General features: G+C 34.4%; 19 protein-coding genes, 2 long non-coding RNA genes and 8 pseudogenes across 26 annotated transcripts in view; 12 read left to right on the top strand and 17 right to left on the bottom strand.

Moving 5' to 3' along the window:
• LOC128173453 (uncharacterized) overlaps positions 1–1215 on the bottom strand; it is a 1542-nt pseudogene extending 327 nt beyond the window's left edge.
• A 2281-nt stretch (positions 1216–3496) lies between these two features.
• LOC128173229 (uncharacterized) lies at positions 3497–9066 on the bottom strand. The gene is made up of 4 exons (XM_052838948.1): positions 8843–9066; positions 7973–8002; positions 7669–7728; positions 3497–5225 (listed from the first exon to the last, which is right to left on the bottom strand). The coding sequence occupies exons 3-4, from the start codon at positions 7718–7720 to the stop codon at positions 4324–4326; spliced, it is 954 nt and encodes a 317-aa protein (XP_052694908.1). The 5' UTR covers positions 7721–7728; positions 7973–8002; positions 8843–9066; the 3' UTR covers positions 3497–4323.
• A 4523-nt stretch (positions 9067–13589) lies between these two features.
• On the bottom strand, positions 13590–52430 carry LOC128173124 (uncharacterized). The gene is made up of 4 exons (XM_052838845.1): positions 52384–52430; positions 46421–46517; positions 44655–44714; positions 13590–15545 (listed from the first exon to the last, which is right to left on the bottom strand). Exons 3-4 carry the CDS (start codon positions 44704–44706, stop codon positions 14602–14604), a joined length of 996 nt encoding a protein of 331 aa, XP_052694805.1. The 5' UTR covers positions 44707–44714; positions 46421–46517; positions 52384–52430; the 3' UTR covers positions 13590–14601.
• LOC128173125 (myomesin-3-like) lies at positions 21251–28549 on the top strand. The gene is given in 8 exon segments (XM_052838846.1): positions 21251–21945; positions 22155–22318; positions 22956–23099; positions 24465–24581; positions 25200–25266; positions 27338–27633; positions 27719–28021; positions 28261–28549. Coding segments are annotated over 3 exon segments (636 nt in total). The 5' UTR covers positions 21251–21945; positions 22155–22318; positions 22956–23099; positions 24465–24581; positions 25200–25266; positions 27338–27500; the 3' UTR covers positions 28461–28549.
• Positions 52431–59861: 7431 nt separating the features above from the next.
• Positions 59862–63986, bottom strand: LOC128173063 (uncharacterized). Of its 3 annotated transcripts, XR_008242424.1 has the most exons (4): positions 63144–63986; positions 61771–61856; positions 61523–61602; positions 61256–61336 (listed from the first exon to the last, which is right to left on the bottom strand). XR_008242424.1 is itself a non-coding variant. In XM_052838793.1 (3 exons), exons 2-3 carry the CDS (start codon positions 61841–61843, stop codon positions 60522–60524), a joined length of 888 nt encoding a protein of 295 aa, XP_052694753.1. In that variant the 5' UTR covers positions 61844–61856; positions 63144–63986; the 3' UTR covers positions 59862–60521. The 3 variants fall into 3 exon arrangements, 2 of the variants coding, with proteins under 2 accessions (XP_052694753.1, XP_052694754.1); XM_052838793.1 differs by lacking the exon at positions 61523–61602 and having other exon boundaries at positions 59862–61336; XM_052838794.1 differs by lacking the exons at positions 61523–61602; positions 63144–63986 and having other exon boundaries at positions 59862–61336; positions 61771–61953.
• Positions 63987–63995: 9 nt separating this feature from the next.
• LOC128173062 (uncharacterized) lies at positions 63996–69322 on the bottom strand. The gene is made up of 4 exons (XM_052838792.1): positions 69089–69322; positions 68219–68250; positions 67943–68002; positions 63996–65863 (listed from the first exon to the last, which is right to left on the bottom strand). Exons 3-4 carry the CDS (start codon positions 67992–67994, stop codon positions 64962–64964), a joined length of 954 nt encoding a protein of 317 aa, XP_052694752.1. The 5' UTR covers positions 67995–68002; positions 68219–68250; positions 69089–69322; the 3' UTR covers positions 63996–64961.
• Positions 69323–71192: 1870 nt separating this feature from the next.
• On the top strand, positions 71193–73764 carry LOC128170890 (uncharacterized). Its single transcript, XM_052836647.1, has 4 exons — positions 71193–71528; positions 72020–72084; positions 72742–72897; positions 73099–73764. Exons 1-4 carry the CDS (start codon positions 71314–71316, stop codon positions 73470–73472), a joined length of 810 nt encoding a protein of 269 aa, XP_052692607.1. The 5' UTR covers positions 71193–71313; the 3' UTR covers positions 73473–73764.
• A 181-nt stretch (positions 73765–73945) lies between these two features.
• On the bottom strand, positions 73946–80416 carry LOC128174196 (putative nuclease HARBI1; annotated as a pseudogene).
• Positions 80417–83825: 3409 nt separating this feature from the next.
• Positions 83826–86779, bottom strand: LOC128170479 (uncharacterized). 3 transcript variants are annotated; one of them, XM_052836246.1, is made up of 3 exons: positions 86283–86779; positions 85704–85789; positions 83826–85326 (listed from the first exon to the last, which is right to left on the bottom strand). In XM_052836246.1, the coding sequence occupies exons 2-3, from the start codon at positions 85759–85761 to the stop codon at positions 84158–84160; spliced, it is 1227 nt and encodes a 408-aa protein (XP_052692206.1). In that variant the 5' UTR covers positions 85762–85789; positions 86283–86779; the 3' UTR covers positions 83826–84157. The 3 variants fall into 3 exon arrangements, with proteins under 3 accessions (XP_052692206.1, XP_052692209.1, XP_052692208.1); XM_052836249.1 differs by having other exon boundaries at positions 85704–85784; XM_052836248.1 differs by having other exon boundaries at positions 85704–86779.
• Positions 86780–91065: 4286 nt separating this feature from the next.
• On the top strand, positions 91066–91934 carry LOC128170426 (uncharacterized). The gene has a single exon (XM_052836195.1). It carries the CDS (start codon positions 91251–91253, stop codon positions 91932–91934), a length of 684 nt encoding a protein of 227 aa, XP_052692155.1. The 5' UTR covers positions 91066–91250.
• Positions 91852–94404, top strand: LOC128170425 (uncharacterized). Its single transcript, XM_052836194.1, has 3 exons — positions 91852–92150; positions 92377–92595; positions 92784–94404. Exons 1-3 carry the CDS (start codon positions 91998–92000, stop codon positions 93312–93314), a joined length of 903 nt encoding a protein of 300 aa, XP_052692154.1. The 5' UTR covers positions 91852–91997; the 3' UTR covers positions 93315–94404.
• Positions 94405–101378: 6974 nt separating this feature from the next.
• On the top strand, positions 101379–103187 carry LOC128174195 (uncharacterized; annotated as a pseudogene).
• Positions 103188–106266: 3079 nt separating this feature from the next.
• LOC128170441 (uncharacterized) lies at positions 106267–109283 on the bottom strand. Its single transcript, XM_052836208.1, has 3 exons — positions 108899–109283; positions 107518–107691; positions 106267–106635 (listed from the first exon to the last, which is right to left on the bottom strand). Exons 1-3 carry the CDS (start codon positions 109179–109181, stop codon positions 106394–106396), a joined length of 699 nt encoding a protein of 232 aa, XP_052692168.1. The 5' UTR covers positions 109182–109283; the 3' UTR covers positions 106267–106393.
• A 14660-nt stretch (positions 109284–123943) lies between these two features.
• Positions 123944–125718, top strand: LOC128174194 (uncharacterized; annotated as a pseudogene).
• Positions 125719–126894: 1176 nt separating this feature from the next.
• LOC128173407 (uncharacterized) lies at positions 126895–131722 on the bottom strand (annotated as a pseudogene).
• A 613-nt stretch (positions 131723–132335) lies between these two features.
• LOC128173372 (uncharacterized) lies at positions 132336–136654 on the bottom strand. The gene is made up of 3 exons (XM_052839053.1): positions 136190–136654; positions 135264–135437; positions 132336–133577 (listed from the first exon to the last, which is right to left on the bottom strand). Exons 1-3 carry the CDS (start codon positions 136473–136475, stop codon positions 133342–133344), a joined length of 696 nt encoding a protein of 231 aa, XP_052695013.1. The 5' UTR covers positions 136476–136654; the 3' UTR covers positions 132336–133341.
• Positions 136655–141034: 4380 nt separating this feature from the next.
• On the bottom strand, positions 141035–144360 carry LOC128173070 (uncharacterized). The gene is made up of 3 exons (XM_052838799.1): positions 143511–144360; positions 143090–143263; positions 141035–141466 (listed from the first exon to the last, which is right to left on the bottom strand). Exons 1-3 carry the CDS (start codon positions 143791–143793, stop codon positions 141225–141227), a joined length of 699 nt encoding a protein of 232 aa, XP_052694759.1. The 5' UTR covers positions 143794–144360; the 3' UTR covers positions 141035–141224.
• A 3669-nt stretch (positions 144361–148029) lies between these two features.
• LOC128173010 (uncharacterized) lies at positions 148030–152800 on the bottom strand. Its single transcript, XR_008242396.1, has 6 exons — positions 151418–152800; positions 151212–151298; positions 150852–150998; positions 150548–150751; positions 149155–149569; positions 148030–149047 (listed from the first exon to the last, which is right to left on the bottom strand). It is a non-coding gene; the product is annotated as an uncharacterized LOC128173010 (long non-coding RNA).
• An 807-nt stretch (positions 152801–153607) lies between these two features.
• Positions 153608–157837, bottom strand: LOC128174930 (serine/threonine-protein kinase PRP4 homolog). Its single transcript, XM_052840353.1, has 9 exons — positions 157620–157837; positions 157168–157363; positions 156893–157009; positions 156741–156794; positions 155786–156628; positions 155495–155664; positions 154557–154621; positions 154334–154428; positions 153608–153834 (listed from the first exon to the last, which is right to left on the bottom strand). The coding sequence occupies exons 2-9, from the start codon at positions 157361–157363 to the stop codon at positions 153716–153718; spliced, it is 1659 nt and encodes a 552-aa protein (XP_052696313.1). The 5' UTR covers positions 157620–157837; the 3' UTR covers positions 153608–153715.
• An 8530-nt stretch (positions 157838–166367) lies between these two features.
• On the bottom strand, positions 166368–171004 carry LOC128173770 (uncharacterized). Its single transcript, XM_052839437.1, has 4 exons — positions 170756–171004; positions 168082–168275; positions 167864–167971; positions 166368–167632 (listed from the first exon to the last, which is right to left on the bottom strand). The coding sequence occupies exons 1-4, from the start codon at positions 171002–171004 to the stop codon at positions 167551–167553; spliced, it is 633 nt and encodes a 210-aa protein (XP_052695397.1). The 3' UTR covers positions 166368–167550.
• Positions 170909–175812, top strand: LOC128173769 (uncharacterized). The gene is made up of 5 exons (XM_052839436.1): positions 170909–171042; positions 171975–173671; positions 174073–174270; positions 174651–174812; positions 174952–175812. Exons 2-5 carry the CDS (start codon positions 172214–172216, stop codon positions 175534–175536), a joined length of 2403 nt encoding a protein of 800 aa, XP_052695396.1. The 5' UTR covers positions 170909–171042; positions 171975–172213; the 3' UTR covers positions 175537–175812.
• Positions 175813–208661: 32849 nt separating this feature from the next.
• Positions 208662–221555, bottom strand: LOC128173080 (uncharacterized; annotated as a pseudogene).
• Positions 221556–229793: 8238 nt separating this feature from the next.
• On the top strand, positions 229794–233245 carry LOC128174193 (uncharacterized; annotated as a pseudogene).
• Positions 233246–251810: 18565 nt separating this feature from the next.
• On the top strand, positions 251811–252665 carry LOC128170909 (uncharacterized). Of its 2 annotated transcripts, none has more exons than XR_008241938.1 (3): positions 251811–251867; positions 252266–252399; positions 252593–252665. It is a non-coding gene; the product is annotated as an uncharacterized LOC128170909 (long non-coding RNA). The 2 variants fall into 2 exon arrangements; XR_008241937.1 differs by lacking the exon at positions 251811–251867 and adding an exon at positions 251948–251975.
• A 2259-nt stretch (positions 252666–254924) lies between these two features.
• Positions 254925–256482, bottom strand: LOC128173256 (putative nuclease HARBI1; annotated as a pseudogene).
• Positions 256483–271737: 15255 nt separating this feature from the next.
• The window catches only part of LOC128171734 (putative nuclease HARBI1), a 225458-nt gene continuing 208837 nt past the window's right edge, over positions 271738–288358 (top strand). The window contains exons 1-4 of the mRNA XM_052837498.1: positions 271738–271869; positions 272024–272135; positions 272262–272385; positions 272658–272922. Coding sequence (XP_052693458.1) covers positions 271792–271869; positions 272024–272135; positions 272262–272385; positions 272658–272922 — 579 coding nt within the window. The 5' untranslated portion in view covers positions 271738–271791. The remainder of the gene's footprint in view (positions 271870–272023; positions 272136–272261; positions 272386–272657; positions 272923–288358) is intronic.
• Positions 274976–288358, bottom strand: part of LOC128171732 (uncharacterized) — a 17535-nt gene continuing 4152 nt past the window's right edge. The window contains exon 5 of the mRNA XM_052837495.1: positions 274976–275491. Within this exon, the coding sequence (XP_052693455.1) occupies positions 275277–275491 (215 nt within the window). The 3' untranslated portion in view covers positions 274976–275276. The remainder of the gene's footprint in view (positions 275492–288358) is intronic.
• LOC128171722 (uncharacterized) lies at positions 276167–283521 on the top strand. The gene is made up of 2 exons (XM_052837484.1): positions 276167–276297; positions 276651–283521. The coding sequence occupies exon 2, from the start codon at positions 276755–276757 to the stop codon at positions 282908–282910; it is 6156 nt and encodes a 2051-aa protein (XP_052693444.1). The 5' UTR covers positions 276167–276297; positions 276651–276754; the 3' UTR covers positions 282911–283521.
• Positions 283557–288358, top strand: part of LOC128171724 (uncharacterized) — a 6812-nt gene continuing 2010 nt past the window's right edge. The window contains exon 1 of the mRNA XM_052837485.1: positions 283557–288358. This exon is cut by the window's right edge and continues 1565 nt beyond it. Within this exon, the coding sequence (XP_052693445.1) occupies positions 283568–288358 (4791 nt within the window). The 5' untranslated portion in view covers positions 283557–283567.

The raw sequence follows: 288358 nt of genomic DNA, 5'->3' as shown, positions 1-288358 counted from the left end.
TTCCTCGAAGTTATGGGCGTACCCCCATGCCTTAGAGTGACGGTCAATGTGTTCTTCTCTTACGTCTTTGTCATTCAAGTTGATAATTGTGACGTCTTTAAAATCTTTCAATTTCGTCAAATTAATGCTAGTAATTGTTTGTGAGACGAATTAATCGATGCAAACCATCCATGGTTTTACTGCAGGAAATGAACCGAGAACGGTTTCCCTTGCTACCGTTTTCAACGTGTTCTTCTAGAGTTATTTTGGAAGAAATGTGCTTGGGACGAAGACCTTGATTGTAAGATTCGGTAGCTCGTAGTAGCCTATACACGTATTCATCCTTTTTACTTTCACAATTTTTGAAACTTTTTTTCGGGTCTGATTCTGTGGTTTCAAAATTCTGATCAATGGATCTATCATCTAATACAATTTGTTCTCTCTCTGAATCGTAGGGTATGTCAAGGTCTTTTTTGTAAACAGAAAGAGACTGGTGTTCATATTCAGGAGATTTAGAAAATTTTTTACATGTAATGTTTTGAATAGATTTACCAACTTTAATGCTTTCTTCTGTAAAAGAGCCTGCTTTTGTATTTTCAGAAACTGTCTCTATTTTATTTGTTTCTGTTTCGTTTTGTTTTCCACTGTCATGTACATTTGGAGAACTTGTCCGTAGCTTTTTGTACGGTATGTTAGGTGCATCAGCTTTGTCACCTGATACTGAAAAAGACATATTTAAACTCCTTACTTCCAAAAACAAATAATCAACAATAACACCATACAATGACGGAACGTGTTAAACATGCGACCTGTAAACATAAATTTATATTATGAATTAAGATTTGTTTCTGTATTACTGCTCTGATAGGTTTGTGATAAGCAACATGTTTTAAGCTAAAGACTCACAATTTCTTTATTCATTATTAGCTGCATTGAGAATTCAAAGAACTATTATTACGCCACCTTTCAGTTTCCAAATAAAGGTTCTGCAAAATAATTTATAAAGTGAAATAAGTTATAATTGATCCTAAAAGCCCTCTTTCTGTTAGAAATAGACTTGACCGTTTCGTTAATATATTTCGTTTTATATACATAAAATGCTGTTAAATGTACAGTGTATAGTATGTAGTACAAAACATAATTTCTTAACCTACCATTTCGCTTTTTGGCTAATTTTCTCTTATGATTTCCTGCTTTTACTTCTCTTTTCTGCTCCATCGTTTTCATAAAAGCTGAAAACCTGTATTATTATATGAATGGCATGCAATATATATGCATTAAAAACCAAAATTTCTCTATTTTTCCCGTTTAAGTCGAATGATATAACAGGATTTTTGTCATGAGCTTTGGAGCAAAATATAAGATTTGGCATATTTTGATTCCAAAGTAAATAACAAAATAACCTATTATTACAAAAAAGTTTCAAAATGAAAAAAAAATCCAATGACAAATATTAAAAAAGTAATAAAATAAACCAATATGAATATTTGTTGATAGGTTGAACTTTATCGAAATACATGAATTAATAGTTCTTTATATACAGTCAATTAAGAGTCACGTGTCCGAAAAAAATACCCATCAGGAAGTTATGAAAACCAAGTTACTGATAGAATCGGTTAAGTAAATATAAGGTAATACTTTTAATCGAATCAAAGAACAGAGTGATGCCGTAACGCCTTTTAAAAATTAAATCGTCAATATAATCTAAATGCATTTCCAATTTTGTGTCTTATCTTAAAAACGTTATGCCAAACCAACATTAATAATCTTCAGTAAAAAAGAATGAAACGTTGTTTGTTATAATTTTGATTTTTCTTAATTGTTTTATTAAAAAAGGAAAAATTTGCAAATCATTTTTTTCTGTTTAAAGCTTAAGAAATATTTTTTACTTTTTTTCTGTAATTTATTGATATTTTTAAAGTCATTTACATGTCAGAGATTTAACTACGTTTACAACTGAAAACGATGTATACTTAACTCACATCTTTTGTTATATAAAATGGCTTTCTTTAAAAAATCATCAAAATTGTATTGCTTTTTACATGTTTTTTGGAGTAAATGCTAATGGAGAACAAGTTTTATACGTTTATATAAATAAAAATGAACTAAATTTTTAGAAGAGTTTATTTTAGAATTCAAATTCTTATATTATAAATTATGTGGAATACGTTGGTAGATTTGACTTAAGCATAGCATCAACAAGTGATAAACAACAAGTAGATTCTTTATGTGAACTTGTAAATCTAGAAAATGACATACCAAAGAATCTTTAAAACGATAAAAAGTATATCAAAATAAGCGCCCATTGGTTTATATTTACACAATATACCAAATAAAAGGTAATTTAACAGTCCATGAAAACAACACAAACAATGACGAATACGTGGGTCCATACCTGTGACAACCTAAACCGTTCAATAATTGAATGTTTTACGGCATTTCATCAATTTAACACACTTTATATATCTTAAACTAACATTAAAAAATAAAAAATGAAAATATTAAATCAAATGATTCATTAACATACCTTTTTGATGTAATTGAAATAGATGGACGGACTATATGCTATTTGTTATCACTGTTATCACTAGAATAGAAAACAAAGCGAAAGTAAACTTTAATTCGATAAAAGCAGTATTAAATATTGCTTTATCTAATATTGGTGATTAGATGTTAACACAAGGAGAACAGAATCAGTGTCAATTTGATATAGGAAAGCCGTTTTTTAAATTCGTCGTATATTAAAACTTCCGTTATTAAAATCAAATTATTATGACTTAATCAACTATGATGAGTAAGTCATTCCCTTAACTATATGATTAAGAATGGGACATCGTTTACTATTATTCTCTCCATGGATAATTTTTCATACCTTTTTTTTTTTGGTTTGTTACCAAGAGAATTTATTTGCGTAAGTAGAAAATGAAATCTGATCAGATGGTTGCTTATTCGACAGCTGTTTTGAAGTTATATACAAGCAGTGCCCATTGTTTTTTTATACTTAACAGCAATAACCTTTCGTAGAGTCATTATCCTTTAATGCCCACTCTTTAAGCTTTTGTTTTGATCATACGACATACTACGGTCACGTGTATTAGAACTTTTTATCCGGCGCTGAAGGAGTTGTAAACATAGTTTGCATTGCAAGACCTATGCTGACAGAATTGACGAACTATGCGGATATCAATATAATATAAAGCAATTTCACTGAAACTTAAGTGAAAGTAAGATTCATTTCAACTAAGAGCAATGTTTATTTTGCCTGTTTATCTAATCTCAGGTGATTAGATATGTACGTATTGGTAACAGCATCAATACAGTTTGTTCTATATTCCGACAGTTCTACTTAACTTGATATTATGTAAGCCTTTTTGTGCTTTTTGTATGAAAACATACTTTTAAAATCAAATTACCATACATGCCAATAATATGTTTGTCACCTATTAAATTGGCAACAAAGGAATGTCTTTTCTACTAAGACATTCCTATTTTGTCACGTCATTTAGTGTATGCCAAAAATACTATTGACGCTCATTAATATATATTTATCAGCAATAATTAGCAGAGTTTGAAAAAGAATATACAACAAATTTGATGAATGTAAGGAGAAAATGTTTGCCATGTATTCAATTAAATGTTTACTGAAAGATCTGGAAAGGTTATTAAATGGCAAAACTATGCTATTCAGTCAGCCTCCAGTTATCTTTCAATCAGCTTTTATTTGACTAAATCACAGAGCGTCATCCTGTATAACAATTCAAGTAAACATATACTTAAATACGTCGATGTGACCTTTCCATGATAGCCAAAACTCATTATTTGAAATCTTATATTTCAAACAAATGTTTAGATATCACTGACCTATATTTTGGCACATTGTTGTTATTATTTCAATGCTTTTATTTAATGTATGGTACTATAAGGTCTAGAAACATGACATTCATTCAGCTTAGAGCCTCCATTTTATTTTTTTACATGAAATGTGACCACTAAGTAATACTACCGGTTCCAACTTTACTGCATTAAAACAGTTTTATGTGTGGAGTCGTCTTCCTAATTAAAAAAAGTAATCATCGCACGAGACAAAATTCCTGATTGGAGTAAATGATTTTACGTGAACTAAAATTTATTTTTCAAAGAATATTTATTTTCTATTTAAGTAATAAGTGCAAATTCATGTGAAGAAATGGGGAAAAAACCAATAACCAAAGTTAACATTGCAACACAATTTCAGCAGTCATGAATAAGCTTCACATACATGTCCAATAGGAATTTAGGTGACTCTAACATTCAATTTTTATGCTTTACATTTATGGTGAAAAGAAACGAAATCGTTAATAAAAGTCACAGAATAATGTTTTGGTATTTTGTAAAACTTTTATCCTTAACGGTTCCTATTTTTTCAATACAGTATCTAGGAATGTATCTTTTTGGCTCTAGAATGACTTCATCAAAATCGCTCGCAAGTCTCCGGGCCCTTTGACTACTTTTTAAATATTTCAGTCGTACGCTTTCATCAGTCAGATCTATTACATTGACGTTTCTAGGGTCAAGCTTCGTTATGTTAATACGCACAACAAGACGAACGAGATGAAATTCATTTGTGTAACTTGCCAATTTCTCCAACCCGCTTATTGTTTTGCAACAGGAAATAAATCGTGATTTTATGCCCCTGCTTCCCCTCTCAATATGCTTTTTAAGACTTGTTTTTGAGCGGATATCTTTTGGGTAAAGACCACGGCGAATTTTCTCATCAAAACGTAGTAACCTATACAAGTACTCGTCTTTTTTCTCTTTAACGTCTTTGGGATCTCCTTTTAATTCTGTTGTATCTCTAGAAAGTTTTTCTTCATTCTGACATATATTAGCTTCTGTCTCGGTATTTTGCGCGGATGAAATACAATTATCCTTCTTTGGAGAAGGCAAATCATCTGTTGTAGTTGTTTTTGCGAAACTGAAAAGTTGTACAGGTAAAGATTTTTCTAAACATTCTGTTGTTTCACCTGAAAAATGTCCAGTCTGGACATTTTTCATCTCCGATTTTTGGTGAACTGAATCATCTTGGTCAGATCCCTCAGCATCTTTATCCTTTAAATTGCTGATTTGAATACATTGCTTCGCTTCATTGCTCTCCTTCGGTATGACAAAATGTTCAGTTTTAGTTTTAGAGACTGCTTCTATACATGTTATATTAGGGCACATCTTCAAATGTTTCCTGTTAGGTTCTTCAAACCCTTCATCAGAGCCTAAAACAGATGCATTAAGAAAGACGTAAATCTTAAGACATTGTTAAAGAAATAGTAATTGGACTTAAATCACACAGATTAAACATAATGCAAAGATTTGCAACAGATAACATAAGAAATATGAGTACAGGTATATACACTTTGTAGTAGTTACCCAATATAATATTGTTGGTTATGTGCAGATACCCGATGGGCGTGGTCATAATGACAGGAGGGAGCGGAGTGTCGTTATGACCACGCCCATCTGGTATATGCACATAATCAATAATATTATATGGGGTAAGCTACATGTGCCATAATTTACAATTATTCATTATATCTTATTACTATACTAATATCGGGAGTGCACTTGCCTCTAAACAATACAGTGCCAGTGCGTTGGGTTTTTTTTTTATATGTATATTGCATTTCGTGAATTTCCAAAATGTCTTTCTATCCCCGACAAAGATTAAATATTCTTCATTTTTTTAAAAACAGTCATAGCCCTAATGAATATATCACCTTCTCATTGTTATATTCTTATTTCATATTCATTCATTTCCCGACTTATAGTATCGATATTTGCTTCAAAGAATTAAACTTATTAACACAATTTCATATTTACGAACACTAAATTGTGCAATGCTTCTGTTTAAACAATTGAATTAGTTTTTTTGTAATCTTATTTGATACTCTACACCAATGTGTGTTTTTTAAAGTGGCTGAAAAAACATGTACATATATATTTTGAACAAAATTTATCAATAAGCAAAAAAAATATTTGAGAAATTCATGCCGCGAAACTGTAAATGGTTAATGTCCAATTCGATTGGCTACCGCTATTCACCGTGTCCACAAAACAAGTTTTCTATTCAAACGCTTTCCTATTACGCGATTGACATTCTATAAAACCTTTAAACAAGATACCCCTATTTTATTTAACACAACTTTCTCTACTTGGCCGAACACATTGAGACGAATATTAAAATAGAGTCTTTCTGACAAAGCCATTGCCTATATTGTTTCGTTTCGAGCTAAAAATGAGATTTATTCGACGAACTAGGTTAGTCGAGTCATTTATCCGTGTTGAGATTTGGCAATTTTGATCTGGAGGGAGGTCTTACTGTGAAGTATTATGAACGCGCTAAAAACAACTTTGTTGATGTTGTTTTACTCGAGATAGTGGGCGGAGTTTAAAAAACAAGCATTCTGAGAGTATTGCATAAGCAATACACGTCTCCTACCGTTTTTTTTATGGCAATTGTGAAAACAATGCACAATTATGCAGAATACCGAATTTCTCGAAAAAATGTCAACCAGACGCTACAGAAGTGTAAACTTGATCTGTAGTTTCACATTTAAGAGCTGTTCAGCAAATATCATAGTATTCCTCAAACGCATAAAGAAAAAAAAGTGTGGAATACTGAAGTGGGACAGACAGACGGACGGACGGACGGACAGACGTACTGACGGACGCAGAGGAAAGCTATAGTCCCCTCCGGTGAAAACCGGTAGGGGACTAATCAATGTAGGGTATGTACATATAACTAACACTCTTAACACCAGAAAATTCGCCAGGTTATGGTACAAATTACTTTATCAAATTTTCACACGGTTTGCAGAGGCCTGATAAAAATTTCCTTTTTCTCGTATCTTTACAGCAGATGAATTTTAAATAAATGTGTCGATAGTCACGCATCACCCTCAATGAAATTTACATTCTTACTATTATAATTCGATAATAGTATATTTTTGTTGAGGGTGCCACAATTACATACGAAAGACGAATAGGGCCATATAAAAAATAATCTTTAGAAGAGATTTTGTTATGACGAGTTATTTATTTCATTATTACAAGAAAATATCTCGTTATTACGAGCTAATTATCTCGGTTTTATGACAAAAGATCTCGTAATTTCGAGTTAATTATCTCGTTATTACAAGTTATTTTTCTCGTGATATATATATATATATATATATATATATATATATATATATATATATATATATATATATATATATATATATATATATATATATATATATATATATATATATTCATCGTTTATCCAACAAGAGTTCATATAAGTGAACAGAAGAGTTGTAAACACAATCTGTTAATGCCTCATAAATTGAATATATTAAACTACAAAAAGGTATGTGATATAAAAACGCGATGTCAATACTTTATTGTTATGTTAATAAAAACTGAAGTCGCCGATCCAGGTGCCTGATGCATGTTAAACTCGCCCTACTGCAATGACACTAATTAGTCGATCCGCGTTCATGGAAACTCTCTGGAAAGTTCTTCCATCAAATCTAATGTCAAACAGTAACTCTAGTGGAAACATTTCGTACTTTATTCGCAAAAAGTCTACATCTATTAAGAATAGATGATATATATGTATGGGTATGTTTGCGCTTTAAAATTCTAGTCAATTTTAAATTCGACTTTGATACAAACCTTTCCGCTTTCTTCTAGACAAGTTTTCGTTAGTAACAGACCCCTGCTCCATTGCGTTTCCTAAAATGAAAATTATTCTAGTCTTGAAACGATGATAATCACTCTGATTTCACCGTACGTAACCATTTTACTAATGTTTACCAATAAAGCTAGGACTAATTTAGAGAACAAGGTCTGAAATACTTATTCTTTACCAAGAAGAATAAAAAGGCTTCATTATCTAAATTACATTTTTTACAAGTATGATAGTTTTAATTACAATATCAGAAAATAACACGGTAAAAATTCAGTTAAGTGTACTTACGCAAATATTCTTGATCTCTGATTTTCGTATCTGAAGACAACAGAAACTGCGTTCAATATTATGCGTTTAAATGAAATAAAAGGCTGTTAAAGTGTGCTTTTGAAATACCGAAATCGATATGTCTGAATAATTTAATATCCTAGCTTTATTGTTCAAAACAAGAAACGTCGCGACGAGGTTTTTTTTTAAATTTTACGTCAATATTACTCCTGCAATTTTAATTAAATGCATTATTACTTGGAATGCCCCGTCCCGATAAAGTAATCTCCAATAAGTATTGATTGAATTATTATGAATACTGTCGCAGAATTGGTTTTCATCATGTTTTACGTCTAAGATATAAAAGTATTTTTATTGATTTAATTCCATTGGTAACATTTTATGTAATGTTTGTATTTAATTTCTGATTTCTTAGAGAAGGAATTGAATAAATTGTTTTCATTTCTCTTGCCATTTAAATCAGATTATTAGTTTATGCACTAACAATAATATCAATAAAACATTCTTAAGCGATATACATGAATATTTGTTCGTAAAACGTCGATTGTAGAACATACGATGTATTTACAAGAATTGAATTGAATTTGAGCGTTTTAACGAGAAGTGGTAGGAAAATTAAATGTTATTTTAATTGAGAGCAAAACATGATTTAACCATTTTTATCAATTCACAGATATTGAATTTAAACAATTTGTTCCCCTTTTTTATAACCAACATGACATATGTTGATGAAAGCATTTGTGAAGTTAACATAGAAAACAATAAAATTAGATTTTCGGCCCAAAACTTGTAAAAAAATTATTCAGGCTTAATTGGTTTGGGTTTTCACAAGAAATATAATCTAAAAAATAAAGTATTATAATTGCTAACCTTCAAATGGATAAATTATCCATCATAATTTGGAATCACAATTTTATATGTCCATAAAGTAAAAACAATTAACAGTCTGCTCGCTCTCATACGTTCTTCATCAGTTCTTTGTTCAAAAATTTGGTTTTCGATACACGTAGCATTCAGCGTCTGTTTGCCAATTTTCGGTACAATCTCTTCTTAACGATATTCACTAATCTCATCACTGTGGCTCGCCAGCGATAGGAAAATGCTCGTCAAATAATCACACGATTGTGCAATCACATATATTTAAAAAAAACATTTTCTGAAAATCATTACACGTTATTTTATTAAACAGATTTATTGATTGAGTAATTGAATTCAATGAAAAGCCACGGTCCTATTTCAACTAAATCAATGTTCCAACAGTACAATGTTTTTTTAAATATCCGACTTTCAAGCTAACATTTGCTTTTCAAAGAATCGCTTTCAGTAAAATATTTTGGATATTGTAATTCTGGACTTATTCATTCAATAAACATAAACTTTAGTGTCTGACAAATTGACAGTTCAGGTTTTGCAATAAATTGTATGAATAGTATAATAAACTCCATCAAAATACTAACTTCAATTTTTTAAATGTGTCTCGAAGATCAAGAACCGTATTTTTCGAAATAAATAATCTATTTGCACACTTAAAGGATGAAATCAAATCTGATTCTAATATATCGGTTATCAGTTGAATATAACGTACTGTAAATTCCTTAAATTACTCGAGTACTTAATTCCGCGACCCCGCTGGTTTGTATCAAGTCGCGAGAATATTAAATTGCGAACTTTGAACTTTTCTCCTTATTTCTTATAGTTTTCTACTCTCAGAAAATAATGGCGAGATTTTAAAATCCGCGAGGGATGCTTTTCGCGATTTCACGCGGATATTAATTTCTCGCGTTTAATTAGGAATTTACGGTATTTTATGAGAAATTAAAGTGAGAGTAAATTGTATTACCATAAGAACAATGCGTATGCTGTTTTATCCAGTCTCTCGGATTATTATATGTAAACAAAGAGTGTACAGAATATGTGACATTTTTTAACGTGTTAATAGTCTACAACACAGTTAACTTGCTCTCACGTTCAGTCAGCTTGTTCTACAAATTTGGACTGTTTAAGAATTCTCAAAAAAACATTTGTAACTGTTTCTAAATTAGATGTATGAAATTAAGATATACTTAATTACAAATATATTAACATGATTCATCAACTGATTGTGGTTTGAGCAAAAAAGATGGGATTACAGTTCACGTACAACACATTACAATGTTCTATAATGATCGAGAAGTTTGAAATATATATGCCTGGATTTCACTGTGTTTTGTTCAGTCTGTTTCAAAGTTTTTGGCTGAATGAAATTCCTGAACGTCGAAGCACAATAATAGTGTCCTCGGCTTTAAATATGGAGTGTTTAGCGATGAGCGAAAGAATGAAAAACAACTATTATGGTCGTAGTCAGAAATAAAGAGAAATGATATGCACTTATGAATTCATGTCAGCCATTTTAATGGCCTCCCTTTAACCTGGTTATACATTTGAAACGAAACAACAAATGGTGCCTGCTTGCCAAGCTTGTTTTTTATCTTTCTTAGGACATATTAAATTCATAACTGTTTTGTCTGGCGGTGTAAGTAAAACTTGTATAACTTGACCTCTGATGAAAGAGGTCTTGACAATATTGATTAGCTATGCGTTATCAGTTGTTTCTCTATTTAATCTACAGTGGTTTCACAGAAACTAGAGCGAAAATAGGCCTTTATCAGTTTTTTATTTATTTATTTTATTCTCATCTCCGGTGATCAGTTTTGTACATACATTTGCTAAATCAGTGTTTTTAGGCCTCATTTCAGTTTAGAACATTTTTTTTCTCAAAATCTCATCTCGGATGACTAGATATGTGTACACAAACATTCACAAAATCAGTGTCGTTTTTAAAAGACACAATTTCATCAGTTATTTTACTAACAGATATATCGGTTAAACCCTTTTAATGAAATACATGTACATGTATCAGTATGAATATCCTTTAATTCAAAGTGTCATCTTGTTACCGTGCCAAAGTTATATCAGGTCATAGTCATACGCTATGACCAGTTTATTACAATGGACAGTTGATCATGATACTTCGTTAGTTGATAAGAAGTTGTTGTTTTGAAATTAAACCAAAAAGTTAGATATGTCTAAATTCTACAGAAGTTATCAAACATAATTCTTCCTGTAGTTTCACATAGTTTTATTATTCGAGAACACTTACATGAACAAAATAATCTGTTACTTTGTAACAATTTCTAAATATAAAAAACTGGCGGAGATATTTTAACAGGGAACCTGACCTTTTATGGTGCTTGTATTTAAAAAAGTGTTACATTTTGACTCACTAAAATGTTTGATATTTGGACAAAAACGTACAATACAATTCATAATAACTCTGATAGAGGGATACTTCTTTCTTGACGACTAAAAGAATGATACAAATGTATACGTAGGGTCTACAGATTCTCTAGATGGTAAAAGGAATCAAAATATCCAGTTACGGACGGACGGACAGACAGACAGACAGGCACACAAGGGTAAAACAGTATACCCTCTCTCTTTCGGAGCGGGGGTAAAATAAGTATAGATGCTCAAACTGTTGTAAACAGCTCAGAATCGAAGGGGCTTTAAGAGAAACAAGAAAGTTTTGAGAAGTGACAAAATAAAAGACGATGGTGTGATTTATATAGGGTTGCCCACATGCTGTATCACTGTGGCTGTTCAAGTAAGCCATTTAACCCCAAATGTCTAAGTAATTTTTAATTTTGAATATTGAATTAACTGCTACATGTAATGAGGGAGAAAGTCAATAAAAGATTTGAACTCTCGTAATCAACTTACTGTTTGTTATCCAAAATTTATAAAGGGGGACAACTTGGATCAAGACTGCATGTCAGTAGTTTTTTTAAAATTTGTTTTACAGCTTTTTGAAGCCCAAGGCCGAGCAAATGATAAACTGGACTGGTCCTGTAAATAAAAGTTCATCAGGAGAGGACAATGGCAAGTTCTAGCTCTTAATTAAGTCAAGACTTAACCGACCAGCTGTTTTCAGACTTGGCAAGATTAAGACCTGGATTATTTACTCAGGACATTGCCAATAGTGTAAGAGACTCTATTGGAACGTACTCAAAGTATTTTACAACATGGATCTGTCTTTTGCATACTCTCAGAATGCTTGTTTCCGTCCGTAACAAAACATTCCGTCGCATTAATCTCAGCAACTATTTGTCGCAGATGCTTGAAATTTTTACACAGTGTTTGTTAAGGCATGCCATATCGGGGGATATATATTTGTAACAATCGGACGCAACTTCCTGTTAAATGACGACTTTGCTTATTTTTTAACCAACATTTTCAAACAAATTTTTGTCAAAGATTTCTCAGCAACTATTTATTGCAGATGCTTGAAATTTTTACACAATATTTGTATAGGCATGCCATATGGTGGGATATATTTTTGTACCAATCAGACGTCAACTTCTTGTTAAATGACGACTTTGTTTTTTTTAGCAAAAATTTTCAAACAAATTTTTGTCAAAGAATTCTTAGCAAATGTTAATCGCAGATGCTTGAAATTTTTACACAGTATTTGTATAGGCATGCTATATTGTGGGATGTATTTTTGTACCAATCGGGTGTCAACTTCCTGTTTAATAAGTACTTTGTTTATTTTTAGACAAAATTTTCAAACATATATCCGTCAAAGATTTCTCAGCAACTATTTATCGCAGATGCTTGAAATGTTAACACAGTATTTGTTTTGGCAAGCCATATCGAGGGGATATATTTTTGTACCAATCGGGCGTCAACTTCCTGTTAAATGAGTACTTTGTTTATTTTAGCCAAAATTTTCAAACAAATTTTCCTCAAATATTTATTGCAGATGCTTGAAATTTCAACACACTATTTGTTTAGGCATGCCATATTGTGGGAAATATTTCTGTACCAATCGGATGCCAGCTTTGTGTTAAATGGTGACGTTGCTTATTTTGCATATTCACATCAGAGCGGGGGTATCACTAGTGAGCATTGGCTCACAGATAACTTGTTTTACCTGTGTTTATGCTGGACAGTGTCACATGTATAGTAAATAGAAACGAAACTCCAAAACGTCACAGAATTACATGTTTCTACATCTTACGCTTCCTACTTTCACAGTCTGCTTGAACGCGTTTTAGGGTCCGTGTTTCTCGCGTACGCTAACATCAGTCAGATCCATCACTTTTACTTTTTCAGGGTTCAATTTTGCAATATTTATGCGTACAACGCCGCGATACCGCAGTGATTCATTGATCCCCCATGTTCATAAGAAAAGGCTAGATACCAAACAAATAAAAATAATTAAAATTTCTTAATGATCTCTTTGATTAATCAAACGGTTTATATTTAAACCATTTCTGAATATTTCAGTAAATGTTTATTATGATGTGACTAAGAGTACATAAAAACCTCTATTGTCTTTTTTACACTTGCAGAAGAAGCAGCCAGTTCCATATATGTAAAGATTACCAAGATTAATACATGTATGTATTATAAAAGTACAACAACTGGTCAGCGCGTAAAAGTTCATGGAGTTCCTGTTTTTGATCTAGTCAAAGTTTCGATCCATCAATTAAAAATCGAAACAAGGTCACCATCAAAAATACAAAAAAAGACATCAATGATAAACGATATATGATATTCATTAAAACTGTTAAAATGAAGGTTAAAATGACATTTTTTTCAAAATTTTATTCAAAATGACATCACAACGATTTTCAGATTAGAATCAAAAGCACCACACACAATCCATAAAGTATAATTATTAATTGTGGCAATAAATAAAAAAAATAATATTGGTTTAGAAAGGCTGTTTTTAAAACAGCTCACCAATGTTTTTATCGCCTGTTTGCAAATATTTATGACGACTTTTCAACAACATTCATTCCATTTAACATCGGAGTTCGTCAGCAAATGAAATAAAATAAGGAAAAAGATCGTCATTTAAATCCACAACTGTGAAATACCAGACATTAAGTGATTTTTTTAAAAACTCTTTTCTTCAAATCAATGATAAAACACTGTCACATAATTTTCAACAAAGAAATGTTGCATAAATAACGAATCAATGAATATACAAGGTACAAAAGTTAATAGGTTACGTAATATTATTAATTAAAGAAACGGAAATATTTTTATCTGTCATTCAAAACTATCAATGGATTTAAATCTATCTATACTACTATATTAAAATAATAGACTCGAATTGTTGGGCTTTAATACCGATAAATCAGAAGAGTACTGTCTTTTGTTTTATATATTCTAAACATCATTGATACTTGAAGATTACCAATCTGATTTTATTTTTTCTCAATCAAGCTTCGCTAATTAATAATCAACGAAAATTCCTCCACGATATCCGGAAATCATCAGATATTTTTAGATTTTACAATCTTTCGCATGCGCATTACATTCACGCTAAATCACGGGAGGCTTTTTATTATATGTTTCCACAATATCACATTTGCATTGATAAACTCAGAGACGATATTACAAATGCATGAACATTTTCATTGGATTTTTTTTTCTGTTAATAAAAAAATACGGGAGATAACTGTTACACAGTGCATTTACTTTTTTAAAAATCCCGAGAATTTCGAATGTCAACATGCTGTGTAAAAAAAAACGTTGTTGAAGAAATGTTAAATTATGCAATTAAAAGAATTAAACTTTTAGAAGAAAGGTCTAAAACTTCGCTGCCGAACGGTTCCTATTTTTTGAATACAGTTTCCAGGAATGCATGTTTTTGGCTCTAGAATGACTTCACCAAATCTGCTTGAAACATTACAGGCTCTTGAATTACTTTTAAAATACTTCAGTCGAACGCTTTCATCAGTCAGATCTATTACTTTAACTTCTTTAGGGTCCAGCATCGTAATATTGATACGCACAACGAGACGAACGCTTTTTGGTTTATTTGTCAAACTTGCCAATTCCTCCAACCCATTTATCGTTTTGCAACAAGAAATGAATCGTGATTCTGCGCCTTTATTGCTTCCATTCTCAACATGCTCCTTTAGGCTTGTTTTTGAATCGATATTTTTTGGGCGAAGACCACGTCTGAAACCTTCATTAACACGAAGTAATCTATACACATACTCGTCTTTTTTTACTGTAACTTCTTCGGAATCTCCTTCTGATTCTGTAATATCCATAGAATGTTGATCATCATTCTGACATATCACAACTTCTTTCTGGGTATTTTGCGAGGATAAAATAGCATTTTCTTTCTTAGGAGAGGACAAATCATCTGTTGTTGCTGTTTTCTCTAAATTGATGACTTTTACTGGTATAGAAGCTTCTGAACATTCTGTTGTATCCTCTGCGAAAGTTCTAGTCTGAACAATTTTCATCTCCGATTCTTGATGAAATGAATCGTCTTGGTCAGATCCCTCAGCATCTTTATCCTTAAAAGTGCTGATTTGAATACTTTGAATACTTTGCCTCGCGTCATTGTTTCCCGTTGTTATTTCAGAATGTTCAATTTTAGTATCAGAGACTGCTTCTATTTTATCTGTATATATCTTGATTTCTTTTCCAGTATCATCTACATCTAACAAATTTGGCCACAGCTTCAAATGTTTATTGTTAGGCTCTTCAAACCCATCATCAGATCCTAAAATAGATGCGTTAAAAAATACGTACATTTTAAGACATTGTTCAAGATATAGTTCCTGGACAATAAACAGAATGCAAAGACTCAAACAACATATCATAGGAAATATGAGGACATGTATGTACACCTAATTACTTAATTAAATTTTTACACGGGTTGTTGGGGCCAGATAAAAAAAAAATTCCCGTAACTTTGCAGCAGATGACAATTTTCATTAATTTTGAATAGATGTGTCAATACTTATGCATCACCCTCAATGAAATTCACATTCTTACTAATATTTAATAATACATAAGAGTATATATTTTGTTGAGGGTAACGCAGTTGCAGGAAAAAATAGTTCTTTAGCCATATCTACATATGATTAAAAAAATGTCAAAGTAATTTTTTCAAAGTTATTACATTGAAGTTCACTTTATTGTTTATAACAGTCTAAAATAATTTTTTGTATAAAAATTTCAGATAAAGGACTGTTTTGAAAAATTAAATGGGGAAGGAATTTTGTCTCTGTTTATATGTATCATTTTTCCATCAAGACATAAGTGAACAGAAGACTAGTTAACACAATCTGTTCAAGCTTCACAGATTAAATATAGAAGAATACAAAACGGTATGTGATCTAAAACGCGATAACATGTTATCGCGTTTTAGATCACATACTGTTTTGTATTTTTCTATATTTCTGTTATTTTAGTTAAAACCGAAGTCGCTGATGGAAGTTATCTCCTCGATACATGTTGAACTCGCCCTACACTTTCTGCAATGACGTATATAAGGCAATCCGCGTTCATGGTTACCCTGTTCTGGAAAGTTCTTCTATCAAAACTTATATCAAGCAGTAACTCTAGTGGATGCATAAGCCTTAATAAGGAAAGATTTTATATATATATATATATATATATATATATATATATATATATATATATATATATATATATATATATATATATATATATGTGTGTGTGTGTGTTTGTGTGTGTGTGTGTGTGTGTGTGTGTGTGTGTGCGTTCGTAAACACTGCCAACTGAGAGCCGACGTCAAGTTACACAGCAACAACTGAGAACACAAAATTCAAGTGAGGACAAAAATCTGGTCCTCACTTGAATTTCACCTTAGAAATGCTTAAAATCATGCTATAAACCATATATGTGAAAATTGGTGCATGGACCAGTTGGAAGTATTTTTCCGTTTTGTGTATGTTGTGTGTATAAAATTATCAGCCAGTCAGCATGGCGGTATACACACCACAAAGTGTAACACGCATGCGCGGGTTAAAACGGAAGTTTACATTCTATCTGGATCATATAAGCGCTTGAAAACATACAGATATCAAGGACGATCAATGTCGCGTAAAAAGATAAAAGTAAGTATTATTTGTTTTGGTTTTTAAAAAATATTTTATCGCATAGTGCGCGGGTATGATAAGGCAACTCTCAGCGATCAAATTCCTCTGATCGGAATGACGTCACAATAAGCAGCATGATGTCATATTTTACTTAGAAACATGTCGATTTTACCTTTATCTCTGGTTTAAATTATAAAAACTACAGGCATGAAATATCACTAAAAAATCTTCTAACTGAATATATCTTTGATTTTTCTCTATTACGTATAATTATCATTGATGACGTCAGAAGCATGTTTAATAGAGAAGATCATGTCGGGAGACAAATCATCGGAATGCAGTGTAAACAATACCGAAATGAGACTTATTTAATACAGATACCTAAGATTTAGATGAGTGTCAGTTAGGATATAATCAGGATAATACAGGCATGGATATTTTGTTTAATCAGCGAGTGTTATAAGGTAAGCAGATCGATATTTATATGGCTTGACCAGCCTTTCCTCTGTCAGTGTGTACAAAAAAAGGCAAAAGTGTAACACTACCCCGGATATTATGAAAGATGACTTTGTTAAATATCAACGGTGTATGACCTAAACTACTTGAAAAGTGCTGCTAGAATCCTGTGAATTGTTGTTTTAAATGAAAAATACGTAATATTTTCAATGAAATTATAGAAGTTGAGGGGGTTTCCGATAAATATTTACAATATTTATGTTATGCGATTAACAATAGGATTCTAGCAGTAATACTACTAAACCTGAACTAATTGCCGATCGAATTATTGTAACAAACAGACAAATGAACTTCGGGGTAGTGTTACACTATTTGATTTTTTGTTAAGGTAAAAAATTGATCTATTTATAACTGTCACGTGATACGATGGCACGGCAGCTTCAAAGATCCAGTCTATTCTGAAGTAATAAATAATATCTTGGTGAACACATTCACTTGGTATTAATATACCGCACTGTTTTCATAAAAATTAACAGTTTTCAAAAAGATCATAATTTTGACGGTCATTAAACTAAACGTTGCCTTAACCTACCCGCGTGTGTGTTATAAATATGTTAAGGAATTTATTCAACAAACGGAAATTTACATCCATACTTGTTTTATCGATTAAATTGAATCATACCTTCAGATACAAATACAGTGCAAGAAGCCGTGTATAATCGATACAAACTGGTATAATGGTAAATTATTTCCAACAGTGTAAGTCAGTATTTACTTAAAATCGTTAATAGTATACATGAACATAAACCATCACATACAATTTCATACAACTAACTAAAGACGTCACAACATTATACTTTAAAGGCATCCATATTAACAGCCATTGTCTTTGCAGGATGATCATTGTATTCATATATTACATACGGACGATGTGCAATTTTCAAAGCAATATGAATTAATGTGTTATCAAACGAAAAGCTAGATATGCACAATGAATATGCCATACAAATTGCATGGCGTTAAAGAAAATATCCATGCATGTAAACATGAAATCAGCAAGTACTGGGGACGTGTAGAGGAAAATAAAAGCAATAATTTCATTTTTAGAAGTTGCTAACCTAGCTATCATGACATAAAAACGTGTTATAACCATTATGGTTTGTACATTGTTGATTTTGAAGTAGTTTAATGTACTATGTAAACACAATATATCAACATCATTTTCCCCCAACACCCCTCCCTTAAGTAAATTTTAGATCCGCGCCTGTTTGCATATCATTACATCATACAACTTATATATGAATTTATATGATATCCTAGAAATTTGTCCTTTTTTAAATGAAAAGATATCAACGATTCAATTTAAGCTATAAATGCACAATCAATATAACATACCAATTGCAAGGCATAAAAGATTATTAAATGAAAAGATACCAACGAATTTAATACACACATATAAATATAAAGACTCAACAAAAAAACCACACACATTGTAACCGCTGGCAATTGGGAAAAAATGAAGGCATTACAATTGGCGTCAATTATCAAAATTTAATTATGTAATGACTATAAGTATCCATCATTATATTTTTTGTGAAATATATCGTTGTGTATGATTTTAATTTTTGTGATTGATTATTTGTGGTGTATCTTCTCGTCTGAGGCTTTAACTATGGTTTTTAATGCGCAAGTTTTTTTTTAAATACAATTTAAATAAATCATAAGACTTACCTTACAGTTTAATTTGTATTACGTTTAATAATATTGCTGTTTTCATTTTTATCTGTCTAAACATTTGCATAAATATAATAACACGTGCTTTAATAAATTATATTATGCCAGGCGCGGATTCCACTAAAGAAAAATAAGGCCGTGAAATCTAAAAGAGAAAAAAACAGGGCTGCGTTCAGGATCGTAGTGGCTACGTGGGGATACGTAGCAGCTACGCTGTTGAACAGAACGCTAACCAAGCCGCTACGTAGATATACCTAGCCTACATTTTTAATGCTAAGCATCAAACTCGAAATTGCTACCTTAGTTACCACTTTGTACCAAACATGATATTTATCCTATTTAGTTATATTTAGTTCATATGATAAGTTATTATGAATTTTAACTTGTACTGTACGTTATCTTTCCGCTTGAAATTAACAAAATACGTCGGTTTAATAAGATACCGGGTTTCTGAGCTAAATAAAGTTTCAAATTACATAAGATAAAAAACCGCATTCAGTGGATTCAACACATATATTCTAGTGTCCAGATTGACCTACATGTAGCTGCAAGGCCAACTTAGAAGATTAATTATTAATTATAAATAAGATTCTTTTGATAAAATTAGGGCTATAAAGACTATTATTCTGAATAAAAAAATCCGCTGCTCGTATCCTCATTGGATTAAACTGTTTTCAAAACAAAGCGAACATATAGAAAAAAAGCTTTCCATAATTTTCAGTTTAAATAAAAAAAGAATACTTTGATTTCAGTTAAAGTCAGTTATTGAAAGAAAATTTATTTTTTTTTAACAAATGTAAACATTGTTAACGGAATTAAAAATATAACATCGGTGATAAATGTTGGATGAAAAAGACAAAAAAAATGAAAACTAACTGACTTTAATTGAAATCACAGTATTCTTTTTTTTTAAATGTTTAAGACGTAATTTTTTCAACATTGACAAGCTAAAAAAAAAAAGACGTAATTCACCAATCGTTATTATGCCTATTTTGTTGATTTGCAACCCCCCCCCCCCCCCCCCCCCGATGCTACGTTCCAATACTCGGGCGAACAGGTAGATGGGGCGAACGAACCCGATACCTTTTTGCGCCTGCGTTACGGATCATCAAAATGGCGAAAATTGAATGCATGTCAGACGTCTATCTTTCCAATTAGTAAACGCTAGATACGAAACACCTTACAACATCTTTTGCAGCTAGAGCCGTCGGAAGGTATTTATCCTTATGTTTGCCTGTGTGAAGGGGGGTTTAATCAATTTTTGCCGAAACGATCGATTCGTTAGGGGTACCATCCCGTCATGGGTCCTGCATGAAGTCCACTCGTTGACGTAATCCGAGATTCCTCTGACTCTAACCCCGCTTTTATATTGTGACTTGCGGGGGAGAGTTAGAGGAATCTCGGATTATCGTTGACGTTGAGAGGATGTGCCCAATCCTTCGTCGTTTTTAAACTCTCTCTCTCTCTCTCTCTCTCTCTCTCTCTCTCTCTCTCTCTCTCTCTCTCTCTCTCCTGCTTTTGACGAAGCTCCCACTTGACACATTGAAACATTGAATGTTGTGATGCTCTAACCGTCAGGATTTGTTATACACAATTTTGGTGTAAATTAAAAAATAATGTTTGAAAAAACTTAATTGTTAGCTAAAGAAGAAACCCATTTTCACAATAATGAGGCTTATTGTTATTTCTTGCACAAACCCTTGACAAAAGTTGAGCTCATGAGACACATTACACCATCATTAAAAATAAAACACCCATTGAAATCGCAGCGTCTATTTGTTCTTTACATTGTTAAAGTTTAAAGGCCGATTTTACAAACGCCCCCTTTTTTACCTGTACAGTGTACAGACTTCAAAATGATGCCGCTTGAAAATATGCAATTTATATTTGAATCATGTTGAATGTATGTGACCTACTAAATTCCACGAAGATGCATGAGCAGCTCAAAAACATGTAAAAAAAAAAAAAAAAATTTAAACAATCTTATGAGCTACTAGAGCTGCATGTATTTACTGGAAATACACTCAACTAGAACTTTTTGCACGAAAACGTCACTACATGGAAAACGAACTCCAATCATACTGTCATCGTAAAAAGGCTGCCTTTACATTCCATATTCCTACTATATAGTGGTTTTCTTATGTACAATTATATTTATTAAAATTGACTTCCTAAACAATATGTCAAGTGCTAAACACAATGTACTGAGTCACATTTTTAGAGCAGAATTAATTAAATGATTTTTTTAAATTGTACTTTACACACGTGTAATTCGGACAATACGTAACATTTCCGTAAAAAAAATCGCTTCGTATGGTCTTTAGAACAATAACATATTCAAACTAAGACCAATTCTGACTGATTATTTATTAGTCCCCTACTGGTTTTCATCGGAGGGGACTATAGCTTTCCTCTGCGTCCGTCTGTCTGTCTGTCCCACTTCAGTTTTCCATACTTTTTTTCTTAATGCTTTTGAGGAATGATATGAAATTTGCTGAACAGCTTCAAAATGTCAAAGTACAGATCAAGTTTACACTTTTGTAGCGTCTGGTTGACATATTTTTGAGAAAAATAATTTTTTATTTTCCAATTTTTTAATGTTCGGGTTTAATATTCTGCATAAAAGTGCATTGTTTTCACAATTTCCACAAACCGGTAGGGGACGTGTATTGCTTATGCAATACTCTCAGAATGCTTGTTTCCTGTGTATTAATTCGCTTCTTGTGTACATAATGATTAGCAGCATTCACGACCGCGGGTAGACTGCAAGCCCCGGAGGCTTTTACACCTCTAGAAGTTAAGCCCCGCCCTCACCTGAGATTTACCACCCGGTAAAAATGTTCGGCCTTTAAGGACAGTCAAATGGTATAAACATTATTATGTTTCCACACCCGTAACTACTATTTAGACTCATCTATAAAAGTTATCTAACAGTTTCTTGTTATTCGACAGAATGATAAGGGTTTTTTTCTGTTTACTTTTATGATTACCAGTTTAAAATTTGTGATTATACACAGAGAAAACTGTTTTATAAACTACAGGGATTTAATACTATAATCTCTCAATCTTTGCAGTGTGGAAAACAGTAAACAAACAAAAAAATGGATGTGCTTTAGCATATGGAAAACCATGTCAAGAAAAGATCGAAAAAGAGTTAATCCCATTGAAGAGTCAAGGAAATGGAGTGAAAAGAATATTTATCCACCAGGATTTAATATAAGTTTATTTGAGAACAAAGGTAAGGAAAAAATTTTGAATTGCCCTAAATTATACTTCTGAATTTTGTTTTGAGACCAATTTAGTTGGTATTATTCCTCTATTGTGAGTTAAATATTTCATGAATCCTACAATTACTTTTGCGTGCTTCATGGTTATCAACAGGTATTACTCCATATCAATAAATTCTGCTACATGGCCCGCTGATAGCTGCACATATACATACATTAAATTTAAAACCAAGGAACTTCATTTTCCAAGGAAGTAGATGTAATATTGAATAAAAAATTAAGTTGACTAGTGACTTCTGTGGATTCATCATTGTGGAAGACCATTTTCGGTATTAAAATTTTCACAGAATATGTTCTTAAATTAGTTAAATTAGTTCAAAACCATGTGGAACTTTTTGTGTGCAATAGATATACAATTTTTGCATGGGTGGAACTGTAGCTTTACGGTCCGTCAACCTGAATTTCACGTGGAGCTATTGTTCTGCAAAAATACAAAAAATTTCTTTTGTACAAATTCTTTGACATGATATCAGTGCAGTTCATCTAATAGTATATACATGTACATATGACAATAACATATAAATTGAAATCAACAATTACTTTATAATTTCCATGTAGCTTCCTGTACGCTGATATTATGTATTATAGGCAGAGGAGTCAGAACAACTGTCCGCAGAAATGCAGGCGACTCTTTGTTAGTGTTTACAGGAAAGGTTATAACAAAAAAGGAAGGTGAGAACTTGGAAGAAGGGTTCTCATCTGGCTACAGATTTTTTTTTACAGAGATTTGTGGTAAGTGTATAGATTCTCATGAAATACTTTTTTGTTTTCTTACCTAAATATATGGATATTGGTTTAATGCCAGGCCATGGCTTAATCAAGTATAGCTAAACATATTTGCCTGGTTTTATGGCGGTATATAGTCAAGGGTTCCAGCAGTTGGAAAATTCAACATTCAAAGATTTTAGAAAAGTGAACACCTTGTACTAATTATTTTTATGGACTACATAATGTTGTCACAGAGAAAGCTGTCATTTCTCTTACGGTAATTAATTTAAAACATATTTTTCCATCACTGAATCTTGCAAAGACAAATGAATCTATTAACAACTTTTTTACATCATCCCAGAGGGTAGTCAAATTACATACTTTATTTATTCCTGTGCACTGTTTAAATCCCAAATAAAAATCCCCTCTCTGTTATACTACTCTGGCTCCAATTGATGACTATCTTAGATCATTAGCTTCAATCTATTGATAAACTAGTTCCATTTCTACATCACTCTAACTCTATAAAAATCTTAAAGGCCTAAAAAAAAAAATAGGTTTGTTTCCGCTTTCCGAACCGACCCTGAAAAATACTGCCATCTCAAAACTTTTTTTTTTGCCATTTTATTAGCGAGGGTGTTCAATTTTTTTCTTCAGATCATCTATTTTTTAAAAATTTAGGCAGAGAAACGTTTGGACATATCTGTTTATTACATCAACGTTGAAAAAATGCTTGAAATTAAAAATGGCAGGACATTCTGCAAACAATAGTACCCAAGGCTCCGATAATCAAAAGCTAACTCATAAAACTTGACCACTCTAGACGTTAATTTGCTTCATTCTTAATTACCCTAACACGTACAGCTTGAATTGCCTGAATAACGCATTCTAAAATCACTATGATAATTACAACTAATACACTAAATTTACTCCTCATCACATGTACATGAACAAACATCACAACTACTTAGCAAAGCATATTAGTATACAACAGTCTGCATAATATTATAATAATGAGAGTGTTGTGTTGTGTTGTGTTGTGCAGTACTATGCTTATATATAATAACCAGGAATTGATTGCATGCATTTGCTTCTTGTTTGTGTGACAGAGAAAGAAAAATATGAATGTATGAAAACATTGTCAAGTACTGTAAGGTCTAACATGCATTTCTGATAGATGTATATTAATATTTTGTAATCTTAAATTTTTAACATGTCTTAAAAAAATCTATAATAGTTTACACAAGCCTATATTATTTTGATTTCTTTGATTTAAACAAAGGCTCTATCCAACTTTTTACTAAATGAGTTCTTCTAGTATTATATACATATATTTTGGTATGAATCTTTTATTAATGGAAGCAATTTATTTAACTCGATCATTTATAGTGTTGATGCATCAGAAGAAGATGGGAGATTGGGAAGGCTTGTGAACCATGGGAGCTAGAAAGAGATCAACTGCAAAATGAAATTAATAGGGGAAGTGCTATGTCTTTTTGCAACCAGGTATTTACAAAATAATTTTACCTGTTTACTGTGTACTAGGATTACTGGTACTGAATTAGTTATCATGATTAGGCCAGCATTTTTTTTATTGTTATGTTGAAGTTGGCTAAATCTGCCCAGGGGGGGATGATAATAATGAATCGGACATTTGGCTAGCGAAGATGCTATGTCTTCCATGTTATGGTATTTTGATATCATTTCAAACTGGTCCAATGTGGTAACAATTAAAATGTTAACAATATATCAACTCAATTTTTTCATCGGTAAATTATAGTACGTGTACGTGATGTCCATTCTATAGGGGCATTATGTCGCATGAATTTAGATTGTATTATTTGACAAACAGCAACCAATCATAATGAATGTCTTATACAGAAATATGTTCACTAATTTTGAATTGAATTAAATCGAAATTTTTGATCTAGAATGAATCGAAGATCAAAATTAATTTTGTCGTGAATTGTAATGCATTTGTAGCATGATATTTCACCCCTATTGTCCTTATACATGTTATACCCTGTCAACAAGTGTATAATGAAATGTACTTGTTTAAATGAATAAAAGTAATTGGTTACAAAACTTTAGTTGACTATCAAATTTTACTATTATTCACAACAGAGATATACATGAGGTAGAAGAGCTATTATATGACTATGGGCTCAAGTCTTATCCATGGAATTCTAAGGTACAGTGAAAATTTGCTTTTAAAAGTTAGATTTTGATAACTTATAGGTATATACCCTCCATCACAAGGAGGCTGGTGGCTGGCGTATTCTTTAAAAATAAATAGTCAGATTTTGTACAGTATTATTCATTGAATGCAAATCAATTTATTTAGGAGAAAACAAAACCTGGTAAGTCTAGCTTAAATTGTAATATTACAGTGGTCTTTATTACTGACAACATTCCTTTTTTAGCTCACCTGAGCTGAAAGCTCAAGTGAGCTATTCTGATCACATTTTGTCTGTCGTCTGTCTGTCCGTCTGTCCGTCCGTCCGTAAACTTTTCACATTTTCAACATCTTCTCAAGAACTACTAGGCCAATTTCAACCAAACTTGGCACAAATCATTCTTAGGCAAAGGGGATTCAAAGTTGTGAAAATTAAGGGCCACACCTGTTTTCAAGGGGAGATAATTAGAAATAAATGAAAAATTTCGAGAAATTTTCAAAAATCTTCTTCTCAAGAACCAGAAAGCCAGGAAAGCTGAAACTTGTGTGGAAGCATCCTCAGGTAGTGTAGATTCAAAGTTGTGAAATTCATGACCCCCGGGGTAGGGTGGGGCCACAATGGGGGGGGGGGGGTCGAAGTTTTACATAGGAATATATAGAGTAAATCTTTAAAAATCTTCTTCTCAGAAACTAAACAGCCAGGAAAGCTGAAACTTGTGTGAAAGCATCCTCAGGTAGTGTAGATTCAAAGTTGTGAAATTCATGACCCCCGGGGTAGGGTGGGGCCACAATGGGGGGGGGGGTCGAAGTTTTACATAGGAATATATTAAGTAAATCTTTAAAAATCATCTGCTCAGAAACTAAACAGCCAGGAAAGCTGAAACTTGTGTGGAAGCATCCTCAGGTAGTGTAGATTCAAAGTTGTGAAAATCATGATCCCTGGGGGTAGGGTGAGGCCACATTGGGGGGGGGGGGGGGTTAAAATTTTACATAGAAATATATAGAGTAAATCTTTGAAAATCTTCTTCTCAGAAACTAATCTGCCAGGAAAGGTGAAATTGTTGTGAAAGCATCCTCAGGTAGTGTAAATTCTAAGTTGTGAAAATCATGATCCCTGGGGGTAGGGTGGGGCCACATTGGGGGGGGGGGATGTTAAAGTTTTACATAGGAATATATAGAGTAAATCTTTAAAAATCTTACTAATCAGCCAGATGATTCTTTATAATTGTTAAGACTTTGGCTCAAGGACAATTCTTCGGTCTTACAAGAAGGTTCAGAGTTTGATGTAGCTTTATATCCCATATATAAACAATTATTAAGGATCTTTTTGAGAACTGCAATACTCATCATGTGATATGACTATAAAATCATCCTGTTAGAAAAGGGACTAATGATTATAAACATAAGAATATCCAGGGGGAAAAATGGATTTTATTTATACAGGATCAACATGTATTATTGTACATTGTCCAGATTGTTTGTATTATGACTCCATTAAATTGATTTTATCTTACCTATTGTTCCTCAGGTGAGCGATGTGGCCCACGGGTCTCTTGTTTCGTATTGTTTTACTTTTAAATTTATTTTCTAACCAGTGAGATTTTTATTTTACCCCTACTCCAAACGAGAGGGGGATATACTGTTTTATCCATCTTGGTCTGTTTGTTCATCTGTCTGTATGTTGGTAACAAATTTCTGTCACATTCTTCTTAAATTGGCAACTATTATTTATACAGTTGCTTGAGATTTTAACACACTCATTGTATAGGCATATGACATATGGTGGGATTCATTTTTGTACAAATTCGATGTCACTTTCCTATGAAATGACAAATGTATTTTTAGACTTGAATTCAAAATAAATTGTCGTTACAGTTTTCTCAGCAATTGCTCATCGCAGCTGCTAGAGATTTTAACACACGTACTCTTTGTTTAGTGGTAGGCATTCCATTTAATTGGATTCATTATTTAGCACATCTAATATCCACTTTCTGTTACATTACAACTTTTATTTTTTTTTTGTATATTCACATCAGGGTGGGGTATAACTAGTGAGTATTGACTCACAGATTTCTTGTTGTTTCAGACAAACCATCTTCCCCTAAGGGACCATTCAGTGTGTCCAATCTCACTGCTTCATCTGCTGACTTAGAATGGAAGCCAACAACAAAAGATAATGGTTCTTCAGTCACAGGTTAGTTATTGAGTCCAGACCTAGCACCAGAGCAAGATGGAGCAAAGTGGCCAAGATGGATGACAACACCACCAAATACTCTCCCAAAGACCTCATTGACTATCTGTTCAGGGTGTCTGCTGTTAATGAGGAGGGACAAGTCTCACCACTAGAGACCAAAGAACCTGTGAGACTTAAGAGGAAGATAGGTAAGAGCCTACATATGTTGAAATGTATGCTTATGTGTGTAAGATAATGTATGATTACTGGTTAAATGTCTTTGTTTCTCTTTAGATGTTCTATCTTCACCAAGACAAATCAAAATGTCTAAACTTGGTCCCGATTTTGTGACACTGGATTGGAAATCCCTGTCTTCAGATGGAGGCTCCAAGGTGACAGGGTATGTGGTGAAGCAGAAGAGAGACTCTGATGGTGACTGGGAGGAGGTGGCCACTCTAAAGGCCATTGAGACGTCTTACAAGGTCCCCAAACTTGATGAAGACCAAGAGTATTTCTTTTCTATAACTGTCCTGAACCAGAAAGGACAAGGAGAAACCTGTGAACTGGACACGTCTGTTGTTCCAAATAGACCTCCAGGTAAACTTGAGCTAAAACTCACTGATTAAGCACTTCATACACTGTATTTACAAAGCTTGGTGTATGAATGAGGCTAACCAAATTTTTGTATTTACATGATCTTTGATTAGGTCTGCCATCGAAAGCACTGGGTTTATTTAGTCTGTAACAATGCCATTTCATGAAAACGTTTTCAATACACATCATGTATTTTGAGTACTCTGGTTTTTTTCTGTAGTGTATTTTATGTGCATTTTCAGAAAAACCATTGCCACCAGATGGTCCAGTCATACTCTAAGACATTCAGAAAAACTCTTTGGTGTTAGCCTGGAAACCCAGCAAGAATGATGGCAGATCTCCTCTAACAGCTTACTATATTGAAATGAGGGACCCTAATAATGGATCCTGGTCTGCAGTCACCAAAGTGACCCCAGACATCACCAGCTACTGTTTCTTGTGATTTTGTTTTATGATTGTGTAGAAATGGTGTTTGGAACTGGAGATAAAGAAGATCCCCCAAGAAAAGAACTAAAAAAGCAAAGAGGTATTTGAATTAAAACAGAAAGTAAACAAAAAAATAAAGTATAAGCTTCTGCCATACAAAATAGCCACGCAAGAGTAATGTTTATGTATTTTTAAAGCTGGATTTTATGTCAATATGCTATTTGATTAAGGCATTTGAACTTGTAAGTTGTAATTTGTTGTGTTACTTCCAGGTTTTAAAAGAATAAGTGGAAAAAGAAAACCTTGGACAGTAGCTGAGAAAGCAGCAGTTAAGAGGCAAATGGGCCAGTTTTTAAATCTAAGGACCCTGCCAAAAACACGACTGTGACCTGGCTCTTCAAAAAGAAGAGAGTTTGAAAAATGGAACCTGGAAACAAGTCAAAGACTTTGTTAGAAATACAAACTTGAAGCTACTTAAACAGTAGGATTCAAAAATGAAATGTATGAAGTGTTTAGTGTAAACTTGTTTCTATAATGCAAAGAAATTTTATAATATGCAGAACTAGAGACAGATCAGAAATGTAGTATATGTGCATTGATTTACTTGTTAGTTTTCTTGAGAGAGAGAGAGAGAGAGAGAGAGAGAGAGAGAGAGAGAGAGAGAGAGAGAGAGAGAGATCTTGCTTTTGCTTTAAAAGTAATTTTTAGTATCTTTATAATGATTTTGAATATTCATTGTAATAGTGGTTGTCTTATGAAAAATTTTTAATGACAAGTAAAATAAAGCTGTAAGCTCCTGTTAGCCTTCATGATACACATAAACCTGATAAAAGCCTTTTTATAGTGACAGACTTGGTGTCTCATGTATATCATGTTGGACTGCCTAGTGACATGAATGCTAAAAAATTGATGAAAATAATGCCAGATCTTAGCTGTTACATATACATGTATTTAATGATCTTTCCATATGAAATCTTTACTACTTATATGTACTATATCCTTAAGGATTTAACCATTTCATGCTCTGTTTTGCATGTATATGAAATTGAAATGAAGATGAATTTGGAATGATAAAGATCTACAGCAAGAGCGTAGTTGGCTAAGCTATTGTTAATTACGGTAAATGAATTCAGTTAATGTTATCTATTTTATATTAAGAATGAATTTGCTATGCTTAGTGTTCAATTAGCTCATGTTGATAAAAGAAATGTTATTAAAGTTGTATTTTGCCATTTAGTGTGATTTTCTTTTTGATTTCTTTTTAGGTCATTCTTTTTAAAACTAGTAAAGAAATGCATTTATTTATATTAATTTTTAGGTATAATAAAGTTTTGGGGATATAGGAATCACGTTGTCTGTCCGTCTGTCTGTGCAATCATGTACGGTCCATATCTTTCTAATGGAGGCACATTACAATTTCCCACTTCACACAAAGATTGCTTACAACCTGAGGGTGTGTTGTGATCTTGACCCAAGGTCATTTGTGCAAGTACAAGATCACTGGAAAGAAAATTGTATAATTTGTGTCTGCTCTTTATCTTTCCTATGGAAAAACAAGGGAAGTTCCTACTCCATAAAAAGATTGCGTATGACCTGAGGGTGTGTCATGATCTTGACCCAAGGTCGTTTGTGCAAGTTGAAGGTCACTCCAAACAATTGCATAATTCATGTCTAGGCCATATATTTTGTAATGGATAATGATTAGAAGCTGAAACTTGACACATGGATTGCCTGTGACCTGAAAATATGTCATGACCTTGAGATTTTGTCATTTGAGGTTCAAGGTTACTGGAAGGAAAATGGTGTATCCATTAATTAAAACTTTTTGATCAAGACGAGTAAATTCTACATTACGTTAGGCTTTTAATACCCCCCAACTTTGGTAAATCATATTTACCGAGTTCCTTCCCATATTAAAACTGCCGTTACTATTTCATAAGATTATATGATTGCCTAAAATGTCCTGCTTTTGTTACTATACCCCAGGGGTGCGTTTTACTACAGAACTAGCGACTAAGTCGTAAATCTGTTAAGTCTCACAAAATGAATCTCAACAAATGGAATTGTTACGTTAACCTTCCTGTCAAACAGTTTCAATATTTTAGGTATTTTTTTCTGGCATTAACTTAAAATACTAAATAAATTTTGCATTATGTGCATTTTTAATTTTGTCATATTTTTAAAGTTCTTTTGTTAAGCGCGGCCTTTTATATTTCTGTGTAGAACAGCAAAAAAAAATTCATAGCGGGGGTTATCATTTGTGAGCTTGCTCAAAGTATCGCTAATTTAACATGAAACTGTCATGCGATCAACTATATATCAATGCGTAAATTACAAGAAATTTATAGATTACGTAATAAAATTGTTATTGTTTATAGGCAGATGACGACCTATTACAGACTCTAGTCTCGTAAGTTTTGCCCCACGTTTTAATCTAAGTTAAAGGAAATCTTTTATGAAAATATATATATTTACATACATGTACATGTATTATGAAAAAAAGTACTTGGGCTTACAAGATAGTGCAGATGCCCATTGGTTTAATCACAAAATGCAATTTTTAAATTTCTTTTTTGATTTACTTCTATAAATTCAATTGCAAACCTCTAGGCTCTTCAGTGGATTAAAAATTGTAACAGTATTATAACCACATTTTAATGTGCATGGTCACAGCTCGGCTGGGTAAAGAACAAGTAACCACTTTTTAGGCAAAATTCTTTTTGCCTGTGTGCGTATGTGCAATGAAGTCCTCATTTGTCCGCGTGTGTATCAAATTGACCTTATTTGACTGTGAGTATATTAAAGTCCCCATTTGACAATATGTGTATCAATTTGAGCTCCACCCATGACTCCATGAGTGATCATAAAGTTACGCATGTTTAAATCGGCGCTGTCGATCAAACCGGTACTTAAAATGCATGTACATGTTGTACATGTATTTTTCCAGCACACAATAGAAAAACTATTCCGGAAAAATAAGTTAACTATAGGACCAAAAGATAAGCCATGGTTTGATTCAGCTTTGCGTAATGAAATGACATGTATAATAAGAAAAATCTTCTAAACGTCAACAACTTCCCCCCCCCCCCCCCCCGTAATTTGCAAAAGAAATTAAAGATTTTCTACATATTGAGGTTTTTAAATTCTTACTTCCATGCAGTGTAATAACACATTGCCTTGATTAATATAGCAGGGGTATGTTGTTTACATCGATTTCTCATTGCTCATTTTGAGAGCCTGTTTTCTATATGAGCGCATTTATTTTAATGTTTCAAGTTTTCGTAAATATGGTTAATGAAAGCAGTAACATTAATCATTCACATCCATGGAATAAATTGAAACAGCCGTGCGTTCACTTGTTTTTTGTTTAAAAAGTGCAAAATCTTGTGTGCGTGTCTCTATTAGGTGCTTTGTTTACGAATTTCAACCCGTCTTGCCCTCATGATTAACAATCACGTGCACGTGATTCAACTCTATTCACAATCACGCTTTTAGCATACCTATTCCACATCGTGATCGAAAATCAAATCACATCATGTCTCATCAAAATCCTTTTTGTGGGTGCAGTTTGATGCATTGGACAAGGAGGACCCTATCAAATATTGGTACTGCCAGTTCAAGTCTTGAGCACGCTTAGTGAGGAGCTGTGCGCATGTTGCATAAGTACGCATGTTGCATCAGTACTGTTGTACACAGAAATTCAGAGACATGCAATGTACTTCAGAGTCAAATCATGCCCGTTAGTTTTCTGGACTGTACCTGCACTGATTTTTTTTAGAAGTGATAATACTGATATTTAATTACAATTTTTTAAAACGATTTATTCCCAATACAAAGAGCGTAGTTCAATTTAACCGCATATTTGTCGGAACACTCAGATTTTTCAAAATTATATGCTTAATAAAATAAATTCTAGAAATTCACGGAAATATAATAAGATCTAATTATCTCTTAAGAAAAAAAGGTTCTGTAAATTATGGAAAATATTGTATCCATTGTCAGGCGTTCTGTTTACATATTCGATTTGCATTTTAAGCGTACATTTTAATCCAACGAATTATTTGCCATTAAATAATTTCAAAGACATCTCGTAAGTCAAGCAGTAAAAACAAAATCTAAATTTCTATTATACTTTGTCGGTTTCAAGCTAGAAAAAGGTGAGGTGGTTTTTAGATTGCTTTCTTTGGTATCACTTAAAAAAATGATATACACCTCGAACACACGCTAATATACTCATGCATACTATTCGCACGCTTGAATGACGCCCGCCTTTTTATTCAAATTATACAATGACCTACATAGCCGTAACGGCTAAGTTTGCACTGAAGTATACAATTTTTGTGATCGGCTTCGGTCGATCACAGTGCATCCGGCAAACTTAACTATCTGCGCATACATAACGTCTCGCGCTACTTTATTAACTATGCTATGCCAGCTTCGTATTAATCCTTATTCGATACTTTTATAACTAAGGAACATTATTTTGATGCATTTATCTTGATATTTATCAATTTACACAAAACATTTATCAAGTTATACACAATGATTCAGAATTTCACTAAATGTTTATATTTCTTTCCATGCGTAAGCCGAAGCACGACCTTGCTATTTCGAAACCCCCCCCCCCCCCACCAAAAAAAAAATGTGTAAAAAATATTGTTAAAACAGGGAAAAGATCGCAGTGTTTAGAGGATTCATTCTTTGCAAAGAAATTCGTGTATGAAAAAACATTGTAAGAAAACTATGATTTTTGTTATGTTATTATACAGCATAACATTTAAGCCGCATGGTCTTCTTTAATAATTCTTTTATAAGACACTAAGTTCAAAATAAGAATAAGATTAAAAAAAACAACATGAATCCAAAGGAAGGAGGATCGCTCTTCTGCCTTCGACTTTCACTCTTTCTTGTATACTCGAGCTTTGCGGTCGCATCTTTGCAATATCGCAAATTCATACCCGCATGAATCACCAAAGTAAGCATTTTATTGTTTAAGTTAAGGTGGTATGGGGCACCTGGCGATATTAATGTGAATAAAAGTACATTATAATCAAAATGCTTTCATCGGTTTAGAATTTTTAAATTTTACAATATTTGCCAATACGTTAATTAAATTTTTTTTGGAAAGGTAAAAATTGTAAAAGCCCCGAAGGATACGAACTCATGACGTACAGATTCGGAACCGACGCTTTAATTGATTGCGCTTAGCTGTTAGGTACATACTTGTGAAAGAAAAATTATATAGAATTAAACTGAATTTTTTGTTTATTTCGATAGGAACCACGTCGCAATATGGAGGTGTTCCTTACCACCTTAAAAGAAAGATGTAAATATAACCACGCTGGTTATGTATTTTTTCTCCAATGTCGCTTCCTTCATTCCCGCGTAAATCATCAAAGACAGCATTATATTGTTTAAGTGAAAATAATAAATAAATGTTTTCACTATTAATGCACAGCGACACAATCTATTTTGACAGCTGCGACGATTATAATAGCCGCCCCATGACCATAAACTTAATCACTGGTGAAATCCGTGCATCATTCACTGATTGGTTGCAATTATCAAAGTTGTGCGAAAAGTACCGATGAAATTGAAGTGATAATAATCAGCTGCAGGCATATAGCGGGGGGGGGGGGGGGGGGCAGGGGCATCAGAGATTTTTTAAGAAATATATAAATTTGAATTTGGAGGCATCTGCCCCCCCCCCCCCTCCCCCACACACACACATACTTTGTAAAAAATGGTATGCATTTGGAAATGAACAAAATAAGCACTATAATGCAAGTTTGTGTAACTTTCAGACCCGATTGGCGAATTAGGTTTTTTTGCTTGTGAATTGTGAAGTCTGCTCCCCCCCCCCCCTCCACACAATTTCAAAAACGATGCTACGTGCCTGAGCTGTGTGTATATTTTTTACCGTAATTTAATGTGTTTTTCAGTTATGTACTCACGAAGCGATTGTTACTAAATTTGAGACAAACTGATTCTCAGTTGGCAGTGTGTGTACGTTTATTAAAGTCCTCATTTGACGGTATATGTATCAATTTGACCTCATTTGAGAGTGCATATATAAGAGTTTTCATTTTGACGGTACATTCTCTAAAAAATTACGTTCGATTTCCGTGCGTTCAGTCGAGCGTCGCTAACTGTGCGCTCTCCGTTCACAAAGCGCTCGCGCTTACCGTTCATAAGGCGTTAACCATTCGCTCACCGTGCGTTCAACTTGTGTTCTCAAATCGTTCACTCAAAGTTCATTAGTTATTGTCATTCAATTCGGAACTCCAAAGTGAAAAGATCGTTCTCAGAAAAAAAAGAAGATATGAAAACAGTTGTATGCACGCGATGAAATCAAATTGAATTAATTCAGCGAGATCATCAGAAGCTGGAGTAACTATTGTAAAAACTAAAAACTTAAACCTACTACGAATTGTGCCGATGTCATATAACATCAAAGCCTGCCTTCAAAATACGCTAAATGCACATGTATCCGGGAATTCGTTACACGATTGACGAGTTACATTGTTTTGTTTTTATCTTCATAATGCTTTATTTACATTATCATCTGCAATACAAATGAATGTAAAATGAATCAAGTTTTCCAGTATGTCAAAGATCCCAGCGTGTTGTTAATTTTTGATAAATATGACGCAATAAAGAACACGTAAAAAAAAAAGCCTTGAAAAATATACAATATTTTTATAATTTATATTAAAGAATGATATATGTTTAAGTACATTTTCATATACAATAATATGCGATGCAGTTTTAAGATATTTTTTAATAGCTCGCAAACATATATCGGTAAATAAAATGGTTTTTTTTTTACGTGATCTTGTCTTTGATATAATTCAAGGCCCGATTTAAAAAAAATTCTCATAAAGAATTTAAAGTACAATACATGTATTAAATTTATATTCTCTAATATTTAATGTATAGTCTAAAAATGTGCTTCTTTTTAAAAATTGTTCCGTCCCACGACAGGAGAGAGATAAAGAAAGAGAGAAAGGTGTACATGGAATTTAACATAAACGAACATGAATATCAATTACACTATCTCATCACAATTCATAAAATTTCAGTTTACATAAAATTAATCGTTTAATGATAATGCTTAAATTCAATCAATTAGTTACAGGCGAGTCCACGTACTCCAGTCAATCAAAATCAGCAGTTCATTCCACAACAAATTACCACGTGCTGTTTGAAGTACGAGAGACAAAAATACGTAGAAAATGTCGCTGTCTGCAATTTATCCACCAACATACACATATAATCAGAAGTCGATTCTCTCATGTATGTTACTTTGGTATTATCTACTGTGCATATTTCTAAATTTTTCAAATTTGTATTTTGAACGTAAACTTCCATATTAGCAATTTTTAAATTGACCTTCAAAGGTTTTTGCATGAAAAATGGCCTTAAAAACGCAGTTTGAAAACAAAGTGCGTTGATTTCGTCCCAAATTTAATGCACTTTGAAAAAAAAAATTCATTGTGCTTAATTTTTTCAAAGTGCGTTGCCACAAACCAACGAACCGGAAGGAGGGGGTACACTAAGTTACATCTAAAGATGTTAATGCAACAACTCGTGCCGAGCAAAACTTTTGAATTTGTCTTTTAAGAACATTACTTGGAAATAATACTTGAGGAAGATGCTGCATAGAAGATGCAGCTATTTCTTTATAAGACAATACCATATACCTTGATCAGGGTTTTCAGCTGTGGGGCTACATTTCAGTAACGACATTTTATTTCTTAAATTTCATTTCATAATATGTATAATTTACTCCAATGGCTCTAATTATCCAAAGAAATGGGTTGAAAGTACAAGCATTTGAAGTAATTGCATTGTTAAAAGTGAACTGAGAAATACAAGATGATTTATTTAATGATAGGAACTAACATTGCGTCCACATATCATGTTGCTCAGACAAGGACTGTGAAATAGTTTATTCTATCTTTACACGTTACGTGTATTGACTACAGAACCAAAGCAATGCATGAGAAACAAATAACAAGTGGCTTGAAGTCATTGACCGGAACGGAAACTGACATGCTTTTTGTAAAGACTGAGACCAATGCCAGTCCTATATTTCAACGATATATTTACATAGAAGTGTTCTTGTACGTCTTATCAAGGAGGGTATGTGGTCAGATCTTCCTTTAGTTTTTAGATATGATTTGTTTTGTTGTAAACTATCATTTAGTTAAAAAAAAAAATCCATATATTTTAGCTTTGAAATTTTAATATTTTTCTATATCTTTATACATAGCTCTTCTTCCTAGAAGATTAATAAAGTCTAAAAATGGCCACTACCATCTAGCCCTCTTAAATGCGATGTATCTATCTTTTCATAATTATAACATATGTACAATCAATTAAAACGCCCGATGTATTCCAAATCAATCGTTCATATAGCGTTTATCGTACGTTCACCGTCCTTAGCGCTAGAGTCTGTCCTTCGTTCGCGCGCTCTGTATAATCATTGTTCACTAAACGCTCACCAAATTCCGTTTAGCGTTCAGATATCGTTCACAGTCTGTTCGTTCTCCGTTCGTTAAGCATTCGTTAATTCTAGTCCCCATTCGACGGTGTGTGTATCAATTTGACCTCTGTTGACAGTGTGTATATCAAAGTCCCCATTTGACGGTGTGTGTATCAATATGATCTCGGTTGACAGCAGAGTTGGGGTCAATTACTTTGAAAAGTATTTAATTACTTTCAAATACATTGACAATTTTATCAGTTACTTGCAATTACAATTACATTGATTTTTTAAAATGTAATTAATTACTCTCAATTACTTTGATAAATGTAATTAATTACATTTCAAATACTTTAGTTTTATTTCTTTAAATCTTGAGAACTTATACATATATTAACAGCATTAAGATATACAGAGCTTTATGTACGGTTATGTTTTTAAAGGTTGTATAGTTCAGTTCACATCAGATTTCTTGAAAATTTCTAGAAAAAAATTCTTTTACATTAAATTCATTAAGTACCATTGAGTTCATTTTTGGTTCTGAAAAATATTTTCTCTATAGTGAATTAATTTTTAATCACATATTAAAACTATGTTTTTTTCAGAAAGTACAACTTTCGACAGTACAGCATATCAGTATATAAATAATAATTGCTATAATTCACAAGAATGAGATATTTTGACACCCTTAGGTCTAAAATCGATGGGGATTCTTGGGTATTAGAGGAGTTCACACCTCCACGAAGTTAGATCTGTTCCTATTGCCCTGGGCAGTGTGTTATGCTGTATAAACATATGAAACATTATGGGACATTTAATTATTGTATAAACAAAAGTCCATGCCAAACATGTATAAAATCTATTTATCATTATAAGACACTTTTTTTATATTTTAAACTTGGAAAAAAAGTAATTGAAATGTAATTGAAAAGTAATTGAAAATACACAATATTTTTGGAATGTATTTAAATACATTCAATTACTTGTGATTGAAGACAGACTCAATTACAAATTACTTTCAATTACTTTGAAAAATGTAATTAATTACACTCAATTACAAATACTTTTTTCAATTACCCCATCCCTGGTTGACAGTGTGTATATCAAAGTCCTCATTTGACGGTGTGTATATCAAAGTCCCCATTTGACGGTATGTATATCAATATGACCTCTGTTGACAGTGTCTATCAAAGTTCTCATATGCATTTGATGTGTATTAGTTTGACTATGTACTTACAGCCACTTTGTACAGTATTCATAAGCGATATTAAGCATGTTCTGTAGTGATCGTGGCGTTAAACCAATGCACGAGATGTCATCAGCTAATTAAGGACAGTTACTTGTAATATTAGGTATCCCTGTGTTCTTAGATGACTGCTCAAGAGCTAAAATCAAGTCGTTAATGTATACTAGATAGAAAAAGGTCGACAAAACACCCCCTTATCTAACACCTTGTTGCACTGGAAACCATATAGACTGTGTTTGATTTACAAGTGTCCATATTACAGTCATGTAGAATAGACCACAATTGTCCCTTTATACCCATGTTAAAGAGCTTAACTAGGAGCCCATGCCTCCACACAGTATCGAAAGCTTTGGTACTGTCCAGAAAGATGACATACACACTATTTCCTTGTTCCAGGTTATGATAAATAGTTTCATGTAAATTAAAGGAGGCTGTTAAGCAGCCGAGTTTTCCCTGGAATCCCTGTTGTTGCGTACAAGGAAACAGACTGGAGTCAATAATATGTTGTTTTATACTGTTGTTGAGAACACTTTCGAATATTTTGAGGAAACACGATAATAAAGCGACCGGTCTGTAACTATTACATGAAGTTTTTGGTTTGTCTCCTCCTTTGAATAAGGGGACTATAAAGCCCTTCTTCCAAGAAAAAGGGATTCTACTATCACCGTGTGAAATGTTCCCGTTGGACATGACACCTTTTCCCCTGTCACTGGCGTTGAGTGACTTTGATCCGGACACCCTTAATTTACTCACAGTTTATCTTAGTAATCCGTTAATTGAAGTAACGCTCTATATTTACTTTTCTATTATTATCTTTTGTTAAAAATGTTTTGTTATCTATATGTAATTGGTTGCCATGTTCAATTATTCGGCAGTTGGAGAGCGACAGTCACATACCTGTTAACCTTTCAAAGCTGCTATGTGGGAGAATCTCCCCCTTACCAACTTGGCTAAGGGGGAGATTTTGCGTAAACGACGTTTTTTCACGTGAAATGCAAATATATATTAAAATTACTGTTAGATACCTTATTTTACCATTTAAATAATGCATTTGCAATCATTTTAAATTTTATTATTTCTTAGACTACCAGTGTGCAATTACAACTTGTGTTGTGTTCAGAAAACTATTAATTTGTTCGCATGGTACAATACAAGAAGTCAATAGTGCCACTTTTTATATTAAGTCTTATTGTTGAGTATTGAACCATCACTGTAAGCTGACATCTACCGGTAGGGTAAACACAGAAAATTTATTTTGCGTATTTTGAATATGCAGTGAAACCCAGTTAGGAAAATACCAGTAAATAATATTCATTAAAATTATTTTTTGCCTTATATATAGGAAAGATTTTTAATTCACAAAACAACATGCATTTCTCCAGTATTATTTAAAAATGATCTCTGTTGTAATGTCTATAGCATCCCTGTAATTCATAGTACCGGTACTATTAACTTTAAAAACTCTTGTGAAATGCTTTTACACTTTTTCCTCGAGCTTCACCTTTATCGGTAGCTTGTGTAAACACTCAGTGTTCCAAACTCACTTTGGTTTTTACCGACCGTGCTGGCCAGACAGAATTAGTCACGACTTACTGCACGTGGCTTGGGTGCTTCACCTGTGCACCTGTTAAGTGACACCACTGGCTGTGTATTGTTTTCTTTGGTGTTACAGAGTAAAATCAAGATGTTTTAAGCTTTCACTTATTTTTTTATAAGGCCTATGCATAACTAAATACGTAACTGATTTATGTCAAAACCGGAAGTAATCGTAAAAAGTAAACTGGACTATAACATGTCATACTATGATCACGGTAGACAGTACTTGGATGGATTTTGATATTCAAGCTACACAGCAGCTTTTTTAGCTCAAAATCAGAGAAAAACCCGCTTTCGTTGTTGAAATTTGCATGTAAAGATTCAGAATTAGGAGGGGGGGGGGGGTACTACGGGGAAGACAAATACGATTGCGGGAGAAATTTGTCTCCCGCGCGGGAGATAGGTTGGATGCGGGAGATCTTAGATTTTTAGGCCGTTTTGCGGGAGTCTCCCGCGCAATGCGGGAGGGTTAACAGGTATGCAGTCAAGGCGCTCGTGCCACCGACTCCCGACCTCGCGGAATAGTGTAATAAGTTTGCGGAGTTTTAATAAATCTTGTAAAACGAATACCGATCGACTTATACTTTTTCCCTGGGTCTCACTACCTTGGATGACGATTTCGTTAAATAGTTTGACAACGACCTGGGTTGCTAATTCTCCACCGAAGATGATATGTTCGTACGTGATCTTGTTTAGGCCAGGTGCTTTCATTCGGTTGAGGTTCCGGATGATTGGTAGCAGTTCGTCGGTTGTTAATGGTCCGCCTGGAAGTTCTCCTTTCAGCTCAGAGCAGTCTTTTTCGATTTATGAGAATTTAGTTTCAACGCGACACCGAAATGCGTCATCAAACGAATCGTGGTCCGAAAGAGAATATATATTTTTGAAGTATAAAGCGAATGCTTCTGCAACTCCCGAAGGGTTGTTGTAGATATTTCCATTGTCGTCGCGAATTTCCGGATAGGTGCGAGAGGTTCTATTCTTCTGTCGTTTTACTAACTTCCAGAAAAGCCTAATATCACATTCGGCTGCGTGTGTCAAGGTCATGGTATACGGATTTCATATAGTTGTTAAATTCGTTGTCTAACGCAACTCTAAAGTGTCTCTTATGCGCGCTTGTAGTTCCGGTAGAATTCGAATATCATGCCCCTTGGTCTACCTTCCGCCAGCTAAATCCGGCGCATTTCTCGCTCTTTAGTGTGGAGATGCTTTACATCTTTTGTCCAACCAGGACGGGTATGGGGATTGTAGCCAGAATGCGGAATGTTATGTGTGGCTGACTTTGTAAGTGTTGAGACGAGATCGTCTACAAAGTGTTCATGTCGGCCAGTGTGTGTACTTGACGGGACAGTAATTTCTCTAACACGTGGTGCGTACTTGTCCTGTAGGCTACAATAGCGTCTGCAGAAGCTTTGTGCCAAGCTGGGAATTTTGCGTTCGAGCGGTTCAAAAACTGATGTGTACATGAGAATCTAAATTCAGCAAGCACTGGCAAGTGATCTGATGTAATTGGTATCAGACCCTCTTCGAAAATTCTGTACCTAATAAGATTACTTACAAAAATTTTGCTAAACAAGATATAATCTAGCATTGTACATTTGGGAATAAAAGTATGTTTTTCACCTTGGATGTTAAAATCTACACTAGGCATACAAATACAACATCTTGTGATAAAGGCCGTCAATGCCTTTATCTTTCATAGCGTTTGTATGGTTTCTGCTAATACAACTACTATTTAAGTCACCAGCTATTAGTACATCACCATATGTACTATAGTAATTATACCATGATTCTACAGTATTCAGCTTATACATATATAAAGCATCAATATTGTTGTCAGCAGGCATATATACACCAAAAATATACAAATTACCACCGGAGATTTCAACCTCGACACCAATGACACGATTTGATTCAAGACAAGGTATTTCTTTGACTGAATACATGAGATTGGGTTTTTTTAAATCAAAAATGCAACACCTTCCTTACCAATGAAACAAACGTTGTTAGCAGTGCTATCAGTATTGTTATCCACTTTTACAATACTAAAATAGTTTTTGTGTATTGAATCTAAATACATTTTGACATTTTGAATGTCTTTCAACTTATGTTCTGTTACAATAGCAACATCACATTGTGTGTCATCTAAGAGATTTGACATATTGTAGACGACATAGCGCCCCTTACATTCCAAGACATAATGCGCATAGTATGAGAGGATACACTATACAGGCAAAGAAGTAATGCAGGAAACACAAGTGTTACTAAATATCTACCCATAGTTGTAATATAACAATGTCTAAGGAGATTGTTTTATAACAGTTAGTCTCGATAATCGTTTTTTCCGTAACGACTGGCGGACCAATCACGGTCGCGCATTTCACGTCGGTTTTTACTCCGAGAGTTTGACTCGTCATCATCACAATGGCGCGCGTTCCAACGGGCTTCCCAGTCTCGGTTACTGAGCCACTTGCGACACCTTACCCCCGAAGGCCAAAGGTCTCTATTCTGTCTGCCTGGCCAAGTAGAACGTTGATCTTAGCGGTCAGCTGTGATCGGGTAGATCGGGGTTTGAATAGAATCATGTGCGTAACCTCGCATTTCGTTTAATTGTAGTTGACTCCTTTAAATATGTCGTTTTTATTGCTAGATTGAACACTATCATTAGGATGAACGGAATGCAGGCTAACATCAGCTGACAGAGCACTGCTGTGGCTGTGTTTGTGTTTTTCGGGTACCGAGTTTTTCAGTTTTGGGTGGATGCTTTAACTGATTTCCGTGATCAGTGCATGGTTTACTTTTACTCGTGGGGATTTTGGGATTTTTGCGCATTTCGGCAGTTTTAATACGATTTAATTTATCGTCACCATTGGGCAAATGTGGAGGGTACTCGGTAGATTGCTTTGGTTAAACGAGGTTGGACTTGATGTTGTCTGAGGTGCACTATTTGTGTCTACTCTGAATGGTGAGGATGGAGTGAGGGTTTCCGTTTGTTGACTGGCTAATACGCTTGCATATGATTTCAGTAGAGGCTGGGTGGTCAGATCTTCCTTTAGTTTTTAGATATGATTTGTTCTATTGTAAACTATCATTTAGTAAAAAAAAATCCATATATTTTAGCTTTAAAATTTTAATATTTTTCTATATCTTTATACATAGCTCTTCTTCCTAGAAGATTAATAAAGTCTAAAAATGGCCACTACCATCCAGCCCTCTTAAATGCGATTTATCTATCTTTTCATAATTATAACATATGTACAATCAATTAAAACGCCCGATGTATTCCAAATCAATCGTTCATCTAGCGTTTATCGTACGTTCACCGTCCCTAGCGCTAGATTCCGTCCTTCGTTCGCGCGCTCCGTATAATCATTGTTCACTAAGCGCTCACCAAATTCCGTTTAGCATTCATATACCGTTCACAGTCTGTTCGTTCTTCATTCGTTCAGCATTCGTTTGTTTTAGTCCCCATTTGACGGTGTGTGTATCAATTTGACCTCTGTTGACAGTGTGTATATCAAAGTCCCCATTTGACGGTGTGTGTATCAATATGATCTCGGTTGACAGTGTGTATAACAAAGTCCTCATTTGACGGTGTGTATATCAAAGTCTCCATTTGAAGGTATGTGTATCAAATCACCTCTGTTGACGGTGTGTATATCAAAGTCCCCATTTGACGGTATGTGTATCAATATGACCTCGGTTGACAGTGTGTATATTAAAGTCCCCATTTGACGGTATGTATATCAATATGACCTATGTTGACAGTGTGTATCAAAGTCCTCATTTGATGTGTATTAGTTTGACTATGTAACTACAGTACTCATTAGTAGATGATTTACGGCGTATTTGTTACTTTTCTTGCACTGTATTAATCAACTGTCTATATATTATTTTGTTTTTATTACAATAACTGATGAAAGTATTATTTTACATTATTGTAAAACAACGTTGATAGATTGCAGTTTGTGCGTACGAATAAAGTCCTATTTAGACGACAAACATGATCCAATGCAATCTTAGTAAATGACATAGGTGTTTACATATCATTATTTAGAAAGAAATGATTTTATCAAGAATAATTATCAATAGTTCTGTCAAAATATACATATATATAATGTTTTTAAAATTTGCGTTGATAAGTAAAAAGATTGGAAGGCCAGTAAAATTCTATTGTTTTTACTTTTATTTTTCATAGAATATTTAAAACTCGGATATCATGACAGATCAAAATTATGCATTTTGACTATGATTACCTATAATAGAGGTCAAACCGAGAAAACTTAAGTCATTTCATTGACATACACTACCTGTATGTAAAACCATTGGTTTTATTTAAAAGTGTTAGCATTTCACGGAAAGCAACGCATTTAATTTTTATTTGTTTGTTTATTTTGCTCAAAGACAGATACGTTGCTCGCACTTTGTCTCATTTATAAGACATGGCCAATATTAAAAGTACAAATAATAAAAGGCCAAATAACTCCACAGAAAGTCTCGTTCCTGTAATGTTCTCAGTTACCACTATGTATAAGGTGTCCTCAATTGATCTTGTGTATCTTGTGGTCTTTAGTAGGCAGGGTGTATCTGAACCGGAAATCCTCACTTGCAGGTGTTTTGTCTTATTATTAAATACTTGTGAAATCAAAATTTCAAATAGCACATGTCAATAGTAATAGTAAAATAAATACGTAGCAGAAAAACCATTGCAAAATACCAGCTAGAAAAGGGGGTTCCCATTCGCCTGTGTTACGTTAGAGGACCCAACTTGAAGGTTCTTATGCGTATGTGTGTGTGTGTGTGTGTGTGGTGTGTGTGTGTGTGTTTCTGTATTTTTGCGCTTTAAAATTCTATTTGATTTTATATTAGACTTTGATACAAACCTTTTCGCTTTCTTTTGGGCAATTTTTCGTCATAAACAGACCCCTGCTCCATAACGTTCCCTAAAATAAACATCCATAATAATCACTATGATTTGACCGGACGTAGCCTTTTTACCAATGTCTACCATTAAATCTAGTACTAATTTTCTTAAACAGTTTTAAAGAACAATGTTTGAATTACTTATTCAAGTTAAGAAAATTAAAAACGCTTCATTATCTAAATTATTTTTTTAAAAAGTATTAATAGTTTTGAAAGCAATATCAGAAAAAAAAAACACAGTAACAATTTATTTAAGTGTACTTCCGCAAATACTGTATTATTAATTTCTGATTTTCGTATCTGAAAACAACAGAAACCGCGATTTAATGCAATCAAAGTCTATTAAGGTTTGCTTTAGAAATACCGAAATCGATGTGTCTGAATGATTTAGTGTGATATCTTTATTGATCCAAATGAAGCAACGTGGCAATGAGTTTTTTTTCTTTATTTTACATCAATATTAATATTACTCTTGCAATAATAATTAAATGCATTATCCCTTAAACGTGCCCTTCCCGATAAATTAGCCTACAATAGGTATTGATTAAATTATTATTAATATTTACGTGGAATTGGTTTTTTCATCGTGTTTTAAGTCTAAGATACAAAGGAATTTCATTGATTTAATTCCATTGGTAACATACGTGTATCATGTAAAGTTTGTAATCTTTTTTCTGATTCATTTTGTGAAGAAAATGAATATATTGTTTCCTTTAAACTCTTATGCCATTTAAACCAGTCTATCAATTTATGCACTGAAAATGATATCAATACAATATTCCTAAGCGATATACATGTATACCTTTCAGTGAAACTTAAGACTGAAGTACATACAGTGGAATATTTACAAGAATTGAATTGAAGTTGAGCGTTTTAACGAGATTTGTAGGGAAAATAATTTTTATTTTAAATAAGAACAAAACATGGTTTAACCAAATAGATCTATTCACGGATGTTGAATTTATTAATGGTTTTTCTTTTTAAAAAACCATAAAATATATCGATGTTTGATGAAAGCATTTAAAGAGTTAATATAGTAAATACATATTTACTATCTATGAGGACGATAGTTCTATTTCACGAGACCGCAACTATTTCACGAGGTGAAACCGAGGGAGATAATTGCTGTCTTTTGGGACAATTTGGTATCGTCCGAATAGTCAGTAAATAGGAACTATATTATGCCGAAGAAAACTTTTTTTGTCGGTGATGCAGACTATCTTGATGATAAACAAATTAGAGTTATCAGACTTTGAATTTTAAAAAGTGTAGCGGTTGGATTACGTCAGAGGTTTTCCGAGTTTAAAATGGAGGAAAATCGAATGCCGCCGGTGAATAGTTTCAATGACTTATCACCATTGGCAGATAGCACGGGAAATATATCATGATTTGATAGAATAGCGGGTTTATTCGTATAAAACGTAAGTTAAATCTAATTAATCCTTTTAATAATCTCCAATGATTAAATTTCAAACAATTTTATACCTTTGTAATCCCATATGTGTATATATAAAAAGGAATGATAAGGTTTTAAGTATAGTAAGTACATACATTGAATTCAACGAAATAACTAAATATTTAGCTTAATACCAGCAGAAAATTGTGTTATCAAAGTACAATTTCCGAACGCTCATTTGTGATATGAAATTAGTGGGTACATTTAAATTTAGTGATGAAACACAGTTACATTGTTTATGAGATAATGTTAATCTGCAAAATGACATACCTAAAAACCTCTAAATAGAGAGGGGGAATACATCAAAATCAGAAACACGATTGTTTAGGTTTTCACAGTATACCGAATAAGAGCTCAGTTCACACTCCTAGAAAAAATCACACAAAATCTGTTAAAGTTTAGTAAGTTGGTGTACATGGTAAAACAAAAACATCCAATAAAATTCTTGCTCCAATATTGTTTTCAGTGTATATTGCCTGATCATACAACATAGAAATAATATTTTTCATGAGTTCCAGGCTGAGGAACAAAACCGTATTACAAATGAAAATATCAATGAAAACTTAAATCGTAAAATGTCATTTTTATACCCGCACTTTCTAAAGAGAGTTCGGGTATATTGTTGTTACCCTGTTCCGTCCGTCCGTCCGTCCGTCTGTCACGTTTAACTTTCTCAAACTGCTCTTACATCTTATAAACCAGCAAACTGAACTCTTGGAGTTTGATTTGGGGTATCATGTTGTTTTGTAGAAAGGTTTCAAAAATTCTCTGTTAGTCCTGGGGGGTCAAATAATTGGTAAAAAATGACGTTTTTTTCACAAAAAAACTTTTTCCTCGAACTCCTCCTACATTTTCATCAGTAGACAAATCATATTTTCGAATATGTTTTAGGGTATCCTATAGATGCACAATAAGGTTTGGGAATTTTCAATTTTGTCCTGGAGGCCATTTAATGGCTGAAAAATGAAGTGTTTTTTGGTGGTTTTTTTTTTGGTTTTTTTTTTACAAAAAACTGGTTTCTAAAACGTGATTTTTTTTGGCAGTAGCCAAATGATCTTCTAGAATATGATTGGGGTGTCATATTGAGGTATGATCAGGTTCCAGAATTTTTTTTTATTAAGGGGATCAGTGGGCAACAAAAAATGACGAAAAAACAGTATGGTTCCCAGAACTCCTCTTACAACTTTTGGGGTAGCTACGTCATTTCTTGGGATATAATTTGGGCTGTCCTATAGATGTGCAATAAGGTTTTGAAAATTTAAATTTCATCCAGGGAGTCAAAAGTATCAGAAAATTGGCGTTTAATACTTTAAAAAACATAGATCTAAGAGCTCCTCTTATGATTTAATGAATAGACACATCATATCTTGTAATATGATAGGAACTGTTCTATAGATTTGCAGTAAGGTTTTAAAAATTTAAATTTCATCCAGGGAGTCAAAAAGTAGAAGAAAATTGACGTTTATCACTTCAAAAAAACATAGATCCTAGAACTCCTTTTATGATTTAATGGATAGACACATCACATCTTGGGATATAATAGGAACTGTTCCATAGATGTGCATTACGGTTTTTTGAAAAATTATATTTAACCCTGAGGCCCATTACCTACATACCTATTGATGCCCTTTAAGGATCAAGAATATATATGGTTAAGGGGTAGGGATATCAACCGTTTTTGAGATATTTGTGCACTTCCTGTTCGAGGGGGGTCATGACCACCCCCGGGGCCCATGACCTACATACTGTTTGATGCCCCTTGACACAAGGAACAAGAATATATATGGTTTAAGGGTGGGGATCTCAACTGTTTTGAAGATATTAAGGGACTTGCTGTTTGAGGGGGTCAGGACCACCCACAGGGCCCATGACCTACATAACATTTGATGCCCCTTAAAATCAGAAACATGAATATATATGGTTTAGGGGTCATGATTATAACAGTTTCTGAAATAAATGGTAATTTCAAATTCCTCGGGGGTGGGGATGACCCTAGGGGTCAGATCTAATAAACCTTATATATTGCAAGTAACAGTCAATATTTGATTATGAAAACCCTATATTATTATCTTTGTCCGTTTTCAAGTTACCATTTACATTAGAGTCTACGGTTCTTCCTACAAGGTTCACTGTTAGACCCCATACCCTTTTGACACCCCCCCCCCCCCGAAAAGTGGTTTGTTAACCCAAAATGAGAAAAATCAAACCAGGGTGCACAACTAGATATGCAGGCCTATCATATCATAGAGTTTTGTACAATTCTGTTCAGCCATCTCTAAGAAACAAGTTCAGAGCGGGAAAAAAGAAAAAGAAGAAGACGAAGAATAATAATACATGTATTAAGAACCATACAAAAACAATAAGTCTCCAAATTTCATTCGTGAGACTTAACAATAAAGATTAAATAGAGATATGATCATCAAACATCAATAATTTAAAGATAATTGACAATTTCTGATTCTAAGGGGGTCAGGATGACCCCTTAGGGCCATGACTTACATGCCATAATGATCTGATGCGCCATGACCTAAGTAGGAATAATATCTTTGGATTAAGGTAGGGGATCTCAATGGTTTTTATGATATTTGATAATTTCGGGAAGAGCACTTGGAATCATGACCTACATACCATCTGAAATGCCTTGAACAAAGTAACAATAATATAATATGTACATGATATATGATTAAATTTAAGAACCGAGATATAGACCAATCATCTATGTGTTTTAATACTTCCTATGTATAAATACATGTATTAGTTTGTGTTTTGTTCTATACTTTTCATGTTCATGGTTGTAGTATGGCTTAGTCTTATTTTAGATTACATTAAAAAATTGTCAAATATATGACTTGAAACCCCCACCCCCAAACAACTAAAATATAAACTGTTCTCCCCCACCCCTTAATTGTCGAATGATATATTAAAATCAAAATATAATTTGGGTGTCTAAACACTTTTATAAACTAGTAAAAAATGTTATTCTTAAAAAAAATTACATTACACCTTGCATAATTGACAAATGATCTATTGAGATATGATCAGAGGTCATATCTCTACCTCGGGATCAATAACTAGTATTCATTGACAAGTTAAAATTAATAACAATAAATGATTCAAATTATAAATGTTTATACTAGACATTCACCCCCCCCCCCCCAATCTAACCTGGTTCTTAAGATTCAGTCTTCTTAATACATTCTTACATGTGTGCAGTAGCAAATTTTTAAATTAAATCATTTCTTGATTGCTTTTTCTCTCCTAATGCACATTAACATTTTGGAAATTGCTTAATTCAATTTTTAAGATTATAAACAAAATGATATATATGCATGTGTATTCGCCTATTTGGGGCAATTGTAAAGTCTGCTAAACAAAGCAGTGACATCATTAGGCTATGAATTACCCACATGGATAAAAAACTACTGTAACATATGAACAAGATAAAATACTTTATTATTTTTAGTTCTAGAGAGTCAGGGTGTCTCCAAGGGGGCATAATCTATATACAATTTTACGCGCAATGACACAAAGAGCAAGAATAAATTTTGTTTTGTCTCGGACTAGAATGTCGCGACGTCATTGGATGAAACGCGTCACGTGGCTGCCTTACAAATTTCTTTAAAAGGCAAGCGTCAAAATTTATAGCGCAACATGGCGGACGTAACGTTATTTGAACTGGTTTTCTACACAAACGTTTGTTTACATATCAAACTTTAGGTCCTCGACAAAACAAAACACTTATTAGGTTTGTTACTGACTGTTTAAAGAAATTTGTGGTTAGATCTCAGAAGTTAACAAAATATACAATGTATCGTCAATTCCTATTTTATAAAGGGGGGGGGGGGGTGGGGACAACACCTGGGGGTCATTATTGTACTTTACACCATTTTATGCATCATAATGACATTAGAAGATATTTTGTATTTTCCTGTTGTGTGGGGTCAGAACAGCTATAGTCCCATAAGGTCATGACCTACATTGTACATATTGTATTTGATGCATTATTATACATTAAGAAAGAAATACTCCTTCCTTCCTATTATACTCATATAAAAATGATAAATGTCTTGTACACTTACTTACATGTAATACACAAATTTATTAAGAAAGTGTTTTATGATACAGGGTCAATATGGGGTCAACCCTATAGTGCAAGTCTGACAAATGAAAAAAAATAACTTTTGCAACTAAAACGACAGAAACTTTGCAAATGCGATAGGATAGGTAATGTTGATACGTTTATATTAAAAGATGATGATACAGTATGCTGTCAAAGGGAGCTCACATTTAGAAAGTGAAAGTAGAACTTATGTATGCTGGCATCTCATTATATCGTGCTACTGCTACTACATGTATTATGCTTACATGTACCTATATTGGTCAACATCATAATGATAATCCAATTAAAACACAATAACGAATTCCTTTAGCTGATTATAACTAATCCTTTTCTGCATATGGAAAACACAGACATGTATCAAATCGAAGAGCTGGGTAAAACTAGTACCTGCTAATGAGACCTGCAGACCTGTGTTGTGTACGTAACTTCAGACAAAGATCAGTTATTTGTAACATGCATGTATTTTTATGACCTATTCTTCAAATCCACTTGCACTATTTTATTAGGTAAATGACAGCTATGAGGTGGTGCAGGACACCTGCATATGGTGTTGTATAATACACTTCCTATTGAGATAAACAGTAAAGTATATTAACTATTAATTAAATATTTACCCTCCAAATAATGTTACCTAACATTGAAGCGCAATGGGTTAGACTGTTTACATGTCTGTAAGAGCATTGCATGGGGTTCAAGGTGTATTTTTGGTAATTTTACAATTGATATATATGTATTTTCATTAGGGGGGGGGGGGGGGGGCTGGACCCCTCACTCCCACCCCTTCTCTAAATTTGTGCACACGATGATGTTCATGTAAGCACACAGAAGCAAATCTGAAACAGGCAACCGCCACGGGGAGGGGGCATAATTTAATTTTTAATTTTGCTTGTAATCATTATATAGACCGTTATACTTTTTATGACATGAAATGTTAAGATAATTGATTAACTAAAAATTCACGGCAAACAGTTCAACCCGAAATTGCACATTAAGTGCTGCTCATGTTTATTATCATATGGGAAGGGATCTCATCCTTCAGTTTTGAAAATTATAATTTTTAAACGTATTACCGGAGCTTGCATGTGGCCTTCACTTTTAATTTAACTGGTACATAACAGTGTTATTTAGGGGCAAACACTTTGTGCGGTTATTACTGTCTAATGACAGCATCTAGTTTTAATGGGAACTTAAGGGGGAACAGGGGGTAGCAGTGTAAAACTGTTTGTCAATGAATATTTTTGCTTTTTTAACACATTAACATTACGATGTACACTACAACATATATCATTTTCAATACTACTATCTTACCTTGCAAGAGAGATATTTTGATAGGAATTACCCCCCTTTTCTGGCATTATGAATTTGTTTAACAATTTCAATTTTCTGCAATAATTGTTTTCTTGATGGAATTTATTTATTATATATTCATTAACTTTGAGAATGAAAACAAATTTCAAAATTGTTTGCAACATTGGCTTTTTTACATAGCAATATCATAAGTTTATCAATATATTGCTGAAGTCAGCACTTAAAATTTTTAAGGTTTTGATTCTAAATTTGAACAAAATGCGATGGCACGTAAAAAATTGTTGATGAAGTTTTAAAAAAAAAATTCATATATCAACCTTAGCATGTGCTTTATAACGTAAAAATTGTCATGGCAATTTTCTTGACATTTAAGAGAGATACTACAATAGGAATCACCCCTACCCCTTATTCTGGAATTATGACCTTTTGTGACAAATTCTGTATTGAACCATCAAAAAAATAATGCATTTTTTAGATTTTTCCATTAACATGAACATATCATTATCAGAATATTTATATCTAATTATATTAACCGCTTATGATTTTGAACATTTACATTTCTAAAATTATAAATGTTAAATTTCCACCAGCTCATGTTGTGACAATGACTATTTTAGAGCCATTAAGTACGGGAAAAAGATCTATCAAATCTTGTATGACATCATAATGAATAAATGACATCATAGCATCATACAATCAAATCAGTTATGACGTCATAATAGAGTTAGCACATCAAAGCAGCATTGCAGTGATAGTCATGTGATATGTGTCCTGTCCCCCCTTAATGTGATCCGTTACTACTCACCTTAACGCTTTAGCCATACAAGGTTCTCCTGGTTGGAAAAATCTAAAAAAAAAAAAAAAGAGGCATGCTTTTAGTTAGAAAATAAAGTTAAAGAACAATTTCCTCTCTAGAATATTATATCTCGATGTTTAAAATCATTCGCCTGCATCAGTACGTATTATTACGAAAGCCCACAAGGCTCCTTCGAAATTCGAAATTTGAAATACGAGTTTTGGAATTCGATTTCGGGATTAAATATCTAAAGGCCCTGTCACACCAAGCTGCGTCCCCGCGGCGTGTTCACGGCGTTGTAAAATTCATGGAATCGCCGTAGGATCGCAATGAAAATTAAGAAAACATGTACAGCTATATTTGACAATTTTACAAGTGGAGTCGTCACGGCGTCCTGACGGCGACCGAGGCGTTCTGACGGAGCTCCCAACGCGTGTAACTGCGTTTCCACGGAGTTCTACTTGGCGATTAACTGAGCTCTCGCTGAGCCTCCGCCGCGCGCTCTTGGCGTGCTAGGAGATTTTACCGCGCGTCCACGGCGTGCTCTACGCGCTGACTGCGTGCACAAGACGTTCTTTACTTCTTGGTAGGTTAATATTAATTTTTACAATTGTATGGGAAACAAACAAGAATTCACAACTAGTAAACAAATGATTAAAAAATGTTTCGATTTTATGAAAAGGAACATTGTAATTGAAACATAGTTACTTCTAAACAATTTGTGAAGGACTAGGATTAAACTCTTAGTAGTCAGGTCTACAAAAAAGATCCGTTATTAGTTGTTAAAAAACATAGAAAAGATGTGAAAACATCTATGTCCATTGATAGGTCTTGGAATATTAGCAAATGCTACTTTTTACATAGTCATCTACATCCAGTTTGATAATTATTACATCGCTTGCTATTGTACAACAGCCACTATTCGAGTTTTCGTGGTCTTGATGACAACGCACTAGAAACGCCGTGGAAGCGCTGTATAAACGCAGAAGAAACGACACGAGAGCGCAATGAACGATGTTGGAGATCTTACGGCGCTGTCACGGCGATCTCACTACGCTTCTACGGCGTGTTTATCAGAACGCCTAGCCACGGCGCGTACTTTGTGCATGTTCAAAGTGCGCGCCGTCGCATAATATTAATGATTTAATCAAAAAAAGAGAGATAACTTTGTCTTTTGGGTTAAAAAAGCTTATTTCATAATAGAAAATAACGGAAAACGGAAATGTCTTTTTAAACATCTTAACTCCCCCCTCCCCCCCCCCCCCCCCCCAGCGAAACAGAAATTCCTTTTGAAGGGTTTAATATGTTGTTATTTAGCATTATTTTCCAAAGGATTTGTTGTTTCACGGGGGGACATGTGTCTACGGACCGATATACATTACAACATTGTAAATTTTCGAAAAATGATTAACAGATATAAATTGAATGAAATTTTACTTTAATTTCTAACGTAATCATGTGATTATTAAGTTTTTATGCACATATCGGCCGCCAGATATTATTTTCCTTCCTCATAGAGTCCGGTTTCAATGAACATTGTTTTAGAAACACCCCCCCCCCCCCCCTCCCTGTAAGCAAAACTTTTGTTTAAAAATTAATAATTTGACTGCAAATTTTATTTTGATATAAATCAATTAGGATTTGATCATACATTTAAGTACATAAATTTGTTTTTGAATATCTGCCGGAAATTACAAAATATTTGGATGTAAAATGTAGGCGGGAAACGGGCATTGGAGTTTAAAGCTCTTAACCAATGACATCATAAACCTGAAAACCTGTATCCTAGCAACATCAAACTGTTTTAAATAAAGATCATCCGTTCATGTTTTCACATACAAATAAATGCTATTTTTCTCCCTATAACCAGCTAATGAATTATTATTTGTATTTATTTAGACACGGAATGTATAGTTAACAAGTTAGAATGCAGTGCGTTTCCTGGATGTGAGTAATTTTGCTCGACCAGTGTGCAGTTCTTCCTGATGCGTTTTAACTCGAGAATATTTCACAATCAGTACTTAAAACCCGGGGTTGTTTTTTTTTTCACGTCCATATCTTTTTTTTTCGGATGAGAAATTATTTCAATACATGCATATTACTACTAACCTTACTGCTATAAAATGTTGTCATGAAGGATTTTCATTGTTGGAGAAATCCCAAAACTAATAAAAGCTTTTTGTGGTTGGTTGTTTTTACACCAACTTTAAATCCGAGTAATACAATGACAAAGCAGGTTCAAATGCAGATGACGTAACTCTCAGTTAAATATATGATGTGAGTGATTTTGCTCGCCCCGTGTGCAGTTCGTTCTGATGAGATTGAACTCGGGTATATTTCACCATCAATAGTTTAAATCCGGGGGGGGGGGGGGGGGGGGGGGGGGGTTCACGTCCACTTCTTTTTTTTCGGATAATAATTTTTTTGGAAACTACATATTACTACTTACCTTACTGCTATAAAATGTTGTCATGAAGGAGTTTCCTTGTTAGAGGAATTCCAACAAGGAAGCATTTGGTTTAGCTAGAATTTAAAGTGAAAGTAAAAACATCTGTTAATGATATTATATTTTGCTGTTTAAACAACATCCGCCTGATTTCTTCAGAGAATGACAAGAGTAACGCGGGTTAACTAATGAAAAACTGTTTGGGGTTAATTGGTTTCGACAATAACTTGAAATCCGAGTAATACAATGTCAAAACAGGTTCAAATGCAGATGACGTAACTCTTAATTAAAGGGGCATGGTCGCGATTTTGGTCAAATTTTATTTTTCTGTTTTTTATTATGCTTTAGAAATATATTTCTAATGATCAAATGAAATTTGGGTGCCAGTTGATGAGTTAAAAGCAAGATAAAGGGCGCACAATTCTTCGTTATGTAAACAAGGCTCGTGCCCTGTTTTTGTTTACATAGGTTCAATTTGCCAGTAAAAATATTTCTCAAGCTGATTTGTCTATCTTCTTATTCATGTTAAGCATGAATAAACAGTTCCTAACGATTAACACATTTATTTGGGGTTTAAAACTGGATTTTTCACTTCAACATTCAAAATGTAAACAAACGCTTAGCTTACATAGCTACGAATTGTAAGTTCTGTAACTCGCTTATAACTCAACAAATGACACTCAAATTTTGATTGAATATTTAAAAGCATAACTGAAGAACTGTAAACATTAAACTCATACTTTTTAGTAGAAAAAATTTGATTTTGAATATCTGCCAGAAATTCCAAAATATTTGGATGTAAAATGTAGGCGGGAAACGGGCGTTAGAGTAAACAGATCTTAACTAGTGACATCATGAACTTGAAAACCTGTATCCTAACAACATCAAACTGTTCTAAATTAAGATCATTCGTACATGCTCTCACATACAAATAAATACTTTTTTCCCTATAGCTAGCTTATTAATTATAATTTGTACTTATTTTGACACGTAATATACAGTTAACATGTTAGAATGCAGTGTATTTCGCGGATGTGAGTGATTATCCTCGACCCGTGTGCAGTTCTTCCTGATTCGTTTGAACTCGAGAATATTTCACCATCAATGGTTTAAATCCATTTTTATTTCACGTCCAGATGTTTGCTGTTTTTTTTTTCGGATGAGAAATTATTTTAATACATGCATATTTCTACCTACCTTACTGCTATAAAATGTTGTCATGAAGGACTTTCATTGTTAGAGAAATCCCAAAAACTAATAAAAACTTTTTGTGGTTGGTTGTTTTTGACACCAACTTTAAATCCGAGTAATACAATGTCAAAGCAGGTTCAAATGCAGATGACGTAACTCTCAATTAAATGCATTATGTGAGTAATTTTGCTCGCCCCGTGTGCAGTTCGTTCTGATGAGATTGAACTCGGGTATATATCACCATCAATAGTTTAAATCCGGGGGGGGGGGGGGGGGGGTTCACGTCCACATCTTTTTTTTCGGATAATAATTTTTTTGGAAACTACATATTACTACTTACCTTACTGCTATAAAATGTTGTCATGAAGGAGTTTCCTTGTTAGAGGAATTCCAACAAGGAAGCATTTGGTTTAGCTAGAATTTAAAGTGAAAGTAAAAACATCTGTTAATGATATTATATTTTGTTGTTTAAACTACATCCGCCTGATTTCTTCAGAGAATGACAAGAGTAACGCGGGTTAACTAATGAAAAACTGTTTGGGGTTAATTGGTTTTGACAATAACTTGAAATCCGAGTAATACAATGTCAAAACAGGTTCAAATGCAGATGACGTAACTCTTAATTAAAGGGGCATGGTCGCGATTTTGGTCCAATTTTATTTTTCTGTTTTTTATTATGCTTTAGAAATATATTTCTAATGATCAAATGAAATTTGGGTGCCAGTTGATGAGTTAAAAGCAAGATAAAGGGCGCACAATTCTTCGTTATGTAAACAAGGCTCGTGCCCTGTTTTTGTTTACATAGGTTCAATTTACCAGTAAAAATATTTCTCAAGCTGATTTGTCTATCTTCTTATTCATGTTAAGCATGAATAAACAGTTCCTAACGATTAACACATTTATTTGGGGTTTAAAACTGGATTTTTCACTTCAACATTCAAAATGTAAACAAACGCTTAGCTTACATAGCTAAGAATTGTAAGTTCTGTAACTCGCTTATAACTCAACAAATGACACTCAAATGTTGATTGAATATTTAAAAGCATTACTGAAGCACTGTAAACATTAAACTCGGAAAAAAAATTAACCAAAATCGTGACCATGCCCATTTAAATGCATGAAGTGAGTGATTTTGATAGCCCCGTGTGCAGTTCTTCCTGATGCGTTTGAACTCGGGAATATTTCACCATCAATAGTTTAAATCCGGGGTTTAATCACGTCGATATCTTTTTTTCGGATGATAATTTTCTTTTATACATACATACATGCATATTACTACTTACCCTACTGCTATAAAATGTTGTCATGAAGGATTTTACTTGTTAGAGAAATCCTAACAAGGAAACATTTGTTTCAGCTAGAATTTAAAGTGAAAGTAAAAACATCTGGCTATGATATTATATTTTGTTGTTTAAACTACATCCGCCTGATTTCATCAGTGAATGACAAGAGTAATCCGGGTTAACTAATAAAAAAACATGTGGTTCATTGGTTTTGATGACATAACTCTCAATTAAATGCATGGTCTGGTAAGTCGATTATGTACAGCGATGTCGTCTTGTAAACTGCCCTTTGTCAAAATGCATCTTTATTGTATACATGTATGATATTCTGAAATTTACTTCATACAAACCTCTAATATTCACACTGAAGGAGTCGTGAAGCAAAATAAGCTTAAAACTTGAAATGACACCACAAAATGATTTAAGGTTATATAGCTGGCTATCAACTGTGTTTTCTGACCTTGTGAAAAGAGTGGTTCGAAGTTAAAAGGAAAATAATACAATGCTAAAACACATGTTATTTCTAGATCAAGTAAGAGTCTATCTTCACTAGAATCGTGCATTGGAATGAAAAGATACATTTTTTTTTACACTTAAAAGAAGCAATGGTACATCTTTTGAAATAATGATAATCAAGGTCTAGTGTTTATTGTCTCTAGGTGAACATGCAATTATTCTTTGAGAACGTATCGATTACTAAGCACTTTAGGGCATATGTTTAGGATGATAAAAATAATGATAATAATGATTTGTGCGTATATACAGGTTTTAAAATGAACAATCTACGAAACAAAAAAATAGTATAAAGTAAAAAATATTTATTTTTGCGTGCTAATTATAACATTACTAATAAATTCTTCATTTACTTTAGATTCTTATGAAACAAATGGCCGATAATTTACAGCATTGTCATAAAAATGAAGTACATGTACATCAATATAAAACACATTTAATATCTGAGGGAAAATATAAAGGAATTAATACAATTATCAGTTGTAAACATTTTCAATCATTGCAGTCATAAACCCATTACACTGAATAACATGATCAAATCGAAACTTGCAAGTCTGAATCGATTTTTCGCAACATTCATATACTACATGTATTTTCTTAAACAAATAATTTCCTTTGCCAAGCAGTTTTTTAACAGGTAATTTTGTAATGTATACATGTTATTTCAAACAATTTTATCATCAAACTAGCCTTTTACAAAAAGATCTTATGCGTAGTAGAGTGAAATGGTTAATTTTAATATGGCAGGTGTTGTTCGCTGTTGTGGTTGCATCAGTAGTAAGCTTACAAGCAACAGGGCCAAAGACAACTTGCGGTTGGCCTATTGGTTCATTATCGTTTAGCAACGTGAAACTACAATAAGATATTTTTATAATACTTTCATGTTAAATACCGAAATCTGATTGGTTTAGACACAGTTGATAATTCGTTTTATTACCATCAGCGGTAGCAACTTACTTAGCAACGGGTAACACAACGAATAGTTACATGCGCGTACGGTTCGCCGTAGAATACAAGTCATTTCTATATAAAAGCAGTAAACAACTCTCTAAAATTAAGACATTCAGTATAATAAAATAACTAGTGCCTTTTTGGGAAGATAACAGCTGAAATTGACACCCTTCGAAAACCATTGTCAACCTCCGCTTCACGTCGGTTAACAATTTCATCGGGGTGTCAATTTTAACTGTTACCCTCCCAAAAAGGCACTATTTATATAACGTTTTATCATTACAGTGAACACGCTGTCCAAATGTTTAATTGAGAAAATATCATAGAGCTCTCAGAAATAAAACATTTACATTTGAGGCCAAACCGGTCTAGTTTTTTAAAAATGTAATATGTTAAAAGTTTTACGCTCTGAATCATTGGCAGTACAGAGTTAAAATGTGTATCTGCTATCGTTAAGATGATTCGATAATTGGATTAATTTTCAGACTGTATTGGTTTCCTACAGAAAAGGAGCTCTATATAAAAGCTATATAAAAGTAAAATACAAAAAAATCTAGAAGTAAAATATATGGATTTTTTTCCTTACTAATCCATATAAAATTTAAGGTATATCTGATGGTTAATTTATTGATCACCCATCGTTTTTATTCAATTGCTAGTTATGAAATATCTGTTAGAGAAAATGGACGGAATCATTCTTTGGCAACTACTGCAGCATTATTAGCTGTAAAATTACTCAGTCACAAACATAAAATGCATCTTTAATTTAGTTTATATCCCTTGTCTGGGAAAGCACATAAGAAAGTATTTTAAAATTTTAATCCAAATTTTAAAATAGAACACAATGGACATAATAACAAATGCCTTTTATATTTCCCTAGTCTGAAAGCACAAGAGAAAATATTGTAAATCTTTATCTATTTTTTAAAAGAGCAATATTGGCCCCAAACCAAGGTCCTAAGGTACCACGAATTTCACAATATGAGCAGAGGGCCTCATCGAGAACATAATGAAGCATTTAGGTTTTCCCAAAAACATATACATGTAGGTCGCATTAAAGATTTTCGAAAACTCAATACAGTTTTAAAAATTTTGCCCCGCCCTTTGACATGAACAATTATACACAGGGACCATGACTTTCACAACTTTGGTAAAAGCATTCACACTTATTATAACCATGCTCATACATTCTCTGCTGAATTTTGAGTATTAAAAATGATGATTATTTTCTTTTTACAGTTTGTGCCAAAAGATGATGGCCTCTGACGAGGGGGAGTGGGTCATAAATTTAACTTCCCCTTCAAAATGCTACAACAACCCTATTAATTTAAGATCAAAACAAAATTTGACCTGCCAAGTTTTGATGATGCAAGAAGATTGCGAGACTACACATTATATTTTAAAGAAAGAAAACTGAAAGTAAGTATTATATAGGTTTGAATAATAAATATATTTTTTTTAAAATGTGCCTTTGATTCAACATATACAAATATCAAATAGTTTGTCTGTGTATGTTATCTTTAAAAAAAACACGCTTGAATATGAATATTCGTGAATTTTATTTGAAATGTACCATTTTATCATATTCTAATTATATTTAATGCAAGTTGCATTATTCTAAGTCTTCCTAATTTTTAATGTCCGGTTGTTGAAATCAAACTTATTCTGAAATCTCCTTGTAAAAACTTTATATACGGTAAATTATACGCAATTTACAATAAAAATGCAGAAATATACAATATGAGAAAATACCAAATGAACATTTAAAGATTTATGTGTTCTTCTTTAATAAATTGTTTGTCTTTCACAATTCCAATTCTTTCGACGCAATCTGCTGGGATGTGTGAATTTGGAGCCAGCACGACTTCCTCGAAGTTATGGGCGTACCCCCATGCCTTAGAGTGACGGTCAATGTGTTCTTCTCTTACGTCTTTGTCATTCAAGTTGATAATTGTGACGTCTTTAAAATCTTTCAATTTCGTCAAATTAATGCGCACCACTTCACGTACGCGCCAGTAATTGTTTGTGAGACGAATCAATCGATGCAAACCATCCATGGTTTTACTGCATGAAATGAACCGAGAACGGTTTCCCTTGCTACCGTTTTCAACGTGTTCTCCTAGAGTTATTTTGGAAGAAATGTGCTTTGGATGAAGACCTTGATTGTAAGATTCGGTAGCTCGTAGTAGCCTATACACGTATTCATCCTTTTTACTTTCACAATTTTTGAAACTTTTGTTCGGGTCTGATTCTGTGGTTTCAAAATTCTGATCAATGGATCTATCATCTAATACAATTTGTTCTCTCTCTGAATCGTAGGGTATGTCAAGGTCTTTTTTGTAAACAGAAAGAGACTGGTGTTCATATTCAGGATATTTAGAAATATTTTTACATGTAATGTTTTGAATAGATTTACCAACTTTAATGCTTTCTTCTGTAAAAGAGCCTGCTTTTGTATTTTCAGAAACTGTCTCTATTTTATTTGTTTTGTTTTGTTTTCCACTGTCATGTACATCTGGAGAACTTGTCCGTAGCTTTTTGTACGGTATGTTAGGTGCATCAGCTTTGACACCTGATACTGAAAAAGACGTATTTTAACCCCTTACTTCCAATAACAAATAATCAACAATAACACCATACAATGACGGAACGTGTTAAACATGCGACCTGTAAACATAAATCTATATTATGAATTAAGATTTGTTTCTGTATTACTGCTCTGATAGGTTTGTGATAAGCAGCATGTCTTAAGCTAAAGACTCACAATTTCTTTATTCATTATTAGCTGCATTGAGAATTCAAAGAACTATTATTACGCCACCTTTCAGTTTCCAAATAAAGGTTCTGCAAAATAATTTATAAAGTGAAATAAGTTATAATTGATCCTAAAAACCCTCTTTCTGTTAGAAATAGACTTGACCGTTTCGTTAATATATTTCGTTTTATATACATAAAATGCTGTTAAATGTACAGTGTATAGTATGTAGTACAAAACATAATTTCTTAACCTACCATTTCGCTTTTTGGCTAATTTTCTCTTATGATTTCCTGCTTTTACTTCTCTTTTCTGCTCCATCGTTTTCATAAAAGCTTAGAACCTGTATTATTATATGAATGGCATGCAATATATATGCATTAAAAACCAAAATTTCTCTATTTTTCCCGTTTAAGTCGAATGATATAACAGGATTTTTGTCATGAGCTTTGGAGCAAAATATAAGATTTGGCATATTTTGATTCCAAAGTAAATAACAAAATAACCTCTATTATTACAAAACAGTTTCAAAATGAAAAAAAATCCAATGACAAATATTAAAAAAGTAATAAAATAAACCAATATGAATATTTGTTGATAGGTTGAACTTTATCGAAATACATAAATTAATAGTTCTTTATATACAGTCAATTAAGAGTCACGTGTCCGAAAAAAATACCCATCAGGAAGTTATGAAAACCAAGTTACTGATAGAATCGGTTAAGTAAATATAAGGTAATACTTTTAATCGAATCAAAGAACAGAGTGATGCCGTAACGCCTTTTAAAAATTAAATCGTCAATATAATCTAAATGCATTTCAAATTTTGTGTCTTATCTTGAAAACGTTATGCCAAACCAACATTCATAATCTTCAGTAAAAAAGAATGAAACGTTGTTTGTTATAATTTTGATTTTTCTTAATTGTTTTATTAAAAAAGGAAAAATTTGCAAATCATTTTTTTCTGTTTAAAGCTTAAGAAATATTTTTTACTTTTTTTCTGTAATTTATTGATATTTTTAAAGTCATTTACATGTCAGAGATTTAACTACGTTTACAACTGAAAACGATGTATACCTAACTCACATCTTTTGTTATATAAAATGGCTTTCTTTAAAAATCATCAAAATTGTATTGCTTTTTACATGTTTTTTGGAGTAAATGCTAATGGAGAACAAGTTTTATACGTTTATATAAATAAAAATGAACTAAATTTTCAGAACAGTTTATTTTAGAATTCAAATTCTTATATTATAAATTATGTGGAATACGTTGGTAGATTTGACTTAAGCATAGCATCAACAAGTGATAAACAACAACTAGATTCTTTATGTGAACTTGTAAATCTAGAAAATGACATACCAAAGAATCTTTAAAACGATAAAAAGTATATCAAAATAAGCGCCCATTGGTTTCTATTTCCACAATATACCAAATAAAAGGTTATTTAACAGTCCTAGAAAACAACACAAACAATGACGAATACGTGGGTCCATACCTGTGACAACCTAAACCGTTCAATAATTGAATGTTTTACGGCATTTCATCAATTTAACACACTTTATATATCTTAAACTAACATTAAAAAATAAAAAATGAAAATATTAAATCAAATGATTCATTAACATACCTTTTTGATGTAAATGAAATAGATGGACGGACTATATGCTATTTGTTATCACTGTTATCACTAGAATAGAAAACAAAGCGAAAGTAAACTTTAATTCGATAAAAGCAGTATTAAATATTGCTTTATCTAATATTGGTGATTAGATGTCAACACAAGGTGAACAGAATCAGTGTCAATTTGATATTGGAAAGCCGTTTTTTAAATTCGTCGTATATTAAAACTTCCGTTATTAAAATCAAATTATTATGACTTAATCAACTATGATGAGTAAGTCATTCCCTTAACTATATGATTAAGAATGGAACATCGTTTACTATTATTCTCTCCATGGATAATTGTTCATACCTTTTTTTTTTTGGTTTGTTACCAAGAGAATTTTTTTGCGTAAGTAGAAAATGAAATCTGATCAGATGGTTGCTTATTCGACAGCTGTTTAGAAGTTTTATACAAGCAGTGCCCATTGTTTTTTTTTTATACTTAACAGCGATAACCTTTCCTAGAGTCATTGTCTTTTAATGCCCACTCTTTAAGCTTTTGTTTTGATCATACGACATACTACAGTCACGTGTATCAGAACTTTTTATCCGGCGCTGAAAGAGTTGTAAGCATAGTTTGCATTGCAAGACCTATGCTGACAGAATTGACGAACTATGCGGAAATCAATATAATATAAAGCAATTTCACTGAAACTTAAGTGAAAGTAAGATTCATTTCAACTAAGAGCAATGTTTATTTTGCCTGTTTATCTAATCTCAGGTGATTAGATATGTACGTATAGGTAACAGCATCAATACAGTTTGTTCTATATTCCGACAGTTCTACTTAACTTGATATTATGTAAGCCTTTTTGTGCTTTTTGTATGAAAACATACTTTTAAAATCAAATTACCATACATGCCAATAGTATGTTTGTCACCTATTAAATTGACAACAAAGGAATGTCTTTTCTACTAAGACATTCCTATTTTGTCACTTCATTTAGTGTATGCTAAAAATACTATTGACGCTCATTAATATATATTTATCAGCAATAATTAGCAGAGTTTGAAAAAGAATATACAACAAATTTGATGAATGTAAGGAGAAATGTTTGCCATTTATTCAATTAAATGTTTACTGAAAGATCTTGAAAGGTTACTAAATGGCAAAACTATGCTATTCAGTCAGCCTCCAGTTATCTTTCAATCAGCTTTTATTTGACTAAATCACAGAGTGTCATCCTGTGTAACAATTCAAGTAAACATATACTTAAATACGTCGATGTGACCTTTCCATGATAGCTAAAACTCATTATTTGAAATCTTATTTTTCAAAAAAATGTTTCGATATCACTGACCTATATTTTTGCAAAGTTGTTATTATTTCAATGTTTTTATTTAATGTATGGTACTAGAGGTCTAGAAACATGACAGTCATTCCGATCAGAGCCTCCATTTTATTTTTTTACATGAAATATGACCACAAAGTAATACTACCGGTTCCAACTTTACTGCATTAAAACAGTTTTATGTGTGGAGTCGTCTTCCTAATTAACAAAAGTAATCCCCTCGCACGAGACAAAATTCCTGATTGGAGTAAATGATTTTACGTGAACTAAAATTTTTTTTTCAAAGAATATTTATTTCCTATTTAAGTAATAAGTACAAATTAATGTGAAGAAATGGGAAAAAAACCAATAACCAAAGTTAACATTGCAACACAATTTCAGCAGTCATGAATAAGCTTCACATACATGTCTAATAGGAATTTAGGTGACTCTAACATTCTATTTTTATGCTTTACATTTATGGTGAAAAGAAATAAAATCGTTAATAAAAGTCACAGAATAATGTTTTGGTATTTTGTAAAACTTTGATCCTTAACGGTTCCTATTTTTTCAATACAGTATCTAGGAATGTATCTTTTTGGCTCTAGAATGACTTCATCAAATTTGCTCGCAAGTCTCCAGGCCCTTTTATTACTTTTGAAATATTTCAGTCGTACGCTTTCATCAGTCAGATCTATTACATTGACGTTTCTAGGGTTAAGCTGCGTTATGTTAATACGCACAACAAGACGAACGCGATGAAATTCATTTGTGTGACTTGCCAATTTCTCCAACCCGCGTATAGTTTTGCAACAGGAAATGAATCGTGATTTTATGCCCCTGCTTCCCCTCTCAATGTGTTCTTTAAGACTTGTATTTGAGCGGATATCTTTTGGGTAAAGACCCCGGCGAATTTTCTCATCAAAACGTAGTAACCTATACCAGTACTCGTCTTTTTTCTCTTTAACGTCTTTGGGATCTCTTTTTAATTCCGTTGTATCTCTAGAAAGTTCATCCTCATTCTGACATATATTAGCTTCTGTCTCGGTATTTTGTGCGGATGAAATACAATTATCCTTCTTTGGAGAAGGCAAATCACCTGTTGTAGCTGTTTTTGCGAAACTTGAGAGTTGTACAGGTAAAGATTTTTCTAAACATTCTGTTGTTTCACCTGAAAAATTTCCAGTCTGGACATTTTTCATCTCCGATTTTCGGTGAACTGAATCATGTTGTTCAGATCCCTCAGCATCTTTATCCTTTAAAGTGCTGTTTTGAATACATTGCTTCGCTTCAATGCTCTCCTTTGGTATGACAACATGTTCAGTTTTAGTTTCAGAGACTGCTTCTATACATCTTATATTAGGGCACATCTTCAAATGTTTCCTGTTAAGTTCTTCAAACCCTTCATCAGAGCCTAAAACAGGTGTATTTTAGAAAGACGTAAATCTTACGTAATTGTTAAAGAAATAGTAATTGGACTCAAATCGCACACAATGAACATTATGCAAAGACTTGCAACAGATAACATAAGAAATAGGAGTACATGTATATACATTTTGTAGAAGTTACCCCATATAATATTGTTGGTTATGTGCAGATACCCGATGGGCGTGGTCATAATGACAAGAGGGAGCGGAATGTCGTTATGACCACGCCCATCGGGTATCTGCACATAATCAACAATATTATATGGAGTAAGTTACTTGTCCAATAATTTACAATTATTCATTATATCTTATTATTATACTAATATCGGTAGTGCACTTGCCTCTCAACAATTTCTAAAATGACTTTCTATCCCCGACCAAGATTAAATATTCATCATTTTTTAAAAACAATTCAAAGCCCTAATGAATAGATCAACTTCTCATTGTTATATTCTTATTTCATATTCATTCATTTCCCGACTTATAGTATCAATATTTGCTTCTAAGAATTAAACTTATTAACACAATTTCATATGTACGAACCCTAAATTGTGCAATGTTTCTGTTTAAACAATTGAATTATTTTTTTTTGTAATCTTATTTGATACTCTTCACCAATGTGTGTTTTTTTAAAAGTTGCTGAAAAAACATGTACATATATATTTTGAACAAAATCGATCAATAAGCAAAAATTATTTGAAAAATGCATGTCGCGAAACCGTAAATGGTTAATGTCCAATTCGATTGGCTATCGCTATTAACCGTGTCCACAAAAAAAGTTTTCTATTCAAACGCTTTCTTATCACGCGATTGACATTCTATAAAACCTTAAAACAAGATACCCCTATTTTATTTAACACAACTTTCTCTACTCGGCCGAACACATGGAGATGAATATTAAAATAGAGTCTTTCTGACAAAGCCATAGCCTATATTGTTTCGTCTCGAGCTAAAAATGAGATTTGTTCGACGAACTAGGTTAGTCGAGTCATTTATCCGTGTTGAGATTTGGCAATTTTGATCTGGAGGAAGCTCTTACTGTGGAGTATTATGAACGCGCTAAAAACAACTTTGTTGATGTTGTTTTACTCGAGATAGTGGGCGGAGTTTAAAAAAAACAAGCATTCTGAGAGTATTGCATAAGCAATACACGTCCCCTACCGGGTTTTTTTTTTCTGGAAATTGTGAAAACAATGCACAATTATGCAGAATACCGAACCCGAACATTAAAAAATTTTAACATAAAAAAAATATTTTTCTCGAAAATATGTCGACCTGACGCTACAAAAGTGTAGTTTCACATTTAAAAGCCGTTCAGCAGCTTTCATAGTATTCCTCAAACGCATAAAGAAAAAAAGTGTGGAAAACTGAAGTGGGACAGACAGACGGACGGACGGACAGACGTACTGACGGACGCAGAGGAAAGCTATAGTCCCCTCCGGTGAAAACCGGTAGAGGACTAATCAATGTAGGGTATGTACATATAACCAACACTCTTAACACCAGAAAATTCGCCAGGCTATGGTACAAATTACTTTATCAAATTTTCACACGGTTATTCGAGTTAATTATCTCGTTATTACGAGTTAATTTTCTCGTGATATATATATATATATATATATATATATATATATATATATATATATATATATATATATATATATGCATCGTTTATCCGACAAGAGTTCATATAAGTGAACAGAAGAGTTGTTAACACAATCTGTTAATGCCTCATAAATTGAATATATAAAAAATACAAAAAGGTATGTGTTATAAAAGGCGATGACAATATTTTTTTGTTATGTTGATGAAAACTGAAGTCGCCGATCCAAGGTATCTGCCTGATGCATAATAAACTGGCCCTACTGCAATGACACTAATTAGTCGATCCGCGTTCATGGAAAATCTCTGGGAAGTTCTTCCATCAAAACTAATGTCAAACAGTACCTCTATTGGAAACATTTCGTACTTTATTTGCAAGAAGTCTACATCTATTAAGAATAAATGATATATATGTATGGGTATGTTTGCGCTTTAAAATTCTAGTCAATTTTAAAGATACAAACCTTTCCGCTTTCTTCTAGACAAGTTTTCGTTAGTAACAGACCCCTGCTCCATTGCGTTTCCTGAAATGAAAATTATTCTAGTCTTGAAACGATGATAATTAATCTGATTTCACCGTACGTAACCATTTTACTAATGTCTACCAATAAATCTAGGACTAATTGTTTAAAAAAGAGTTTCAAAGAACAAGGTCTGAAATACTTATTCTTTACCAAGAAGAATAAAAAGGCTTCATTATTTAAATTACATTTTTTAGAAATTCAGTTAAGTGTACTTACGCCAAAAAATTCTCGATCTCTGATTATCGTATCTGAAAACAACAAAAATTGCGTTCAATATAATGCGTTTAAATGGAATAAAAGTCTGTTAAAGTGTGCTTTTGAAATACCGAATTCGATATGTCTGAATGATTAAATATCCTAGCTTTATTGATCAAAACAAAGAAACGTCGCAACGAGGTTTTTTTAAATTTTACGTCAATATTACTCCTGCAATATTAATTAAATGCATTATTACTTGAAATGCCCCGTCCCGATAGAGTAATCTCCAATAGGTATTGATTGAATTATTATGAATACTGTCGCGGAATTGGTTTTCATCCTGTTTTACGTCTAAGATATAAAAGTATTTTATTGATTTAATTCCATTGGTAACATTTTGTAATGTTTGTATTTAATTTCTGATTTCTTAGTGAAGGAATTGAATAAATTGTTTCCATTTCTCTTGCCATTTAATGCAGAGTTTTAGTTTATGCACTAACAATAATATTAATAAAACATTCTTAAGCGATATAAATGAATATTTGTTCGTAAAACTTCGATTGTAGAACATACGATGTATTTACAAGAATTGAATTGAATTTGAGCATTTTAACGAGAAGTGGTAGGAAAATTAAATGTTATTTCAACTGAGAGCAAAACATGATGAAACCATTTATATCAATTCACGGATATTGAATTTAAACAACTTGTTCCCCTTTTTTTATAACCAACATGAAATATATCGATGTAAGCATTTGTGAAGTTAACAGAGAAAATAATAAGATTAGATTTTCGGCCCAAAATTTGTAAAAAAAAATATTCAGGCTTAATTGGTTTGGGTTTTCACAAGAAATATAATCTAAAAAGTAAAGTAATATCATTGCTAACCTTCAAATGGATAAATTATCCATCATAATTTGGAATCACAATTTTATATGTCCATCAAGTAAAAACAATTAACAGTCTGCTCGCTGTCAAACGTTCTTCATCAGTTCTTTGTTGAAAAATTTGTTTTTCGATAAACGTAGCATTCAGCGTCTGTTTGCCAATTTTCGGTACAATCTCTTCTTAACGATATTCACTAATCTCATCACTGTGGCTCGCCAGCGATAGGAAAATGCTCGTCAAATAATCACACGGTTGTGCAATCACAGATATTTAAAAAGAACATTTTCTGAAAATCATTACACGTTATTTTTTAAACAAATTTATTGATTAATTGAATTTAACGAAAAGCCACGGTCTTATTTCAACTAAGTCAATGTTCCAACAGTACAATGGTTTTTTTTTTAAATATCCGACTCTCAAGCTAACATTTGCTTTTCAAAGAATCGCTTTCAGTAAAATATTTTGAATATTGTAATTCTGGACTTATTCATTCAATAAACATAAACTTTAGTGTCTGACAAATTGACAGCTCAGGTTTTGCAATAAATTGTATGAATAATATAATAAACTCCATCAATATACTAACCTCAATTTTTTTTAATGTGTCTCGAAGATCAAGAACCGTATTTTTCGAAATAAATAATCTATTTGCACACTTATAGGATTAAATCAAAGCTGATTTTAAATATATCGGTTATCAGTTGAATATAACGTATTTTTATGAGAAACTGAGAGTAAATTTTATTACCAACAATGCTTATGCTGTTTTATCCACTCTCGAATAATTATATTTTTCAACACAGAGTGTACAGAATACTGTGGTTTCATCAAAATTCGTTGAATATCAATTTTCGTGGATTTCGTTATTCAGTTGATCCACGAAATTAAGTGTTCATTGAAGTGCAATTTCTATTAACATTTTGTATTGATTGGGTCATTGGCCACGAATTTACGTATCCTTGAAACTGTGGTTTTCACTTTATCCACCCTTGAGTATTAAAGAAAACACAGTATGTGACCTTTTTTTAGGTGTTAATAGTTTACTATACAGTTAAATTGCTCTCACGTTGAGTCAGATTGTTCTATAAATTTGGACACTCTAAGTCTTCTTATAAACATCTGTAAGCTTTTTCTAAATTGGATGTATGAAAGAAGAATATACTTAGTTACAAATATATTAACATGATTTGTCAACTCATTGTGGTTTGAGCAAATAAGATGTTCATGTACGACACATTACAATGTTCTATAATGATCGAGAAATTTAAAAATATGTATGCCTGAATTTCAGTTTGTTTTGTCCGTCTATTTCAAAGTTGTTGGTTGAATGAAATACCTGAACGCATTGAAGCAAATTAATAATGCCCTTGGCCTTAAATATTGGGTGTGAAGTGATGAGCATAAGAATGAAAAACAACAATTATGATCGTAGACAGAAATAAAATAGAAATGATGTGCACTTATTAATTCATGTCAGCTATCTTAATGGCTTCCCTTGGTTATACATTTGAAACGAAACAACATATGACACCTACTTGTCATCCTTGTTTTTTATCTTTCTTAGGACATATTAAAATTTTAACTGTTTTGTCTGGCGGTGTAAGTAAAACTTCATCAGGCATCATTTCAGTTTAGAACAATTTTTTTTCATTTTTTTAATGTCATCTCGGGTGATTAGTTTTGTACATACATTCGCTAAATCAGTGTTTTTAGGCCTAATTTTAGTTTAGAACAATTTTTTTTAAAAATCTCATCTCGGATGACTAAATATGTGTACACATACATTCACAAATCAGTGTCTTTTTTAAAAGACACAATTTCATCAGTCATTTTACTTAACAGATATATCGGTTAAACCCTTTAAATGAAGTACATTTATCAGTATGAATATCCCGTAATTCAAAGTGTCATCTTGTTACCGTGCCAAAGTTATATCAGGCCCCGCCGCCACCAAAAAATTACCGTACTCAGCCTCAATTCTCAACTCAAGTGTTGAGGACGTCCTCAACTGAGAAAATTCTGAAATCGCCGCCACCAACTACATTGAGTATGTACTCAGTAGAGTAGGATTTTTTAAGTTCTCAACTCTACTGAGTACATACTCAACTGATTTTTTTTCATTGATTTAAGCGGTTTTGTGAAATGCAAATGGAAACAAAATATACAGCGTATTGTAATTGTTACGTATCAAATGAATATTATCGTCTGCTTTGTTTATTTCTAAAATGATGGAGCTTGTGGAAATTCAAACGGCAAAAGAAACGAGTTTTAATAAGAAAAGGGGCACCAATTGGACCCCAGAAGAGGAGATACTTCTAATTGAAGAAGTATTAAAGTATGAGGAAACTCTTTTCGGCAAAATGAAGGGTTCGGGGAGTAAAGGGAAGCATGGTCAAGTGAAAGAGTCGACCTGGAGATCAATCGCCGAAACTCTGAATTTGTAAGAGCTTCTACTGTATGATATACCAGTAACAGTATTTAGTTTTCTCAATTTAAAAGGAAACAATATCTAAATTCAACCTTACCGTTCCGTGTACTTGATGTTTTGGTGTCTAAATTAAAGTAATCTCCCCTGATTTAAGCAAAGTTGACGTGTCATTTCGACTCATGACCTTCTGAAATCGGACTTTTCGAACTATATATTTACTATATAAGTCTATTTTTTGTACGTTTATGATTATAGTATGGAAAATATACATGCTTTGGAAAACGTTTTAATGATATACTGTCTTCTGTAATCGTAACTCGAACACTGGAAGTTCATTTAAATAAATATGTGCATGTTTGTTAAAAAGTCATACATGTACATGCTAAATACAAAATATTTACAACAACTTGCAGTGCCTGTGGCCCATATATACGGAACTTACTGAATGGTATAACTAATCTTGGCGTTAAATTTTTTTATGCAAAATTGACTTTTTAAATTAGAAATTACAAGAACGACAGGGACACTGAAACAATTAAAAAGAAGTTCAACAACATCAAACAGCGAGGTATAAAATTTGTTGATTAAAAGTTGTTCTTTTGTTGTTCTTGCATGTTTCAGTTTATTCTGCTTATTGTAATTTTGTCACCGTTGATACGATTTCTATTTTACATGTACTATATTTAAATTTAATTTTTTTGTGTAATGAAACAAACAACCAATATTAAAAAGTAACCATTTGCTGTTAAAATTATCTTCGGAAAGAACTATTTAATTCTATTTTATTATGCATTCATAACAATATACATCTTCGCTAGCAAAGGGTTTTCGGTCTACTTTGGTTTATGGGGAACAGAGTGGACCGAAAACCCTTGGCTTGTGAAGATGAACATTATATTTAGAGAGAAAAATTGATTCGTTTGTAATACTATTATTTGAAAATGTGAAAAAAATACAAGGGGTAAAGTGAACTTGTATCAGTAAAACTGACTTAATTACAACACTAACAAAACATAATTTAATTTCTTTATACATACAAATAATAAAGTTAAATGCTAAAGTTTATTCTAAGAAGATGTAATTGTGTAGAGTTCAAAACAAAAATAAAATAACGAATTAAATATTATTGTTAAAAACGAATTGATACAGGCATATAGAAAATTGACATGATGCGATCTTACTGTTCTTAATTGATTAGAGTTTTAAGAAATATAAACTTACGCAGGTAAAGAAAAAATCAGTATGCTTAGAAGGCCTAAGACAGGAGGAGGTCCAGCCCCTCCTTCTTTAACAGCATCGGAGGACGCACTGATGCAAGCATTTGACGGACGGCCACAGATATGCGGTCTGGCGGACGGTATCGACACTGACGCCAATGACGGTAATATGAACAACAAACTTCCAATTTTAAAATCATCTCATTACTTCACATTTACTCACATTCATTTTTTTTTTTATAAATCACAGGTACTTATATTCAAACGAATATATATAGGCATCGATTGAATTTCTTTTTATGATGAATATACATGTACAACTCGCACAGGTAACTGAAAAACTAATTATAAAAGTGTAAATCTAGAAACAACAGAAACATCAAAGGATGTGGAATCTATCACATTGTCTTCCGGAACAACATCGTCCACTTCGTCAACGTCTAAACCATCGGCCTCCACGTCGTCCTCTTTATCGGAGCGACCAACTGCTTCAAAAAAGTCAAAAAGAAAACAAATGAAGGATGTGTTGGAAGAAGAAGAGTTAGAAAATTTAAGATTGGATAACAAGAGAATAAAGGTCGAAATTGAAAAATTGATAAATGAAAAACAAAAACTAGAAGCAGAGAAAGAGCTTGTTGAAATAAAGAAAGCATTTATGGTTCGTCAGTTTGAGGAGCGATATCCTCATTCCATTGTATATACCAATACAAGTAATACATGCGTAAGTAATGAACTATAAATGTATATGACATACCAACAGAAAAAAAACCAAGATCACGTGTACCCTTGGCTAGCAAAGGTGTTATTAAGATATAGTATGTAATAACAACAACTGATTACGGCAAAGGAAACAATTTTTCCAATAACTAGATTAGTTGTGGATTTCCATATTGACTTTTTATCCGAGATACTTTATTTTATCGAATTACAGTACCATACTTTTGCTGTTTTAATTAAGACAAATTAAAGCACAGATACTAGTATTTGAATTTGCATTATATGTCTTTAATTACTTTATTCAGTACACTTGCCAAACAAATGGATACTGTTTATCTGAAATAGCGAGGAATTGTAAGATTAATAAGAAGCAATTATAAGCATATTGCTGTATTGTATTGACATTTTAATTTTCGCCGGTTTACGAACAATTTCAAATACTGTTTCATTTATTATGTTTGTGAACTAATCTTGTGCTTTGTTTTGCTAAATTAAATACAACGCTGTATAAATGTAAGAAACCACAGAATCTGTAAATGACTTCTTCATTAATAATACAGTCTCAACTTTTGATTATTATCTTTTAAGAAGTGAACAGGCATAACCTACATTTGCCTGTCCACTTCTCAAAAGAGAATAAACTCTTGACCTGTATGTAGTGTGCGAGTTGAGTCTAAACAGAAAGAGAGGGGGTTTAGGGAACAATGAGAGAGAGAGAGAGAGAGAGAGAGAGAGAGAGCTATTATTTTACTTTTCTAAATATGCTAGGGTAACTATATCTAACTATACTTGTTCAAACATCTGGAGCAGGACTGTTTACGTAAAATACGTATCCACGATATGGTTTCTAATGTTGACACCATCACCAGCTACGATGATGTTCCCGTTTCCACCGCGAAGTTGTACTTGATCTTGCGTAGAATCTACGATGTCACCCCTGTCTATACCAATATTGTGCAAGATTGCACAGGCAATGACATATTTTGTTGCTTGATTTGGATCTGTCCTGTTTAAAATTATTGACCACAATATTTATAATTCCGGGTATATGCCGTATTTTGTTGAAAATATGCATTAATTGCAAAACATGATTAATATCAATTCATGAAATATATATTTAACAATATGAATTATTTATATGAAACAAAAATGCCTGTATTTGGATATCTAATTACAGACTTTGGTATACCTAAGCACTCCTTGAAGACAAGAAAATCTGCGTTTCAGAATTCCAAATGTCTGTTCCACCATTACCCTAGTTTTACAGAGAGATGCATTAAACCTTTGCCGGGGGGCAGTGGACGGGTTTAGAAAATGTGTCATTAGGTACCTTTTACAAGGATAACCAGAATCTCCCAAAAGAAATCCACTATGAACGCCTGTTCGAATGACATATTAAATTGTTAACTCATTCGTATAGCTTTTGAATTAACTAGTCTGTATTTGCATGTATCTGAATTATATATTTTCTTAGCCTAATACCATTCTCAAACTGCTGACACAAAGTCGACTCCCGCCATATCCGACTATCGTGCACGCTACCGGGCCATTTTGCGCAAATACTTGTAATTAGGTCTTTCCACCTTTCAGGTGAAAGACCTCTTGATTTCTTTATGTTTTTTAGGTCTTTCCACCTTTCAGGTGAAAGACCTTTTGATTTCTTTATGTTTTTTATTTTTTTTCTTCTCTTTTTTTCCAGGGACAGCTTTTTTATTTCAAGAGATATTGAAACAATTTTTTCTTTATGTTATTGGCCATTAAAAGTTATTGTACCAAATGACCCTTTGCTTGATAACTCCCAAAACTTACAAAGTTAATGCCCTTGTGTACGGAAAGCTTGTTATCGCTACTCCTCTGAAACCATAAGAGATAGAGACTTGGAACTTTTACCAATGTCTTCAGTACACTTAGAGGGTTCTTCAATCTACTAATACCGAAAGGATCCGAGCCCCCCTTCTATCAGTTATTGCCCCTGAAAGTATTTGAATTTCCATAAAATCACTTCCAACTTTTTCATTACTTTTTATAGAGACTTCGGACCACTTGGGATGGAAGCGTCTACCTTGGCCGAACAAAATGACATAAAGGTCAAAGGTCAAGGTCATCTGCAAATCTCTTAATTAATGAGTTTTTGTATCTCTTTTGTTTAGGATGGTAGAGAAAAACTTTTTCATGGATGTAGTAGGACATCTTAAGACATTTCAAAATATATCCCCTTGGCTCCTTCTTTTAAACAGTTACAGAGTTAATGCCCCTTTTGTACGAAAAGCTTGTTATCGCTACTCCTCTGAAACCATAAGAGATAGAAACTTGAAACTTTTACCAATGTCTTCAGTACACTTAGAGGGTTCTTCAATCTATTCATAGCAAAAGGATCTAAGCCCCCCTTCTAGTAGTAATTGCCCCTGAAAGTATTGACATTTTTATAAAATCACTTCCAACTTTTTCATTACTTATTATAGAGACTTCGGACCACTTGGGATGGAAGCGTCTACCTTGGCCAAACAAAATGACATAAAGGTCAAAAGTCAAGGTCATCTGGAAATCTCTTAATTAATGAGTTTTTGTATCTCTTTTGTTTAGGATGGTAGAGAAAAACTTTTTCATGGATGTAGTAGGACATCTTAAGGCATTTCAAAATATCACCCTTTGACCCTTACCATGTAACAATTATAGAGTTATTGCTCCTATTGTACAAAATGCTTGTTATCGCTACCCCTCATTAACCGTTAGAGGTAGAGACTTGAAACTTTTAATAATGTATTCAGTACACTTAGACGCTCGTTCAATCTATCATACCGAAAGGGTCCAAAGTCCCTTTTATAGCAGTTATTGCCCCTGAAAGTTTGAACAATCAATAAAAACACAAATAACTTTTGAATCAATAATCATAGATAGATCGGACCACTTGGTATTGAAGCGTCTACCTTGTCAGATCAAAATGACATAAAGGACAAAAGTCAAGGTCAATCAATAAAAAATTGCAAACTTAATCGTTTGACACTTTTTTTGAAGTAACGCAGAGAAATACTGTATTCTAAGTCAAACAAAAAAAAACAAAGAGGTGGAAAGACCTCTAATTGTTCGAGAACAATTAGTCTACTAGTTATTCTTCTTCTTTTTTTCTATTTAGCTCGGGGTGACTTTTTTATTATTAGAGTTATCCAAACAATTTAAACTGTATGTAATTGCTCATTAAAAGTTATGGTACCAATTGACCCTGTGTCAAAGAACTCCCAAAACTTACAGAGTTATTGCCCTTTGAGAAGGAAATGCTTGTTATCGCTACTCCTCTGAAACCATAAGAGATAGAGATTTGGAACTTTTACCAATGTCTTCATTACACTTAGAGGGTTCTTCAATCTATTCATACCAAAAGGATCTAAGGCCCCATTGTAGTAGTTATTGCCCCTGAAAGTATTTAAATTTCTATAAAATCACTTCCAACTTTTTTATTATTTATCATAGAGACTTCGGACCACTTGGGATGGAAGCGTCTTCCTTGGCCGAACAAAATGACATAAAAGTCAAAGGTCAAGGTCATTTGAGAAGCTGTTAATTAATGAGTTTTTATATCTCTTTTGTTTAGGGTGGTAGAGAAAAATCTTTTTATGGATGTAGTAGCCAGGACATCTTAAGACATTTTAAAATATAGCCCCTTGGCTCATATCTTTGAATAATTACAGAGTTATAGCCCCTATTGTACGAAATGCTTGTTATCGCTACTCCTCTGAAACCATAAGAGATAGAGACGTGGAACTTTTACAAATGTATTCAGTAGACTTAGAGGGTTCTTCAATCTATTCATACCGAAAGGATCTGAGGCCCCCTTCTAATAGTTATTGCCCTTGAAAGTTTTTAAATTTCTATAAAATCATTTCGAACTTTTTTATTATTTGTTGTACAGACTTCGGAACACTTGGAATAGAAGCGTCTACCTTGGCCGAACAAAATGAGATAAAGGTCAAAGGTCAAGGTCATTTGGAAGTCTGTTAATTAATGAATTTTCATATCATTTGAAATACAAGTTTCAATAGCTTGCTGGATTGCGCAATAAGGTATTCAATTGGGTCAGCCAGGTATAACATCAAGTCCTGTGGTTACTGAAGTGGAACTTGTTTTTACAGTCAACCCATTCATTTTGTACAAAGACAGCTAGCCTCTACAACACTCTCTTCTATTGTTAGCTTTACTGTTTATATGATTGTGTAAAGAATATTCACTTGGCTAAGTTTTGTTCAAAATAAGTGGAAAAAAATCAGAAAAGTAATTTAATAAATCTTTACGATATATATACAACATGGAATTCTTAAAGAAATGGCTTGATAAAGCGAGGACGAGGCAGACGAGACAGAGACTGGGGACATTGACGATGAACTTCCCACAAATGTAAATGGTGTCAACAAGTGCATGGAGTACGTACGAAGATTCATGGAGGAAAACGGCTGTGACAACTTCAGTAACTACTATGCACTTCTAGAGCAATTTGAAATTATCGCCCTAAAGAAGAAAAGGCAGTCCAGGATCACAGAGTTCATCGACTGGATTCCGTAAAAATCGCTCGTGTACTTATATGTGACTGACAATCATATAATGATTTTATTTTGTAGTGCCCATAGAAAATGATTTTATTTTATAGTGCCCATAGAAAGTGTTTGTAGTTTTAGTGCTGAATAATAAATTCATAAAAAATGAAGTTGTTTTTCTTTCCGAAAAGATTTAGATTATACAGGATCATTCTATCTATAAACGCACTTCCGGTTTAAGATGGCGTCCAATACATCGTATGATTATGTATAAGAGCAATCACATGCAAGTAAATAATGATTTAATCTGTAAAACCAGTAAATAGCGATTAAAAATCCAATAAAAATACTGTGTAATTATTTTAATATGATATTTATTACATTAAATCGTTAAAATAGAAGTGTGGTTGAAAATAATGCATATACATATATGTATAGGCTGTTTATATTTCATGATTTCCTTTATGAAATGCTAAAACTGGTTTATGTGATATTCGGTTAATATGATAGTTTTTGCCTGACAAACGGACAATCAGATTAAGCGGAACCCTCTGTAATAAAAAAATTCTCTTTAAAAACCATTTATCAATTAATGGCTTCGTGGTTCTCCCATTTTATAGTACAACATGTATCATAGGTATAATAATTTTTTGTATACCTTATTGAGCAATCTAGCAATTCATTAAAAATATTAGGTGGAAAGACCTCTAATTGTTCGAGAACAATTAGCCTACTAGTCTTGTATTTGGCATCGCACACGGCCTGCAAACAAAAACTGACATTGTTCAAAACAACATGTATTTCACTGTTATTCCTTCTTCATAGTGTATTAGTAATTTTTTATAAATTGACTCTACGCTTAATTTATATGAAAATAAAAACTCATTGTCATTCTAAATAAAATTGCATGTACAATACATGTAACAACGGGAAAAGCTCGTATATGTAAAATATTTTTCACTGGGGGGGGGGGGTTACCTGTACATTCAATGAATGGAATCCTTTACGGTTGACGTAATCTGGCTCATTCTCGCTAGGAGCAATGATTCTTATAAAAGTTCCGTCAACGCACCCCAGAACATTGGGGAATCCTACATAAGAAAAATTAAATAAAGTAAGACAGGTGTATGATTAAGGACCGATACACGTGATTAGAAATCCAAAAGATGGAAAATATTGATTTCTAAGGCATCTGTGAACCATTGTTTATTTTTTTCTTATCAATTATTTTATAAGTTAACTTAAAGGAAATAAATATTAAACAACAAACACATTTAGACCTACATTGATTTAAAATTGACATCTTGAGCTTATGATTTTTTATACCTTATAATATTAATTTTTACATGCATTGTACTTATGCTAACTTGACTGCCGTTATAAAATAGTTGCTTGTTTTTTTTAATATGAAAGAGGGGAGTGAGTATGTATGGGAATAAAATCACTAGTTTATAAAGAAGAACAATATTATTAGTGCTTGTAATTTCGTGACATGTACATGTATGTGTTTGATCAAATCTTGATAGATCTGTAGGAAATCTATCATTGATAGCAGTACTTTGATTTTCATTGAAGAGTTATCTGTTCATTGCCAGTTATCTTTCTTTATTATCAAAAGAGAAAGTACACTTAAGACGAGCATTGGGGACGAACTATAACTGTTTATATCTGTGAAAGGATGCATTTTATACCTGCTACTGCCAGAAAATGTTGTTTTATTTCCCTGGCGCAATTACCCGTTGGAAAAGTGATGGATTTTTTCAACAGATTAGTAATTATGGAATCTGTAACAGAACGGCAACATCTTCCGGTTGTTGTCTCTGATACTCCAATGCTGACTGTCCCCTACGGCTACCAGTCTGTGGTATGCCCCCGTTGCCAGAAACCTAAGGCAGGTAAGTAGCTGTAGAGTGGGTGGCAAGGCACAGTTCTTGGCAGTGTTGTGTACAATTAATGGGGCAATAGAGTCCAAAATGTACTGAATGGTTGCGGGACGGAACCTATATCTGTCAAAAATTTCATCTCACTAAATTTATTGATATTTGGACAAAAACGTACAGTACAATTCATAATAACTCTGATAGAGGGATACTTCTTTCTTGACGACTACAAGAATGATACAAGAATGATACAAATGTGTACGTAAGGTCTACCGATTCTCTAGATGGAAAAAGGAATCAAAATATCGAGTTACGGACGGACGGTCAGACAGACAGACAGACAGACAGACAGACACACAAGGGTAAAACAGAATACACCCTCTCCTTCGGAGCGGGGGTATAATAATTATAGATGCTCAAACTGATGTAAGCAGCTCAGAATCGAAGGGGCTTTAAGAGAAACAAGAAAGTTTTGAGAAGTGACAAAATAAAAGACGATGGTGTGATTTTATATAGGGTTGCCCACATGCTCTATCACTGTGGCTGTTCAAGTAAGCCATTTAACCCTAAATGTCTACGTAATCTTTAATTTTGAATATTGAATTAACTGCTACATGTAATGAGGGAGAAAGTCAATAAAAGGTTTGAGCTCTCGTGATCAACTTACTGTATGTTATCCAAAATTTATAAAGGGGGACAACTTGGACTAAGACTGCATGTCAGTCGTTTATTGAAAATTTGTTTTACAGCTTTTTGAAGCCCAAGGCCGAGCAAATGATAAACTGGACTGGTCCTGTAAATAAAAGTTCATCAGGAGAGGACAATGGCAAGTTCTAGCTCTTAATTAAGTCAAGACTTAACCGACCAGCTGTTTTCAGACTTGGCAAGATTAAGACCTGGATTATTTACTCAGGACATTGCCAATAGTGTAAGAGACTCTATTGGAACGTACTCAAAGTATTTTACAACATGGATCTGTCTTTTGCATACTCTCAGAATGCTTGTTTCCGTCCGTAACAAAACATTCTGTCGCATTAATCTCAGCAACTATTTGTCGCAGATGCTTGAAATTTTTACACAGTGTTTGTTAAGGCATGCCATATCGGGGGATATATATTTGTAACAATCGGACGCAACTTCCTGTTAAATGACGACTTTGCTTATTTTTTAACCAACATTTTCAAACAAATTGTTGTCAAAGATTTCTCAGCAACTATTTATTGCAGATGCTTGAAATTTTTACACAATATTTGTATAGGCATGCCATATGGTGGGATATATTTTTGTACCAATCAGACGTCAACTTCCTGTTAAATGACGACTTTGTTTTTTTTAGCAAAAATTTTCAAATAAATTTTTGTCAAAGAATTCTTAGCAAATGTTAATCGCAGATGCTTGAAATTTTTACACAGTATTTGTATAGGCATGCTATATTGTGGGATGTATTTTTGTACCAATCGGGTGTCAACTTCCTGTTTAATAAGTACTTTGTTTATTTTTAGACAAAATTTTCAAACATATATCCATCAAAGATTTCTCAGCAACTATTTATCGCAGATGCTTGAAATGTTAACACAGTATTTGTTTTGGCAAGCCATATCGAGGGGATATATTTTTGTACCAATCGGGCGTCAACTTCCTGTTAAATGAGTACTTTGTTTATTTTAGCCAAAATTTTCAAACAAATTTTCCTCAAATATTTATTGCAGATGCTTGAAATTTCAACACACTATTTGTTTAGGCATGCCATATTGTGGGAAATATTTCTGTACCAATCGGATGCCAGCTTTGTGTTAAATGGTGACTTTGCTTATTTTGCATATTCACATCAGAGCGGGGGTATCACTAGTGAGCATTGGCTCACAGATATCTTGTTTTACCTGTGTTTATGCTGGACAGTGTCACATGTATAGTAAATAGAAACGAAACCCCAAAACGTCACAGAATTACATGCTTCTACATCTTACGCTTCCTACTTTCACAGTCTGCTTGAACGCGTTTTAGGGTCCGTGTTTCTCGCGTACGCTAACATCAGTCAGATCCATCACTTTTACTTCTTCAGGGTTCAATTTTGCAATATTTATGCGTACAACGCCGCGATACCGCAGTGATTCATTGATCCCCCATGTTCATAAGAAAAGGCTAGATACCAAACAAATAAAAATAATTAAAATTTCTTAATGATCTCTTTGATTAATCAAACGGTTTATATTTAAACCATTTCTGAATATTTCAGTAAATGTTTATTATGATGTGACTAAGAGTACATAAAAACCTTTATTGTCTTTTTTACACTTGCAGAAGAAGCAGCCAGTTCCATATATGTAAAGATTACCAAGATTAATACATGTATGTATTATAAAAGTACAACAACTGGTCAGCGCGTAAAAGTTCATGGAGTTCCTGTTTTTGATCTAGTCAAAGTTTCGATCCATCAATTAAAAATCGAAACAAGGTCACCATCAAAAATACAAAAAAAGACATCAATGATAAACGATATATGATATTCATTTAAACTGTTAAAATGAAGGTTAAAATGACATTTTATTCAAAATGACATCACAACGATTTTCAGATTAGAATCAAAAGCACCACACACAATCCATAAAGTATAATTATTAATTGTGGCAATAAATAAAAAAAATAATATTGGTTTAGAAAGGCTGTTTTTAAAACAGCTCACCAATGTTTTTATCGCCTGTTTGCAAATATTTATGACGACTTTTCAACAACATTCATTCCATTTAACATCGGAGTTCGTCAGCAAATGAAATAAAATAAGGAAAAAGATCGTCATTTAAATCCACAACTGTGAAATACCAGACATTAAGTGATTTTTTAAAAAACTCTTTTCTTCAAATCAATGATAAAACACTGTCACATAATTTTCAACAAAGAAATGTTGCATAAATAACGAATCAATGAATATACAAGGTACAAAAGTTAATAGGTTACGTAATATTATTAATTAAAGAAACGGAAATATTTTTATCTGTCATTCAAAACTATCAATGGATTTAAATCTATCTATACTACTATATTAAAATAATAGACTCGAATTTTTGGGCTTTAATACCGATAAATCAGAAGAGTACTGTCTTTTGTTTTATATATTCTAAACATCATTGATACTTGAAGATTACCAATCTGATTTTATTTTTTCTCAATCAAGCTTCGCTAATTAATAATCAACGAAAATTCCTCCACGATATCCGGAAATCATCAGATATTCTTAGATTTTACAATCTTCCGCATGCGCATTACATTCACGCTAAATCACGGGAGGCTTTTTATTATATGTTTCCACAATATCACATTTGCATTGATAAACTCAGAGACGATATTACAAATGCATGAAAATTTTCATTGGATTTTTTTTTTCTGTTAATAAAAAAATACGGGAGATAACTGTTACACAGTGCATTTACTTTTTTAAAAATCCCGAGAATTTCGAATGTCAACATGCTGTGTAAAAAAAACGTTGTTGAAGAAATGTTAAATTATGCAATTAAAAGAATTAAACTTTTAGAAGAAAGGTATTTACAGCTTCAAAATGATCTGTTATAAACCATTTGACTGCGATTTTCAATGCAACTTTATTAATTTCTCTAAAATCGTTTTTGGGCGATTCTGCAATTTTCTGCTACATTACGGGTATATGGGGGGCAACTTTGATGAAGGCCTTTCCCCAGACAAAACTCAGCAGATGGTAGTGAAATTAATAGCATTATTGTAGGCTTAAAGCTTGGTTATGCAAATGTCAACAATATACGGTGTGTTGATGTATCTATTTCGTTAATGTCCGATATCATATGCTATGTCAACCCGTGCACGCACGGGTCAAAATCTAGTATCATACTATGATCATAAAATTACCTAAATGATTTTTATGTTACAACATCTTCTGACTAAAGGTTGTCCAATATCCCGGTTATCAATTAACAAAAAAAAAACCAGTTTCACAGAAACTAAAGTGAAAGTAAGCTTTAATTCGAATTATAACAATGTTTAATATGCTTGTTTATCTCATCTCAGTTGACAAGATTTTTATATAAAGTGTACATAATCAGTGTCATTTCAAAAAACTATAACAACTCAATGATTCCACCGCCATCTCGTATCAACATCAGCTGATAATGCTTGTTTTCTCCATATCAACATGAACTAGCAAACAAATTAAAATAAAACCTATGTATAATGTCAAAATCCTTTACAATAAACCACCACCCATCTACAATTAATTTCAAGTTGTTAACAATACTCGCAAAATATTACATTTGTTAAAAGAATATAATTAAAAGTTATAGTGTTATATGTTCGTCTTTCGTAAAAGTATTGTCCTTAACAATACCTATTCTTTCGATGCAATCTGCTGGGACATGCGTTTTGGGTTCTAAAATTACTTCTTGAAAGTTTTCGGCGTATCCCCAGGCTTTAGACCTTAAAGTTATATGTTTTTCTCGTACGTCCTCAATAAATAGCTTTATCACTTTAACTTCCTCATTGTTCAATTTTGTAACGTTGATACGCACAACCTCACGTATGAGCGAAGGGTGTTTTGTAAGGCGTGCAAGTCGGTGCAAAGCATGCAAAGTATAGCAACATGAAATAAACCGTGAATGTAAGCCTTTACTCCCACCTGCGACATGCTGATGAAGGCTTGCTTTTGATTCTATGATTTTCGGACGAAGGCCTTCCTTGTAAAGTTCGTCGTCACGTAGTAACCTATATACATATTCCGCTTGTTGGGGACTTTCGTCTACTTTTGCTGCTTCCTTTTTAGCTAATACTTTGCCATCTCCTTCACTGACCATTTTTTCCACATCAGCTGAAATCGTCGATTTGATATTACAAGAGGTTAATGCAGAACCCGCTGATACAGTAAAATCTTTGTATAAAGCGAATTTTGCATTGCCTTGAACGCTTGTGTTTTCATTGGATGGTTTTGTTTCATTATCGTAGCATGAGAGTTCATATTCGAAGTCTTCATCTAACTTATGTATGTCTGGTCTACTTTTTCTTCTGTCTCGAGCATGGCATCTCATCTCTCGACTAGGACATGTTTCATCGTGATCAAATTTGTCTCCATGATAGTTTCTTATATTGAAATCTTCTCTTCTACCTTTACTTCTCTCTCGATAATGGCATCTCATCTTTCGACTAGAGCATGGTTCATCGTCATCAATGCTGTCTCCAGGATAGCCTCTAATATTGAAATTATGTTTTTCTGTTCTATCATTACTCCTCTCTCGAGAATGACATCTCATCTTTCGACTAGGGCATGGTTTATCGTCATCGATGCTATCTTCAGGATTGCTTCTTATTCTAAGACTAGGGCATGTTTTTTCTACAATTTTGTCTCCAGGATAACTTCTTGTCTTAAGACTAAGAAATAGTTCTTCGTCTTTAATTTTTTCTCCATGATAGCATCTCATCTTACGACTAACGCCTGTTTCATCTTCACCAGATCCTACAATTGATAACTGAAATTTGACACGGAATGGAAACAATGATAAAATTTCAGAAAGGACTTCATATATACAAAATGTAAAGTGTGTTGACTTGCTATGTATGGAAGCCCGTGGATGCCAGATATTTTATACAGCAACTACGTTATTTTATACGGTAACTACGTTGTAGATAACAGATGAAATATTGTTTCTTTTCTAACACCAACGGCCCTCCGTGGTTTATTAATTCATCAAAAATTCACGAGTCTTTCATCTCATCCATATAATTTTATTTGAATTAGTGAAAATAACTTCAGATTCGGCGATACACTTCAAATACAGTCTTTTATATTGTAAAAGAGCACGTGAATGTAATTGTTTTTGTAATAATTCATACCTTTCCGTTTCCTTGTTGAAGTAACAGGAACGACATAATGACTTAACTCCGTATCCATTGCAATAAACAAACGTTGGTTATCTAAACTGAGTAGAAGATTATCAAAGGAACATATGTAAGTACATTTCTAAACAAATGTCTAAGAATAATATTTAAAATTGTCGAATAACACTACCATGAAAAATGAGTATCAAAGTAAATGACGATGATTTCAAATAAACTACGAGGGTAATGAGATACGTTTCATGTGCCATATCAATTGATTCAGAGAGATATGTGATTTTTGAGTATCACGTTTATCAGGGCTCTTTATGCGGATAAGCAAATTATTATTTTCTTCAGTAAAAAAAATTATTTGTACTGGACTTGCACAACATCACACTGAAGTGACTTTTCTGTCTAAGTTTAACTGTGAAATCATTTAAATTCGTGGGTATCAATTTTCGTGGATCCTGGGTTGTTTTGCTTATTCCTGGGAATGTAATTTTGTGAATGTGTTAGTTTTTAGTACCATTAAGATAACTTACTCTTTCAAAATTTGTTTTTGTTGAGGATGTAAATTCGTAGGGAAGAGCTTACCTCGAATACCACGAAATTTGAGCCACCACAGATTTTAATAATTCCACAGTAATTTCAAGTCTCTTTTATTAACTTGCTTCCGGTCATCATGAAATATTGAAGGAAATGAATAAGTATTGATTATTCTATCGTTGAAGTTTGTATTTTATCAGATAAGAGACAACGCGTTGGTAAATGTAGGTTAACTGACATTTAAAGTAGGTATTTACTTACACCGTTGTGTAGCTTTTTTGTAAACGATTGGTCGATATGTTAGATTAAAAACAGGCACGTAGCATCGTTTTTGAAAGGGGGGGGGGGAAGAGACTCATCTAAAAAAATCTTAACAAGGAAAACATATTAAGATGTGCCAACACAAGATTTTGCTCTCGTTCAAATCTGTGTTTTATCAGATAAGAGACAAGGCGTTGGTAAATAACCTGATGTAATCTGTATAAATATATCTATATTTAAACAGGACATTTAAATTGAGTACTTAAACCACTGTATGTCGTTTTTTTTTAGTAAAACGACTAGTCGATTAAATGTAGATATGTTAACAATGAAAGGGGCATAGTCACCATTTTGGTCAAATTCTGTTTGTCTTATTTTATTATTTACCATGCGTTAGGAATGCCTTTTAATGATCAAATAAAACTTAAGAGTCATTCGTTGAGTTATAGGCAAGATAAAGAGCTCACAATTTTTGTCATGTAAACAGGGTCGTGCCCTGGTTTTGCTTACATTGGTTCAATATACCAGTAAAAAATCGTTTTCAAGCTGATTTGTCTGTCTTCTTATTTTTTAAGCCGAAGTAGACAGTTCCGGACTTCAATATGCGTTACAAATTGATTTTAGGTTAAAACTGAAATTTTTATTTCAACATTTAAAATGTAAACAAAAGATTTGTTGACTTGGTAAAGAATTGTAACCTTTGTAACTCGCTCATAACTTAACGAATGGCATTAAAATGGCCATGGTCTCGATTTAGGCCAAAAATTATTTTATCGATTTTAATGATTACAATGCTTCAGCAAGGTATTTATTAAAAAATATATATATCGGGTTTTTTTTAATAAATACCTTGCTGAAGCATTGTAATCATTAAAATCGATAAAATAATTTTTGGCCTAAATCGAGACCATGGCCCTTTAACATTCAGAAAAAAGAACATACCACAATAACTAACGTCTAGGCACATGTACTTTGACTGAACTCATCATTTGCTTATGTTTATCTACTTATTTATTAGATATCAATATTATATTTAAACAGATTTAAAAGGACGATAAAATGGATATTTACAATACGGAGCATATGTAACCTGACAGATAGACCGTTGGTTTTAAATTGATTTTTTGATCATAATTGATATGCCTGTTTAAAAAAAGGTCCTGACGTCAATGACAGAGTATTTTTAATAACATTGCGTAGTTAACTGAATATATAAGAATAAGTAATCAGTAAATTTTAAATTACAAATCGTATACCAAAACCATTTTATCAGTTTTTCGATTTGGTTTTTTTTTTAATTTTTGGTCTTCTGTTTCTTGGTTTGTTTGTTTTTTTGTGTTTTTGGTTTAAGATTTGTTTGAATGACAACAGCAATCTACTCCGCATATTAAATTAATTCAATGCACCAATTTAAATATTGTTACAAAGAACAAGGGGCAGTAAGCATATATTATTTGCCCAATATTTTTTTTTAATTTCAAACAAGCTCAATCATTGACATGATTTGATTTTTTTATTTATGGGATGTTTATTTTGCAATATATAGCGCAAATTTGTCATCAGCGTTTTTTTTAGTAGAGTTATCCCTCCTTCGATCGGTGTAATTTTCCGGATATCGCGGTTTCCCTATGAAATGCTCACATTCTCGACAATAATTAAATATGGCCGCATGCAAACAACACGGTAAAAATTGAACAGAAAAATTATAATACCAAAATGAATAATATCACAAAATATTGTGTTGTTGTTTGCATGCGGCCACCATTAAAATATTAAATATTGTTGTTAAACGATGTGCGAATTGACCGCTTCCGCGTCGGTTTTTATATGCACCACAACAGCAGACGTAAACAAAGACAGATGACAAAATTAGAGATGTAGGGAAAATCATCTCCTTAGCAGGTAAGGATGTGTCAAAAAGACAATAACACTTAGATACACAACAATGCACCATGATTTTAATGCGGCATTGCTAATTATCTGCTTACTTTAGCTACAGAACCACATGACAGCTAATGACAGCTGATCGCGATCGACAACTTAAAGACACGATTGAGTGTGATCGCAAACTACTCCATATGTTCACAATTGAAGTCGTATCTGAACTCTGATAACAAAGTAGACTTTGAAATACATTGTTTTAAATCTCTTTCGTTTTACAAAAAAAAAGACTGAAGAACACGGCCATCAATATTTTTGTCGATCAGCTGTTGATCAGTACTGTACCTGTACATGATCTAACATCATTGATAAGTTTGCGTGATATTACGTACATCTAACCTCTAAGATAAGTTATACATTCTACATTACACAATGACATTAAATATTTAATATTGAATTCCATAAAGAATTATGCTGCCATATTCTATTTACCATCAATCGGAGGCGATAAAAATAATTCGCGAATGACCTTGCCCTTTGATTCCGGTGCTATGTTAATTTGTGCCTTCAGTAAATAATACCACGTATACCTGAAATCACACACTGGTTTTTTTTCTTGTTTTTTTTTTAAATTTCATAGAAAACTGGTTGGTTTTTTTTTACGTTTTAAAAATAAATAACTAATTGATATATTAAAGATTTATAAGTATCCTTTTATATTCAATTAAGTTCTTTCTTTCCTGGTTAAAATGAATTTATGAGAGTTTTTTGCTTTTTCTATATATATATATACATATATTGTATTGTTATGTTAAAATGAAACACTATTAATTCATAGTAATATGCAAATGTGCAATAAATATCACATTGGTTTCCCCAACCCCAAGTTTTGTAATATCAACCACACACACACACATGCAGACACATGCACAGCTATTATATAGCTTATATTACATACATATATGTATATCTGACTGTGATATATACAAAAGGGAAAAAAATCATTCTGATAAAGTTGCTGTAATCCAATGCAATGCAATATGCTGCATGATCAAAGACAAATGTTAAAAAACATAGATATATATCATATTATGTATACATGCTAATTTTTATACAAGTAATTATATATACCAGCAATTACTTAAGTTTTAATAATATTATTTGTTATATTCAGTAGTATATTCTCACTATATAACTCTATATAGACAAATAGTCAATAACTGTAATATTAGCTCGTCCGAAAAATATTGACCGGTCAATATTTTTTTGATATTGACCGGCTAGGAATAATATCTAGAGATCATTCCCTCTATTTCAAATAATCGCCTCTGATTTGTTGATTCGTAAACGATGACGTAAATAACTCTTCGCGACTCCAAAACAAGGTGATGTCATAATAGACAGTCAGTCAAGGCAAGTAAACAACGGACGCGCAATGCGAGGGTTTGCTATCATAACGCGTACGGATATAAGGATTTGCGAATAACTGTGAAGTAAAATCAGGTAGAACATCTGTATTTTAATTCTTACGGTCGGCGGAATATCACCAGTGACCGTTTGATGCTGAGAATATTTTGGAAATGAACTCTGCACAAAATTGAATTCGTGATTTCTTTGTTGAGCTGAGAAAATTACGGCGATCTGTTTTCAATTACTTTCTTAAATTTTGGTTTGTTTCTTCATATAACAAAACAAATGTTGACTGTGTTTTCGGGCAACATTGATTATATTAGCCCCCTTGGGACGAAAATATTGCCCTCCGCTTCGCGTCGGGCAATATTTCGTCCCTCGGGGGCTAATATAATCAATGTTGCCCTCAACCCCAGTCAATATTTGTATAATATATATCTCAAATATTAATATTTTTGTCTTGTATGATGAAGTCTAGCTAGGCATATAAACTGCACTTTATTTCTTGAATTTAATTGATTGCACAACAATAAAATCATAATTGTGCAATAAATATGTATAATATCTTAATTAATCAACTGTCCCTTGGTGTTTATATAATCATTTATAATCAAAAATAATGCAGAGATGAGGGCATATTGAATTTAAACTATGGCGCTCTTACAATATTTGCAATGATATATATATGGATCACATTGTCAATTAATTTATGAGAAATGACAACAATATAGGAACATGATAATTTTATTGGAATACAATTTTAACACATTTACTCTCAAAATATTTTTAATTACTCTCTCCTCTGTCTGTCTCTCTTTCTGTCTCTTTGCATGCATGTCTGTCTGTCTCTCCCTCTCTGTCTGTCTCTCTCTCTCTCTCCATGATCTCTCTCTCTCCTTCTCTGTTTGTCTCTCTCTCTCTCTCTCAACTAAAAATTATAGAGGTCATTCTTAAGTATATAATATACCATCTGTTTACATAAATATGTGGTGCTTTTAATTTTATAGGATGCCTGGCGACGGTCCTAAACAGTATCCCTGTGTTTCTTGTGGTAAGCGACCTAAAGCCCACCAACGACGCTTTATAAAAGGACCATCATACCAACTCTTTCGTCAACATTTAGGCCTAACAATCTGTGAAGACAATGATGTTACATGTACAAACTGTTATTCAAAATTCCACAAGTCAATACATAAGAACCATTTTGAGAAATCTATAGAAACAGATGATGACACTATCAAAGATCAAGATTATGAACCACCAGCAAAGTCCTCTAAATCAGTCAAAAGTCCTAATGTAATACCTTTACCCATATTATCTTCTGGAAAGAGCCACTCAGCTTGTGTGATCTGCAAGAAGAGAAATTCAAGATTGCTTACATTGACCACAGAGAGAAGATACCACATCTTTGTATTGACAGGGCACCTGTTATTATCTGGTGCAAGGTGCTGCAACTCTCATTTGATGCCAGATTGTTCTCTCAAAGATGATGCCATTAAATGTCTGGAGAGTATGTCCCTGAGCTCTAGGTCAGTACATTCCACTACCTATTTCAACAAAACTGATATTTGTTCATTAATATCAACTATAAGAGCAGCTGCAATCAGAAATCAGAAAAACAGGTTAGACTTTGACACCAGTTGTGGACTTTCAGACACAGATTATATGAATTTGACTGGAATTTCAAGGGCAGATTTTGATGATGTAGTCTCGCATGTGCAGTCAATAAGAGCTACCAAGAATCGCAGCATAAGGACCTGCATTGCCCTTCTATTGGTGAAGTTCAGAACCGGCCTTTCCAATAGAATGCTATCAACACTATTCAACATTGAAAAATGCGGTGTCAGAAGGGCAATAACATCAGCCAGGAGAGAACTGACAGAGACATTTACACCAAAGTATGTGGGGTTTGGCCATATTTCAAGAGAACAGATTATCCAGGACCATACCAGACCTCTTGCTCAGGAATTATTTGGTAATGGAATGCACAATCCAGCTATATTAGTGGTAGACGGAACTTATGTTTTCATCCAAAAGAGCAACAACTTCAAGTTCCAACGTAGATCATACAGCCAACACAAAAACAGACCCCTAGTCAAACCAATGGTCATAGTGTCAACAACAGGCTACATTGTTTCAGTCCTTTGACCTTATTTTGCTGACCACAAGAATAATGATGCTAGCATCCTGAAACATAACTTCCAGACCAACATGGAGAATATAAAAGACTGGCTACAGCAGGATGATGTTCTTATTGTGGATCGTGGGTTTAGGGACTCGATTAGTTTCTTGGAGAGTTTGGGCATTCAGGCTCAGATGCCGGCATTTCTTCCAAAAGGACAAAAACAACACACAGCTGATGAGGTATTTAACAGATACAAATACATGAACCTAAGTTTTGTGCTTTTCTTAAGATAGAAATGATCACTGACAGACACTTGATTTGGAATAAAATTTTAATTAGAAGTTGTTTATATGCCTAATATAATTTGCTCAAGTTACCTATACTAGTTATAATAGATTGCTTGTCTACTGTAAATACATAATAATTTTAATTTTAATGTATATATCCTTTATATTATTTTATCAGGCAAACTCTTCTAGACTTGTTACCAAAATCCGCTGGATTGTGGAGTCTGTTAATGGGCGTCTGAAACAGTGGAAATATCTGCAGAATGTGGTTCCCAATACTCAGATACCATACATGCGGGAGTATGTGTGTTTGATATCTGCACTGTGCAACAAATACAGAGATCCATTAAATACAGGAAATCCAGAGAGTGACCAAATCTTGGCAGCTAAAATGAAGGTAATTTTTTAAAAGAACTATGATTTACTGTTTTTGTTGTCCATTAGTGATAGTCATTTCACATAGATACATCTCTTATAAAGAAACACATCCAAATAAATTCTGAAATGGAATGTTGCTGAACATGTATTTGTATGACAAAGTTAGAATTAATATATTAAAAAATTGATTTGTTTCTTTTTATTCAGTATTTAGCATCACAGACAAACAAACTTCAAGAGCGGGTTGAATCTGAAGAGTTGCATCGAAGGATAAAAGCATGGACCCCAATGAATGCCACTGATACATTGGATTTTCCTCTCCTCTCTGAAGAAGAGCTCCTTAATCTGACTGTCGGGGTGTACCAGCTGAAGCTTGCCAAGAGTTACACTGCAGAACACAAGAATGATGATGGTGATTACAACATCATGGTAAACAATGACATTCCTGATGTTTTGCGTGTACGAATACAAAGTCGTCATATCTCCAGCAAACAGTATTTCCTATGGATTGAACATTCCTTAGGAGCCATTACTGGGTGGTACTGCCAATGCCGTGCTGGTGCAAGGGTTGTTGGGGTGTGTGCCCATGTGGCTTCTGTTCTATGGTACCTGGGACATGAACGGCACACACACTCTGCAAGGTCCACTCAAGACTGGTCCCAGTACCTTGAGGATGCCTCAGTCATTCCAGAAGTCATGGATAGTTCCGAAAGCGATCAGAGTGGAACAGAAGAGTGACAATGCATGTTGATTGATAGGCAACTATCTGCTATCTGTGATTTTTCATAAAAAATGGATTTGATCTCTTAGACAATTGTATAGATAATATGTAAGTTTATCGAAAAAGTTTTTTGAAACTGTTTTGAACTTTGAAGTATTCAATATATTATTTAACGTTTAAAGAACTACATGCAATATGATGAAATTATGTTAAGGGGAAAAGGTCAATTCATTATTGTTACTTGCAGAATGTGTGTTTTACATACAAGATGTCTAATATGCAAAAAATCCAAGATGCCAGATGAATATCTAAACCAATGTTGGGTTAATGTTTATCATATAATGAGTTGATGTTTAAAGGCATCTTCGTTAAGTAGCAGTTGTTTTCTTGTTTCCTGCACATGAAATTGCTAGGTCATAAATGACCTAAAGAAATCGGTCACTGTGATATTTAATGTTAAAAAACTATTCTCTGTTTTAGAATTATGGTTTTGCTCATGTTATTAAATTAAGTTTATCTTTGAGTGCAATAAGATGTGGTTAATGTCATGATAATCCATTAACTAAATTATATATTTGTTAACAGTTTAACCATGTACCTAGAAGTGCTTGACTTTTTGTTGGTTGGAGAGGGAGAAATTCAATGCTCCTCTCTCCATAAATATTGTTATGTTCTTCATGTTTGTTAATAATATGTTTAATTATCTTGTATTAATATGGTCGAGTTGTTGAAATATCAAAGCATTTCTTATCTTTCAAAGCGTTCCATGTTAAAAAAATATCTGAGAAATTAAAGTTTTTATACACAGGTTGTAAATAATAATATATTTTATTTAACTTTTTGCAGCAAATTCAAGAAACTGGCTTGTATTCTACACTAATTCCCCATGAATTGAATAATTAGATGTTTTGTACTGTAAAGATTATAATATACACAGTTATTGTAACACTTCCTGAAATCTGATATTTTTTGTTATGAAAAAAGCCTTTTTTACCCGAAAAATTGTGTTTTATACAGTTTACAGTTAATATTATGTTTATATATGATTTGTTGCATTGTATTGTAATTGTTAAATTATTTAAATACCTGATATTATTTTAAAAATTGAAAAAAATATAAAGAAATTTCAGAAATCTGTGATTTCTTGACATTTATTATACTTTTGCCCTCAAAATAACTATATGGTGATTTTTCAATAAAAGTATTGCTGAAATTGGATATACAAATGATATCTTACTAAAAAATCACCATAAAATGTTTACTTTGCATTGGGCAAATTTTGGGTCTTATTGCCCCTTGTTCTTTAATAAACGTTCAGCCAAGCCAAGAAACACATTGTCTTAAGAAACCATTGACCGATTATTACAATCGAAAAAAGAGCATCAAAATATACGGAATCATATTGATCTCAATAGCCAAAAAATAATCTTTAAACGTCTTTTTAAATCAAATTATCAGATTTAATTTTTTTTAATGCTATTAAGTAAATTGTTGTCTTACATGTAAAGTAACTGCTGAAACATCCTTTAATCTGGTTCTTTAGATCGAAAAATGAACACCTACCTGAAGTTTACAGTAGACAATCAATCGATTGGTTTGATAACGCGAACATTCTTCTCTTATCTTACCTCCGTCATTTTGAGAAAGTATGAATAAAATTATACAGAAACTAAAGTGAAAGTAAACGCTATATCATATATATTAATATTTTAAAGCTAAACACTGATGATTGGCCCAACAGATTGATTTGAAAGAACTCGGTTCATTTCATGAATTCATGCACAATGTAAATTTGGCCTAGACGAGATTAAATCATTTTTTACTCTTTTATTTTTAAATCATTTTTATTAAAAACTGGGTCGGCGGGTATGTAAACTAAAATTTCGAAAATGCCGGTGTAATGAAGAATAATGACCCCCGTAGAATAATGACCGGGGGTCATTTTTCGACGTAGAATAATGACCCCCCGGTCATTATTCTACGCAGCAAAATGACCCCCGGTCATTATTCTACGTAGAAAAATGACCCCTTTGCCTGAAGAATAAGTGTCATTTTCATAAAAATGAGCACACTCCACATGAAGAAAAGTGACCCCTGTAGAATAATGACCCCCTTGTAGATTAGAGTTTTTCAGTATATTTTTTAGTATTTGTGAAATAAGCTTTAAACTATTGTAATTTTTACTGCTGCAGTTTACAAAAAGTAACGGAAATTATAATTCATATTCAAAAAACTTAAGGTGAAAGAAGGGGTATAGCTTAGAAAATAAAAATCCTTCCGTCACGATTGTAGTCAAATTTTTTTTCCCAATCTTAATGTTCACAATGCTTCAGTAAGGTATTTTTAATAGGCAACCAACATTTCAGTGTCATTTGTTACATCTTGAATGTTGGGGTGAAAATTCAAATTTTAGACCTTGCGTTAATGCGTTAAACGTAAGGAACTGTTTATTTATGCTTAAAATGAATAAGAAAATAGACAAATCAGCTTGAAAAAGATTTTTTACTGGTATATTGAACTTATGTAAACAACAACAGGGCACTAGCCTTGTTTACATGACAACGAATTGTGAGCCCTGTATCTTGCTTATAGCTTTACAACTGACCCTCAAATTTCATTTGATCAGTAGAAATGCTTTCCTTAAGCATTGTAAATAATGAAAACAGAAAAATAGAATTTGACCAAAATCGTGACCATGCCCCTTTAACAATTACATTTACATATATCTAAGTATATTGTGTTCCGATAGGGTCACTCCGACCTTGATGTAGGGCGAAGATGCGAAGTTGCAAAGGCGACAGTGCGAAGGCGAAGGAGCAAAAGTGCGAATGTACTCGCCAAGGTTTTTTGATTAATCAGGCTATTATTGGTACGCATGCGCTAGGCCATAGCGCTGACTATGAATGTTTATAAATATTTCAATGTGTACATGTGACATATATGTTTACCAGTGCTGGCTATGCCTAATCATTATATACTCCACACAAAATTTAATGTCCACCATAATGTGTAAATACATGTATGCACTTCCAAACTCCTATCACTTACCAGCCGTCTGTGTACCGTAGACCAAACACAGTAACATTCTAATTTCATTATGCGACACTCCTTGCTCATGCATGGATCTAGAGGGGGGAGAGGGGGTCCGTCCCCCGGGAAAATTCAATATTAATAATTTCATGCAGTAAAAGGGGAAAGGGGGTCCGGACCCTATCCCTCTGAATTGATAGAGAGCCCTGCAATTATAAAACATAGGTAATCACAGATTACAAAGCTCACCGAGACGAGGCATCACCTTTATGAGGCATCACCTTTATGAGACCACCTATATCATATTATATGAAAACCATCCTTTATGATCTTGGATATTCATGGATTCTGTTTTGACAAATTATCGTATAGCATCTGTTAAAAAATTGTATGATAATCATATGATCATATGTTAATCAATACAATAATATAAAATTGAAAATTGCATCCTATCATACTTACAATATAAATCATATAATACCATAAAATACCGTACAAAAATTGTGAGATATGATATTGTAACGTATGATATGACATTGCATTGTGTTATACATTATTGTATTTGATCAAATAATACAATATCATAAAACACAATACAATATAGTATTATATGAAACAATATCATATTGCAATAATACGTCATAACATTGAAACATGTGTTATCATATTGTTAATATAGTATGATATTTTATTGTATGATAGTGTATCATATTTGATAAATAATATGATAGGGTATTATAGTATTATATAATACAATATAATTTGATACAACATTGTATCATATCAAATGAAACAATATCATGGTGTAAAATAAAATATTATATAATACAATTATATTATACATATTGTATCATATGATACAATAATATATATAACAACATCATAAAATACAATTTTATGTAATATGATAATAAATCATATAAAACTGTAAACAGATGACCTTGTTAAGTACTATGAAATAAACATGTAAGCTGTTTATGCAAACTGCGCAATTATTAAAATGTCAATAACTATATTGGAAAGTCCTTGGGAAATTATATTTTGGAAATTACTTGAGCAGCAGCATGATATCACATGTCCAGGTGTAGGACAGTAATGCTATATTTGTCATATTTACAGACTCTGTGGAGATCTGATTTTGTATAATTGTCACAAAGTACATGTTTTCTGTTAACCTTTTAACCTATACTCATGTTTTGTACTGATGCGGGAGATTGTAAGCCCGCATCCCCCGACGCTGTGGTGGACAGTTTGACAGTTTTGATACTGAATTTAGAATTAAAATATTGTTTAGGAATTTGCTCACTAAATCTACACTCATGACCAGCGCAGGTGGTCATAAGTAACCTAAACTGTCAGTCCCAGCCGAAAGGGTATATATATGCATGTCAATTGTTAGCAATTAAGACTTGCTTTGAGAACCGTTTAGAGATCAGCTTTGATACCACTATACGATCCGAATAAACTTGTGAAACTTTGATGAGAGTTGGACTTGGTCAAATAACTAGGTACAGACGGGAAGATTGCGGGAAACATCTTGCATCTGCTTACAAAACTTTAACCAGCGCCGGACGCCAACGCCGGGAGAATAGCATAAGCTCCCCTTGACTTCGTCTCGGTGAGCTAAAAAGGCGAAAGCGCGAAGATTCGTAGGCGAGAGTGCGAAGTTGCAAAGGCGAAGAAGCGATAGTAGTATCACTTCTTCGCCTTCTCAACTTGGCACTTTCGTCTTCGCATCTTCGCGCTTTGCCGTCGCATCTTTTATATTCTTCCTATTGTTCATGAATTATACTTGCATTTAGGATTTCCACTATTACAAACTGCTGGGTATGCAAGTGCATCACGCGGAATTAATGATGAAACTAAAATTATGAAAAGTTTACTCCACTGTTAGGCATTATGACCAAGCTGAAGTAAGTAGGCAATGACAGCAGCCATTTCGCCAGTAGAGGTTAACAGCCAATAAGGAAAATCGTCAAAGTACTGAGAGTACTCGTACAGAAAATATATTTTATCTTATCGTCGGCATACTTTAGTAAGTTTAGTTAATATCAAGATGATTAATGCATCAATAGTTTGTATGAGCATTGGTAACGTTGGATACAATAAAGATCGAGTGATCAAAATCAAGGGGGGATATAAACCCCTAACATGGACCCTAACCTCTTATCAACGCTTTTAGAAACAATCTTTTCTTATTATTATCGATCAGTGTTTATTATGTATTAAGATTTACTATAGTCAGGTACTCTTCACACATTTGCTCTGAAAGAATAAAGTCTATTCATGATCACAAATACAACATTACAACAAATGTTTAGAATATTAATGTTCATGTATCACGTAGAAGAAAACAAAACTAACGCAAAATGATTTTTTTAAAAAGAAGAATTCAAGAAATGTAAATAAAAGAATCCATATTCCTACGTTACTTTTTCCATAAAGATATATACATCTATCATTCTAAGATTGACAATTCATTCACTAGTGAATATTGCTTATATTATTACAACAATTATTCTTTCATGATTATTGTTCGTTAATTATCACTCAATATCCTCATTTTGTATGAATCTGTCTTTATTTGCGTCATTTCCCGCCGTATGTCGATGAGAGAAGTGACGCAACTGTTAACAATCAATTTGTGGCAATATAAGAGTTTTTGTGTGTGCCTGCTACGGGTATGGAAAACTATATACAGCGATTTATTTACAAATTCGGTGTTTATAACTTCAAAATCAGTTGAACAGAGTGCAAAAAATTAAGTAAATTTCAAAGTCATACGGTGTAACCAATTTCTATTTATGTTTACGGGGGGGGGGGTCATTTTTCTATGGGGGTCATTTTTCTTCATGTTGAACATGAAGAAAAATAACCCCTGGGTCTTTTTTCTTCAGAAAAATCCAATTATTCTTCAGCTAGGGGGGTCATTATTCTACGTCGAAAAATGACCCCCGGTCATTATTCTACAGGGGTCATTATTCTTCATTACACCGGCATCATTGAATTTATATACAAATGTCATTGTTCAATGTGTATTTCAGACTGATTTATTACTTTGGGATAAAACTTTTATTACACTTGCTTAGATTGAATTAGTCTATCCTGTTATGAAATCCAAATGAGGTTTAAATATCTGTTTCTATGTCAAAGACACATCTATGTACTAAAAGACTGACAACGCTGCCGAGGTCCGAGGTCTCTCCAAAAAAAATATCTTGTTAAGAAAACGTTTAATTGTACTTTTATATATTTTCGTTTGTTTTTATCTGAATGTTTGAATGTTTCATGAAAGAAAAATTTATTTTAATACGATATTTACATCATTTAATGAGTAAATCATTATGTACATGTTATTTAAACATACAATTTTCCCACCCTAACTTACAGAAATGGATGGACTACTCATCTTTGATCATGTGGGACAAATACAGTCTTAATGAAAACAAAACACTACAACCTTTCTTGACTTAACTAAATGATGCATAAGATAGGATAGGAAAGAATATAATTTTATTTCAGTTTTCTATCATGTATCGTGCATCGTATCATATTTGTCAAAGCGGAAAAATGAGGTTAAAGTCTTGAATGTTGACTGAAAACGATAAAGGAATCAGTTGTTGAAATGTTAAGAAAGAGGAATACATTACCGTCGGCACAAACACCTTGTTTGGAGGATTTGTTAAATATGCCAAGGTAAGTAAACTGAAGTTTCTCTCTCCATCTTTGATCTCTCTCTCTTTCTCCTTTTTAACATCCCCATCTCTATCTCTCCGTCTCTTTCTCTTGAAATGAATGAATGTATACATTATAAACAAATTAACTTTATTTTTTATGAAAACTTAAATCATGACATGTTTGTATCTGAACGTTTCTTAATTTGTGTGTATAATATTTTTTATTAGATGCACTTAGTTAAAAAACAAGAGGCATGGGCCACTTCGCTCAAATGAACAAAAGTTCCTTGTAACATTCTCTTTCGTAACATATGCAATAATTTCTATTTTTAACTTTGAATCTCTGCTTTGGCCCAAGTATTGTTCCGTGGTTTTTGCTTTAACAATTTAGAATCTACACTATCTTAGGATGCTTGCTTAGTAATCTTACAAAGTGTACCTTTGTAGTTTTTTAAATGAAAATTTTAAACATTTTTCATAATATATATTTCTATGTTAAACTTTGAACCCCTCTTGGGGCCCCATCATTAGTCCGGTGGTCACGTCTCTATTGATTACATTATTTAAGAATGTTTGTGTTCTTGAGAAGAATATTTTTTTAACACATATATATATATATATATATATATATATATATATATATATATAAAGCACAAGGAAATTCACTTTTTATTGGAGCTCCACCGTCGCCCCGACCGAGGCTTGAACTCACGACCTCTGGAAACCATTCTCCTAGCAGTGAGCGGCCACCGCGTTAACCTCTCGGCCATCTAGGCAAGACAAAAAATCTTGCTTTCGATGACGAACAGAACCTAGCGTGCTGGCCGCGCACTACACAGTCGTTTGAGATACCGGTGGAATACAATTAAATGACAATTTGAGAGGATCGGAACAATACACATTGCAGAGATAAATACATACATAATAAGCACAAACATTGCAATAACTCTGAAATTGACATATCCCTGGCCATAGTAAATGATAAGAAATATATAAAGTACAAGGAAATTCACTTTTTATTGGAGCTCCACCGCCGCCCCGACCGAGGCTCACGACTATGGGCAGGGATATGTCAATTTGAGAGCTATTGCAATGTTTGTGCTTAGGCCACACCAATTTGATTTCTTGGTCGCCGGATCCGCGCGCACGTTCTTTATGACTTTTTAAAAAATAATATTAAAAAATAAATCCCGCATCCGGAAATTTTCGTTCCGTTTTCCGCTCCATTTTTCGGTTTTACTTTTATATTTTTTTATTTAGTCATGACTGCGCTTGAAATCAAAGCTTTTTTATACCGCGTGTGAAAGTCTCGATTTTACATTGAACATTTCTTCGAGGTTTCGCGGTGGTTTACAAACGTTCAAGAGTTAAAAAATGCCTGTACTTGTGGTCAGAATAAGTGATCAGGAAGGTACTGACTGATTGGCAAATACAGTCACCAACTTTTCGGGGGGTAAATTCTACGAGTTGTTTGAAAAGTGTGTGGAATCGAAAGACATTATCTTGTCTGTTGATTCGATGTGGAAGTTCGTCTGCGTGAAGGACAAAATGCCCAATTCATCATCGCAGATAATGCTGATATGGACGTTTCAGAAATAACCTCTACACTTAATTGTAAGTTTGTACAGTTTATATTTTTGCACAGCAACTAGCATTAACCAGCTCCTTGGCATGTAAAGAACCTAACCCTGCTTCATGTAGTACTAGCACCAAAAACGCTTTTGCTTTACTAATGCACGGTAGCAAAAATATCGTACTACCACATCATCATATTTTTTGCAACACAGTTATTATAGAGATAAATTATTATATACCAGTAACACCTGCATTATAACTTCAGACCTTCTTGGCAGACCATGGAAAGAGTAGTCACTACATGTTCCAGTTGAAAAAGTGCAATAACTGTGCCTATTGCACAGTTATTAACCCCCAAGGCTTCCTGTTGCTGAATTCCAGAATTTGCATTTTCTGCCTGACCCTGTTCCTGGTGGAGATGGCCATTATTAAACCTTTGAGGAGGTAGGCATTATTTTTCATTCAAAGGATTCCAAAACATATTAAGATCAGATAAAATGAAAAAGAACATTAAAATCGTTCATGTTGATAAGGCATTGAATTAATTTCTTGAACTTTGTTTATGGGTTATAATATATGATTCTAAATCTATCAAATTTATTAGGTGTATGGACAAGTAACAGACGATACATACAGGCCGAGTGCTCAAGTACAGGATGATCCTGCCACTGCCAACGACAGGCGTAACCGAGATATATTTAAGACCCAAAAAGTTTGTGATGTTATTGTATGTGGAGAGTGCTCAAAACTAAGATGTGTCTACAGTGATAAAAAGCTTACCCGTGAACAAGTAAGTTATTAGTATTGTATGTTATTGGTGGCTTCACTGTCTTGTTTAGCAAGCTTAAGAGGCCTTCAGTACCTGCAGTTTTAACTACGCTAAATTTAAGTTGATATTAAAGTAGATTTGTGAAACTTTTTTTTCATGATGTCATGTATTTGTAGGAGGAACTGTTGCTGCGTTCAAAGGAGGATCATGTTTACACATGTGGAGACCCCATGGTAGCAGAGGATGTGGAAGATCCAGGCTGTTGTTCGTGAGGCCATAAACTGCACAACAGAAGTGGAAACAAGTTATTTCTCAACCTCCTTAAAGCACTACTTACCTCCAGTTTGTGTTCACTGCGGAAGTGTTGACAGTCTTTTAGATGATACAGACCCTTACATTTCTGGCTTATTTGAGCAATATTCTATTGTTAGACCCATATGCCAGATTTGTAAAAATAATGGCAAAGATGTAAGAACATGGGGGAAAAAATTTCTGCCCAAGAGGTGCAGAAGATAAACTGTTGAATGTTGTTCATGATGAAAAGAAATTGTAACAAATAGAACAGTTTGCATTCTTTGCTAACAATTTATTTCATTATTTTGTCCGAAGGTAAAAGCTGTTCATATTGTATACATGTGCCCAAACCATTATTGTTATATAATTCCAATTTTGACTAATAGGGTGTGAAAGTATAATCTGAGACATTGCACAGTGGTTTTAGTACAGTGTAATAATGATTTTTACATGTATTTCAAAGAAAATAATGATATTTTAAAATAAAATGTAATCGCTCGCCTCTATTTTTTTTTATGTCGCTCCTAAATTTTCAAATTTCAGTATTTTAATTTTAAAATTATTAAATCGCTCGCTCACCCCAATATTTTTTTGACTAAAATCCGAAGACCAAGAAATCAATTTGGTGTGGCCTTATTATGTATGTATTCACTTTTTTTACTATTTAAACAAGCTTTTGTGTAAATATTGGGATTTCTGGTGCAGCATTTCTTGAGAAGAAAGTTTTTAACATTTTCTACCCTTTTCCTATGTTTAACTTTCAGTTTTGGTCCGAGGTTCACAATTCTAACAACAATTTTAATTTTTCACGAATAGAAACAAGCTTTGTGTAAATAATTATATTTTTGGTGCAATTGTTCTCGAGAAGAAAATTTTTCAACATTTTCCTATGTATTTTTATGTTAAACTTTGAAACCCGCATGGGGCCCAAGTTTGGGTCTGAAGGTCACGATTCTTACACAATAAAAACAGGTTTTTGTGTAAATTTTGGCATTCCTGGTGCAGTGGTTCTGGAGAAAAGGATTTTTAAACATTTTCCTACGTATTTATATGTTTAACTTGAGCCCTGCATGGAGCCCCAGTTTTAGTCCAATGGTCACCATTTTTTTTTTCAATTTAAAATCTTCACTATATAGGCAAGATTTTGTGTAAATATTGGCATTTCTGGTGCAGCGGTTCATGAGGAGATTCTTAAAGACACACGCCTTACACTTAACTTTCGGTTTATGAAAGCTAAAAACGAAGAAGAGTAATGTGGCTGCTCAGCTTTTAGAGAAAATTGAAACGGAGATGTTCAAGAGGACGAACTTTATCAATCATGACTGCCATAAGTATGTTGAACTATGAACCCCACCTCAGGCCATAATGCGTTCACTGTTCAAATAACGTTTGTGTAAATATTGGCATTTCTGGTGCAGTTGTTCTTGAGAAGAAAATTTTTAAACATCTTTCCTACCTATTTCTATATTGAACTTTGAGCCCCGCATGGGGCCCCAGTTTTTGGTCTGAGGGTCACAAGTTTTACAATTAAAAATAGTGTCCAAATATTAGCATTTCTGGTGCAGTGAACCTTTAGTTCAGGTAAGCTAAAAAAGAAGAAGAGTAATTTGGCTGCTCAGCTTTTACGGAAAATTGAAACGGAGATGTTAAAGAGGATGAACTTTATCAATTATGACTGCAATGAGTAAATATTTTAAAACTACAATTTGTAGTTCTTGAATTTTTTATTAGATATTTATGTTGTTAATGTTTACACAGGAAACAGCCAATCTAGGAAAACTTTCGAAGTAGGCAGGCAAAATACATAGAGTTAAAAATGTGAGCATTTGATGCAGCAAGCAAGTTGACAAATAAAATATGATTGTCACTGTCACAAAGTTTCTGTAATATAATGTTCTATGGCATTATTAAATATTGTTTATGTAAAAAAAGTATTTTTTTAAAAAATGGTGATACATGCATTTCTGCATGTTTCATCTCGAGAAATGAAACTTCCTTCTTTTAAGGTTCATTAGATTTTTGACGGGCGACCAATTTAGCGATAATCATATGCCACTGCCATATCTGCGTTTGTGATAGAATCTTTTTAAAAAAAATGAAGTTTGTATAATATGTTTTATACTTATAACTTTGTAAAATATGATTGTCACAGTCACAAAGTTTCTGTAATATAATATTATATGGGATTATCAAACATTGTTTATGTAAACAAAGTATTTTTCAAATGGTGATACATGCATTTCTGCATGTTTCATCTCGGGACTATTTCAAGGTTCATTAGATTTCTGATGGGCGACCAATTTAGCGATAAATCATATGCCACTGTCATATCTGCGTTTGTAAAAGAATCTACAATTTCAAAAAAATGAACTTTGTCGATCCACTGGCATTCGCTAAAACACTTTGCTACATATTTATGAGAACAGGTACGTTCATTTCTAAATTTTGTCATATGCTGTATTTTAATATCAATATCTTATGAACGGGACGTTTATTCTCACATGCTCTACATTTCTGTCAATTTCTCGCAATTTTTTCGTATATATCAATATCCATAGGAAGCGAAGAGGAATTGAATGTTGTTTCATCTTGTATCTATAGAACAACTTTAAAGTGTTTAAGAGAGCACAACCAGGAGAAAGTATTTGATGTCCTGAAACGAGTAACATTGTATCGTTTTTCGACAAACATCAGGTATATATAATATTAAGTTTTTGAAAATATTTATCATTGTTTTTATTTCGAAATTAATTTACGTAATTGACCGTGTTCTAGTATACTGACAAAAGACGGAAGATCACCCACAGAAAAAACAATGATATAGGATGCGATTGGGACTGATTTCAGCGACCTAATGCTAATTCTGGAAGCGATATAAAACGCCATATCATGATTTTTTATATCTTAAACTTATAGGACATGTCAAGAAAAATTATGTGATAAGCAATGAAGCTCTTATATAGCAAGTAAGATATGCTGAGGTGGATTGAAAATACACTTATTTTAACTACAGTTATAATCCAATGTTTTCTCAGACGTCCGCGTCAATTTGTCCCCGCCAATTTAAACGTTCTTACTGCAACAGGTAAAATTGACGTTAGCTGTATATTTCCAATATATATACCGCGGTCTTATTGTCAACAAATCGCTCAATGTCTTTATATATTCCGTCTCTTATAAACATTCTTGGAAATTTTGCGTCATTTATTTGTAAACCCAGTTAACGTCAAAGTAATTATTAGATGCTTTCTCGGAGATCAGAGTGGAAGACGCGTACCGAACTCCACGTCATAAAAGGCGATGATTAAGGATGTGTAATAAATTTTATAACAGCATTAAATCTTATGACGAATTAGTTATTAAATAATCAGCTGACAGTGCTTTAAACTGTCGTAAGTTTTAAATTCAATGTTATCTTCATTAACAAAAAAAGCCAATATATCGGTTTATAGGACACACTGTGGAAAAAGGTATATTTTTCTATAATTATACGATATAGAATATAACATTTTAATAGAGCATGTGTATTGAGATATGCAAGTGCATTTTAATATATTTCACACCTTTTCTCAATCTTCTACATCAATATGCAAACATACAAAAGTGTGTAAATCATATATAATGCTTTTTTTTACCTGAACATTCATAAGGACTGCATTTATGTATAAACAATTATATGTAAAGACTAAAAGATCCTTATTGTAAATAACCATGAAAAAAAAGTTGCATACACGTGCATGTCTACCTCATTTCAAAACCAACTATCACGAATGTAAATCTCACACAGGAAAAACGATCGATAGTTTTCATTATGGTCGTTACAATTGTAACTGCCAGCACTTCTGGCTCGCATATAATTGTCAGTTGGTTCACCGGTCACGCCTCTTAAGCAGGTGTAGTTAAGCTGTGTGGAGTCGTGGTATCTCCATGTCAGGTTGGCGTCTCTGATACCTTGGACCCAAACCTCAACTTCAGCCAAAGTGCGTTCTTCCTCTTCCAAAAAAAAATAAAATAAATAAACCATATTTGTTTCAACTGATCCGATAATCCCCAATAATCATAGTTTTTTTTCTAATAAAGCGACAAAGAGAATCCAATCGTAATCCGTTAAGAGCATTTTTATATGTTTGAGAAACATTGCTACATGTAATAAGTTCAAAGCCCATGTTTGCCAAACGTACTCTACACGTTTAAAGTGTTTTCCTCCTTTAAGCTGTTAAAATTTGAAATATTTAAGGAACTATTAAAACATTTTAAACCATTCGTCATATTCATATTTCTAACATTTTAGAAGGCTACGTAAGTATGAAGATATAGTAAAACAAACCTACAACGAACTGCCAGAAACGGGCTATTTTACTTGTTATAAACGTAATTCGTTGTGTCCGTTAGCTTCGCAATATGTTTAAAACTCACGGGGAATGAAAATCACTTCGCTATAAACGTCTTTATAAACGCGTTCGCTATAAGCGTGTTTTACTGTGTTTTTAAACAATGTCTTTGATCTTTTGAGAAATTAGAAAAATGAGTATAAGATTTATTTTATCATGTTAGAATTTCTAACTTTGTAGGGGCTGGGGGTGGATGGTATGTTGTTTTGAAAACATTGGGGAAGTATGGGTAATATTTCCGGTTACATGTATCATATATGTAGTATAACAATAATAGTCATTCATTGGGATGGAAATACTTAAACACTCAATATTTTTGTACAGTGGACATTGAGTTTAAAGTAACCCCAAATACTATCAATTATGAGCTCTGAGTAATGCATGGTGAAATATTCACTTCGTAGAATCGATTATTTAATGAAATGGATATGTGAGGTAATGATACGGTCACAAAATGAAACATATTGGAAATACTTCTACTTACCGACAAAAGACCTCATAATGTTATGTTTGGTTAAAGAATCAAGTCGAATTAGATCCCCTCCTTCATGCTGGCAAACGTCTGCAGCTTGGTGATATTTCTTCATGGATTCCTCATACCTCAGGCAAATCATGTGTTCATTGTATGTGTAGCCCGTGTAGTTAAATGGACAAAATCCTAGAAAGAAGGGTAGCTTTTATGTTTGAAAATGTAATCTGTAAACGTAATACTTTAAGAAGCATTGTTTGAATATGTTTATCCTTAATAACAAATCCATGAAAAAATGACAATAACAAACAATAAACCATCTTAAATATCCATTTTACGAAATACAAATTCAAAGCAGAGCAACACAGACCTCCAAATAGATAGAGGTAGGTAAATGTCAAAATCGGAAAAATGTCATATTAGGATAAAAACGAAAGGTTGATGATTTTTTTTATCCTTGAACAAAAATCATAACCACGAAGATGTTTATATAAAAACTATTTTACTTAAAACATAGGCTTTTTTTATCCAATCAGCAATTCCTACTGATTTCAATAAGTGTTGCTTATAATTGTTTGGAATTTTTCTTTATTCAATGCGACGTTAATTAAATTTAATTGACAGCTTAGAGAGCCGTAAACAGTAGGGACACTTTAATAAATTGATTAACGCGGAACGTTTAATCAGCCAATTAAAAGGTGGGCTATTTTCTGAGTCAGTTAATTAAATAATTATTTCGCTTGCTCCCTTCGCCACCTTCTGAATCCCAAATATTTCCTGAATATGATCTCTCCTTATTTTTCTATTTCTTTTTACGATTACCACAGTTTTGTATAAAACGCGAAAATATTGAATTATTATTGACATACATTTTATATAGTTTATATAGTTACCAAGTTTATAAAGTTACCAACTGCCAGAAAATTATAAGAGTAAAAATTTGAACGCACACAAGGAAGGAATCTAGAAAGTGGCAGAAAGAGAATTTTTGTCTTTTTGTCTTTTTTTAAAATTTTTTTTATTTTATAATTTACAGATAATTGCCGAAAGTTTTTCATGTTCCTTTAAAAACTTATCATGGCAGTTTTTATATTCCGTAATTAAAAAAAAATTAAATAAAAGTTAAAAGTTAAATATCGAATGCGATAATATTTAAAATTAAAATTACGATAAAATGAATACTTCTGACGTCAGAGTTCGTTCAAAATTAATGTAACTAATAAGAAAAGAGAAACATGTTCACATAATCCTACAAAGTATGAATGGATATAAAACAAAAGCGAGTTTTAAAAAATTATATAATTTTTTTTCAAACAAGATACATTAGGGCAAATAATACCTGTTTTGTTCGTTTTTACTCACTTCAATTGAAGTATGAAAACTAACTCACACCTACCAGGAATATATGACTCACGAACATCGTCTGGAAAGTACTCATCGCTATCTCCTGGTTTCTTGTCACAGCAATAGCAGGTCCCCTCAATGACGCCATGACTGAACAAGTATAATGAATCGAACACGAACCTACAGAAGCGTTCACACGTCAGAATGGAAGTGAATCCATTGTATCTGTTACACGAGGTCCACGGTGCTTGTAAAGTCTTACGTGAAAAATGTTGTGTAGAAGCTGTTATCAAAATTATACAGGAAAATAAAACCATCGCCATAGATAAATTCATGTTTTTTCTAGTGATATCTTTTTCCACTTAGATTCTTTCCAGACCAACTGACAATTTGCGTTATAACGAATTTTTTTTCTTCTGGGGAGATATGCGCTTTGTCAGAAAACCTTTAATGTATTCTTGAAGACTGCAATGTTCAAAATGAATTGTTCGATGCTTACACTAAGAAAGTTTTAATTATACGTTGCTAATGAGGAACGTTTGTTAAATCAATAAAAAAAATAATATTAGGGAAAAACTCTCATTATAACAAAAGTATTACTTTGCCTACTAGAACCGTTTTATTTCTAGTACAATAGCGACTAAATGTTCATGATGCTCAAAAGAAATCAAAAGCAAATATAAAACCCTACTGCATGATGTTTTAATTGGTTCTTAAAGTACAAAATTGATCGACATCGTCGCTAATTTGTTTTCTTCAGTTTACTAATGAAATACAGTTAATTCTCGAATGGGCATGACTTATTCTCTTTCATTTATGCGAGGCCGGTCCGCTTTTATTTTCTATGCAGCTGATATTCTAAAGAAAAAAATTCTAGTACAAAAATTATACATGTATATTAAATGTAATTTTATAAAAAGTCTGTCCGAATAAATATTAAGAAAAAAAAATAGCGTAACTCACAAAGAAATTATTTTATAGCAAGTACTTTTGATTTTGTTCTCTTAATAAGATATGGAATATTACATAAGGTACATGAAAAAGACCAATTTGTAAACACCGAGATACAATCATTTATTAAAAGCATTCGTTCTTAAGATTGAGGTGTTGGAACGTTGAAAATTTAGGACCGATTTGGACAAGGTTGCTACGGGTTCGAATCTAGTCTTCCGTTATCGCAGTACCTTTGTAATGTTTGGCAAGTTATTTTACTCTACTTTGCACTCCCTCCACCTTATAGGTATAAAAGGTGCTTGGCACATGAGACCAGTTGCCTCTGTGAATGCAATAGAGTTGCATCTCTGCTTAAATGCTACCTAAGAAAATGAGGATGCAATGGGTCGTACAGGTCTCGCTAGGGGACAATACGTAGAAATCACACACTTCACACTTGATTTTTAAGGTTATTTGCAGTGCTGCAGGCAAATATATTAACAAAATTTGGATGATTTTGGGTGATTTTTATTTTGCCTTTTTTGTCTATTGCATATTTTAATAGATATGCAATCAATTGACCTGAAATCAATAGGATTTGTCCTCTCACTACGCCTAAGAAGTGTACAAAGTTGCGCGAGGTGATAATAAACTACTTGTAGGCGGGAGACAAATAGTCCAGTTTGTAGAACCTTCGACACTATATACAAGATCAGGCGATTCACACAACATGCTGCCATGCGCCAAAAACCTGGAAATGCGACAACTTTAGCTTTTGAACTTTGTAGAACGTAGTAAATCTATACAATCAGAGGAATTCGAATATTTAGCTTTAGTGTGTATTGCATATTTTCATAATTGCAGACCCACGTTTTTTTGTAGATGAATATGGTGCTGTAGATTAAAATATATAGTATTGATTTCATACATGTAGAAAAAAATCAGGTAGAAATGAAGTATATGCACACAACACAGTAGTTAACTTTGTTTCATTTATTTATTTAATGTTCCAATGAAAAGTAAAAAAAAATACTTGCATTCTTAAATATTATGAAGTATAGCCTCGAATAAGGGATATTGGTTTATGTAGAAGCATTATCAAATGTAAAATCACATGAGATGTGAATTTAGCTACGTCATACGCATCTTGTTCTGATTTTTAAAAAAAATTTGGCCCTAATTATGTGCACATTTAAACAAAATCGATTCAGTACTCTGGAATGTTTTTTTTATTTACATAACGTGTATTTTATTCATTTTCACAACGCTGCTTAAAGACCTAATATTTGTTAAGCAAATCGATCGATTCTCATTAGATCACCAAACATATGGCGTGTTCCCGTTACGTACACATCTAACAATTAGGTTTAGAACTATAATTGATGATATGGTGATATTTGTAGTCTGTTTTCAATAAGAGATTTACATGGATCTGCTTTTACTTTTCAGCGCATAATATTCACAAGAATATAGATATTTAAACATGGTTTACGTTTAACAACTGAACAAGGTATAGTTCAAATCAATATAGGGCAGTTATAATGCTACTTTAAGCGAATTATTGATATTTACTTTAACGGAAATCAAAAGATAGTTCATTATTGTAATTCTGTATATTTAAATCGAACGCGTTTCGACGATTGTGCCATATATCAATACAGTAATAGGTTTGTCAATCAAAACGCAATTAATACACATCTAGTGAAGGTAAAATTTTTAAAAAATATATCGGAGAAGCAAAGATGAGACTAAAGAAAATCACAACTATTTCCAAAAAAACACGGCCTTTAGGACAAATGAGTTACGACACATGAGCTCAATGGACACAATATAATCCATAAAAAACTATGGATATAGAGTTTTACACTGTTGTCCGTTTTTATTTCCAGATAACGGGACTGACCGTTTCGTTCAAGCTGTACACCGCTCGTAAATAGGAGCAGTCCGCCATATTTCTCTTTTATCACCGCTAGCCCTACAGCCCCTGTATATTAGACACATACCTCTTAACAGTTTAAATTATTTCGTACTAGAGGTGTTATCTGTATAAACGTGCATCGTCATGTTACTTGGTCACAATGAAATTTCTCGCGTTTTGTTTTCAAGCCTGAAGAATGCTTATGTCAAATGAACAGGTTAATGCATTATTTATAAAATGAGTATGCACATAAAATAAGAAATACATTCATTAAACCTATAGACCACGAATGGAATACTACACGTCAGCAACGAGGTTCAGGTGTGTTATCGGTTGTAACGAAATCGAAGAGTTTACATATCTGTATGACAGTGCCAGTTAACGAGCGATGTTCAACTCTGAACTGTCAAAGCCCCCCCCCCCCCCCCCCCCCTTTGAGTAATGCATTAGCAATGCTATTACATATCACTGACGGCACCCTAGATTCAAAAAAAGGAATGTCACTCTATATGAAGGATACCAAATCGAAAATTCGATATAATGTAATTGTTTACAGGACGTACCAGATTGGAAAAAAAGAGTCTTTCCAATTTTTTTTTCATCATATGTTGTTGAATCTTTACAATACTCTAATTTGATTTGTAGTTTTTCATTAATAGCCACAAATCAAGTTTCAAACTAAATCTCCACACCACAATCAGAATAAAAAAGCCTATAAAACCGTGTTGGGTCAGAATGACAATCACACAGCGATAAATACTATAGTTCCGGTCTGATGGTAGAGAGTTCATCGCCGTTTTTATTGTCAGATCATCCACAAAGTCACAGTGATCAGGGAAAAAACGGATGCAGTGAGTGGACAATAGCAAGAACTATATAAGTAATCATTATATCGTTTAACAGAGTGAATTTATAAAGATATATCTTCACGGAATATGGTTAATTTTCACCAACATGTCCCTCATATCTTCAACAGTTTGGGCACCAATCTTTCACTTTCATTTTGTGGTTAATTATCCGAAACGTACACTTTGCTCGTTTGCATTATGGAGATCTCCTAAAGATCTCCATTGTCTACTTTCCAAACAGCAGGTAGACAATGGAGATCTGCTGGAGATATTCACGACCAGTTCTGGAGGTAGCAAACAAATACACCCATTGTTATTGATCAAATGGGAGCAAGATTTTGTGATTCGACTTGCAGAATTACAACAACCCGACGCATTAAAGTGACCGGTATGGTAAGTACTGTTGGTCAATGTGTATCGATAAACTTTTGATTATATTTATAAAATTGTATGTGGAAGTTGATGCGCAAAAGTGTGCAAATTAAACGTATGCTTCGTGAATTTATGTGTAGTGTTTTTCGGATTGTAATACTTTAATATAAATCCACAGTACGTTATTTTAAAGATAAACCCTTTACTAATTACTAAAACTAAATTTAGTTCAAATGTTTAAAAACTGTGTGTACAGCATATATGTCCATACAAGGTAAATGAGTCAGAACAAATTACATTTAAAACTGTATTATGTGGTACTGTAAATTTCTTTTTTTTTTACGCCAGTACTTGATTAATTACGCGATTGAACCGTTTTGCATCAAATCGCGAGAATCTGAAATATCGAACGCCGAATTTTTATCATAGATCTATTTAGTTTACATCTGTCCGTAAAAAAGCGAGAGTTTGAAATCTGCGAGATGTACTTCTTGCGATTTTACGCAAAAAAAATTTCCTATATTCCTATAGTCAATATTAATGCATATACATGTATCTATAGGAAATTCCTAAAATGATGGCACCATCTTATGGTCCTTCATCTCCTGCCTCTACTCATAAGTAGTCATTTATTGCCTTTATTACATCCATAACGTCCTCTGCTTCGATTTCTTCCTCATCATCCAATTTCTCAACCTTCATCTTTTAGTTACTGCCCTGAATTTCTTCATTCATAACACAATTGCTAAGACAGTGTTTGGCACCCTAATCACTGACTCGACAGTAGGGGGAAGATTCGGCTGACAAAAGCTGCTGCCATATGTGTGGAGAGTCTCTTTCAGAGAGCACGCTTTACGTTGGATGCGAGATGAAAAAAAAGGACTTTTGCGAGGCAAGCCTGGTGTATGAAGGTAACCACATAAACCTAAAGGTTTAAAGAAATATATTTGGAGGTAATGAAACAGAATTTTTTTAAGAAATTGGAACAATTTCATTTACACATGCATTCTGATTCACTTTGGCTTAAGTAAAGCTTTTCTGGTGGTATTCAATATCCTCAATTATTTATTCAATGTTCCTTACTTAATATTTCTAATTTTTCTTCATGTATACACATATTTTAGAATTTTTTTGTTTGAAATGTTCGTGCGTTTGTCTGTGTTCTTCAAAATCATTCTGTAAATTGTATTTCGCTGATTTCTTTTAAAAGATTGCAAGAGTAAAGTTGTTCAATATTATCTTGCATATTTTATTGAATGTTTCTAAATTCATATTTCCTATTTGTGTCTTGATGTATGCACATATTTCAGCTTTTGTTTTGTTTGAAATGTTCGTGTGTTTTTCAACTTTCTTTAATTTAATTTTTTTTTAAATTTTATGTTTAATCCTAGATGATATTTTGAGTGTTCCTATGTGTGTGTAATATGCATCCTTTCTGTGCGTGTTCTGCTAATTCCTACTGACTAGATGTTTTTGATAATGCAGTGAGTGATTGTAAACGGTGTGTCTGTATGCTGTAATTTCCTCTGTAATATATATTCATTATATCTTTTAGATAACTCGAAACTGTGATAGCATGTTAAAGTATGATCTGCAAAATTTAATAGTAATATTTAAACAGTACATTGTTGTGTCTGAAATGGCTCAGTGGTTGGAGTACCTGATTAAGCTAACCTTATATATCAAGGGTTTTAATGTTATGGGCTCGATACCACAAACATTTCTGGCAATATTTTATTTTTATCGTTTAATACATTAAAAACTGAATATAGTTAGAAAGGACTAAGTGCGGTTTTATTCAATTTTTGCCCCTCAAAATCAAAGTTTTAGAAAGAGCTTTAAAATAAGGTGAAAGATAGTTAAAGTCATATTGGAAATAAAGGTGTATAAGGTTATCACCACAGTGACGTCTTAATGTAGAAATGACGTCATGAATATTGCATTATTTTGATAAATTGATGTTTTGAAGCAAAATAGGGGTGTTTTCCGATGGTTTTTCGACTGGGAAACATCGAGCGCAGGCTTGCTCAAGTACCATTTTTTAGCATACCATGTATAACTATCTGAAGAAAAACATATGTTAAAATCTTACTTGAGCAGACCTGCGCTCTATACTTCCGAATGCAAAATATAGAGCAAAAATGATAATATCTTCATTTGTTTGCAAGTTTACGGGAATTAGGTCATTTAAGTGACGTCATAGATAAACAGCGAGTGAGCAATGATGACTAGAATCAAGATTAAAGTTATAGGCATCCTCTTTACAATGATTTGTGAAAATTTCATTTTTATACGATACTATTTAAAAATTGGTTGAAATCGGGGGCAGATATTTGACCATACCGCACATAGTCCTTTGTACTTTTGTAAACTTGTATAAAAATATAATTGAATGGATTTCATTGGGGAAAAAATAAATTCAAAATTGTATTTTACAACTTAACCAAACGGACATTTGCACAATCTTATTTCCCCATCTTTTTAATTAAAAATTAAAAATTATTCTGTCTTGTTTTCTTCTTTTTTTTTTAAGAAAAAAAAAGAATATTTTGAGAGCTTTTTAATGCCTAATACTATTCTAAAATGCACGTGCCTTAATTCTATTGAGAATTTTCTTAAACCTCAGCTACCCCTACAGTATATCAAGCTTGTAACATTTATTTTGTGTCCGTTTTAAGTCAATTGAAAGATACTGATATCGAGATGACTTCGACCGTAGACAGTGATCAATGCCCTAGAGATGGAATCCTGTCCCGATCCTTCGCGTGACAATGCAAGAATTGCTGGTACTGGTGGTTTTTCTGCGGCAGATTCCTGTCCCAATCGTGCGCGGAGTGACAATACAAGAATTGCCGGTGCTGCTAATTTCATCATGATTTATCCAAATGCTCAGTCAAATAAAAAGGGCTCGCCATTATACCCTCCTTTTGATGTGACGCACATACCACCACCACCTACAATGTCACATTTTTGGCAATATCCGGAGTACCGAACCTTTACCTCTAGGTATGAAACGTTTCGAAACTGGCCAAAATACTTCATGGAACCCAGCAAAACAGACTTCATCTACACCCAATATGGCGATAGAGTGACCTGTCTTTGTTGTGAAAAAAGCATGGAGTACTGGGAACCAGTGGATGACGCCTATCGAGATCATCTATGCTGGTCCAGATATTGTCATTTTGCCCAAACGTTCGGCAACATGTAAGTGTGAGGAGGAAAAAAAAATATAATGGAAAACTTGTACATCAAAGGACTGCTCTTATTTGTATTTATCAACACTGATTGTCAATAACGTGCACAGGTGTCCTGATTGTTACTGTGTTTCATAAAAAAAGTCACTTGTTTTGGGTTTGTTTTTTTTTTGGGGGGGGGGGGGGGCGGGAGTTGTACGAGAGTGTGTGTGAATGAGGGTGGAAGAGAGTGAGAATTTGTTAAAAATTTCTATTGATTTATTTTCTTGTTCAAAAAACTGTCTGTCCGTTTATCTGTGTCTGTAACAAAATATTCTGTCGCATTTCTCTCGGCAACTGTTCGTTGCAAACGCTTGAAATTTTAACATACGATTTGTATAGGCATTCCATATCGAAGGATATATTTTTGTTCTAATCGGACGTCAAATTCTGAAAGGCCATGTTCCAGTAATGAAAGGCCGTATATCAGTGATAAAAGGTCAAGTACCAGTAATAAAAGGTCAAGTACATGTTATGAAACGCCATATACCAGTAATAAAAGACCATGTACCTGTAATTAAAAAAAAATTATCAGTAATTAACGGCCTGTATCAATTTTGAAAGGCCGTGTACCAGGTTTTTTAAGGCCATGTACCCTTTATGGAACGCTATGTACCAGTAATGAAAGGTCATGTACCAGTTATGGAATGCTAGAAATAAATGACCCCCAATACAAAACAGGAGCAAATCGTATGGATTGAAAACATAAAGAAGCATCTGATATGGCAAATGTGAATGGGTCTAATTTGGATGATTCAAGCAAAGAAACTAATTTTCAAAACATAGAATAACAAACCCAAAGATAAAAACTTATTGATCCCCTTCTTTATTATTATTTCGTAATTAACTAAGATAAGGAAAAAACCAGCAATTCTTCATTGAAATCACTCTCTATGAGAACCCCCCCCCCCCCAATTGTGGCCCCATCCTCCCCCCAGGTATCATGATTTAAACAAACTTGAATCAAAACTAACTGTTTTCGAGATGAAGATTTTTAAAGATTTAAAGAAAAAAAAAATATTGAGCGGCTGAAATGTTCTTAAAAACTTATTAGTAACATGTTAACTTTAGATATTAAAGTGAAATTTCATTTAAATAAAAATTTGTGAATTGTTTTAAAGCGTTACAAAGCAAAAATGCTTATTATGGAATGTATTTAAGCCTGTAGACTAATTGCCCCCCCCCCCGGTGAAATAACAAACTCTTTACTATGAATATGCTAAATAATAATTTATAAAACCCCTCAAAAGGAAAGGTTTCATTGGGAACAGGGGGAGATGTTCTAAAAAAGAATTCTGTTTTCTGTTATTTTTTGTTATAAAATGAGCTTTTTTTAACTCCATATAAGAAGTGTTCTATATTTGTTTGACAAAATCAATTCTATTTAATGAAAATATACATTCATATAAACAATATTTTAAAATTAAACTTAAATTGGACAATACTCACAAAATAACTTCAAGTTATGCTTCCGTTCACAGTTTTTTAACATTCTGAGTTTCAGCATACGGGTAACTTTAATGACTTGCCGTGTGTTTTCACTATCAAGCACAATTGATATAAATGTTTGCATTAAACTATACTGCCATGCTATGTCTTTTTAAAACTGAATGGTAAATCTTAAATAAGTTACTCATTCACTCGATCATTGTAAGATACCGTATTTACATTGGAAATGTGTATGCTTACGCTTGACATACGGTTAAAATTTGTAAATTCGAGTTGATTTCCATTACAACAGGCCTCGATTAAGGTTTTTGTTTTATGTCATTCGTTAATAATACAATATCTGTTATATTTTCTAAATATAGAAATACATATACGATATTTAAAATTAAAGTAAACAATAAACATATATAAGATAATTAAAAATGTTCAATTCATTGTCATAGATCATTTACACTGAAAAAATTGGCTCAATTCATCATACTCGCGTTGGTATCGTTTTTTAACGCTTTCTATTATCCAGGCTTCATTGCAAAGACCCTCTTTGTTACAATCAGCCGTTCTTAAAGCATCCGAAATAATTACATTCAGGTCCACAACAAATGTAACCGCTGCGAAAGAGTCTTTTGCTTTCAATGAATTGAATGAGACTTTCTTTAATAATCGCTCTAGAGTAACCAATATGTAAATATCGCCTTCGTTCGTTTTAAATTTCTGTATAGATTCCGATTTATCGATAATGGCTTCGAACTGCGAAAGTAAATTTTTAAATTCCTCGCTCGGATTTGCGTGTTCAAAAGCATTAATCTCATCTTGACGTTTTAGATCCTCTATGAGCGAGATTAGGTGCTGGTTTAACTTTAAACAGGTTCTTTCATGCTCTTTTATAGTCTTGATAAAGTTGGATCTTTTCCCCTTTACTATACTATGTTTTATTTCGTCATGTAGACCTGTTGCGATACCCGCAGATACCCCGCAAGCCACTCCTGCTGCTGTCACAGCCAACGAAGCACCCGCAGTAAATGGGGCAGCTATTATTCCTCCCAGGGTTAATGCCCCTCCAAGAATACCCACACCGGTATACGCGTACGACCCTACGTCCTGGATGTTTTGCTCTCGCTGTATGCGATCTTTAAAGGTTGTTAAGTCATCGATCACTTTCTTCCTCTCTAGGGAAAAAGAGTGAGTAAAAAACCGTTTTGCTTTTACATAAGATGTGAAGCTCTCCATCTGAAAATGTATAAAATGATTGTATTGAATTTGCTTTTATTGCTGCTCTATATCAGCCAAATTGTCATAAGATAACATAATCAAAATTTCCTTGTAGTATGCAAATCTTCACATTTTTGGAGTTGGGTATAATTATAAGTTATTATGGTGTATACTTTTGTTCGCCGAATCTAACAAAGATGGGTTCGAAATGTGGGCAGAAAACCCTTTACGTTTACCTCATTAAACTAAACTAAATGCAGATGATATCTACATGTAAACAATAGCTCAGTGCATGCTTTTTTGTGTGTCAAGAGAGATCGAGAAAGACAAATATTGTGCGGTTTAACCAGTGCGTTTTCGTTCTCCACCTAGCTGTTACAAAACTAGCTGATAACTATATTGTATTTACTACCTTTAACATAACTATCTAGTATGTAAATATCAACGTTCACTGATAAAATATATTGCGCACACTAAGTTTATTAAAAACTAGGGGCGTAGAAGAAATGTCTTTGTATGAAAAAGTGGATATTTTTAGTTGAAATATAATAATGCACTTTTCATGTTATTTGTTGCAATTGTGGCAGCCGTTAAAATCCATTTTTTTAGGATTCCCACAGACGCTTAATTCATTTTTTTTTCAGTAATTTTTTTTTATTTTTTTTAACGTTTAAAAGCCAATTGTGTATTTCTACGCAAGGCGTATATTTATGCTGACATTCGGGTATTTTGCAGAATTGTATATACACTATATAAATAGGAACTACATTTTTCAAAATCATTATTTTAATTTTTAAACTTATATCTAAAACAGTCATATACAATTGTATTTAATAAATATAAAACAAGACGGTAATTATCAAATGTTCATGTTATAAAAACTCTCTATGTTGCAAACGATCCGTGTTCTCCAAGTGTTGGCTTCTACCACGTTTTGCTTAATATGTCAATAACTATGTGACCAAACTTCGTGTACATTTATCCATTTGAAAAAAGGTGCAATTTTTATCTGATTTAAACGTCCCCTCTTTCACTCACAAAATAAAGAGTCAACGGGGATTTTATTCCATTTTTCGCTTATATGAAAGAGAGAGGGGGGTCTTTTAAAAAAATTATTTTAATACTCAAAACCTTTCTATTGCAAGTTCATTGAGACAGAAATATTCCATTGATTTGATGTGATAATTGCACACTTGTTAACTCTGGGTCGTTATTTAAAAAACTACAAAACGTTAAACAGAATAGTTTATATTTAGAATTACTTACTTTTGATATTTAAAGATGGTCGAATAAAAAATATATCGGTAGATGCAAGCCCCCAACAACTCCAGCAAATAATGTGGATATATATATATAAATATATATATATATATATATATATATATATATATATATATATATATATATATATATATATATATTATCTCTGATCCACGCGCATATTATATATTTGTTTGCACTGATAAAAAGGAGATGCACAAAAAACCCAAGAACAACAACTAGACACGATATCGTAGCGAGCAACGAGGAGATCTTCCGTCCGATTTTTAACAGGAATATGACCTTGGCTTTGATATTCGTCAACGAAACATAATATTGAAATGGGAGCAGAGTCATAATGCCCTTTACATCCTAAGAATGCTTTTCAAAATATATCTTATTTTTATACCTCCAGACCAGGTTAATATCACGGATGCCTTGGACCCATATCTCTGGTCCAACAGCATGACTATTTTCCTCTGTCAAAAACGGGGTAAATAAAGCGTTTTGGATGGTTCAGTAATGTTTAGGCATTAATCATTTCACAAAACTGAATTTTTTTTATTTGTATTTGAAGAGCAATTGTAACAAATTTTCAATTGCTATGAAATATTTTTATCTATTTTTACACAGGAAATGAAGTAATTTTTTGCGAAAGAAAAAAATGACAAAAAATATTTATTTAAATTGTGTTGTCTTATATCATGAATCTGGCCGTATTTGATTAATACTCCCAACAAGGGGGGGGGGGGGGGGCAAATCCATGATAATTCAATTCGCAGCACAGTTAAGGCTGTCAACAAATTCCGTTCAGACAAAAAGTACGGGAAATATGCATTATGACATCACAGTATATTACAAACCTTAAAAGGACTTATTAATTTATTTATTAGCAAAATTAATTTATGCTTATCTTACAATTGAAAACAACAAATGCTATTACTTACAATTTTGATGTCCGTTATATCGTACACACTGAAAAATAAGCGAGATGTCGTTCTCGCTGTACTACAAAATATGACGTCATATGCTTCAAAATGAAGCATTAAGTTAAGTCAATGAAGGCTTTTATGCAGTTTTTTAGCGAAGAAAAATAAATGTCATATTATTAATGAATATTTTTTGTTCACCATTATTATTAGTAGAATGCTTTCTATAAAGTCTTATTTTCATTTTGTTATAAGTATGCATCGTATAAAGAGGCAACCTTGGTTTTGTATAAAATATCGTATATCTTAAAGCTGAGTACCTCAATAAATCACTAAATTGCAAGGGCATACTTTAACTGATCCTGGCAAACTTTTACATGTGAATTTTGAAATATGCTATGTAACTTAAAAACTTCTACGATCCTTGTAAAATCTTACAAATGAATTATTTTTAATGAAATTAACCTTGTGACCTTCAAAATTATTCAACACATGCATTATAAATTACGGTTTCTACTAACAAATAATCTTATCTTACAAAGTTCGCACCGTTTTTCAAAATGTACGATATAATATTAAGTTATTTTATAATTCAGTTGTGAATGTTGACATGATTATGCCCTTGCAACATTGAACTTTTTAAATGACCTAAAAACCACAAATACATCTGCTTGTACCATGCGACTGCCATATCACGTGACCACTATGAACATAAAATATGGTACTGTTATATAAATATTTTAGAAATATATTGCATTTGAGTGACTGTTATTGATTTTAAAAAGGACATGCCAGTTGAACTAGAGAATACGTGTTTTCTTCACAAAAATTTGCCGATATTTTTATTGGCCGCCTTAAATGTACTGCGTTTTGGTCCCCCCCCCTCCCCCCTTAAGCTACGTGCCTGTTTTTATTTCAGGGTTTCCTTAAGTCAGATAAGCTTTTCGCATTTAATATCAAAGCGACACAAGAGGTTAAAAAGGTTTAACAAAGATTGTTTTTTTAATGTAGTTACCTATAAAGGCCCTCATAATGTTATGATTGGTAATAAAATCGATCGAATTAGGTCGCCTCCTTCAGTATTTGAGAAATTCCTTCAAATTGATTAATTAATTGGGTAAAATTATTTGAGCCGTTATTATTCAGAATAGTTGTTGACATATAACTGAATGCATATGCAATATTTTATCATCTATTAACGCCGTCCCACAACTTTCACATCAACCACGCTGTAGCGTAAATAATGAAAATAGCATGTCAAAGATGTGTGAAAATCTCCATCTCGAGGGCGCTTGATTTCTAAATTCATTTCTCGGAGGGTCTGTAAATGTTAATTTTCGAATATCGTTTAATGATCAAAAACAGAAAGGCCTATAGTTTGTCATCAATGTATTTATTAAGGTTTTTTATGCTTCAATTTAAACAAGGTGATATGAAATACACATGAGTGACCCGGAATTGGAGACGACCCGGAATTGGAGACTTCACTGCACCGCTACACGCTTGTCTCCTCACATACAGTTATGAAAAAAGTATGCAGACCAATTGTGCACCCGCCCGTTATGATTGTTCTAGAAAATATATATAAATTATGTAATTCAACAGATATAGCATTCACTTTGGACCTACAAATTAATATTCCGGTAGCTGACTTTCTTAGCTTTTTAAGAAGCTAACATTGTGGTTGTTATAATTATACCCCTTGTATTTTATTGGACAGTTACCTTAGGGGATAAAACAATTGAAAAAAATGACCAAAGATATTTTATTTTCATTGTTTATTTTTTTTACTATCATTTATATTATTTTGATACATTTATTACAGTTGCATAACTATTCACACCGTTTGGTTGGATAGCTGTTTAATCAAAGTGTATATAGACTAGGGTTTTTGCGCCATTGGAAGGATGATTAGATTTCTATCACACGCAATTATTTTTACAAAATATACAAAATCAGAAAAGCAATTGTTACTCATCGGTAAACAGTGCTTAGTGGGAGGGGCGATTACCTGACGATATCATATATATATATATATATATATATATATATATATATATATATATATATATATATATATATATATATATTGAAACTAAGTATATACTTTATACTTATGCAATGCGTATTTTTGGGTTTTCCACCATGGAATTTCTAACCTTCTACAACACCTACAAGTCTAAAATAAATACCCGATTCATGTATTTTCAAAATCACAGATATCATCTTTACTTGCTCTGTAGATACGTTTGGCAGATAACGGCACTGTCTCGGTAGAAACCTTTTAGTGACAGCGAGCTTTGTGAAGGACAACAACTTCCACCAGCTCGCCTCCAGCAACATATATTAATCGTTATCGAACCATTTGTTTCAACCATAATCCATGTACAGAGAAATCGAAGGCTAAAGAATCAAAATCGGTCAATTCTTGAAGGACAATTTCTTTTATCGATTGGGAGGGGGGGGGGGGGTATCACTTCATAGGTGAACAAATGAGAACTTCAAAAGGATAACTTTAAAATAAAATAATTACTTTCTACAGTAATGATCTTTCTAAAGGATTTTCGGAATAAGTATTACAATTTTAAGGTTTCAATACCGTAGTAAAAATCACCATACCTTATTTAAAACAAATATACAAACTGCAGTCTTTCTAAGTAGGTCTGATAATTAAAAAACTGATTTTTTTTTCTCTACGTACATGTAGTATCAGTACCCATTCACAATGAAACAGAAACTAAACAACACTTCCAGGGATTGTTCTTATTCCACTGAAACTGCAACCGATGCTATAAACCCTAAGTTTTGGATCAATTTTGACTGAAAAATCCTGAAAAAATCAAATTTAAGAATACTGGACTTGAGTAAAGAGTATTTTCAGTTACAAGCAGGAAGAACAAACGTAGCTTTATTTCCCAACATCTTTTTAACAGAGATATGTAAAAAATGCCAATTATTTTAAAACAACGCCGTGATTGTTTACTCGCAAGTAAGTAATGATCTAATTAAAAGGTAAATACAAATTCTGGTTGGAAAATACAAAAATAAGTAATAATTCAATTAGAGGAAATGTCAAGTTTTCATAGAAAAATTTATTTATTTATCTTTAAATATTTAATTGACGAGCGCATATAATGCTTGGGCGCATTCCATTAACGTTGCCTCGCCGGCGACGTCATCGGGAAACGATGTCGTTAATGGAACGGTTGGCAACGTCACAATAATTCCAAAATAGCCGATTGCAGCTTAAAACGTAATTCGCGCATAAGCAAAACGTTTTCATTAAACGTATTTGAGGACGATGAGGCCAATGATTATGACGATGACGTTGTGATGGAAGTTGTCCATCATTTGCTGAGAGGAAAAACGAGACGGCGGCGTATTGCGGATTATTTTGGTGCAACAGTGCCTGCATACGCTTCTGAGGAGTTCTCATCCCATTTAAGAATGCGAAGAGAGACTTTTGAAGAAGTCTATGGACAGGTATTGTTTCAAAAATGATCATTTCATATGTATCCCTACTGCATCACTAGCGGTTTGTGGGTGGATTATGTACATATTCGATGGATCGACATTATGACACATTTTATGGTACCCATAAATCCATGAAATCGTCAATGAACATTAACGAGTATGATATATAAAACACTGTATTGAATATATTATTTTTAAAACCTGATCTACTTTCAACCTGATTTACTTTAAATAAATTTAATGAATATACAGTAATGATAAGAAACATGCGCATGATAACGGGCTGCTGCGCTTTAAAAATAATTTTAAAAAATCATCTGCTACTTATATAAGTAACAACGTATATGCACTAACATCAACTCATTAGATCGTTGTAAAACTGTACCTTCTGAATATTATTTTACCAACAAAAAGTGTTAACAGGCCGCATTCCACAAAAGCAGATGCGTGGCATGGAAATTATTGAACCATATCTCCATATGGATGTTGGCCAACATGGAAGGCTATAGACAAATATCTGACAAATTTAGCGTTACGTATTCATCCGTGTATCGTTGCTTTATGCGCACATGCAGCGCTCTTCAATGCCTGTCTTCTGAAAAAATCAAGCGGCCCACTGGTAATTCTGTTAAAATAAAAGCTTTGATTGTTACTAGTATTTCCTATACGACCTATTTCTGTAATTTTTTGGGGAAAAGATATTATTCCATGTTTTAAGGGCATTTAGAATGGTTGTTTTTTTTAATGGGGGATATTTACACACACACAATTAAAAAAAAAAAAAGAAGAAAAAATCTGTTCATAAACGTCAAAATCCCTCAAGAGAATGTTTTAAATATACAACTTTTTCTACTTTTGATATTTGCAAGCCTTTCAAAATTCCATAAAATAAATGAAAAAAGGAAGTAAGTTTGCTTTAAAATGCTTTTTTGTTAATTTTAGTTTATTAAAGGTATATGTTTAGTTTGATGAAGATGTGTATTTGCAAAAACGAGCACCTTACTTTCGTTGTTACGCGCTTGCATCTCAATTAAGTCAATTCTTAAATCAATTTTACAACTGATTTTTTTAATGTCCCAGGAGCATGGGCAAACGAGGTCATGCAAGGCTTCCAAAAGATCAAAGGGTTCCTTAGAGTTTTAGGAGCCGTCGATGGATGCCATATTCAAATTAACGCACCCCAGGAAAAATATCATCCATTGTCCTACCTCAACAGGAAAAGGGACTCTCTGTTATTTTACAGGTGAATATATAATTCAATACATTTGCAAAACACTCGCATCAATCGAATTCATTCAAATATACATGTACATCATTTTAAATAAGGGATAAGGAATCATTCTTTAAGTATTGTAAGATGGTAATTTCGGTCGGGGCGTGATCAAATCCAATAAAGTCAGAAGGGCTTTATGATAGATTTGATCACGCCCCGACCGAAATTATCACCTCATAATATTCAAAGAATGATTCCTTATTACTTATATTTATATAATTTTAAACCATCGTATGATTAAATATTCAAAATATAAATAAGCAAACCCCGCTGCCGCCTCATTTTGGCTTCATTTGAAGTTACGGGTTTTATAGTACAAAATCGATATGTAGTGTTATCACAGGCAAAGGCACTGGAAAATGTAAATATAACTAAATATATATAAAAGTAATTATTAATTTTCATTAATGATATCGCCCTTTACGAGGCCATTGAAATTCTCTTCGATGGGGATGCTCACAGCATACCCCCTGCATAGGTATTTATTGAGAAAGATTATACCATCTGAAAACCATGTGCGTTTTGCAAATGTATGTACACTTAGTATATTTTCAATTTTAAGTGGATTTTAACCCCATACAAGGATAATCGAAATCTGGCCGAGAGACATAAAAAGTACAACTTTGTACATTCCAACACTCGCCAGACCATTGAGCGTGTCTTTGGTCTGCTTAAAGGAAAGTGGAGGAGGCTTAGGTTTCTCGATAACACGAAGCTAGAGGATATACCAACAGTTATAACGGCGGCCTGTACACTTCATAACATGTGTATAGAGGTGAGTTTTGTACTGCTGTCAACTTTCAAATATGTAAACTGGGTTCATTCTCTTTAAACATTTTTACAGAACAATATTAATGAAGCTGACATGGACATCTGTGATGATGTTTATCCTGATGCTCCGGTTACCAATCAGCCTGTTAACCAGAGTGCATCAATTAAAAGAAATGCACTAGCTCAGTACTTCTGGGTTAACAGCCAGTGAATTTAATGTTACAAGAGACAAAAAACATGTTTTTAGGTTTAAAACAATCTTACTTTTTATTACAATGTTATTAAATTGAATGTGTAACACTAAACAAACAAATTAACAAGATTTCCATATATCCTTTACTAAAGAACATAAACTGATACCCTGATAATAATCTTAAATTTTGACATATCAAAATAAGACATTCAGGCTAAGGTGGTATAGGACACTTCCATATTGTGACGTAGTGTTTATCGAAATAAACAATAAAATTAAGTGTAATTTTATAAACAGTGTCTTTCTCGAAATAGAACACTAAGCGTAACGCAGTTGGTTAGAGGATTTGCTTTAAAACTCTAAGTCATGAGTTCGAATCCAACTGGGGTCTTTAAATCTTTTACCTTTCCAAAAATTATCAAGACATATTTTTTGGCAAAATATTGTAAAATTTGAAAAATCTAAATTGTTGAAAGCATTTTAATGTTTATGTACTTTAATCCACATTGATATTGACAAATGTCCCATACCACCTTAAGGAAATGCAAAATAACATCTATCTATCTATCTATCAAACAGAGAAACCAACCTCTCCATTATATCAAGCTTTCTTTCATTCATTCTCACCTGCTCCTCTTGAAACCTTCTCCTATCATCCCTCACCTCCGTCAACAACTCTAACAATTCATCTTCTCTCTTCCGCTCGCTCGCTTTCTTCTCTCTCTAACCCCTTGCTTTGACAATCTCACACCCTTCTCACTATCATCTTTCTCACCACAAACAACATTCACACCCTTTCCCACACCTACAGACACTGTCTTTAGAGGGGTTATTTTGGGGTCATCCCCCATTACTTCCATCATTTCAGAATGGAATTTCATAGACCTCCGCTTTTCACCGGATTTTCTGTTGGCATCTTCAACAGCTTTATACTTTGCGGTTAGCGTGTTAAATTAGGATTTGCACTGGATCCAATCACCAGTAAAGTTGTGGTTCTCCTCTAGTTTAACTGATATTTCTTTCCATTATGCCTTGTGAGTCTTCTTTTTGGAAGCAAATTCTGAATCCATCTCACATCTCAGACTTATCAGGCATTTTGTTAGACAATTCGTCTAAGTCTGTGTTTATAATTAGATTTTTATTTAATCTCTAAATATTAGGTAGGAATAATTAAATAACATTTGTAGTCAAGATATAGAGAGGATATTCTGTAACTCTATAAGACCCTTATTATGTGATAAAGTCCTGTATAAAATTTTCTCCAGATATTCATATGTTAAACATTGAGCCCCTTTTGTAAGAAGATTATTTTAAAGTCATATTACACATTGCTCACAAGCATTGCAGTAATCACGAAGATCTTAACAACTGTATATTATATTATATAAACTTATAAAACATTGAAGCCCATGCTGGACCCAAGAATTGTCTAGGGACCTCAGTCTAAACAACTGAGAATCAACAATATGTCAAAGTGCTTGCATACAAGTACTTAAGGTAGTCCTATACTCGGCACTAAATGGGCTCAATCATTAAAAGCTTAGCTTTAAATGATAAATATACATTCTAGCAATACATATACAAAAGAAAATATGTAGGTTTACATGCTATTTGTTTGTTATCACCTCTCAGACGGGTGTACCCCCTTGCGAAAATTATTGACAATTATGAAATTTGCCAGACGTCCGTTTTCCTAAAAATAATTACCAATTTTGGGAAAATAAGAACTGAACATACAAAATAGAGTATAAATATTTATTTAAGCCATATCTCATCAATAATTTTGCGCAAATTTTTGTAAGTATGTACGCTTTATAGACCTGATGTATCAAAAAAGAATTTTAAAAATGCAATGCTAGTATCGCGTTTGGTAATTTTTTTACTATTTTATGGACTCAAACTTAAATTCATGGTGTTTATTCTATAGATTGACATCTTAAAAAAAAGATTTGGTAAAATAAATTATATGTTGACGGATTACTTTTCACGCTATAAGCTCTACACCAAGTAGACCCTGACGAAAAAATCCGTAAAAATCACATTTTGCTACAGTTTTCTGCCTAGATCTGTCAACAATGTTAGATATCATTTAAACATTAATTAATTGACGATTGATTAAATTCGAATTATTTTCTGTCTCTAAATTAAAACCGGTTTTAGTAAAAGAAAAAGAAAAATTCGGGGGTGGGGGGGGGGTCAAAACAAAGAAGATATAAGCATACCTGAGATCCTGGTTAATCAGAAACTTCGTTTTTCATTTTACTGTAACAGAATTGAGTTTCTCAACATTAATCATTTCTATCTCCCATAGAATACATATATTACCGTTCTAATTGCTTATTATTGCCATTGTTTACAACAGCGATGTGGAGCAAAATCAATACCGGGTATCTAAAACGCTTTATAAAAGTCGGACCAATATTGTAAAATCCGTATTATGACGTAGTTCGATACTCGGACTACTTTAATAAGTTTTACGGTGCTACCGTTCTGGCAAGCGCAGCAAGAATTACACATACATTGCATTATTGTCAACCTAGTGTTATTTAAGTATCAACGAACGTCAAAGAATTTTTGAGAGAGTATTGCTCTACAATAAGTATGCCAAAGGTACTAATTTAAATGGTTATGATACATACAGCGCAACCCCCTACCCCTCTCCAGAGAGAAAGGAGAGAGAGAGAGAGAGAGCCCGGTCCCTGTTTGTAGGTGTGTAATTTCCCACCTTTAAATTTAATGGTTTGACTATATGCAATATCTACATAAATGTTTTAACTGTTTATTTTTTTTCTCTTTATTCCTTTTTATTTAGTTCAAAGTGTCCTATTGTTTATTTCCTCCCTACTCATATACTTACCTGCCTACTGTACATGCATGCACAATTAGCTTAAAAATGGAGTAAAGTATGGCTCTTGCTAGTATTTATTTATATAATCTCTATATTTAAAAAAAAAAAAAAAAAAAAAAACATATGTCAATGAGGCAGGTATCGCAGTCTATACTGAAATAGCTAGTACACGCATTACAGATGTTTGATCCGCCTCTAAATTTATCGCGGAAAATATAGCACGAGAGCACTTTGACGTCATCCATGATTTGTTCGTCTTTGTTTACCTATCTCGACTCAATATACGAAGGTATGGAAGCATGTAACAAATCTTTTGAGTCTCGCCGAAGCATATGCGGTACTCAAAATGTGTCTACAAACCTTAAGACACCGTAAATTACGAGTTAAAAGTCGGCCATTTTTGGCATAGCACCACGGGTGAAAACATTAGAGAGATTTATGGGACGTAGAAACAAAATTTTGTTTGATAAACTGTAGGTTTAGCTCGTTCTTTTTCCCGCGCACACTGGTTCTTAGAGCTGCGCTCGTTATAATTCCATAATTATATTATAACATTTGAGATTTTGAGAATATTTTTTTAAAAATTCCTACGTAAAATTCAAAATGCCACCCTAAATTTAAAAAATAACTTAAATTCCCTTTAGCTAATGATGTTTTGTACCACGTTTGGTTGAAAGTGGCCACACGGTTCTGTATACGAAGTCAAAATATTACAGACAGACACATGCCAGACAAAATGTGATCATAAAAGCTCACTTAAGCTTTTAGTTCAGGTGACTACAAAAACGTACCTGGCAAAGGTGTGGGAGGTGAATATTCTGTGAAGCCATCTTGAAATTCATTTTGTTCATCTCTAAATACAAACATTTTAAGCTTTAAAAGTTTGTTGTTTTAAAAAATGTTTTGCATTTCAAACATATATTTGCACCTCTCATATTTTTGTTACTTAGAAATTAATTTATTGTTATATCAATATATGTGTACATTTTTTTTCTTATAGCGTGTGTGTATGACCAGTTCTCACCAAGTACCATTTCTGGCCAGTGAATTATATTTTTGTATCTAATGAAATGTGTTGAAAAAGGACGTAGCAATGCACTTGCCAGAAATGGTACTCAGTAAGAACTGGTCGCGTGCCAGTATAGTCAAATGCAGTCTACAATAGGATTCAAAATTTATTTCCCTTGTAAAAACAACCCAGTCTGGGCCAATATCAAGAATCAAGAAATATACATAGACTTACTTTCTTCCATTGACAAAGTGGTACATGTATATGTTGAGTTTCTGGTCGACTGACAAGCAGCTCCCTGGCCATGTTGTGGTTCTTCTTTCCTAAAAATATCATGATAGGTTTGAACATTCCACATTCTTGGAATAATTTGGTATCTTTAGACTTACTTAACACCTGGTCTAGACATTCCCTGGATAATTCAGAGTATTATAAAACTACTGTACATGTACTGTAACTAGTTGATGAAGAAAATATATCAAACATAGGCATCAGACCACCTCCCATCCCCCATGCAAATAAATTAATCTCAGATAGATCCACATACACATGTACATGAATGGTTTATTTTTCAACTTATTTTAGCATCTTTTTAAAATCAGTACTAAAATTTGTGATTTACGACTTATTTTTTTTTTAATAGGCTGATCAGTTATACCAGAGACATAAATCTCTGGTTATACGATAGAAAAATAATGTCACTTTACCTGTACACTGTGGTCATATTATCCTTTAGGATAAGAGGCTGTATGGGAGAGTTAGTATTGCATTTATGCTGGTTGAAATGGTTCATAGAAAAAAAATAATGAGTTACATGACGGACAGTGATAAAGTTCCACGGCAGCCATCGTTAGATAAGAAACGACAGGTGATATGACGCAATAAACAGTCAAAATGACGTAAAACATCGGGAATACTTACCAAGCGTTTCGATTTTTGAAACAAACATTCTGACCATGTGTAGACAAAATTCGGGTTATATACTACACAACAAGAAGTTCAAAATTCTTCAAAAAATAGCAATACAACTGATACTTAACTTGAATTTTGGTTGTATGTTGTCTCCATGCGACTAGGTTATTGCAATTATCCAAGATTGTAAGGTTGTTAAACAAATTTGAGCAATTAATCCCCGTTTTTTTTATTGTGAAAACATCTTCTTCCTAAATAGACGCCATATTGTTTCCTAGTCGGCAACAGAAAATTGCGTGGCCGCAATCGCTCGCCGGCGACGCGCGTTCCAACAATCGGCGACGAAAGCAACACCGGCAAATCCGGCGATGCCGGTTAAATGGAAAGCACCCCTAGTAAATGATTCCAAGTTGTCTATTTTGTGCTAGAACCATTATGACGTCGTAATTGATTTGATGAATCATTTTTCCGTATTTTGTGGCTTTAAAGAAATTATGTACAAAATAAAACAATATTATGACATTCTATATTTAATCACGGGGAAAGTAATTCCGGTACCCATATTCAATTTGACATCATTTTTTGGAGAGACTGTGCTACAGGAAGGTTGGAAATTATTAGGTATTTGTCATCAGAATTACAATTGTTTTTTTTTAATATATCCTTACAAAGTCTAGACGTAACTGAATAAGTCTTTTGTGGCTTTACGTATTTTGTTTTTTTTTTATTTTATAAACAATTGATTGCCGTGCTGTAAGAGCCGGAGCCATAAGAGCCGTGCTGAAAGAGCCGGAGACACAAGAGCCTAACCTGTATATTAGAGCCTAACCTGTATATTAGAGCCAGTGCATACTTGAACATACTTGATTTTACGACAAGCAGTCTATTTGTTTTTATAATCAGTATATGTATATATTGAATATTAACTACTAGTCCTCAGAAATATAACGAAGGATTCCTATCGGCTTTTTTTTTTTAAATCAATAGGGTTGCACGCTACAATATATGCATTAGAAACGTTGGTTATATATACGTAACTCATAATCCATCAAAATATGACAAACATTGTTTCACTGTATTTAGATCAAAACTGCAAATAAATAATCTAAATGTAATGAAGTATTTAGCAGCTAACAATGAAAAAAAATCAATTACATAGCAAAAAACCACAATTACTAAAAACCAGTGAATTGTAACGTTATGACATACAATCAATTTAATAACCTTTCTGACTTACATGTAAAACATTTTCATCATCGGAATAAAAAGCGAAACAGGTATGCATGTCTAGATAAGCAATATATATATTTTACAATAGTTCAGTCTACACAAGGCATTGATAAAAGTGACAATTAATTGAATATATATACTGAGTAGTAAGTGAAAAGAAGTCGGCCATTTGTTTAAAAAATAAACATACACACGAACAACAAAGATTTACAACACAGGAAATCAGCGTAATCATATAATGACACTTCAAAGCGGCTCTTGCTTTTATCCGCCCCTAACTGGAATAGTCTGTTCATATATACCTTTACAAGTTCATACGATTGCCGAGTACAATATCCTTTTATTCCGTATCAATTTTATGTCAATACTTTTGACGATATTCAAATACAACTATTTTGAAAAAATATAGAAGAAGAGTATGCTATGGTGTTCAATGATTCCTTGTTTTGAGGGGAAAACACAGTACTAAGTCAAAGAAAAGTAATCTTAATACATAATAAAACAGATTCCAAAATTGATATCACAGATAAGATGTTGCCATAAGTAACAATCACTTTGATAACAGGGTTAATTAAAAATAAGATGTTTTGTACTTTTTATATTAACCCCCCCCCTCCAGGTTATGGATTTAAAATCAAATAAAACCAATAAACATCTCACACAGGTAAAATGCCTTGTGTGTTTCTGTGGTGTCAGCGCAGAAGTAATTATTCACACTTTTCGCCCGCATGTAATTCGACTTGGAATTCCCCGACACATCTGATAGACAGGTGTAGTCAAGCTCTGTGGAGTCGTGATACCTCCACACCAGGTTGCTATCCCTGATGCCTTGAACCCACACCTCAGATCGATCCGCCAGGCGTTGTTCCTCTGTCAAAAAAGGTGTGAACAAAGCGGTTTTTTTAATTTGTTAGTAAAGTACTTCAGGTATCAAATATCTCACAGAAGTGATTTTGTTTTTAATTTGTACTTAAATAGAAATTGTAACACAAAAAGCTATTGTAACACAATTTTTGAATCTTTCATTGAACTTGTTGCATTTGTCTGTTAAAGCTGCTTGGTCCGATTTTGTATCAAACTTGAAGAACGATATTAAAGGGTAGTTATTCAAAGTATGTATACTTATAAATTAAGACATTTCGCGAATAAACTACGAAACTCCTGCACCAGAGTAACTGCTTATACCTTTGGTATTCTTACACTTGAGATATGATGTCCGTAAGCTATAATTGAATTTTACTTGATAAATGATTATTGAGAATTAAAATTAGAACCTACTTTCATTTTCGATTTACAGGCCTAAAATAGCAAAAATGAGAGTAAGGTGTCGGGACACGCTTTGGCGTTTACATCAAAACATACACTTGCAATGTAATAATGAATGATTACGTAAAGAGTAAATATACATACTGGGAACTTATTTAGGGTATACATAGAAATAAAGATGTGATAAATATTAAATAAACAATGAGCCAATTCGTTTGTTATTGCGGGATTTTAGTTTTGATGGATAGACGCTTGAGAAAATCATAGAGAACTTTTAAGAACGAGGTACCCAAGGACGCAGGTTGACAGGACAAGTTCGTCATGCGTCGTTTAAGCCCGGAATGCTCAGTTTGGGATGTCGTCGGTGGTCCTACAACACCTAGCAGTGCAGACAAATTCAATACCGTGGTAAATGTAAGCTGATGCCTTGAATTGGCAATCCATGGTTAATCCCCCCCCCCCCCCAAAAAAAAAAAAACAACTTTTTAAAAATTGGTTACTTTGATACGATTTTCATTTTGATTTTTTCAGAACAGGTGCCGAGGAACGCGGTAAGACTAATTAACGCCATAGCGGAAAGTGAAAGGCGAGATAACCGTTGGGCAGATACTTTAAATTTGACAACTGTGGTTTAAAATATGCAAATACACTTTTGTTTAAAATATGCAAATACATCTGCATACATTAGCGTTTTTTATTTCATATATTCATAACACGAAAGATTGGTAGTAAACCTTAAACATTAATGTGTAAACAATGAACATATTGTGTTCTACGTCTGTATTAATAAATGATGTATGTACAAGACGGGGAAATTTTTTTCTCTTCAAAACAATCTTTTATCTGAAATTTTTTTTTAAAATAAGACCGATTTTGCTGGTGTTATAGGCAAAAGTCGATAACTTTCTGGCCAGTTTGGAAAACTATTCGATAATGTTACAGTGAAAAAAAAAACATGACCATGCAGCTTTAATAAGTAGCATATGTTCTTTTAAATGTTTATAATGATTTCTACACAAACAATTTAGATATTAACGAATTCTGCCACGTTAAATAAATATTGAATTGTATTGTTGGGCGTAATCAAGATTTTTTTTCGAAATTTGTCAAAATGCATACTTCTTAGAATTTTCATGTATATAAAGAATTTTCATTGTACATGTATATAAATAATACATAAATACATATCTTTTTGTGTGTGCAAAAGCCGGATAAGGTACCCGTATTTAAAATGTTTTGAATCTTTAAACGACATTCACCTAGAGGTTGTAATTTTTTGAACATACTTACCAATAAACGCCCTCATAATGTTATGTTTGGTAATAGAATCGACTCGAATTAGGTCGCCCCCTTCTCTCTGACAAACGTCCGCGGCTTCGTGGTAAGTCTTTAAAGTTTCTTCGTACCTCAGGCAGATTTTCTGGTTGTTGTACTCATACCCCTTGTACCTTAATGCACAGTTACCTAGGGGAATGTAACATTTAAAAAATCAATGTAATTTTTACTGAATTTTATCTAATTTCCATCTGATGCATATTACACATTTGCGAAACTTTTCAAACCAATTGATTTGCTGTGTAATAACATTGTAGACTGGTAATTTTTCGTTATATATAGAATGACTAGAAACATTTTTTGTACAAAGTTAACCAAATCAGTAAAGCAAATTGTGTAATCGGTGTTGTAGGAAGAAAACATACTTGACGATGTCTATCATTAATAATTCCCGGACTTTAAATTATGTGCATAAACTTTTGTATTGAGCTGTACAATCATATACATTAGTCACAATATTTACATCAAACCTTTATGTTTCTGACTATGTAATTCTTGCATGAACATACATGGACAAACAGAAATGTACGTAATCCAAAGCAGGACCAAACTTTTAAAAACCTATCGATGCATTGTAAAGCTTTTTAGAGGTCAATTTTAATACAAGTAGGTATTAAAGATAGTAGTATTACATGTTATGTACGCACCTTTACTTGTTATGGGTAATAAATTTTATGAATGAGGTAGATGTAGATATCAACACTTATATGCACGCTTTTGTGATTCATACTGTACGCATGTAGCTTTCACTGCTATGATTTCAGATTTACTTTATAAAACCATTAAAGCAGGTAATATACTTACTACCAGAATATGTTTTACAAATATATTTGCTGAAAATTATAATGGAATACATCATCACATTATAAAATTCTACATACCAGTAATAAAAGTCTCCCTTTCGAACTCTGGAATTAGCACATCGTCAACTCCTGGTTTATTGTCACAGCAATAACAGGTTCCCGTGGTTACGTCACGACTGAACAAGTATAACTCATCGAACGCTTCCCTGCATTCACGGTAACACTTCAAAATGGAAGTTAATCCATTTAAACGTTTACATGACGTCCACGGTACCGTGCTCGTCTTACGGTACAAGTTATGATTCGAAGAAATCGTTGAAACGACACACGAAAACGAAACGAGAACTCGAAAAGCGAATCTCATATCTTCTTAAGATATCAGAATGGTTTAGATTTCAAAAATGTCTGCAAGTTTTTCTGTATATCTTTCTGCAACTAAAAAGTGAATCAGTTTTTGTTAAAATAATTTTCACTTTGAACACTCGTGCTTATTGTATTACAATAAAAAAATCCCGCATTTTGGAAGAACACATGATCTTTTCATCCAGATTCATATCTGTAGTGAACACATGTAAATTAATTACAAAATCAATATCAAATACGGATTGGAAAGTAAAGAATAATTCAATTACCTTATTGTTTTGAGAGAACAAAGGGAGAAAACCAATACGTGTGAAGGTTAATTATATTCAAAGTAAGGCAGTGTTCTGGAAAAGTTCGATATCGTAAGGTATGCTTGAGTAAGACACATTAGAAACTAGTTTTCAAAGAAAAATCTGTGTGATGAATAAATGCAATCATATACAAGTAGAAGAGCGTTGTTTGTTGGTAACACAAATATTTTCTCTACCATTGAAACTTAAAATAACCATACATTTGGTGAAGTTATGATGAAAATATTATTGTATAGATAGAGATTAAGATCATTTTACTAAATAAAGTTTCGTCAATGACAGCTGGTAATGATATACTAATGCAAGTATAACTTCCGAAAGATAATATGCCTGTTAATTAAGTGCAATTTAAATCAATGAACGGGAGGGGGGGGGGGGGTTAAAAAATCTTACTTGAGACTTAGTATGATGATACCTGACTTAATTCACATTACCACACCGACTAAAATTCGTTGCATCTACTTCGACCTCAACAAACGGATCAACACAAAACAATTACCTTTTAATTAATGATGCATATTCAAATATTGCATTTATATTGACTTTTGAAATAAAACTATTTTTAATTGAATTTGAAAAAAAACCTACTGCTAAGATTTTAAATGGAATAAATGTATTTATTTCAACAGACGAAATATTGAGAACAAACCATGATATCGTTAATTCCATCATGGATATCAAACATCAAATGAGTTCAGCGTTCATTAATTTCCGTTTTACAATCGCATAGATCAAAGAAAATCCGTGAACATTAATCTCCAATAAACCAGAAACCTAATTACAAGAAATGTAGCTACTTCCATGCAAGGCCGACAACAGAAAACAGTGAAAAATAAAAAATCATCAAATTCAAAAGGTTTCTAGTTAAATCACATACTAATTAAATTGTAATTCAAACATGATCAATAAAACATTAATTTAGAATAAAATTCCCTTTAATGTGTCTCAATTAAAGTTTTCCTCTTGAATTTACAGTCCGTGAATGCATAGGGATAATGTTATATCTTTATATCTTTTATGGGCAAAACCAAACAGATCTTAATTACATTTAAAAGCTAATCACGACTCAAACTCCAGCACTGTGATATAAGCTAGTAATTTACATTACAATTGATTCCACGCCTGAAACTGATGGCCAATTTTTTTAATTTTTTTTAATTTTTTTTTTTTTTTTGGGGGGGGGGGGGGTATTTCTTATCTTGTCTGGCCGATTTGTTGTATTCCTTACAATGCCTAGATTGTGTGCATTACTTTATGCCATTTGTTTTTATCCTGTTTTTTTGGAATTTTTTTTCTCCTTGCTTTGAATTCATTCGTACATAAACTTGATAATTTCATCGCGATTGGGTAGCTTCGAGGTGCGAGATGTACGACCGTAAAGGTGATATTTGTACAGCGATACACTTTGAATTGTTTCAAGATCTGCGGCTTACGATGTATTTGAAAATGTTATTTATTATTCAAGAAGTCACTTCTTTTATATCTTAAAGATCCTCGACACGCCGTGACTTCCACTTTTTATGACAGTACGTTACAACATGTTGATTTGAACGAAATGTGAAACAGTTCATATCGCCCAAATGTTTTAGGCGCAATGGATATAAATTCAGTTCACCGATGTTCAGTTCCCGAGTTCGATTTCCGCAGGGATATTTACTTTCATGAATACATGAAGTTTTACAATATAAAAGTTTCCCCGAAAATCTTTTTTCTGTCATTTTCAAGTCGAACTTTATCTTTAAATAAATTCGAGTTTATATTCTGATTTTTTTCCAAATGTGTAGAGAATCATAAAGAAAACTTATATTTTCCCTTTAATGTATATGAATCAAAGGTAATATGAAAGGTAATATGAAATCATTCTTAATCTTTCTGATATACTATCTAGAAACTCGTTAGTTAAATGATAAAAACACATTTATTCTCTTTAAGCTAATGTAGTACATACAGCCCACTCTGTGTACTTTCTCGTAGCAATAACAATGTCCTTGTAATTACTACACTAATTATCAAGCTTTAATACCATCATTGATCAGATACCTTGCCTTCAAGGTGCTTTCTTTGATGTCTGTGAAATCCGTTATTGTGATAAGTCGCACACATATAAAAGGATTCCATGGCCGAGATTTATTTTTTTCCATATTTATCAGAAGCTTTTTTTCTCCCTTTAAATAACTACTTTAGGATATGCTGAAGGATTGTAATTCAATGATTCTGAAAGTCAAATGCGAGTTTACTCCGATAAATGATCTAAAGAACAACGTTAATGGTTTTTGAAAATGAGAAATCTCTTGCAAGTTCATAGTTTGCGTTTATCAGTAATTAAAACAAATTTTTCAAAAAATTCTTCTAATTTATTGTGTGTAATTTTATAAGATGTAGTTAAAACGTCACGAGTGATTTTGATACTAAATACAAACCCATACGTTTTGGTTACATATATACACCATTGTAATTAACTTATTTTTTATCGAATCGGTAATGATTTATTATCCACCTCGGTTCATTTAACGTGTTGATACAGTCATTTAGAACAAATAAATATAAGCATTTTAATGTCGAAAAACAAAATAATGGAACATTCAAAATTTACCGATAATTGACAAAGCTGTTTGTAATTACCAAGGCATATATGTAATTTCAATTAATTTTTATCCGTTACCACTAAACCAGTTATATTGATAGATTATATAAATGGAAAAAACGGCGTTGTAAATGTTTCATCGAATGAGCCCCCCCCCCCCCCCCCCCCAAAAAAAAAAAAAAAAAAAAAAATATATATATATATATATATATATATATATATATATATATATATATATATATATATATATATATAAATATAAAATTCTATTCTCCGTAGAGACTGTCTCAAAAACGATATGACATTGAAGTAACATCAGTAATTGTGCGGTTTTATATTAACTTTATCCAAATGTGGTATCCTTACAATGACAATACCATTTAAACTGGACCAATAAAGCAAAAATACCATTACTCAACTTAAACTTCTTCTGCGTTTCTATCCACTATCGATTTTGACGTCAATATCGATCATTTTCAATGATCATGAAGTCCATGTTTATAGCATTTTGCTATATAGAGATTATACACTGTAACGAGGTTACTGAGAATTAACATTGAATCGATTTAAAAGTGATATGGATACGTAAAATCAATAGTCAACCATTTTCTTTTAATAAAGATGAACCCGATCACATGAAAAATTTTCAAAAAGGTGAAAATATATTCATTAAGGATTAAGATTAATTCATTTAGAATTAAGATTAATTTATTTCGTGCGTGTTTTACATCTACCGACAAAGTTAGGTTCAAACCAAATATTATATGTTGTCGTTGGCGATGCATTATCAACAAAAACAAATCCCAACCATACTTAATTAAATCACCAATCTGCTGTATTTCATCTCCAAGTCTCATTCAGTAAAGGACTATGTGCGGTATGGTCTGATATATGCCCCCAATTTTAACCAATTTTTAAAAAGTGTCGTATAAAAATCAAATCTTCATAAATTATTGTACAGTGGACGCCTATCACTTTAATCTTGATTTAAACCACCATTGCTCATTGGCTATTTATCTATGACGTCAACTTTTTGACCTTATTCTCGCAAATTTGCAAACAGATGAAACTATTCTCATTTTTGCTTTATATTTTGCACTCGGAGGTATAGAGCGCAGGTCTGCTCAAGTAAGATTTTAACATATGTTTTTCTTTAGATAATTATACACATTATACTAAAAAAAAATGGTACTTGAGCAAGCCTGCACTCAATGTTTCCCGGTCGAAAAATCATCGGAAAACACCCATATTTTGCCTCAAAACATCAATTTATCAAAATTAGGCAATCTTCATGACGTCATTTCTACACTATGACGTCACTGTGATGGTAACCTTTTGCATCCATATTTTTAATATGATTCTAACTATCTTCACCCTTATTTTTTAAGCGCTTTATAAGATTTAAATTTTTGGGGCAAAAAATGCATAAAACCGCATATAGTCCTTTTATCAAAATGTTCTGTGTAATTCTACCTGTAGTACATGTACATTAAAACAAATCATTACGAATGTATCTCTCACACAAGAAACAAAGTTGGGTGATTAAAATTATAGTACTAAGATACGTGGTTAGTGATTGGATGTTATTTGAATATCAACCCAAGTTGCAGCTCAGTTCGATATACATGACAATGCAAACTGTGTCACTTCTTCATAATAAATTAAAATATTACGAATGTATATTTCACACACGAAAAGAATTCTGTACATTGAGAGCATTAATTACTGTTTAAATATTTCACGGTGACAGTCGACATGCAACTTTATTATTCAACCAGGTTCCATCTTAACTCTCCGTTCATACTGGAAGAATTTTTCTTATTTCAGAACTTGCCACCTTCTCCATATAGTTCATTTAAAACCAAATATCACGAATGTATATCTCACACAGGAAGAAAGTAGAATACAGGTGAGTGTGGTCGTTGCAGTCGTAATTATCATTGCTGACCGCCCGCATGTAGTTGGAATCAGTATTACCTGAAATTCGTGTCAGACAGGTATAGTTAAGCTCCGTAGAATCATGGTACCTCCAAATAAGGTTGCCATCTCTGATGCCTTGGACCCACACCTCAACTTCGCCAAGCGAACGTTTTTTCTCTGGTAAAAAGAGAAGAATCAGTATGTCTCTACATAGTCTCATGTAATATTATCATTAAAATAAAGTTGCCATCTCTGATGCCTTGGATCCACACTTCAACTTCAATAAGCGAACGTTTTTTCTCTGGTAAAGAGAGAGGAATCAGTATGTCTCTACATAGTCTAATGTAATACTATCATTGAAATATCTTTATTACCGTTAAACGTATTACATCGTTGTAACACTCTTTTAAGCGAGGTTGGCGGAAGGCCGTTCCTGCAAGATTGGGTGCATCGTTGAATGTCAATCATAGATGTTTTAGCATGATTAGATTAGAACAATTGAAATCTTAATTGGGGATAACAGTTATTAAAATAAATATAAGGTGTATATCTTAAGTGGATATTGTTGATAATTATATTGCAATGTAATAAACTTCGATTTTTATGAAGTATAATATAGCATTGAATCATGATTTTTTGAAGTATACACTCTCATAACTGCAGCGGTGTGTGCATACACATTGACTAACGCGCTACGCGCGTTACTCAATTTGTATGCACACACCGCTGCAGTTATGAGAGTGTATACTTCAAAAACTCAATTTGTATGCACACACCGCTGCAGTTATGAGAGTGTATACTTCAAAAAATCATGATTTAATGCTTATATTTACATTTTTAACTTCTAGCCTTGTCTGCAAATGTGATTCAAACCTTATCCTAAGGGTAGAAGAGCCACAGTAACAGCCACAAACGTGAACTTTTATTTTCGCTTGTGACGTTGCAGATTACAGCTTTTGAACGTTTGTGACGTCATAATAAAACTCGTCATTTTAACCTTTGACTACTTGTTGCATTTAGAGGCATTTGAAGATCACAGAATTTAAGGGAAAACACAGTAGAATGTAAATATTGAAATTTTTCTTCTTCTCTTAAAGTCCAGTTAATTTAGTATTTTCATTTTAAAAAAAACCATTTATTTGTTGAGATTATCTCATATTTTTAACAGATGAATAAAATATATTTCTTATTTTTATAAATGCACTGTGAAACTACCCGGGTACAATGAGTCAATGACTATTATTTTTTACTTAAGGTGTGAAGGAATAATTAAACTGAAAATATCCGATCAATATATTCGTAAAAAACTAACGTTATATGACTATCTATGACTTTCGATGACAAATAAAATACATTTTTAACATGCATGAACTTTAGAGTACAACATTCAGCTTATTGCGTCCTTGGCCAAAGTGTGCCGAATGCATCTTATGTATAAAACAAAATTTGTGCACCGTATAAATGGACATTTACGATAATTTTACACTAACATTCAAATCAAATCGTACATATAAATTGTAAAGTGCTCTCTTATTATGTATTCTAAAGGTCATTAAAATGAGAGAAAAAAGCAAAGAAATATCGCCTGCGTTACTTCCTTTGAAAAGCGCCTGGTTCCTTTAATTGTTTTTGTAGAAATATTTAAAGAAAAAGGTTTTATCATTAAAATAATGGCAATGTTCGACATATGTCACTGAAGTGACTCATTATCTGTCGGCAATTGAAAACTATAGACAAAAGTGCAAATGTTTTGATCTAACAAAGAGCAAGAAATTTGACTTCAGACAGGCTAAATCTTACCCACAAAATCCTTCAAAATTTTATGCTTGGTTAATGAATCTACTCGAATTAGGTCGCCTCCCTCTCCTTGGCAAATGTTCACAGCCTCCTGGTAAGTCCTTAAAGATTCCTCGTACCTCAGGCAAACTTTGTCTTGGTTGTATTTGTATCCCGTGTACTTAAATGGACAAAATCCTAGTAAAATGAAAAGTTTTTAATTATAAAAAAAATAAGAAAATACATCAACGCCATTTAATGAAAATGCGTACCTTTCAATATTACTGGCCTAGATGTATAGAAATATATATATATATATCAAACACAAATAAATATGCTGTGTTCTTACACATGCATTTAAAATATAATAAGTTTCATGTTTGTTAAAATGTTTTGCATATATTCTTAAAATTTAGAAATCAAAATTAAATTATCCTATACCTACCAGTTTTAAAGGATCTTTTATCAGAATTGGACAGGTACTGATCGTCCAAACCTGGAACTTGGTCACAACAAAAACATGTCCCTGTCATAAAGTCACGACTGAACAAGTATAAATCGTCAAACACATTTATACAAAAGCTATAGCATGTCAAAATGGAAGGAAACCCATCAAATCTGTTGCATGATGTCCAGAGTGCTTGGGTAGTCTTGCGGGAAACGTGTTGTATCGAAGTAATCGTCAAAGCAACGCAGGAAAATAAAATGATGGCAGTATTTGAATTCATCCTATATAACAAGTACGATCTTCCTTTGCCCAGAAGAATTCGATTTGCAGAATATCATCTGACAACAAATTTTAAATATCTCAGCGAAAAGTATCACCTGATCTAAGCTGTTTTCATATTATTGAAAAAAAAACACGAATGAAAATAGAGTACGGTCTCTTTTGAAAAAAAAATTACATTCATTTTTACTGGTAATGACGTTATGTAGATGCATCGAGTAAAATCAATATAAAGGGAGAAATCTAAATCAAAGCCTGATAATAATCGCTGTGTAGCATTAAAAAAAACTTTAGTAACAAGAGGCCTATTGGGCCTAATAGCTCACACTTTAGAAAGAATGGCCATATACCACATGAAAAAGCTTCAATTAAGGACGAAAAAAATCTTTTAACATTAAAGATGCAGTAAAGTATATTTTGTTTTCTTTCTCCTAATCTTTTGATGAAAATAAAGTTTTCTCCGGTATTTTGCTGTTGATCTTAGAACAATCTTTGTTCAGCTATGTACAAAAAACCAATCTGTTACACTGTAAAGAAATTACTGCATAGAATTTAAGTTTAAATGCCCAAAAGTTATTTTTTAACGTCTTTAAAAGTTCCTGAAATAAAGTAAGGGGCCATGGACTGAAAAACTGAAAATTTAACCTACAGTGTACGAACTGATGTGATCGTAAAGGATATGTTTACAATTCTTTAAAATTTTTATTATTCTAAATGCCAACAATGTGCTTATCTTACTAAGAAAAAGTACACGCGAATCCGTCTAAAATCCCTATGAATTTTCTTACCACAAAATAGATTTCTGTTTAATATTTTCGAAACGGGTCCAGAGTGGCACAGAAACAGACGTTTAAAAAATTCACAGCTTAAATGTACAGACTGCGGACGGTCGACCAAAAATAATAGGTACAAAATTTTACTTGGGAGGTAAGATCAGTTGTGTTAAAATAGTTTAATACAAATTATATTGCAAAAGTTAATTAAAATATTCAAAGTTAATAGACGGTAGACGCAAAATATGTGATTAAAAAAGCACACTTGGGATTTTAGCCCAGATGAGCTAAAACGTTTAAGAACAAGTTATATTCCAAGGATATATTCAACAGAAACCAACCTTGCAGCTTATCGATAACGATTTCTAAGAGACCATTAATTAATAAAAAAAAACCACGAAACATATTTAACTAATTTCTATTATAACCATGATTAAAAAGAAGGATCGATTTTGCTCACGCCAGCAAATACACAACGTTAACTCATTAAGAAAACATCCTAGGTTTATGAGTGCAACATGCGATATATAATTAGATATTACTTATTAACCGAAAATAATATTCACCTAGTGTTGAATCTCGGTTCCATTAAACAATAAAAACGGTCGATGTTTCTAATTTAATCAATTAAAGAATGTCATCTAGTCACGTATCAACAACTTTCAGATACACAGCTGTTGACTAATAAGCAATGTCTTCGTGTGAATCTGCTTTTATATATTATACATGTACACACTAAAAGTCAACTGTTTTTTAATCTTTTTAAACACAATTAAAAACATTTAGCTACAATCTAATTAACTTTTTTAATCATGAGTTATAAAAAATCCGAGGCAATTAAAGCATTATATAGCCTATGTTTTTATTTTATGTCAGTTGATGATATTATAGGGAATTTGAAAAGTAGTGTATTACAAATTTTTACTGGAAAACAAAAAATTAAAACTCACAGTCCTAGAGATAGACAGTGAACAAGATTAAACATGATTGAAAATAATCGGGGGCTGTGACCAGAGAAGATGGTCACTCCTTTCATAGCACTTGGTTTTACTGGTAGTTTTATTTTTGAGGTCGGTGTTTGCTCTGCTCTTGATCTGTAATTTTCTTTTGGACTTTTGATTTTGAACACTGTTCGTTATGACCTAATGCTATTAAAATATCGAAATAAACATTTACATCTGATTTGCATTTGCTTTTATAAATCAACGAGTTTTATCTATTGATTACCCTTATGCCCCGAAAAAAATTCATAACTGGCCCACATTTTAATAATTTATAAATTTTATTTGTAACGCTAAATGAAATATAAACTTCATTTAACAAACATGCTTAATTTGCACGTGTATATAATGTTTACACATAACCAACCCATGGAAAAAAAGAAAGGGAGGAGGGGGCTTCATACCAATTCGTTTAAAAGGAAAGCAAACAGCCATTGAATTATTTTTAATTAGTACTGTCATGTTGTAAACTTTGTATTTACAACCATTGAGCAACTTGCATGTAATTTTAATATTCATTTTATACATGTATAAAGTAATGCAATGATGCACGTTTAGTTGTATATTTGTTATTATACATAATTTTTAGCTTTTAATATACCTTTATTTCATAGAACTTAAACTGGGTATAAAATGATGTTTATTAAATCATTTTTAGCTGCATGATTAATAGTATGATGATTTAAGGAGGCCGATTTGGGTTTTTTTGCGGAAAAACTACAATAGCATAACTCTTTATTTTTTAACCTTATGTAATTTAAACCAACTCTAGTTTATTTGCGAAGGTTCATGAAAATCGACCGTCTGGTTCTTTTAAGGGACCATCTCAAAATAGAGGTACATTTACTATAGGAATATATAGGAAACTGCATTTTCCGCACATCAAAGCAGTTTTAAAAAAATACTACAATAGCTTTTTTTCCTCAAATTTTTATATATGATTATTAATAGCTTTTCCTACCTTATAAGTAAAAAACAAAAAATTCTACCGTCTGGTTTTTAGTGGGGGCCATCTCAAAATCACGAATTTGGATCATCACGAATGATGATTGGTATAATGGATTCATTCCAAAAATGAGGAAAATGTCCTCGAGGATAGCATAATTCTGTATATAAAATTTCAACAGCGTACAATTTTTACTTTTTCTTTTATGTTATTTCTTTTAACGTACTCCTACAAAGCTCCATTTAATCATAACGTCATAAAAGCGCAATGGCAATGCTCCCCTACCGCACAGCGTAAAAATCGTGTTAAAAATAAAAATTCCTTTAACAATCTCAATATTTTTATCTGTATTTTGTTTATTGTGTTCAATTTTATAAATCATATCGAAAAAAATACATAAGAAGTATAAATCAACTGTATTATATTAGAATGCGCAAAAACACGCGCAATGCAAACTAAAGTCGGCCTCTTTAATTCCAATTAGTACACTTTTTTTGATAAGACTTGAACTGGGTATAAATATATATTAATTTTCTTTTCTTTTGTACATTCTTAAATGAAGGATATCTCTTGCATGATAAATTTGGTAAAATTGAATAAGTATCTAATAGAACACAACTTTTCAAATCACCTGAGCTGAAAGCTTAAGGTATCCGATGTACAATTGACCAAAAAATGATGCCTGGAAAGGTATATATTCTATATACTCATTTGATAGGTATGGGTATGTAGTTTCTTAAAATAAAAATTTTTTCCCGCCAAATTACTATGGGGAAGTAACTCTTGCACTGCAAATCACACATAGATAAACCACATTTTTCCCGGCCAATCTGCAAAATCTGCAGATACGGATGATATTCAGTGGAATAAAATTGACAAGATTAATAAATAATTCAGTTTCTAGAAATTCAATACATCCTTTGATGAATTATTTATTTGTTTACTTGTATTTATTTATTTTTGGAGCAAATTTCTCACCCCCCCCTTTCCCCCATCAGATCATAGGAACCATGAAGAGATATGAAGAAATTTTTGCATATTAATTTATTCAATGTTTTTGGTTTAAATTATTTTGCCATTTGTTTTTATCATTTTACTAGCTGTTAAATTGAATGAAATTTTAAACATGACTATATACACTTATAGATTTACTATATAAGCACAAAAATGTCGTTACTTTAAATAAAAAAGACTTTGTTAAAGTTGCTTACATATACAGCTAAATAAGATAACATGACAGTAAGACATCATTGCAAGATAATACTAATTCCAGTTATACTACATATCTATCTTAATGAACTTAAAACTTCCATGACTACAAACTATATAATTCATTTGCAATGTAAACATTAAATACAAATTCAATAATTGAGAACAATACTACATGATATTTATATGAAATAACAGCAAACTATTACATACCGATACAATGACATACCGATACAATGGCAGGGAGACATCAGTACAAAATAAAGTAATTTTCAAGAAGGTATTATAACAGGCATTCATTGTGAAAAACATTCAATTCGCTCCATGACTACACACAGCTAATGCATTTGATAGTCCATGCAAACATGAATTATAATGCAATTTCAATTAAATAATTCATAAAAATATTGCAAGATATATATATTATATAACAGCAAAATAACTTCATATATGCATGGCAGTAAAATGAGACATCTGGCTGAGTACAAGAAAATACATATACAAGTACTACAGTAACAATCTACATATCTATTGGGAGAAAAACTTGTACAGCTTAGGTACTACTCTGTCTAAAACTTTACAGCTATTTGTTACCCTTGGTTTGCCGTGAACATTTTTTGCACAAATAACATTTCGCAGACCATCTTCACCTGCTCGTCTATGAACAATTTTTAAATGATTCAGGCCAAGTCCAGACCTTGCAACGTTCTCTGCCATGCTCATGTTTAAAACACCATTTCCCACTAAGACATTCAAAGATGGGAGATACAAAGACTTTGCAGAATTAGACTTCTCTTGCAGAAAATGGGCTTCGGAATCATTTGTAGCTTTGCATAAATCAGAATTTGAAACAGCATTTGATAATATTTTTAAAGCATTTTCACATCTTCCAGTGCATCATATGCAGAATAAGATTCATTACAAAAATGTTTAGCAAGAAATATCTGTGTTTTGATCTAATCAAAGACAATGAGTCTGTAAATCACGACACCTTATCAAGAAACTGCCTCTGTAAGCCAGTGCGTACAACCGCATTTGAAAGGACACGAAAATCGAATAATCGGCCATTGTGAGCAACAAGAACTACTTCATAGTTCCTTAATGTACTAAGCCACTTCAAGAAATTTGACAACGCCTCACGTATGGCAACTACATCAACATTTAATCCATGGGCAAATACAGAGGTTCCATCGTAAACTATCCCTGTTGCCTGCTCAGCTCCTGGCTCTATAAAAATCTTTGGTAGAACATAGGTTGAGAATGCTTCTCCAGACTCCATCTCCACAGCACCGATCTGTGTAATGTGAGGCATGGCTCCTTGTCTGACTATCAAAACAAGTTTGAGATGTATTTATTCTGTCAGTGATAGTACATGTTGTACATGTATAAGATATGTCATGGAATAAATTTAAAAATTCTTGGTGACAACTTACTAAGTCCAGTAGTTTCAAGATCAAATATAATGAATAATGGTCTTGTGTTCTTCAGTTTCTGAACCGCTCCAAATGTTGGTTTTGAAACTGGATCTAGTATTGTTTCAATATCAGCCTCTGCCCCAAGGCCAATTTTTAAAAATATACATGCAAATATTGTTCTCATCTGTTTTTCATAAAAAATAAAATGTTCACATGTTCTTAAACTTAGTAATTGTCAAACTGATTGATAGGTGGACCCCTTCGATACTTCAGATGCATCTTTTTGATTAGCTCTTTCCTGCTTTAGGAAAAGTCGCCGGCGCTTTGTTTCGGGCAGACTTGTCTTTTCCATTTTCTTTACTCTGTCGTCATCCATCTTGTTGGAGAACTTTATATTAAAATACCCCGGGGAGAGACCATTTTTACCGAAAGCCTGAAAAATTACCAGAGGCAAATTAATTGATGGAAAATTTTTAACATTATAACATAATTATTGTACTTATTGAAAAAACTTTTGAAAATAGAATCCTTAAAATTTCCATTCATTAAAATCACTGATAATCATGATTTTCCTATATTTTCTGATGTTGAATGAATTGTGTAAATAACTACAAACTTAATGTACATGCATGCAATGTTTTTTCAAAGTAATGGTAAAGGATCACTCAATTATGCAATTCAATAAGTCTAAGAATCTAAATCAACTCAAACTGTTCCTCCAACACCTGTACTTGAAGTCATGTATTCCTCAACAATTGTAGACCTTGCGAATAATGCCTTAAACTGTAATGCCAAACTAGATCTAGACCTCTGAGAGATATTTCCGTCCAACATTGATGCTTGCTGCTGTTGCCTGAATTCTGAAATCAAGGCTTTCGCTCTCTCCATAATGCAAGTGTTTGGGGGTCTTGAGCACAGCAGCTCGATTGGCTTACTCACATGCCTGGCTCGAGCCGAGGTCAGTATACGAAGCTGACTTTGCAATAATTGGTTCAAACAGCACATTCAATTTATCTCGAAGGAAAGAGTCACTGAGTGGGGCTTTGTATGGCAAACTTCGATGACTGTACTTTTCGGAGTTCCCCATCCGCTTGTATCCACAGAAGCGTGCATGGCAAAGACTATGATCTCCAAACTGATGAGGAATAAGTGCTTGGAGGTTCTCGCGCATCCCATCTACATCACCTTTGTTTTTGCTAAATATGTACTTGATACATTTATGGAGATGCTGAATTACCTGGTTACTTATACTGACTTCCTTCTTGTTTCTGAGATCATACAACTGTTTGACAATGTTTTTAATGCAATGATTCTTGTCCAGGTTTTTTTTTTACAGTCAATCCCATACTCCTTTGTAATCGAGCAACAAGAGTGTTATAACCATCACCCTCAATAATTCATACTGGCGTACCTTGTTGGATCATATCTTTGATTGCTTGTAGGCCAGCTTCACTCTACATCGCCCTCGCAGATCCTTTATGATTCCACACACATCGATGCTCCCTGACAGGTACTCCTGGTCTATTTCTCCTCCACCACTTACATGTTCCACAAGTGCGGTACTTCACAACAGTCTTCAAAATGTTGTTCTCTTTGCTCATCATGAATGTATGGCCTATGGGGGAAAACATGCAATTTGATATTTTGAAAAATTTACACACCCAGCCGTAACTTAATCTGAATTATTTCTCCAATTTACTGTCATTTCTAATCACCTGTCAAACCCTCTTTTCTGCCACCCATGATCACTGCAAACTGTCATGCCTCGGCGAGTCTTTGGAACAAAGGAAAGTTTTTTCTTCACAACTGGATGCTGCTTCTGTGATGTGGATGCCTGTTCATCATGTGCAAGTCCCACCTTTCTGGAAATACAAAGTTAATGTTACAATAAAAGCTGTTACATTGTATGTTACACATACAAGTATATGTATATTATAATGAAAAGGGAAAACTATATTTCCATGCTAAAGCTAGATCATTTTCAATACATTGTATTTATAATTTATTTCATTTTTGTTAATTTTATAATATGCACTTGTACTTGAACAGTGTATGTAGAGAAATTTGATACTTACCAATGGCTTTGGTCAAGGAGATCAAAGAAAGCATCAATGCCATTTTCATTTTTTTGACAAATCGATTCTCGCAATCTGGACACATCTCTGCAAAATCAGTTCAAATAATATCAACTCTGATAATCAAGTATTACTTGCTAGCCATGATTGTTTCTGTCAATATGATACATACTTGTATGAAATGTACCAGTAAAAATCAAATTTACCCAACAAATTCATCAGGCATGACAGCTACCCCCAAGTCTGCAAACTCCTCAATAAAATTTTCTTCTTCTCTCTGTGAGATAGCTCTACAAAAACAAAGGTTACAAATATAGGTATTTTTTTTAAAGGTATAAGACTCAGATAGCTATTCATAAATATATACGTGCATATAGTTCACAAAATGTGGAGTCAATTAAACTTATATTAATAGTTGTACCACTTTGCATGGTTTTCTCTTAGTCATGCTCTTAAAATTTACACTTTGAAAAAAATATTTATTTGTGTTTATATGTGTGTACATTTACCGGTATATTTATATTCATGTATGCATGTGTAACACATAGTATTGCTTACAACATGTCTTTTTTATAAGCCATTTTGCTTTCTTTTTTCATGTTTTCCTCCGCATATTGCTCAATTATATTGCCTGCTCTCCTCTCCATTGTTTTTAAACTCCTTTTTTGGGAGTTGATTTTTAATCAACTCTCCTATGCAGTCACTCGGACAAACCGAAAGTGAAACAGTGTTTGGACCTCAGCACAAATCATAATTGCTCCTGACAAGACTTAGTTCTTGAAAATAATTGATGAATGCGATGTAATGTGTGCTAAAGCATTGTTTTTCAAGGAAACTTATTTACAAATACCTTAAAAATAGTCAGATTTTAAATGGTACGAACAATTTAAATATGTTTTTGTAGTCGTATGTATTCCTACGCCAGAGTTCAATATAGTCTCTTTCAACTCGATGCTCGGCAGTCTCCGTAAACCCTTGTCGGAGATTTACGGTGTCAGCCGAGCGTTTGGTTGAACGAGACTAGAGTTCAATATTGCTTGGATCCATACAATTTTCGAGAAATATTTCTACCACTGATACATAGTTTGATTGAATTAATTTTATCTTTAAATATTATTTAACATGATTCATATGGAGGTTTCTCGACATTCTAGTCGAAAAAGTTCAAAAATTCATATTATAAAAATATGCGTAATTCAAATTAGAAACTACGTATACATGTACTTGTCATGCAAAATAACATATCATTAATTTTAAAATAATTAAACATCGACAAAATCAACTCCCGTCAGTTCTTCAGTACTTTGATTATTATTGGTAAATCTAGAGTGGAAAGGAGGTTGATCACCCTCTGGGGGCCCCGAACACTGTCAATCGTGGCTGCAGTCAATGAATGTTTTTTTTTAAATTATGTTATCACCCTTTTACCATACATACCGGATCAAAAATCATTTATATTAAAAAACACATTCTATTTATTAATGAATAAAGCAACATACCTGCACCAACTTTTGTGTTTATACAGAAACTCGGCATGCCTTTGTCTTCTTCTCGTTTTCTTCTGTGTGTCTTCCCATACGGTATTCTGTTCAGTGCTATATATATATATATATATATATATATATATATATATATATATATATATATATATATATATATATATCCACCAAGCCCAAGCTTCATTTCTCCCTTCACAGATTGCTTTGTTAAATAGAGGGGTCCACATTTACATTGCCGGCAAGATTCTAAGCCTTCGATGACAGACATCCACTCTACGACTCGTCTACCATTTCGCCACTCGGTAGTACTTATTTCCTGCTGTAAATTAACGCTTTCATTCCTGGAAAACATACCTCACAACTTTCTCCGTCGAAAATATGTCCTGAAGCATAATTATGATCGACAATGACCTTATTTGCAGGTGATTTCTTGAATCGCCCCTTTTTGTTTCGTTTTACCGTGGCCGCGGCCATATTGAAATTTTGTTTACAACAACCATGCCGACGTCACGGGATATTAACCCAGCAGGCATTTCAACGTTGATTCAACGTTGAAACAACGTCATGCCTCAACGTTGAAATGACGTTGAATTTTGGTTGAATATGAAAGTTGAATGGACGTTGAAATTTTGACGTTGATTCAACGTTGATATCTGACGTTGTTTCAACGTAGATTTAACGTCTCCTGACGTTGTTACAACGTTTAAATTTAGTTGATATTTGGTTGAAATGCTACAACTGTTTGACCTTGAACACTGATTTTTTTTCGCTAATTGCAGTGAATCATTTTGCCTCAAATTATTTTATGAACAACATGACACCAGAACAAATATCATTAATCAATTTATTCAAGAGAGAAACAGTTAAATAAATTGAAAGTATCACTTAAAATCACTGATGAATAACCTAGCTCACCTCTGTAGCCAGCTTTTCACAAAAACATTAGTTTAAGAAGATGAAAAAGAGTAAAATCATTAGTTCTGGTCAAGTGAACGTGAAAAACAGTCAATCTCTTCTCCTTCTTCCACCTCCTCCCACACGCTCCGGGGCATATTTTAGGAATTTAGCCAAATCTTCATTGAATTTTGATTCTGTATACTGTGTATGAGATGTCAATACAGTTTCTGAAACAGACATAAAGGTGCTTTATAATATATGTTCCTCTGTATATATTTTTTTCTTTACATAAAGACAATTCAACCAAAATTGGATCCTTTGATCTGCTCCAGTGGCTTTTTCCTTGCAGATCACGGGATCTAATTTCAATAAGATTGCCATAAAGATAACACACCATTTTTAAATAGATGTATACTGTAGATTCCTAATTAAACACAAGGAATTAATATCCATGTAAAATTGCCAAAAGCACATCTCGCGGATTTTATGATCTCCCTATTAATTTTTGGCAGGTGTAAATTTAATGAATATATATGATAAAAATTATGTGTTCTAGCAATTTGATGCATTAGATAATTGAATCGCAAAATGAGGTAATCATGAAAAATGAGGAATCTACAGCACTCTGCGTCTGCACCAACTAATCAAATTATGTTTTAATTGTTTCAATCTACATGTACTACAAATGAGAAATTTGACAGTAGTAAAAATCAGAAAACATTTTACCTTTTATAAGGAGGTAGAGTTGGGAGGAACCAAAAGCTTTCTTTCCCCGTTTTCCCTTCATGTTTAGACCAGCCATGTACGAGTTTGTCATAGTTCTGAAAATAAATTGAAATATGTCATACTTCAAATACTTAGTATTTCATATCACTCTGAATACAATGTCATACATTGATTTTTTCAATAAATGATCTTTAATTATTCAGTAACATCATTCTTTATTTACCTTAACATTGCTTTCTTCATGTGGTCAGTACCATCTGTACCTCCAATCTTTTGAAGCAAGAATTTCTGAAATGCAATTGTTCATTTTCATTCATACTTTGTAGTGTTACTGCAATATATAAATTTACATTCCAAATATTTTTTGCATGTAAAGTGTGTGAAAAGATACTGAAGTAATAAGACCGTAACACACAAACGGAACTCAAAGGTAAAAATGACGAGTTTAACCGTGACATAACAAACTTTGAACGCTGTAAAATGCAACGTCACAAGCGAGAATCAAAGTTCACGCTTGTGGCTGTTACAATGGCTATTCCATTAATTTGAATTTATCCTTAGAATAAAATAGAAATTTTGACATATAAATCACATTTGCAGACAAAGCAAGAAGTTAGAAAAATGTAAATATAAGCTTTAAATCATTATTTTTTGAAAGATATAGTCTCATAACTGCAGCGGTGTGTGCATACAAATTTTATAATGCGCATTAGTTATTTATGAAAATTTGTATGCACACACCGCTATTGTTATGATACAATATCTTTCATAAAATAATGATTCAATGCTCAAATGTATAATAAAGGAGAACATTATATTCATTCTATACACAATTTCTAATTTTAATTCTGCATTTCAGTCATTTTGTGTCATATCAAGGGAATAAAAAACCTGAGTCCAGCACCAAAGGTTTAATTTTTTTTGTAATAATTCCTGACTGTTAGAGAAAATCTTTGAGGGTTACTTCTTGTGATTTAACTTGAAGAAAAATTCCCCTCATTTGATCAAGAATTTAGAGTTTATGTATATTCACCTCACCTCACCTAACCTCTTCTTGCCCGCTGGCACATAAGGCAGGCCCATTATGTATAGTATGTATATAAAAATACAACATAATTCTACACGAAACATGACAATTTACATCTATTTTCAATTACTTACAAAGCTGGCTTTAAAGTCCCTGTTTTCAAGTCTTCTGTCTAAGGCTTCAAATCCTTCTTCTGAGTCTATGGTAACAAGATCAACGTCTTCTGTATTTGAAGCTGTTGTTACTGGACTCTTAAGAAGGTCTCTTATTTCAACAAGAAGGTAGAGGACTCTTCTCTGAAATCCTGTGAAACAGAATATAACTAAGTATTAAACATTTAACACCCAAGGCATCATAAGCAAAAATTCTAGTCTCATAAAAGGTCCCTTGAATTGAAAATTTGTAACACATCTAACTGTACTCACTTTCTTCGGTCATGGGAAAGGAGTCTGTTGAGGACTGATGCTGCTTTCGCTTAGAAAGAGATGGAAGTGTTGGGGTGCTCTCTACACTTAACCTGCTACAAGGCCTATCATAGCTCCTGGAATGTTCAGATCCTTTGTTAAGTCTTTTTGGGCTTTCTCTTCTCAGGGTTGACCTTTCACTGCTTTGTGACATAGAGTGCCTTGACCTATTGTGATGCCTGTCTCTGCTTTTTGATCTTGAAAATCTTGAGCTGTTCAAAGAGTGAACAGGACTCCTGGACCTTGAGATTCGTGACCTTTGTGTTGAGCGAATTGGACTTCTGGATGTTGAAATTCTTGGCCTTTGTGTTGAGCGAATTGGACTTCTGGGTGTTGAAATTCTGGGCCTTTGTGTTGAGCGAATTGGACTTCTGGATGTTGAAATTCTGGGCCTTTGTGTTGAGCGAATTGGACTTCTGGATGTTGAAATTCTGGACCTTTGTGTTGAGCGAATTGGACTTCTGGATGTTGAAATTCTGGGCCTTTGTGTTGAGCGAATTGGACTTCTGGATGTTGAAATTCTGGGCCTTTGTGTTGAGCGAATTGGACTTCTGGATGTTGAAATTCTGGACCTTTGTGTTGAGCGAATGGGACTTCTTGGTGACATCGACCTATTCATCGAGCTCTCCCGACTGTTTGAACTAGCCCAGGACTTGCTTGGTGTAATAGACCTGCTACGTCTGGTTTCCATTTCATCTCTAGTAGAAGGTGAAGGTGATCGAGACCTGGACGACTGAAGTGATGACTGGTCTTGGTTTTTTTTAGAAGAGATTTTTTGGGGTGGTTTTGGCGGCATAACTGGTGCTGAAGTATAATATATCAAATTGTTGGAAAATGCTCCAAAAAAAAAAAGGAATTACCATAATAAATTGTCCTCTTTTATATCTGGATATATATTTGCATAACAATATCTAACCTGCTACAGGTAACTTCTTCTGCATTTTTATTGATGAATTGTCTTCAGCAGAATCTAATTAAACAAAATTTATATATATTTCATTAATCAAAATATCAAAGTAAATAACAAATAAAAGAATCTTCAAGTTTGTAGATAAATTGCAAGCTCACCCATAATAAAGTCACTCATGACCTTCTTTTTTGGTTTCCTTTTCATTACTGGTTCTGAGTCACACTCAGATTCCACCGCTGTCGTCTCATCATAGTCCTCACATTCTCGATAGTCGTCTTTATTTAAAAGAAAAACAATGCATGAAGAGAAGGTACAATTGACTTGATGAGAAATGTATACAAAAAATTCTTTGTTAACTTTGTTGACTTCCCTACATTTTTTACATCTTCAAACATAAATTACTCGGTTTCTTATCAATAAATTAAGAAGTTACCTGATGAAAACTTGATCTTTATCAGATCAAATGAAAGCCATTTGTCAGCAGGTTTCTTGCATTCTTTGAGTGCAGATTTTGCATTTGATGTATTTGGCCATCTTATGCGATTTCCTTCAACCCATACACTGGGTATGGCAAGCTCCATCTCTTTTTCATCCTCTCTCCACACAGCTCTTACCCACTTCTTGTCCATCTTAATTTAAAAAATCAAAATTAAGCAAAATGCTTAAACATATTATGTTTTTCAATAAATAACATAGTTTGTTTTTTGTCATCAATGTCACAAGAAAAGAGTTCTTTGAGTTGTAATGTTTAAAAAAAAATTATTATCTGACATATATTTTATTATAAAGTCACCAATTCAGTATTAAAGAAATTACAATTACCGGTAGAACTAATTTAGCAATATATATCTCTCTTTACAATACTTGATAGTGCTAAAAACCAACCTTATCCTAATATTGCCTTTCAATTCCATGCAGCAAAGGAAACAGCACATATTTCCCATCATAAGGCAAACATGCAACTTTTCTATCTATGTCATGCTTTCTGATTATTTTTTCCCGTCCATGCCTCTGCAATGTTGTGTTTTTCACAACGGCAACATTTATTAATTTCGATTCACATGGATTAATAAATAAATTTTCCAGTCTCTGTTGTGAAACAACTTTGCATATCAATTCTTTATTTTCTCTTTTTTCTTGCAAAAATGCAAACGACTGATCTTTTAAAAGTAAACAACTGTCTTTTCTTTTTGTGGAAAGATAGGTTGTTGAAACATTCATCCATGGTTTGACAATAGTTCTTTCCAGTTCAAACAACCGTTTAGCAACTTGAGCAATAGGATTTTGTGCTTTCTTCACAAATTTCTTTAACTTTTGAAGATAGTTTTCAAATCTAAAGGCACTTAGTTCATTTAGTGAAATACCATAATTTTTAACATCATCACTTATGTGTACAAGAGAGTGAATGTTGTAGGTAGTAAATGTCTCTCCGTATATCTGGGGTGCTTTCTTGACAAAGTATTCAAGCAATTCTTTTGCATAATTCAGGTAGTGATTCCTAGAAGCATCTCTGGAGTCAAGTAATATTGACATGGCAACCGTTAGAGCTAGGAAATGTTGATACATTTGGTCATGCATTATGTTGCGGAAAATAAGTGGGCCAGTGTATAGAATGCATTGCCTGTACTCTGTTGCCTTCCATCGATCGAGAACCTCAAGCGAACGTGGCTGTCTTGCGAATTCTCGAGGCATTTTCCCATTCAGAGCAACAAGTTTGTCCGAAAGTAATTCTATTTGCAGATGGGATAGCTTGCACTCTCGTGGTCCTGGTTTATAAAAACATCAAAATTCTTTTCATCACACCAAGACACACAAGATGCATATAATCAAGCGGAAACGATTTGATACAATCGATACCAATATCAACTAAAGGTGACCTCTTTAATTGATAATCAGTATACTGCAATTCATTGAAATCTTCTTTAGTTCTCTTTTCTGGCATATTCATGCCGTCTGGTTGTTCAAAAACAACACGTCCACGCCATACACCTTTAATTGTGCATCTATCGCATCCAAAGTATGCATTGTGTCCTTTAGTACATTTCAAAAATGACCTTGCAGGAGCATCACAAATAAATGAGTCAATGATCACAGCAAAATGTTTATCATTCAATTGAAACCCAGTATTTTCAACATTACAAAGTTCTTCAACAAAGTCCAGCAAATACTCCTCAACTGAGTCTGGTTTCTTTGTTCCACAGAACAAAGCAACAATAAATGGTTCAAAACTATTGACACTGCATAGGATTGGCCAAAATTGTACCGAGGAAGACTTAAATAATGGTACTCCATCGATGTTAAATGAAAGTTTAATTGAGTTTTCATCTTCAAAATGATTTGGATGTAATGACACAGTTTTCGTAAGTCCTGATAGCAGCCCAAAATAATAATAATTGCCACCACATTTTCTAATGATATCAATACTTTGAAGTGTCTGAAGTAAAGTACGTGCATCTTTTGGTACTCTGTGGCCTTGCTTTCTAAAAATTTCAAGTATATGATTAATGCATGATCTAGTGCATTTAAACTTTGTAGCCCATTCTGCAATTTGTGATGGTAAACATTCCTCAGGCTCATTTTCATTATCTTCATCACTTGTTAAAACAACGGACATGGAAGAATCACTGTCATAATCTGCTGGTTCATTAATGTGCTGCTGTTGCTGATCTTCCCCAGAATCTGACTGCACAGAGGAGGTGTACCTTTCAGGAGTTGTCTGCTGGCCCCCAACTGCCTGCAGTTGATTTTCAACATCATTTTCACTGCTGCTTGATTGTGCAAGCGCATAAACAAATGTATTGTACCGTCTCCAGTTTCTGAGATAGGCCATGTCTTAAATAGAACAAAAAAATACATGCACGTGCAGCTAGTTTTTGTTTCTATTGTTTGTATTGATTAACCATTATAAATAATATCATCACTTTGAGTTAAAATTAACATCATAATCATTACAAATATAAATACTTATATACTAGGCCTAAAGTACTGTCTTCAATACTGTGAATTGAATATGGACTGTTAGTGTTAAAGGATTTATTGTTTTCCTTTAAAGACCATCGAAGGTAAAAGATAAGATTATTACTTTCTATATACTGTATTACAAAACGGCTTCGATCAGTTGCCTGGGTACACTTATTGAGTATTAAAACTTGCATCGTTATGTTGGAGACCAAAGATCAACGACAACAATAAAATCCCAATTCTATTTATAGTTTCACTCTTCTGTTAACTTGTACGTAAATCGGAAATTCTCTTAGTTAACTCGTCCAAAGAGTCATTCGTGATATGTGTGAACTATCGTACATAACATTACTAACGTTAGTGGTGAAAAATAAAAATAAAAACACCACAAAAAACACCAAAAACTTAAAGACATTTTCAAGGCTAACAATACTTTGATATTATTAGACTAATGTAAGTTAGAGATCGATCAATTTTTACATGCATTCTCTGTTCGTTAGTGGTGAATTCAAAAACACGCGCCATGCGGTTAAACATTTTTTTCTAGCTTGGAAAAAAATAAAAACATTATACAACATGCATTATATAATTGAAAGAAACACTTACTTTACTATTTTAGAGGATAAAATCCAAAATGTCCTTGTATTATAGGTCGATGTAGAATTTATAAATGCTGCTCCTCACGGTCTCAAGTTTGGAATGGCGTTCAAAATGGCTTCCCAGCTAGGATATCTTATCCCCAGCTGGACACTGGTTCTTTGTTTCAGTTGGCGCGGTAATTTGTTCGCGCCAGTAATTAATACTTGTCTGGCCAGCATGCGCTTTCAAGCTGAGCAGATATGGAGGATGTGCAATAGATCAATGGCTATCGCGCACCTTGCCGCATAATTTGTTTACATGCGCTAACTTTCGCCATAACTGAATTTATTTCACTATCAACAGTTTTATTCATTAACACTATATATATAAATGATTCATAAAGTTACTTAAATCATTTCAAGCTGTGTAGATATTTGGGGGGGGGGGGTTACAAGATCAATGCCTATCGCGCGCTTTCCGCATACATGTAAATTCTTTACATGTGCGATTTTTTGCCATCACTGATGATGTTTTTTCACTTATTATGCCCACAAATTACAGAATTCAATAATTACACGAAATTATGAAAAATACAATTTTATAAATATATGAATGAGAAATTTGGTCGATATTGGTCAGAATATCTGACGTCTAACTAACGTTGAAAATTTGTCATGTTGATAACGTCTTTTTCTTCAACGTCGCACAACGTTGTATTTTGGTTGATCAACGTCGTCAACCATGATCAACGTATTTTCAACGTTGGTACAACGTCGTATGCCTGCTGGGTAAGTTATTTTGTTGTAAGAGTTTAGAAAAAAGATTATTACATTGATAAATGCATCAATAGTTTATTATTGACTGTTTATTATGATTGATTAAAAAAATTCCGACGTTATATAAATTTATACTACTCTCCGAAAACTACCGAGTTCATTCCGGAAAAAACCGAGCTCTCGTGCTCAATTGTACATCGGATACCTTAAGTGAGCTTTCCCGATCACTCTTGTCCGGCGTCCGTCTGTCTGATTGTAAACTTTTTTTTTCATTTTCAACTTCTTATCCAGAACCACCGAGTCAATTTTGCTAAACTTGGCAAAGGGGTTTCAAGTTTATCTGACTGTCTTCAATACTGGAACTCCACAATTTACAAACCTTATAAAAACAAGTTCTGTTCTTTTACTGATGAATCCGTGGCTCCACCGATCAGTATATAATAAAATTTCTTATCTGCTATCTTCTGTACTGATCTTCCATACATTTCTTCATAGATGTACATTACAATCCTAATGAAACATGATATATTGTTATGTTACAAAGAACAGCAAAAGCTAGCATTTATAATTGTTATTAATTAATTAGCAAAAGCTTATGCAACAGTCTTAGCTTTGCATTGTTACAAATTACTTAAGGTAAGGTCAGGCATATTTGAAATAGTGTTATTAAATGTTCTATTGTAATATTTTCTAGCTTACGAGAGAGTATAGCAAGCATGAACAGGTTAGGGGTTGATTAATGGTTATATTAAAGTTAAAACTATAGTAAAAGTAAATAATATATTGCAGAATTAGCAGGGCTACCTTCTGCAAGCATTGTTTGATGTATAAAATCCCATTAAATCAAGGCCATTTGTAAGCCTTCTGTCTTACAGGATCCTATTGAGGGTCAGCTCAAGCTTATGGATGACAAGTCCAGTATTTCTTTCTCAAGCGGTTTTATTAAGCGTGATCGTATAGTTACAATAACATCAGCTAATAGCAGCCCAAATCAGGAGTCTCAGCATCTCTATAAGCGGTATCTATCTAAATCTATCTATCTGTTCAACATCATTTTACATGGGTAAATATAACATTTTACTTATGATGGACAGTTCTGACTAGTTCGGCCCATTTACGACGATCATGAGTGAACATTTATTGTTCAAAATTAAGATTAATAGTTTATTCCTAAATAAAGTAACAAAACCGTCAAAACTGCCAATCAAAGAGTCTGGATGCAGGATTTGAGTCTCCGAGTCCTGGGTCTCGGAGTCCCCCACCTAGTATGAGGCATCACTTACTCACAATACGTTCATTCATACACGGCATAAAAGGTTACAAAGGTTAATATATAGAATACACAATACATGACTCAGTATAGAGTACTAGAGCTATCGTTGCAGACACAGAATTGCCAAATATGTCACATGTTGTTAAACTCTCAATTTGGATATTATTATGCCCGTAATATGCACCTGGTTTCATAACATCATTTAGGAATACTACGCATTGCTACAAGAGTCACAGAGTTCATTCTGTCAATTATCATTAACACCATTCAGTGCGCAGCATCTAGGTACACATAAATATCATAGTGACCATTATGTAATACTAGCAATTCAAGGTCATTGCATGGCTATCTGTTTACATACGTCCCCCAAACAAAAGAAATATCCCGAAGGGAGATTTCTCATGCCTGGCGCCCGGAATAGGAAAGCGTCCTTGATCTACCCTTGATCAGACGAACTTCCTAGTGACATACCAGTCAGAACATCTATATTAAGAGATAGTAACAAGTGACATGTTTCCACCTCCGGCTTGGAACACCATTCATCTATAAAAACAAATCTATAACCAGGATGTATACTTGTACATAAAATCATATAGTTTGATTATAAACAATAATGAATAAAGTATGATAATAACGACCAAGATGAAATAACCATAGTTGAATATAATCGTAATTCATCATCAAAGTAATATTAAGTATGATTAAGCTTGATGTCACATATATATACAAAGTCAGTGCATGCTTATAAGTTCACAAAAATATCTCTTCCTTCCTAGGGGCGAGGTTCGCGTCATAAGTTCGGAGTCCATCGGTTTCTTCCTGAATTTCTCCAGAGTGAATCAATAAATACAAGATTTGCATTAGCACAAGATAACGCACATTTCTACTTAAACACATTTCACATTTTTTTTTTTCGCTAAATTTCACAATCCTTTCATAAGGAATACACAACTTCTTCGCGGCTGTAGCTCAATTATTCATTCATCATCGGCACCCGTGGATAGAGGGTCGGCGCGGATGGCGAGGCGACTTCTCGCGGAGCGTCTCCTGCGTTCCTCTGTTGCGTAGACATTGCGGCCTTCTCTTCTAGGTATTTACTTGCCAGCTCTGGGTCCGGTCGATAGTATTTGGTCCATGGAGAGTCTTCATTTTCCTCCTCTCCAAGAAATTGTTGTGCTAGTTTAGTCGAAATGGTCCCCGTGTTTCTGGTCAATTTGCGAGTTGCGATTCTTCCGCTTCGTCGGGGTTTCTCTTGGATCCTAGTGACTTTCGGGATTGGTTCAAGTTCAATAATGTCGCTAGAGGTCCTTTTCTCTGGATTCTCACAACAAAATACAGTGTCTTTGGAAGAACCTTTCTTATCTCCGTCACTACCCCTTTTTCGACAACCTGTCCAGCAACCACTACAGCATATACCACCCCACTTTTTAATAGTTTTGCGTTTATTAATTCAAAGTTCTATCGTTATTGTTACTGCCAAAGTTAAACACACATAAAACCAGGGACATTAAACCCAAGACGAGTATTTCATGGGTTGCAAATTAATAACTGGCAATTCCGCCATTAGTGCATTCATAGGGAAAATTTCAATATCTTTAGTCTTAAGACATTAAACCATTAAAACCTGAGCAACCTTGTCCCATACTCAAGATGTTGATCGCAAATTTTGATTGTTTTTACGAATTATCTTAAATCACTTCTAAAAATTAGTCTTACAGTTTCTTTACTTAGTCGCTGTCTCATGTATTTCGAGTATATGTTAAATCTCTTTTTAACTCCGCATATACCTTCAAATAACCGAGGTGTTATGTCCGCGTTTGCTAGTCGGCGTATCTCAATACATGTTTTAATGTCACAGGGGGTCATCCTGTCATACCTTTTTAAAAGCGTGCAATATATACAAAGCTAAGCTCATTCAAGATTATTTACATCTACATTCGGTTTCGAGTGACCCCCTCCCTCCTAACGCTCGCGGAGGTGATTTCTCCTCTAATGATTAGCATAACCATATCAGAGTATGGCTCTGTATCACTCAAATAATGGCTGTATGTGTTCAAGGTTGCTGTCAATGTGACTCCTCCAAACTTTATTTTGATATAAAGTTCACTAGGGGGCGTCAATCTCAGTTCCAATAACTCAGATTCTGACATCTGAAAATAAAGGATACTTTATCTACCCTATTACTAACTGTTTTAAGACAACTAAACAATCCTCTTTAAATTTTTGTTTATTAGATTTACGGGGTTTAGGGATTGGTTTGAAGCCTAGACCTACTTTAGGGGCTATTTCATCTATTTCCATATTTTCTCCTAAGGGTACATTTGGGTTATCTAAGGGTATTTCATAGTCTTGACCACTATTTTCACCACATTGATTTGACTCATGGGTCTCATCCGATTCTGAATCTACGGTCTGATCATTCTCGTGTTTATACTGCTGATCATCCATGATCGTCTTAGCTCTTATGCGTCTTTGAAGTTCTGCTAGGGGAATATCCTCTTCGTCTGAAGATCCTTCTCTTTCCCATTGTTTGGACTGTATAGCTCTTTCCAATGGTTCTGGTTGCATGTCTTCATTTTCTGACGACGATTCATCTTCCGGTGGCACCACATAGTTAGTTTTTCTTAAAGTTCTTCCACCATCTTCAGTAGTTTGTGAAAGGGGCCAGTGCGAAATATCTGCCAGTCTTAATTGTCGTGCATGGCATTTGGTGGTTAATCCAGTCAATTGATCTCTCACCACGAAACTAACTGGTCCTTTCTGCTCTATGATTCGATAATATGGTAGCCACTTTTTATATAACTTATTTTGTCTTCTGTTGTTCTTAAGGTAGACAGGGTCACCTACCTGAAAATTTTCATCTTTGCTTCTCTTATCGGCCTGAGCTTTCTGTTTCTTCTTGGCTTCCTTCATATTACGATGTACTAGCAGGAAAGCTTTATGTTGTTCTTGAAGGGCGATCTTGTGTTGATCTTCTCCCGCATATCTCCTTCGAGGTTTCATTAACGTATCAAGAGGTAATACGACATCTCTGTTGTACATAAGGTAATATGGAGAAAACTTTGACGAATCGTTAGGATGGAAACGAATGGCTGCCAACGTCTGATTAAGATGAATATCCCATGTTTGAGCGTTGTCTGTTGTTTTCTTAGCCATCACGTCATGTAGAGTTCTATGAAATCGTTCTACTTTACCATTACCTTGAGGGCTGTAATAAGATGTTTTGATATGGTTGATATTCAATTTTTTAAAGTTTCTTCCACTTTCTTATTCACATTTTCTGTTCCGTTGTCTGTGAGGATTTGAAGAGGACAGCCATATCTTGGATATATTTCTTCTAAGATAAGATGTACTATGTTGTCAGCTGACTTATCAGGGACGGGAAAAGCTTCTGGCCAACCAGAGTACACTACTGACTTCAAAAACCCCTGTCCGTATGAAAATCCCCTGTCTTTCCCTGGCACCCCCTGTGTTTTCACTGTCACCCCCTGTACATCCCCTGTGTGCCACTGTACAGAGCCCCTGTATACCCTGTCATCCCCTGTGCGCCCCTGTACACATCCCCAGTACACCCTGCCATCCCCTGTGTGCCACTGTACACATCCCCTGTGTGCCACTGTAAGCCCCTGTCTGCCACTGTACGCCCCTGACAACCCCTGTCACTACCTGTTATACCCTGTATCTACCCCTGACATCCCCTGTACAGCTAAATAATCAGTTTTAAACAATTATTATTCATTCAAATAATAAATTTGAACAGTTACATTAAAGGCCAACACACAACGTTACGATGCAGCGATATATATAATGAGATTAACACATAAATCTCATTTAAAACAAAATTAAAATCATATCAAATGGAGACGTGATTTGTTAAGAATATTTATTAGATAATTTGGGTTTTGTGATTTTATTTATTGATCAACAGGTTCAGATCGATCTTCGGTTTATTTTGTGCGTGTGTTTATTTCTTCGGGATCGAGATTTCGCATTATGAACCCGTTGAGAATCACAGGATAACGACCGTTTATAAGGTGAGAAAGAAATAGCCTGTTTGAGATGCATATATATTGTTTTAAGATTGTTTTCAGCTTAGCTTCTTAATCACGATAGTATATGTTTCAGAGGGAGGCTTGATTTTCTGCAAAGCATGAGAAAGTGACCATATTTTTCTCTTTTTAACATTTCCGAGTTTACTCTGTTAAATGCGATTTGATATATGGTAAAAAAAAAACCTAGAACAAACAAAACACCTTTTATCGAATCAGTGCACGTCCATTGGTAACTGATTTGTAAAGCAATAATTGTAGTTGTCATCCATGTGCGCATATCAAAGAAAATTTCAAAACATTGCAGTGACACAATGTCATTATTATATGTAGCCTAGCCTATAAATAATGAGGTGTTGGGTAAACAGATGGCTGTTTATGACTTTCTTCGTTGACCAAAGGAGCTATGTAGCTCATAGATTCTGAAGGTACATCATACATACAAAAAAGAGGAAAATCACAGAGGATACCACTTCATACAATTATGTATATATCAACAGAGCTACTTTTAGACAGAGAACATATTACATGAAATTAACATATTGTAAGCTTTTTAACAAATATTGACGAAGCTTACTAGGAAGGATTTGGTTAGTTTTATTGTTGATCGTTTAATCTTGGTTTAATTTGACAATATTTCATTATTTTATTACTCCTGTTGTTTTGTCTGTAGTTCCACAATCGGTTAGAATCATACTAAGCTACAATCAGATTATTACTACTGTTTGACAGTGTGTGCGTGTATAAGTTAATTGCTCTACAATATCTTTAACCTCCTATTTACTGACTATTACTAATACTTGTATATTGTGTGCTTTGGAGCGAATAGGGATTATATAATCACTGGTGTGCTTGTATATTATGCATAAACAAGATTGACTGGATAATAGGTATTATCAATTTCAGATTGATACATTTCCTAGCATATCTATGTTGTGAAATAAGTATGGAGCCAGCTTTATATTATAGAGTCTAAGGCCTTTAGCATGCACTTCATGAATATGACAATGAAATATTTAAAAGCGTAACTGCAGTAATACATAATGTTTAAATTTATTTATTAAATTACATCAACAGTAATTGGAATCATGGTAACAGAAAACAAATTCATATGTTTCACAATTCTGATATATGTAATCTGGTCACAATTCACTTAGTCTTTTAGTTCAAAACACTTGTCACTTGTTCTTCTTTACTAGTTCTGCAAGTGGGACATCACTGTCACTAGAATCCCCCTCAAATGCACGGTTGTCACACCCACTGCAAAGAAAAAGATATTTTAGTTCAACAATAGAACTACAATGTAAATTGTTTCCATATTTCTTATGAATATGCACAATTGATATATATTACATTGTAAATAGTATACATTTTTACTTATCAAATAATCATTATCATATTGAAATCATAAATACTGGTATATGAAATTGTAGAAAAGTCTAAAAAGAATTACAGTATACTCTATGAAAGTGTTTCTTTTGATATACTTACACATCATGCAGATCCTCTTCAAGGAGATTCTCCTTATCTGTGTTGTCTTCATTCCGTCTTCTCTTAACCAAGTCACGAATTGACTTTCCTGTGGAGATTGCGGAGGCCCTGAAATGAAATCATAATGATTATTCAAGTACTATCAAGAAAACATAAGTAAACAGATGTGTCATTTACGTGTGTTCATAATGTACATTTAGATTTATTGTTTTATGTACCTTTTTCTGGAGTAATATCTCCTCCACTCTAGTGATTTCAGAAGTCTGTTTTTAACTTTTTTTTCGTTGTCCGTAGTCTGGGGTGATTGGAATGACTTTCCAAGCAGCAGCATGATTTCTTTAATTGCTGATGGTAGATGAGGGTCTTTGGAGTCCTTTAGATTGTATTTTTGGATGACCTTGGTGATCAAGCTCTGCAAATATTGTAAATGAAATTAAAAACAGATCAATTAAATCAAATTTTTTCATCAGTGTTCATTTTAGTTATGTTACACCATTTTTGAAAGTTGGGGGAGAAAGGTAGCAGCTTTTGGAAATCATAAAAATCCTAATCTGTGATTCATTCCAGATGTGAATTTAAATCCTAATCCATGGGTGTGTGTGTGTATGAGGGGCTTGGGGGGGGGGGGGGAGGGCATAGCCCAGTATACCCGTACTTATAACTTCAATATGATGTAGAGTAGTTTACCTATAACTTCAATTTTTTTCTCTTCATTTTCTTATTTTCATTTTTTTTAACATGGTCTCAAAAATGTGGAGGGCCATCTCCATGATGATTCACTTTATAATATGTCAATTAAAACAATTTTTTTGTGACAAAAAGAGGGGGGGGGGCGCCCCCATATGCCCCTTACCCCGTATGCTACGTGTCTGAATTCATTAAAAGATGTTTTGTCTTATGATTATTACATGTAGGTCCTATACTGTATTCTGTAAATCTGATTGTAAAAGGTTGGGGGTTGACATTTTAGTCAGTCCAATTTATTTGACAATTGAGTCTATAACAGTTAACATTTTACTGTTGATTTTTAATTTGCACGTGATTTTGGGGTTGCATGGATCTTGTATAAGCTGAAGTCATGGTCGGCCAAAAAAGTGGGACATACTCATTTTTTCCAGGACGGTGGGAAATACTGGTATTTCTTAGGAATAACTGGTACTTCTCAGAATCACAGTACTACGATACATGCTGTGTACCTCATACTGGGTCTTAATCAAACATGTTGGAATGTAGACAATTATAAAGCACATCTTGTTTGCTATGACATTTTATCATATTGCTTTTGATTTTATTAACACATTTTGACTAGCCAGTAATGCATCAGGCATTTAAATAAATCAGAGTTTATTGATTGAAGATTTAAATCAGGTATAGGTCTGAACATCTATGCAGTTATCATAAACATGAAACCAAAAGTTATAGTTTCTTTGATGTATTAAATAATATGGGCCTGCCAAAAAATTGGGAAAAATAAAGTGTGGGTGTGTCACTACCACAGTAAGCACCACTCTGTTAAGAAAATATCTCCTTAAAACAGGAGCATAACACTGTCAAAAGTCAATTTATTTATGTCATTGTTTTATTATTGCTGGTAACCATGATAACTAGCAATTACAGGAACTGTAACAGGATTTGTTTATTTTGTGCTTTGAATAATTATAATTCTTTAAAATAGAAATCTTTGCTCTTCGGGTTGAAAAAGCTTGACTGAAACTTGTACTTTAGCTGCCATAGGATGCTTTTCGAAATAGATGATAATGTGAATTTTAAGATTCCTAATACAGGCAGTGAAATATATCGCAAAGCATGCAGAATTCTGCCTTTTTGCTTACTAGCTGCACATATCTTATTTCCTAAACATGTGTCACATTAAACAAATTTGTATTTCCCAGTTTAGAGAAAATCAGCCATTCTCAAGAACTGAATTACAGATTTTGAAGGAAAGTGACCCGTTTTGATATCTGTAAACCACATAATTTGGAGTAAAATATTTTTAAACATAAAATGTGCTATAAAAATTTTACGTAAATATGTTCAATATATATACTATCAAGTTTTCAACGCTGGGGCCTCTACAATGCATCAGCATGCAAAAGCACTTTAGCGTAATAATTAAAAGTTAAAGGTTGTATCTTCAATTATGAACAACATGAACAATGTACAATTGTAGTTATAAGCCATGAAATAATAACAGTTTTCATTTTATCATTATTTTGACTGATGGCGCATTCTTATACAAAAAATCATTTTACATGTATATACCATCTTGAATTTTGTTACCACTATATTTTGCTTTTCATCTCATAAACATGTTCATGCATCTACTACAATGAATTGATTATATTATACTTTATTAAGTTTGATTATATTATACTTTATTAAGTTTATTTGGGGTCTCATGATATCAATTTCCATGGCTATTTTTTTATTTGGGGGGGGGGGGGGGTGGAATTTATTAGTCTGCATATATATACATGATGTACATGTAGCTTGCATTAATTCATATTTTGTTGATGAAAATTAGTGTTAGAGGTTAATTAGTATAGATTCTTAAGTTGGAGATATTAATTATGTTCTTCCATGTACTACATTGAAGTGATGATATTTAACTTAATGTGGGGTTTCATGATATAAATTTTTCATGTTTTTTTTGGTTTGGGGGGGGGGGGGGGGGCAAATGTAGAATAAGTTAGCCTGCATATACATGATGCACATGTAGCTTGCCACAATTCACATAACATATGAAGATTATAATTAGAGGTTAATAGATTCCTAGATTGGAGATTTGTTCAAGGGATGTATTTTAAAGACTGCATGTAATAAATTGTAAGATTATGAATTAATTAATTCAGCAATTTCTTATATAATTTTATTCATTCTTGCCTAACTTACTTGCAGAGATGTGTGTTCAGTGGTGCCCTTTTTCCACAATCTTGCCTCGTCCATTGTCTGGGGCAGGGTGTCATACTCGATGGTCTGTGATGAGCGAGACTCCTTCGATGTATTGCAAGCACAGTAAAACCCAAGTTGCATTCTTGCACAGCATAGGCAGTTAAAATCACACTGTCTGTAATGTCGTTGCTGAGAGTTTTGGAAGGAAGTATCCCAAGACAAATTGTGATACACAGGATTTGTGGACATCTTGCACGAGTGCTATTCCAGATAGACTGACACATAAAGTAAGGCATGAAAAATTTGTGCCTTAATTTAAGAAGATCATTATCACCTCATAATTATGTACTACTAATTATGTACTCATAATTAGATATGGATCATCAGGAAACCAAATAATTGATATAATTAAAATATTTGTTGAACAGTTACATGCACCTATTTTGCTATATATACACATTTATAGCCATACCAATATTAATTATCATTAATTAGATCTGCTAATTTAAACAAATACACACTTTTAAAATTAATATGAAATATTCTTAAGAATCATTATAAACAGATTTTTGGTAATAGACATAGGCTGATAGACATTTTTTTAATAAGTTTTATATAAAAGTCAGACTTTTTTATTAATGCATTTATATTTGGTTTCCAAGATGCATAATTTGATATTTCTTCTGCAATGAGATGGCCAAATTAGATCAACCTATTGTTCTTTAAATCCATTTTGTCATCCTTTGATGACTACTGTAAATCGCACAGCTGCAAGCCTTTGTTTCACACTCTTTCATCTTTGTATGACCATCGCGAATTCAGCATTCATCACTTCACACTCACATACATTACTACTTCAGAAGTCAAATCTATATATGTACACATCCCTGGGAGCGATAATTGCAAATATCTCAACTTAGTTCAGAGTCAGTAATAAGTACTTAACAGTTTAATTGAATGGACATGCATGTTCTGTATGCATTATTCCTATCTATTGTTTGGAATATGCATTTTGATCCATTGTACACAACTTGTTGCAATGGGAAGCAGATCTCAACCTGGTAATTTTCTGATAGGTTTTTTTTTAAATATTTTTTTTTAATAAGATAGTTATATCATATTTGCTTATTGTCATTCAATTATTTAGCTTAACTAACTTGAGATTGTAACAGTTAAAAAATTTTAAAAATTGTATTTTATTTATTATCATTATTTTCAGGTACCCTCAAGTATTGTACTTGTGTAAAGTGCCAAGGAGCATGGATTTCACGGTATTCTTTCTATAAGCATAAAGAGAAGTTGACCGAAAGTCTATTGTCGTCACCAACACCAAGTTTTGAGTACCCAGAGAGTTCCTTCAATGCTCCAGAATTCACTCAGCCACTCTTTGAAGGATCCAGCACTTCAGTGTTAGAGGCAGTCACCAAACATCTATATGTGTTTTCTGTGAACCATGGGATGTCAAAAACAGCTTTATCAGACAGTCTCATGTGTGAGAAGTCATCTTTACCCCAGCCCAATCACTTACCCTCATCCTATAAGGAAGCCAGGACACTTGTTGCGCCTTTGCTTATGCCACTTCAAAAATATGACGTGTGTATTAATGACTGTGTCATTTTTAGAGACAGCGGGGAATATGAATATGCAAACTTGAATGAGTGCCCCCAATGCCTGGAACCGAGAAAGGAAAATGGGAAATCAAGGAAAATGTTCACATATATGCCCATTGGTCCTCGATTATCTAGGTGGTTTGGAACTGAAAACTTGTGTAAATTGATTTATGAAAAAACATTAACTGTTTCCAGAAGTGAAAACAATGAAGTAATCAGAGACTTTACTGATAGTGAACAATTCCATTCGTGGTTTAAAGCAGGACAGGTTTTTGAAAACTTGGGTAAAAACAGTTGTGTGCCTTTATCATTGTTTACCGATGGAGTGAATCCAAACAGAAATTCATCAGCCTGCCAAAAATCCATGTGGCCAATAATTCTAACTTGGATTACTCTTCCACCTTCTGTAAGACAGTTATTAGGACCCATGATGTTAATGGGCATCATTCCAAGTGGGAAGAATGGATCTGAACCCAAGTCTCTGGAGCCGTACCTATCCGTCGTTGTGGATGAGCTTCTGTCTCTCACGGAATTCACAGTCCTGAATTCATACACCTCTGCTCCAATGACTGTTAAAGTTGCGCTGTTGCAGTACCTGTGTGACATTCCTGGATATTCCAAGCTTCTCCACCTGTCAGGACATGGAGGATTAAGATCCTGTCCCTATTGTCAAGAGCATGGTCATTATTGCAAACATTTGAGGAAAACCATCCACATTTCAAACAGGACCTTCCTTCCTTCAAACCATCCATTAAGGAATTCAGAGGGATTTGCTGTTCAAGGGCCGGACAGGAATAGCAGACCAAAGGCATATTCTCTCCACGAAGAAACTGCACTCCGGGATATGTACCAGCAAAAGCCGAATAAAAACCAGAAACAGAAGCAACAAAAGAGAACGGGATTGAAAGGGAATTACATTCTGCAAAAACTGCCATATCATAACCGCCTCGAACAGATGTCTCCAGATGGTATGCACACACTGGCAGACTTTATTAGCCATCTAATGGAAATGCTTTCTGGGAAATATAATGGCGAGAAAGTGCTCTCATGTGAAAAAGACTTCAACAGGTTTCCAGATATCCACTCAGAAATTAGTGATGATGAAAAAGAGCAGCCCAAGAAGAAAAGAAAGTTAGATCCAAATTCCAAACATGATGTAACCCCCCCATGGTCTCTATCAAAGGAACAGATAAAGATAGCAGATGAGAGGGCACAACATGTACTGTACACCAATGCAGAGGATATTTCACCTGGACCCCACTTCAGCAAATTGTGGACTTTGAGAACAATGAATTCAAAAATACAGGTTTGTAAATACATGTATAAACAGCATGAAAATACTTAATTACAGTACATTATGAATTTGAAAAAGACAGTGCATAATGTTCAACTCATACATTGCCATTTTTGTTTTATTGTTGTATAAACCCAGCAATTGTTTAAACATTTTTTAGCAGAAATTTCAGTTCAATGAAATGATTAAAAATTTTGTTAAAAAAAAGATATTTGAGTAATTTTGTTATTCTAAGTACTTGTACATGGTGTGCCTCCAATATTTTGAGTTAAGTCAGTGACAAGAAGCTTTAATAATCCTACAGTATATGTCATGTATACAGTATTAGGCTACACACTTTTAATCAAATTACACAATTATGTATAAATACAAATAAATGTAGTATTAATTTTTGTTTTTTATCTACCATTCAGTTTGTGACATCAGGAGCCTTAGAGTGGTGTATACAGGGCCTGCTTCCCCCGACCCAGGAAAAGACTTTGAAGTGTGTGTGTGATGTTTTGAAGAGGATGGTCTCCCCTGTTATACATATGTCAACGCTTGATGAGCTGCAGAAAGACACACATGAGGCATTTGCTCTTCTCGAAAGAGATTTTCCTCTAACGATGCAGGTACTTATAGTTGAATACGCATGCATTCTATTTACAATTAGTTAAATTGACAGTTTTTTTATGTAAACAAAACTCATGTCAACTCAACAAAACTCATATTAACATAAGTTTTGACCTAAAATGAATGAATAAATGTGACAAACACTAGGCATTGTTTACTTATGTTGAAAGTGAAAATGTAGGTAGAAAAATAAGCTTAAAAAAAGAACATTTACTGGTATATAAAACTATTGTAAACAAAAAAATGTCACAAAATTGTGAACTCTGTGTCAAATTTTTGTTTATCAACAGACATGTATTACTAAAGCATTAAATATGACAAACAAGTTGATGAAAAGGAAAATATGGTTTTTTTAATAAAATCTGAAATTTTCTTTTAGAATCTTACAACCCATCTAATTCATCATGTAGTGGAAGACCTGGCACGATTTGGACCAATGTATGGCAGGTGGCTGTTTCCATATGAGCGAGCCAATGGGTGGATAACCCGGCAGTGTCTGAGAAAGGGGATGGAGGAGTCCACAGTTATGGAAACATATGCTGTAAGTCCTAATACATGTGTGTGTGTGTGTGTGTATATATATATATATATATGTTATCTTATAGTTTTTTTTTCAATCTGGATAAGGTTTGTACAACATTATTGATTTGATATTAAATAGTAGTGATCCTTTTTTCCAGATATATGACTGGTGTGTACATATGATACTCAGCGGGAAATTCAACCCAGTGGATGCACTTGGTAAAACATCTTTGATGAAAACCAGTGAAAGACTTATGGAGAAGTTAGACGAGGATTCATCTGCTGTCACAGGCCGAAAGCAACACAGAAAGAAAAATGTCCTTCTGACTGACAGCATGAAAATCCACATGAGGTCATTCTACATGGAGCTTGGTATTGGTGTGATCCAATTTCCGGATACAGTTGCAGAAATTCACAGTTCAGTTGAAGTGACAGATTCAAGTGATAGGAACTATAAATTCGTCTGTGACAAATACAGAGGAAATAAGCCGCCATCCATTGTGAAGCTGCCGTGTGTTAACAACAATCAGTTTGCGCAAGTTTGTTTTTTCTTGGAACATTCTGTGAATAGTTCCATTCATCACTGGGCAATAGTCGAACTCTTTCCACTGGCAGAGAAGTGCAATTCGTTCTTTTGCATGGAAGACAAGCCTCTTCAACGAAAACTTTTCCATTCATCTCTACTCGGTAAACCATTGGTAAATGTAAAGAACCAGGGAAAAGTTTGGATTCTTAGGGATTAAGTTCTTTGAGTGGTAATGAACATTCTGACTATTAAGTTTTATGATTATGAGACTTGTTTTAAATTGCAGTGACATTTTGTTGTTTGATATTGTTTTCTGTTCGATGACCTATTGAAAAATTAAACAATATCAAAAAGTGCATTGAGTATTTTTTCTGAATTAAGTAAATGAAATACGGCACTGTAATATACCATTATACGGGTATACAGATATTAAGTGATGACTTATTCGAGAGAGAGTTGACATGTACGTTTGATGGCACATAAGCTGATAAAGAGCGTTTGTTCTAGACATGTACTGGTATGTTACATCAGCTGTAGTGTGAGATCAAAAGATCAATGCCATATGACAGAAATTCATTTGAACTCTTGTTGTGTTAGACGATATCAAAATGCATGTAACAATTCAATTGTGACAATGCATCAAGAGGTTGTCTATTTAAAATGTTTAATATTAGATTTGGAAACAAGAGCGAGTTCGATAATAATAAGTATGGGAACGTTTCATGGATGGTTGACGTGTCGTGATTTAATAACGAACGAGTGGCGCATTTCGCGCCGTATTTCATCTTTATTCTATTAAACGAAAGGATTAAAAATTCATATTTTTGATGGAAAAAATTCAATATCTGTGAACAACAGCTTCTTTTGATCATTATAATCAACACAAAGTGTTTTATCGACATGATCATATAGTTTGGGTTTGTTTGTTTTTTTAAAGACCAATTATTGCACAACAGTTGCAAGCGCAAGACGTGTATACACAGTCCTGGTTAATAAATGTTAATTATTTTCTATACATGTAACATCAATGTGGACTTGAATTCAGCTGATTCATTCTCTCAAAAAATTAACATACAATGGTTTAGGATCATGAGGTACTGTAATTGATTGTTATCGCCGCGGACAAAACAGCTTATTAATGTTATTAACGTAACTGCGTTGCTTACTAGTATTTAGAACCGCCGTCAATACATAATTGTTTTCACTTGCAGAAACTGCAATATATAGTATATCTATATAGTTATGAAATAAATGATGTATAGATAATACATGCAAATACTTTAGATCAGTTAGTTTTGTGGGACAGAGCTAATAAAATGATATAATGATTGATTTTTATTGGTCGTAACATGCATTGAACATAATGCCGAATTGTAGAAGGGGCTTAAGGTTCTTGTGGTTTAATGCAGCTTGTAAACATTGCCAATAATAATATTAATTAAAAGATATTTATTTGTAAATTTAAATAATTGAGAATAGATAATTATTTAATTAAATCAAATTGTGTACCAAAGATCAATAGGTATTGCATAATATCATTAAGAAATTTCACGAGCCGATACCGGAAGGAAACAAGAACAGACAACTCTGGTACATGTGCAGCTTGTTGAATTATTGAACTCAATTGGAGGTTTTCGAAGAAGTTTCACAAACGTACTTGGTGCATGAATGTTGTATTAGTAATTGAGTACGAAGCGATAATCATATGTTGCATTAAACATCGCGATAAATACTCAATCAATCCCGTAGTTTGATTTTAATTTTCGCCCATGTCGCACGAACGTGCTTATTCATGCTTTTAAATACCGCCTACTGTTTTTTTTCTGTAGCAGTTTAGTTCACAACTAAATACGATTTTCTAGATAATCGGTAAAATGTTGAGAGCATTTTAACACCTACATTGTAGTGTATGTAGACATGTATACACAAGGGCTTCACACCTTCAATTAGACTCCACCCCACCTGAACTTTCCTGAGATAAATCGACCGGTTAAAAACCGCGGATTTTGAACACACATTTGAACAAAAATTATAAAATATACAGGAATCAAAGGATTGGTCAAAACTGAACTCAATTACATGTATGATGATTTATTAATGTTCTTTACTAATTAATCCTAGAAACGATCTATATCTTTCTTAAACATTTTTTGGACCGGATTTTCTTTAAATGAAAGCAGAGTTGAGGATATGTAAATTATTATTTTTCCTGAAAATTTTGTCTTCGGTTTGCCTTTTTTGCATCTATTTTGTTCATGAAATTAAAAATAAGTTATACTTAAAATCAAATGAACCGTCGGAATTATTGTTTGAAACTTTATTGACACGCGGCAAAACGGGCCGATTTTGAAATATTTGACCTTTTTACAGTAAGAAATCCTTGTTTATTTTTAAATTGGCATCGTGGACAGCAACCTTCTCTTGAGTTGATATCGAGAAATGAAAATAGGTTTTGAAGGTAAATGTATTTAATATTAATCTTTATATCTGATCAATATTGATTCCTAAGCCCTTTTCTAAGTCTTTTTCGATAAATAATTACACCAGTAAGTAGGCAAATACTGTACAGGGGATGTCAGGGGTAGGTACAGGGTATAACAGGGAGTGACAGGGGTTGTCAGGGGCGTACAGTGGCAGACAGGGGCTTACAGTGGCACACAGGGGATGTGTACAGTGGCACACAGGGGATGGCAGGGTGTACTGGGGATGTGTACAGGGGCGCACAGGGGATGACAGGGTATACAGGGGCTCTGTACAGTGGCACACAGGGGATGTACAGGGGGTGACAGTGAAAACACAGGGGGTGGCAGGGGAAGACAGGGGATTTTCATACGGACAGGGTTTTTTGAAGTCAGTAGTGGTAAATGTCAATAAAAGAAACTATGTACTTGTTTCCCGACAAGGATGTTGGATATGGTCCTGATAGATCAAGTCCTACTTTAGCCATTGGAAAAGGTGGTATATCTGTCTCTTGAAGTGGAGGCTGATTTTTCTTATTGCTCCTCGTTTGGCATACTACACATCCTTCTATATAAGAGTATAACCTTTTGTACAAATTTGGTATGTAGTACTTTTGTCTGATTACGTCATATCTTTTGTCCACTCCCATATGTCCAAGTCCGTCATGATATTGCTGCACTACTAAAAGTTCTAACTCACGTGGTACATACAGGCGAAGTTTTGGGCCTTCTGAGTCTCCATCTGAAATATAGTACATTAAACCATCAATTTCCAAAAACTTCTTTTCTTCGGTTGCCGTTGCTGTTCCCTTATTTAACCGATTCCTCAGTTTCTTGATCTGCTCATCGTGTTGTTGACTTTCTTTGATGTTGATTTCTTCTGGTAGATCAATAAAGGGTTTGACCAAGTCGTCGTGTTGTTTAACTTCACATCTGGCTAATCTCTTAGGCGAAAAGGCATTGGAGTTAAGTACGTTCACTTCAATGAAATTGTCCTTAACATCTGGTTCATCATGCTCTGATTGTTCTTCCTCTTCACACTCGAGGTTGACTGTCGGTAATCGGGATAAGAGATCTGCACAGCAGTTAAATCTTCCTTCTATGTACTCTACCTTAGAGTTATATCCTGCAATACTTAATGCCCATAGTTGAATTTTCTTATTTTGCATTGGAGATTCTAAGATATACTTGAGCGGCTTATGGTCTGTTCATATAGTAAACTGAGCACAGTGTAAATAATGGTCTAATTTCTGAAGGGCGTAATGGATTGCAAATGCCTCCTTTTCTATGGTTGACCACTTTTCTTGAGTTTTACTCAGCTTGTGGGATTAGTAATATATTGGCTTATCTTCTCCCTCATCTGTCTTTTGAGTAAGGCACGCTCCAATACAATTGTCGCTGGCATCGGTGTACAGGATGTAAGGCTTATTAGTATCTGGATATGCTAGTAAAGGCACTACCGTTAAACTTTCTTTAATAAAGTCAAACGCTTTTTGGCAACATGGCGTCCATTTGAACCTTGCATATTTTCTGGTTAAGTCAATCAATGGTTCCGCAATCTTAGAGAAGTTCGGTATAAATCTCCTGTAATACTTACACATACCTATAAAGCCACGAACTTCTCGGACTGTAGTGGGCGCTGGTAACTTTCTTATAGCTTCGACTTTCTTTGGATCAGGTGTAACGCCATGTTCATCAATGATGAAACCAAGATATTTAGTCTGTTCCTTGAAGAAACTACATTTCTTTAGCTTCATTTTAAGTCATGCTTCCTTAGGCGGTTGAAAACGTCTTGAATATGCCGAAGATGATCTTCCGGTGTCTCTGAGAATATAAGAATGTCATCCAGGTATGCGATGACAAACTCCTCTTGTCCTTGAAGAGCTATGTTCATCAGCTCTTGAAAGACTGCTGGTGCATTACTCAACCCAAATGGCATCCGGTTGAATTGGAATAGTCCTTTGTGACATGCAAAGGCCGTTTTTTCTTTACTTGAATCTTCTAATTTCACTTGCCAATATCCACTCTTTAAGTCTAGTGCAGTGAAATATTTTGCCTTACCTAGTAAACATAGGATGTCATCAATCAACGGTAGCGGGAATGATACGGGTTTCACTATCTTATTCAAGCTTATAAAGTCAACGTACATTCGGTCTGATCCGTCCTTTTTCTTCACCACTACTAAGGGAAATGACCAAGGCGATTGTGATCTCTCAATTATCTTTGCGTCCATCATTTCCAGTATGGCCTTGTCAATTATCTGTCTTTTATTTAAGGGTACACGGTAGGGTCTGTTCTTTATTGGGTGGTGATCTCCAGTTTTTATCTTCATTTTAACAGTATCAGTCACTCCAAGGTCACTGTCTTTCTTTGCAAATAAATCATTGTTTTTGCTCACAAGTCTTTTGATTGAGTGTTCAAATCTTCTAGGTACATCAATTTCTTCTTTTGTGTCTTGAGTAGTCTGTATTTCTGAGATTTCCTTCTGTTTTAATGCGGTAATTCGTCCTACTATGTAGCCTCTTGGAATTTTATAATTTTTGTTAGTTTGGTTAACGAAGATCATTGGAACTTTCTTATCCTTCCGAACTATACAAACGGCGTCTTTTAAATATAGTCCTGGGTCTTCCATAATGCAGTTATTGTCTATGCTGTTCACTTCAACCAAGTCATTTTTTTCCAGAGGAAAATTGTTATTTATTTTTCCATAGCATACAGTCACCGTGTTTGGTCTCATAATAAGTTTCTTAGGAGTTCTTACAATAGTTGAGATATGTAAATCTTCTTTAAGTTCCGCGTATACTTTGCCATCAATACGCATGAGTCCAAGATCAAAGTATAAACGAACATTGTTTTTCTTGAGCCAATCACGACCGAGAATCATGTTTCGGTTGAGTTCCTTTGTCACATAAAGTTTGTGGTCTAAAGTTAACCCTGAAATCTTAAAGGAAATATTTACATACCCTATCGCAATTAAAGAATTGCCATTTGCTGCTTGCAAAGAGGGGATGTCATTATTAAACAACTTGGGGCGGGGAAATAGATTATCATACATTTTCTTACTAATTAGAGATACGGCTGCACCTGTATCTACCAAAGCTCTAAATTTATTTTTTCCTACTTTTAATAAACAGCTACTGGGGTTGTTAGTAAAATTAATTTCATATGTAGGTCTTTGTTTAAAGTTCTTTCTTCGGGCTTCAACGAAGGAAGAACGTCTTAGTTTTCCTGTTTTTGTTTGTCAAAATAAGAGCGCGATTTGAAATTTTGAGACGATCCCCTATTTACTTGGTCGCTAGATTTATATGTTCGGCCTTGACGATTTGATGGTCTGCCCCGATTTTGCTGCGTTCTTTGATACATATGCGAGCCCCAACAATCTGCACGCACATGACCTACTTTACCACAATTCCAACATTCCACAGGCGAACGGGGTTTCTGCTCTATATTATGGACGGGTTTGTTTTGACTGGGTCGTTTATCTATTTGAGGACGGGACCTGACTTGGGATTTATTTTGAGTACAAAATCGAGCCCTATGACCCGTCTGTTTACATTTAAAACACCTACTATTACGCGCATGGTCAATTTCCATTGGTTCTACATGCCTTGTTTCTACTGAGGTAAGATTATATGCTCTATCCTTTAATAAGGGAAGAGTAGTATCAAAATTTGAAAGAGTTCGCTTGTTGTCATTACTTTGTACAATTTATGTCATATTTGACCCTCTTATCGCTAGCCTCTGTCTCAGATTTTGTTCTCGCATTGCTAGTTGAATTGCGGATTCTAAGTCTTTCGGGTTTTCTCGCAAAATTCTCATTCTGAGGTAGTCGAATATCAACCCGTCACAAAAGATATCTACTAATTGTTGTTGTACCAATTGTTCTTTTAGTCTGTCATTACTGTAGGCGTCTTCCGCGATTTGCAATAGTCTCTCGGCGAACAACTGAACACTTTCATTTGAATTTTGTCGAGTCTTACGCATTACTGCTAACGCGTGTTGGGGATCTGTTATTTCTGCAAATCTATTTTTAAGGGATTCCTTAAGATCGTCCCAAGATGGGATTTCTTCAGACGCATCTGTTTCATCTAAATACCTTTTAATATAATCCCCCACTGAATCCTTACTCGTTATGTATGCAAGCATGGGGATCTCATGACCTTGTTTCCCAGACATAACACTGTACTTTTCAACTTCCTTTATCCACTGTTTAAATTTTTGAGCATCTCCCTCAAAAGGAGTTATCACAGAAGATAGGGGCACTGAGAGTGCGGCTGTTATAGCTTTAACTTGCCCAATAAAAAAATCTTTTTCATCATCCTGATCTGAGACTCGGTGTCGAGTTTCACGAGTTTCATACGGCCTAGCATCATGATATGTTTCAAAAGTATATTGTTTAATCTGCTCTTTTTCTTGGGATTTTTGACCTGTTTCTTGCCCTTTATTTTCATTGTTCTGACCCAACCCCGCGAATTGTTTTTCTAATTGCTCCATTTGATTTTTAAATTCTTTTTTATCAAACCCATCACCTGTCGCCATATTGGTTGCTTAGACAAAGTTGTTTACTTCGAGATAGCTATAAGAGACATATAGAAATGGTTCTTACCTTACTCTGTATTGAACTTCGCTCAGTCCTGGTCACTGGCACCAAGAAAGTTCATGTAAGCCTTCTGTCTTACAGGATCCTATTGAGGGTCAGCTCAAGCTTATGGATGACAAGTCCAGTATTTCTTTCTCAAGCGGTTTTATTAAGCGTGATCGTATAGTTACAATAACATCAGCTAATAGCAGCCCAAATCAGGAGTCTCAGCATCTCTATAAGCGGTATCTATCTAAATCTATCTATCTGTTCAACATCATTTTACATGGGTATATATAACATTTTACTTATGATGGACAGTTCTGACTAGTTCGGCCCATTTACGACGATCATGAGTGAACCTTTATTGTTCAAAATTAAGATTAATAGTTTATTCCTAAATAAAGTAACAAAACCGTCAAAACTGCCAATCAAAGAGTCTGGATGCAGGATTTGAGTCTCCGAGTCCTGGGTCTCGGAGTCCCCCACCTAGTATGAGGCATCACTTACTCACAATACGTTCATTCATACACGGCATAAAAGGTTACAAAGGTTAATATATAGAATACACAATACATGACTCAGTATAGAGTACTAGAGCTATCGTTGCAGACACAGAATCGCCAAATATGTCACATGTTGTTAAACTCTCAATTTGGATATTATTATGCCCGTAATATGCACCTGGTTTCATAACATCATTTAGGAATACTACGCATTGCTACAAGAGTCACAGAGTTCATTCTCACGGTGTAGTACCTAAACGGCTGCTATCAGTAAAAAACAGCGTTCGGTGTTTCTATTCGAAAATTGAACGGTTGCTAGTTGAAAAAAAGCATGCATCAAACGCATGGATCAAGACACAAAATTGACGAAAAATGTACCCAAACCATGTAAGTGTTTGAATAATCCGTGTGCACGGAATATGTAAGGTATTATTATAATATTTTATAAATGTAGATTGGAAAATAGTCCTATGAAATAGAGAAATTTCCTAGGTCAGTGACGAACTAAAAGGCTGTAACAACCAAGTTTTAAGCTGATATTTTCATCTACAAATCATAGTTTGTTTGTTCTATATTATGAAAAAAAGCATTTATCTATTCTGATTCATTAAGTAATACAAAATAAACAAGAAAGTATATTTTGATCGAAATAATTTGACAACAAATGATTTTTTAAAGTTACGGTTGCTATTTGAAATACTGATATGTTCGCACCGGCTATAAACTGAATACGATGCACCGGCTACTATATGAAACTTAAATTTCTTTTCCAGCTAGAAAAAGAAAATCAAGCTTATGGCTGCACAAGCCTAAAAAATCTAAAACACATCACACAGAATGTGAGACATCAAGTGCTTCAACGATTTCAACTCCACCAAATCGCGTTCAACCATGCAGCGCTAATCTACGAAATGCACCCTTAAAAGCCATGCATATGATTCCACAGTAACCTATGACATATTAAGTCTGTCCAAAGTTACTGTTTCTTTCACCTTTGAGCCATATTTTTTTTTTTACAAAATACACATAAAGAGAATAAGAAAATTTAAAATCAATTTAAAGAAAAATATTGAATATTTGTTCATGGAGGGTATCCCTTTCTTACCAGGAGATTTTCAAGGGAATAAAAACAGATTTCTATTGGAGATTTGTAATTGGAAAATCTGATATCTTTTTCCCATTCGGAAGTGTCTCAGAACACCTTAACATGATTTTCTGTTAATATTATATGGGTATCAGAGTTCAAAATTCACTACATATACCGGTATACATATCAAAAAATGCAAGTTAGAATTTCCAAATTGCAAAGTTTAAATTTTTGTTACTCGCAAAAATTTATGATGTACTACTGTATACAGGGAAATATTCGCCCGTTTTGTTTTCGTCTCTTTCGCCTTTTTTGTCAGCGGGCAAGTACTGCACAAACATTAACTAACCTCATGCGGAACGATATTATTTTCATGAAATGTAAAAAATTGATAAAGGATGAAATGTGTACATTTATAGGTAGGTCATACAGGTAAACAGTCTCAACTTCTCGGGCACTGCTAGCTTACATCACGACAGATAGTAAAACATAATGTATTTAATTAAATTCTATAAAAATTAAAAAAACTAGAGGTACTGTGAGCAAGCTCACAATTGATACCCTCCGCTAAGAAAAATTTAATATTTAAACATTTTGAATTATTTGTATACTGAGCCGGATTTTTTCGGAAATTTTTATTCCACACATTTTTTTTCTTCCTAAAAAAAATTCACTGGGGCAGGCCTTTTTCAGAGAGTCGGGGATGAGAGTCTAAAAATAGTTTTATGTGGCCTGAGACAGGCAAGCTTTGTGTCAAATTTTAGCTTCTAATATTTCCATTAATACAAGACATGACACAGACAGAATTTAGCATTTTTGAAACAATGACCTTGAACTTCCTCAATTGACCTTGGGTCAAGGTCATGACACACCCTCAGGGCATAAGCAATCTTTGTGTGAAGTAAAAACTTCCAATGTATCCCCATAAGAAAGATATGGACCGGACATGAATTTTGCATTTTTCCTGCCAGTGACCTTGACCTTTCCCAAATGACCTTGGGTCAAGCTCATGACACACCCTTAGGTCATAAGCAATCTTTGTGTGAAGTAAAAACTTCCAATGTTTCCACATAAGAAAGATATGGACCGGACACGAATTTTGCATTTTTCCTGCCAGTGACCTTGACCTTTCCCAAATGACCTTGGGTCAAGCTCATGACACACCCTTAGGTCATAAGCAATCTTTGTGTGAAGTAAGAACTTCCAATGTTTCTCCATAAGAAAGATATGGACCGGACACGAATTTTGCATTTTTTCTGCCAGTGACCTTGACCTTGCCCAAATGACCTTGGGTCAAGGTCATGACACACCCTTAGGTCATAGGCAATCTTTGTGTGAGATAAGAACTTCCAATGTTTCTCCATTAGAAAGATATGGACCGGACACGATTGCACAGACAGACGGACGGACAAGGTGATTCCTATATACCCCCCAAACTTTGTTTGCGGGGGGTATAAAGAAGGGGGGGGTGTCATGAACGACTTTGTAATACATTCCACAGGTGCATGAGGACGGGACCCACCCCCCCCCCATATCCACCCCACATTCCCCAGTTAGTTTTTGATCATTTATTTTTTTTAATATGTTGATGTTTTGTATGCTACACTAAAAATTCACAATTAACGCGAAACAAGCTATAAATAAAAAATATACCAGTGGTATATATTATTTTATACACAGCTTATTTCGAGTTAATTGTGATTTTTTTTAGTGCAGCATACATCAACTTATGATTAAACAAGTGGAAAGCTGTCAATGTGACAGCAAACCAGGTTTTCTTTTATGTAAACTGTATCCATAATCCATGTCAACCCTTATCCAGTGAAATGGAGTACCCTACACGTATATGCAACATTTTGCCAAAAAATTACTAAGTTCAAAAACTAGTATTTTTTTCATAAATTATCGGAAATCAAAATCCTAGCAATATGCACACCACTGATATATGTACAATTGATCTGCAAAAGAACAACTTCCTATCTTGAGAACTGTAGGAGGAGTTATCCGTACAATGAGGGTACCCTAAATGCAATATTTTGCCAAAAAATGACTAAGTTAAAAAGCTAGTATTTTTTTCATAAATTATCGGAAATCAAAATCCTAGCAATATGCACACCTCTGATATATGTACAATTGATATGCAAAAGAACAACTTCCTATCTTGAGAACTGTAGGAGGAGTTATCTGTACAATGAGGGTACCCTAAATGCAATATTTTGCCAAAAAATGACTAAGTTCAAAAGCTGGTATTTTTTTCATAAATTATCGGAAACAAAATCCTAGCAATATGCACATCACTGATATATGTACAATTGATCTGCAAAAGAACAACTTCCTATCTTGAGAACTGTAGGAGGAGTTATCCGTACAATGAGGGTACCCTTTTGGCAGCCGCCCGCGAGCCATTTTCACCATTTTAATAACCGGATTTTTCCGTTGGAAAACTCGGTTAAAAAATAATGGATGAAAAAATAACTCGGGAATTTGGAGGGGGTGAATATTGGGGGGGGGGGGGGGGGGGGTCCCGTCCCCAAGCACCTGTGATACATATGAGGTGGTTTCGAGCTCTGTTGGAAAAATGCGGAGAGTTGCGAAAGACGTGTTTTTAAACGGTTTCTATAGAATAACATATAACTGTATGATTCAATGCATATATATGGATGTTATTTCATTGAGATTAGAAAGTGCACATTTCCAATAGAAACCGGTGTCGTTGTCTAATAGTAGCCGTAACATACGACTTATTGAGTAAAATCGTCATAGTTTTTATACAAACAAAGAAAATGGATAATTCTTGCAATCAAACTATTCTGTGTACAAATATTAAGAAATCAGTCGCTTCAATTTTTAAAAAAAAAACTTTGATTTTGGCGCAATCATGTCCAAAAACTTAATTCGACTGCACACGTGCCCTAATCAACGACAGTTATTCACGAAGTTTTAAGTCAATTCTTCATCTTGTATGTAGGTAGCTGGATATTTTAGTGTTGAAATGTGTGTTACGTTCCGTAAGGGTTGTCAAGTTTGCAGGTTAATTAAACTCTTTGAGAAAATGAGCATTTTGTTCAATCTGAAAAGAAAAATACTTACTGTGTCGGACATCTTTTTCAGCTAGTAACCGTATAATTTTCGAATAGAATCAGTGAACGTCGTTTTTTTACGGATAGCAACCGTTTAGGTACTACACCGTGATTCTGTCAATTATCATTAACACCATTCAGTGCGCAGCATCTAGGTACACATAAATATCATAGTGACCATTATGTAATACTAGCAATTCAAGGTCATTGCATGGCTATCTGTTTACACATTCTTTTCTTTCAATTTAATGAGGGTAGGGTAGGAAGTAAATGGCATCTCCTTTTTGCAAAGAAAATGGGCAGTATTTAAAACCTTTCTTACTTACTCTTCAAGGTTGCTGTCCATTCTACTATTTGACCAACCAGATTGCTGCGTTGTGTTTCTTCACCCTTTCTTTCTTCACATTTCGTGTGTGCTTGACTTTTCCAACGAGAGATCAAAGTGTTCTTTCTATACGCATTTCTACCCATAAACATTGAACAAGACATTGATGATGTGTTTTTTCGCTAACTACACAAAGTTTGACAATTAGCATGGTTTAACGTTTTGGCCCGTACTTAGCCATATTGGATATCAGAGGTACATTCAGACCTTTGCTAATCTGCCTTTAAACTTAATGGCTGTTTTTTATAAGGACAAGTGCCTAATTTAAGACATTCAATATCCTGTCCACATTTGAAAAAAAGAGTCTTTCTTTATAGAGTGGCTTGTGTGCAAGCCCGCAGACTCTTGAGTAGCTTTTTGACGGTTTTGTTCAATGGCAATACCACAGATGAGTGTAGAATTACTGTTGACATATTTTTACAAATATGGAAGGAATATTGAAGGAACTATCACAGTGCAAAATTGACTGTTCTATAATTATCTTTATTTCGGACTTTACTTTTCAACTACAACATTTATTTTGTCATATATTCTTAGAATTTAATGTTTACAAAGTGAATTAGCCATTGACACCTGGCAGACTCTGTATTAATTGTAATTACAAATCAAATAGATGTTTCTCCCAAGAACTTCTCCTTTTACTCATTGTTTAGATTCTTATATATACTGAATTGTATTTGTCAATCTTTAGTTCGGAGGCCTGACGCATTACCGGCCACTTCCGTCTGTGTCGCTTATTGTTTGTTATTGTTCATCTTTAAAATTCGATTGATAATAAATACGGAATCCTTCATCACTTGGTTTTACTTCTCTGGAATTGCATATTGGTGGACCCTTGGGAATACGGCATACATAACCTTCGTTTTTAACTTACGGCCCACAGCGTGCCTCAACCTTATAACTTGTTCCTTTTACGCCAACATTCCCTCACCCGGTTTGTACTGCACACGACCGATGCAGATCCAGAAGAATTCCCTAGCACCGTAAAAACTACGCGGTCACAGAACACAGCAAATAGCATGGGAGAAATGATGTTCCCAAAGAAATCGGTTTAGAAATGCTAACAAAATAAAAGTCAAATTACCGGAAGAGAAAATAATGCCTAAAGGAAACATGTGGATCAAATCAACTCAGATGCAGGTAGATAAACCTCGACTAATTTTTTATAGCGAGCACATAAACATGGGTGTCTCGTCAAATGACGTGAAACACGTGGACCTTTATCAGCGGAAATCAGGTACAAAATATTTAAAGGTGAGGACATTAATTTGTGTTCACTCTGGAAATAGGTGCGAATCTCTTTTGTTGAACAAAACATGGTTGTTTGCACGACTTTGAAAAAGGACCAATTCCGTTGCAATTATAGCATAAGGCATTTATAGCTGGACATCTAGGGTGTTGCTAAAACGCGGAACGGAAAACGGAACGGAAAGCGGAACGGAATGGAAAATATCATCACGTTTATCGCTTAAAAGGGGTATAGAACTGGCCAGAAACGATTTACTTTGTATCTTTTATTTATATCTAATGAATGATTATCAACATGTTATCTTATTAATATTCATATGAATGTCTATCAATTATAGCATTGTATTCATTCGGCTTTAGTAGAGTACGAAACGGAAAAATCAAATGTATACGAATTGTGAAACATTAACATGATTAAACGAGCAAATTAGCTATAACTTTTTACTTATTTTTCTTATATTGTATTGCTGGCATATCAGCGTAACGTATGCAGTTAGTGAAAGCGTTTTATGCGTGTTTTGAGTTTTTTATATTTCAAATATGATGTACATGTATATACTTACATCAAAATTGAATTTTCGGTGTTCTAGACGATCTTTTATCATACAGACGATACAGTTTCATTGAGATGGAAGAAAAAAAAAACCCGTAGGACTGACGACATTAAAAATCAAAATACAATAAACATTAAAATACCCGGTAATTTGTGAAACTAGTAATTTGAACTAGTATTTTTAGCAATGCAATTTTGTTTACGTTTGCATTACTAAGCAGTTGTTTATTCCAGCAGCTATATACATATGATTCGAATAGAGAGCTCTAGACGTTGCCTGGTTTGATTTTCCGATTATATATTGGGACTATAGTCTGTCGATCCCAAAATATTCATGCAGCACATTTGGACGATATATAATGGAAAATGTTGACATCTTTTCTCCATTTGGAAGTCACTCAGAAGACCTTGCACAATTTTTCAACACTATCATCCGGGTCTGTTGAAATGCAAAACCCCGTAGACTTCTTTATTTTTAGCCGTGTATTTAAACCAGCTGATAAGCTAGAGAGGACGTTTTAAAGAAAGAATAATGAGAATGTTTAATGCTTCTAAAAGAGAATCGCTTGAACCCTGAAGTATATATAAATACACAGCAAAAAGTGAATCGAGGATATTTTGGGACAGAATATAGTGGTCAATGCATGTACTGTTAATTTTGAGGAAATAGATATTCTTGAATAAATAATCTAATATTGCTTATCTTTCAAAAAAATTAAAAAGGTGCATAAAGTATATTGTTTTAGCATAATTAACAAATCTATGAGGTAAATAACATTAGATAAGATTTTCCGTTTTCCCTTCCGTTCCGCGTTTTAGCAACACCCGGACATCTAGACCTATTAATGCACATGCCTAAACAAGAATAACATTGCGGAGCGATCATGCGGGGATGTTGTGTTAGCTGCTGCTGCTGTGCAGTAGGTGACCTCCGGCAGCTCGTATATTGAGATTGAAATGGATCTTGGGCTTCAAAACATTTTAGATCATTAATTTATGGTGGTGTCTTAATTTTCTCTTTCAAATTTTGAATTTCTGTTAACAAATGTTCGTAATTTGCCAACGTTTTACTCTGACTTGGTTGAAATTTTTCAGCTAAAAGAGCAATTTTCCTTAAATGTTTTATTGAACTAGGATTTTGGGTAAGAAAATGCGTTCTTATATCAGATCTTAAACCATTCATTGCAACCGAAAGTAAAATTTTGCCTGGAATATTTTAAATAGTTTTTTTTTTATAAGTTTTGTTAAAAAAATCTTCAACAGGTTCTGTTTTTTCTTGTTTCAATTGTAATATTGACAAATCCCAAAAATTTTCAAATTCTCTAAATCTTTCCTGAAAACGAGATGTTAGTAACGTTGTGTTAATTTTATGTTCATACGGTAAGGAATTATACCATACTTTGGCATGCCTCTCTAAATAAAACGGATACAAATTGACTTTCTTGGAATCTGGTAAATCATGAAATTTGACACACTGCGTAAAACCATGCTTTGACATCTTGAGTACCATCTCCTTTCAATTTTTCTAATTTGATAATTGTAGACATTTCAAAAGGTAGAGAAAAAAAAGATTATACATGCTGTTTGCACTGTTTAATAGTTCCCATTGATACATATTCCTAGCTGATACGAGGGAGGTTTTCCAGTGCGTTATTAATGTGCGGGACCTGGTGTGCGTCCGGGACGTTATATTCGTCAGCGTTGATATGCTGTGAGCGTTGATAACGTCCAGGGAATCGCTTTGGTCCCGGGTGCTGAAGTGCATCCCGGGCGTCGTTTGCGTCCTGGGAAATGATCACACAGTGCTGTGGAGGCGGTGTTGCTTTACGTTTGTGGCCCAATCGTGTTCGTTAGGTCGTTGATGGCTCTTCCGTGGCGTGGCTAGGACAAGATGACACCGGATTCCACCATTATATCATAAAGCCTCCAATACTACTTTATATAAGTCCACTAGGGGTTATATGGAGTGTTATGATAGTTAATTTATTTAGATCCTCGAGAGATCTTTGTTCCAACATGCCCACACCTGGCACCCGAATATCTCCTCCTCTACATGGGGAGTAGCCCGTGTCCCAGTCTGTATAAAAAGAGGAGGCAGAAAGACAGCTTCCAGATGACTACTGGAGAGCTGCGTTTCCCGCACCCCCATTTTATACGTACGGACACTGCGCTACAACATTCTCCTCCTAATAAGTAAATGCGATCAAGTGCATACTAATGATCTGACGCACCGTGGTCAGTAGTAGCGTTTTATTTAGATTTCTGACCCGGCTTCGACAGGCTCATCACTGGACTTTATAACACATTTCTCCATGAACATAAATAAACATACGCTATCTATATAACGCATGCACTTTAACCAATTTCTATAGAATTTCCGTTATGATACATACCTGCATACAAAACTCCTAGAAAAGACCAAGAGAAAACAGAGACTCGTCATCTGTAAATAAGATCAAGAAATTAACAAACTTTTTATTCGCATATTGTGAAAATCGAAAACCAATTTGAAGACCATTTTATATTTATATTGTTATTAGAATATCAGTGTGTTGCACCAAGTACTTGTCATTATTGAATGCTTGTCTGACATTTGATATTCAAACACATGTCGCTATATCACCCAAAATACGAAATACATAACTTTTTCGAAAATATTCTATTACACTGTAACCTATAACCCAGTCTTTAGATATATAAAACAATTTTAGACAAAATAATTTTTTATCGTAATATGACTGTTGAAGTCTGTAATCAACAACGTAATATTAAGACTGTTTTTTAAAATAAGATTTAAATCGTATCAGGAGACATTAGGACAATGTACAATTTTAAACATAAGTAAAAAGTTCGCTACATAATCCTACGGCTTGATATCAAAATTCAAATTAAGCTTTACAAATAATCCTTGTAAACATTCGTTGATATCAAGCCTAAAGAAACATTCAGCCCCTATGTAAGACAAAACTGAATTTTAACATTATTGTCAATTCAGCGTTCATTGGCAGTGTTTGCATTGGTCTATCAATCACCAGGAAAAACATATTTAGTTCTTTGCCGACACTGTTAAGAAATACGGAAAGGGTGACAAAAAATTTATTTTTTACTGAAAAGAGAAATATTATCTGGTATGATAATTTTATATAATGTATATATTATATAAATGAGATAGGTACTTATTATATAGAATGAAAAAAAAATATAACTATGGAAACATAACAGTGACCTCACTGTCTGCACATGCCAAGACATATTTCTAGAAACTTCCAATTACGCCCCCTTATCACGTGACCGTTCTCTATATATACCCTTGTAATCGTCAGTCTGGTTCATTATCAATATAGACATTACACTTTACGGAGCTAGAAAGCAGATATGCCAATCAGTCGAAGTAGACCGTATGCTGTTGCATTTGGATCGGCGTTTCATTACGCCGGGAGAGCGATTGGATTATCTGCAAAGTACTTTAGACGTAATAATGACAGCCGTGGACGACGAGTAACAGTCTGAAACTTCTTCACTACAAGAAGATATAGAACAAGAACCTCCCTGCGACCCAATCTCTCTGGATCAGAAGAAAGCGAGAGGGAAATGTCACCAATTCCTTCAATTTAAAGAGCATGGTGGACATCTCTCACCATTTAACTATTCCAGTAGCTCCGCAATGACTGTTGCAAAATGTATTGAGAACAAAGCATAGTTACTGATGGGGAACAAGAAAAGAAAACAATGCAGATTTCAAAATACCTGTCTTCGTGTGGAGACAAACTATCGAACTGTAACTGGTGATCAGAAAGCTTTTGGATGGACTGAAGACAAAGTCATCTTCATAGACCATGAAATATTCTTCTACAGAGAAAACTTTGGACTTTTGGAATTACTTGGTTTGCAACCTCGAAACAATAAAAAATCTCTGTCTGATGTACATGCTTGTCATTATGTTTTGGAAAGGGCTCGTTCCTATCCCAAGACTTGGTATGACGGTACACAGTCTATCATTGTATCACAGGTGAACAGATTTGTCAGTGACCTTTTAAGTTACAATATGACCACTTGGATTGCCTTTCCAGTTCTTTAGAAAAAGAATTTGAGATTGTAAATTCATGTAAAATATACTATTCGCATGGTACCTTTTTCCAGCCAATAAAAATAAAATATGCACTCGTTATTTGTGTTTTCATCTCATAAAAGGACAACATTTATTTACATATATATAATGATACTTTCTAATTATAATATATCAAAATTATTCACTTAATTACATATATTATATTTCTATCTATTAGATATTTATGGTTAAATATTCAATATATCTTTTTACTGTCAAAGACACTAAAACTGTTGGGATAGAGGCTGTACACCGTCCAGTTCGGGAGCTTTAAAGTCCCCGTGACACGCAACGTTTCTACTTTGTACCTTTAACATGATTTACGTACTTGGCTTGGAAATTGATAAACACAGGAAAACATGGCTTTAGCAATTAATTTCATGATATCAATTGCTGAATACAAGAAAAAACTAACGAAGAAAAAAGTTATCCACGAGTAAAAGGTTTTTTTTGGAACAAGAAAAAATGCTCATAAAAATAAAGATTAATTGCAGTAGGACCTTTTCCAAGACACAGTTAGATCACTCTTACTAAGTTGAACGTTTTTTTTACAAGACCTGGTTTATATACCAATATATTTCATCAATAGTCGAGTCCAAGAAAAAAATACTAAAGAAGAAAATGGTAACCACGAGTAATATTTTTTTCTGAAATTAGGGAAAAAACAATGCCCGGAAAAAAAAAAAGATTAATTGAAGAAGGGCCTTTTACAAGACACAGTTAGATCACTCTTACTAAGTTGAAAGTTTTGTTTTTTTAACAAGTTTATGAACCACTGAATCGCAGGGAGGGGCGTGATCAGTGTAGCGCAGGGGCGTGATTCCGAAGGGGTCACACCGCTCACCTGAGCAACACTGGCTTTATATAGGCGTTCAAAGGATATTGTGCCATATGGCCCCTCAGTAGATTAACAAAAAATAAATATCCGAATTGTACACTGACTTTTTCATATCATTAATCTACGGGCGCACTCGGGTCAAGCCGGTTGGTATTTCCGGAAACGGGTACGTTACTTGTCTCAAATATTTCTAAGATGCCGGGCGATGATAAAGTAGCCCGGATTGCCCGGAAAATTTCTAGTGGGCTCATGGAAAACAACATGGCAGAAAACTGAGGTAAACGTTTTCATGCACGTACAATATCTGTTTTATTTTGACTGAAATTGTTTGATTTTATTAACATTTACAACTGATTAAGTTGTGATACAGCGGGTAACCTTTTCTGACAGTTTTTGTTTACGTTTAAACTATTAACGCTGCTTTACTCTCTATTTTTGTGGAAGTAACATCTCAGTTTGTGTATTTTTTAACAAGTAATATAGGAAAGAAAACATGGAGTGCAATTAATTAATAAAACATAATTTATCGTGGTAAATTGTTTAAGTATGTTGTGTACGAATTGTTTATCCTCGAACTACTGTGGTTTACGCGCATGTGCATTACTAGTTAAACCGGTATTTCCGAGGAACACTGCATTTAAAACGGATAAGAAAACAACAATACTTAAATCATTAGGAGGAACATCCAAGAAATGTAAGTTTCTTATAACAATTCTAGAGGGACAAATAGCTAATATTTAGATTGTTCTTTGAGAGATCGAGAACGCGTCGGTTGTAGAGGCAAAGAGGATCTATTGAAATACACGCGGAATTACTGTGGCTGTGAGAGAATCTATGTGAACTAAAGGATCCCTATGTACTAAAATCTGCTGGTGATTATATGACTTATGAGTTGCATTTGCATACATGAACTAGAAGGCCAGCAGTTGCCAGACAAGAGGATCAAGCTATCCCAACACTGTTAGAGGACAGGTACTAGCACAACCAAGTTTGATGGAGCTGTCCCTCAGTCGCCTCAAAACCCGAGAACCCCTACAAATTTAACACCGGTGTTGAGGAGAATCTATAGTGGGAGTTTGTTTACTTTTCCTCACTACTGCCTAAAGATTTAACATCCGAGAACAACGATATATACAAATCGGTGGAATGGGAGGGCCAGTTAGTTTTTGTAAAGGCTTAGGTCAAGGATCCCATTAAAACCATCAACAAGTGGATGGAAGCGTTTCATGTGTTCGTAGCTGTCTTCACTAAGAAATTTTCCATTGAGACTTCCGCCTTAATGGCTTATGCACAAATTGCAAGAAAATTGCTGATTCTTGTGGGGACCAGGCAGCAATCACCTATGATGAAAAATTTAGAAGATGGAGGGAGCAGGACCCTCTGGCTTGTCTATGGCATGTGAAAAACATTGAGCTTCCCCAGGATGTCATTATTATTGAACTTATATACTTGGTTATACCCTGGACATGCTGGGGAAACCTTTTCAGATATATAGCAGCATAAATTAAAATTGCATCTGTCCATTCGGAAATGGAAGCTACTTTCGTATCTTTTGATTTGTTTGTAATCTTAATTTGCCACTCTTCTAATACAAGAAACTGTTGAGTTTCAGCTGCAGGGTCTGAATGCAATAATTGTGCTAGATCAATGTATTCGTTATTCCAATTTTTTTCTTGTGTTGACAGTAAAACATTAGCACCAAGATCAGATGCAATGCTAACAAGCGGATTAATATGCGTACCGTATTGAGCCACCAGAGGTGTTGTTACAGTAGACATACTGGTTCCTTGCGGTTGACTGTGTTGAGGCTCTAACACAGGCATAGTTGACATCTGCGCAGGCGGTGAGCTATACATTCAACAGGCATTAGGACACTGCTTGGAACTTGGGGGATGTTTAGGACACTTGATGTCGTAGCTTAGTCTGTGCCCAGTGCGGGAAAGAAATTTTGGGGGACAGGTCTTTTTAAGTTAAATCTCCTATATTATAGTTGACATGTTTCAAGACCATAACAGGTCATTTTCTAAGATTTGAATCAATAGTTTGTTGAGGAACACCATCATTCATGCCAAATAATGATTGGCTCATGAACCCTAAGCAGCTTTTATCTGTATAAGACATTGTCCATTTAACATGATTATTAGATTTAATATTATTGGTACTCATGGAACCGAGAAAGTATATAAAGTACTCGATAATGTTTTATGTGTTCTATGGTAAACACATAAACTAAAACTCTTCCCAAAGTGAGTCCAGGGTTGAAGTTAATTTGAAGTAACACATTTGTAAATCATTTCAAAATTAACCATGCCTAAACGGAGGTCAGAATCCACACCTAAGCCAGCAACAAAGAGAAAAAAGTCGCCTACGATGCCCATAAACAGTCCCATTCCTTCTGTGGCAGCAGTGATTGACTATGAGCTTTTAGCGTCAGCTATATGACAACAATAGTGAAGAGGTCAGTCATGATACAAGTAACTTGGATTTATGTGAAAATACCTCTGCAAGTGACAGGGCAAACAATACCAAAAAAGGTCACACTAAAAGACATGCAATCCATTACATGTATAAGTCTTTTAAATTTTGCTTGCTCTGTTGTGGTTCCAGGGCGAACATTCCTTCGTAGACTGATTAACTTGACATGTGGCCTAACAAATCTAAAGTTTTACATTAGACTGAATAAAGAATCTAGAGCTGATTTAGAAACTTGGGCAATGTTCATTGACCATTATAATGGTAAATCAGTATATTTAGACAGTGCTTGGTTATCTTCAGACCTTCTCAGTCTATACACAGGTGCATCAGGTTCACTTGGATTTGCAGCTGTTTTAGGGTCACAGTGATTTGTCAGTAAATGACCTTTAGAATTAAATGACTATCAAAATTGCATTAAAGAATTGTTTCCAATTGTTCTTGCATTGGAAGTGTGGTCAGTTCATTTCAAAAACAAAAAAGGTGTTGTTCCTATCAGACAATATGGCTGTGGTAGAAGTTATCAACAAAAAGTCTAGTAGGGATAAAAGGTTGATGATATTATTACGCAGACTTGTTTTAGTGTCGCTACAGTGCAATATCCATTTCCGTGCAAAACACATTCCAGGGAAGTTGAATGTTACAGCTGACAAATTATCTCGTTTTAAATTCCAGGAAGCATTTCGGGAATCACCATATATACAACAACAACCAACGAAATTCCAGAGGGCCTTCTTTACATTTAACATCTTCAGCACAAAGACTACTGCAAGCTTTATTAGCCCCCGCAACAAGAAAAGCATATCAGCATTCATGGAAGCTTTTCTTTTCCTGGGCTGATTCCATATCATTACCTTTAAAATCCATTACACTCTGCAATTTTATAGGTCATTTGTTTGATATCGGATATTCACCAAGCTCCATATCATCACCTATTTCAGCTGTTGCATACATTCATAAGATTTTTAATATGCCAGAACCAGCTAAATGTTTCTTAGTGCAGAAGATGCTGAAAGGGTGTCACAAAGTAGGCCCAACTGTGGACTCACGTTTGCCAATAACTGGAGAAATTCTCATTAAGATTGTAAATGCTTTGAGACACACAATCCCTAATCATGCCCAAATGCTTTTGGTTAAGGCCTTGTTTTTGATTGCATTCCATGGAATTTACGGGTTAGGTGAATTGGTTATAACATCAAAAACCCGGGCAGAATTTGTAATTCAAAGGTCAGATGTGCGTTTTGAGGTAATGAATAACAAATTAAAACATGTCCAATTAATCCTTCATTTCAAAACCATTAGTTTAGGACAACCAAGGTTTATTACTTAAGAAACATCAAACAACATTCATTCATGTCCAGTTCACGCACTGTTTCAATATCTAAAACATTACCGTCATTTAATGGGACCTCTTTTCCGGTTCTTTAGATGGTTGTCCTGTGTCATGTCCCTTTGTTTCCAAAAGTTTGGATCCCAAACAATACAAGGGTCACAGCTTTAGAACTGGAGCTGCAACACATGCAGCAAAAGTGGGTTTTTCAGAAAATGCTATTCAAAATATGGGTAGATGGAAATCGGATGCTGTCAAGCGTTACATTCGCATGGGTTCATTTTCTGTTTAAAATGATTGAGAATTCTTGATTTGACGGTTTCATTATGTTATTAAATCCTAGTCATGATAGAGTACCAGGTAGTTCAGATATATGTCTGCTACCACGTTGTTTTAAGCATTGAGTTAACTATTCAGGATATGTCTGCTACTACTCTGAACCCAAAGTAGGTCAAATTATGTCTGGTGCAACCCTCAACCTACATTATGTTCAGATCATGTCTGCTACCCCTTCCCCATGTTTTTATGTCTTTATCCACCCGACTATTTGGTAATCAATAACTACTATACATACTAATATGGTCATACTAGGATATGTGTTTTACCATTTATTTTTCTTTGTCTTGCTGGCCACCTGACATTTTGTTTAATTAAAACTAAAAGTTGTATTTAAAACCTAACAGGTACAGGCAAATATATATGATTTTTTTTTAATATTTCGAAATGGTCTAATAGGTAACCAGTTCCCCGTTTTGTCCTTTGGATGGCGGAATCCAATTGTCATTGGATTTTGTAGCAAAACGTTTTGTATATGCCACCTTAATTTTTACTTTGTTTTGGTTTTTCATATGACAGGGAGATCCCCCTGCCATTGTTGTAGACTAGTTTGAATATATGTTACATGTATCTTGGGATCTCCCATTTTCTAAATGTGTATTCATCAATGATAATTATGTTTTACTTAGTTTTACTTAGTCTTTAGGGAGATCCCACTGCCTGTCTGAAATTAGGTGCTGAATAAGTCTCTCTATGTTTATCTAGGATCTTCTTAGTAGTTAAGGTAGTTTATTTGTATTAAGTTGTTTATCTTCGTCATTAATAAATGACAATATTCATCAAATCATGACTTGTAGTGTTTAAAGGAGTAAAAATTAACAAAGCTACAGGACTAAGATGGAACTAGTTTCCACACATTTTAGCATAAGATAAATGGAGGACATAAGGAAATATTATGTTTTATGGCATCATTGTATCTTAACCATTTTTTTTTGTCACATAATCTATTTTTCGAACCTGGTTTTTTTATAGTTATTTTTAACCTGAGGGTCCATTATATCTTTTTTTTTAGAATATTTGTTCTTATATTTTGTCAACAACCTATGACATTGCAGGACTGTAATCACGTGAAATCCACTTTAGTTATTACCCTGGTATTTGATGAACGTTTACATGTGAACAGTGAGTTTATTTGAAAATTAACCCTCCACCATTACCATACATAAGTCGTAAAATAACAATTTATTATTTGAGAATATATGATATGATATTCAGTTTGAGAAACAATAGACTAATTGTTTTTAAGTAAAATCTAATTTATCTGTCGAGATTCAGTTAAAGTTTACGACGTTTAACTAAATGGTCGGGCGTCTAATGTAAAACAAGGTATGAAACATTGGTAGATTTGCATAAAACACCAAATAAAACTAATTGAAATCGTACGACAATCTCATATGGGTATAGTCCACTAATGCATTTTCCATAGGCGGTAATGTTTACGTTAGGGTTCATAGCTCCGGCCCTAATTTTCGTTCAGCAGCGAGGGACCTCTTGAATGAAAGCTCATCAAATTGTCTCTTTCCTGCTAAAATTTCGTGGTTTGAAGTCAGATTCGTTTTCCGGCAAATTGCGTCTGTATTGAAAAACTCTAAAAATGAAAGTAAAAGTAAGGAATTTCCCAGTTTTGGAAAGGTTGTACATCAAACAATTTCAATTCTTTTCTTCAAATGATAATTCAATTTTGACACTCGTTTTTGAAATTGAAAATCCTCTTTTCTGACATGTGTCAGGCATTCTGATTTAAAATGTCCCAAAAAATGTATATACACTCTACAAGTATAGGGACTATTTTGCTTAAAGGCACTACTTTGTTGTCCTACCGATTCTAAAAATAGTTAGAGGGATATACCCAGATAGCACGAAAGGATGGGGAGTCGGTAAATTCCACAAGTGCACCGAGTTTTCAGACGGGAATGAGCAAGACGACATCCTCTCAACGCCTGAGGTAGTTTATAGTGAAAATGTAAGTGTCATAAAGTGATATATACATGTCTATCCATAGTTATTGTAGAAAACAAAGGATAAATGATTTGAATACAATTAAATGCATCATCATATCATCAATGCTTAGATTTTGTACTCTCTCTCTTTCTCTCGCTCTCTGCATATATATATATATATATATATATTTTAATGATTTTAGTAGGCGCTTGTTCCCCATGTTTCATCTACATCAATTATCATCACAGTTGACGTCATTGTGTGATTGCATAACATAAATTAATATTATGTAAACTATAAAGGGTACTCTGTATTATAATAATTGTTAAAATCCCGATCTTTCATTTTTTAAATTAAAAGATATATTAGAGGGAATTCCTTTCAATGTGCGTGTGCTTTACGACCGTTTGTGATGTTCATGCAAAGAAAGGGTATTCAGCCGTAAAAAGATGAACCCAAGAGCAGAAAAAAAGAATGGAAACGTCGATGTCCCGTTACTCCAATACTGTTAGTAAACAGAAATTTTTTTAACAAATAAAACAAACGAAAAATGCACTATAAGAAGAAAAAGGAGAATGTTTTTCATCATATATCTACCAATATATTTCTAGCAGCAAAAATGATCTCCATTCAGACTGAAAATATTGAGCATCTTAACAAAACACGATGCACTTATCAACCATTCCTTAGAGATCGACCCAAATTACAAATAGAATGTATAATATTTTATAACAACTATAAAGCGTATTCTGTATTATAATATTTGTTAAAATACCGATCTTTCATTTTTTAAATTAAAAGATATATTAGAGGGAATTCTTTTCATTGTGCGTGTGCTTTACGACCGTTTGTGATATTTATGCAAAGAAAGGGTATTCAGCCGTAAAAAGATGAACCCAAGAGCAGAAAAAAAGAATGGAAACGTCGATGTCCCGTTACTCTAATACTGTTAGTAAACAGTAAATTTTTTAACAAATAAAACAAACGAAAAATGCACTATAAGAAGAAAAAGGAGAATTTTTTTCATCATATATCTACCAATATATTTCTAGCAGCAAAAATGATCTCCATTCAGACTGTAAATATTGAGCATCTTAACAAAACACGATGCACTTATCAACCATTCCTTAGAGATCGACCCAAATTACAAATAGAATGTATAATATTTTATAACAACTATAAAGCGTATTCTGTATTATAATATTTGTTAAAATACCGATCTTTCATTTTTTAAATTAAAAGATATATTAGAGGGAATTCTTTTCAATGTGCGTGTGCTTTACGACCGTTTGTGATATTTATGCAAAGAAAGGGTATTCAGCCGTAAAAAGATGAACCCAAGAGCAGAAAAAAAGAATGGAAACGTCGATGTCCCGTTACTCCAATACTGTTAGTAAACAGTAAATTTTTTAACAAATAAAACAAACGAAAAATGCACTATAAGAAGAAAAAGGAGAATTTTTTTCATCATATATCTACCAATATATTTCTAGCAGCAAAAATGATCTCCATTCAGACTGAAAATATTGAGCATCTTAACAAAACACGATGCACTTATCAACCATTCCTTAGAGATCGACCCAAATTACAAATAGAATGTATAATATTTTATAACAACTATAAAGCGTATTCTGTATTATAATATTTGTTAAAATACCGATCTTTCATTTTTTAAATTAAAAGATATATGAGAAGGAATTCTTTTCAATGTGCGTGTGCTTTACGACCGTTTGTGATATTTATGCAAAGAAAGGGTATTCAGCAGTAAAAAGATGAACCCAAGAGCAGAAAAAAGAATGGAAACGTCGATGTCCTGTTACTCCAATACTGTTAGTAAACAGTAAATTTTTTAACAAATAAAACAAACGAAAAATGCACTATAAGAAGAAAAATGTGAATTTTTTTCATCATATATCTACCAATACATTTTTAGCAGCAAAAACGATCTCCATTCAGACTGAAAATGTTGAGCATCTTAACAAAACACGATGCACTTATCAACCATTCCTTAGAGATCTACCCGAATTACAAATAGAATGTATAATATTTTATAACAACTATAAAGCGTATTCTGTATTATAATGTTTGTAATATACAGATCTTTCATTTTTTAAATTAAAAGATATATTAGAGGGAATTCTTTTCATTGTACGTGTGCTTTACGACCGTTTGTGATATTTATGCAAAAAAAGGGTATTCAGCCGTAAAAAGACGAACCCAAGAGCAGAAAAAAGAATGGAAACGTCGATGTCCTGTTACTCCAATACTGTTAGTAAACAGAAATTTTTTTAACAAATAAAACAAACGAAAAATGCACTATAAGAAGAAAAAGGAGAATGTTTTTCATCATATATCTACCAATATATTTCTTGCAGCAAAAATGATCTCCATTCGGACTGAAAATATTGAGCATCTTAACAAAACATGATGCACTTATCAACCATTCCTTAGAGATCTACCCGAATTACAAATAGAATGTATAATATTTTATAACAACTATAAAGCGTATTCTGTATTATAATATTTGTCAAATACAGATCCTTCATTTTTTAATTAAAAGATATGTTGGAGGGAATCCCTTTCAATGTGCTTGTGATTTACGAAATTTGTGATGCTCATGCATAGAAAGGGAATTCTGCCATACAAAGACACGTATCATGACGAAACAATGTGCAGGAAAAAGGAATGGAAATCGTTGATGTCCCGTTTAACAATAAAGAGTTGTCACTCAATATCTGGCAAGTTAAATGCAAAAACGTAGTTGCTGACATTAAACGAAGAGATACCTTAGCAACTGATTTTATTTGTTTACTAATTAACAATTCTTAAGCGGTGAAATTATCACACCTTAATTGTAAAAAAACTAGAATAAATGTAATTTAAAGTTAGGTCGAGTAAATAAATAAACAAGAATTTCATGAGAGACACCAATACACAAATGTTATGAATTTTATTTGTACGAGTATGTGTAGGTAAAAACGAAATTATCCACAGTAAATATCAAACCATAAAAATATCGTATTTGCCAATTGATTTCTTTTCTCCTACATCAAATAGAATAATATTCACTTGTTACTTGAAACTCTGATTTGATGAAAACGTTTTCTTTAATTCTGACACAACAAATTTAGTATATTATCTAAACTAAAATGTTTGATATAAATTCAAGCTATTAAATGAATCTTAATAGATGTATTTAAGTAAAGATAACATCCATCTATTTAAAGGAAATTGTGACACAATTTTGTTAATCTTACATTTTCCTGTTAAAAATGCTAATGCAGCTGAAAACAAAGAGATAACCAAGCATTTTTAATAAGCTTTTGTATTTCCCGCGGTGTAGTGCTGATAAGACAGCTGGTCAGAATATGCAAAATTATTCTGAACTGATAGAGGCTCTTCGTCAGAGGTTCGTCCCAGTTATCAGCATCAGTTCTTTGTTTACATTTGAGATATAGAGGTTACTCACGTTTTTAATGTATAATGGTCAACTGTGCTGCAATTGGTTGCAACAACAAGGCAGGAAATGGTAGTGGTAGATTTTTCCACTTTCCAAAAGATTCTAATTTGAGGAAGCAGTGGATTTATTACTGCAGAAGGAAGGATTTTACACCTGAAGTTGGACATAGACTGTGCTCAGTACACTTTTCAAACTGGTGCTATGATCTGGATCCTGAGATGCTGAGTACTCTAGGCCTAGAGTACAGCTTTAGGAAACGTTTAAAACCTGATGATATGCCAGATATACCACTTCCTTGAAGAAGAACAAGGCAATTCAGAAAAACCTAGTAAAGTGCGAGGAACATATGCAAAACGGCAGCGAACAGAGGTCAGTTTAAGTAAAATTTACGCTGTAGAAAAATTTGTTTTTTTATATTTTTTATTATTATTTTTCAAGTCTCTCAATATGGTTTTAGTTAGCATAGATAACAATAAATATGTGCAACTGAAGCTTTGTTTTTGATTCTGATACAGGTTCTAAATGAAGTTTTCAATGAAAGTTTGTCACTCCCATATGATGCTTCTTTGGAAAATATAAGTATCACTGAAAACCTTTCCACAACACCCTCCACAGAAACTAGAAATAAAAATGTTTAGGTTGATATTCACCCTCCTCAACGGACAAGGTCAATCAGACAGATGAGCGAATAGTTTCATTGAAAGTTAAACAGAGATCATTTGGTACCCATACGGCGAGGTTACGTGAGGTTCGGCTGCCCCCTTCTGATAAACCGGGTTTATCAATAGAGGATAGAGAGTTCTTAAAGATTATGGAAATACACTGTAAACGGAATGAGGAAGAAAATAGGGTTTCTCCACTGCCATTTAAAACGCCAAGAGATATGTTACCAGATAACAGAGTAATGGCATTTAAACGAGCTAGGATTTTGAACAAAACTTTGCCAAAGAATCCTTGCAAACAAGAACACTTTCATATCTGCATGCAAGGACTATTAGAGAAGCATGCAGAATTGGCGCCACCCTTGCAGCCCCATGAGGAATGCTGGTATTTTCCAATATTCGGGGTGTATCACCCAAAGAAACCGTCAAAGTTGAGGGTTGTCTTTGATTCATCAGCAAAGTTTGAGAATACCTCATTGAATGATGTCTTGCTTTGTGGACCTGACTTAACGAACAGCCTTGTAGGAGTGGTACTTCGTTTCCGGAAAGATGCGATTGGTGTAGTTGCAGACATTGAGCAGATGTTTTTTGGATTTATTGTGGCAGAAGACGATAGAAATTACTTGAGGTTTTTATGGCATCGTGATAATGACCCAGACAAAGAACTTGTGGAATACAGAATGTGTAAACATGTTTTTGGAAATTCACTACCTCCAGCAATTGCCACGTATGGTCTTAGAAAGGCAGTTAGTGTATATCCTACAACAAGTGAGGAGGTAGTGAACTTCGTTAACAAGAACTTTTATGTGGACGATGGTCTGGTTTCGACAACACCACCCGAGAAAGCTGTTGAAATAATGAAAAAGACACAAGCTGTCCTATTGACTGGTGGAAATGTGCGCCTTCCTAAGGTCTCTTTCAACAACAAGGATGTTGTCAATGCATTCCCACCAGAGGAGAGAGCATTAGATCTGGAAAATATGGACTTAAGTGTCATAGATGATGTTCCTCTTCAAAGAAGTTTAGGACTACAATGGAGCTTGCAAACGGATTCACTTGCATTTCAAGTGAAGTTTTAAGAGAAGACATTTACTAAAAGAGGTGTCTTGTGTACACTCCACAGCCTTTTTGACCCTCTTGGGTTTGTTGATTCATTGATTCTCCTGGGTCGCATGATTTTTAGAGAGCTGGTGGAATTGTCTTCTGACTGGGATGAACCCTTACCTGTAGAAATTGAGAGACGATGGACAGAATGGAAGAATAGTGCAAGTGATCTATCCTTACTCAAGATTCCAAGGATGTTCACTTCTATTCCTTTCAATGAGGCCATTAGGACAAAGCTCCATGTATACTCAGATACGTCAGAGCAAGCCGTGGCAGCAGTGGCATATCTGAAGGTGTTCAGGACAGATGACGAATATGAGTTTGGTTTTGTATTTGGGAAATCCAAACTCTCACCCAGACATGGGCATACCGTACCTAGATTAGAACTTTGTTCCGCTGTTTTAGCATCTGAAATTGCTACCGCTGTAACAAGGCAGTTAGATAGTCCAGTTGACGCTACATACTTCTACTCTGATAGCAAGGTTGTCTTACGATATTTAAACAACAGGACAAGAAGGTTTTACACGTATGTTAGTAACAGGGTAGAAAGGATATTGATTGTTTCACAGCCAGCTCAATGGAACTACATTCCCTCGGAGCAAAATCGAGTTTCTTTGAGAAAGAGATCAGAAGTTTTACAAGTGGCAACGCAATACCCAATGACAGTAGGTTGTCATCACTTAATCCTTACATTACTCAAGAGTAGGAGGAAGGCTAAAGAGAGCAAAGTTTGGAAGACATGCAAAATCCAATTATTGTTCCTTAAAGTTCACACATTGCAGTCTTCCTGGTTAGACATCACCCCGAAAAGGTACATCATCAAGGTCGACACATTACTGCAGGAGCATTGCGCACAACTGGGTACTGGATAATAGGCGCCAAAAGATTGGTATCCTATATTTTACATCACTGTGTCACTTGCGCAAAACTTAGAGGAAAGCTGCAGACACAAATCATGGCTGATCTTCCTGTTTGTCGCCTAAAGCCGGTACCACCTTTTACCTATGTAGGAGTCGATATATTTGGCCATTGGAATGTTGTCGGTAGAAGAAGGAGTTGACGCATGAAGTATTGACAACCTTTATGGCAGAAGTTTGCATGATTATCAATTCTCGCCCAATAGTTCCCGTATCCTCCGACCCAGAAAATCCAACTATTCTTTCTCCGAATGTAGTATTAACACAGAAAGGAGATGATATACCATCTCTTCAAAACCTAGGCATTTGGGACATGTTCAGGGCGGGCTGGAAGCATGTGCAAGTGTTGACAGAAAGGTTTTGGAAGATATTGAAAGGTGAGTTTTGGAAGAGTCTTCAAGCCAAAAGAAAGTGGAATACACAGAAAGAGAATCTTCATAAAGGTGATGTTGTACTGGCAAAAGAAAACGATATGAAGAGATCCGATTGGGCAACTGGTATAGTAGAAGAGGCAATCTTAAATGAAGATGCAAAGGTTCGGAAAATAAGAGTAAAGGTCATCAGACGAGGACGCCAAGTTGAATATTTAAGACCAGTTGCTGACGTGGTCCTCTTTTACTCACCGAATATGGATAGTGAATAATTTAGTCAGGCGGGGAGTGTGCTGTCACGCTTTTTCAGACATCCGTATTCCAACCCGGACGGTTTTGTTTAGGGACTCTGCGACTCAGCAAGGCCATGGCATGTGCGAGTGAGGGCTGTGTTTTTTGTTTGTTTTGAACCCCATGTAAGTGTTTGTTTGACTCTATTGTTATGCAATAAAATATTTAGATTTGTTTTAAATGTGTGTTGTTGGGAATTTGCCAGGTATCATAAATTATCAGAGAAAATTCGGGTTAATTGGGAATTTATTGTTTGTTTATTCATTTTTCAGTTATTTACCTTTTGTGAAGCCATTACTATTAAAAGTTTATTATGAGGTTATTTGTAATTGGCTACAACACCAGTCTGGGACTGAGACAGCACACTCATCTTGACCATCCTGTAAGTACACTTGATAGTGTCAAAAAGTGTACTTTTCCTGAGTGTTCAAAATACACCTACAATTTTTTTATGAGGGAAAAATTTGTTTTCACTTTGATCGTTGGAAAGAATAAACAGCTGATATAAATATTCTTAAAACTGTACTAGAATATAAACTTGATTTACTTGATTTACAATGTCCTCTGCAAGCTAAACTTCCTCATCAAATAAGATTTTCTCCAGAAGAAGTGATTGTTGTCGAAATTTAAAAACTTCTTAACAAAAGTGTGATTGAAAGAGCACGTCATACAAAACCCGGTGGCTGAAAAAAAATATTGAAAATGTCATTAATATCAATTCACTGGTTTATAAATACCCTGAAAATTTTAAATTAAGACGTGACACTTACTACGTTGATAGCTTTAACGAAACTTAAAATATTTATGAAGACAAAAGGATTGCTTTCTGAAGTGACATGTATAAAGAGCGGGTATGTTAATGTTCATGTCACTGAAGTGAAAATATCTGGAGGGAAATCAGTTTGAAACAAAAGTGAGCCCAAAAGCCCCAAGAAGTTGGTAAAAAGAATTACAAGTCACATTAATGTGTCTCAAAGTCTGGAAAAAGAAAGTGCAGGCATCGAAGTTCATCTTCACATAAATCATAGAAACAAATACGTACGAGTTGTCTTGTTTATCCTCTTTCTCTCTAATGACAAGTCGTTCATAAAGTATAGTTCCATAAATTTGAAGGTAAACAAAAAAGTTGTTTGTTGCTCACGAAACACTATGTACACAATTTTTGTCAGTAAATTCTATGCGTAAATTACAAATCTCTTTATCTATAGTGTTTATTTTTCTTTCTTCAGAAAACCTTTTAAACGAACGAGTTGACAATTGTATTACTGAAGCGCGTTTAGTAACTTATTCACCAAACCTATTACTTTTATCTAATGGTTCAAGTCTGCGTGTTTTAAGTACATGTAATGTGATTTAATCCGGAATTTATACTTAATATTGTTTTTAAAATTTTTATCTAATGGTTCAAGTCTGCGTGTTTTAAGTACATGTACTGTGATTCAATCCGGAATTTATACTTAATATTGTTTTAAAAAAAACCCCACTATCCTGTCTATTAATATTTACATTATTCTGTCCTTAAAGGCCGAGGTTGACCTACTTTATTTTCCGGTGGGGAAGCAATTAAGCCTATATGGTGTTAGGGCGGTCTTATCTCTAGCATCATATATAATCAAAGTACTGAAAGTACTGAAACGAGGTGACTTTTTGGGTAGATGTTATTGGATCCATATAAATTCGAATAATGTAATACCGGGTATATAACTTTGCGAAATACATATTGGCATATAAAAAAGGGGAATCAATAAATGGTAAAGAGTATTACTTAAGGAGTAAAAAATCATATGTTGGGTAAATGAGGTGATGAATCATTTCATAATGATACCTCATTACTTGTATCTATATATTCTTTTTCAATTTATACAATTAAAAAACAACATTTACAACTTATTATTATTTCCACATAGCATGGTATGTAGTATTACTACGCAGCGCAGCCAGTGTTGTTTTCCGGTTTAAGATATGCCCATTATGTGTGTCGTTAATCTTTAATGAAATTATTGGGCTATACGCTTTAAACAGATACAGTTGAAAAGGTAAATATACCGGTATACCATTAAAATTGGTTTGAAAATTGGGGAAAAAATAAAGGCATGTAATTTATCAAAATGTTTATTGAATACTTTTGAAAGAAAGGAAATTATTGCTAGGACAATTTTTTGAAACATAATACAAAATCTTGGAAGAGAGTGAGAAGAATGTTAAAATACATGTACAATAGAAATTGGAATGAATTAATATTATAGAATAGACAAAATGAAAAACAATATAGCAGATATAGTTGTGTTTCAAATATATTGAACATGATATAATGCCAAAGAAATATTCAGTAAAACTATGTAAAAAAACCCACTAGACTAACAAGTACTAGTCGAATGAAAATGTCAATCAATTTTTACAAAAATGGAATGGCAGTTAATGTGTATCAAACAAGTGGTAACATATTTTAAAATTATCCCTGATTGGCAACAACTTTGATCAATTGGCACAAAAGATACATAATACATGCAAAAATCAGATAAAGAAACAATATCAAATAACAACAAAAACTCATATACATGTATTGGTATAAAAGTTATAAAAAATGGAATAATTGATGTAAATAATACAACGGGAAGATTTAGGGGTAAAGCTTGTGTCATGTTGGTTGCAAACCAAATCACTTTTCATGTGGCAAGTTTTCGGTATATATATCTCAACATGAAAGCATCAAATGAATATTCTATTTGTTGTGGCAGAGAAAATATTGCAAGAAGATAGTAACATTTACAATTATCACACAGCTGGTTACTTCGTTGTTTTGACTAGTTTGTAAACTGTTCACTTGATAGATATTTCTATCATTAAGATAATTAAACACAGAATATAGGTAAAACTAGCTATCAAACTATTGAACTATGAGAACAGTAATAAAATGTAACAAAAAGGAATACATGTACTAGTAATAATATCTATACACCTCAGGCTAATGATATATGTATCAGTAACTAAACACATTTGAGAACTGGTTCCTTGGTGGTAGCTACTTCTGTTCTTAGGAAACATTCAATACAAATCATAGTTAAAAGGAACTTATCAAATCATTACTCAAATACTCATGTCTAAGTCTACTGGCAGTAAAAATACAAAAGGGATAATACTGGAAATATTACATACAAACAACGTTGTTATCACACCTGCATTATTGAACTGGTCTTTGATTGGTAGCATTTTCTTTCATGTAGGCACAAAAATGAATCAAAATTGTTCAAATTTGAAAAAAATTCAAACAGCAGAAGTCAAACAAATACAAGATATATGCTAAATATTTGGTATACACACAAGCTACACTAAGTCATGATATTGTTGATAATAAAAATAAGGCTTCTTTCTGCACACAAAAGGAACCATATTATGGCTGTGAATTGAAGCACCAATGAATGTAAAATTTTTTAAGAATATAGCTACCATTTGAAGATTAAAAATATAAAAATTTCAATATTGAGTAATGGTTTCAAGAGTAACTATTATTGCAATAGCTGTATCAGAAAAAGTATGTCATTACACATTGGCACATATGGCTTTAAATACTATTATACAAGAAATACAATAGCAGCGTACAACAAATAAACATTAGGGAAATCAAGCTATTAGGTTTGTAGAACTTTGTACTTATACAAAATACTGCTCAAGTTTTACCAACATCACAAGAAGTGAGACAGAAAAAACACTATATCTTCTAAGAATAGCTTTCAGAAGATGATAATGAAAAAAATGCTTTATATGCATTTAATATAAACAGGTTCTAGTTTCAAATGCCATAAATTCAGGACAATTTTTACAACAGTGTGTTAGGAAATGGAAAAAAGTCTTTTTGTATTATATGTTATGTACTGTGCAAATTGCAAAAAAAAATATGATGTACACATAGCTTTTGTACAGTAAGGCAATAATACAATGCATATATTTTTTACAAAACATTGGAAAATATTACCTTTTACAAAGAATGTTCAAGTGTTTAATTTGAGGATAGCGCTTGTCATGTTTGGCAAATGATTGTCAAAAAGGAAGTAAAAAACTTTCTGCATAATATATGGTTGAAAAAAGAACATACAATGTTTTGATATACACAATCAAAGACAACAAGTAAACCTTATTATCCCCCCCCCCCCCAAAAAAAAAGATTATACTTTGTCCTTCAATGAAATAAACAATGATTTATTACAAACAGAATGCTTGGTCTAAGATTGCAATACGCTCAGTCTAAGATTGCAATATGCTCAAAAGGTAAAATAAAATACACAATTCCAAGAATGATTTTTTTAAGTAAAGCAAGTGGTTTGAGATGAGCATATGTGTAAGGCAAACAATTGTGATTGCAAAAACCTTAAAACTATTTTGTTTTGCATTTTGATATGCAAAATCAATTCCAACTGTACTCAATAACAAAAATCAATACCTAACTTGTTTTTACACAAGAATTTTTAAATTAAAAGGAAAATGACGATATTAACATGTTCATTATAAAATAGATTTCTGAATCCATTTTGAATATTTTCATTGTTTACCTCTACAATTATAGTTGCAAGTTAAATTTCAGATTAGACTATTCTCATACCCCCCCCCCCTTACCCCTTTCATGAAAAAAAAATCTTTATATTTCAAAAATCTCAAAAATGCTAACATAAGATATGATCAGAGTAATATAGAAAAACGAAGTTACAAAATGATGGATTGGACAGGAAGGCATTTATGAAGATTTTGTGATGCTGATGATCTCTTCAACTGTTGAGTCTTTCAAAATGAAAGAACATTGAAGTGGCAGATTATTCTGTAGCTCAGTTTCTATGTCTTCAGTGTTGCAACCAAGAGCAGCTGCAATCATGCAAATTGGAACTTCATATGTTGCATACTCATCATGTACATTCATCAGGAGGGAGATGTTCAGCTCTGTTTTCTCAAATGCAATGGCTGATCCATGTATTTGAGAAACTGGTGGCTCACACTCCTGAAACAAAAAGAAAGATCTTAAGTAAAGAAATGTGCGCTAAAAACACCAATTTCATTGGGAATAACACTGTGTACTGCTAAAAACAGTCAATACCATATTAAAGAAAGGGGAAAGAATCAGTTCAAGCATTATGCATTGTCATCAAATTATAGAGAAAACAATTCCTAATATTATATTCATGCATGTTTCTATTGTATTTTAAACATTAAACAGAGCCATCTTACTTCAAGAATGCTTTTTGAAGTTGTTGAAACAGAAATTTCTTCATTGAAGCTGGTCACAACAACATTTGTGATTGACAGATATTTCCCTACTATGGATGAGTCACTTAGGTTTCTCCACAGGGAGACTTTTATACTGTCTGTCTCGTCCTTTAGAGCAACACTTTTAACATTGACATCAACACCTTTCACTTTCACGGTCTTTGTCATGTCCTCCTGAAATAAAATAAGGAAATACATATTATATTGTTTGTGCATTAAGCATATTTATAATACTTCATTTGTTTACAATTTAAACAAAATTCATTAGAACATCATGCTTATCTGCCATAAAAGTTAGTCGAGCTCACACTTGATCTCAGTCTCACTTTTCCACTATGTATTCCTTCTGTAAAAGTGAGACTGAGATTAAATGTGAGCTCATCTAAGTATTATGGCCCTGGGGCCAGAAATTGAATAGTTGTATGCATGTACTTTAACTGATTAAAGAATGTAAAATTCAATCTGAGAGAATTCTAACTGGCAATATAAAATGCATTTGAGCCCAATCTATTTATAAATTATCACATCTGCTCATTTGTTGAACTTCCTACACTTAGGTAACAGTTTAAAATAATCTATGGGCAATTGAAGCTGTCATAAAGATTTGGTATTAATATATAACATCAAATTTTATGACAAATGTTTTCAAACCATATCTGGCAAAGAATTATACAGAAGTAGTTGAAGTGTATACTTACAGAGACAACTCTACCCTTCACAGACACTAGTGACTTAACAGGGGAGGTCTTGCGGCCTTGATAGGGCGCGTCACAGCAGGTGGTGGATTCGCAATCCTCTTGCCCTTCTCCAATATATCCTGTGGAACCTCCATGGTTCCTGTTTTCAATACTTTTGTGTTTTTTGTTATGACAATCGCAGGTTCGCCTTCATTCTTGAAAATATAGTTCATAAGGATGACAGTGTTATCTCCAGTTAATGTTTTCAGTTTAGAAGTGTCATAGAGAGTGCCTTTTATTGCATCTGTTGCATCCCCCATTCCAACTGTCACACATTCTTTTTTCTCACCACTGTCGATTTGATAATTCTGAATATTGCCAACAGCACAGACTTTCACTTTCAGTGGCTGTGCATAAGGTTTACCACCTCTAGAATCCTTTAGTTTTGCAACTGTTAGCATCTGTAATTGAAAAATGAATGAATTTGATTAAGTGTTAAGAAATCATTGTAATATCTTGCTATAATTATAGTAATAAAGTGCAAAATCTTCTATATATTCAATTTCTGGAAATAAAATATTGTAATAATGTGGTAACAACCTTAAATACTGTCATGATATATATTAACATTAAGGCAGATGTCAACAAAAAGCAGACTTTTCAAGATGTAAATTTTTATTCAAATAGGAATTAATATAATGAAGTATTAGCATTTATAGTCAGTGGCCTTTCTTTGTTTATATGAGAATAAAGTGGTAGCAATCCAAGTACTTTCTAAAGCAGTGAAAGTACATGGTTTATCATTTTTAAAAGAAATTTTAAACAGTGCAGAACAAAAAAGTTCTATGTCATGAATACAGCTATTTCAGTGCAATATATAGGGGCTTATGATCTGAGAAGTAAGCTTCAAGTGTCCCCCAAGTTTGAATTTGAGTTTCTGAAATGTTTGTGTATATGTGGTCAAGTGCAGATCCATAGTCAGTGGTAGAATTTGTTGGTAGGTATTTAAAATTGAATTCTGACAGGAATTTGATGATATTTCCTGTTTGTGATGAAAGGTTGTCAATATTGAAGTCCCCAGTCAATACTACAGGTGTTTGATCGTCTAAACAATCTCGTAACATACCCCCAAGCATGTTTTTTAATGTCAACAAATTTGTCCTTGGTGGAATATACAAGAACAAAAATAATATTGGTAACCCACTGCGAATTTCAATATCCAAGGAAAAGAACTGAACATTATGTTCTCTTTTTTTGTTAATATTTTTTACAGTGAGTGATTCCTTGACATAAATAGCAAGACCATATGAGGGTCTGTGGGTACCATGTTTTGGGGAGTCAAACCTATGCATTGTATACCCTGGTAATGACAGTGTCTCTTCTTCATCAGTTTCAACAAGTCTTGTTTCAGATATTGCTAATACATCTGATGACATAAGGTTTAAATCCTTTTCTAAATCCTCCTTGTGCTTATGAAGTGACCTTATGTTAAATGATGTCAGAACTGTAGTACAAGGACCATATGCTGCCAAATTGTCAATGCAGACATTCAATTTTTCCTCAGTTCTAAGCCTGTTCATTTCTTCTAACACAACTGGAGACAGCGACATTTTTTTTTCATTCAAATAGGTGATGTGCAAGTTTTCAATATGGGTAACCCTACTAAGTCCCACATAATGCATATGGTCATTTTTTCTAGAGCCAAAATTTATAACTGCTGATTTCATAGTTGAGCCTTGGGCTTTGTGAATTGTTTTGGCAGCTCCTAATCTTAATGGAAACTGTCTTCGTTTTACATGATATGATCCATTCATTTGAATTTTAAACTGCCTTGTTATTTCTAATATTGGTGTCCAAGTTTTCTCAATGTAAGTTTTGAATAGCCTTGCATATTCTCTGCGCAACTCCTTTCCAATGTTATCATCATCAAATTGCACCCAAATAATGCTACACCTTGTTGATCCTTCAACACGATAATCAAAGAGTTTTACTGTGCACGATGCACCATTTGTTATTCCATCTTGAACATTAACATTATTGGTTATTTCAGCTGGGACTCCAATAACTAAGAACAACATTGAAGACAACCCCATTGTTTTGGCAGAGTCATCAGGAACTCTTGCTAATACTTTTGACTTTACTGCTTCATCAGATGTGCCAATAACCCAGTCAATAGCATTAATGCTGACTTTGTGGGAATCATCTGCCATATCATATATCTTGTTATTGTAAGACTGTACTTCATTTCTGGTAGCAAACAAATGGGGTATATTTGCAATATCTGGAGTCTCTGCCTTAACACAATGACACAGTAGACTGATGTCTTGTTCAGTTTGATTTCCCTCTCGTAATCTGTTCAGTAGTTCAGCGAAAGTCTTGTCATCTTTTTGGCGCATTATTATGGTTAATTCAAACAGCTTGAAATTGTCTCTCCACAAATTTGCTGCTAATGGACCATAATCTTTATTTGAGTGAGAAAAAATCCAACTATCCATGACAGGTTTTAGCTGAAAGAGATCACCTACTGCAATAACATTTACTCCACCAAAAGGCAATGTGCATCCTTTAATTTCTTGCAGTCTGAGGTTCATGAAATTGAACATGCCGTGACCAACCATGGATATTTCATCAATGAATATCACCTTTAAATTCATGTATCGTGTTCGAAAGGTATTTAGTTGTTGCATGTCTAGTGGTTTGTATGCAAATCCCCTGCCAACTGGAATACAGAATGCTGCATGGATTGTAGAGCCATTTATGTTATGAGCTGCTTTTCCAGTAGGTGCACAGAGAAGAACATGCAAGTTGTCAGGATTTTCATGAACTTGGTGAGAGTAGAATTTTAACAATGCTTGATATAGGGCTCTTGTAAGTACACTTTTTCCAACCCCTGCTCCGCCAGACAAAAATGCATACAAAGGGTCTTTCTTAGTTTTCAGCCAGTGTAACACATGATAAAAGAATTCCCTTTGCTGGTGGTTAAGAACTCTTAACATTTCTCTGTATGGAATATCTTCCATTTCACCCATTTGCGAAATATCATCATCAATTTGTTTTCGTTGAATTCCAAGCTCAAGGCCTATGTCATAATCTGGTGCATGTTTACCAGGATCAAAACAACCCCATCTGTTTGAGAGTGTTGATCCTTCCTCTCTATCTATTTCTTCTTCATGTTCATTTCCTGGAGCCACAAAATCTGTACACAAATCCTCTGCATCTACATTATGAAGCATGTTTTCTATATCATTCAAAACCTTTCCTCCCAGCTGATATTCAGAAAGCTTTTCTTGTATTTGAATTTCACATGACTTGTATCTTGCTTCAAAAGATTGAAATGTATTCATTAAATCTTTTTCTTCTTTTCTCCATGGAGTAAATAACATCAAAAGTTCACGATAATGCTTTTCACTATCTGTTTCAATATCAAAATGTACCCATCTTAAAACCATTGGCTTTTTTCTTTTGATTATTTCTGTACCATTCCTAAACATGTAACTTTGAGCAAATTCACAGGAATCTGTTATGACAGAAATTGCATCTTCTGAAATTTCATCCTCTGGTTCATTTTCAGGCAACTCCTCTGAAGTGTTCTGTTTGATGCTTTCTTTGTGATATTTTACTTGAAACCAGGCCACAAAATCAGCGAGACAGATTCCCTCAAGAGCTTTTGGTCGTTGTTGATACAGTCTTATGATATTGCCCGCTTCAATGTCTGTACTGCTTTCTTTCAGGCCTTCTAAAATATGTCTAGGTTTTAACAAAACAACTCGCTCATCTACTGGAGCAGTATTAATAAATGTCACAGATCTTGATGTATGACGCAGTGGTATTTGAAGTACCAAGTATACTGCTTCCTGAGCACCAATCTCAACATGAGAAAGAAACTTGTTTCCTATACGCCTGACTTGTTGGCGAATATCTGAGTCATTTTGTCTTGCTTCTTCACATGCATGCCGCAGCAAGTTAGACATTCCTCTTTGACCTTTAGAAATGTAGGATACTATGTAAGTAGCACATGCATATGCATCCAAAATAAATTGAATGTCCATATTTGCCTGCCAGCTCTTTAGAAGAATATCATTGTATGAATTAATTCTCACTTCGTTTGGATTTCGCTTCAAGAAAACTTTTTCTTGTTTCAAAGATGACCTCACTGCCCTGAAGTAGCAATCCATGTTGATTTGCAGTTCTGATAAAAAGTCTTGAAATGACATTTCAACTGCAGAGTCTCTAAACTTTAATGAATTAAGGTATTCTACAATTTTTTGGTAAGTTGTTGCTGCTGTTGAGAAATCATCATCATCTTCATCTAAGGGTGCAAGAACAACAGTTTGTGGCATTGGTGGTATGGGGAATTGAAATCTACATATAGGTTTATTCTTTTTCATACAAGTCCTTGCATGACGATGCGTTTGGTAATTTATCAAAAAATCATCTGCCCCATGCTTTTCACAAGTTGTGTACTTATCAATAAACTGAGCCACTTCTTCGTATGGGTGAGTTTGAACAGTTGGAGCATCTTTGATCCAAAGAAGCATATGCACATGAGGAGAACCTCGCTGTTGGAACTCAATCCTGTAAAAATAATCTTCAATGATGCCTACAGGATTCATTTTATGATTCATTACCTCTGCAAAGAATTTGTTAAACCTGAAGTCAAAATATCTTGCACAAGTTACAGGGTCAGACTTGATGAGTTTACTTTTGTGTTCCCAGCTCATGTTCCTGATTTCCTCTTCTGTGTATGTCACATTTTCAATTAACTCCCCGAGTGTTCTAAGAAGTGGTGTCCATTTTGTTTCAGCTGCAGAAAATGAACAGAACCATGTGGGTAAACCCAGTTGTCTGATCATAGCAAAAATGTCCCTTTTTGCTTTTTCCCAGTAAGGGGGTGAGCCTCGTAAATTTCGTAAAACATGAAATCCTTCATTCAATCGTACAATTGAATCAGCAGTCTGTGAGTCAAGTATTTGTGCTGCAGTGTATTTCTGACCCTGTAGTTTACATTTCCTCATGGCAAGCATTACTTTGTCTTGTATTTGCTTAATTTGTATTCTTTTCAACTTGTAAAACAGATTTGGAACACATTGAGCGCATCTCCTATCAACATTTCTTAACTCCCATTTGCAAATAGTACTGTAATGCAACGGAACACTTCTAAATTTGTTGTCTGGTCTTGCTTCACCACAATAAATGGTAGGAAATGCTAAAAATTCTGCGTTTTTATCTTGAAATATACTTAAAGGACTAAAGTTTTCACCTGGGGCAATGCTCAAAACCTGATTAAATTCTCTGAAGTCAACACTTTGCATCATAGTGTCCATATTGCCTGTTGGCCGTTCTTCCACACTACCTTCTTCTGTCCAAGCTTCTATGATGGACTCTTCCACTGAATTTGCGGTCAATGTGGAATTTGAATTTGATTCATTTTCTTCTTCGTTTCGACATCTTGGCAATTCCATGACTCATTCAATTCTATACCTTCTGCTCTGAATAAAGAACTATTCTGTATTAACCATTTTGTTGCCGCAAGGACTTTATTTGGGCGTATCCTTTCAAATGCCATCGAATGTTTAAAACTCATGCTCCGCTTGAATTTCAAAGGTATAGTTTCATTTTCACTTAAGAGTCGAGGTAATTTTTTAACTGTAGAAGTTACATCAGCAGGAACGTTCACAACATTTCCTGTGATACTCATTTGGCCACCACGAGGTTTTTCTCGCAACTGCATAAACGGGATTCTGGGGGCAATAAGTCTCTCTTCAAGAGGTGTAATGTTCAATTCAGGAGGTTTTGAGGGGAATTTTAAACCATTTATAAATGAACAAGGAGGAACTTTTTCTGCTTTTAAATATTTGTGACAGGTGTTACAAATAATGTCTTGCTTTTGAAAGCCATGCTTAATCAAAAAATCTTCACATATTCCAGTGGCTTTTCTAACTGAATGTTTAAACCATATCTGAGAACAACTTTTACAGACAAAAGATGGGCCTGTATTCACAGATGAATGAAATTGCTTAATCACTGTCTCCTGTTTGTTCGATAAATGAATATTGTTGCTTTGAGTCTGACTAGTTCCTGTATGACATGTTTGGCACGGACTAGAAACTGGTTGTATACTATCCATTGTTAAACAACACCTATCTTCATTTTGTCTTTGGACATGTCTTTGGACATGTCTTTGGACAAAAGTCATCATTTCTACATTTACAAGTGAAATTGTATACAATTCAAATGCTGCACTTTCACACCTAAATAGCTTTCTCAATAAAGCTTGTAAGTTTGAAAAACTACTGACTGTCAACAAAACAGAGTGACCATCTGCATCAACGTTTCCATTTGAATCACGTGCATGTGGATCAAATATGTGGAACAAAGTGCCAGAAGAGAATATAGCAACAGAACTGCCTTTGCATATAAATATACCCCCATCTCTGGTATTTGCAAAGCATAAATTCAGTGCTGTAGCAAGCGAGAGAAAGGAACCATTATCTTTATAATTGGCTTGTATTTCCCCTGAAAAAACTGGTACAGCTGATATATGAAGCAGTTGATTTAGAATGCAAACATTTTGGGGCAAGTCCTCTGGGTTAAGGTATTCATGAGGACATGTCTGTCTTGCATGCTTATACAAAATATCGCCTTTTGTAAGTACAAAATGAATATCATTTGAATCCCAATTTTCAAACAATTTTTGATTAACTGCATTATAAGCAATGCAAACAAGTGAATTTGCAATGCATTGCTTACCTCTGCTAAACTCCGAGAAATTATTTGAACCTTGATGAATGTTAGCAGAAACGCATTTTAATACTGTCGGATATTTTCTCACATTAGGTTTTGGTTTTTTAACAGAGTTCGGACTCTCCCTTTCATGACTTTCTATATCATTTTTTTTTCTTTTCCTGGTAGACTTCATATCTGATGACGACATTTTTTCGGACTTGGTTTTTAATTTCCTCAATATTTCAGTTTGATGTTTTCTGGGATTAATTTTGTAAGTCTTTTAACAATTTCATAGCTTAATCAAAAGAGTTTCAGAATTATCTTAAATTTTAGTATTTTTTTTTTATGCTCCTGTAGTATTTATTCAGTTCATAAAAACATTTTGTCAATATCATTATCTATTCCACTCTATGATGAACCACTCCTAGAAAATATCCACTCTTGAAATTTGAACTCTTGTTAGTCTTGTGTCAACTCTGAGATATAATTCAAAGTATTGTATCAAAGTTTGCAAATCATTTATCTAAATATCAATCTAGTTTTTCATTTACCAACACCACTCCAAGAAATTTTCCACTCTTGAATCTATGTAATACAATGTATCAACTCTTGCAAGTGTCAAGTTTCGCATTAAAGCAATGGAATATTGATTCGCAAAATACTGCAAAGAAAGCTATCTCGAAATAACAAATAAGTTTTACTCTTCAATAAGCAACATAATTACGAATACAACTTATCCTTTATTATTCTTAACTCAGTTTATGTTTACAGTTACTGATATTTCATGAAAGAGCGCGGGAAATGGCGCTCTGCCTTTTCGATAACGCCTATTGTTTACATCCAGTTAATACGGTATTAAAACTAACAGAATGTATCCCAAAACAAACATGCGATAAGATTGTCTAAAATTAACACATTGTAACTTTTATAATTACCTTGATACATAAAGCGTTGACAGAAATATCTTTTTCAGTTCTCTCGGGGCCAATCTTTCCTCTCGATGATGTTGTTGACAAACACGATAGCGTGGCGCGTATGGATACAGAAAATAGTACGCTGCTTGACGAGTCAATAAATTTCTGCTTTAAAAAAAAACACTTTTCACAAAATTGGAATAACTATTTCAATTTAGTATTAATTCGAATTTATAAACACAATTTTTCAAAATTCAATATAATTACAATGTGAACTATTTTTTTATAGGTGGTGAACTAACTAGGTCATTAGCATTTTTTTCAGACACATGGAGAACGCGGTAAACTCAGAGCGTTAATGCCGACTTTCTCGGATTATATCTATTTTCTTTTTATATAGATGTATGCGTGAGTGTATTCAATGCAGTAAATATGCAATGATTGTATGAAGCAAAACGATTCTCATTGATATGAAAGTAATAGATATTATTATTATAGAAATCAGAGTAGGAGAGAGTACTAGATTTACCGCTTGCCGAGTCTGGCCGCTTGTTTTATATAATGCGAATGAATACAACAGCAACCTTATCTTTTTATTTGTTATTATTTTATTTTTGAGGATACAATTTGGTTGATTATTCGAGAAAAATATTTTTGTTATGTTTTAAAACGCAAACACTTATTTGTGACAGCTTTTGAAGTCTACATTTCATATGAACTATATTTCATATCGAAGGGATAAAAATTGAAATTTCATAAAATCTTATTAAACTTGTTTATTCCATAATGTAAACTATTTATTCGTATATCAGTTTCAAAATGAATTTGAATAGCATTTCAGTTGTATTAATATAATTGACGAAAAAATTCTATTATAAAAAAGCAATGCGATTCTACAACTGGTAGTGATTAAAGGGGGGCGCCATTGAAGCTGGACTCTGACTTACGAGGCTGACTTACGTCACCTCGAAAAATAGCTAAGCACATAATACAGAGCAGCCGGGCTTCAGTGCTGCCTGCTGAGCGATTTATAGACAGTGTAAACAACACAGAATCTCCAGTATTTATGGTTCGTCAATGTTTATAAATTAATAATAATACGTAATTATGATAAAAACACATGTATACTGTCAATAAACTATTAAAAAAAATTTAACTATCGATAAAATTCAAAATTGGTTGAATTTATACACAGGTTATACAATTGTTGTGAAAACATAAATTTAACAAGTTTTGCTTTTGAGGTTAATGTCAATTTCTCAAATTTATTACCGAAATAAATGGGGACAACATAGTGAAATTTAATTTTTGAAAGATAATTTTTAATAGAGAGATTTTTTTTACTGTTATAAATTTCATTAATTTGTGATACTTAAAATTTCTCAATTACATATACCATGTGCATAACAACAAATAAAGACCACTACATGTATACTGACTAGTAAATTAAATGTATGCCAGAATGGTGTCAGTATATTGTTTCAATAAACTGCTTCCAAATTGTTGATCTATAAGTGAAAGTCTGTTTCTTGTACACTTTCTTTCCCTTTGCATTTCTTGGAGCCTTGGGGTTGTTGGGCCGGTGTACAGATGTAAACTCCCTGTCTACATTCTCGTTCCAGTGACACACAGCAAGATTAGAACGAAATCTGTACTGGTCATCTCCAAATGAAATTCTCTTGTCTTGAAAAATGTTCATAACATTGTTGAAACTTTCAACATAAAATGTGTCTTTTCCAAGAACATAATCCTGGGGATATTTGTATATTACACACTCTTTGATAGTTTTATCAAGCAACTTTTTGGCGTGCTTGCTTGTCAAAACTATCCGTGATGGCTCATAATTTGGATCCATCTTGCACCTAGATGCAGGGTGACATTTGCTGTGATTATTCTCATAATGTGGAATGATGTTGTCCATGTACTCTTGTAATTTGACAGGATCTTCTTCACAATGTCGAATAGCCCAGTGAACATGGGTTGCTATCGGCTCTGTTTTGTCGATGAGTTGTTCACTCCATGTCCATCCTTCAGATTTTTTCGTACCTGCAGATATGTTGTTTATGGACTTTTTCAGGGATTTCACTGCATGCCAAAGATCATTTTGGTTTGTTGCTTCCCTAGTATCTTTGACAAATTTGTTTATGCTTAGATTTCGGTCATGTGAGTGTACTTTGATTGAAACCTCTTGTTTCGAAGGTGGTCATATATTTTTACAGTGCCAAATTTTTCGTGTCGCTGAGATACCGGGTCCTGGGCTTTTGTTACATGAACACAGTCAATAACTTTGAGAGAATTTTCCCCAATTGCGACAACAGAAGTATCCTTCGCATTTTTGCGCCATCCATGTCTTGCATCTGTAACAATATTTATTCCATCTAACTCCTCATAAGTGCCAATCTCTGCATAGAGAGCATCCTGAGTGGAATCTTTATACACCTGCTCAGCCACCTCTTTGTAGTTTTGGAAGAAAAACTTTCTTCGTTGCTTTTTGATGCACCCTATTCCAGCGCCATTAGAAAATCTTGTATAATGGGAGGGTAGCATTCCACTACAGAGATATCCATGATTGACTCGATGGTTTACAAGATATTCATTGTTTGGCAGGTAAGGAGATGAAGACCAAAGATATCCATGACTCTAATCAACGTTGCACTAAAACCGAATGGAAATGACATGACCTTTCATTGTTTTCTTCAAAACTGTAAGCTAACCATTACAAAGTTTAGAATGAGCAGCAGAAAGTTGGCTTAAATTGGAAATTGATGATTCTGCTGCAACAAAAATTTGCTGGTCTGTGTCCTTCTTCTTGGTCTGAACATAAGAAGGTGGGAAAACATTTTCTCTGTCATTCCTTGCAGTGTCATCATGATTTTCAATCCAGAATGTCAAGAGTTCATTCATAATTACACCATTGGTTGCAGGTTTGTTTCTCGCTGCGGTCAACACATTTATTCATTGTTTTCATACTGTCCTGAATAGATTTTTTAAATTCAGCATAACCTTGAATTTCAATTGTAAAGTTTGGTAATTTCTTTGTCTGGTTAGTCGCCATCTTCACATTCCAAGAAACTGATTAATACTAAAAGTTATATGCAAAATTTGAAACCCTACTGTGGAGGTAATGGAGGGGTGGAGGTAATAAAAAAAAAATCCAAATTTAACAATGGATAATAAAGATAATTGAATAAAAGCTACGAGTTTTCCCTTCATCATGATACTTTTTATTTGTAATTTTTTTTAGGGGGGGGGGGGGTGGAAGTGCCAGTTTTCAGTTTCAAAAATCCAATGAATTGACGCTGAGACTCCACTTTTACCTCTCAAATGTCCCATGAGTAAGCCTTTTGCTATCTTTATGACTTCATGCAGAGAGGCCAGTTTTCGCGCCTTTGCATCAATTAGAGACTTGTGTTCTGTAAACAGTGCTAACACTGCTCGAGTATAAACAATTCAAAAAAATCCAGGATAATGCAAATTGAAGGGATTAACCGACAGCTAAACAGAATTACGAATTTGCATTTGTGCAAGAAGAGAAAACAAGATATCTGTGAGCCAATGCTCACTAGTGATACCCCCGCTTTGATGTGAATATGCAAAATAAACAAAGTACTCATTTAACAGGAAGTTGACGTCCGATTGATACAAAAATATATCCCACAATATGGCATGCCAAAACAAATAGTGTATTAAATTTTCAAGCATCTGCGATAAATAGTTGCTGAGAAATCTTTGACGAAAATTTGTTTGAAAATTTTAGTTAAAAAATAAGCAAAGTCGTCATTTAACAGGAAGTTGACGTCCGATTGGTACAAAAATATATCCCACGATATAGCATGCTTTAACAAACACTGTGTAAAAATTTCAAGCATCTGCGATAAATAGTTGCTGAGATAAATGCGACAAAATTTTTTGTTACGGACAGACAGACGGACGGACGGACAGACAGACAGACACACAAGGGTAAAACAGTATACCCCCTCTCCTTCGGAGCGGGGGTATAATTATTATTCAAGGATTTATGTGATTGGGAATTCCAGTTACGGTACATAAGGATGAGTGTGATGGCGGTAAAATGGCTGGGGTCAACTGTAATCTGGAAAGCAGTAAAAAGTGCAAACACACTCTATTAGACAATGGAAAATGAAGATGAAAATGGGGATGTTGACAGTCCTGATTAATGAATTGAGGAGTGTAGGAGTTTTAACAGACTTTGTACATGTTGTAAATGCATGTATATCATGCTTATTTGTGACACTTAATTTAACGTAAAATTAATCACCAAGATTAATTAGATTTATTTGTCATGGTCATAAACAGTATTATCAGATTCATTGTGGATTAACTGTTCAACTTCAACACATGTTTACATTGAGGTAAGGCAATTCTTTTATCTGCATGAGGGTTACTCTCGTCTGGGTGGGAACTATATATAAGCTATGAGTCAGCATCCGGTGTAAACAATAACAAAGTTTGTTCCGCCTCTTCCTGTCAATCGTTTGGACATAATTCAAAATTTAACTCTGCTTCAGTTTTTCAATTCAAAAATAAAAACTAATTAAAAACTAGTAGGCTAATTGTTCTCGAACAATTAGAGGTCTTTCCACCTTAATATATTTAATGAATTGCTAGATTGCTCAAAAAAGGTATACAAAAAATTATTATACCTATGATTCATGTTGTACTATAAAATGGGAAAACCACAAAGCCATGAAATGATAAATGATTTTTAAAGAGATATATTTTTTTTTATTTTCAAGCCATTTCTTTAAGAATTCCATGTTGTATATATCGTAAACATTTTTTAATTTACTTTTCTGAATTGTTTTCCACTTACTATGAGCAAAACTGAGCCAAGTGAATATTCTTTACACAATCATATAAACAGTAAACCTAACAATAGAAGAGAGTGTTCTGGAGGCTAGCTGTCTTTGTACAAAATGAATGGGTTGACTGTAAAAACAAGTTCCACTTGAGTAACCACAGGACTTGATGTGATACCTGGCTGACTCAATTGAATACCTTATTGCGCAATCCGGCAAGCTATTGAAACCCTTACTATAATTCTATATTTCAAATGATATGAAAATTCATTAATTAACAGACTTCTAAATTACATTGACCTTTGACCGTTATGTCATTTTGTTCGGCCAAGGTAGACGCTTCTATTCCAAGTGGTCCGAACTCTCTATGATAGATAGTAAAAAAGTTGGAAGTGATTTTATTGAAGTTTCAATACTTTCAGGGGCAATAACTGCTATAAGAGGGGCTAAGATCCGTTCCGTATGAATAGATTGAAGAACCCTCTGAGTGTACTGAAGACAATGGCAAAAGTTCCATATCTCTATTTCTAATGGTTTCAAAGGAGTAGCGATAACAAGCATTTCGTACAAAAGGGGCTATAACTCTGTAATTATTCAAAGGTATGAGCCAAGGGGCTATATTTTAAAATGGCTTAAGATGTCCTACTACATCCATAAAAAAGTTTTTCTCTACCACCCTAAACAAAAGAGATATAAAAACTCATTAATTAACAGCTTCTCAAATGATCTTGACCTTTGACCTTTATGTCATTTTGTTCGGCCAAGGTAGACGCTTCCATCCCAAGTGGTCCGAAGTCTCTATAATAAATAATAAAAAAGTTGGAAGTGATTTTATTGAAGTTTCAATACTTTCAGGGACAATAACCGCTATAAGAGGGGCTAAGATCCGTTCCGTATGAATAGATTGAAGAACCCTCTGAGTGTACTGAAGACATTGGTAAAAGTTCCAAATCTCTATCTCTTATGGTTTCAGAGGAGTAGCGATAACAAGCATTTCCTTCTCAAAGGGCAATATCTTTGAAAGTTCTGGGAGTTCTTTGACACAGGGTCAATTGGTACCATAACTTTTAATGAGCAATTACATAAAGTTTAAATTGTTTGGATATCTCTAATAATAAAAAAGTCACCCAGAGCTAAATAGAAAAAAAGAAGAAGAAGAAGAAACTAGTAGACTAATTGTTCTCGAACAATTAGAGGTCTTTCCACCTCATTGTGTTTTATGTTTAAAATAGGATTGCTTCAATAGAAAAAAGTATTTTTTAATCTGCGTTACTTCAGAAAAAAGTGTCAAAAGATTAAGTAAGCAATGTTTTATTGCTTGACCTTGACCTTTGACCTTTATGTCAGTTTGATCGGACAAGGTAGACGCTTTAATACCAAGTGGTCCGATGTATCTATGATTATTGATTCAAAAGTTATTTGTGTTTTTTCTATTGCTCGAAACTTTCAGGGGCAATAACTGCTAGAAATAGACCTTGGACCCGTTCGGTATGAATAGGTTAAAGCGTCTAAGTGTACTGAATACATTAGTAAAAGTTTCAAGTCTCTATCTCTAACAGTTAATGAGGAGTAGCGATAACAAGCATTTTGTACAATAGGGGCAACTACTCTAGAATTGTTTAACGATAAGGGTCAAAGGATTATATTTTGAAATGTCTTATGATGTCCTACTACATCCATGAAAAAGTTTTTCTCTACCACACTAAACAAAAGAGATATATAAACTCATTAATTAGAAGATATCCAAATGACTTTGACCTTTAAACTTTATGTCATTTTGTTCGGCCAAGGTAGACGCTTCCATCCCAAGTGGTCCGAAGTTTCTATGACAAATAATAAAAAAGTTGGAAGTGATTTTATAGAAATGTTAACACTTTCAGGGGCAATAACTACTAGAAGGGGGGCTCAGATCCTTTCGGTATGAATAGTTTGAAGAATTCTCAAAGTGTACTGAAGACATTGGTAAAAGTTCCAAGTCTCTATCTCTTATGGTTTCAGAGGAGTAGCGATAACAAGCATTTCGTACACAAGGGCAATAACTTTGTAAGTTCTGGGAGTTTTCAAGCAAAGGGTCATTTGGTACCATAACTTTTCATGACCAATAACATTAAGAATAAATTGTTTCAATATCTCTTGAAATAAAAAAGCTGTCCCAAGGAAAATAGAAAAGAAAAATTATAAGAATAATAAAAAACATAAAGAAAACAAAAGGTCTTTCACCTGAAAGGTGGAAAGACCTAACTAGTAGGCTAGTTGTTCTAGAAGAATTAGAGGTCTTTCCACCTAATATTTTTATTGAATTGCTAGATTGCTCAATAAGGTATAAAAAAAATTAGTATACCTATGATACATGCTGTACTATAAAATGGGAAAACAACGAAGCCATTAATTGATAAATGGTTTTTAAAGAGATTTTTTATTATTATCAAGCCAATACTATAGAAATAGATTTAACTAACAATAGAAGAGAGTGCTCTAGAGGCTAGCTGTCTTTGTACAAAATGAATGGGTTGACTGTAAAAACAAGTTCCACTTGAGTAACCACAGAACTTGATGTGATACCTGGCTGACCCAATTGAATACCTTATTGCGCAATCCAGCAAGCTATTGAAACCCTTACTATAATTCTGTAATTCAAATGAGATGAACATTCGTTAATTAACAGACTTCCAAATGACGTTGACCTTTGACCTTTATGTCATTTTGTTCGGCCAAGGTAGATGCTTTTATTCCAAGTAGTCCGAAGTCTGTACGACTAAAAATAAAAAAGTTGGAAATGATTTTATAAAAATTTAAAAACTTTCAGGGGCAATAACTACTAGAAGGGGGCCTCAGATCCTTTCGGTATGAATAGATTGAAGAACCCTCCAAGTGCACTGAATACATTGGTAAAAGTTCCAAGTCTCTATCTCTTATGGTTTCAGAGGAGTAGCGATAACAAGCATTTCGTACAATAGGGGCTATAACTGTGTAATTATTAAAAAGTATGAGCCAAGGGGCTATATTTTAAATTGTCTTAAGATGTCCTACTAAATCCATAAAAGAGTTTTTCTCTACCACCCTTAACAAAAGAGATATAAAAAGTCATTAATTAACAGCTTCTTAAATGACCTTGACCTTTGACCTTTATGTCATTTTGTTCGGCCAAGGTAGACGCTTCCATCCCAAGTGGTTCGAAGTCTCTATGATAAATAATAAAGAAGTTGGAAGTGATTTTATGAAAATTTAAATACTTTCAGGGGCAATAACTACTACAAGGGGGCCTCAGATCTTTTTGGTACGAATAGATTGAAGAACCCTCTAAGTGTAATGAAGACATTGGTAAAAGTTCCAAATCTCTATCTCTTATGGTTTCAGAGGAGTAGCGATAACAAGCATTTCCTTCTCAAAGGGCAATAACTCTGTAAGTTCTGGGAGTTCTTTGACACAGGGTCAATTGGTACCATAACTTTTAATGAGCAATTACATAAAGTTTAAATTGTTTGGATAACTCTAATAATAAAAAAGTCACCCCGAGCTAAATAGAAAAGAAGAAGAAGAAGAAGAATAAAAAACAAAGAAAACAAGAGGTCTTTCAGCTGAAAGGTGGAAAGACCTAAAAACATAAAGAAAACAAGAGGTCTTTCACCTGAAAGGTGGAAAGACCTAATAAAACAAACACAATAAAATCATATTTCTGTTTCTAAGATTGTGGGTGAGTTGCCTATTGCAGTCTAAATATAACCTAATTGAGAGATATTTCAAATTTAACTCCTGTAATCTGAAAGTGGCAAGAAAAATCATATTCCCCACCATTTCCCCGATTGGCTGCTATTTATACCCAAACCTCGGCCTTTAAGGTGAAGATTTAGTAAAGCGCCAGTTAAAGAGACATGCAGTACAGCTGAAAACACATGTGTGAACAACTTTAGATTTTTACCCATTGTTTTGTTAGGAAATAAGAAATTACGTTCATCGTAACAACTGATATAGATAAAAATCCCTTTCACATACCTAATTAATGTAATTATGAGCTTCCGGAAATTTAAGACTCGTACAAACCGAAATAATCTTATATCGTTTATTTGTACCATGTGGATTTTGATTGACAGTAATTGACACGTGCTGAAAACTACAAGATATTCGCACGACTCCGATCATCGTGGTATACGAGGTAAAAAGGACTCTCTAAACGGAACACTTGATCACTTTCTCGATAATCTATTAATGGTTTTCCAATAGCACCGATCGATAATTCAGCCTCACTGCTAAAAATAGATTAACCCATCATGCACCGCACAGCAGCCATAACAGTTTCGGACAAACAGTGTACACTTGCAGTGGGGTCAGCCAGTTGTTATTATGACAAATTTTTCTTAAAAAGGGGGCCACAAAGCACTGTTGTTATGGGACTTGTAACAGTAATTCTAGATATCCATATAAGGCTGAAATGAAAGACGTGTTTTTCATTCGTTTTCCACAAAAACACAGAGAACCTGAAAAATGTGCACGGTGGGCTAAAGTATGTTGTCGACAGAAATTCACAGCAGAATCTGTGAAAAAAGACACATATATTTGTAGCTTGCATTTTGTTGGAAATGCAGGCCCAACATCTGATCACCCAGATCCAATCCCTGCAACTTCTACAAAATATGAGGTATACAAGCTAATGTGTATGTTTTAATATGCAAAATTATATAAATTATTTTTATTAATATCTTCAGGCAGAAAATTACGCATTAACGTATTACACAAACTAAGCTTATGTTATTTAAAACATAGAGAAATGTTTAAAGAAACCAAGAAGAGCCGTCAGAAGGGAATTAAAATTATCAGAGGAAATAGACATGCTGAGCACAGCCCTGTCTACAAGTTTTACTGATGGCGAAACTGATAACAGTACATGTAACACATACACCGGCCAGGATATAAAGAAACATGAAGCCGCCAGCATACTCTTGTCATTGCAACGGATAATGAACAGGTAATGAAATACAATTGTTTTTTGGCATATAAACTGGTTACACATTTATTATTCCTACAATTAATTAACGATTTTAAATATTATTTTTCAGTCAGAAAAGCAACATTTTAAAAAGAATATTTATGGAAGCTTTTCCATCTGAAATAGAAAGAGGATCCAAAAGAAAGTTTCAGGAAAATTCAACCCAAACTACATCAATGTGCTTAGTCTTAAAAGAACCCATAAGTTTAAAACTTGAAAATCACCAACTGAAATACGAGAATGAAGACCTAAAGATAATCAAAGTACTGAAGTACTGAAAGCCGGGCTCTTTTGGTGTGTCTTTATTACGGGCCGCCGGAAGGCGGTCCGTTATTTGATACACATTTAAATATTGTTACTGCGTTTCTGCGGGACAGTTCTTTTTTAATAGAATTAATACTATGCTTATTTTTATGAATTTAAAGTAAATTTGCAGGTAGAAATATGTTTTATGCCTTTTAGAAAATATCACATATTTTTTGTTTTATTCATAAATGAAAAGTAGGTCATACTTAGTAGATTGTCGTATTTGGCGCGATTTTATCGAGACTATAATCTATTCGGAAAATTTCGGAGTTTGTCATTCTTTTCAAAACAATGCATCAGGATCGGTATGCGGGACATACTAAAGACCTGAAATACTAAAGACCTGAATGTCATTAGATTTTATGTAAATGATGTATTTGAATTTCTATAAGCCGTGTCAAATAAAATGACTCTGCGTGTGTATTTATTATATTCCCATGTAAAATGTGGTAGAAAATATCATGAAATGACATTTATTTTAATCTTATATCATTTATTTACGCAAGAATATGACAGAAATGAAAATTTGAATTGACTGGAAAATTTGAACTTAATTATGAGGTCCCTTGAAATCATATATTAAATTAATGCATTAAGTTTTCATTCAATACTATGCAACAACAAAAAACCCAAAATGGTTAACCGTTTGAAATTCATAATCTCCAAGAGAAAAATGATTTGTTGAACTTTGTATTAGAGTAATGTACAAATCATGCAGTGTGTTCTCCATTACTTCATACTATGGCAATGATCATACAATTTCCGTTAGAAATGCTTTCAGTAACGTAATCGATTCTTTATGATAATAGTTAAATGTTAAACTTCAATCTCAGATGGAGAGAACTAATATAGGCTAGTATTGCTTGCTGTTCAATCCAGATTCATTTATATACTTATATGTATATTTTTGAATAAAATATTTCTTAAACTTACTTCAAAACAAGTTGCTGAAAGTATATTAAAATTTACCATAAAAATTAGTACAACCAACTTTTATTTTCTTCTTTGTGGGGTGTTTTTATTTTAACAATCAATGATTCATTCAACAAATATTTTTGCGGCCCATTTGACGCTTGCGTCAATATGCTTTCTTGTGCATATTGTGTAGTAAAGACTGAAAATCTCTCTCTCTCTCTCTCTCTCTGTCTCTCTCTCTCTGTCTCTCTCTCTCTCATGCTTTTAATGTCGGCAAAGCATCAGAGAGCGACCAAATTTTGTAAGCGGCTATAAACAAAAAATAAGTCTGTCTAGTAGAAGTTAAAAAGTTCAACAGTTGCTGCCTTGAATTTTGCAACAAGCAATATATATCCAATCCCCGTTTCTTCATCGTGCAGCAAAGTAGTTCATGGAAATTCATGCGCATTGTATGAGTTCAAAATGCATAGTAATGTTTTAAAAACACGTTATTAATAAGAAAACTAAAAAAGATAGACAATTCATTCGAAATTTAGAAAAAAGAAACAAAATGCCAACACTTTTGACAAAACGTGGCTCTTTGTGTAACTATTTGGTATAGCGGAAGCTTTACCTTGACGCTGTTTGGTTTTTTGTTCATTTGTGCTATTTATAGTAACATTGGCAATTGGCCTGCCTATAGCCAGGACTCTGCTTTCAGCAGAGCCCGGCTAAAAATTAATCCAATAGCAAAATCAAAAGAACTTAGCATTGTAAACCTCAAAGAAAGTGATAAAGACATGCATTTTTACACTGGACTTTCATATTCCCAATTCCTTTGCCTTTGGAATTTTCTTGGACCAAACACAAGAAATATTTCAGGGGTGAGTAATCCAAGAAAGGCAAGGGAGCAAAGCGGAAGCTCACATCACAGGATGAATTATTATTAACTTTAATACGATTGAGACTGGGCCTTCTCCATGAAGATTTAGATTACAGATTTAGCATTGCAATATCAACTGTTAATAATATTATCACAACATGGATACAGTTTCTTTTTCACTAATTCAATAGACTTTGAAACATCATGTTTCCTTCTCGAAAAAAAAATTCAAAAGCATCTTCCTAAAAGTTTCAGAAAATTTAAAAATGTAAGAGTCATCCTGGATGCCACAGAATTCTTCACCCAAGCTCCAAGAAATTATGAACAACAAGGGAATTTGTATTCGTCTTTCAAAAATTATTGGAAATGCAAAGTCTTGGTTGGGATCACCCAATCTGGAGCTATTTCTTTTATTTCCGATGTCTATGAAAGTTCAATATCTGACAAAGATATTTTTAAGAAAAGTGGGATTTTAAATAAGTTATATGAGGGAGATCTTGTCATGGTGGATCGAGTTTTTAACATACGGGACTTATTGTTGAAAAAAGGTGCATATAGTTATTCCTCCATATCTGGGAGATAGGGCAAACTTAACGCCACAGGAGGAGGCACAGACAAGGACTATTGCCAAGTTGAGGATTCATGTCGAGCGTGTAATTGAGAGGATGAAGAAATTTAAAATATTGAAAAAAAAATTGTCCCATTAAACACTCTGACAACATTCTCACAAACAGTATTTATAGTAGCTAATGCTCGGCAGCCTTCGAGCGATCGTCTGGATTGGCAATCGTCCAAAAATTCATGCTCTGCACCGCCTTTTAAATGCACATAAAAAATAAGTTCCTTGAAGTATTAACGTATTACAAGATTTGTATTCCTTTTATTCAACTAAATTGTGTATAAAAAATCCAACTTTGCCTCCCTGGTTATTGACAACTCATTGCATTAGCATAAATTTGCTTAATCAAGAAATGGCGGATGAATACAATAAGGTGCAATGTAAACATTAACTAAAATATTATTTAAGTTTATCGCTTACATTTTGATTGGAGACCGTGCCCGATAGAAATAAAATTTGATATGTAAATTTCTTTGTTATCGGGCATGGTCTCGAAAATAATTGTAAGCGATAAACTTATCTAGAGATTTTGTTGCAATTAATAAACACGATAATGCACTTGGTTTGGCCGAGCATTTTAGATAGCACGTGTTATGGATTTGTTTGTAAACAACCATAGCATAGGTAATCTTGTTTCAAACGGGAATTGAAATAAATAAAAGTATGTTTTTTTTTTATTATAATTAGGGACACACTGTTAATGTATTCAAATTATGAGCCTGTGGAAACTGTGCAAAGACTTTTTAAAGCAGAAAGAACATGATTTTACTTTAAACTTTGAAATTTCTTCGATTTTTTGTAACCATGATGAGTTATTGTATTATAAACGCATCACTACCTATTTTATAACGAAATATACTGATTATTGTTTTTGAAACAGCACAAAACGTAATTTATTTCCTTCTTTTATTCTAATACTCTGTATTATTAGATATAACTCTGTATTATTAGATATACGACTATTAGTACAGTACAGAAATTCAAATTATTAATTGATATCAATCTATATATAATAACATGTCAGCTCGACGCCTTTGTGGCCGTTCTCTAAAATAGTAAGTGTCACTGAATATGATTTCTGCGGGTAGGATGCATGAACTGTAGCTTTCGAAAAGTAGTGAAACAACTCCTCTCCCTCACTGAAATAACAAATGGCTGTACTGATCTTATACAGTGGTACTTTATAGTGTCCTTCAGTTGTTTAATATTTGCTCTTTCTGGCAAGTTTCTATTAACATCAGTCTTTTTTACATAGAAAAACTGTCTTTTCGTATGTGTATGGTCTTGGTCGACTTCCACTTTTGGCAAACTCAAATTTTCTGGTCAAGTATTTGAGTAGAAAACTTGATCTTCCTCATTCGTGCAGAACGTTAGACACACATCCAATATCAAGTTCGAGTTGTCTCTGTTATTTACACTGTTAACAAGAATAGAATTCCTGGGTCCCCCGCCGGTCAAGCAGTATACTAGTATCGACCAAGGCTGATTTAGGAACTTGACTTCACGAGGATTATAGTGTCTCTGATCTTGAACGGACACTAAATCTCCACAAGTCTTTTACCACAACACAGTCAGTCATTGCATCTGCGTTGGCTCCAAGAGTAGGATAGTGTTGGTTGAGCACCAGACCACTCCATCTAGCTGAAAATGATGGATGGTGTATCTTCGTAATCTCAGAGTACTCTTTAAGGGCTACTCTCTCTTTCATCTTCCCCTACTGGATTGCTGGTGTCTCGATGTTGGACACAAAGTTCAGGATTCCTTTGATGAGGGAAACACTTGGTCTTTACATATTTGTATGGCAAATGTCATAGAACTTTGAAGCCGTCGTCTGCCATTTCTGAACTTGATCCACTTAGTACAAAAAGTTTGCTCTCTAGTCAGTTTCTCAACGTTGTGCGATTCTTTTTGCCTGACATTTGATTGGACAAGAAGCATTGTCGGTAACCCATGATGCTGAACCCCTCAAGGTACAATACATACAATGCTAAATCACATTAAAAGAAATCTCATAAAGTTTACATAAATGTTATTATTTTACAATAATACTGTATTAAGTAAATTTATATATGGGATATGAAATGACTTCAAAAGTTTTGCTCATTTGTACAGGTACTTTAAAAGATTTGCTTACTTGTTTTAATAAAAAATGGTTATACTTTGTAAAATATGTAAAGTACTACAGGAAGGCTAAAAGGTACTGCCGGTATTTTATAAGATAATAGAGTAATAAACAGAAATTCTTTATTACAATGATAACTTTCTAAAACTGTATTTGTTTATACTCTGTCACTTGCGAGAAACAGTTACATTTGAAAATTATGTACTAGTCTAATAGTTCATTATAAATAATAATAAAAATAATGATAACAGTTTGAACTGCCACTAGATCTGGTTGCCACATATATAAACAGTAGAAATAATTGTTCAATATTTGACTACAGGTATGGAAATATACAACCTTTATTCATGAGGGACAACTGGGTTTTTTTAAGGTGGATCTCTACACCATATAAGTGTAGGAGATTTTTGTTGCATGCATTTGTTACCAATACTAGGCACATTATTCAACAATAATAGACCTCAAAATACAATACACTATTTTCTAGAGAATTTTTAAAATATCAGTCTGGTTCCAGATAACCCCATATTTATCAAATTATTACACAATTCTGTTTTAAAAATCTTATGAAAGTGAAATGTTATTAAGTTTAGAAATGAAAAACAAAATAATCATGAATGAAGTTTGTATGATTTTTATTGGAATCCACATAAATATGAAACTAAAATATAAATAAATTCTTTTAAGGCAAACTGCTGGACAAAATCCTACAAAAACCTGAAAATATAAAGAATATTCGTTGGTTAATAGGATGAAGAAAAGAAATTGAATAAAATTGAAAACTTAAAGGAAATACTTAATTATTGCAAAAATCTTGGTATAAAAGATCCTGTTTAAGAGTTGTCTTTCTTTATTTTACGTGGTCTCAAATATCTTGGGATCAATTTTTTAATTGATAAAAATCACGAAGAAAAATTAAAAAAGGAACAAGTCTATGCTAAATATGTAGATATAAGATTAGTAGTGCTTATGATAATGTTTGAAGCTGAAAAATTATATTTTTGATGAATGCATTATATATATTTAACTCTTTAAAACAAAATATTAGTAGTTAAATTGCCTTTTACTTTTTTTTTTATATACAATAGCAAAAGTTTCAATGAAAGTCTTTTACTGCAAATGTTTTTTTTTTAAATTTGGGAAGTTAGGATCAATTCAAGAGATCGTACTACGGTACTTTCGTTTTATATTCATCATACATATATAGTTTAAATGAAAATTTGACATCTGCTTACCTATATCGATAATCCGCCACATATGTAGGATCGTCTGTTGCAGATGACATGACAAAAATGTATTGCCAATAGCAGCAGAGCAGGGAAACTGTATATTATTTAGATTCCACGTTTACCGTAAAAAACAGCTGATAATCAATGTTAGTTAAAAGCTTTGAACAGGAAGAAAATTGACTTATTTTCTAAGCGTTTTGGTGATTTCAGTCCTTTCTCACCTCCTTGGTTAGAAGAGTTCAATTAAACGGTGTATAGCTATTTTGTACCACGACATAATGTTATCAATCCGGAACACAATGGCGTTTCGAACGGAAGTTAAACATGTTTTGACGATGTAGCCTTCCACCTTAATGGGACAAAATCAAACTTGAGGAAAATGCATTCTAACTTTTTTCCCCTCTTTCACATAATGATGGACGACCATTCCGAATCCTTTTTCATGATGAAGGGACTTCTTCTGATGCCTCGGCATCGCCAAACAGACAGCCATGCTTCTATGAAGACCTCACCCCCGATCAAGTGGATGTTCTGGAACAACAAGTAAACAACTTTTCTCAGCAGAAAGCAAGCTGTGGTACGATGACAGATTCAGTTGTATTGCTGAAAGATGATAAGGAAATAAAGGAGGCTTACAAGAGAGCAACCAGTTGAAACCTGTCCAGTTCAAAGATAGATGTTTGGTCCAACCGCCCAGTGCTTAAGTTGCCTCAGTGTACATTGGACACTATTGCAACACACCAGGCTGAAACCAACCGAAAACTTGGAAGAGTTGTGGAAATTTTAGAGAGTCAGTCACTACAGGAAATCAGCGGTCTTAGTGACTATCTGCGTCAATTAACACCACCACTAAGGACAACTCCTGAGGTTACCGTCATCACCTAAAGTCGTCAACCCTTGAGTGTAATTCGTCTATTTGACAAAGAAAACTGCGTTGGAACTCTACTTCCAAATGAACTGTTTGTCGAGAGACTTGATGAAGAGGATGTCGTTGAAGAGCCTGCCTCTGAAAACTCTCCGAGGGAAAATTCAAGACAGATTGTTCGAATTGACCCAGCCCATTAGGATTGTTCCAGTGGACCGACCCATCGACAGCTGTTTACATGTTGACTTCAGTGTTGTCAACAGTATGATTGTACTGATTGACCATTGACTGCATGAAGTGAACTCTCCTAATGATATCGTCCGTGGAGAGTGTGAATTCGTGGTCAACAAGGCTATCCAACAGAAAGCTAGGATGGAGGCATATTCTGCTGGAAACTTCCTTCGGACCATGACGAAAGTTTTATTCAAGGAGGAAGAAACGAGTCAGAAAATGAACTTCATGGCGAATAAAGGGAACAGGAGGATGTCGCCAAAAAGAAAACACAGCCTAGTTCACTTTGTGGAAAACTTTGACAGGAGATTTGATGAACTTATGAATGCCGTTAAATCCGTCAACAATGGACTTCTTACCATTTTCAAGAAGAACAAAAGCAGTGAACAGAGTGTGTAAATATTAATTGGTGAAAAATGCACGAGTTTGTACATTGTTAGGTTTGATAAAAGACATTCATAAAATTTACGCATCAGTAATATTTAAGTGAACATGTTTTGATGACTGTTGCATAGTTTTAGCTGTGACCATACGTATATAAACCTTTACTAATACTTAGTATTGATTACGGTGTCATCATTAAGTTTAATTATTATATCGAGTTCATAATAAACCAGTTTTATTCAGTTTTCTATTTCACTTTCATGTTTAATCGAAGGTACATGTATCAAAGGAAAGGATCATCAAATTTTGAGAAAATTTCCATTTTATTTTTTACCACAGACAAAGAACACAAGAAAAATAGTGTAACAGATTTTAAAAATATATTAAAGCTGATATTTTTTTTTCAAAAAAAAGAAAGAAATGTTAGTCTTTTCTTTACATGTAGTCTTTACCTGCTCTTTGCGTTTTTTGTTAATGTCTACCTGTGCATCAATAAGGTGACAAAAATAAAAGTGTGGTAATTTTTATTTTAACGTAAACTTACTAAAAACGCATTCTTTTAAAAAATAAAAAAACCGTTTCAGTTGACCTTTAAAGCGAAAACTGAAAGCAATAAACAACTAGCTGAAGTTCAATCTAATTTCGAAAAGTCTTAAACGCTATTTTTGAATGATTTGATAAATTGTATATGTTACAGACATGCATGCATACATATATAGCCACCATGCTGATTCACTGGACCACATGGATTTTGTAACTGATTTTGCTTCAGGGATGGTAAATTTTGACGTGAATTTCCCGGAGTTGAATGATGCCGATGTTATGATTGTACTTTATATGAAACCGACTGTCAACGTAATTGCTACGGCAAGTACCCGTTTTATTGCACTTTTATCAGAAAAGGACGTACCATATTGATAGATTCTCAAGAAAATGCTAACACTTAGAAAACACGCCATAAAAGAGGATGAACCGTACGCTCCACCTTCACTCTATCTCATTTCCTGTGGATTTTTACGGCACCTGAAAGACAAGAAGGCTACAATAAAAATATTCTCTGCAGACTTCCGAAAAATTTTCGGCGAAAGATTGATTGTGCTGCTACACATTTGATTCGGAACAAAGGTAAGATGTTTATTGAGAGATCAAAAGAAATATATGTTTTGCTTAAAACTGTTTAACAGTTTTGCTCTGGGTTGTCTCTTTTAATGGTAAACAGTAAATGTCCAAATATTTCTTAACAGTTCCTTACGACTATTTTTCTGTTTTGTCCGAGTTATAGATGGAACACTATTCGTTATTTTCATCTTAAAAATCAATAAAATTCATAATTTCGTTAAATTTAATAAATTTTCCAATACTTTTGCACACCAAAATAAAAACTAAGACTTTATTTTAAAAACAATTTTTATTAATCAGAAAAGAATAAAGTTTCACAACGTGTTTAAAAAGAAAAAAATGCCTTCTCACATTCTGTGATTAAATTATAATATTCACAAGAAAATGAACTGCAAGGGTAAATCAGACTAACACGTTTCACTTCTTACAGAAACCTGTATCTCAACTTGAAATACACAATACTACTTTGAAAAAAAAACCCCACCTCAAATGTTTAAAGAAGGCTTTCGAACTGTATTTACAACTTTATATTTTTTTTTGGTAATTTGGTAAAAATTTCAGGTAAAAAAAAGAAAGAAGAAATCTACTTTAACTTTAAGCAAACAAAAAAAAACTAACAATCATATTCTCTAAGTCACACCATCAGAAAATTTAAAGATCACATGCATTAACATATTTCACCCCTTTAATATAAATCTGTACCTGAATTTTAAATACCACCACACTGAGCAGGAGTTGTTTTGTCAATCTTACAATATTCAAATCATATCCAAGTTTAGTGATAAACCTACATTGGACACCTATTTTAAAAAATATACACTGAGTATTTTCTTGTACCTTTACATTCTATTCACTTGCATAAAAACCTAACCCCAATGCCTATTACATACCCTCACATTACCCGTTTGCAAAAAAAAAGGTTAAAAAGCTAACCAATGCTTATTGTCACCTTTTACATGCTACCCGCTTGCATAAGAAACATAAAGATGGTTAAAAGCTAACCAACGCCTATGGGTACCCACACATTCTATCCTTAAGTATAAAAACGTTTCCGCCATTTAATATATGAATATGTACCTGAATATTAAATACAACTACATAAAACAGGAGTTGTTTGGTTGAGCTTACAATATTTAAATCATAATCGAATTTAGTGATAAACTTACATTGGATACCTACATTAATAAATCTACACTGAGTATTTTCGTGTACCTTTACATTCTACTCGCATAAAAAACTAACCCGTAATGCCTATTACATGCCCTCAGATTACCCGTTTGCAAAAAAACCAAATGGTTTAAAAAAGACTAACCTATGCTTATTGTCACCTTTTACATGCTACCCGCTTGCATAAAAAAACAAAATGGTTAAAAAGCTAACCAATGCTTATTGTATACTTTCACATGCTACCTGCTAGCATAAAAAACATTAAGTTAGTTAAAAAGCTAACCAATGCTTATTGTATACTTTCACATGCTACCTGCTAGCATAAAAAACCATTAAGTTGGTTAAAAAACATTAAGTTGGTCAAAAAGCTAAACAAAACTAACCAACGTTTATTGTATACTTACACATGCTAACTACTTGCATAAAAACATTAAGTTGGTTGAAAAGTTAACCAATGCCTTTTATGTACGCACACATTCTATTCTTTAACAAAAAAATCACTCAAGATGCTTACAAAATTGAAGAAAAAGAACATGCATGCCATTGCATCACACAATTTTCATTAAGCCCTGTACCTATTAGGAGTTGGTAAAATAAAAAGTTTGTTAACAATCTAAAGGCTAAGTCTCCTTGGTGTCTTGGATCTTGTACGAGAGGAAACTGCTCCCTCAGGACTTATCAGGGGCTTAGTAGATCTCACAGTGCTTGGAGGGGTAGGACTGATTGTGCTAGGGGTTGTGGCCAAGGAAGGAGGAGTATGTGTCATCAAATCCATTTCCAAACCAGCTGTCTGTGGGGTGAATGTTGGATTCAAGTGTGCAACTGGTGGAGTAGAACATGACACAGGTGTAGATGGTGGTGCTGGGGTACAGATGGGGTATCAGAAGTTGATGGTGCTGGGGTTACGCAACTGCAACACTGGCACTTCAAATTTGCCAATAACCACCGTTTTAGAAGAATTAAAATAATGATGATGGTCGTCTCAACAGCCCATGCTAGCATTCCTATCAAAATTTGAAGAAAGAAAAATTAACAACATATACCCTCACATACTTCTGCAAAACTTGTAGCATTATTTACACACAGATTCTCTGTCAGACATTACAGAGTCATAATCATTATCATCAGATGCAGACATGTACATGTATGACTGCATTCGTTTTAAATCTATTTCTGACCTGGAAGGTAATTTACCATGTCTTGGTTTAAATATTGCACGATTTCTCTTAAATTTCTTTTTGGATATCTTAGTTCCACATTTCAGCCTGTTAAACTTATCTTTGAATAAAATTAACATGCCAATAAAAATACAAACACTAAAACCAAGATTTACAGGAACAATAAAACCAAGATTTAAAGGAACAATAAGTGTGAAACTTTTCCACTCGTCATCCACAAACAGGTCATGATCCTCTTTTTTCTTCTGAGAATCTACAAAAATAATTATATGTACATTATGAAATGATAAATGATACAAAAATAATACATTATACGCGATAGAAATGTACAATACATAATTAAATGTTAGTGTGGAAGTACTTAATTTAACTTTTCTTTTTTTTCTTCTTCCCACTGTATCAATTAATAATTAAAACACATTTTCCTAAATCAATGTATCAAACTAGCATCAATTGTTTTGTTTTTGTTTATGGAAACAATAAGAGAAACAAAAAACTTACCATCAACTACAATAGTCTGATAAGACGGGGGTCCTACTTAGACAGGTCACAGTTAAAGGAGTGCCACCAACAATGGTCCTGGTGGATGAACCGCTATCAATGGGGGTCTCTGTGGGAGTCCCAGTTAAGGGGAGTGACACTGACAATAATCCTGGCGGAAGAACTGCTATCCATGGGGGTCTCTGTGGGGAGTCCCAGTTAAGGGAGTGACACTGACAATAATCCTGGAGGAAGAACTGCTATCCATGGGGGTCTCTGTGGGGGTCCCAATTAATGGAGTGCCATTGACCATGTTCCTGGTGGAAGAACTGCTATCTATCAAAGGGGAATTCGGGATTTATCTTGCCTCGGTCATGATTTGAACCCTTCGGGGAAATAGGATACCTATGCGTTTCTCTGTAAACATTTTTTTCAGATAAGGTGCATTGTGGGACAACCAGAGCAAACATTCCCTTGCTAAAAATAGACTCGGTCTTTTCCGTTTTATTTAGATTAAGCTAAAAAAAAAAACCCCACACCTAACGTTATGCTAAGACTGCATTTTTTTAAACATTTTTTTTCTTTGAATATCTATATACATAAACCATCAAATAAAGATTCTTTGGCTACAAAGCAGTGCAGTACTTACTGTTACATCGTTTTCTATTGAACTCGGTTAATATGGCCATCTTAGCAGGGTCAACTTTTTGGCCGCATCTACCCACAAGAATGTCCCGCACGTCCTTTGCTCCATGATTCAACATTCGTATACAGGGCGCAGCAACTAAGTCAATGCACTTCGCTACACCATTGTTTGCTATACATAATCCGCATCTGGGATAGCCACTGATAATGGTTGGCAAAAATGCCAACATGATATACCTGATGTACATGAACCCAACAAATCGCTTGACCATATGCATTGTCTCTGACTAATATGGCGTCCAGATATTCCCTCTGAAACTCAGCGCGTGCAAAATTGTCACATGACAGCATGGATACCCATATTAGGTATCAACGGATACTGACAAAAATGCGGGTCCTTTTTTATATAAATTAAAGTTGATGACATATGTAGTTTAATAGCAATATTAACAGTAAACCGAACCTGTTGCTGTCATTAATATTTTAATTGATGAAGTGATTCAATATCGAGCAAATAATAATATAATCAGTATTAAGAATACACAAAGCATTTATACAACTTTTTTTTTTTTTTTTTTTTTGATTAAAATCTATGTCCATCAAATAAAGAATAGTCATTTGATAAATTAATTTTAACGATATTTATTTAATTGTACTTAAGAATTTATACACTAGGACGGTCCTGTGGGTGGGAATGACCTAAATACGGCTTTTTTGTGGGTTATCTTTTAGAACATTTATATAACATGATGTATTTATTCAGATATGAAAAAAATCATGTCATACCTATGAAGCTTGTGTTCAGATAAATTTGTAGGGAAAAATAATGAGAACAATTAAACATTTTAAATTGCAGATGTTCGAAAAAAACATATTAATACAATTAAACAAAACTAAAACAGACACTCTAAATTTTGGAAACAAATTAAAAACATTGTGTGTGAATGACCTAAATACCGCGTTATTGGGTGGGTTTAACTATTATAACGTTTATTGAGATATGAAAAAAAAATCATGTCATACCTGTGCATGCTTGCTTGTGTTCAGATAAATTTGTGGGGAAAAAATAATGAGAAAAAAATAAAAACATTTTTAGGGCCCCGCAAGGAATTTGCGGGTGCACTAGAGTAATCACTCTGTCCGTCCGTCTGTCACTCTTCCGCCCACAAATTTTCTGTTTTTTTCTAATAACTTTTTTATGGTAGCCCAATCAAGTTCAAATTTGGTATGGTAGTTCAGTAGGCAGAAATAAAAATGTTGATGCTAAGTTTGGTTCTCTATGTCTTCTGGTTTTGAGCTGGGGTGGTTGGGAAGACTTTAACTATGCATAAGAATGAATGGGCAAAGAGAGATAACTGCTGAGAATGTTGTTACCATTGTATACTTGGAAGGCTGTGCAATATTTGTCCTTTGGGATACCTTCTACAGGAAGAAAATCCTAAGCTTTATCTTTATCTGTCTCATTGAAATTTATTACTGTACTGCCTGTGTCTGCAAATGAACTTTGTTTTGAAGTTAAGGTCAATTTTGAATAATGTGTAGTATTGTGTTCATTATTTGAAATATGGATTTAAAATATAATATTCATAATTTATTTTGGTTAAAATATATCGTACACAATGATTTATGATAATTTTATTGAATTCTAAACTCAAGATATATATTACGATATCCTTTTTCACTATTTTATTTTTTAATTATTTATTTTTTTTTCTGCCTTTATAATGCTGTTAATTTTAACAGGTAATCAGATAAAAAAAACCCATTCTGTCATTTCTGAAAAAAAATCTTATTGTAAATTTAGAAGGAAAGGATGAGAGCGCAGAACAATTAATCCCCATGGATTAATTATCTTGCCTGCTGCAGAAAATTTAGAGGCTTATCTCTATCTGTCATATGAAGATTAATGAACACCTTTGTCTGCAACTGATGCTTGTTTTGAAGTTGAGGTCAACCCTGGGTGATACAATGTATCTGCATTCACTGAAGGCTTGCATTTTATAGAACACCTGTTTAAATCTTTCTTAAATACACATTTAATTTAGTTTTTTATAAGACATGAGGTTATCCCTGTTTTATGCAGATATAAGGTTACTATTTAGAGTTTTTGGACATTCAGGAATTATCTTGAAATTTTAAAGATGATTCAGTGTTAATACAAAGAGGATTGAATTCAGAGTTTTTTTTCACTTCTCTATATTAATTGTCATAGCGGGGCCCTTTCTGACTGGTCAGTTTTCTAGTTTAATATGCAGATGTTAAAAAAGGGGTACATGTATTTCATACATTATTGCGTTCATATAGGAAATGTAATGCAGTTTAAATTGAGTTTTTAAAGTAGGTTAATGTCTGTACTATTATCGTTAATCACATTGGTATGTGATAACAAGTTTGCTTACGTTTCACGCAGATACGTAAGTAGAAGCGGCCAATTTAAAGAACTTCCTTTCAAAAGGTAAAGATATACACTAATTTCCTTCAAATTTTATTTATATTTATACGTAAGATATTACCAATATCCTTTCAAAAAATTTGAATATAGTACCTATTCGCCTCATATCGACCAGAACTGGCCTCCCGCCACAAAATCGACATCATTTTTAAATGTGGAGGATTCTATCCACGAACTGTAGGTAAATGAGTTGATGTGACTATTGTAAAGGATATAAAATATAATTTTTTCTCTCTTTCTTTCTCTCTTAGCGAAATAAATAATTGTATAATGATAATTTTATCCGATTACTAGTATTCACTTTTAACATAAATTTGTATTTTTTAATAGGAGAAAGAACCCAAACAAATACGAGGCCTTAAATCAGAGGTTCGTCGAGCCCCATGTAACCGCTTCGCGAGAATTTCAAGTTTTAAAGGCCCTTCAGAAACGCATATTCATGTATATGGTACAAAGTGAAATCATTCTCAACTATCTGGCTGACAAATACACAGATGATCATGAGCCAGAAAAAAAGCGTGTTAAGTTTTCTGCAATTCGATAAACAAATTGTGAAATGAACAAAATAGTGATGAACCGTTACAATAAGTTTTCAGTATGGGAACTTTGTTTTAAATGATTTAAACATTATTAACATTTTTTATATATTAAATCAGAGTCTTGAATCTCTGTACAATGTTATGTGATGTGAACAAAACTACATATGTTTTAGTTTTACCATGTATACAGTCCTTTATATGCATGTATTGAGTCACTATTAAAATATAATTACAATCGGTACGAATTTTTTGTCATAAATCATGTTTCTAATATACTTCTGGTCCTCGGATTATGAAACGACTTAGACTAGAGTCAAAGTCTTCAAGTTTGCACATCTTTTTATTACTTATAAATTAAAAGTATCATACGCTTACAAGAGCAGCTTAATTAATATATGAAAATGAGACATACCTTTGAGGAATAAGAGTACCAATGCACCGGATGTTGACATCAGAGAAAAAGTTATAGACATTGTAACATTGTAACATTGTCCGGAATAAATGGATAGGCGTCAGGCGATTGGCTGAATTCAGGTATGTAATTATTTTCGTTTTAAAGCCAAAATATAAATGTTTGAAAAAAATGATGGGATGAGGAAATATTGCAGAAAATACAGAAATGTCAGAGGAGATTGTAGGAGTGGGGGTTATCTTTTATGCAGGGTGCCATTTACTGCTGATCGCTGTAAGTTGTAAACAAGTGCAAATTTGACCTATAAACGCCACGTGACATGTATTTTTTTTGAAAATTTCTGAAAGTGCTTAAAATGAAGCAAAGATTGGGCTGCTATTGTCATAGTAATGAGAGGTCCTATGGTTTGTATAGAGTTCTATGGAAAAATAATTGGTAGGCTTTTCCCTTAAGCGGAATAAAAACTTCTTCGGCTTTTCTTCCATTTATTTTTCAATAATTATCTATGTTCTTAAATTCATCCATTGCTGTTTTAAAAACACATTGTGATATATGCCATACATATTTATATGGGAAAAATATCAAGGTGACCTTCTGAAGGTGACATAAGCCTGTTCTAATTATAAGGGTGACTCCAGACTGTTAGTGACCTCAAAACTATCCAGGCGGTCCTTACCCTGACCTCCTTCATCAGGGTGACCTCATTCATCAAGGTGACCTGACCCTAGCAAGTGACCTGATCTTAACCTCAGGTGACCTAGGTGAATTGACCTCAGGTGACCTGACCTTGACCCAGACCTAGTGACCCAGGTGACCTGACCTTGACATCATTCAGTGACCCAGATTGTGAAGGTGACCTCATTTTACTGACTCCAGACTATACCCCTTACTACTCAGAAAACACAGAAGACGTTATTCAAAGTTACATTTTTCGTAACAACAGGAACTAGCCAGATTCAGGAAAACGCAAAAGACAGCTATGGAAAGGAGGTATTTCCATACCTTAAACAACTGGCTGATAAACATGATAAATTCAAGAAAACTAATGCCAATCACATGAACAATGAAGTCTCAAATGAAAACATACCCCACATCGAGATCACCCCAAGCATCACAATCACAGATGTGGAAGAAACAAACATTAAATCAAAGGCCTGAAGGGCCACAATGGCGTCGAGTTAAAGTTAATTTGAAGAATAAAAATCTAAATAATTTTTTTTTAAAGTCAAAATAATCTCCACTATTACAAAAATGCATATATATTTTTTTTTAATTTAAGGTTCTCCTTCATTGATCAAATGCATCCTTAGGTACTGTAGATTAAAAAAAATCCTGAAAACAAAGTATGATTTTGTAACTCTTAGTAATGTGTGTACTTAACATGAGACCAACTTTTCTTGTTGTTTGCTGGAGATTTATTTCTATAAAAATTGAATTGGGCGGTCAATTTAACAAAAATGAAATTTAATATAGATTTTACGCAGTCAACTAAAATAATAGAAATATTAAAATTAAGTTTGATTTTTTTATATTTTCAAAAATCTATCTGATTTAGCTATTCACTGTTCATTTAGAAATTGGTATCAATTATACTTACTTTTTAATATCAAATATAAAGACAAATACATTAGTCAACTTTCAAAAATAAAAAAAAATGTTTTTATCACATAACTAATTGACTCACCTAATTCTTAATTTTGAATGTTAATTAAAAATCTAAGTTTAGAAATATCTTATGAGTTAATTATTTTAAAAGATTTTTTTCTCTCTATTCATATAGAATTAAATATCTACATGTAAATTAAGATTGTGTTTAATTCTATAAATTGTAATTTGTATAATGCTGATAAACACACTGTCTCTTATTATCAATTTGATTTAAAATTCACATGGGTCCAAATGACACGGGCCGAAAAGATCAGGGGAAGATAATAGAAAGCACCCATTCACGTTGTTTACAAAGTGAAGTAGTTCACTAGTTTAAGTTAACTTTTGGTTGTAGATATACTTATCGCTCAATGTAGGAAGTTATGTTTCTGTGCATTGTCAATATTCGATATGGATACAAAATAATCTGTTTTGCAGGCTGGTATATTTCATAACCAAATTGAGTATGTAGGCCTAACTATCGCATGTGTCTCCGTGCAAGTGTATTCGTCTGCTAAACTGCTGGAACCCAGACATTGTTTACAAAGACATCAACCATTTCGTATCTGCCAACTCGGTTTGTTGACGTACAGTTCTGCTCGAAGTTGAAGTATGTCATCTGTTTTTCTTCAAACACAAGAAAACTTTGCACTTATTTGAGTTGTTTGGCTCCTTAAAAATTTGCAAACATCCGAACGTACGATCCATAGATGGCTTTCGGGCTTCGCTCGACGCCATTAAAACCTATAGGAGACTCTATTATCCCAGAAAACTGTGACAAAGATGAAACAAAGAAGACTAACAAAAACAAAACATTCAATGAAAACATTGGGATGCAATCGGCCACAATACACCCAAAAAGCAGCGAAAAAATCAATCATGAGGACAGGGAAATTGATAAACTAGAAGGAAAATTGGTGCACATGACAGACAAAATCTACACCCAACTATCGGGAAAAAATTGCACTAAAAGTCAATGACATTAATGAACATCTGAAGGAAAGTCAGAAACAACAGGAGAAGTACATGTATCTTCGAAAATCAGTAAATGACATCAATACAATACTAGCCGACCTGAAGGAAAGATGTGAAAAAGTGATCTTAAACATGTTACATTAGACCAACAAAAAGAGCATGAAGTAAGATATCTGAGAGAATCTGTGTTCAAACTATCAATGACCTAACAAACAAAATGTCAACCCTCGAACACCAAAAATCAATATAAGAGGACAAATACAAGGATGAGAAATGCGCTCATGAAAAAACAAAACTAAAACTCAGCAAAGCATGTGAAAATGCGCGGAACAAGAACAATATCTCTTAGCTCGAATTGACTCCAGAAATGAGGAAATCAAATTACTCGAATGTTCTGTTAGATCATTCAAGAAAATGATAGATAGCAAAGAGGAAGAACTGTACATAGGGAAGGTACACATTTGCAGTATCACAGACACAAATGCAGGAAATTTCAGTGAGACTAGGAGCAAGCACACGAAGGATACTAAAAGTCCAGCAAAGCAAACTAAAGATAGTCCTGATGAACAAACATACATTCAAATGTCAAAATCTGGAAATGGTGACCGTGACCTACATCACCTATCACACAATAGTGGGGAAACAAACGTATTACAAAGAAACCAAGCAACTCCTCTCCTACTTAAATGAACATCAAACATAAAATACATTGAGCCACTAAGATGGCAGCAGTATACAACACAAAAAGAAATCGCTTACAAAATAGATAATGCCATCAACAAAATTGAAAGTTATGGCCCAGATATGAAGCCCGCTGTAGTAATTTTCCACTCATTAACAAATGACTTAAAATCCCAACTTGATTTAGAAGGTTGTGTCAAAAATATGTCAACTCTAATTGAGAAAAACCTTTGTGAAGTTTCCTGACACCACGATTGTTCTCTCCCTAGCTACACCACGGATGGACAGAGACAGGGCAAAACATGTATATCTGTGGGCGTCATCACCATAACTTCCCAATGGAAAATATCTGATTAATGAGCGTATCAACCATGAATTCGTGTGCAGTGGGATGTTACCTTCCCATTACTCTCGTTTTTGCAAGGCAGCAGGATTTGGGGTACTCTCTGTATCCAACCGCAATTCCTTCTTCCATAAGTGCAAATCGTTTGTTCAGGAGGAATACGACGAATCCATTAGCACTGAACTTTTGAAAGAAGGTGGGATGTATCATGAATTAGACGGAATAGACATAATAACGGATGCACGTCATGGGTGGAGGAAAAATGCGAAAGGTACAAGTGTGGTGGCTTTAGGGGACCGAAGCCACAAGGTTTTCAACTGTGTGCATGTCACCACAGCAGAGGACCCAGTCAACAAAAGACACGAGAAACTTGGAACGGAAAAAATTTATTTCGATCTTGATAACAAACAAGTTTCCGTAAATGTTCACACCCACGACAGAAATATGGCTATAAATAAATTTGTGAAAGAGCGTGAACATGGTTTTGTATGCAACCAAAATGATATTTGGCATGGAATTAAGAGTGTCAAAAAAGCATTGACTCTAATTTCCAGCGGTCCACGTAACAAAGAGGAAAAAAAGGTCTGAGGAACTATACGATAAACCAGAACCTGTGGCCACACATTTCTATTAGGCTATCAAGCACTGTGAAGGGGATGGAAATACACTGAGAGCCATGTTTGACAACATTGTGGAGCACTACAAGAACAATAACAAACGATGTGATCCGTCCTCTAGATGTAGAGTTGATCCGAATTACGAGCCTTCACGTGTTGTGATCGGAAATCCTGTGGCAGAAATATTACTGAGAGGTGTCATTGTTAACTCCATCATTTACAAATACCCTGATGATTTCAAGCTCGGACGGGATACTTACTTTGTTGAAAGTTTCAATAATACTTTGAAATTTTATCAAGATAAACGAATTGCATTTGGCAGTGAACAATATATTAAGTTAGGGCTTTTCTTTGAACTTGCCACTGGAATGAAAATGTGGGGAGAAAATTCACTTCAGTGTCATATAAACGTGATCCAAAATCCCCACGTAGACAAATTGGAAAAAAGAATTATTCAAGACAAAAATTTCAATTTAGAAACAACATTTGGAATCATTTCATGAAATATGTTTTCTCTAAACGTAAAAGAAATTAAATCTGTGTGCACGTATCCTATGATATATTAACGAAAATGATCCTGTGAAATGAGTACTTTGTTTATTTTAGCCAAAATTTTCAAACAAATTTTCCTCAAAGATTTCTCAGCAACTATTTATCGCAGTTGCTTCAAATTTTATCACACGATTTGTTTAGGCATGCCATATTGTGGGATATATTTCTGTACCAATCGGATGCCAGCTTTGTGTTAATTGTCGACTTTGCTTATTTTGCATATTCACATCAGAGCGGGGGTACATGTATCACTAGTGAGCAGTGGCTCACAGATATCTTGTTCATTTCATTTTCTTAACACTTAAAGCTTATAAGTGCCACTTTATATTACTATAATTAGCGGACAAAAGGTGCCACGTGAATGTTACCTTAGCGTTGTATGTTTAACAGTGCCACGTGTATGCCATGTATATATTGCAATATTTGTGCATTATAGTCTAATAGTGTCATGTTTTGTTAAGATATGTAGTATACAGTGTAGTTTAACAAGTTCACTCGGTTTAAATGTTTTATAACGAGACCGGTTAGGGTCATTAATACATTGTACTTATGTAGGCATTACAATTAAAGGTCCCGGGGTTTGTCACATTCTATGCATGGACGAGGCTCTGTGTATTGGCCTGAGAGGTGATGTTGACTGACGGCCTATGGTGGACGACCGGAAGAGTTTCCGGTAGTTGATAAACTGGAGCAGGTGAACTGGTGGACACGGTGGACCCAATTGACGATGATTCAGGGTAGCATAGTAATGGGCGGAGACAGGAGGATTAGAGCTTAAGGACCGTCTTGCGTCGTGTATTGCCGATACTTTTTTGTATATTTGTAATGTTTATGTATATAAATATTTTATTGCTCCGTCACTGTGACGTATACAAAAATGAATAAAAATATGGTTATACATATGAAGCATTATATAATTTTTAAGATTTCTTAAAATATTTTAAGCATATTAATAATTTCTGTTTAGTTCGCGAGAGTTATCTTTCCTGTGGTATTGTCAAATACAGCATCTTCATATATGGACGTAAAATCAACGTCGCCGGATGTAACCAATGGGCGCACTTGTTTCATTAGCCGGGTCAAGCCGGATGATACTTCCGGAAGCGGGTAAGTTACTTGTTTCAAATATTTCTAAGCCGCCGGGCGATCAGAAAGTAGCCCGGATTGCCCGAAAATCGAGCGGGCACATGGAAAACAACATGGCGGAAAACTGAGGTAAACGTCTTCTTGCACGTACAATATCCGTTTTATAATTGACTAAAATAGTTTTATTTTATTAACATTAACAGCTGATTAGTTGTGATACAACGGGTAATCTTTTCGGGCATTTTTTGTTTACGTTTAAACTATTGACGTTGCTTTTCTCTCTATTTTTGTGGAAGCTACATCTCAGTCTGTGTATTTTATGAACAAATAATGCAAGAAAAGAAAACTTTGAGTGCAATTAATTAATGAAATGTTTTCTTGTAATATTATAAATAATTTTCGTCTTTACATTTTGATAGATGGATGTTGAAACACGATTAAATCGTTGGAGGTGCTATATCTGTCAACAAAGAGCTCCAGTCCACTCCTTAGCTTCATTGGAATCGCAAGAAATCTCGAAAGCAACAGAAATTTATATAGACGGAGATTATAGGTGAAAAAATTAATATAATATTTTCAAAAATTAAGGAAAACAATAATTATGTAAATTAGATACAAGGTTATTAAATTATTAAAGTTAACAATTTATCCTACCGTTGAATCTCATTGGGTGATGATGTGCAAATATTTATTATTGACTATGAACAGCCTAGAGTATGGTAAACTTTGGGATATTTGTGTTTCAGGGTCTACCTGCGTTGTCCTTTGTGTAGCTCTTGTTTCCATGCAAATTGTGCTGAGTACGAAATAGAACTTTTCCCTCAGGAACACTGTGTGAGAAGTGTGCTTGTGCAAAAAACTAAGGTATCTTAATTGAACAGCAAATATTAATTTACTTTTCACTTTAGTAGAATAAAAATTTGTTTTGAGGCAATATAACGTTATAAAATTTAGAGAACAACAGTATTTTGTTCTAAAAAGAAATAATTTAAAGATTGTTAATTTATCCTAAATGATTAGTTAATTCCAAACTAATTTGTTCAATAGTCATACATGGTATCAAAGACACATAAAACATGTACATATTATTTTAGATGTCTACAAGGAAACTTGTATCTGTCTCTGTGACAAGAAATGGTGTCACTACTAAAATTCCCTGTACCCGAGAAGTTGCAGACATGCTGATGTCCAAGGAAATAGGTAATATAATGTGGATGTTATGTTTCTTTGACATCTTTATATTATAACAAGAATGCATGTAAGCTGATATAGCTACTGATATCCAACTTCAGAATCTTTTGTTCATATTTATCTTTCGAATAAAATTGCAACATTTATATTATATATATATATATATATATATATATATATATATATATATATATATATATATATATATATATATATATATGCATGCAACATATCTTAAATATATGTACAGCTGTATTTATCTAAACATCTTAAAAAACATTTAACTGGATGCATGTTCATATAAATTTGCAGTTAAGGAAAATGAAGTCACCCAGATGGTGAATAATCTTTTTCCATCTTATCTTCATTTATGGGGCTGTATAGACTTTCTTTTTCAACAGATTCAAAGGTGAAAGAAATAATTGTAAATGAACTGATGTTGTCTCCATCCACACCTCCATCTACTGGAGAGACATCAATGTTGCCTAGTCCTTCAACACCACCATTGCCTGGTCCTTCAACACCATCATTGCCTGGTCCTTCAAAACCATCATTGCCTGGTCCTTCAAAACCATCATTGCCTGGTCCCCAAACACCATCATTGCCTGGTCCCCAAACACCATCATTGCCTGGTCCTTCAGCACAGGATGAAGATACAAGTATGTGCAATCTTATTCATGTATAAAGAAATAAATTAAATCTTGGTTTAAGGTACTTCAATACACATAGACTTATACTTTTTATGTCACAAGATGGCGATTTAAATGTTTTTTTAAACTGTTTGTATCAATCGATTTAGATGTATATCGTCATAGCTCAGTGGTTAAAGTATCAGGCTCGTGAACCGCAGATCATGATTTCAAATCCGCCTGGGGCTTTTGTCATGTTTACTGAATGAAATTTTTGAAAATATAATTTTTTATCCAAATTTGCAATATTTTTCGCCTATTTGACATATATACTTCTAATCCATCATGCTCTCTATCATAATCAAGTAATTTTGTGCTGATTTGAGAAACTATTTGAAGGTGTAGTGAAGTACCTTAAGTTGGCTCACTACACCTTGAAATATTTTCTCAAAACAGCAAAAAATTACTTGATTGTGTTATAGATATCATAGTGAATAAGAAGTATTATTAAAGTCAAATAGGCAAATCAAAGTACTGATAGTACTGAAAAGCGCTAACCCAGCTTCTGTTTGTAAAAGATATATGTATATAACATTTTAGTTTCTGTATACGCAATATATTCCTCATCACTGCGTGGCAGCCCCTGCAATGATGTATGTAAGCCCTGTACATCAAATTCACAGTAGCCCGTACTAGCCCGTGCAGCTCCTGAAACTGGTTCCCTAACCAGTTTAAATGATGTAAACTTCTGCTCATAGGGGTCGGTTATTCCTTGCACCGGAAGTAGAAGTCTAACGACAATAAAGCGCTGAGCTATGCTTAGCGCTTTAAAAATGTGCAATTTTGGATGAAAAATTACATTTTCAAAATTTAATTCAGTAAACATTAACAAAAGCTCCAGGTAGATTCGAACTCATGATCTGCGGTTTAGAAGCCCAATACTTCAACCACTGGGCTATGACGATATACAACCCAGTCGAACGATAAAAACAGTTTAACAAAACATTTAAATCGCCATCTTGTGACGATGAAGTGTCTACTTGTAGGTCATTTGTGTACTTGTTAGAAGCAGTATGTTGCATACATCTACATCAATCTTTCATAGTTAATCTTCATGATAACCATATCAGAACAATATGAAATCGATTACTTTTGTTTATGTTGATTATTTTTTTTTTGGTTGAAAATTATTTTTTTATTTTTGTTGACAACTTTGTTTATGTTGGTAAAATACAATAAATGATTAAAAAACAATGAAGTAGCTTCTGAAGATTTTATATACACGTAAAAAAGAGTTGTATATATAATCAAGGTAGTCATGATCTTTTGCACAAGGTACAGTATCTACATTCTGTTTGTAATTTGTATTCTTTTAAGGGTTCCCTGGGCATCATTCTGAAGCCATGGATAAACATTTACATGCCCTTGACCATCTTCATCATCAGAATCTACATTGATAATGTCATCCAATCTGTCATTCTGTAAAATACATATATTGTGAAGTATGCATGTACAAACTAGTTTGACACATATCCATTTTTTTTAATATTGAGATACTTGAGTCTTCTAAAGCGTCCTTTTAGTAATGCAAATGCACGTTCGATAACTTGTCTTTTAGAGGACAACTGCAAGTTGTAGCGTCGTTGTTGTTGGTTCAAATGGCCATTATCGCGGTAAGGCGTAAGAAGCCACTGTTTGAGGGGGTATGCTGCATCTCCTAAAATATGGTAGCGTCCATGTGCACATTTTTCGAATCCAGCTTCCCAGAGATTAGAATTTCTTAGTACTTTAGCATCATGTACCCTTCCAGGCCAACCAACATTAATATCTGTAAACAGTAGATCATTTTTACAAACACCCTGAAGTATGATAGAATGGAACTTTTTTCTGTTATAATAAGAACTGGCATTCTGTAATGGTGCTTCGATTGGTATATGGCAACCATCGATGGCTCCAATCACACCTGGAAAATTATATGCCCCCATTTCATCAAATTCTCTTGCAATGTTGGGAAAATCTGCTACATCTGGCCATTTTATACATTTGTTGAAAAAAGTATCAATCACAGCCATTATAACCTGCTTTTTGCTCTTAAGAAAACAGTGTTCACTTACAACAAAGCGGTCACTTAGTTCGCAAATAGTTTCTTGAGATGCCAGGTACCTTAAGGTCATTAGAACTTTTTTCTCCAACAGAATTTGGGGTCTTCCACCAGAAACAATACGTGTACTTAATGTTGGATGAAGAGCAAGATTTTCACATAAAAGTTCAAAAGTTTCTCTATTTACTTTAAAAAACCGTTTAAAAGAGTCTGGCAGGTAGTTTCTAATTGTTGTCTCATAGTATCTCTGCAAGATGGAGTGGATCGAATGCCCCTCCTCCATAATACGATACTTTAGGAATGCATTTCTAATGAGAAAATGAAATTTGAGAGTCAGTCGTAGAGTTACAAACAAGATACAAAGCTAAAAAATCTGTTACATGTATGTAAACAAGGCTTATGCCCTGTTTTTGATAACATAAATTCAATATAGCAGTAAATAATCATTTCAAGCTGATTTTTCAATCTTTTAGTTCGCTTTAAGCATAAATAAACAGATCCTATCGTTCATATTATGTCTAAAACTGGAATTTTAGTGATTACATTAATCTTGCGTACATTAAACTTGCTCCTGAAATGGCAAAAATATCTTCCAAATCGTCGTCTTCCTCATCACTTTCGAGAACATCATTTATAATGTGTAGGCCTATCGCTCCTACTACAATGGCAGCCATTTTCCGGCTGAAATTTTACTCGTTTCAGAAATCTTGCCGCATCAATGTGATCATGTGATGAAAGTGAACCGTCTTGTCGCCCGGATGTCTGAAACAAGTGCGCCCATAGAATTTCTTCCGTGGTAAAATTTTGGGAGCGTCATTTTAATAGCGTGGGTTCTCACTTTCTTTCAGGACGCCGATAGCTAAGCGTTGAACATTTTCAAAGCGATTAGTAAAGCGGTAAGGTTTATATATTTTGTTTTTATTTTACTGATGAAGTCCAATGAAGTACTTATATTGGGTCATTCTATTTTTCGCCGCTTTCAACAATTCCTAGTAAGTAATGAGGATGTTAGATACTGTAAGGATCTTGGCATTAGAGCAAATCATAGGATATTTTAAAGAGGAGTAGGAGGTCGCACTATTTCAAGCATTCTCCGCGAGGATGCAAGTTTCATTGAAAAAGTAAAACCTCGTAATATAATCCTAATTGTTGGGGACAAAGATGTTCGACGTGCGACGTTTTACGAAGAATTGTGCAGCAAATATTGAATCTCTTGTATCGGTACTGCACTAAAGATTTGGAGTCGCTCCGATCCATGTACGTAAATTGTTGCCATGATTTAAGCAATGTTTTGGGCACTGTAGATGAAGTAAATATCCTTCTCAAATCTTTTCTGCACATATTTGAATTCGCTTCATTTTGGGAGTATAATGATCTCTTCCCTTCACCCAATTTCAAGGCATGTGACGATGAATTTCTTTTTGACGGCGTCCACCTTAATAAACAAGGCAATGTTCATCTCTATAGAAGTTAGCGCCGAGTTATTTCGTCTAGAATGCCTTGAAGTTTCGGGCAATTATCTCTTGTAATATCAAAGTAATCTTATATATATCTATAACGTTATATATGTAGATTTACATACATATTTGAGTATTATTTTATTTCTTTGTAATAAGCAAGGAATGGATTTTCCGTATTTGATATCCTGAATATAGTCTTATCATAATTTACATGTGTTTTCCTGAAAATTTTCAAATTTGTATTGCCTTACTGAGGCAGATCTCATTGCACTGGAACATAACTTTCATATTTATTTTTTTGCCTCTGGAATCAACAAAATTTACATTGTGTTTTCCTGAGATTTTTCATATTTATTCGTTGCCTACCTGAGGCGGATCTCATTGCTCTGGAATCAACGCAATTTACTTGCGTTTTCCTGAGATTTTTCATATTTAATTTTTGCCTCCCGGAGGCAGATCTCATTGCATTGGAATATACACAATTTACTTGTGTTTTCCCAGATTTTTCATATTTGTTTAGTCTCCCCGAGGCTTGTCTTACTGCAAAACATTCAACACAAATTTATTTGTGTTTTCCTTACATATTTATTTTTTTTGTTTTTACCTCCCCGAGGTTTAATTTATTACATTACAATGTATTTAACACAATGTTATATGTATGCGTTGTTATTGGATTTTATTTTTAAATCTACTTTCCATTTATGCTTTCCTTAGGTTTGTCATTTAATATTAAATAAACTACACAACAATTTTTTTTAGAAAGTGTGATTTTAAGTATTCCGGGATTTTCATGTTTTATCATATATTTCTCGATTCTATTCAGACCGGATGTTGGCAATTGTTTACTAACCAATATCGAGTGAATTTTCAATTATTAGTTTTTTTATCGTCATCAGGAATGAGTATGCCACCAAAAAGAACAAGCCAAGCTCGCACAAAACCATCAACTGTCTCAAAACAAAAGAAACGTGGGACATCAATGAACTTGGAAGCGGTTTTGCCAGCTTTATCCCCCGATGTACTGGAAACCATCACATCACAGGTGACCTAGCGGATGATGGCCACAATTAGAGATGAGTTGACAACGCTGATAAACATCATTATCAGCAACAGTGCTTCAAATTGTCAGTGGCGTATTAGTATAAACCCTCTAGGGGCATCTAACAATGATGATAATGACGGGTTGGTAAGAGAATCTAGACATCTGGACAACGCTGTTGAAGCGGTAGTTGTGATCACGCTGGTAAGTGTCCGACAGGTTTTGTTAGTACAGCAGTACCAATTGATGCAAGGGTATCGGATCAAACTAAAGCAAAAAGTTAGTCAAACCAGTATATAGAATTTTTAAGCCTTTTGTCGAAAGACAAACAAAAGAAAGGTAAGTTCCCTTTACATGTCGAAGATGGTGACAGTCCAGGCAAGCTGACAATCCACCAGGTCGAGAATGATTCCCAAAGCGAGGTAACTCTCTCATCTATGCATGACTGGCTTACAGCATGGACTAGATTTGCTGTAATTTATTGTATGAAATACCCAGAACAAGTCTAAATTAGCTAAACATCTAGAATCGGTCAGAGATATTGCAGACGCCAAGGGCAATTGGACAGCTTACGACACCGACTTAAGGATGCTTGTTGTCCAAGGACAAGTTTCATAAGGTGATGTACACATGCAGTTCCATTCAGGTAAGCATTGTTCAGCAAGCTTGTCTTGTCGCTTCCAACACAGATGTTATAACTGTGGTGGGTCACACCCTTTTATCCAATGTACAAAGCAAGGCATACAGACTTTTCGTATCATGCAGAAGTATCAAAACCAAACAGGTAGTACAAATACAGGGAAACAATATAACCAGTCAAAATCCTTTGGTACATTTTGTAACGGAAATCCCTTGCTATCTGTCCACATCGCCCAACACCAATCAAGGTAAATAGACTTGCTCATTGGTTATCAGGGTATGATGAAGATGAAACTAATTTTTTAGTTCAGGGTTTTTCCAAATGGTTTTTTAATTAGGCTTTGTTAAAGAATGTATTCAAATAAAGTCAAAAAAATTCAAATCGGCTCTTACAAAACCAGAAATTATTGATCAACAAGAATAGAATTCCTGGGTCCCCCGCTTGTCAAGCAGTATACTAGTATCGAACAAGGCTGATTAAGGAACTTGACCAAGGAATTAGTGGTATAAACATTTGGTATAAATGTCATGTAAATCCGTCAAAATTTGTAGGCATGAGAGCGCTTACAAGGTCAATTTTTGGATAAAACGGAGTCATTATTGTGGTCAAAGTCCCATAACTCCAACAAAAAGTATCGACCAATGCTGATTTTCGAACTTGACCAAAGTATTAGTGGTATAAACATTTGGTATAAATTTAATGAAAATCCGTCAAAATTTGTAGGAATGAGAGCGCTTACAAAAAAAGTGTGACGGACGCACGGACCCACGGACGGACGCCGGGCATTTCTATGTCCCCGCTCCGCGTTGCGGCGGGGGACAAAAAATACAAAAAGAAATTTTGGCTGGTAGAGTTTAAGGACCTTTTGAAAATAAACCATTTTCCAATTTACAGTGTTCACCAATGGGTTTGGTGGAAAAAAAAGAGCCAAGTGAATTTAGAATGATTCATCATTTGTCATACTCAGAAAATCACTCATTTAATGATGGCATACCACCTGATGAGTCATTTGATCAAAAGTCATCTATGTCGGATGCTATTCATGTCATAAAAAAAGTGTGGAAAGGGTTTTTTCTGTTGTAAAACTGACATTAAGTCAGCATTCAGAATTATTAATTTTCATCACTTTCAGTATCAGTTTCTTGGGTTCAAGTGGAAGAGTAAATATATGATCATATCATATGGGGAAGATCAACATAAAATCGCCCTTCAGGAACACACAAGGCGTTTATGTTAGTACATCGTAATGTGAAAGAAGCGAAGAAGAAACGGAAAGCCCAGGCTGATAAGAAGAGCAAAGATGAAGGTTTCCAGGTAGGAGATCCCGTCTATCTCAAGAACAACAAGATAAAAAGTGGCTCCCTTATTACCGAATTAATGAGCAGAAAGGACCAGTCAGTTTCGTGGTCAAGGATCAATTAACTGGATCTATCACCAAGTGCCATGCACGGCAATTAAGATTGGCAGATATTTCGCACTGGTCCCTCTCACAAGATATTGAAGAAGGTGGAAGAACTCTGAGAAAAACCAATTATGTGGTACCACCTGAGGAGGAATCATCTTCGGAAGATGATGACAAGGTGCAGCCAGAGCCATTAGAAAGAGCTATACGGTTTAAACAACGAGAGAGAGAAAATTCTTCAGACGAAGAAGATATAACTAAGCTGAACTTCAGAGAGGCATAAGAGCTAAATAGATCATGGATGATCGACTGAGTAGGGGCGAGCATGAACAGACTGTTGAGTCGGAATCGGATGAGAACCCCGAGTCATAAACAAAGTGAATAACATGATCAAAATTATGAGGTACCCTTAAATACCCCAGATATACCCTTAAACGAGGATATGGAAATTGGTGAAATAAATTCTAAAGTAGGTCTATGATTCACCCGTAAACCAGTCCCTAAACCTCTTAAGAGTATAGCTGTAAGCAAACAACAGCATGTAGAAAACTGTCTTGCCACTATGGCTGACGTGATTAAAACATTTGTATAATATGTTGTAAATATAAATAATAGTGAGTAAACTTACTTTGTAAATATCGCGGAATTATGAATAAAGTTTCTTCCATATTCGTGAAGAATAAATATGATATAAAGGAACTTTAATAAACCTATGTAATCAGTAAGAAAACCATTGTTTAACAGAGATGGCAGAAGGCCCAAAATCACATAGAGAACCATTCAGTGGCGAGGATATATATCCAGACCTACCCCCACTCGTGTTAGACAAAAAAAGAAGTACCATCGCTTGGCAAACGCAGCCATAGAGCCGAAGCGTGCAGTGATTAGCGAGTTGAACAGGGTTAATAGTTACGCAGATACTTTTGTTAGAAAGTTAGGTGCTTTCGAAACGCTTAGCCCGAGTTTTGTAGCGAATTTGACTAGGATGGGCAAGATCGAAAGTAAATACATGGAGATTTGCCGACTTCTGGCTAGAATTGTCCATGATGAGGCCGGTCCATGATGAGGCCGAATAATTAATATTTGTGTTAGATACTGACGTAGTTCATCAAACCTTCAAATTGGGTAAGGAAGGGGTGGTGATGAAAGTTCGGCCGCTAAGCGGAGATGTACTTATGATGCGGACGGTGAGTCATTTAGGTTGGGATAATTAGCGTATTAGTTTATTCTAAATATCAAATAGTTAATTTCGTTTCAGATGTCTGAACGACAACCTACACCTCGTTCACTTACCTCTTTCTCACAATCAAAAAAATTCTCAGAAAACCCTAAACCTTATCCGAAACCAGAAAGTGAATGGTCAAGACATTTAACGAGTATTCTGAATCATTACACCCCAATTTAGGAATGCTACAGCACGCTCTTCGAAGAAAAAAGCCGCCTAAAACAATCTGCGAAATGATTGGTACCTTACCAGACCTAGTACAGGCCCAGATTATGAAATATCAAATAATCGCGGAGCAAAATCGACCAACTAGACGTAAAAAAAATGCGGTTAATCACTTCTTCAGAATTGCTAATATATTGCAGATAAATATAAAATGCGGACAAAACACTAAAAGCCCCAATAGATATCTTAAATTTGGGACAAGGATGTTTTGGTTTCATGGTTCATTATTACTTCCTCCTTACCATAATCGAGAAAGTCAATTTAATATGTCTGATTCCTTTCATAATTTTTATTGATGGCATAAACACATACACACTTAGGGATCCCCTTACATGTAACATCAAATTTCCGGGGATGGGACGCATCAAGATTCCCGATAAATTAAAGGATATCAAAGTTTTTCCTATGGACACACTAATTGGCGGAATTGCCAGTAATCAATGAACTACAACCTATCGAATCATTACCTTCGGTGGGAAGTCTTTGGTTTTATGTATTTTTAATTTTGGCAATTATGATTGTATTTGGAATTTGTATCATAAAACGTAAGACTATCAAAAAGTTAGGATATAAGTGCCGTGGTTGCTGGTCGGGTTGTCGTAAAAGAGTTGGTGACAGGTATGAGGAAAGTTCTGGCTGAAACGTTTTTTCAGGTGTGAGTCCTGATCAACGAAATTCTCAAGAGACTATTGAAATGAAATCCCTTGTAAAGGACACTACCACCTCAAAGAAACCTCGCCGACATGGAAAACCGCGACGATCAATTGCAGACGCTCACGCTATGGAACCAATCACTGAAGAATTAGCCTACCATATGACCGGAGAGAATAGGAACTCCGATTTTCCGAGGCCTGAACGCTATGGACCAGACCCGGACTTGGCACGAGAATACCTTGCAGAAAGGGCGTTAATGTCTAAGAAATAGAGGAACGCAGTCGATGTTTCGCGAGGAGCCACTCGCCATCAGCGCAGGAAGTGCCGTTGATGTGCGAGTAAAATTTGTGTATTCAATATATGCCAATTTGTAAAAAATGCAAAATGTTTTGAAATTATTATGAAATGTTATATTTGAAATCAAATGTGATGAGCTGAGAACTGCGAATGGAATTCTTCCGACTCCGAATTACCCAAGGTTTTCTTGATTATCGTTCCGATTATTCTAAATGGATGCAATTGTGAGAACCGATAACTTTAGTGTAACTTTTATGTACGCTGGACTTTGTAACCTTTGTATATGCTTATGTATTTTATTATAATTCTAGCGGCGCTTATGCTTGAATTTACATTTAATAATTGACTTTATATGTCACGTGTATGAAACTTTGGACATTGGACAATCCTGAACGCATTAATTTGCGATTGTATTGGACTTTGATTATTTTATATTGATTATTATTGTTGTTCAAAGTATATTGATTGTTATTGACTTTTTGCTTGAAATGCCACACAATTATATAGTCATGTGTAAAGTATACATATTTGTTGACAGACTATTATTGTGTCCCAAGCTGGTATAGGAAATTGGTCACTTCATTCGACCTCTTAACAGAGATGTTCTGACCGGTTCATCTGACTTAAAAGAGTTTGAAAGGGCCCTAGCGAAAGAAATAAGTTGTCTTTTTCTTACAGCTTAAACAGCTTCCAGACAAAGATGTCCTCATCAAGAAATGGGAGGATGAAATCAGAAAAATGTGTATGTTTTGCCAGAAAAAAACCCAGACAAATTGTATATTAAATATACACAGATATTAAAATATAATTATGAACTAGACACGATCTCGTTGCGAGCAACGAGGAGGTCTTCCGTCCGATTTTCAGAAGGTGAAATGACGAAATCGACTTTAATTTTCGACAACAAAACATGATCGGGAAATAGGAGTTGAGGACTAATGCTTTCCTGTAATGCTTTTTATAAGTTCTCTTACGCTCCTTTTTTAAATACTTGCATTTCTTCTAATTAAGATAGAAAAGATTAAACTTTTTAACCTCTGGCCCCTAAAAACCCTAGTTAGGTAACGCTTGAGAAAATCAGGATACATAAACGTATTGTACTTAATTTTGCTTTTATATCCTATTACAAAACATATTTTAGTAAACGACTATATAGATTTACAAAATTATTTCGCCTCGTGTTTAAACTGACCCCTTACGTCGTAGATAGTATGGTTGTATAACGACATTGACATCTGTCCTTTGCATATGATCTATTATAACAAATAAAATATGTAAACGTCAAAACTATTAATGAACAAATGTACACTGCTCTATTTTTGTTCTTTCAGATGGTCATGCCGGCGCGGGCAAGGGATCGGATACGTAAATGTTCACAAACAAAGCTCGAAATCCAGCTAGATTTAAAATGCGACTCAAAATCATTGCATAGAAGCAATTCTTTTGTCCATAATGTGTTTCACTAGAATATAACTAAATGTTTAAACACTATTCGTATGTAATCTGGTACCCTTTATGATGATATAATGAACAACTTTTGCAGTTACAGCCATATCGAAATCTTAACCGCTTTTAAGTTATAAAGTTAAATCGTTCAAGGTTTTAGGTCCCTAATATGAGAGGCCAGTCCCTTTTTCTTGATGTCAAACAAAAGATCTTGTAACTTAAAATATTTTTTCTTCTACATGTCTTAACAAAATATTTACGAGAAAAGCTAGCGCCTGGGTGACTCGACTTTCACATGGGGGGGGGGGGGGGGGGGGGGGCAAAGGAATGGAATTCTTCAACTTGCTGACTTTGAACTTCTACGGAATCAAATAATTTAAGTGGCATACAACTAAGATTTATTGTTTTTAATTTTTATGACATTTATTAATCGTTTATTAATCATTTTCTTGGTAAATAATTATTTTTCTTAACCTTGGGGCAACTTTTCCAATACGGAGACTTCCACTGGTCAAGGACCAGTTCCATTTTATTAATCAGGGATGTTGAACGTCTTTTTTAGTTTTAAAAAACTATGTATGTACCTTTTATCCATTTTTTTCACTATTATTCTAAAAACAATAATACCTTGTAACTAGACATGATCTCGTTGCGAGCAACGAGGAGGTCTTCCGTCCGATTTTAAGAAGAGGAAATGACATTGCCCTTAATATTCGTCAACGAAACATATCTGGAAATGGAGGTGGGATCTAAGAATTATGTATGAAAGACTATCTACCCGTCTCTTGATCTCATAAGAATACTCTTGTCATTTCAAACACATTTTGTTCAACAAGTGTTTAGGAATTTTGTAACGTTCTCGAGATATCTTGAGAGGGTCGTTTCAGGGGCCGATAAATATGTACCTACTTTTAGGGACCGGATAACAAAGAAATTTTGGTGGCACTTTGTTTAGCACATTATTTTGAGCATCTTCTGTTCAATATTGCTTTTCAGAATTTTCCTCCATTATGAGATATTAAAGATCAAAGTTTCAGATATCTGGCCCCTTAAAATCTTTAATATCGTAACAAAGGAGTAAATAATTGTCATGCGTGGGTAAACAACGTTATAAGAACCACAACTGCTTCATAAAGTATATCAAAATATTTCATAATAAAAAGTTACCATTTAAACACTTTAGAGCCCTCTCGGCCCCTAATTTTAAGGGCCAGACCCTTTGCCTTGATGCCAAATGAAAGCTCTTGACTTTATAAAGTGTTTTTGTTCTAAATGCATTAGCAAAATACTATCGTGAAAAGAGATATTGAAAAAAACCACGAAACATCACGACGCTTTTTCAACCGTAATTTTCGAGCTTGGGCGAACTTCGGCGCTTTTGGTTACAAAAAAATATATTACCACATTTCAGATCTACAACCTTTTGTCTACAATCACTGAAAGTTTGAACTCAATATCTCAAATTGTTTAGGAGTTTACCCCCCTGAAAATCGTTAAATTGTTAATATCTCAAAACCGGAACTGATATCATCATTAAAAAAAAAATCCCAACAAGGTTTAGATCAATACCTATCAGATCTGAAAGTTTGACGTAAATCAGTTCAGCCGTTTCTGAGAAATTCATTGGAAACGGAAGACCTTAACGAGATATTAAGGATAAAAGTTTTGGACTTCTGGTCCCCTAAAATCCCTCATTACGTAATAAAGGAGCAATTGATTGCAATGTATAGGTAAATAACCTTATAGTGAACATAATTGCTTCTATTATGTATTGCAAAATATTTCACAGTCAAAAGTTATCTTTTAAAAACTTTAGAGCCCCCTCAGCCCCTTATTTGAAGGGTCAGCCCCTTTTTCTTGATATCAGAATAATGTTCTTGTCATTTCAAACACATTTTCTTCAACAAGTGTTTAGAAATTCTGTACCGTTCTAAAGATATCTAAGAAAGTCATTTTATGGGCCGACCCTGTAACTCCTTTGAGGGACCGCAAAATAAAGAAATTATGGTTGCAGATTGTTAAGCTCAATATTTTGAGCATCTTCTGTTCAATATTGCTTTTCAGAGTTTTCCTCCATTTTGAGATATTGAGGATCAAAGTTTTGGATTTCGGGCCCCTTGAAATCCCTAATTAAGTAATATAGGAGCAAATGATTGCCATGTATAGGTAAATAACCTTATAATGAACATAATTGCTTCTATAACGTATTACAAAATATTTCACCGTACAAAGATATAATTAAAAGACTTTAGAGCCCTTTCAGCCCCTTAATTGGAAGGGCCAGCCCCTTTTCCTTGATGTCATAAGAATGTTCTTGTCATTTAAAACACATTTTGTTCAACAAGTGTTTAGAAATTCTGTACCGTTCTCGAGATATCTGAAGAAGGTCATTTTAGGGGCCGACCCTGTAACTCCTTTTAGGGACCGTCTAACAAAGAAATAAAGGTGGCATTTTGTTGAGCTCAATATTTTGAGCATCTTCTGTTCAATATTGCTTTTCAGAATTTTCCTCCATTTTGAGATATTGAGGATCAAAGTTTTGAACTTCTGGCCCCTTGAAATCCCTAATTAGGTAATATAGGAGTAAACGATTGTCATGTGTAGGTAAATAACCTTACAATGAACATAATTGCTTCTATAATATATCACAAAATATTTTACCGTAAAAAGATATAATTAAAAGACTTTAGAGCCCTTTCAGCCCCTTTTTTGAAGGGCCAGCCCCTTTTTCTTGATGTCAAATGAAAGCTCTTGACGTGATAAAGCTTTTTTGTTCTACATGCATTAGAAAAATACTATCGAGAAAAGAGATATTGAAAGAAAACCACGAAAAATCACGACGCTTTTTTAACTGTAATTTTCGAGCTCGGGCGAGCTTCGGCGCTTTTGGTCACAAAAACATATATGTACCATATTTCAGATCTACAACCTTTTGTCTACAATCCCTGAAAGTTTGAACTCAATATCTCAAATAGTTTAGGAGTTTATCCCCGGACAAGCCGACCCTCTGAAAATCGTTAAATTGTAAATATCTCAAAACCGGAAGTGACGCCATCATTCAAAAAAATTTCCAACAAGGTTCAGACCAATACCTATCAGATCTGAAAGTTTCACGTAAATCGGTTCAGTCGTTTCTGAGAAATCGCGTGCACAAAATTGGTAAGAAAAAAAAGAATAATAACTAGACACGATCTCGTTGCGAGCAACGAGGAGGTCTTCCGTCCGATTTTTAGAATATGGAATGACCTTGTTCTTGATCTGCGTCAACGAAACGTATCCGGAAAAGGAGGTGGGATCTAAGAGTATTGGGTAAAAAACTATCTATCCCTTTAATGTCCCTTATTTGAGGGATCAGCTCCTTTTCATTCATTCTAGTTAAAGGTATTTTTGTGTACCACTAATAAGTGTTTAGAAATTGGTTACCGTTTTGAAATATCTGGGAAAAATCGTTTTAAATATCCGGTCCTAATACTCCTTTTAAGGTCTAGATAACAAACAATATATGGTTGTACATTGTTAAGCTCAATATTTGGAGCATCTTTTGTTCAATATGATTGCTTAGAAAAATTTTCCTCCATTTTGAGATATTGAGCATCAAAGTGTTGGAGATTCTGGCCCCTTAAAATCCCTATTTACGTAACATAGGAATAAATGATTGCCATGTGTAGGTGAATACCGTTAGAATGAAAATAATTGCTTCTATAAGGTATCACAAAATATTTCACAGTAAAGTTACCATTAAAAGACTAAAGACCCCCTCAGCCCCTTATTTGAAGGGCAAGCCCCTTTTTCATGATTTCAAATGAAAGCTCTTGTCAATTCAAACACTTTTTGTTCAACAAGTAATTACAAATTTTGTACCGTTCTCGAGATATCTTGAGAGGGTCGTTTTAGGGGCCGACCCTGTAACTCCCTTTAAGGACCACATAACAAAGAAATTATGGTTGATTATTGTTAAGCTCAATATTTTGAGCATCTTTTGTTCAATATTGCTTATCAACATTTTCCTCCATTTTGAGATATTGAGCATCAAAGTTTTGGACTTCTGGCCCCTTAAAATCCCTAATTATGTAACATAGGAGTAAATGATTGTCATGTATAGGTGAACACCGTTAGAATGAACAACATTGCTTCTATAATGTAGCACAAAATATTTCACAGTAAAAAGTTATCATCAAAAGACTTTAGAGCCCCCTCAGCCCCTTATTTGAAGGGCCAGCCCCTTTTTCATGATTTCAAATGAAAGCTCTTGTCAATTCAAACACTTTTTGTTCAACAAGTAATTACAAATTTTGTACCGTTCTCGAGATATCTTGAGAGGGTCGTTTTAGGGGCCGACCCTGTAACTCCCTTTAAGGACCGCATAACAAAGAAATTATGATTGATTATTGTTAAGCTCAATATTTTGAGCATCTTTTGTTCAATATTGCTTATCAAAATTTTCCTCCATTTTGAGATATTGAGCATCAAAGTTTTGGACTTCTGGCCCCTTAAAATCCCTAATTATGTAATATAGGAGTAAATGATTGCCTTGAATAGGTGAATACTTTTAGAATGACCAAAATTGCTTCTATAACGTATCACAAAATATTTCACAGTAAAAAGTTATCATCAAAAGACTTTAGAGCCCCCTCAGCCCCTTATTTGAAGGGCCAGCCCCTTTTTCTTGATGTCAAATGAAAGCTCTTGACTTTATTAAGATTTTTTGTTCTACATGTTATAACAAAATACTATCGACGAAAGAGATATTGAAAGAAAACCACGAAAAATCACGACGCTTTTTTAACTGTAATTTTCGAGCTCGGGCGAGCTTCGGCGCTTTTGATCACATAAAAATATATATACCACATGTCAGATCTACAACCTTTTGTCTACAATCCCTGAAATGTTTAACTCAATATCTTAAATCGTTTAGGAGTTCACCCCTGGACAAGCCGACCCTCTGAAAATCGTTAAATTGTAAATAACTCAAAACCGGAAGTGACGTCATCATTAAAAAAAATTTCCAATAAGGCTCAGATCACAATCTATCAGACCTGAAAGTTTCATGTAAATCGGTGGAGTAGTTTTAGAGAAATCGCGTACACAAAATTGGTTGGAAAAAAAATAAAAATAACTAGACACGATCTCGTTGCGAGCAACGAGGAGGTCTTCCGTCCGATTTTTAGAATATGGAATGATCTTACTCTTGATCTTTGTCAACGAAACGTATCCGGAAAAGGAGGCGGGACCTAAGAGTAATGGTGAAAGACTATCTATCCCTTTTGTGTTCCTATTTTGAAGGATCAGCTCCTTTTCATTCATTTTAGTTAAAAGGTATTTTTGTGTACCACTAATAAGTGTTTAGAAATTCGTTACCGTTTTTGAGATATCTGGGAAAAATCGTTTTGATATCCGGTCCTAAAACTCATTTTAGGATCCAGATAACAAACAATATATGGTTGTACATTGTTTAGCACATTATTTTGAGCATCTTTTGTTAAATACTGATTTCCAGAACTTTCCTCTATTTCGAGACATTGAGGATCAAAGCAATGGACTTCTGGTCCCTTAAAATCCCTAATTACGTAACATAGGAGTAAATGATTGCCATGTATAGGTGAATAACGTTAGAATGAACATAATTGCTTCTATAACGTATCACAAAATATTTCACAGTAAAAAGTTATCCTTAAAAGACTTTAGAGTCCCCTCAGCCCCTTATTTGAAGGGTCAGCCCCTTTTTCATGATTTCAAATGAAAGCTCTTTACTTTATAAAGATTTTTTGTTCTACATGTTATAACAAAATACTATCGAGAAAAGAGATATTGAAAGAAAACCACGAAATATCACGACGCTTTTTTAACCGTAATTTTCGAGCTCGGGCGAGCTTCGGCGCTTTTGGTCACAGGAAAATATATATACCACATGTCAGATCTACAACCTTTTGTCTACAATCCCTGAAAGTTTGAACTCAATATCTTAAATCGTTTAGGAGTTTACCCCTGGACAAGCCGACCCTCTGAAAATCGTTAAATTGTGCATAACTCAAAACCGGAAGTGACGTCATCATTAAAAAAAATTTCCAATAAGGTTCAGATCATAATCTATCAGACCTGAAAGTTTCATGTAAATCGGTCGAGTAGTTTTAGAGATATCGCGTACACAAAATTGGTTGGAAAAAAAATAAAAATAACTAGAGCAAAGCTCGTTGCAAAGGCAACGAGTGGGTCTTCCGTTAATGTCGGAAGTAAAGCTGGAAGTTCCTGTAAGAAGCAGGCTTCGGGGCCACCAACGCTGAGATTTTCTCAAATCTGAGATTTCTCAAAAAATTTGAGTTTTTCTCACCAAACTGTGCCACCAAATAAATTTTTTCTCAAACTCAGACTTGACTTTGAGTTTTTTCTCAAATTTGAGATTTTTCTCAAACGTGCGTGCCACCAATGTTTTTTCTGACTCAAATGAGAAAAAAATTTGAGATTTCTCAGAAAATCTTGAGATTGGTATATAGTAACCTCAAATAAAATCTCACGTGAATTTACTCATCCAAAATGGCCGTCAGACGACGTCTGCAATGTCAACGTCGCCGTCGCAATAGAGTTCCGAGACGTTTCAACGATCGTTCCAATCCCCTAGAGACCCTCAATGAAGCTGAGGTATTCGAAAGGTATCGATTCGTCCCAGAAACTATTATGTTCCTTGTTAGTTTAATGCAAGACCGGTTAACATACCACAGCCATCGTAACAACCCTCTTACCCCTCTGTATCAAGTTTTAGTAGCGCTACGCTTTTTCGCTACGGGGTCATTCTATATTACCATTGGGGACACGCTATTAGTATCCAAGAGTTCTGCAGGGAGAGCCGTACGTCAGGTGACCGACCTTCTCTGTCATCATGTCAAGGAATTTATTTGTCTGCCTGGCAGAGATGAGATTTCTGGCATTAAAAACAATTTCCATAAACTTGCAGGTAAATATAGCGTCTGCATTTTGTTGACCTTCACCTAATAAATAATGAATCCTGAACCCGATCACACATAGATCTACATAATTTGCAAATGTTTTACCGGTATATAACGGTACTTCTTTACTTACAGTACACATTTGTATAACACTGCTCATACAAAAAAAATATTCAATAAAAAAACTCTACATACAACATCATTACATAATATGCATGGCTGAAGCAAATAAAGGTTTTATCAATGCATGCGCGGATCTAGAGTTTTATCTACATTAATATCGAAAGATGCCCCATACCACCTTAAATACACAACATGAAGTACACCATAATAAGCCTCTGACCCCCATGGTAAACAAGTTTATCCCTATGACCCCAATGGGAAGTTATGGATCCGCGCATGTAGTATAAGAACAATAGTGGTGGATCAAACGACTTGTCAAAATTTACCGTGTTTCATTTCATTTGTTTCTTAAATATTCGTGTTTTTAACTTTTAATTAATGAACTCAAATGTTTCTTAATCAAAATTATCGGTATCACAAGGGCAGATAGAAAGATCTAAAGAAAGTACAAAATTGAGGACCCCCCCCCCCCATCTTAAAATAACACGTGCATTCATGATTATGTTCATGCAATTTAATAATAATATTTTATCACAGGATTCCCGGGTGTTATTGGTTGTGTAGATGGAACAATGATAAAAATTGTATCCCCGTCAGAAAATGAAGCAGATTATTTATGCCGTAAAGGCTTTTATGCGCTCAATGTACAGGTAAATAAACAATTAAAATTTTGAAAGATAATACATCTGTTGTTCCATGTATTTTTTAAAAACTATTTAAAAAGCAAGTCAATTTGAACATCTTTTTTCCCCCAATGTTTTAGATATACCCTTCTAAAATATATATATATATATAAATTTTCAGATGACATGTGATCCTCAGTTTAGAGTGTTGGATGTCGTTGCAAAGTGGCCAGGAAGTGTGCACGATGCTCGAATTTTCAGGGAATCCAACTTATGCACACTTATGGAAGAAGGCATGTGGAAATTCTGTACCAAGATGTCCTGTATTTTTTAATTCTTGATACACTGTGTGTGAGATATTTCACGAAGTACAAGCTGAAATTTCAATGAGTAATTATTTTAAATATACTGATAAACAGGGCATCTATCGGGCTTTTTACTAGGAGATTCTGGATACGGCCTGAAACCATATCTCTTGACCCCGTATATGGCGGAAGATGCTCCTGGAAACAGACGCTATAATGCAGCACATTGTAGAACAAGGTTACCTATTGCATAATGTTTTCTGCCTCAAAACGAAACAAACTTTGTAAATAAATTGAAAACTTACAAAAATCAATTTCACACCTGTTATTTTCTAAAAATCAGCCACACTGCTTGAGTATGTCATTAAATTATTGCTACCTTTATAAAGCACATACATGTAGTATTAAATGTGCAATCATGTATAGTGGAATATGATAGTAAAGCGATATTACATTTCACTTTAAAAATCTTATTTATTGCTGCATGTAAGTTCTTCAATAACATTTCAGAGTCACGATTGAGCAAACATTTGGGATTTTGAAAAAGAGATTTCATGCCCTCCACTGTGGCCTTAGGACAAAGCCAGAAAGAGCGTGCAGAATAGTGACAGCATGTGCAATTCTCCACAATATAGGTATCCAACGGAGGGACATTATGAGAGACTCAGACTTGACGAATGCAGTTGATGTGGCCGTGGACGTCCACGTTAGGGTTCCAGAAGACGCTGTAGGACGCACCGTGAGGGACCACGTGAGAGATACATACTTCTCATGAGTACGTTTCTATGCAAAGTCAACATCTTAGAATTTTAATTATAAAATTACAGTTTACAATTTACTACTTTATGTACCAGTACCTTATACATATTACTAACATGGTGAATTGATTAATGAATAATTATAATAATGGATTAATGAATGTCAGGATATTTCACTGACTACAAATAAATACAACAATTGGTGCTAAAATAATCATTGATGATAACATTTAATAGAGTTGAAAACAATCAGATAAAGCAACTTACGTATATACATGTAGTCACATATATCCGCCATTCAATCAAATACATGTACATGTAAACTACTTAAACATTAAACAAGCAATACAACGCATCATCTCAACTTGTTAAAGTAATATCATTGTCAAATATGTATAAAAGATGAAACAATTATTCTTTCATTACAACTTTCATATAATTCTTACTGGTATTACAAACTATAGTGAATAAATCATACTGGCATAAACTTGAATACTCGTATTGCTAAAAGTTCAATGTATTACAATCACATCATATAACATTCTTCAGTGGACAGTGACTTAAAATGCACACATCATTAAGAACAAAAATGACTAGTACTTATTTTCAAAGAGGAAGCTTATCATCCAAAGCTTAGAGTGGCATAATATATTTTATTAAGAAGAGGTCCATGGGCCACATTGCTCACCTGTGCAATATAAATAGCTATTACTTTAAGTATGCTTTATGGGATCAAATACAAAATACTCAACATATAATTACATGTTTAGGTCTTGTTTACAAAGACGATCAAATATTTCTTCACAAATTTCTATGTTAAACATTAAGCCCCTTTCATTGTTTCATATATCAGAAGAAGATATTATAACATTTTGTCTTCTATCCTATAAAAAAATTCATCACCTTTATGACACCACCTTATGCATATTATATAAAATCATAGTTTTCCTTCTTGGATACTGTTTGGACACAATATCGTATATCATATGTTAAAAGCTGGTATGATAATCATATGTTAATTTCATACAGTATTATAAGATACAATGTTAATCAATACAATGATATAAAATACAATATTGCATCCTTTGATTCTTACAATATAACATAACTTGGGGCAGTTTACGCTTTATAAACCGCAAATATGATACAATATAGTATTATACGATACATATCATATCACCAATACATCAAAATATTTACTTTTAACATTAGAGATCAGGCTCTGCATCTGAAACTACCTCTGCGATTTGTTTATATTATAGTTATAAACACTATACAAGAGGCCCATGGGCCACATTGCTCACCCGAGGAACAATAGGTATGATAAAATCAGCTTAATGGAGTCATAATACAAACTATCTGGACAATGTACAATTATACATGTAAATCCTGTATAAATTAAATTCAACCCCCCCCTCCCCCGGATATTCTTATGTTTATAATCATTAGTCCCTTTTCTAACAGGATGATTTTATAGTCATAAAACATGTTGAGTATTGCAGTTATCAAAAAGATCCTTAACAATTGTTTATATATAGGATATAAAACTACATCAAACTCTGAACCTCTTTGTGAGGCCGAAGAGTTGTCCTGGAGCCAAAGTCTTAACAATTATAAAGAATGATCTGGCTGATTCGTTTCTGAGAAGAAGATTTTAAAAGAGTTTCACAACTTTGAATCCCCTTTGCCTAAGGATGATTTGTGCCAAGTTTGGTTGAAATTGGCCCAGTAGTTCTTGAGAAGATGTTGAAAATGTGAAAAGTTTACGAACAGACGGACGACAGACAAAATGTGATTGAGCTTTCAGCTCAGGTGAGCTAAAAAAGTTATTATCTATAAAAAATTTGACCTGTTCCAAAAAACTTAACCTCCTCCAGCATCCGAAACCTATAGCTCAGATTTAGCACTCAAGCCTGTCGGGTGCATCAGTATCATAACGCACACCATCCATGCAAGTTTAGTAAAGTTAAAGGGCATAAGCTCACACCCCCCTCCCCGGACACTTTGTCTCAATGAGCTGAAAAAACAATAATTCTTTATTAACTCCCTCTGAGAGAGGACAACTATAACTTTCTATTTTAAGAAACTGTAATTACCTTCATATTAAAATGCTTTGTTCATAGTTTGGTTAAAACTGACCTTTAGTTCTGAAGATGAAATTGTGAAAAGATTACAACATGAACGATGGCAACAACCACAATAGACAAATTTTTTATCAGAAAAGCTCAGCTATATTTTCGGTTCATTAGGAAAAACTCTTCAAAAATGAAGTGGATATATGATTAATTAGGAGTAAAAATGTCATTATATGGCACCAGAAATGTGCTGATATATCTGCTCTTCCCTATCGTAAATTTCTATGTAAAAACTTTTAACATTCATTGCTCTTCAACATTTGAGCTACTACCTCAGGATTATCATTACATAAAATTTGGAATTTTAGGTCATAATATGATTTCTTGGCCACAATGAGCTGTCTCTCGTCTTTCAGCTTCTCTATTTCTTCCTGAAGTTTATCATTCTCTAATGATAGGTTCCTTTCCTCTAGCTCCAGGATGGTAAGCTTCCTCTTTTTCTTAACAGAATCTGTATTATAAAAACAACAACAAAATAAAACAAAAAGCCCATGGGCCACATTTCTCATCTGAGCAATAATAGCCATAACAAGATATCTGTGAGCTAATGCTCACTAGTGATACCCCCACCACAACACAACCAGAGCGATCTGTTTTCATCGCGTCGTCAGGATGAACTTCTTGATAGTTAATGTAAATTGCAGGTTTATAAACTACACAAAGCAATTTGAAAGTTTAAAGGGGACTTAACTTACGGTTATGTATAACTTTGCCAAAAAAGTGGTGGGAGGAGGGGCTAAGCCCCCTCTTCCAATAGCCCCCCAGGTTCCGACGCATATGCTACGCAGTTAAGTGTTTTCCTTGAAGTTCATACTTGTAATTTAAATTTTGGACAAAATCCATTTTACATCAATTTTTGTGGTAGATATAGTTACGTTGAAAGTACTAGCAAATCTTCGAAATAGGTAACTGAAGTGTTGTAGCTGTGTCAAAAAAAGTTCTGACCAGAGGTATTTGATAAAGCATCACTCGTTTGATAAAGCAAAGGTTTATCATATGGGTAATGTTGGAATGATCACATGGATATGGACTTGGTTTACACATGATCAAAACATGTGAAGCCAGAATTTGATCATGTACCAACTAAGTTCATTGCCCTGTGTACTTTCTATAATTGTTTCTGTCATGTTTCGTGTACATTTTATTTTTTGTTACGAAAGATTTGTCGTACGACTTAATTTTTTATGTTGGAAAACCGCGCCATACTCGATGTATGCACAACTCTGATTCTCTGTATCGAGGCTTGTAATCCACAGTGTAAGTCTTTTGACATTTGTAAACTAGGTTATTTCAACATATTTTTATGTGAATTATCTGTATGTTTCATGTCAGTAATGCTAAGCGATGCATATTCTTGAAATCTTGTATTTTATGTTTACCATGTGCTCGGTGTATGGGGCGCCATTTTGTCCATCATATTTCTGGTCATTTAATTTCGAGTTGCAGTTGATTAATTTACTTTAACTTGCTGTTTATCATATGAATAGACTGAATTCAACTGTTTAAATCATATGTGTAAGGTTTCATAATCTAATTGCAAACTCTGTCCTAATATTTTTTGTATGGAAACCTGTACCAGTCATTGATTGTTACATTTTTTTTTGTTACAGCTTTTTACCGTCGTCTGAGACGGTTATCTGTCTCCCAAATAAACTGATTTCACCGACACTTGTGAGTCCGACTTTTATTGGGGCAGAACAGTAAAAAGACTAGGATGTCTACCTCAGCAGAGCAGATCACTCCCGACTCAACAGAGGGCACCCAGGTCACTCCTGACCCTACAGAGGATGCCCGGGAATCACAGACGACTGATGGCAAGAGGCAGTACGTCACACAAGATGAAGAGGAGTATCAGGAAGAGTACTATCAGGATGAGGACTCCTTTGCCGACATCTTAGCGAAGAAGAGGGCTGATGTAAGCCGAGCAAAGGCTAGGATGGCATACACCGCCAGAGAATTGGAGCTCAGGAAACAACGAGTGGAACTCGATGCTGCAATGGAAATGCTACATCTCGAGAGAGAGGCTGCAGAAGCTGAAGCTGATTGTCAAGCCTTTGAATCGACCATGATACAGATGTCACCTATGAAGAGACGAACGAGTTCCTTAGGCGAAGTCAGCAACTTTAAACCAGGACAGGATCAATCCACTCCACGTCAACCTTCTGCATCGCCAGGACTACTGACCGGTACTTCCGATCCGACTCAACTTGACCCGGATGCACAACCCTATGTACCTGCAGCACAGCCTTTGGTTCCTGACACACAGCCGTCCGTGCCTGTCGCACAACCGTACGTGCCTACTGCACAGCCTTATGTGCGTGCCGCACAGCCGTACGTGCCTACTGCACAGCCTTATGTGCCTGCCCCACAGCCCAACGTGCCTGCCGCACAGCCTTATGTGCCTGCCGCACAACCTCACGTGCCTGCCGCACAACCTTACGTGCCTGCCGCACAACCTCACGTGCCTGCCGCACAGCCTCATGTGCCTGCCGCACAGCCTTACGTGCCTGCTGCACAACCTCACATGCCTGCCGCACAACCTCACGTGCCTGCCGCACAACCTTACGTGCCTGCCGCACAACCTCACGTGCCTGCCGCACAACCTCACGTGCCTGCCGCACAACCTCACGTGCCTGCCGCACAGCCATCCATGCCTGCCGCGCAGCCTCATGTGCCTGCCGCACACCCTCACGTGCCTACCGCACACCCTCACGTGCCTGTCGCACAACCGTATGTGGCTGCCTCACACCCCTTATCACCACTTGTGACTGATCAGGGACCACAAGTAACTGATGTTACCCGATTCCTCCTGAGGAAGGACTTGCTATTCTCCAGACTTACTCACTTTGACGATAGACCAGAATCATACAGTGCCTGGAAACACAGCTTTATGTGTGTAGTGAATGAGCTTCAAGTCTTGGACTCCGAGCAGATGGACCTTCTTATCAAGTACTTAGGTCCGGAATCTAAGAAGCACGCAACAAGCATGAGGACATCCAACATCTTCGACATCTCAAGAGGACTAAGAAGACTTTGGGAAAGGTTGGATGAGCGCTATGGTGCACCAGAACATGTGGAAGCATCCGTAAGAGCCAAACTGTTGAGTTTCCCAAAGCTTGGCAACAGAGATCATCAAAAACTTTACGATCTGTCAGACATTCTTATGGAGATGAAGTTTTTGAAGGAGGATCCGAAGTACAGTGCAATGTTGGCCTATCTAGACTCATCCTCAGGGATTAGACCCATCATTTCAAAACTTCCGTATGGCCTGCAGGAGAAATGGACCAACAGAGCCATGAAGTACAAGCTTGAACATCAGACTGTGTTTCCACCCTTTGGTGTGTTTGTTGACTTCATGAAGGAGATGAGCAGAGTGAAAAACGACCCAAGTTTTGCGTATCACACTGACGCTAACCACAACGAAAAGCAGCCTATGAACGTTCCAAGGGGAAGAGTGAACACGAAGAAAACCACAGTGTATCAACCAACAGGATCCGGAAATCTGAGCGAGCCGAAGCTTGATGTGTGTATAATTCACACCGGTCCGGGTGTTAAACACAGTGTCAATAACTGTCGAGTGTTTAAGGCCAAGCCTATTGAAGAACGTATGAAGTTGCTCCGTGAACACAGACTCTGTTTTCGGTGTTGTTCCGCAAGTCATAGGAAACAAGACTGTAAAGAGGCCATCATGTGCAAGGAATGCGGAAGTGAGTTCCACACTACGTCTCTCCATGTTGATTCGTCACCAGCTCCTACCACTGGAAGGGCCTCATCAGTTCATGGCGGGGAGGAGGCTCCTAGGCGTCAGCAAGTAACAAAAGAACAGCACGTCACAACCATAAACAGCAACTGCACAGAAGTAGGGAAGGAATTTAAGGGAAAATCTTGTGCAAGAATTGTTCCCGCGACTGTCACCTATGATGGAAGAGCTGTCTCTCTGTATGCTATGCTTGACGACCAGAGTAACAAGACCTTGGCTAAGAAGGAATTGTTTGACTTGCTGAACATCAATACAGAGACAATACCTTACCTGATGACGTCATGTTCTGGACAAGTGACAACCTTCGGGAGAACTGCCTCAGGACTCTATATTGAATCAGCCAGGGGTGAGACCAGACTACCCTTGCCGTGCACGTTAGAGTGTGATGAAATACCGAACAACTACCAAGAGATCCCTACACCTGACGTTGCTCTTCAGCACAAGCACATGCGGGATATAGCCGGCGACATCCTACCCATTGACGCTTCAAGAAAAATTCTGTTGCTGATAGGAAGAGACCTTCCTCAAGTCCACCATGTTCTTGAGCAGCGCATAGGACGTGACCACGAACCATTTGCACAGAGGTCACCCCTTGGTTGGACGATCATCGGCGACACATGCTTGTCTGGACAACACAGACCAAGAGCTGCGAATGTGTACAAGACCTTCATCACGGACAGCGGACGTGGAACTATTCTTGAACCATGTGCCCAGTACTTATCCGTGAGAGAGAAGCTTCCAACCAGAGATGTGACAAACAGATTACGGGTATCTGACACTTCATCTGATGAACACTTATTCAGACGCACACCAGATGATAACAAAGTGGGATCATCAGTGGAAGATAGGATGTTTATGGACATCATGAACAAAGAACTATTGATAGGTGAGGATGGAAAGTGGGTAGCTCCCCTACCCTTCCGCCAACCAAGATTACGACTACCAAACAACTATGAGGTTGCATTGAGACGTGCACGAGCCTTGGACGCAAGTCTCAAGAGAGATCCAGTAAAGAAGGAACACTTTGCGACCTTTATGACAAAGCTGTTCGACAACGATCATGCTGAGAAAGCACCCACTTCCAAGTCAACGCAGGAGCAGTGGTTTCTTCCTCTCTTCGGGGTCTACCACCCTCAGAAACCTCACCAGATCCGGGGCGTATTTGATTCCTCTGCGAAGTTCAAGGGAACCTCTTTGAACGACCAACTGCTGTCTGGCCCGAACCTCACCAACAGCTTGCTTGGAGTGTTGCTTCGTTTCAGGAAGGAGATGATTGCTGTCGTAGCAGACGTGCAGCACATGTTTCACTGCTTCACCGTCAGAGAAGAGCACAGAGACTTTCTCAGCTTCCTTTGGTACAAGGACAACGAGATCGGAACGGAACTAACAGAATTCCGAATGAAGGTCCACGTTTTTGGTAATAGTCCTTCTCCGGCCATAGCGACACTGGGCCTCAGGAAGATCTCAGAACTATCTGAGGAAAGCCATGGACCTGATGTCAAGGAGTTCATCAAGAGGAACTTCTACGTTGATGATGGTCTGACATCATGCTCAACAAGCCAAGAAGCAGTAGACCTGATGTGCAGAACCCAGGACGCATTGAAGCAATACGGGAACCTAAGGCTCCACAAGTTCGCATCAAACAGCGCGGATGTCATGAAGGCGTTTGAGCCACGAGACTTAGCACAGGACATCTACGACCTGAACCTTGATGAGGACCAGCTCGTGCAACGGAGTCTTGGTATGCGATGGAACTTGTCGAGTGATATGTTCGAGTTCCGCATCTCTACTGATGACAAGCCCACAACACGCAGAGGTGTACTGTCGACAGTGAACAGCCTCTTCGATCCATTAGGCTTTCTCTCACCTGTTATCATCAGCGGGAAACTCATTCTTAGAGACGTAGTGACCTGTACCTCAGACTGGGATGAGCCGCTGCCGGACCATATTCTGGCAAGCTGGGAAGAGTGGAGTTCATCTCTGAAGGAGTTGGAGAAGATCCACATACCCAGAACAACCGTGGTACATCTTAGCAAGGCAGTAAGAAAGGAACTGTGGACATATGCGGACGCGTCAGAGAAAGCCATAGCTGCCGTTTCTTACATGAAGGTGTACTGCGAAGATGGCTCTGCGATGACTGGATTTCTACTAGGGAAGTCTAAAGTGGCACCAGTATCAGGCCATACCATACCCCGTTTAGAGCTTTGTGCAGCTGTTCTAGCCATTGAGATATCGCAGATAGTCATGGATCACATGGACATAATGTTCGACTCGGTGAAGTATTTTTCCGACAGTCGTGTGGTATTGGGGTATATCCACAATGATAAGAGACGATTTTTTATTTACGTCTCCAACAGGGTCGAGAAAATCAGAAGCCTTAGTGAGCCGTCGCAGTGGAACTTTGTGCCGACACACCTCAACCCTGCTGACGAGGGCACTAGAGGCGTAGTTCCTAAGGACATTGGAGAGTGTGCTTGGCTTAGAGGAACTACTCACCTGCAGCGCATTGACGACGAAACCAAGGCAGAAGGGTTTCCCCTACAGGAACCTCTGTCAGACAGAGAAGTCAGACCTGTATGTTTGAAGACTGAGTGTGAACCTATGCTTGGAACTCAGAGATATGAGAGATTTTCCAGCTGGGACAGATTGGTCGAGGGTATCGCCCTGCTCCAGCGATTCATCATAAGCAGAAAGGGAGGTAAATCACAGATTTTACCGAAGTCCATAGACTACTCTCAAAGAGCAGAAAACTACATTATCAAGACAGTGCAAAGAGAAGTCTATTGTGAGGAGATTTACTGTCTGAGGTCCAAACAACCATTGCCGAAGAATAGCAGCATTCTTGCATTGAGTCCGTTCCTCGACGACGATGGTATTGTTAGAGTTGGTGGACGCTTAAGACATCTCAACGATGCGACTGTCTGCAAGAGCCCTATACTGATACCGGGGAAGCATCACATTGCGACCTTACTTGTACGCAAGTACCATCAACTGGTGCAACACCAAGGGCGCCACTTTACGGAGGGAAAGGTCAGGTCCTGTGGGTTCTGGGTCACCGGCTGCAAGCGCCTTGTTTCGTCCCTCATTCACAAGTGTGTTACTTGTCGGCGACAACGTGGGAGCTTCGCAACCCAGAAGATGTCTGACTTGCCTACAGACCGCATACTGCCAGGAGAGCCACCGTTCACTTCGGTGGGAGTAGATATCTTTGGGCCCTGGGACGTCGTGACTCGTCGCACTCGGGGAGTTCCAGCCAACGGCAAACGATGGGCAGCACTGTTCACATGTCTGGTGACACGCGCAGTCCATGTCGAGGTAGTAGAGGAGATGTCCGCATCATCCTTCATCAACGCCCTGAAGCGCTTTACAGCCATACGAGGACAGGCAAAGGAGTACCGTTCCGACAGAGGAACCAACTTTGTTGGCGCTACCGACCCTCTACAGATCGACGCAATCAACGTGGAAGATCGTCAGGTCAAGGATTTCCTGCACTCTCGGGGAACAACCTGGATTTTCAACCCGCCCCATGCATCCCATATGGGTGGAGCTTGGGAGCGCATGATAGGGTTGACACGGCGCATATTGGACAACATGTTGAAGGATCATTCAGCACAGGGTCTTACGCACGAGGTACTTACCACCTTTCTGGCCGAGGCAAGTGCGATCATAAATTCTCGCCCACTTACCGCCGTTTCGTCAGATCCAGACTCGCCTTTTGTCCTTACCCCAAGCATTTTGCTTACTCAGAAGACGGATGTACCGACCGAAGCTGTATGCGACACAACTGCTAAGGACCTCTTCAAGGTACAGTGGAAGAGAGTACAGCACCTCGCCAAGATGTTCTGGGACAAATGGAAGAAGGAATACCTGCATACCTTGCAAGCGCGTAAGAAGTGGCATCATGGTCAACGTAACATTAGTGTTGGTGACATAGTGTTGTTAAAGGATGTCGAAACCCATCGCAACAACTGGCCGCTTGGACGCATTACTGCAACGTTTCCTGGCAAGGACAACTTGGTTCGCAAGGTTGAAGTACGTGTCAGCAAGGACGGCAAGACCACCTCTTACGTCAGACCAGTGACGGAACTCATTTTATTATTGGAGAACTGAATGTTTTCTGTACTAAATTGTATTCAAATCTTGTGTGATATAATTTTATATATCAGACGGGGAGTGTCATGTTTCGTGTACATTTTATTTTTTGTTACGAAAGATTTGTCGTACGACTTAATTTTTTATGTTGGAAAACCGCGCCATACTCGATGTATGCACAACTCTGATTCTCTGTATCGAGGCTTGTAATCCACAGTGTAAGTCTTTTGACATTTGTAAACTAGGTTATTTCAACATATTTTTATGTGAATTATCTGTATGTTTCATGTCAGTAATGCTAAGCGATGCATATTCTTGAAATCTTGTATTTTATGTTTACCATGTGCTCGGTGTATGGGGCGCCATTTTGTCCATCATATTTCTGGTCATTTAATTTCGAGTTGCAGTTGATTAATTTACTTTAACTTGCTGTTTATCATATGAATAGACTGAATTCAACTGTTTAAATCATATGTGTAAGGTTTCATAATCTAATTGCAAACTCTGTCCTAATATTTTTTGTATGGAAACCTGTACCAGTCATTGATTGTTACATTTTTTTTTGTTACAGCTTTTTACCGTCGTCTGAGACGGTTATCTGTCTCCCAAATAAACTGATTTCACCGACACTTGTGAGTCCGACTTTTATTGGGGCAGAACAGTAAAAAGACTAGGATGTCTACCTCAGCAGAGCAGATCACTCCCGACTCAACAGAGGGCACCCAGGTCACTCCTGACCCTACAGAGGATGCCCGGGAATCACAGACGACTGATGGCAAGAGGCAGTACGTCACACAAGATGAAGAGGAGTATCAGGAAGAGTACTATCAGGATGAGGACTCCTTTGCCGACATCTTAGCGAAGAAGAGGGCTGATGTAAGCCGAGCAAAGGCTAGGATGGCATACACCGCCAGAGAATTGGAGCTCAGGAAACAACGAGTGGAACTCGATGCTGCAATGGAAATGCTACATCTCGAGAGAGAGGCTGCAGAAGCTGAAGCTGATTGTCAAGCCTTTGAATCGACCATGATACAGATGTCACCTATGAAGAGACGAACGAGTTCCTTAGGCGAAGTCAGCAACTTTAAACCAGGACAGGATCAATCCACTCCACGTCAACCTTCTGCATCGCCAGGACTACTGACCGGTACTTCCGATCCGACTCAACTTGACCCGGATGCACAACCCTATGTACCTGCAGCACAGCCTTTGGTTCCTGACACACAGCCGTCCGTGCCTGTCGCACAACCGTACGTGCCTACTGCACAGCCTTATGTGCGTGCCGCACAGCCGTACGTGCCTACTGCACAGCCTTATGTGCCTGCCCCACAGCCCAACGTGCCTGCCGCACAGCCTTATGTGCCTGCCGCACAACCTCACGTGCCTGCCGCACAACCTTACGTGCCTGCCGCACAACCTCACGTGCCTGCCGCACAGCCTCATGTGCCTGCCGCACAGCCTTACGTGCCTGCTGCACAACCTCACATGCCTGCCGCACAACCTCACGTGCCTGCCGCACAACCTTACGTGCCTGCCGCACAACCTCACGTGCCTGCCGCACAACCTCACGTGCCTGCCGCACAACCTCACGTGCCTGCCGCACAGCCATCCATGCCTGCCGCGCAGCCTCATGTGCCTGCCGCACACCCTCACGTGCCTACCGCACACCCTCACGTGCCTGTCGCACAACCGTATGTGGCTGCCTCACACCCCTTATCACCACTTGTGACTGATCAGGGACCACAAGTAACTGATGTTACCCGATTCCTCCTGAGGAAGGACTTGCTATTCTCCAGACTTACTCACTTTGACGATAGACCAGAATCATACAGTGCCTGGAAACACAGCTTTATGTGTGTAGTGAATGAGCTTCAAGTCTTGGACTCCGAGCAGATGGACCTTCTTATCAAGTACTTAGGTCCGGAATCTAAGAAGCACGCAACAAGCATGAGGACATCCAACATCTTCGACATCTCAAGAGGACTAAGAAGACTTTGGGAAAGGTTGGATGAGCGCTATGGTGCACCAGAACATGTGGAAGCATCCGTAAGAGCCAAACTGTTGAGTTTCCCAAAGCTTGGCAACAGAGATCATCAAAAACTTTACGATCTGTCAGACATTCTTATGGAGATGAAGTTTTTGAAGGAGGATCCGAAGTACAGTGCAATGTTGGCCTATCTAGACTCATCCTCAGGGATTAGACCCATCATTTCAAAACTTCCGTATGGCCTGCAGGAGAAATGGACCAACAGAGCCATGAAGTACAAGCTTGAACATCAGACTGTGTTTCCACCCTTTGGTGTGTTTGTTGACTTCATGAAGGAGATGAGCAGAGTGAAAAACGACCCAAGTTTTGCGTATCACACTGACGCTAACCACAACGAAAAGCAGCCTATGAACGTTCCAAGGGGAAGAGTGAACACGAAGAAAACCACAGTGTATCAACCAACAGGATCCGGAAATCTGAGCGAGCCGAAGCTTGATGTGTGTATAATTCACACCGGTCCGGGTGTTAAACACAGTGTCAATAACTGTCGAGTGTTTAAGGCCAAGCCTATTGAAGAACGTATGAAGTTGCTCCGTGAACACAGACTCTGTTTTCGGTGTTGTTCCGCAAGTCATAGGAAACAAGACTGTAAAGAGGCCATCATGTGCAAGGAATGCGGAAGTGAGTTCCACACTACGTCTCTCCATGTTGATTCGTCACCAGCTCCTACCACTGGAAGGGCCTCATCAGTTCATGGCGGGGAGGAGGCTCCTAGGCGTCAGCAAGTAACAAAAGAACAGCACGTCACAACCATAAACAGCAACTGCACAGAAGTAGGGAAGGAATTTAAGGGAAAATCTTGTGCAAGAATTGTTCCCGCGACTGTCACCTATGATGGAAGAGCTGTCTCTCTGTATGCTATGCTTGACGACCAGAGTAACAAGACCTTGGCTAAGAAGGAATTGTTTGACTTGCTGAACATCAATACAGAGACAATACCTTACCTGATGACGTCATGTTCTGGACAAGTGACAACCTTCGGGAGAACTGCCTCAGGACTCTATATTGAATCAGCCAGGGGTGAGACCAGACTACCCTTGCCGTGCACGTTAGAGTGTGATGAAATACCGAACAACTACCAAGAGATCCCTACACCTGACGTTGCTCTTCAGCACAAGCACATGCGGGATATAGCCGGCGACATCCTACCCATTGACGCTTCAAGAAAAATTCTGTTGCTGATAGGAAGAGACCTTCCTCAAGTCCACCATGTTCTTGAGCAGCGCATAGGACGTGACCACGAACCATTTGCACAGAGGTCACCCCTTGGTTGGACGATCATCGGCGACACATGCTTGTCTGGACAACACAGACCAAGAGCTGCGAATGTGTACAAGACCTTCATCACGGACAGCGGACGTGGAACTATTCTTGAACCATGTGCCCAGTACTTATCCGTGAGAGAGAAGCTTCCAACCAGAGATGTGACAAACAGATTACGGGTATCTGACACTTCATCTGATGAACACTTATTCAGACGCACACCAGATGATAACAAAGTGGGATCATCAGTGGAAGATAGGATGTTTATGGACATCATGAACAAAGAACTATTGATAGGTGAGGATGGAAAGTGGGTAGCTCCCCTACCCTTCCGCCAACCAAGATTACGACTACCAAACAACTATGAGGTTGCATTGAGACGTGCACGAGCCTTGGACGCAAGTCTCAAGAGAGATCCAGTAAAGAAGGAACACTTTGCGACCTTTATGACAAAGCTGTTCGACAACGATCATGCTGAGAAAGCACCCACTTCCAAGTCAACGCAGGAGCAGTGGTTTCTTCCTCTCTTCGGGGTCTACCACCCTCAGAAACCTCACCAGATCCGGGGCGTATTTGATTCCTCTGCGAAGTTCAAGGGAACCTCTTTGAACGACCAACTGCTGTCTGGCCCGAACCTCACCAACAGCTTGCTTGGAGTGTTGCTTCGTTTCAGGAAGGAGATGATTGCTGTCGTAGCAGACGTGCAGCACATGTTTCACTGCTTCACCGTCAGAGAAGAGCACAGAGACTTTCTCAGCTTCCTTTGGTACAAGGACAACGAGATCGGAACGGAACTAACAGAATTCCGAATGAAGGTCCACGTTTTTGGTAATAGTCCTTCTCCGGCCATAGCGACACTGGGCCTCAGGAAGATCTCAGAACTATCTGAGGAAAGCCATGGACCTGATGTCAAGGAGTTCATCAAGAGGAACTTCTACGTTGATGATGGTCTGACATCATGCTCAACAAGCCAAGAAGCAGTAGACCTGATGTGCAGAACCCAGGACGCATTGAAGCAATACGGGAACCTAAGGCTCCACAAGTTCGCATCAAACAGCGCGGATGTCATGAAGGCGTTTGAGCCACGAGACTTAGCACAGGACATCTACGACCTGAACCTTGATGAGGACCAGCTCGTGCAACGGAGTCTTGGTATGCGATGGAACTTGTCGAGTGATATGTTCGAGTTCCGCATCTCTACTGATGACAAGCCCACAACACGCAGAGGTGTACTGTCGACAGTGAACAGCCTCTTCGATCCATTAGGCTTTCTCTCACCTGTTATCATCAGCGGGAAACTCATTCTTAGAGACGTAGTGACCTGTACCTCAGACTGGGATGAGCCGCTGCCGGACCATATTCTGGCAAGCTGGGAAGAGTGGAGTTCATCTCTGAAGGAGTTGGAGAAGATCCACATACCCAGAACAACCGTGGTACATCTTAGCAAGGCAGTAAGAAAGGAACTGTGGACATATGCGGACGCGTCAGAGAAAGCCATAGCTGCCGTTTCTTACATGAAGGTGTACTGCGAAGATGGCTCTGCGATGACTGGATTTCTACTAGGGAAGTCTAAAGTGGCACCAGTATCAGGCCATACCATACCCCGTTTAGAGCTTTGTGCAGCTGTTCTAGCCATTGAGATATCGCAGATAGTCATGGATCACATGGACATAATGTTCGACTCGGTGAAGTATTTTTCCGACAGTCGTGTGGTATTGGGGTATATCCACAATGATAAGAGACGATTTTTTATTTACGTCTCCAACAGGGTCGAGAAAATCAGAAGCCTTAGTGAGCCGTCGCAGTGGAACTTTGTGCCGACACACCTCAACCCTGCTGACGAGGGCACTAGAGGCGTAGTTCCTAAGGACATTGGAGAGTGTGCTTGGCTTAGAGGAACTACTCACCTGCAGCGCATTGACGACGAAACCAAGGCAGAAGGGTTTCCCCTACAGGAACCTCTGTCAGACAGAGAAGTCAGACCTGTATGTTTGAAGACTGAGTGTGAACCTATGCTTGGAACTCAGAGATATGAGAGATTTTCCAGCTGGGACAGATTGGTCGAGGGTATCGCCCTGCTCCAGCGATTCATCATAAGCAGAAAGGGAGGTAAATCACAGATTTTACCGAAGTCCATAGACTACTCTCAAAGAGCA

This window comes from Crassostrea angulata, chromosome 2, assembly GCF_025612915.1.
Source record: "Crassostrea angulata isolate pt1a10 chromosome 2, ASM2561291v2, whole genome shotgun sequence".
Lineage (NCBI taxonomy): Eukaryota > Metazoa > Mollusca > Bivalvia > Ostreida > Ostreidae > Magallana > Magallana angulata.
The sequence above is the reverse complement of the archived record's forward strand: the minus strand, read 5'-3'. Positions and strand labels throughout refer to the sequence as shown.

What these genes read in the sequence shown, in the direction of transcription:
- LOC128173229 (XM_052838948.1), bottom strand. Translation starts at nt 7,720, where the DNA reads ATGGAGCAGGGGTCTGTTACTAACGAAAACTTGTCTAGAAGAAAGCGG. An exon ending in GTCTAGAAGAAAGCGGAAAG is followed by an intron (nt 5,226 to 7,668) that starts GTTTGTATCAAA and finishes CATCTGTTTTAG; the next exon opens with GCTCTGATGAAGGGTTTGAA.
- LOC128173124 (XM_052838845.1), bottom strand. Translation starts at nt 44,706, where the DNA reads ATGGAGCAGGGGTCTGTTTATGACGAAAAATTGCCCAAAAGAAAGCGA. An exon ending in GCCCAAAAGAAAGCGAAAAG is followed by an intron (nt 15,546 to 44,654) that starts GTTTGTATCAAA and finishes CATCTATTTTAG; the next exon opens with GATCTGATGATGGGTTTGAA.
- LOC128173063 (XM_052838793.1), bottom strand. Translation starts at nt 61,843, where the DNA reads ATGAAAACGATGGAGCAGAAAAGAGAAGTAAAAGCAGGAAATCATAAG. An exon ending in ATTAGCCAAAAAGCGAAATG is followed by an intron (nt 61,337 to 61,770) that starts GTAGGTTAAGAA and finishes CGTCTTTTTCAG; the next exon opens with TATCAGGTGTCAAAGCTGAT.
- LOC128173062 (XM_052838792.1), bottom strand. Translation starts at nt 67,994, where the DNA reads ATGGAGCAGGGGTCTGTTACTAACGAAAACTTGTCTAGAAGAAAGCGG. An exon ending in GTCTAGAAGAAAGCGGAAAG is followed by an intron (nt 65,864 to 67,942) that starts GTTTGTATCTTT and finishes CACCTGTTTTAG; the next exon opens with GCTCTGATGAAGGGTTTGAA.
- LOC128170890 (XM_052836647.1), top strand. Translation starts at nt 71,314, where the DNA reads ATGATGGAGCTTGTGGAAATTCAAACGGCAAAAGAAACGAGTTTTAAT. An exon ending in ATCGCCGAAACTCTGAATTT is followed by an intron (nt 71,529 to 72,019) that starts GTAAGAGCTTCT and finishes TTTTTAAATTAG; the next exon opens with AAATTACAAGAACGACAGGG. An exon ending in CAACAACATCAAACAGCGAG is followed by an intron (nt 72,085 to 72,741) that starts GTATAAAATTTG and finishes AAACTTACGCAG; the next exon opens with GTAAAGAAAAAATCAGTATG.
- LOC128170479 (XM_052836248.1), bottom strand. Translation starts at nt 85,761, where the DNA reads ATGGATACGGAGTTAAGTCATTATGTCGTTCCTGTTACTTCAACAAGG. An exon ending in TTCAACAAGGAAACGGAAAG is followed by an intron (nt 85,327 to 85,703) that starts GTATGAATTATT and finishes TATCAATTGTAG; the next exon opens with GATCTGGTGAAGATGAAACA.
- LOC128170426 (XM_052836195.1), top strand. Translation starts at nt 91,251, where the DNA reads ATGCCAGATTGTTCTCTCAAAGATGATGCCATTAAATGTCTGGAGAGT.
- LOC128170425 (XM_052836194.1), top strand. Translation starts at nt 91,998, where the DNA reads ATGGAGAATATAAAAGACTGGCTACAGCAGGATGATGTTCTTATTGTG. An exon ending in AACAACACACAGCTGATGAG is followed by an intron (nt 92,151 to 92,376) that starts GTATTTAACAGA and finishes TTATTTTATCAG; the next exon opens with GCAAACTCTTCTAGACTTGT. An exon ending in TCTTGGCAGCTAAAATGAAG is followed by an intron (nt 92,596 to 92,783) that starts GTAATTTTTTAA and finishes CTTTTTATTCAG; the next exon opens with TATTTAGCATCACAGACAAA.
- LOC128170441 (XM_052836208.1), bottom strand. Translation starts at nt 109,181, where the DNA reads ATGAATTTATCTATGGCGATGGTTTTATTTTCCTGTATAATTTTGATA. An exon ending in TCGTGAGTCATATATTCCTG is followed by an intron (nt 107,692 to 108,898) that starts GTAGGTGTGAGT and finishes CCTTCTTTCTAG; the next exon opens with GATTTTGTCCATTTAACTAC. An exon ending in CATTATGAGGTCTTTTGTCG is followed by an intron (nt 106,636 to 107,517) that starts GTAAGTAGAAGT and finishes TTTTTTTGGAAG; the next exon opens with AGGAAGAACGCACTTTGGCT.
- LOC128173372 (XM_052839053.1), bottom strand. Translation starts at nt 136,475, where the DNA reads ATGAGATTCGCTTTTCGAGTTCTCGTTTCGTTTTCGTGTGTCGTTTCA. An exon ending in AAGGGAGACTTTTATTACTG is followed by an intron (nt 135,438 to 136,189) that starts GTATGTAGAATT and finishes ACATTCCCCTAG; the next exon opens with GTAACTGTGCATTAAGGTAC. An exon ending in CATTATGAGGGCGTTTATTG is followed by an intron (nt 133,578 to 135,263) that starts GTAAGTATGTTC and finishes CTTTTTTGACAG; the next exon opens with AGGAACAACGCCTGGCGGAT.
- LOC128173070 (XM_052838799.1), bottom strand. Translation starts at nt 143,793, where the DNA reads ATGAATTCAAATACTGCCATCATTTTATTTTCCTGCGTTGCTTTGACG. An exon ending in TAAAAGATCCTTTAAAACTG is followed by an intron (nt 143,264 to 143,510) that starts GTAGGTATAGGA and finishes TCATTTTACTAG; the next exon opens with GATTTTGTCCATTTAAGTAC. An exon ending in AATTTTGAAGGATTTTGTGG is followed by an intron (nt 141,467 to 143,089) that starts GTAAGATTTAGC and finishes TCTTTTTACCAG; the next exon opens with AGAAAAAACGTTCGCTTGGC.
- LOC128174930 (XM_052840353.1), bottom strand. Translation starts at nt 157,363, where the DNA reads ATGGACAAGAAGTGGGTAAGAGCTGTGTGGAGAGAGGATGAAAAAGAG. An exon ending in CATGAGTGACTTTATTATGG is followed by an intron (nt 156,795 to 156,892) that starts GTGAGCTTGCAA and finishes TTGTTTAATTAG; the next exon opens with ATTCTGCTGAAGACAATTCA. An exon ending in GAAGAAGTTACCTGTAGCAG is followed by an intron (nt 156,629 to 156,740) that starts GTTAGATATTGT and finishes ATTATACTTCAG; the next exon opens with CACCAGTTATGCCGCCAAAA.
- LOC128173770 (XM_052839437.1), bottom strand. Translation starts at nt 171,004, where the DNA reads ATGTCCACAAATCCTGTGTATCACAATTTGTCTTGGGATACTTCCTTC. An exon ending in CTGAACACACATCTCTGCAA is followed by an intron (nt 168,276 to 170,755) that starts GTAAGTTAGGCA and finishes CAATATTTGCAG; the next exon opens with AGCTTGATCACCAAGGTCAT. An exon ending in GAAGAGGATCTGCATGATGT is followed by an intron (nt 167,633 to 167,863) that starts GTAAGTATATCA and finishes TTTTCTTTGCAG; the next exon opens with TGGGTGTGACAACCGTGCAT.
- LOC128173769 (XM_052839436.1), top strand. Translation starts at nt 172,214, where the DNA reads ATGTCAAAAACAGCTTTATCAGACAGTCTCATGTGTGAGAAGTCATCT. An exon ending in CAATGAATTCAAAAATACAG is followed by an intron (nt 173,672 to 174,072) that starts GTTTGTAAATAC and finishes TCTACCATTCAG; the next exon opens with TTTGTGACATCAGGAGCCTT. An exon ending in CAGTTATGGAAACATATGCT is followed by an intron (nt 174,813 to 174,951) that starts GTAAGTCCTAAT and finishes CCTTTTTTCCAG; the next exon opens with ATATATGACTGGTGTGTACA.
- LOC128171722 (XM_052837484.1), top strand. Translation starts at nt 276,755, where the DNA reads ATGTCTACCTCAGCAGAGCAGATCACTCCCGACTCAACAGAGGGCACC.